This window comes from Cydia fagiglandana, chromosome 21, assembly GCF_963556715.1.
Source record: "Cydia fagiglandana chromosome 21, ilCydFagi1.1, whole genome shotgun sequence".
Classification (NCBI taxonomy): domain Eukaryota; kingdom Metazoa; phylum Arthropoda; class Insecta; order Lepidoptera; family Tortricidae; genus Cydia; species Cydia fagiglandana.
The window spans coordinates 15,220,999-15,497,500 of NC_085952.1; the positions used below are offsets into that span (position 1 = coordinate 15,220,999).

At 41.2% G+C, this 276,502-nt stretch overlaps 10 protein-coding genes and 1 long non-coding RNA gene across 12 annotated transcripts; 7 read left to right on the forward strand and 4 right to left on the reverse strand.

The window, feature by feature from the left end:
* Positions 1 to 3,598: 3,598 nt before the first annotated feature.
* LOC134675108 (ubiquitin thioesterase trabid-like) lies at positions 3,599 to 33,716 on the reverse strand. The gene is made up of 16 exons (XM_063533270.1): positions 33,237 to 33,716; positions 26,246 to 26,347; positions 25,964 to 26,051; positions 25,712 to 25,806; positions 25,422 to 25,521; positions 25,056 to 25,145; positions 23,300 to 23,447; positions 18,483 to 18,568; positions 16,408 to 16,521; positions 15,966 to 16,094; positions 15,511 to 15,716; positions 14,703 to 14,883; positions 13,504 to 13,633; positions 12,973 to 13,066; positions 12,070 to 12,218; positions 3,599 to 11,241 (listed from the first exon to the last, which is right to left on the reverse strand). The coding sequence occupies exons 1-16, from the start codon at positions 33,345 to 33,347 to the stop codon at positions 11,142 to 11,144; spliced, it is 1,923 nt and encodes a 640-aa protein (XP_063389340.1). The 5' UTR covers positions 33,348 to 33,716; the 3' UTR covers positions 3,599 to 11,141.
* Positions 33,717 to 38,582: 4,866 nt separating this feature from the next.
* LOC134675239 (nucleoplasmin-like protein) lies at positions 38,583 to 239,731 on the forward strand. Of its 2 annotated transcripts, XM_063533456.1 has the most exons (7): positions 38,583 to 38,732; positions 39,284 to 39,423; positions 41,657 to 41,782; positions 42,389 to 42,514; positions 42,902 to 42,952; positions 43,656 to 43,759; positions 239,719 to 239,731. In XM_063533456.1, exons 1-6 carry the CDS (start codon positions 38,711 to 38,713, stop codon positions 43,755 to 43,757), a joined length of 567 nt encoding a protein of 188 aa, XP_063389526.1. In that variant the 5' UTR covers positions 38,583 to 38,710; the 3' UTR covers positions 43,758 to 43,759; positions 239,719 to 239,731. The 2 variants fall into 2 exon arrangements, with proteins under 2 accessions (XP_063389526.1, XP_063389527.1); XM_063533457.1 differs by lacking the exon at positions 42,902 to 42,952.
* Positions 57,943 to 59,699, reverse strand: LOC134675143 (uncharacterized). Its single transcript, XM_063533305.1, has 2 exons — positions 59,471 to 59,699; positions 57,943 to 59,389 (listed from the first exon to the last, which is right to left on the reverse strand). The coding sequence occupies exons 1-2, from the start codon at positions 59,580 to 59,582 to the stop codon at positions 57,966 to 57,968; spliced, it is 1,536 nt and encodes a 511-aa protein (XP_063389375.1). The 5' UTR covers positions 59,583 to 59,699; the 3' UTR covers positions 57,943 to 57,965.
* Positions 77,570 to 91,112, forward strand: LOC134675336 (serine/arginine repetitive matrix protein 2-like). Its single transcript, XM_063533543.1, has 12 exons — positions 77,570 to 77,790; positions 77,997 to 78,166; positions 79,289 to 79,448; positions 79,766 to 79,888; positions 80,108 to 80,179; positions 80,619 to 80,710; positions 80,900 to 81,056; positions 81,243 to 81,484; positions 82,008 to 87,758; positions 87,948 to 88,014; positions 88,274 to 88,330; positions 91,108 to 91,112. The coding sequence occupies exons 2-12, from the start codon at positions 77,999 to 78,001 to the stop codon at positions 91,110 to 91,112; spliced, it is 6,894 nt and encodes a 2,297-aa protein (XP_063389613.1). The 5' UTR covers positions 77,570 to 77,790; positions 77,997 to 77,998.
* LOC134675023 (uncharacterized) lies at positions 92,949 to 95,007 on the forward strand. The gene is made up of 2 exons (XR_010099673.1): positions 92,949 to 93,025; positions 93,498 to 95,007. It is a non-coding gene; the product is annotated as an uncharacterized LOC134675023 (long non-coding RNA).
* On the reverse strand, positions 103,584 to 114,538 carry LOC134675337 (protein C12orf4 homolog). The gene is made up of 9 exons (XM_063533544.1): positions 114,277 to 114,538; positions 113,584 to 113,792; positions 112,995 to 113,131; positions 111,962 to 112,168; positions 111,409 to 111,591; positions 110,350 to 110,539; positions 109,339 to 109,540; positions 107,430 to 107,548; positions 103,584 to 103,802 (listed from the first exon to the last, which is right to left on the reverse strand). Exons 1-9 carry the CDS (start codon positions 114,458 to 114,460, stop codon positions 103,584 to 103,586), a joined length of 1,650 nt encoding a protein of 549 aa, XP_063389614.1. The 5' UTR covers positions 114,461 to 114,538.
* LOC134675225 (myosin regulatory light chain 2) lies at positions 115,453 to 118,936 on the reverse strand. Its single transcript, XM_063533440.1, is given in 4 exon segments — positions 115,453 to 116,172; positions 116,824 to 117,015; positions 118,788 to 118,807; positions 118,810 to 118,936. Coding segments are annotated over 4 exon segments (747 nt in total). The 5' UTR covers positions 118,922 to 118,936; the 3' UTR covers positions 115,453 to 115,749.
* LOC134675251 (uncharacterized) lies at positions 126,245 to 167,899 on the forward strand. Its single transcript, XM_063533469.1, has 26 exons — positions 126,245 to 126,398; positions 128,603 to 128,868; positions 129,672 to 129,856; positions 131,746 to 131,939; positions 132,313 to 132,544; positions 132,747 to 133,006; positions 135,250 to 135,436; positions 137,202 to 137,379; positions 138,406 to 138,617; positions 138,912 to 139,085; positions 139,420 to 139,591; positions 139,928 to 140,033; positions 140,625 to 140,790; positions 140,974 to 141,172; positions 141,281 to 141,415; positions 141,702 to 141,786; positions 142,145 to 142,334; positions 142,499 to 142,660; positions 143,023 to 143,145; positions 156,937 to 157,204; positions 163,781 to 163,886; positions 164,472 to 164,618; positions 166,583 to 166,761; positions 167,153 to 167,359; positions 167,527 to 167,603; positions 167,701 to 167,899. Exons 1-26 carry the CDS (start codon positions 126,335 to 126,337, stop codon positions 167,831 to 167,833), a joined length of 4,407 nt encoding a protein of 1,468 aa, XP_063389539.1. The 5' UTR covers positions 126,245 to 126,334; the 3' UTR covers positions 167,834 to 167,899.
* LOC134675096 (uncharacterized) lies at positions 182,347 to 214,762 on the forward strand. The gene is made up of 8 exons (XM_063533254.1): positions 182,347 to 182,608; positions 197,012 to 197,214; positions 205,562 to 205,961; positions 212,745 to 212,954; positions 213,321 to 213,465; positions 213,845 to 214,084; positions 214,295 to 214,433; positions 214,572 to 214,762. The coding sequence occupies exons 1-8, from the start codon at positions 182,364 to 182,366 to the stop codon at positions 214,724 to 214,726; spliced, it is 1,737 nt and encodes a 578-aa protein (XP_063389324.1). The 5' UTR covers positions 182,347 to 182,363; the 3' UTR covers positions 214,727 to 214,762.
* LOC134674986 (uncharacterized) lies at positions 215,679 to 216,068 on the forward strand. The gene has a single exon (XM_063533131.1). The coding sequence runs from the start codon at positions 215,679 to 215,681 to the stop codon at positions 216,066 to 216,068; it is 390 nt and encodes a 129-aa protein (XP_063389201.1).
* Positions 238,772 to 240,901, forward strand: LOC134674989 (uncharacterized). The gene has a single exon (XM_063533133.1). The coding sequence runs from the start codon at positions 238,772 to 238,774 to the stop codon at positions 240,899 to 240,901; it is 2,130 nt and encodes a 709-aa protein (XP_063389203.1).
* Positions 240,902 to 276,502: the final 35,601 nt, after the last annotated feature.

Here is a 276,502-nt window from a genome sequence, read left to right on the forward strand (position 1 = left end):
AATATAGTTAGTTGCTTTATTCGGTTCATATTTAATTCTAAATAAATATCTAGATATTGAGTAACAAACTAAAATGACAACAAGGTCATCAAGAGAAACAATTCAAACAATACAAAATCTGTCCTCCTAAAATACGCTCTGAAGGTTTTTAAACGCTAATAGTATGTTTCACATTAATAATAAGTATGTATTATTAGCACTGAACAATGTAGAGGACATAATGTATGACACTTTATGTAAATGCAGAAATAATGTATTTCAATACAATCAGGTTTCACAGTGGATGAGTTTTCCACTTGAGCATAACAGATAAAAATACATAACTGCCTGACACATACTCGTAGATACTCACTACAGTCACTACAGTTACAATATCATGACTGCACCTATGTGTTATATTGAGACAGGAGTGCACAAGTTTTAATTTTTAAACTGTGTTTTATACATCATTAGGATCCTGGCCAAATGATTAGAAACCTTGTGCGTTTTACTCGAGTACGACTTTTATGCTCTTGTATCAAGCAAAACTAAACTTTGAACCCACAATTTTTGACCACACATACAAAAGGATAGGATCACATTATATTTAACACCCCTGAAGTTTCACCAGCCCTAGGCTAAGGCAACCACTTAACATTAGGCGAGATGCCTGTTTGCCACGGATGTGGCGTAAAAGTAATTGCAACATTGCTTTTGATAATTCCTTTTTGCATAATCCAATGCACATAGAGCTGTTATCTTATCAGCAGTAAATACTTGAAGCAAGTCAGTAACAAGAGGCCCAGTAAAACCTTACAGGCCATTTAAATTCTGCTGCTGTGTAGGAGTCAATTAAAAAAAATATAAGGGAATGGGCAGGACACCTGGGAACACACAAGGAGCAAAAGAAAAAGTAATTTACTGTATTACAGAATCTAGTTTAATTATAAGACAATTTGGAAAAAAATGTTGTATGAAAATTGGACTTAGAACCACAACTATCAAAACACAAACCGTAATAAATTCATGGAATTTAAATCCTGTGTAACTCTAACTACACTCTAAAGCAAACAATATGGGTATACTTCCCACATCAAAATCACATAGTTATATCCAACTAGACAAGTATTCAAATATCTGATTAAAATTGAAGCCCACAATGTCCCAATAAAATGAGCTGGAATTATCCATTCCATGCAAATGCGACAAGTCAATCAACAACCAATTAGGTCAACACAAGTCATCAAGTGCCGAATGCACTGATAATGATTCTGATACTAAAACGCCTGCCCATTGAAGTCGGTACCTTATCTCTGTGCAGTTAAAGTTTATAAAATGCCAATCAACCTCCTGTCTGTGTATCATGAGAATCCAGACCAATTTTTACAAGCTTTATTTAACTTGGCTTGAACCAACTATTTTTGACCACCGCACAATTAAAGGTAAATGGTGGATCTGTGGATGGTATATTCTCTTTGTTCTGTATTGCGAGATGTGTTTACTTTTAATTTTTATTCCATTGTGATAAGACTAATATTGACAGATATTATAAACATATAACTTTAATTACAGTGCCAACATGATTTGAGTTTTATGTATTTGGAAAAAGAGATCATATTTGAGAAGCGGTGCGTTTAAAGGTGTTAGGTTTCAGGTCTATCTGTTTGTGGTTTTAACATTTGTTTAATTGGTTTTGTGACAAGTAGTGGTCAATGAACTATAATGTTAGATTTATCTTACGATACTCTAATTTAGTATTGGAATCCAAGAAAATTGTATATATCCAGAATTAAATTATGTATATTCAGCAGCAAAAGTAGAGACTAAACCAAGTATTTAAAGTGAAATTGAGTGTGACTCTAGTACTTATAGCTATTTTGAACTTAATAATTCTATATATGTGTACATACATACTCTAGCCACCCAGACGTCAAAGCTTGCCAATGAAAATTCAACTTTGACTTGTCAAAAATAAGAATGGAATACAAATTAGAATGGAACAGGAGACCTTTTTATAGGTCTCTGGGCGGCTAGAGGTTAACTCTACCCTTACTGGACATAATCATTGTTCGTAAGGGACTTTATATTAAGCCTACTTACTTACTCTATAATTAGAGGTCTAATTATGGTACCTATTCCTATAAAAAATAATTAAAGTGAAGTTACAGAAATCAGTGCACAAATGTAGAGTTTCTTATGGCATACTAAAGGAATGCATAAAGTAATCTGAAGGCATGTTTTTCGTGTTGCTATCGGCCGCGTAGTTATCGCCGTCCAAGGACGCGCCGTCGGCATGCTGCTGCTAATTTACTCCACACACACCACAAGGAAGTCGGATTAACATGTTTACCTTACGATTATGCAACACGAGGTCACCAAGACTTCAGCGAGGTAACACAAAGTTAGAGCTGATCCTTTGTTTTAGGGAGTTCCCCAAAAAATAAGTTACCTGTCGATAAATTCAAGGTCAAGGTTATATCACCAGTAAACAGTGAGATCTTAAACTTATAATTAAGTGATTGACAAAAAACAGCAACAGAAGTTCCAATAAGTTTCGTAGTTAGGGGACGCATGAGAAAAATCGATACTTCCGCCAATAAACATTCACGTCGCCCAGGCCCCGAGCGCGGCTTCACAAAATAATTCCTCGTATTACGGACGCGTATTGCGTAATGCAAGCTTAATTTAAGTGTATTTACAAAGAAATAAAAAACATAGAGCCGGCGCACTTACCCATTTTGTCTCCAAAGCTCGCACCCGCTCAGCTCAACAACTCGATGATTTTTTCCAAAATAAAACCTTGATCACCTTCGCATAGTTATCAAAAACACATCAGCACACACAAACATACAACTGAACTTATTTTAAACACATAAATCTTTAAAATAAATAATATCGCGAGTCTTGCAGGCGCTCCCACTGCTGTCCGCAGCTGTCAGTTTCGCGCGTGCGTTCGGAAACTCGTTACAAACGCGTTCCGATCTACGAATGCGTTCGCTCGTTCGGATCGCAGATCACTAATGAACAAATTACAAAATCACGTCAAGGATATTGAATAGTCACGCTCGAGGAATTATTATCAGCCGTCGTAGTAAATGTAGCGTGTCGTATGCAGCTCAAGTACGACTGGTGTGGCTATATTACTACTTGTAACAAAATTATCATTCACAAGTTTTAGGTTTCACATTCATTGATTTATACAAAACTAAGATATTGATAAAACTTGACTTGCGACTGTTTTAATCTAGTGGTCTGTGTCCATATATAAGATTTTAATAGCGCCTAATCCATTAAGCATAGGCGATATACTGTGACATAGGTGCATGACCCTTGACACTACCACATGATGCTTGTTGGATCCTTTTATGCTATAAAAAATATATTTTTGTTGTTCACTTATTTGATCCGAGGAGAGGGCCTAACGCGAACCACTTCGCTTGTTTGTCCATTTGCCTCTGTCTCTGTCTATCTAGTCTATAGATTAAGCAATAGTGAAAGAGAAGCAGATAACGAGATTATGATATTTAGGATTAGATATCAATGTCCGGGGTTGTAGCTTTTTCTCAAAGACAAAAAGTCTTAGGAGCGTTTGCTCAGGACAGGAAATAAAACACCAAAATATCGAACAGCATCATAAAATAAGTGCTTTATTGATTAAAATTAGTAATATACATAATTTGATTTAAACGTGTATTGTTAGTTTGTAATTCTAGCTTGCCGAGGTCCTGAAGGACTATGTACATAACAACCACCGCTGCGAGATTTCTGCTCCCCGCGACCCCCTCGCCTCGCGAGCCATAATTGACTTTATTGTCAATACATTAAAGATGAGTTTTGAACAAGTGCATCATAATATCAGTGTGATTTCATAGTGAAAGATTATATCTTCGACTGTACTGAAACATTGTCTACAATTGAGCGGATAAGGCGGTCTTTATTACGTTGGATGCACGAGCCAGGTGCGAGCGAGACCGATATAGACTTACATACTGCGGTCTCTCCCACACCGGAGCGCCGTGCGGATCCGCATATGTGTGATAAATTGATCTATCTCGTGCATAACTCGTAGTGTTTGCTTGTCAAAGGCGAAGGGGCCACGGGCACTTCTACCAAATAGAAAACTTTGCAGTTCGAACTAGAAGGACCATTTTCCTTTCTAAGTATCAGCAGGGCCTGGGCTTCAAATGTGCAATTCGTCTATATCCATCTCTATCATAATAGGGCAAAAGAGATGGAGATAAACGAAATAACCTTGACAATGACGTCGGAAACCAAAGCCTCAAGCAAGACGGCGCCACTGAGATCTATGTTCCATTGATAATACTGCACAGAAATGTTTTAAGAACAGAAAAATAAGCATAAATACCACGATAAAGCTTAGATATGTCCTTTCGTTTCCATGATGGGGGCCAAGATATACCATAGAGTAGTACAAGTGTCAATGGGTCCATCAACACTCACTTACACTTGTCAAAAGAACATTACAGTTAGACCGAGCTAAGTTGGTCTAACTGTAACTCATAAGCACCCTCTTTACTGAGCCGTTGAAATTGTAACTAACCCAATTTTTAAGGAATTCGCTGTTTATTTCTATAAAGTAACCCTGCTGACACTAGGCCCACACAAAGCGTAAATATAAATTCAACGCTTCAGCCAATAATATCTGAGCGGATAACACAACTTATCCAATCCGATATTACGGACACTTCCCATACTGATCAGCCTCCTTAAACTAGTGCGAGATTTAATTCAAATCTATTTTCACTAACAAATGTCTCGTTTTAACATATTTATAGCAACAGAAAGAGAGCATCGTATATCCTGTTTCTCTCGCACTAGTCCACTACAATTCGTTACTAACTTTTTCGATCCTTTGCCTAACGAATGTTCAAGTAGCTACACGGGTGAAGATACTCAAATGTGGCTTTCCATTAGAGAGGGGTCCTTATGCACATGGTCGGAGCTTAAGGATCCTTTTCTGATGGAAAGGACCTTATACACATAAAATACCCCTTCTCTGACAGAAAGCCACAGATTACTTAAAAGTTAAAACTAAAGGGGCCCACTGATTAACAGTCCGCCGGATGGTATATCGGCCTGTCAGTTAGAACAAAATTTTGAGTGTTCCGAACAACTGACAGGCCGATACCGTCCGGCGGACTGTTAATCAGTGGGCCCCTTGAAAAGCATAGTTCCGCGCCAAGAGTTTTGAGTATTATTTTTGATTTATATAAGACTCAAATCAAAGCTCTTGGTCTACACATCATTTATTTTTGCTACATATATTCTCTATCAAGATTGCTTGTGTACATTATTGTAAGCGCTCCGTCCGCCTAGCTGCTTTCCATTCGTCAGAGATAAGACCGTACCTTGCACGACCCAACTAAAATTCCTAAAGAGCTCCTAAACAATTGCATACTAACTAATGCCTGGCTCGACTTATGCCACAAAGTTATGAGCAGCCAAGGTGCTCAAAAAATCTGAACATACACTTTAACGCCTAAAGATGTAGGCAACTTTGTGGCATAAGACTCGAACGAGAGCATCTAAATTTGTCTTCATTACTTGAGATTTCTCCCGAGCACCGACATCAATTGAATTGTAAATATTCAGGCGTTTCAACCCCCGTCATTGTCATCAAAACTTGCTGATACAATTCAGATGCATCATACCTATGATGTCTACATTATGTATACGTCAGACGTTGGTACGAGTATAATCAACTAATAACTAGCCCTGGACAAAGATATACAATATTGAAAGTTAGTTTACTAGAATCGGGCGCCTGATGGCAGCCGTTTATTGAAGGAGGCCGGCGTGGCAGGCCGGAAAGCGTTGTGAGACATTGTGAGCATTGAAAGACCGATAACCAGCTGCCAGACGCGTCAAGTAATAAAGTAGTATAGAAAACTGACTAGTGTACCATTTTCTAGAGCAAGCACTCCGCCTATAAGTCGCTCCTGTCTTCAAAATTCGTTTACATGTTATTGAAGACAATGAGACAATTGAAACACCTAAATAACTCTAGTGGTAAAGAATTAGATGAACTATTAGTCGCTCCACGACGCGACGGCAGGTTACAAGTTATAATTATAATTTTACAAAACGGCAAAAGCATCCTATGCTACGGAGACCCGCGATTTCTTTATTTACATATATGTACCTACGAAACGATACGATAAAGTTTTATACTCTCTGTACAACATCCTTTTAACTTTCTATAATAAAATACATTCTGTTTTTGCTTTACAGCTACCGTTACTTAAAGAGGCTTGAAAATATCGACAAGAAATGTTCTCAACACATTTACTGACTTCGTATGAGTAAGTACGGTCAGCCAAGAAAGTGGTTTACCACTTTTCGACTATTAATCAGTTGATAAGAGTCGAAGTGGTAGACCACTTTCTTGGCTGACTATACCTTATAAACAGTTACATAAAGCCTGCAAATGTTCAGTTACTTAACCATTTATAAGGAATAAGGGTGTCAACCAACCTTGAAACAAAATCATGTGGGAAGTATATTCCCTCTCCCTTAAAGGCTTAAGTGACGTTCGAATACATATTTTCAGCCTTTACACTTTTTAAGTAATCAGGTAGTAACAATGTGAACAGGTACCTTGATCAATCGAAAGAATATTTGAACGTCTAACTCACACGACAATTTATTTACACATTGACGTACACAAAAAGTGTGTGTCAAAAAGTCAAGGTACATGACTATAACAGGACTTAAATCTTTCCTTGGCAAAGCATATTAAAGATTTTTTTACCATATTTTTGCATTTTACGGATATACTTTTGCTCTCTTAAGTCTTAAGCGCAAGCAATGCTTGAACTTTTTTTTTAATTTGCCAACATAAGGATGTAAAAGTCATTAGTCATTACTACGATAATAAAGGGTCTATATATATTTCTTTAGTACAATGACGGCGGTTCAAACGTTCGAATATTCCTCCCAATACATCTGTTTCCTTTATAATTTATATTATTTTATATCGTCGTCAGCACAGTTAACTGACCGTTCCTGAACCTTACTGCCACGAGATAAGATCCACAGATAGTCAGTTATAGTCGAGTCGAGCACTCGATGCACGAGTGCACGCGAATACGTTGTGTGCTCTCTGTCACACCTACCGGCGGCGGGCGGCGTCCTGTCTCTTTTTTAATTGCTTCGCGTGCAGCGAGTGTTTGCCACAACCATAGTGTTGGTTAGTTCATGGTCTAGTCGAGATGTTCTATCGTAACAGGCAGAAGCTTTCTATATGAGAAGGCTAACATTTTATGTACAAGCGGACGTCTCTATGTGCCGAACGCTATTTTTAAAATATACGGTGCAAATTTGCACGTTATTTTTAAGGCGATAGAGTTCAAAATGGATCGGGTGCGAGATCCAAGATAAAGCCTAAAAGTAGTTTTAGCGAAACGATTGGATTTTGATATCAATATCATCACAATTTTTATCAACACACACAGCGCTTTTAAAAAAACTCGCGTCGTTTTAAAAACATTATTGGTTTCAGGTAAAATGTTTTATGAAGTAAACTTTATGGTAGAAATGCCTTATTGGCAACTGACACCTTTTCGTGAATAATGACACAGTTGGTGATTGAATATTAGCTGCATGTCAGTGATACTAGCACTTTATTAACATTAGTTTAAAGTTTAATTTCTCTTTATAGCGACCTGCTTGCGTCTTATGCTCCCATTTTCAGCGACCGTAGAGCAAAACTTACACCCACGAAGGAATAAATTATTCAATATTGTAATTGAAACTTCATTAAACAAATTTGTACAACAAAACATGAATCAACTAAAATTATAGGGTGAGACATCATTATTAATTATACAAATATTTATTTCGTAACTCGTAAGCCTTATTATCAAGCGAACTTATTAAGTAACTACAGTCGGCAGCAGAAGTTGCTAAGCGGGAGAGTTGTTCAAATTGATCTTGACGCGACTTTATTGTTAGGAGAATAATATATCGGCAACGGCGACCCTAGCTAATAGTTACGAGCGTGAGCTCGAATGTGGCTTGCAAAGCCGAACTTACTTTTAAAAATTCTATCGCAGGTGGGGCAGTACAGTTGACCAGATATATTGTAGGTGTAATTATAAGAGGGTTTCGGCCGGGACTTTCGTATCTGACGTTTCACGTCAAGATCAGTGAGACGAGCGTCTTCAAAGTTTTTTACACTCGTTTTGACACGGGAACGCCATTCTGGCCGCAGGGAAGCATACTCCTCCCATTTGTCAGGTGGTATACCGCAGGCAGTTAGGTGGCGCTTAAGCACGTCCTTGTAACGTAGGTGTTGCCCACCTTGGTTCCGTTTACCAGCTGATAGCTGGGAATAGAAGACGGCTTTCGGTAGTCTGCAATCACTCATACGCCAAACATGCCCACACCACCTTAGCTGACCCTTCATCAAGAGCGCCTCCATGCCAGGCATCTTACAACGACGAAGTACTTCAGTGTTGGGGACGCGATCTTGCCATCTTATACGCAGAATGGAACGCAGACAACGTAAGTGGAACGTGTCTAGCAAGCGAATAGGAGAATAAGAGTGTGTCATGGTAATTTTGAACACCTCGCCCGCTTAGCAACTTCTGCTGCTGACTGTATAACCAAAACAAGGCTCTAATAAATCAAAGTTAATAATATTATTGCAGTTTAATCAGTGCCACTATTATATAAATTCGGATAAACATGTCCACTCATGTGCACGCGTTGGGTAATATTCGAGTATTTGAACCAGCGTCTTTGCCGTCGTTAAGGGGATAGTGAAGGACAGTTTCTCCATACAAACGTAGTCCCCATTTTCCTCTCTGGATATAGACATTTTGGAAAATATGTTTACATAATCGAATGTACATCGTTATATATTAACCACAGTTTCACCACCAATTTCCATTTAATTTTTTCGATTTTTTATTTATTTTATTAGAAGCTTCTTGTTTGCAATTTGTTATTCGCTCCTAAATAAATAAATCGTAACTCCTTTCAATTTAGTCCTAAATAAATCCCTGGTTCATATAAATCAAATCGTGTAAAAATATTTTCCAAATAAAATATTTTATTTTCATTTGAGAACCTGCCAACTTTCTTTCAAAATGTTCCTAACTTCTAAGTATATTTTGTCGATCAGCCTTTAGAGTACATACATGGTACAGTCAGCGTCAAAAGTATATATGTATCATACATGCACAGTCAGCCACAAAAGTAACTAAGCAAATAATGTGTTCACAATGGCCTGCACACGCTCGGTTACTTAACAATTGCATTCAGATCATTTTAAATACCTAGCTCGCTTAGCTACTTCCGCTGACTGTACAGCCATCTACTTTTGTAACTGATTGTACTATCGCAGCATATTTACCAAAACATTCAAGCCAGTCATATAAATGACGATATGAATGATATGACGCGCAAACCTGCCAACTCTTAATTTTATAAACAAACGAGTTAAACAATTTTAAAGCTACCTACGATTAGGAGACGCTAGTATAATGATAAATTTGACCGAAAAGTCTTCATTCTCTTGGCCACGATGTCGTGCGTAATACGTAATTCTTTCAAGAATAAACAATAATGGAGCGATTTCAAATTTTGTTCCGCAAAAACTTTTTTTTTACAAAAATGGCACTCTTAAATTCCGATTTAAAAAATCTCCCAGGTTTTTGTAAGAATTTTTTTATGACAATCCCGAAAGAAAAGGAGAAATACTGAAATATCAGAACTTGATACAGTTCTTTGTTAGAAAACCTCCGAAAAAAATATGTTTGCGCAATAAATTTAGAAATCGTTCATTATACTTATCTCACCTATTTTCGAAATAGATCTCAATCAACGGTCCCGTTATATTAAAATTGTACTAACATTCATTACTGCAAATTGAATCTAGTTGCCTTAGTACATAAGGTGTTATTTTTAGTGGCTTCTACGTGGGCGTATTACAATGGTAAATGACTGTTAGTGTGGTAAATGAAAGTGAGCTTTATCGCGTGGGCTTAAAACCTCGATTTGAACAAACGTCTGCCCGCCTTATGCTACTATCACTTATGTGAGTATGTGTACAGTTGAGAACAAAAATGTGGAGAACGCTTGTGGAATTATCTGTACCAATGAACACACAATACCTGAGCTTTTGTAGACCCTTTACAAATTTTATTAACAAATATAATTTAAAAGGTGCTTTTTAAATCCAAATCAGACATAAATGACATAATTGTTCAAATAATATTACATTATAATAGTCCGGAGTGTCTATAATCCACACATACAAAGGTTTTTAACATAATGTATATACATATGTATACAGGGTCATTTTTGGACCGTTAGCCATATTGTGCGAGGTGATTAAGTAGGTCATACTGAACAACTTTTTGTATGGGACCAACTCCGAAATAACAAAATTTTTTTTGCCCGTTTTATACATTTTGGTCGAGTGGATGTCGACGTTTTCTATGGGAAGGCCCAATTTTTTTTCGGGATTTCGGGATTAGTCCCATAGAAAAAATTGTTCAGTATGCCCTACCTAATCACCTCGCACAATATGGCTGACGGTCCAAAAATGACCCTGTATATATTTTGATAACTACTTAAACATGCCTGCATACGTGGGTTCTGTAATTTGTAACATCAATATAGACACTTTTTATCAAGTTTCTCTACATTTTGATGACCTCTACGAAACAACCTAGATTGAGATGCTAAAAAAATGAAGTATAGTACGTCGGAGTTTTTGTCAAACGAAAACTAAAGTAACGCAGCGACCAATTCGATAACTAATGACGATATTGTCATAAGTTATTGAGTTAAGCTTATACATATATGTTGCCGGTCCTAAGGACAGTCGCCATCTCTCTCTCACCTTGACAATGACAGTAGAGGAGTGTTCAGATATTTGTATCATATAAAGCGAGCCACATACACAGGTAAATTACATCTACAAAGATTGAGTCTTAAGGTAATGTTGCTAAAACTCAATCTCGTTAGATATGCCCCTGTGGTTGTTTTCGACTGCTTCTTCACGATACATTCGTTAGCGCCTCGGTCGCTCCGATGGCGACTGGACATGACAGTGTATGTATTACAATGTGGTGGGCACCTTGAAATAGTCGAGTGTAGTGTGTGTTCTTGTGTGTACGTGTACGCGTGTGTTACTCGTCGTCGGTGTCGGGGTCGGAGGAGAGCGCGAGCGGCGCCTGCGCGTGCGCGTGCGCGTGCAGCCGCGGCGGGAACGGCCCGCGGGCTTGTTGCCTGAAAACAAAACAGAACCATTCTATAACCAAACTCATGTGTTATACAATACATACAGGCCGCGAACTATAATGGCAGGTTTAACTTTTTAATTTAGGTCACTAAATAGCGGACTAGTGACCTCAGACTTACAACGTGCAAGAAAGTGAAAATCAGGGATGTTGCGAATATTCGCATCCGCATCCGCGGAACATCCGCATTATTTTCAACATCCGCTTCCGCATAAAATCGATGCGGTTGTCGATCAAGTCTGTAACAGGAACGTATTAGCGGCGGCGATGGCGGCAACGGCGGCGTAAGGGCTAGGTAATTTCGTCATTATGTATAACGAAATCGTCTAGATCCCGAAAAGTTGGCCAAGTTACTATTTATTAAATAAATCGCACCTATATTCTTGCTCAAATACTAAACGTTTCGTTTTTTTTTAAATAACAAATGCTAAAAATGTAATGTGTATAATTGACGTTTTTTAAGTCCCAAATCTTGACATCCGCATCCGCGGATGTGAGGCTTTAAATATCCACATCCACATCCGCATCCGCGGATGTCAAAAAATCTGCATTCGCAACATCCCTGGTGGAAATACAACGTTGTTAACCAATCATATTTGCGTCCTTGCACGATGCATCGAAGACTACTCGAATTCTGGTAGTACATTTCAGTTTGGTAGCCGGTATTCGCAGCCGACGGCATGGTGAGGCATATAGGGGGCAGCGCCTGCTTGGAGGCGTTAAGCATTAAAGTTAGAGATTCTGGTCACATGGTACGCCTTTCGGGTGGTGGGGAGTTAAAGCGCTTGAAGACAAACACCTAACGGAGTATACGTACGCGAGGCGCCGGTAGTGGTTGAGCCACTCCTCTAGTAGTTGAGCCACGAGCAATGGTCTCGGGTGCAGGTGCTGTCTGGCACACAGCTGTCCCCCGCCGGTGACGCAGGCCGACAGCCAGCGGCGGACTATGCCTTCAGAGTCGCTCATCTGAAAGTATGTATTCACTTTTACAATAAGTTTCGTTATCTCTTACCACACTGCCTGACCAAAAGATCTAGGAAAAGAGCGTCCAAGTCTAGAAGGCACACCATTTTCAGAAGAATTAGTAGCTACGTTCGTGATTTTTGTAGTACATGTAGCGCACGACCTTATTCGCCAATTCTACACGTAACTCACACTCATACAATTTAGTCACATTACTTGACGTACCAATAACTTATTGTTCAAAACAAAATTATTTTTATTGCATTCATGGTTGGTACCTACACAGTGCTACATGTAGTAGTATTAATCAGTGTAGTAGTAATCTTTCACAGGGTCTGAAATAGTCATAAATTTCTTTCTACATGTTACAAAAGAAAGTTATCAAAATGAGGCAAGCCTAAATGAAACTACAGTACGATATTATGTATTGATGTTAGTTATCGAGTAATCAACCTCAGTGCATGTAGTAAGCACAAAGAACTCTGTCTCAAGTGTATTGTTATTTGAGGGAGTCCACTATCTCAGAAGATCTTTTGATCGACCAACTCCCGTCCTAAGCGTCCTAAGCTTTCCATACTCCCCACTTTTCCTTTCCCCCTGGAGGCAGGTGTTCCGCAGCTGGTATTCGGAACGGTGTTCCATCCAGCCATCTCCTGAGGGCTACATTCCGAGGGCTAGAAGTGGCCGAGCATTTGCAACAAAAATTTAGTTTTAAGAAGTTTTGATCCCTTTACACGAAGAAGAAGACGTAACCAACCTCATCAACGGTGAGGAAGTGCACGGGCAGCAGTTTCCCCTCGCAGTCCGTGAGCGGCAGGTAACAACTTTCATCGGTCTCCTCTTGCTCATCCCTGCGAACACGTTACACACTTTACTCGAAATACCTAAATCGATCCTATATCGAGCTTATGAATTCAAAATATTCATGAATACAAAAATATGAACCCACGACGTTTATTAATATAAGAAAATACACAGAAGAAAACATATCAAACATATTTTTGCGCTTTAAAAAGAAGTTTATCAGAACAAACAAATCAGCTTGAGATTTCTATATCTTACATTATCATCTTATCGCATATCAAAATTTTACCGTTTTTAGCAGTGAACGCTTTTCACTGGACCCACCTTGTCCATTTTTCTGTTTGGCCCTATAGTTGACTGGTATAGAACGCCATGACATGAGATATTAAGTCCGCCATTTGTAATGATAATATGTTAAAATTTTTTACCTTTTGTACCTTTATTGATGTGCAATAAAGTTTAAAATGAATAAAATATGGGGTACCTGCAAATGTAGTGTCGTCGACAATAGGGCTCGATGGGCACGAGCGCTGAGAAGTGTCCTCTCGTGTAGCCCACCGCCAGCGGGGACTTGGAACACAGCGCAGGCTCCCACAGCAAGGGAAGATATATACCTGTTCAAATTGAAACGATGCTATTAAGCTAAGAAACAAATTACCTAAGGCTCATTATATGGTTGAAATATTCGCTCTTGTTCATGGTAACTCAGATGGCAAAATTGGCAAAGCACTGGGCTGGCGATCCAATGGTCGTTGGTTCAAGTCTCACTAAAGACAGCAAATTGCCTACTTTTAATTTACACTCAACTAACTTAACTAACCTCATTCAATAACCTTATTCATTTAATGTAACTTCATTCAATATACACTCAATATCAGTAATATTACACAGGGTTTTCAAATAGACACAATTATGTTGAATGATGTCAAACGTGAAAACTGCTAAATGCATTATACAATACATAATTATGTGTCGCACTACCGACGGACACATAAAACAACTTGTGATAGTTAATCTCATACCCTATGTACGCTCTTACACGAAGCATCGAAGACTACACGAACTTTAGTGGTATCTCAGTTTTCACGGCCGACCGCTTGAAGAGGCATAATAATATAGTCTAGTAACACTAACAAAATTCTATCTAATAAAAATGCAAACCATGCTCGGAAGCTCGGAACCCGCTCCAACCACTAAACGACCCGGCGAAAGCTGGTCTGAAGGTTGACTAGGGGTCTAATTGAATGTTTGTTCACTATGATTTATTAGGGCTTATGCTTATGCACAAATCACGCGAGGTTCGATAGGGGGAGGGGGGTCACGAAAAAATGACGATAGATCGCGTTAGGGGAGGAATCACGTTATTTTTATACAGTAAACGAAACTAAGAAAACCTATTACATGAGTAGATACTTTTTCTCGGTTTCGTTAAACATAAATCTTCACTCTACACTTCAAAATAACAAGTCTATTTAACGAAAATAGAAAAATAAACAAGATTTTCTATTTATATTATTTATCTTAAAATTTGGTCGAATGAAAAAAAAAGAATAAAATACACGTGAGGTCGTGTAGGGGAGGGGGGTAGCCAGAAACCTCACCAAATCACGAAGGGGGAGGGGGGTCAAAAACTAGCCGAAAACACATGACGTGATTAGTGCACAACCCCTTAGATATGGTCACCCTGGAAGCGCGCGTATCCTATGGCCTCGCCGCGGAAGGAGTTGACGACGTTGACGCCGTACACGATGATGGGCCGGCGCGCCACGTGCGCCAGCGCGAACACGTGCAGCTGGTGCAGCGCCGCGCCCGGCCGCGCCGCCGCCGCCACCAGCCGCGCCCACTCCGCCCGCAGCTGCGACTCCTGGACGACATTAGAGGTTGGCTTTTGTAATTAACGCAACCGTGTAATCATTAACCTGTTCAACGCCACACGCGGCAATTGACGTCGACGCAAAATCGTGACAACGACGGCAAAGACGGCGTTAACGTCGATCGTTTTTTGATGAAACTCTACTGAAAAACACCCCACTTTAAGGTTGGCATTATTTATTCAGAAAACTAAATTTTACTCCCGTGGCGTCAGTGGTGCGACAAATGGATGCGCCGTTTGGCGTTCAAAAGGTTAAGGGAGATGTGTCACGAATCCTCGTGGGAGTTAGGCGCCACTCCGTTGGTAATGAGAATTTCTGAGATTAAAGTATCATACCTATAGTATCATAAAAGTCAGTTAAATACAAAATGGTAGATTATACCGATTATACGTCAACTGGTGGTGAACTTGGATAAAAGACAGAAATAACAGTAATTCATAAGGAGTGTACAGGTTTTTAAAGGATCGGCAACGCCCCACCACATGTAACACCCCTTTAGTTGCGGGGTCCATAGGCTACGGAAACTGCTTACTATCTGACTGGCCGTAAGCTTGTTCGCCGCCGACGTGTAATTAAAAAAAACTATACTTATCGCCGGTAGAAGTATAGAAAGGTACCTCCGGAGCATAATGCAACCTGGCCGCTCCGAGTCTCTCCCAGGCGGCCCAGCGGTCGTAGAAGCGCTCGCCGGCCGCCAGCAGCGACTCGGCCAGCGCCGCGCGCAGCGCGCCGCGCCGGTCGAACACGCCGTACGCGCACTGCGACACCGCGTCCAGCAGGCAGTCGCCGGCCGACCGGTTCCATAACGCGTGCAGCCGCGACCCTGATACCAGTAAGTAAACGACGAACACCATTAACTATATAAATTATTATTTAATTTCCGAGTCAAAATATTAAACATCCGCGTCCTGTTATATACAAAAACCGAAAATGTAGTTTCTATAATATACTGAAGGAATCGGGTCCCATCGATACAAATACTGCAGACTATAGACTCTAGAGGAAACTTCGGATAAAAGAATCATTACTAAATCTGATTGGAAACTTTGTTTAGATGTTTTGAGTGACTCACCGAGCCGCACGCATAACTCGAGACTCCAGTTAATGAGGGGCGGCTCAGCCTCGAGGGTCTGCTGCGCGTCGCGGTCCAGCAGCTCCGAGAACAGTTGCTCTTGGATGGCCACTGGTAGTTCTTCGATCTCTGTGCCATAGAAAATAAGAAAAATAGGTTATGATGATAAGAACGAAAACTTTGTATACCACCCATTGTACCCTTATTTATGCAAATAAATATTTTGATTTGATTTGATTTTAAGAAATTATGCCGTCATAGATCTTTGCAGATTAACTGTGCAAATACTAACAAACGCAGGCACAGTAGACGTGACATGTTACGAACTATTGCTTTAATTTTGACACTGACACACTTAGTACTCACGCATCATCAAAATTAGAAGGTGTTACGTACTAGGCTTGAAATTTCGAGCACTATTAGAGTTTAACATAAGACCGACCTGCTGGTAAGGCGAAAGTACAGAACTCGTTGAGGTAGCGGCATGGGAAGGCGCCCTTCTTGTACCGGATGGAGGCGGCCACGTGCCGCCGGATCGCCGCCGCCACATCCGGAGCTGTTCACAAAAAACAATTGGTTTCGGCTCTATGACGGTGAGATATCATATTCAATATTATATAGATAGACAAAGTAATACATAAAAAATACTTACTACAACCTATTAGTACAGCGGTCGGCAACCTGCGGCCCGCGGACCGCATGCGGCTCGTGAACCTGTCACTTGCGGCCCGAGTGCCGCCTTGGCTATTTTGTATGTAATAGTGACAAACGGCAATGTCTCATAAAGTCATAAATATTAACAAAGTACGGCCCGCGTCACCTCTATTAACTACTATGTGACCCTTGGCTGCTAAAAGGTTGCCGACCGCTGTTAATTAGTGTATCGTAATATGATACGTCGGTAAGGGAACAGTTAAGTTAGCGATAAAGTGTTGGTGACAGAGGGCACAGCACAAGGCTCCGTGCTCGGCCCACTCCACTATTTAGCTTACGTAAATAATATGGACAACTGTATCAAAGACTGCAGTGTGTACCAATTTGCGGATGACACGTGCCTCATTGCTGCTGATAAAAACGTAAATGTAGCAGAGAAGAAATTGCAATATGACTTTAACAACATATGTAAATGGTCTCACGACGCAGGGCTGGTCCTAAATGCAAATAAAACTAAATTGCTTCATATACATTCTAGCCAATCAAGATCGGTGAGAGCAGTAAAGATTATAGGGCACGACCATCAGTGTCTCCACTCTCTACCGTACGTTGACCATAATTGCAAGTGTACGCCTTTGGAACAAGTTTGTAAACAAAAATATTTAGGTGTCATAATTGACAACCGCTTCAACTGGGGTGACCACATTGACTCGGTATGCACTAAATTACGAGCTGTAATGGCAAAAATATATATTCTACGAAATAGAATTCCATATAATATTAGACTGGATGTTTATAATGCACTCGTGGAAAGCATTATTTCCTATGGGTTAAGTAGTTATGGCCGTACATTTAAGTCATACCTTGACAAAATATATAAGCTGCAGGTTAGGCTGCTAAAGTTAATAGTACCCTATAAAATTAAAGAGAATCGTGTGTGTGATAGTGACCTGTTCACTTCATGTAAGGTCCTACCCGTTCACACAAAATTTAAATACCATATGTTAAAAGAGCAATACTTTAGAAATGATATCCAGCATTTAATCTCTCATCCAATAAATACGAGGCAAGTAACAAATCAAATGCTTCGAAAGCCCCAATTTAATAATTTTTATGGCAGAAGAACATCAGATTATATCATACCAGATTTAATAAATAAGTTACCTAAAGAATGGAAAGATAAGATAACACCAAATAATATTGGAAATATTCTTAAAAAAGAAATGCTTAAACAATTAAATAATTTTAACTAAAATGCATTATTATGTTATTCCATTTAGCATAAATGGAGCAGCCTGTACCTAGTACCTATGCGCCGACCGGTTCTTATCTTGCTCGGCCGGCCGGTGTGATAACAGATGCGCTCAGCTTGTAATTTTTTTGCAATCGTTATATGCATAATGCTGTTTACGAATTAGATGTGTCTATTGTATATTTAATTATTTAAGTACTGCGGAATGGAGTATCGAGACAAACCATGCTGGTTTAACGATACTCTTGGATCAAAATATTATGTAATTGTGATTTATCTCTAATTTAAAAAAAAAGTAATAAATGTGTAAAATTGATATCTGAAATAGATGGTTATGTTCGCCGCCGTACATTCTCTTACGCGGTAATCGCATCGTCAAATTGGTTAAACCAGGTAGCAACCTGTGTGACGCCGTATGAGGCAATTTACCTATCTCGACTGCCCAATATTTTATAGACTTTAGTTCTAATTTGTTTTTATACATATTGCATATTTATTTTTATTTTATTTGTGAGTACAAATAAGAATTAAACACTGAAAGAGCTTCCTTCAGTAGCTGTTTTGCCTTACGACAGCTTCAACCAAATGATACAATGAGGAACTGAACTGACCGATGTATGAAGGCGAGCGCTTGAGCCCCGGGCCGCCGCCCGAGATGCGCGAGAGCAGCGTCGCCAGGATGTCCTCGCGCTGGAACCTGCGGACACAGACACTTATTATATCCAGACATTTCCTTTTCATTACTCGTTGAGCCGAGGACAGAAGATCCAGTGCTTTGAGAAATTGTATTAGGGGATATTACAGGTCTTTTTAACGGTTTCTTGATAATAAGTATATTTCAAACCAGATATACAGTATATGTCGGAGCGTGACTCCAGAAGGATTTATTGCAGCGTTACAGTTCATAATTTTAGACGCCTGTATAAAATCGATTAGCAATGTTGAGCTACGTATTACTTGGTTGTAACGAAATTCCTAACGTAGAGAGTAACGCCGCCTATTGGCGTATTCTTGAACAAAGATGACAGGTAAAAGGTATTGGTACAGGTAATAAAAAAACTGAAAAACAAAAAAAAAACTGATAGTGATTGGACACACCGAAGGCAGGAGATCACGCGGTCGTTCACCAATAAGATGGACCGATCAAGTTAAAGACTCGTCATCCTCTGCTTTCTACACGGTCGTCAGAGACGCGTTGGACAGAAACCGGTGGAGACAGATCATCCGCTCCAGGTGCAACCCTGATACTTACCACGATCCTCAGACATGAGGGACCGACCAAAGAGAGAGAGAGAAAAGGTATTGGAACGTCAAGTGGTTTAACTTGGATGAAGTTCGGTACGAGGTGACATTTTTTGTCTTTATGTTGGAAGACTGGTCAAGCAGGTTAACCAACTTAACTTTGAGGCGGGAGCAGTGAGACTCCGCCGCTGGTAGTTCTTCTTCTTGATCGGACCGCGCTAGAGATCGGACGTTATCGTTAGCCATACCTCGTGCCTAACTCGCCTCGTTCCTAAGGGATTATTCTGAAAGCTAATATGCTAATAGCTAATATGGCGGCAAATTGCTCACCGCGCGACTACTCACGTAAGTAAAATTCGGGGTCCGTTTTTTTTCTTAAGTCAAAATATTAATAGGTTTTACTAAGTATAATATTGTTTGGATATTAACAAAGTAAAAATAATACATAATATTATTTAATTTATTGAAATTTATGATTATTTTTGAAATTACTAAGCACATGTTTATATTGTGACCAACGTTTTTGAAAGAAATTCTTCGAGCTATGTTCATACCACATATAATCAAAAGATCTAATGTAAATACTTTACAGAAACAATCGGGGAACCAAATCTCTTGTTTTGTGTCATCTGAACACCAAAATACACCCTCAGGTGGAGAAGATACATTATGTGTACTATGCCCGTCCAAGGCAAATAGAAGCTCCAAAAAGAGTACAATATAAGTGCAAAGTTACTGTCCAACGTACATTGTATACCCATGTACCAGGACTGTGTTGCTAAAATGTATATAGAAGATAATGAAAACGTTTAAATTTTTTTTTTATTATGTATGTGCTTACTCATGGCCACAGACTAGCCGAGGCGTAGACGTGGCCTACGATGGAGCGAGCTCGCCCAGAAGGTGCCAAGGTGGGAAGGTGAAAATTTGTTAAAAATATTAATATTTCTTTCGTTTATGTCAGCTAAGGCAAAGGCCGTGTCAAAATCCGAAACTTTTTACCTAATATATATATTTTTTAAATGTACTTATTAGTATATAATTATAACACACGTTACTTTTTCTAACAGTATTTGATTCATTTTATCTCATTAATATTATTACAAAATGATTAAGTTATAACATTAAACTAAAAATCATGTTAATTAAAGGCCGCAAAATGCTCCCTACGCGAGCACTCGCGTTACACGGAGAGGCGCGACTACTACAATTTTTTACTAAACATACATCAAAACGGGCCTCTAGTCTACTCTAAGATCTAGCTCTGCTCGGTCATTTCGTGTCAGTTGTGGTGGTGGGGAGAATTATTTATCATTTGGCTATATACTTCACCATGCCATCGTGCATGAAGATCGAGGTCCTACGAAAATTCGTGTAGTCTTCGATGCAAAAGCGCAACTATCCATGAAACTATGCATATCAGAGCGATCCACGGCGTTAAGACGAAACAGGAGCTGAGTTTTAAATATTTTATATATATACAGGGTGAAATTTAATTCACTGGCCAAATTGAAACACCCGAAAGAACTCGAAAAAATATTAAACACGTGTTTTTTTCTTTTAATACCGCTCAGTACATTTTTTTCGAAATAACTCATCATCAAGTTGTCCTAAAAACCTCGTACGTTATGGTGAACCGACAACTACCCACTACACCCGCTTCTCTCTTATCAGTTAAGGTCATTGACACCCCGCCCCTCCCGCTGTTTGCAATAGCGTCACCAATTATGAACCCTATTTCAGCGAGATAAGACGCTTACCTACATAAGTTGCTAATTTTTCCTTCATACTTTAACGGGCTTAGAACCGTCAAAATGCAAAGGCAACCCATTTTTAATCTAAAATATTATTTCTGACTAATGATTATTAACAAAACGTCCGTGGCTTAAAAACAATGAGTAAAAACTAGGTCAGGAATCTTTGCATTCAGACGTATTTAAAAAATTGAATCAACTTATGTACTTACATTTGATTAAAAGTCGACGCAATTAACGAAAGTCCCACGAGATGGTGGTAAACTTGGATTCAATCCTTGTCTGCGAAGGCGTGGAACTGATTCCATTTCGTATAATCTTTGTGCATCTCGTAAACACTCACCACTTAATAAATAACACTGTACCATTTCCTAATAAGGACTGTATCGTTTATTATAAATACAACTTTACTTAGCCGTTTTTTCTGGTATTATATTTTTATTAAAAAATTACACATATAGTTTAATTAGTGCTTTAATAATAAGTAACATTTCGTCCTGGGAGATCACGTAAAGCATATGGTTTGGACAATATTTACCCAATTCTCCCGAGTAACTACAACGATTTTGGACAAATACTACAAGAAAATTTACGGTTTGCGAACAAGACGAGATATTACACAAAAAAAATCGTACTATGTAAACAGCAATTACATATGATTCGTAAAGCTAAACATCTGGGCATAGTCTAATCATTTCTTTTAGTTGGAAAAAAAGTTTTGGATCTGTGCTTGGTGGCCTTTTAGAGAATATGGCATATTACTTACGACAACCCCGACTTTGGTATACAATATAACCATCATGGAGCGTTTCTATCGACCTGTTCTAGCCATGGTTCAACGCCATGAATGTCCGTTAGGCTTTGGATTTCGGTAGATTCTTTTAGCTGTTTCCCTCATTTCGCTGGCGTCAGAAATTGACGGGAATCCAAAATGTTGCATAAAAAGTCGTTTTCATGTAAAGATAAAAATTCACCACATTTATTCTGTGGATGTTCAATTGAGCAATCATGAAAAGGACACTTAGATGGCATATTTTGACAGCATATTAACCTTTTGTTTCTTTAAATCGTACCAAGGAATCGGTGAAATAGTCTCAAATTAAGCTCGATAGGCTTGTCCAAATTACAATTGCTAGACGGTATTAAAATCATCATAAAGTCCCTAAAATAAAATAAATGTAAAACCTTCTTATATCAGATATGGCTTAAAAATACCCCCAGAGTATACCTTAAGAACATAGTAATACAAAATAATACACGTGTCAACAGTTAGACCAGGTTTTATTTGTATTTATAATAAACGATACAGTCCTTATTCCCGGTTCGAAAACATTTTTTTAAACCTTAGTACGCGCGCGATTATTATTTTAAGGTTGGCGAGTGACGAGTGACTAATCATTTATGCTAACCGTTATGTTTACCGCTAGCGCGGAATGGTTTAGACTACCCTCGAAATTGACAAACCTGCCTACCATCGCCAACACTAACTAGGTGGACCCTATTGCAACGATTATAAGGTTTAGTGAAGGTCAGATAAGGGTTTTGCTGATGTTGTTGTTAAAACCTACTATTAGGTTTGTTTACATTTGTGGTAATAGGGTAACCACGACTCGTGGAAAATATTTAAAAATTGAAAAATGAAAATTAAAAAAAAATGTATTCTTTTTTTTCGCTAAATAGATTCCTTAAGTGTAACCTAGTGCCTGGAATGAATATGGCCAGTGATTTAAATTTCACCCTGTATATACCCGTCTCGCTAGCGGAAGCGGCTCCTAAAACTAGTGCGATAAGGACAACGCGGAAAATCCTGCGTAAAAATCTCAAAAATCGAAGTTTCGTACTCGACTGTTTCCTCCTCTAAAACTTAACCAATCGTAACCAAATTTGGAAATCTAAATGATTATGAAATTATCTTTGTCGGACCGTTTTGCTTTTTGGCTAATTGATATCAGTTTTGAATACTACGCCTCTCATTGCGGCATAGTCAATGAGGCCATTTTGGCCATATTTGAAGGGGTCTTGCGCCTTAATAAACAAAAATATCAAAAAAAAGCAAAACAGTCCGACACATATTGACAATATTAATCTGTGTTGAAAAAATCATTGCTCTAGCATCAAAACCCACGGAGGAAAGAGTCGAGTACGTTGGTATGGAGAAATGACCACTCCTGTTGGCTCTTAAGAGCTAAACTGGCTTTCTGTAAATTCTCAAGAGTCCCTATTCGGGGCGAACTGCTCGTTCAATTGAACTCGTCGGGTACCTGATGGCGAGGTGCACCAGCGTGTGTCCGGCGTCGAAGGCGGAGGCGCGGTCGAGCAGCGCGGCCTCGTGCGCGGCGAGCGCGCGCGCCGGGTCGCCGCCGGCCGCCAGGTACGCCTCCACGCGGCCCACGTCGCCCTCCACCACACCTCACATACAACTCGTCGGGTACCTGATGGCGAGGTGCACCAGCGTGTGTCCGGCGTCGAAGGCGGAGGCGCGGTCGAGCAGCGCGGCCTCGTGCGCGGCGAGCGCGCGCGCCGGGTCGCCGCCGGCCGCCAGGTACGCCTCCACGCGGCCCACGTCGCCCTCCACCACACCTCACACACAAAAAAAAATCTACTTCACTCAATTCTTCTAGCACAAGGGCGCAGTCGCAGGGCGAACATCTTATTTTTATTACCGTTTCGACCGCGGACCAGGAGCAAATGTCGTCAATTATAAAAAACAACAGGTTGCACTCCGGGAGTGCCGGCAGAAGTGAAAACTCAACGACATTGTAACTCAAAATATTAATAACAGCGCCATCTAGTGCAAGATGTCTGCAGCACTGTGTATAATTGAGGTTCACGCCATCTAGCGTTATTTCATCGCATTACTTGAAACCCCCAAAGCACATCACTGTGAGTATTACAGTTATATTAATACCAGTTTGAGGGAAACTCACTAGATGGCATTTAAATCAAAAAAGAAAAACACAATGACATTGTCCGTCACACGTGACGTCACGCAAGCGCCCTGCGCCGCCTAAACGAAACAGCAGGCTCAGGCATACATTTTCGCCGCGCGGTAGAAAAAGAGGGTTACGTCTTACGCTGTCTCGAGTTTAACATTTATTCCCCACCTCAAAAAGTGCACAGCGCAGCGCCGCTAAAGAAGTTTTCACTTCAAAAACCGCCCGTCGCGTCGGTTGTATTGCGGTGGAAAGACCGTCAGCTGGTCGCATGAACACGTAATACACTCGGCTGATGATTTTTTGAATTTACAGTACCATCTTAACTATCATCTGACAAAGTATCAAACGGGAAGCTTTGGCTACATTTAGTTTTAATAGCAGAAGGTGCTGGAGGTGGGATACGGCGTTGCGTAAACAAGAGATTTCCTTTGGCAGGATTGGTCCTTAGGACCCAAGGATGGATTCAAGAAGTGGAGCCACCGAGATTTTTGATGTAAATTTTTAGGGGGGGGGGGGGGCTATAACGCCTGAACCGATTTAGATGAAATCTATGTCTACACCTTTGATTTAGGTGGAAATGATACTAAACTTGACATAGAACCTATACATAAAAAAATATTAACCTCAGACGTCACCGACCCTTAAAACTCCCCACCCCCCACCTGCATCAAAAATCTGGGTGGCTCCACTTCTTAAATACATTTTAGGAACACAAAGATTGATTCTACCAAAGGAAATCTCTTATTCAGTGAACGTCGTATTTGACCTTTTTTTGGCTTGAGCACACTCCACTATAATATTTTACGTGTTCCGATGGCCGCCATTGCTAAACCCTCCAACTGCGCGGTAGCTGACGTCTACAAGGATACATTACACATGGCCTTTAACCGCTTTACTAGTTTTCGTCTGGGAGGCTATTGGTCATGGAAATATGTTCCTGGTATTTTTTGCAATCGTAGTTGTGAACATGAAACAGACGAACGAAGAATGGAAGGAAACCGTTTTTCGCTTTCCATCAGAGAAGGGTCCTTAGTCTTCATGTGCAATAAGGGTCAATCTACAATCAGAATTTCTTTTGGAATTTCAGATAAAAAGGTACTTATTGCGCTTGAAGCTATTATAAGGACTATTCTGAGTTGGAAAGCCACATTTTTATTCCGCTTTAAAGGACAAAAGTAGTTAATCAAACAAATGTAGTAATTTAATATATGACCATTTGTTTAATGCCATAAATGACGAGTGATAAACTCACCCATGCAAGCTTGTAGCCACAGCCAGTCCGGGTTGTTACGACGCTTATCATTTGACGATGCGTTTTGGCTATTACAGATGTCATTAATTCCTGAAATGGTAATATTTTATTAAAACCCCGTAAATGATTACCACAAGACAGAACATATTTTTTTTACAAGCGTCGATAAAGCAGACACTAAACACGTTTAGTCTGTACGTTAAGGTTTACGAATGGTCCGTAGCACTAGCAGTGTGGACGGGCCGGTACCGGTATAGTCAGCCAAGAAAGTGGTTTACCACTTTTCGACTCTATCAACCAGATGGTAGAGTCGAAAAGTGGTGTACCAGTTTGTTGGCCGAGTGTACTACCGGTACATGTACGGACCTACGGGCGCCGGCTTGGGCTCGGGCGGCGCGGGCGCGGCGGCCGGCGCGCCGCACATGGCGCACTTCAGCGAGCGCGGCCAGTTCTCGTATGTACACGTCTGAAATATTACAACAAATATAACAAATGCAGGTGAATATTGTCGTATAGGACTTATGACAAAGACAAAATAAAAGATCAGCTAAGAGATGAGACTTCAGAGGTTACCGGCCTGTTTCATGTCTATACATGACTATGACGTGCTTTTGTGTTCGGCCTCTCTTGATATCGATAGCTATTCGTATATTTACCGGGCAAGGCCACTTGGCCTGGCAGGAGGCGCCGGCCTGCCCGACTGGAGATGCGATCCTGAGGGGTTTCAGGCGCTCCGCTACTGCATCAGCCTCTGAATTCAAATAAAAACAAATTTATCCTAATTTGAACAAAATAATGCAAAGCAGACGTTCAACAACAGATAGGGATTTAAGAAAACATGTCAAAAGCGTACAAATAAAATGTGATTTTATACCTTTTGGACCTGATACCGTTGTGATAAAGCTTACCTGAGTCGTGAGGCAGCGCCCGCGCGCCGTCCTGCAGCCTGAGAATATCTTCACCCAGGAGCGGCTTGCTTGTGCGGCACATCGTACACTGAAATTAAAACAAATATGTAGTTCCTGAACATAGTTTTACTAGGCCGAATAGTACAAATAAATATTAAACTTATACAGAAACCATATAACTAATGTTGCTACACCCTTTTGCCCTTTTCAGGGTCCATGTATCATGTATGTAACATACGGGTATGCAAATAAATGGTCTCTACCTCTAAGTTCCAATCTTACCTTCCTAGAAAGCGGGAAGTTCTCATAGGTGCACGTCTCGCACTGCCACTTTCCGCCCGAGCCGCCCGTGCTAGTAGGCGCGGGCGCTGCGCTCTCTGTCACCTGTCAACAACTAATCCTTGTTAAACATCGCAGCAATGTACAGAAGACAACTGAGCTGTCTTATAAACTCAAATACTGACTGTATTACATTGTAAGAATGATAGTAGTAGACACAAAGGCCCCGTAGGTTCGCATTCTTCTCTCACTCTCACTGAGAGTAAGCGGCAAGATGGAACTGCATGCTTGGGACTGCAGATATCATGTATATTAATTTGTTGTAAGTTTAAACATAAAAAAAGTAATCAATCGAGTTGCCTCAAAACTAAAATCGTGCACACACTCAAAATAAAAGTAAATGAATTGCAGATTAAAACACTATATATAGTAATAAAATATTCCACGTAGCATTTGTTGTTCTTAGTAGGTGATCCTGCGAGAGATAAACAATTGTATGACCTCTACAACGCCCACACCTATCTGACTTGTCATTACTCAGTGCAACAAGTAAACAAGTAAAAAATTTTACCTAACTACAGGTTTTTTTAATCATCCCACTAGTCGGTAATGGACATTGCCTACAAAGCTGAAGGTCCTAATAGGTTTCAATCTCAGTCAGAGCATTTATTTGTATGTTTATCATTATCACAAAAAATTGTTTCCAAGTTTTGGATCTATTCTAGGTATTTATTTGTCTGTCATACATGTACAAATAAATTATGTATATTATTTATCATCTAGTATCCACAACACAAGTCATTTTACTTAGTAAACTTGATACTATAACATAAATATTAAGGATACAAACATTCCCACCCACATACATACCCAAAATGGTTTGTCATAGTTTAATAAAAGTTTAGCTCGGTTGTTTTTCTCACTTGTAGTTCCAGAAATATTGTGACTCTAGTGAAGTTACATTCATCTTGATATGTTTTCTTATGCTGATGCATTAAATAAATAATAAATATTGGGGACATCTTACACAGATCAACCTAGCCCCAAACTAAGCAAAGCTTGTACTATGGGTGCTAGGCGACGATATATATACTTATATAGATAAATACATACTTATATATGTCACCGTTAAATTGTAAAAAGCGTTAGTTTATAATCTAACTAGCGAGATTGTAAACTGTCGAAAGATTGTGTACCGTAACTTAGTGATTACAATTTTACGGATTGTTTTTCGGTAGATTATAATCTATCGACAAGAAACCGTAAAATTGTGAACCGACACACGAGGAAACGCACCTCGCATGCTGATTGGTCCGTCTTACAGTACGCCGTTCTGTGTCCATAGAGTTAAGAATCAAACACGGGTGTCTGTCATATTAATAAAATACGCTTCAAATATTGTGATATCAAGTACCTATTACAGTGTTACACCATAAATCGTCTGATATAGACGAAAAGGCCTATGATGATGATGATGATGAAGTACCTATGTATTTGTTATTAGTTAAGAAGAGTATCAATCATTCTGATATTATTTAAGAAAACATAATAGTAACATAATAATAAAATCAGAAACGTCACTTTCTCGTGAAACAAAAAAAATATACAATAATAATAAGAGAGTCGGTCAGGGTCTCCGGCGTGTCTTCGTTGGTCGGAGTGGACCTCAAGGGGACCCGCAGGAGTCTCAGCTCTGGCTTGCCTTCATTGGCCGTCCAGAGAGGAGTCGCTAGAGCTATATGCTCCAGGGGTGGAAGTGAAAGATGCATAAGACGCGAGTTGGCACAGTGGCTGGTAACAGCCACTGGGTAGAAAGCTGCGCACACCTCTCGACACCCCTGAGCCGCTCACACTGATGTTGCGCCTGGCCGTCTTTACGATGGCGCATCAGGTGCCCATCTAACGAATGGCGAGTCACTGCCTGCCTCGATAACTTGTGCAAGCAATGTTATGGCAGGTGTCCGGACTTCTTTGCAATAGCCCAGTCTTTTTTTTCACCCAAACTTAAACCATAGACCAGTACTCTGTCCATATGTCTCTACAATAGCTTACAATGCCTGCTGAAACCGGTTCACGGGTATCTATTGATGTTGTGAATGGGTTCCAGAAGGCGTTCTATATAACATCAAATCTCTCCAAACGGCCTCTACGTGTTGGATCTATATCCCCACGTACGCCTTATAAATGACCGGGCTCGAAAGACCCGGGTGTTTTAAAACGGAGATACAAATAATAATTTACCCGATATACGTCCCACTGCTGGGCACGGGCCTCCTCTTATGCGCGAGAGGGCTTGGGCTATCATCCCCACTCTAGCCCAATGCGGATTGAGGACTTCACATACACCTACCATTTCCTCACGATGTTTTCCTTCACCGAAAAGCTAGTGGTAAATAGTTATCAAATGATAATTCGTACATAAGTTACGAAAAACTCATTGGTATGGGCCATGCAGGATTTAAACCCGCGACCTTCGGATTGAAAGTCGGATGTCATATCCACTCGGCCACCACCGCTACAACAATACGATATAGAATCATGAACGTTACATTCTTGCTCTTAAGTTAAGGATGACCCACGCTAGACCAGGCCGGGGCCGGGCCGGAGCTTCCAGCGCTTCGTTTTCCATGGAAAGCACCACGTGATCACCGATCAGCCGTCATAGATAATTACATGTTGGACGCCTCGGAAATACAACTAAATATAAAAATCAGAAACGCAGCAATATTTCCCCTCTTTTTAGGGTTCCGTATCCAAGGGGTAAAACGGAACCCTATTACTAAGACTTCGCTGTCCGTCCGTCCGTCCGTCCGTCCGTCCGTCCGTCCGTCCGACTGTCACCAGGCTGTATCTCACGAACCGTGATAGCTAGACAGTTGAAATTTTCACAGATGATGTATTTCTGTTGCCGCTATAACAACAAATACTAAAAAAAGAATAAAATAAAGATTTAAATGGGGCTCCCATACAACAAACGTGATTTTTGACCAAAGTTAAGCAACGTCGGGAGTGGTCAGTACTTGGATGGGTGACCGTTTTTTTTTTGCTTTTTTTTTTGTTTTTTTTTGCATTATGATACGGAACCCTTCGTGCGCGAATCCGACTCGCACTTGCCCGGTTTTTTATCATTTGAAGTGCATTTCTTTGGTTAATCACAGATGAATTTTACTTCACCATTCAGCAACAATGTCATGTAGGTAACTAATTTTAAAGTTTTTAGTAATTTCTAACATGAAATCAATTTACAGTAATCAAAACACTGTTTGTTTGCATTCGACAACAGATCTATGTATTTATCGACATTAAAATATGGCGGCGCGCATCTCACAACGTTCAACCAATCAGCGCTTGAGGCGCGTTCCTTCGTACGCCAGTTCACAATATGACGGTTTCACTTCGATAGATTATAATCTAACGAAAAATAAAGCGTTAAATTGTAAGAAGTATGTTAAGGTACACAATATTTCGACAGTTTACAATCTCGCTAGTTAGATTATAAACTAACGGTTTTTACAATTTAACGGTGACATATACATAGAAAACACCCATGACTCAGGAACAAATATTAGTGTTCATCACACAAATAAATGCCCTTACTGGGATTCGAACCCAGGACCATCGGCTTAGCAGGCAGGCATCACTACCCACTAGGCCAGACCGGTCGTCAAATCATTAAGGTTCCAGTAAGCTCAGTAAACCATGTCAATGATGGTTCTAAGCAGATAGAAAAGTCCCTGTTAAAGCTATCACTAAATTGAATCAACACTAATTTGTACTGTTTAAAGGATCACCATAACTAGAGTTGGGATGTTTGGTGACATATTAAAACCTCCAGGTGCTTTAATAGTTTTCTAGATTTAAATAATGATTGAATTTCTATTGAATCTTGTACTAAAAGCACATTATTTTATATTTAATAAAGAACCAGTGAAAAATATGAGTTTAATTCAATAGAATTCGACAAACATATATACATCTAGACACGCGGCAGCGTGTCAAGCCAAGTTCAAGCAAAGGAACTGGCTAGCCAGCGCCAAGTGTAATATTACACGAACCACTTGGTGCCACTTTTGACCCTTCTATAACTCAAAACATCTTTAACGTAAACACATAAAACTACGTGTGTCTAATTATATCCATAAGGACATCTAGAAGCCCAAATTTCATGAAGCTAGCTCAAACGGTTATAAAGATATGAAGGTCAAAAAGTCGTAAATTTTAAGACTGACTGACATACCTATAGTACCTAAACCTAACTTACTTCCAGATGACCTAGAAGGATGAAATTTGGAATCCAGCTCAATTATTGTGTGAAAGCGTAGGAAAAAATCTAAAAATAAAAAAAAGTTATAAAATAGGGGGGGTCCCCATACAAAAAAACTATTTTTTATTGTGACTGACATATAAGTACCTAAACCTAACCTACTTCCAGATGACCTAGAAGGATGAAATTTGGAATCCAGCTCAGTTATTGTGTGAAAGCGTAGGAAAAAATCTAAAAATAAAAAATGGTTATAAAATAGGGGGGGTCCCCATACAAAAAAAACATTTTTTATTGTAACTGACATATAAGTACCTAAACCTAACCTACTTCCAGATGACCTAGAAGGATGAAATTTGGAATCCAGCTCGGTTATTGTGTGTAAGCGTAGGAAAAAATCTAAAAACCAAAAAAAGTTAATAAATAGGGGGGGTCCCCATACAAACTTATTTTTTATTGTGACTGACATATAGTACCTAAACCTAACCTACTTCCAGATGACCTAGAAGGATGAAATTTGGAATCCAGCTCGGTTATTGTGTGTAAGCGTAGGAAAAAATCTAAAAATAAAAAAAGGGGGGGTCCCCATACAAAAAACCTGTAATACGCGCTAAACAACCGGCCAACGGTGTGTCGTTGGCGGCGCGCGGCACCACATAATTAATACAAAGAACAGAAGTAAAAAACATGCAGCGGAAACACAAGAAAAAACATTAAATCTCAATACCTGCCTAGTTTTCTTTACAAAAAGTATTGATATCCCATCAAAAACATAAATGTAAAAAAGGAGAGCCAAGTTCAATACAAAAATTATGCTTGGCTGTGGGGTTCGCCATAAAAAGAATGGAGATCTAAATGAGTGCCAAGTTCTATGCAAAATCCAAATATGTATTTATAGGAACAAAATAACATTATAAACAAGTATTAAACTCTATCTTTGCTTTATTGGATACCTATAACAATTGCTGTTATTTAAAAAAAAATGTGAGATCTTAAAGTAGGTTAGATTTGGCTTGGCCAGTTTTTATCAGAATTACAAAATATATATGTTGAATAACTTTATAAAATGACTGGTGTAATGAAAACTGGCCAAGTCAAATCTAACCTGCTTTAAGATCTCGCATTTTTTTTTAAATAACAGCAATTGTTATAGGTATCCAATAAAGCAAAGATAGAGTTTAATACTTGTTTATAATGTTATTTTGTTCCTATAAATACATATTTGGATTTTGCATAGAACTTGGCACTCATTTAGATCTCCATTCTTTTTATGGCGAACCCCACAGCCAAGCATAATTTTTGTATTGAACTTGGCTCTCCTTTTTTACATTTATGTTTTTGATGGGATACATAATTCCACCACAATAACATTTTATTCAGTAAAATAGAAGATGCGAATAGTCACAGTATATAGGTACTTAATAAAGCAATAACAGTATTTAGATTAAAAAGAGAAAAAAACAGTTCTTAGAGCAGGAGATATCATCTAAGACAATCTAAGTGCTGATGTATAATGACAGAAATTACAACTGAAATTGATGTCATATTGAAAAACAACATTCCAAATATAATACATCTTTATCTCTCTGGTTTTTCTCATGACTGAGGATAATGATTACCAATATAATTATTAGAGGGTGTAGTACCGGTGGCAAATTTCACACAAAAGGTATGGAGTCATTTTTATAATTATTATTTTAGGCTTGAATAATAAAATTATTCATTTACCTAATGTACTTAGTATGGTACCTACTCGTAAATTGGAAGTAAGTACTTAACACTATGCACTAAAATTCCGATAGAAGAAAGTTTTCTGGTAATAGATATAGTTAGGACTATTTTAAGCCTCCAAGGAAGTGAAACCGTGCGAAATAAACTCGAATTGGTTCTAGATAGAAACCCAGATGCTGACGAATTAAGGAATATGATTACAATGGAAAATTATAAACAAGTCCTTAAACATGCAACCATGACATTGGTAGATGTAGAGTGATCGTTTTCCACTCATAAATGGATCTTCAATAAATTAAGAAACCGATTCACTCCGAAAAACCAGGAACATGTGGCCATAGTCCAGTCATTTTATAACATGGATACGCACTTAAGTGTAGATTGTGAGGAGGACCTAGAACACATAATTCCAGTCCTCAATTGTAATTGAATGGTCTTGAAAATAATATATCGTTTCGCAGGTATAACTTCTTAGTCTAGTATTTAGTACCTAATGATAATGTTTTGATAAGAAAACATATTATTATGTATTATAGATATTAACAACATATTACATTATATTTGTATGCTCGTAAGATAATTTCTATAAGTTCCTAAAAATTATTATGCAAAATTAATCATTTATTCGTTATTTATTTAATCATAAGAATACTTAGGCGACTCCATACATTTAGTGTGAAACTTGCCACCGGTACTCCGCCCTCTAATAATAATATACGTCGGTTCCTCTCTCTGCAGCCCTGACCACCGGTAGCTTGGGCCTTGCCCCGCTGCTGGCGGCACCCTAGGTTAGGTTTTTTATAATGTGTTTATATGTATTTTTATTGTTTTGTAAGTGTTTTTATATTTTACTTTTATATTCATATTATAAAAATACCTAACCTAAGACGAAAAATAAATAAAGTATAATATAATTCCATTTTGAAATAAATAATTTGATCTGCACCTGTCATCAAAGCAAAATTTGGTTATTTAGTAGGGAAATAAGATTGTTGCCCTGACCTGCGGAGATTGTGGCGGAGTGTTGGTGGAGGCATCCAACGCGCACTGCGCGCCCTCGGGCTCGGCGCCAGCGCCGGGCTCCGCGGCCGCCTCGCGCCCCGCAGCGCTCATGGCGCCGCGCAGTACTTCTCCTACGCCCCCAGTTAAGAGGCCAGCATGATCCGCTCGACGTGGACGCTTCACGACGCCGCCGTCATCTATTCACCATGTAGCGACACCCCCACTCTGCGAACAGATATGGCCACTCACGATGCGCACTTGAAGCCCTACCTTCTTACACGCGCGATTTTCACCTCGCCAATTTCTTATTGGACATTTTGACAGTTCACTAAATAGCATTTATGTGAGCTTTAATATTAATAGAACGCGATATGCGACTTGGCAACGGTCATTTGCATGTTTTTGGCGTCGTTACACAATATAAGTATTCAAGCATCGATGGCATAAGGTCAAGAACGAGGCAATAATCCGAGCGTAGAGACTCACTCTATCTACACTGCTGTGCAACGATCGTTGGACACTTTCACTCTGTGTTGTTGAGATGAGATTGAACTTTGCGATGTGCTTCGGGATCAGATAAAAAAACTATGGGTTACGGGAGAAACCAAAAGAAACAATGGAGCTAATAAACGGAGGCAATATTTTTATACGGTTTTTTATTTATGTCAATTTATCGTTTAGCGAGATAGCCCATTGTTAAAAAAAATGTGTCAAAGATGCAGAGTGATTGGTTGAATACTGCAAGTAAATATCCTTTACAGCCAATCGTGGCCTTCCGTCATTGCCAGTATTGCCACAGACTCCATAAAATATTTGTTTTTGTTTGAAATTTCTTGATCTTGTCGTAAATTTTGATTTTTTAGTTCGGCAAATATTTCATAAGTCAAGGAAACGACAACTCATATGAAATGGCGAAGATGTGGTATATGTTATATTTGATCTAAAAAGAGGAAGAAGAACGAGAGAAAGCTTTACAGGAAAAAAAGCAAAAAAGCGAGTTTTTTTTTATGGTGATTATTATACAAAGTGGTACATGTATTATGCAATTTGTATCCTTTACTAATTATCTTAAAATACAGTCAGCACTTTGCGACCATTGTCAATCAAAATGTTTATTTCAGACATGGATGTAAGTAAAACTTAATTAATAAGGTCATTGATTTCAGGCAAAAATACCCTAAGGTTCTTACCACTCCAGTCGGCCATGAGATATAGTATAGTCAAACATATCCAACTTGTCAGTAAGGTTTGTTTACACTTTGCGAAGTAGCAAGTGCGAGTTCGAAGTTCAAGTGTCGGTGTCAAAGTGCCCTAAGTAGTTGCTCCCTTCCACTTGCACACTTTCGTCACTCGCAGTTTTGTCGCGAATAACCTTTCGCGCCTACATTTATTAAAATTTGTCGCCTTTTTTGCTGTCTATGTGGCTGTGCCAGAGTTTTCATTATATAGATGGTCAAGCAAATCTTGTCAGTAGAAAAAGGCGCGAAATTCAAATTTTCTATGAAACGATATCCCTTCGCGCCTACATTTTTCAAATTTGCCGCCTTTTTCTACTGACAAGATCTGCTTGACCAACTATAATCTCCACACTTCAAGAAATAAAATAAGGTACCATTTCTGAACGTATTATTTTACACTATGGTCCAGTGTTCATAATGTTGCCACCAAAAACACTTCTCGTTCTCCAATATATTAGGGTAATTAAACTCGCTATAAAAGTACCACACAGTCGGTTGTCGATAAGGCTCAAAGAATACAGGGTGTTTGGTACATCGCTTGCCAAATTAAAACGGCAGATAGGTTGAGTCATTTGCTATTTTCTCGGGCCTAGAAATTTTTAATTTGGTACAATATTTCTTTTTTCATTTCTATGACAGTTTTTTGTAAATTTCAAATTTTTACTTGCGTAGTAGTAAAAAATACCATGGCCAATTTTGTTTTTCTAGGCATGAGAAGATAGCAAATGACTCAAGCTATCTGCCGTTTTAATTTGGCAAACGATGTACCAAACATCCTGTATAGTACTCAGTAGGAGAAGAACGGTAACTCCATACAAAAAAATGTCCCCTTTTGTTTATAAGTTTATACTAGTGGCGCCCTCGTTGTGTACCAATGGAACTAAAGTTGACAACCGGTTTAGCTTGGCGGGTGTTGGTAGGTAATATTCCTGTTGATAAAACGAAATATACGAAAGATTCAAATATTACCCCTTGTTTGTGGTATTTTAAATAAAAGGCATATATTATATACAGGGTGATTCATGAGACGTGAGCAGGACTAATCCTGGACACTCAGTAACTTATAATTGACCGATCACCGTCGTATTTAGGTGAAACAACCACAATTTTTCCTATTTTTTAACTTTTTGGTGAGGGCAAATTTAATTCTCTACAATCATGGTTACCCTACAAGACCCAATTCATAACCATAAAACCTCTTTAACCGCAATGACAGCATTTGATTACGAAGAAATAAACTGTCAAACTTGAGTGAGATACGAGTTTTCAAAAGTAACCAGACCGTGATGACAGTGATGACAATCAATTTGACACAGAATATCAGTAGTTTAGTATTCTAATTTTAGGGTGACCATGCATGTCGTAAATAAATTTATTAATTTTTTTTTCAACACGAGTAGAAAATTAACGTTAATCTCACTAATACTGATACGAAACAGTTGCTTATAATTTACAAAAGGCGCAATCTTAGTCCTGCTCACGTCTCCTGAATCATCCTGTATATTTATAACATTATTTATTAAAAAATGTTTTACATATAGAAATATACACTGAAAATTAAATCCTGACAACTTAATAAAAAATAGACATTAATAAAGCGCATTCACAAAATTTTCAGTAGAATACAAACACACACTTTACACACACAGATACACTAAACTTAACACACGGCATTTTACACAGATTTCCAACTTGTATTCATACATTTCTTCACGGGTAATTACTACGCTTCCCAGATGCGTTATGACGAAATATGTATCTTCAACAGCCGTTGCTCCGCATTTAGCACATTTTCTACGTGCATTGCTGTAATTCATGTAGGTACAGAATTACAGAGTCTTAAGTGGCAGTACCGCTACGACCGCTACGTTGTATTTATTATTTAAATATTTAATAAATAAAATTTTCGTTATGAACTTTAACCACAGCAGTTGAACAGAGTCATTAACAAATATATTTTTTTTATTATGGTGGGTAGACTTACTTCTACCCTCCATATATTTTATGAACATTGATAAAGACAGTTGGAAGCAAATATTCATTATAAAACTTAATAGCGTGTAATGAAGTTTTAAGCGTTTTAAGTCCCGTTTTATGATTAATAATGTATAAAATTCGTGAAAATTTAAATCAGAGTTGGGAGCAATGTTGCTGTAGAAAAATGTTTTTATTTTTATTACTCGCAACTTTTTCTAGGAGGCCAAAGCACACACAGATGTTTTTATAGGAAGTGAACAGGCCTTGATAAGGCTGATTTCAAGTTGAAATATCGTTAAAAAGTTAGTATCGTTACCACTGGGAGACAAATTTTTAGTTAAAGTTATAATTTCAACCCACGTTAATACTTAACGTCAATAATTAACGTCAAAAGTAGGTATTGCTAACTTTTTTCCTCCAACTAACTATGAGTAACTATTCATTAACTTACAGTGTCGTTTACATATATTATTATTGTACCGAAATATTAGATACCACAGGAGCAGGACAGGGCACCCTAGCATTTCAGAAGAAAAAGTTAATGACCACTACTTTTGAAGTTATAAAAACGGCTAATTAAAAAAAATGTATATTGACGTATGATATGATTATCTAGAGGTAAGAAATCACGAAATAAATCCCTAAATAAGATGCTCCGCTCCAATAAATTTAATATTTAAGCGAATTTATACAAGCATGCCAACTCGCTTTTCAACAATATGTTACGTGTTAGTTTCCGTGTCATCTCTTTCCTTTAATATCGTAATTATCGCAAACGAATTATGCCGGCTACACACGTAACTATAAATCGTAGCGATTAATGCCGGCTACATACGTAACGATAAATCGTTGCGATAAAACTGTGCAGTCCGACTGTGCAGATAAATCGAACCGTGTGTATGACAAATCGTTGATCGGTGGCAGTTGCAAATTATATCAGAAAAATCGTTGTCGAAGCGAACTGCACAGTTTTATCGTTGCGTGTGGATGGCGATCGGTCATTTCGGCAGTACTTCACGTAGCTTGCTTGTGTGCGCACGTTCGTTCCTCAAGTAAATAATGAAAAATATAAAAATGAATCCATATTTCTCTTGGTCACGTCATCACGCGTGAACGGCTGGACCAATTTTGCTAATTCTTTTTGTCTTAAAGTTGGTCAAGCAAAAAATAAATAAATTTAAATTTAAACTGTTTATTTCAGTAAAATATGCACATCATTCATATAATATCAAGCTTAACTACTAATCTTAACTTTAAGAGATTTTTTGAGTTAAGGAGTCTTATTTTAAATATTTATATATAATTAATATTTTTTATAGGTACATAATAGCATAATAGGTCATATAATTCGGTGATTTCGGTATACTGCCCTCTTATTTTAATTAGGTATTTTTTAATAATATTTCTTGCTTGTCTATTCGTCCGTCCTTCTATAAGTTTTAGTAATTCCTTTGAAAATCTATTCAAGATGCTCGGTAAGATGCAGTTCCACACTCTCTGCCTGTATACATTGTCATATATTGTTTGGTTATTGTCAGGAGAAGTTTCTTATGACAGAAAAAAAATAAGAAAGTTGCGCGGAACATTAGAAAATTTAAGAAAACTAAACTTCCATATTAACTTTGATGACATGGATAACATGTTTCTTGCGTGAGCTTCTGCGGAGAACTGACGACCGACGCCGATATCGGAGGCGTGTGGAGGCACTAGGAACGTTCGATTTATCGCACAGTCGGACTGCACAGTTTTATCGCAACGATTTATCGTTACGTGAGTAGCCGGCATAAGCTGTGCAGTCCGATTTGCGCAGTTTTATCTACCGTGTGTATGACAAATCGTTGTCGATTATCGTAACGTGTGTTGCCGGGGTTAAGTCACCGCCATATTTGCGCACCGCGAAGTGTGTTGCGGGCTATAATACCACTATAAAGCTAGAGTCAGATAAAAATAACCATGCAATGATTTTTATAGCACAGACGAGTAAACTGCAAGTGTTATTAAAACGACTTAATTTTATATAATTTTTTCTTTAAAAAAATTAGATGTTTGACGTTTAAAATTAATTACACTAATGCACAGACTATAAAAATTGCAGCAGAGTTATCTTGGTCTGACTCTTGGTAGTGGGGAGTTTTCTACATACTAGGGTATTTATGAGGTTAGGCTGACAACACCAGTGTTCAAGTCTTCAGATTTTTGTGTGCGCCGGCTTCGCACGTGAACGTGTCGCGAAAATCTCATAAAATTAGTGAAATCACCATGTCGGACGAATATTTTTATGGTAAGCGGTGACCTTTGATATATTACGCTATAGATCGTGTAATTATTTATGAAGTAACGTCTGTACTTGTATGAGAAATACCTACTTATTGTTAGCGTCCGTTTTGACACCCGGCTAACTCGCCATTTTAATATTATTTCAGTGGTTTTCCTAAGTTGCTTAATAAATCGTGCTTTTTATACTCTTACTTGTGTTTACGCGAAGTTATGTTCAATGGTGACTTAAATTTGCAAATTCGCAACGAACTTGCCGCCATTTTCGATCAAGGTTTGCGAAATGTGAAATGGCTAATTTGACCGGGGGCCACAGGATGGACGGCGGTGAATTCTTCGGCAACGTGGTTATATCTTCGCCCCAAGCTCATATCTACGCGCGGTATCGATTTTCCGCCCCGCGATATGTTCGCAAATATGTTTGACACTCGGTAGGCGCGTAATTTAAAAGTGGCGTCCAAGCGTCGAGCAGTCGCATCTCGTTTCTGGGAAGTGCAGGGATGAAGGGCGTGTGCGAGGTTTGAGGTTATGGAGTGACGTGAGTGGCCGGTGTTGCAGGTGTGACCTTGTCCTCGACGCACCAGTCGGAGACGTGGGACCCCGAGGCGAAGGTGGAGTACCCGCGCAGCAACAAGCTGCTCATCCGCCTGGCGCTGCTCGGGCCCGACGCCAAGCCCGACGAGTTCAATGTGGTGCAGGTGAGACAATGACAATAACAAACTGTATTTACAACTAGTCACGTAGTGATACCTATCACTATCTTTGATTTTTGTACAAGGTCACAACCATCTAAATACCGCGTTATTATCAAATGGTGTTATGATGACTCATTTGGCTGTTTTTGCAAATACTCCAGTAGGTATATTATGTACCTCTGTTCCTGAGTAAAAATATAAATGTGTGGACACTTGAAGTACCTATCTCTAGATGTTTTTGGGCACTTGGCTGCTATTAGTGCTATTTCTTGTGCTAACTTTACGTTCTAAAATGTACTTGGTTCACATTTCATCATTTCTGCTATAAATTACTCTCATTCGCTAATTTCTCTCATGTTTAGTATTTAGTTGTGTTTTTGCATACCTATCTTAAGTATGTCATAAAACCCTAACAAGTGTCGGTAAAGTCCGAAGCATGTTAATCATATATCAGATAGATCAAAATTTACTCTAATAGCTTATGCTGCAATATGTTTGCTGTAGACAGCAGAAACCAGTGTTGGGCAAAAAGTAATTGAATTACTAATTAACAATTGCAATTACAAAATGTAATTCCAACAAATAATTTCCATTACATGTGGAAAGTAATTAAAATTTTAATTACTAATTACAATTGCAAAATGTAATTAGTAATTAAATTATTAATTACATTTTGTAATTGAAATTTGTAATTTAATTACTTTTTTGAATTACAATTACTTTTATAGAATGCAAGTTTTTGATCATCTTTATTTCCAAAATCAGATGAACATTTTGAATGGTTTTAAATTTGACTAAGCAACATTGTCAATGTTAACTTTGGTTGATTTGGTTGGACTGTAGCAAAGGGAGGGCTGGGAGTTAGAATTTTTTTCTGATTAAGTGGTGTCATTATGATACTATTTTTAAATGATTGTAATGTGTAGATCACGTCAAAATAAGCATCTTTTACTGGAAAAACTTTTCTCTAAAATAAAATTTGGCTGAGTTAGACGCCTCCAAAGATTGATGTTTTTAAAGGGAGCTGGGACTTAGAAAATTTTCATCGCGAGTGGTGTCATTATGACATATATTTTAAATGACTGTAACGTATAGAACACGTTAAAATAGGCTACTTTTACCTGAAAAACTTTTTTCTAAAATTGAAAATAGCGGACTGTATCACAGGGGGGCCGTTTCTGGGACTTACAATTATTTTTGAGAAAATGAAATAAACAGGGGTTTTAAAACAGTTCTTAATAAAGTTTTAGAAAAAAGTTATTCAAGTAAAAGTAGCTTATTTTGACGTGTTCTATAACAATCATTTAAAATATATGTCATAATGACACCACTCGCGATGAAAATTTTCTAAGTCCCAGCTCCCTTTAAAAACATCAATCTTTGGAGGCGTCTAACTCAGCCATTTTTTATTTTAGAGAAAAGTTTTTCCAGTAAAAGATGCTTATTTTGACGTGATCTACACATTACAATCATTTAAAAATAGTGTCATAATGACACCACTTTGTCAAAAAAAATTCTAAGTCCCAGCCCCCCCTTTGCTACAGTCCAACCCGAAAGGCACCTTAGGTCGGCGCTTACGTCATTATTAGCGGCGCCCCAATACTAATGCGGTGCTACGCGACGTAAGCGCCAACCGCCATATTCAACGTGGTTTGTCACATAGTACCCTGTAAAGGTATGATTCCAGGGATAAAAAATATGTTATAACGTTATCCAGCGTATAATGGAATTTATGGAATTCATAAAAGTTTTTCTTTATAATTACTCCAAGTAAATTTGTTCATATTTGCATATTATTAAAAAGGTAAATGAAAAGTAATTGAGTAATTGAATTACTAATTAATGTAATTACAATTGCAAATTACACAGAAAATTTAATTACATGTAATTAAATTTTATGTAATTCAATTACATTGTAATTCAATTACATGTAATTAAATTAGTAATTAAATTACACGAGTAATTAATTACGCCCAACACTGGCAGAAACACAATGTTTTGTAACATAGAAGATAAGAAACGACAATGTTTTGTAACATCTAATTTTGTTAATGAATGGTGTGTTTACATGAAACCTTTTGTAAACATAAAATTAATATTTGTATTCCAATGAAGCTACATAAAACAAAAGTTAGGGCCGCACTTTAGGACACTAGGATGACAGTGTTGTTGTTTTATAGTGTTTAACATGTTTGTTTGAAGATAATACTTAACAAAAGCTTGCAACTATTTTCAGGTAGAAACAATGTCACTACAAGACTCTATCAAGATCCCAGTGGCCATCCTGAAAGTGGGAGAGACGCGGCAGGCGCGGCTAGACCTAGAGTTCCCTGATGCTCCCGTCACATTCACACTCATCCAGGTACTATTATTATTTATATATAAGTCTAAATAATAATTGAGTCCAGTGTGCTCTCAGAAAATGTTTCAGCACATTATAAGTTTACAAGATGTAGTCAAAAATTGTTTTGTCTTTCTTACTGTTAGTAACAAATCACCATATTAATCGCCTTATTGTCTATTGCAGACAAAAGCATGTTGTAAATGTTAAAGCTTATTTTACTGGCCTTTTCTTCACAGCCCGTACAATAATATGGCCTGCTTTCTCAGAATGTCTTTAGGCACCCTCAGGCAGCTTAGCTTTCTCTGAAATGTGAAGCATATTTGGGACATATCATTTTATAATGTACTTTTTGATGTGGAAAGCTACATTTCGTATTATAAAATATATATGAGTTTTACAAACAAGTCTCATTCTCATCAAGTCATATCTCTCTTGACAGCCCAAACATTTTGGTTTGATGATGATAAAACTAACCACGTGTTATTTGACGGGTGCGCGGCGCCGTTTTGGCGCTGCGCTGCCTGCTCGTGATTGCATTCGAGGCATTTGTCTGAAAATTTGCCCAAAACAAGATAATAAGACGTCAAATGTTTCATATTAGTTAACTCGTGTTTGTGTGTTCAGGGTTCTGGCCCAGTACATCTCATCGGCCAGCACCTGCTCGGAGCGCTCGTGGAGGAGTTTGAAGATATGGAGGAGATGGAAGAAGAGATGTTGGATGAGGAGGAGGGAGATGACTCTCAGTTCAAGGTCAGTTGGTTGTCTGTTGATCCTTGCTTTAAACTAAAACTGGATGACCAGTCCTTATTAATCCCTGATCTTTGTTATTAATGACAGCATTATTGCTTCACCTGCAACCTGTATAAATTAGAAACGGAAAACAAGGAAATCTTTGACATATTCAAAAGACAGTACCTCAGCAACTACAAGAAGTATTTAGATGTTTTGATCGTATGTTTGACTAATTCATGATTTGTAAATAGACATGTAGGATAAATTTATCAAAACCTGACATTTCAGTATTCCTGTCACTGTCATTTTTGACAAATGATCAAATTGACAGACGTGAGGGAAATTCTAATGTCTTGTAACTTAAACTTGTGTGATCACTGATTCAGTAGCTTGCTAAATTTACAGGAAGATGAGAATAAAAGGAAATCATCTGCAGGCAAGCGCAAGACGAATGAGGTACTGAAAACCTTCAACTAATAACTTAAATAGGAGGAGTGCTCACAGAGGGAAAAGGATTCCGCCCAATTCTGCTAACCCATTTAAGGCCCATGACATTTATATATGTCACATCTATAGGCAATGTTATATGCCTTACTTACACAGTAGTGCTGGGCCTCGAATGGGCTTAATAATAACAGTCTTGTGCCAATGTCTATCTTTAAAATTTATTTGCATTTATTTCCTGCTGAATCATTGACTGTTATGAAATAGTAAAACTGGGCGGTCACAGCATAGAAAATGTGCTGTCACAAAATTTTATTGCAACTTATGTTGTTCCATTACATTGGCTGTTGGTTTTCTGTATACTCATTCATTCCCTTTACCTTCTGATAGCTCAAACACGTTTTTAGAAACCTGCTATGATATAAATGCCGCATTTATTTGTTTTAGTTTGATGATGATAAAACCAACCATGTCGTATGACGGGTGCGCGGTGCCGTTTTGGCGCCGCGCCGCCCGCAAGTGATTGCTCTCGAGGCATTTGTCTGAAAACTTAAAACTGCGCATGCGGCACAATTCTTCTTCGATATCGGCTTTTTCTATTTAACTGCCAACTAAAAAAATTAATTTAAAATTACCTTAGTATTTGTGTTGTCGTAGAAGTACAGTAGAAATTAACGTGTTGAAGGCCCTTTTGTGACTTAAACATATGTTTCAGGATGACGACGACGAGGAGGGTGAACCCAAGGGCAAGAAAGCGAAAATGTCAAACAACGCCAAAGGCAAAGCTCCGTCTCCGAAGAAGAACGCCAAGAAGTGAGCGGCCGCACCCCTCCCCCCCTCCCCCCCGCGCCGCCGCCGACGCCCCGGAGTCGACCAACACTCCACAAGACTGACGCCTTCGCCGGGCGAAACTGAGAAATCTTCTTTTGCAATTCCTTTATCTCTGTCTGTACCTTGATCGTAACGAGCGCGATAGAGATAGCGGAGTTCCGAAAAACGGACGGGGGCACGGGCGGCGGCCGCCTAGTTTACGTTTACGATAGTGTGGTACGATAATTCTGCCTAGGTTAGCGTGTATCAGCGTGCATCAGCGTGCCTGCGAGAGTGAGTGAGCGAGCGCGAGCCGGCGCCGGACCGCATCCGGAACCGGTTCACCGCAGCCGGACCCGGACGCGGGTCGGGACGCGGACCGAATCCGGTGTGATTCTTCACTAATTTTTATTTTTTCAAGATTTCCATTCCTTATTGTTGTAGCGTTATGGATGTCGAATTTAATATTAAGTCCGGATGTATTTTTAAGTTTAATTAAATAGTTAAGACGTAAATAAACATTGAATCGATAGCCGCCGGTCGACATTTAATTATTTTTTGCTAACGATTTCTCATTTCAGAATGAAAACTGATAATCTATGTTTGTACATATAAAAGCATAACGGTAACAATAAAACGAAAACATTTCTAAACTTTCTCTGCTTTTTATTTCAAGTATTTAGTGTATTTACCCATGGAAACATTGGAAACTGCTTAAGTAAAGCCTTAGAGCATTCAGTAACTGGAGACGCCTTGGCTGCCTTCCGGAACATAATGTTGAATTCTCATAATGTTGAATTCTCGAAATGTTGGATTCTCATAATGTTGAATCTCAAAATGTTGAATTCTCAAAATGTTGAATCTCCAAATGTTGAATCTCAAAATGTTGAATTCTCGAAATGTTGAATTCTCAAAATGTTGGATTTCAAAATGTTGAATTCTCAAAATGTTGAATTCTCAAAATGTTGGATTCCCAAAATGTTGATTCTCAAAATGTTGGGTTCCGGGAATTTTTAAACAGTTTTAACCTTTTGACCGCCATCGTCTTATATGAGACAAAGTGACAAGGTAAATGACACCTTCATATATTATGAGTATGACAGAGTTCAAACTTGAAAGTTAATTTTTTGACGTACGGCGGTAGTGGCGGTTTAGTTCGTCATCTATGTTTATTATCAATCGCTGCTCTATTAGTGCACTGCCTTATGGGAATATAGTTCAGAGCCGGAAACCGCTACCAACTTTTAGTATGTTGTTGGGCATGGTATTAGGTCTCCAAAACTGCCGGGAGACGGCGGCGCGCCGGCCATCTACTTTAGCGGAATGACGTCATCAAAATGACTCCCGCTTCGTTGCGAATATTGCATACTGCACCCAAACTATGCATGGCACATACACGTGTGGGGTATTGAATGGTGTGGTACTATACAGCACGTCCACGGATGATTTTATTATTTCTTTTGCGGTACATATTCATGAAAAGAAATGTACTTTTATGTACTTATGTTTTTAAAAAATGTACTCGCACGGTTTTGGCATAGCGACATACAGGTCGTGGTCGTGCTGACCGTGCTGTATAGATACTGCCTGGCACGACCACGACCACACTATAATTATTATGGTTAATTTAATGGTCAAATGAATACAAAACAAATGTACTCAAATTGTACTATCTACAAGCACATCAAAATGTGACAGTGGTACTGTAAAAATCGCTGTAATGGTTAAAACAGGTGAACCTAAGGGCTGATTTAGACGGCGCGCGAACTCGCATGCGACGTTCATACCATTGCGGATTATGATTGGTCGGTTGAATTGGACATAATCCACAGTCCGCAATGTAACTAAAATCGCATGAGGGTTCGCGCGCGCGTTATGTCTAAATGTGGGATCATCTATGTAAATGGACCTTATTGTCGATGGCGTTTACGCCGCACTGCGACGCGCAGCATTGTATTTGTATCGGAGCATCGTTTATAATGGCGGAAGCGCCATCGACAATAAGGTCCCTTTTCATTGATAACGTCACAATTACAAAAGATTTGGGCGTTTGAAATCGTACTTTTATTGTTCATTACGATTGTTGTGCATAACAACTAACCACAATGTAATGAAAGTCGCATGCGAGTTCGCGCGCCGTCTAAATCAGCCCTTAGGTTCACCTTTTTTAACCATTACAGCGATTTTTGCAGTACCACTGTCACATTTTGATGTGCTTGTAGATAGTACAATTTGAGTACATTTGTTTTGTATTCATTTGACCATTAAATTAACCATAATATAGTGTGGTCGTGCCAGGCAGTATCTACACAGCACGACCACGACCTGTATGTCGCTATGCCAAAACCGTGCGAGTACATTTTTTTAAAAACATAAGTACATAAAAGTACATTTCTTTTCATGAATATGTACCGCAAAAGAAATAATAAAATCATCCGTGGACGTGCTGTATAGTACCACACATTGAATGAAAGCCAATTAAATAAACTATATTTTATTTATGCAAAGTATACCAAAATATGCACCAGTTTAAGAGAAATTTACAAAAAAAATAAAAAGCACGTAAAAAAATATTCGATTATTTGAGTATTCCGAGGGCTTAGCCTTATATAGAAGCAAAATTTAACTACGAGCGTAGCGAGTAATTCGAAAAGTGGAATCTTGAGTGGTGCAAGGCTTTCAAGGCTGAGCTGAGAAGGCTGGCCGAATTTTCTCTCTAATCCTCCGAAATACAGGTTACCCAGGGTCATTCGAAGCCTCCATTAAGGCATCTTGCTAACTCATCGAGGCGACGCCCGCTAGGCCTGCTAACATCTACGGCCTGAGGGTTTCTACGTTAGATGCCAAGCCACGCCAGGTGGTTCACGTTTGTATGGGAAAAATTCAAACTCTAGCTAGAAGAAGCGGCACCCTCTCATTTTGTTACACTTGTTCTGTTGACTAAATATGCCAAGTTTTGTAATCTTATCTCAACTACAAGGGGGTGCTCAAACACTTTGAAATTTTTCAAAGTTGTATGAAATCCAAAAAAATCAAGTTATTATTTTTTTGTGTTTTATGTAAGTAGTAGTTTTCACAGTATGTGAAAGCGTGATTTAAAAGTTTTTAAGTAGAAAATCATTTTTATTTCTATTTTTGTATGATTTTTTTAGGTAAAATTCTAAAAATCTTACTTTTGAAAAATTATAAAAAATAGAAATAACTTATAAATCACATGTACAAATAATGTGAAAACAGATACTTACATAAAACACAAAAAAATAATAACTTGTTTTTTTTTGGTTTTCATACAACATAAAACATTTTCAAAGTGATTGAGCACCCCCTTGTAGCTGAGATAAAATTACGAAACTTGGTGTATTTTATCAGCATAATAAGTGTAACAAAATAAGGGGCTGCCCCGACGGAAAAAAAAAATGTTTTTTGAACCACCCTAGCCAGGCCATAATAGTAAAGGTCTAATTATTGAATTTTAATTTTTTGTCCGACTACGGCAGAATTTGCTATCTATGCGTGCATGTGTAGGTACCGGTTGCATGAAACTACTGAACTGATTTTGATAAATGAGGTGTCAATTTATTTGTCTTTGTAGCCCAGGTCACAAAAGCTACATTTTAACCGACTTTGAAAGGAGGAGATTAGGTAGTTAAAGAAACAGTATTTTGCTTACTTATCAAGTAAATTATTATTTTTTTAATCAAGGTTCCATTCGAAAATGTCGTTTTCATGTATTTTATGTAATGTTCATTTAATACTCGAATTATAGAACTATTCTTTGCATAATATGAGCGCATTAAGGTAGAATTGTTGGTGCGCTTTAGTTTTTTTTCCACTACTCCACAGTTTTTATCGGAAATGTAAAATTTTAATTGTGATGTAGGTATAATTAAATAACTGGTTTTTTAAATATTATATTTACAATTACATTTTTTTTTAATTTTTTGAGGAAAGTATACATTTTTAGGAAAAAAGTGTCAATGAAAGAGATAATCCTTAATAAATTCTTAATAAAAAAGGTCATAAATTCATTTTTTTATATGATGCACCATATTCATGTATTAGCTTGTCAAAATTCGAAAACCCTAAACTCATTTATTATACACGGTGTAACATGAGGAAACCGAATAATTTTAACAGCGTATTCCTAATCATATTTAGTAGTCTGTTCGAGATCCTGAAAACGGTGAAAAATAAAGGTACTACTCCTAAAAATACGTGTGATACCTCATTAAGTTCGTCATGATGTCTAGAAAAATATATTCGAAGCGTGTATTAGCACACAAAAATTATCAAAAGTTATAAACAAAAAAAGGGAGGAAAAGTAGTTATTTGTTATTTCCCCATTATCTCAATAAGTATCAATATTTAAGAAACTGAAATTAATGTTATAGAAGAGGAGGATATTTCCAATCAAACATTCCATACTTGCAGAACTGTATCTCCATTATTTATACTTTTCATTCAACGCTGAACACAGCCCTCCGCGCCTCATTTTCTAGAAACGCGAGCGGCGTGAAAATACGATTACCTAACATTAAATATAATTTTAAAGGTATTAAATATTCATTGAAATATTAAAAAAAAATATGGTGTATTTAAAACATGTCAACACATGTCATACTTGAAGAAATTTATCTTAAAGTTATTTTTAAATATTAATAATTTTTGAGATATTGGGGAAAAAAAATAACTACTTTTTCCTCCCTTTTTTGTAAATAACTTTTGATATTTTTTGTGTGCTAATACACGCTTCGAATACATTTTTCTAGACATCATGACGAACTTAATGAGGTATCACACGTATTGTTAGGAGTAGTATCTTTATTTTTCACCGTTTTCAGGATCTCAGACTATAGAGACAAAAATGTCCTATAAACTTTTTTGAAATTCGGCTAGTTTCAGAGTCAATACCAATAAAAAAAAAGTATTTATTGTTACATAGTGCAAAACGCCTTTTTGATGGCGATGTTGCTGCTATGGGACGTAGTATAAATATGCTTATTGATAGATGTCAAAAAGTGACAAGTAACACTTTGCAAAAACAAAGTATTACGAAAAAAAAGTAAAAATCCATTTTGACTGACAAGTTTACCAATAAAATTTACTTTTTATGTACAAATGTATTCAAAAAACCGGGCAAGTGCGAGTCGGACTCGCGCACGAAGGGTTCCGTTCCATAATGCAAAAAAAAAACAAAAAAAAGCAAAAAGAAAACGGTCACGGTACTGACCCCTCCCGACGTTGCTTAACTTTGGTCAAAAATCACGTTTGTTGTATGGGGGTATTTAAATGGGGCTTAAATCTTTATTTTATTGTTTTTAGTATTTGTTGTTATAGCGGCAACAGAAATACATCATCTGTGAAAATTTCAACTGTCTAGCTATCACGGTTCGTGAGATACAGCCTGGTGACAGACGGACGGACGGACGGACGGACAGCGAAGTCTTAGTAATAGGGTCCCGTTTTACCCTTTGGGTACGGAACCCTAAAAATGAAGAAAAAAACAAAAAAATAATTTTTTTCGCCGAAATTGACCTAAACTCATATACTTAGTGAATAGAATCAGGCGTTACTTTGCGGAAATCCATATTAATTCAAACTAAATTATTACTTTGCTAATCCGCGAAAAGATAACGTGCTAGTCAATCAGTGCTAACCCGTTATACTTACTTGCGTATTTTTACATGCAATTAATATTCCCACCCTCCCACCGCAAAAATAAATACGCAAATAAATATAACAAACCACCACCAAAAGAATAATACTCGACACGTGTTTCGCCTCTCTACGAGGCATCCTCAGGAGTTGTTGACGGTCTGACGCCCGGCGACGGAATGACCTGTCTTAGAATGGTCGGCCATATTTATACCTTGACCACTCCCCCTACTGTGCAAGTGTGAGTGAGATGGAAAAATTCGTAATAACGGCGTAGGCGCAACATTGTTCGTTAAGAATCATGCCCCTATTGTTGTACCTCTAATTATTTCCAGTTGTTCCAGAACACCCAAACACAATCCCTTTTCGCAAACATGTAAAATATCAAACAAAAGAATGATTCTCAGACAAAGTGTGGCCTGTATCTAGTAAGTGCTTTGCAAAATTGGACTTCTCTGGATGGTTATGTCTATATGCCGCAACATGCTCTTTATACGTAGTAGTGAAATTACGGCCCTTTTGCCCCACATACACTTTATTGCAATCGTCACAGGTAAGCTTATAAACTCCAGACTTTTTTCCATTCTCAATCTTATCTTTGCCATTGCAAAGCTTTGGGTGCAAAGTGTTATTTGTCTTAGGCCACAGGAATGTCGTTAGACTTTAAAATTTTGTAAATTGCATCAGATAACTTGCCAACATAAGTTATGCTCGCTTTATATTTCTTAATCGGTTCAGAGGATCGTGCCGCATACGACATAGTGTTGACTATACTATTCTGCTTTTTTCTGATGATACCATCCACAACAGACTTATCGTACCCATTTGAAACTGCTAACTGATAAATATTATTTAATTCAATCTGATAGTGTTCATCAGAAAGAGGCACAGTCAACATTCTATGCACATAACAATGAAAAGCAGCCAACTTATGCTGCCACGGATGCGTGGAAGAAGCCGGGATCACTGTACCGGTATGTGTGGGCTTACGGTAAATTTTGAACTGATGCCTGTTGTTTACTTTAGTGATTGTTAAATCTAAAAATGCCCCCCCCCCTGGCACTGACTAAAATAACCGACTTGGTTTCACATAAATCTCAAAACTTTTTTGTTGCATTGCGAGACTTGCATCTTTTTACATGTAATGTTTTTGATGGGATTTATACTACGTCCCATAGCAGCAACATCGCCATCAAAAAGGCGTTTTGCACTATGTAACAATAAATACTTGTTTTTTTAAAAATTGGTATTGACTCTGAAACTAGCCGAATTTCAAAAAAAGGTTATAGGACATTTTTGTCTCTAAATATGATCAGGAATAGGTACGCTGTTAAAATTATTCGGTTTCCTCATGTTACACCGTGTATAATAAACGAGTTTCGAACCCTAAGTAAAAACTATCTTATTTCGAATTTTGACAAGCTAATATGTACATAAATGTGTAATATGAAAAGTGCTCAAGTGGGGACCACGGACTAGCAAACGCAGCGTAGGACGTCCACCCACAAGATGGACGGACGACCTTGTTAAGGCCGCCGGAAGACGCTGGATGCGGATCGCTTCCAACCGGTACGAGTGGAGGTCCAAGGGGGAGGCCTATGTTCAGCAGTGGACGTCTTATGGCTGAGATGATGATGATGATGATGAATATGATGCATCATATAAAAAAATGAGTATGACCTTTTTTATTAAGAATTTATTAAGGATTATCTCTTTCATTGATACTTTTTTCCTAAAATGTATACTTTCCTCAAAATATTTAAAAAACTGTGAACCGGGACCTATTTCATGCAAAAAGGGGGGGGTTGCGTCAGGGGCAGGGTAAGGGACACTAGTGTGCGTAAAGCACCATACCCTAAGGTATCATACTACATTCATAAAAGGCTGGCTATAATTAGTTTATCAAAAAACACAATTTGACCGAATCATTAGTGGTATAGCAACCTGCGACTAAACTAACAAATAAATAAAAAACTGTGTAAAAGTTAATGTATTTATGTTTATATTTAGAGAATTATGAACCTAGGTAGGTAGTTTAAAAAAACAAAGTATTTTCTCTTATACAAAAATAACTACAAAACAAAATATTATTATTTTCTTCTCCATATAGATACTTACTATACGGATTAACTTAAAATATAATAATTATTTTTGGTAATTTACGTACCTAGCTTAAGCCTAGTAAATATTATTTTACGGAGAAACTTCAAAGGCGAAATTAATTGTTTTTCTAATTGAGTCAATAGTTTTTCATACTTTTGGTCAAAAATAATATCTCTTAGTCTTCGATTTTTTTGGAACGGAAGAAACATACCTCTTCCAATTTTCCTGTCAAAATAATATGCTTCTTTTTGTATCGTATGCCATATGAGAAATATATTAGGTGTCTTTGGGAGTCTAGAATTCAATTTGCGATGATACCCTTCACACGAATTCGTAGTTCTATGGGCGTCATGTGCACAGCTTAACAAATTGTAGTCCTTATTATACCAGGTGTCTTCAAAATATTTCACAAACAAATTCATTTTCGGTGTATTTGGAGCTATATCTTTAATCACATGCCAGGTGTTTTGCATGTGTATGGAAGGCAGTAGAACAAAATAAGAGCATAATCGGACAATGTTCCTTTCAGATTTATTGACAAACTTATTAGTGGTTTTCTTTTTCTTTTCGGTTATCTCTAATTCTTTCGCCTTGTCCCAAATCGCTTTATTATAATGATGATAACACCCTGTAATTTTTACATCTTCATATATCTGTTTTACAGCATTAATAGGGGCAATTTCGTAATCACATTTGAACAGTCTTATGTTGACTTTGAGTTCATTTTTCATCAGTGAAAAAAGTCGAGTATAAGTTCTTTGCGTTTTGTTCGGTAAAAAAGCATATATGACTGGATAAACATGTATGCTTTTTTTATCAGAATATACATCAAGATGCAAAATATATAATTGAAAAAAGGGTCGCGGACAAACGCGGAAAGTTCCATCGCCATAGTACGAAATACTTTTGGCACAACGTAAAGTTTTCAACGTTTTGCGGGAACAAATTAGAATTATCTTTTCCTCATTTCCATCTTCAATCACAGTAAACTTTTCTCGCAACCCTTGTGGTATTCTAACGTCGTCAAGTTTTTTAAAACATAATTTATCTGAATCTAATAGTACATTTCGATGCTAGTGCGGAAGGTATGTCATTACTTCACGAGTTCCGAGATATCTTGCCACGAGCCGCAGGCGAGTGGCAAGACTCGGGACGAGTGAAGAATGACATTTCCGCACGTGTATCGAACGACGTTTTTTAATACAGTTGCGAAAAAATAAGAAAAACATTGTTAATCGTACACTAAACAAAAGTGGTAACAGTGACAGCTCGGTTAGACGTCGTCTTTAAGTATATTATATCTATGGGCGTTTGGCAGCTATTCCGTTCCATTCAGTTAACTTATTAAGAACGGAATTTTCAATATTGAATATTAAAAAATAAACGTGTTATAATGATGAAAAGGTAAGTAGTTAAATATGAAATATGTAATATTTTTCGTATTCTTACATTATACGGTAGGTTTTTATGCTGATTACGACGTTTAAAGGAAACTAATATTAACACTCATCAATAAGTAGTCGTGAATTGGAACAAGTATAAATTTAAAAAAATTGGAAAAGTAAAAAGCACTAGTTCGAGATAACCAACTTTCCGCACGCTAAACAGCTACGTAAAGTAGCACTTTTTGAGCAACTGTATTAAAAAAATTGTTTTTATTTAACTACTTACCTTTTCATCATTATAACACGTTTATTTTTTAATATTCAATATTGAAAATTCCGTTCTTAATAAGTTAACTGAATGGAACGGAATAGCTGCCAAACGCCCATAGATATAATATACTTAAAGACGACGTCTAACCGAGCTGTCACTGTTACCACTTTTGTTTAGTGTACGATTAACAATGTTTTTCTTATTTTTTCGCAACTGTATTAAAAAACGTCGTTCGATACACGTGCGGAAATGTCATTCTTCACTCGTCCCGAGTCTTGCCACTCGCCTGCGGCTCGTGGCAAGATATCTCGGAACTCGTGAAGTAATGACATACCTTCCGCACTAGCATCGAAATGTACTATTCCTTGCTCTGTATAAGGCGGGACGAACCGATGAATATGAGGGTAAATCATATACAGGAAAATTAGGATAACATTTTTTAAATTCTGTTACCTTGTTTTCGAAAATATCTTGAATAGATTTCAAGTCATCACAGACCTCTTTCTTGATGTTATTCAGAAGCTCCCTTATTAATAATGAATTGTCATTTTTTATGCAACATTTATGAACTGTTTCACGTATTATTTTAGTTTTGTCCTTATTCAGTGTGACCGTTGCGGTACATACATTCCGATTAGTACATTTCCATCGTGTGGAGCCATCAAAATTAGTTTTTCCATCTTTACTCATAGTATACTTTCCTTTAAATACTAGTATGTCTTTTTTCTTTTGGTTTTTCATAAAATTTATTACTTTATACGGATTCATGGTAAGTGTGTTAATATTTTAGTAAATAATATGTATTTATCACTTTTTATCAAGATGTGTGTGAACAATTCATGAAAAATTTGAGTCGATTGACATCCGTCACTGTTATTGTGATTTTCCTTTTAATTACAAGTGGCCAGTATCAGCTAGATGGGTAAGTAGTTATGCGAAGAGGGTGTAAGTAGGTACTCGTACAGTCAGTAGCAGAAGTCGCTATACACTCCAGCAGGGTGCTCAAAGAGACGTAAACGTTTAAAATTCGGTTGTATGTTTTTTTTTTATGTTTGTTACCTACTCCATATCTCCGTTATTACTGGACCGATTTTGTAAATTCTTTTTTTGATTGTATGTATTTGATGAAGTGGAACAGAACTCTTCAACGACGCATAGTACGTTTAGCGATTTCGAATTTCGATTTTGACTTGGACTGGGACCCGGACTCAGACCCGGACTCGGACCTGCACCCGGACCAGGACTCGGACCCGGAGCTGGCCTTGGACCCAGACTTGGACCTGGACCAGGACCTAGACCCCTATGCTAGAACCTAAGATAATTTTTTTTTTCAATAAATTAGTTGACACAATAAAAGTTTTTTTTTTATGTAATGTCACGCATGACAGAAAAAGTAGGTAGGTAAGTATCAAAACTAGCAAGGAGGATTGCAACGTGCCAAAGCAAAAGGTTTTACACTTTTAAGGGGTGCTCGACCAAAAGTCATAGAGGGACCCTGGCAGTTTTAGAAGCCGCCATTTTTTTAAATGGCTGATTCAAGATGGTGGCCGATTTTCAAGTTTGTCCTAGCGCGCTCAAATTTCGGTCACGGAATCTCGGACCCTCTAGACCAGCGGTCGGCAACCTGCGGCTCGTGAAACTATCACTTGCGGCCCGAGTGCCGTCTTGGCTATTTTGTATGTAATACTGACAAACGACAATGCGCAATCGCGTCACCTCCGTTAACTACTATTATGTGGCCCTTGGCTGCTAAAAGGTTGCCGACCGCTGCTCTAGACCCTAGATTCCTATGAAAAAAAATTGCAAAAAATCCAAGATGGCGGAAAAAATTACCACTTTTTGAAGCTTTTATTTACTTTCACTTGACCGTTGTATGTCTGTCTATAATCAAATCTTGCAAGTTAAATTTGATCCAATTCCCGGTGTCCGATTGAACTGTGATTTTGCATACATATGTAAGTCGGGTAACAATGCAATATTATGGTGTCATCGAGCTGATCTGATGATGGAGACCGGAGGTGGCCATAGGAACTCTGTGATAAAACAACGAAACCTAATTGTGTTTGGGGTTTTTAGAATTGTCTTGATGAGTATTAGTTGCCTGTGGAAAGAAAAGAACAGTCAGCTATAAAAGCTTGTAACAAAAATTAAATTTTTACCAAAAACTTTTTAATTAATTACCACCACCTAATAAATTGAATAAATGGTATTTGCAGTGTATTCAAAATTTAGTCCTACTCGGAAATATTTGAACACCTTGACCGCGATGATTTATCTGATGGCAACTGTACATACAATATGATAATCAAATTGTATTTATTAGACCAAGCCTTAATGGCAACGATTACGCTTCTTGGAACTGTAGAATTCGAGCTCTATACTCCATCCACGTTAACGAGCTAGTATAGCGTTCTCTCTTTTGCACTTTTGTATGCAGATGAAAGGGACAAAAAAGGGCAGTGGGCGTAAACAATGGCACCTCGCTGTTCGACACGGCTTACATGACGTCGCTTCGATTATTTATTTTTATGCATTTCTTATGGTTATTATATTTATTTAATACTCTATTTAGTTAAGTTTTAATAACCAACTGCATGTTTATGATCAATACTGAAATGACATATTGGTGGACTAAGGGCCAGTTGCACCAACCACATTTGACAGACTGATCAACGTGAACCGGCGCGCCCCGGCGCTTTACTATGAAACATTCCATACATAAAAATTTAGCGAACTCTTTAACGATACGAACAGTTTGGTGCAACCGACCCTAAATACTTTAAAGAACTATTTATTGATTATAAACATGCAGTTCAAAATAGTTAAGGATAAGGGATAGTCAAAATATTGATTTAGGTCACTAAATAGGTGTTTGGGTATACATAACAATTCAAAAAAAGAAGGTGTTTGTTAATATAAAAATATTTAGAGCAATTAGACGCGTCCGCACCGTACAATAGACATAGTTGACTATCATGTAAAGCCACCCGATGCACATGCATCGCCCTTATCGCTGACCAATCACGTGCAGTCTGAGTTTTCTGGTACTAGCTCGTTAACGTGGATAGAGTATAATTTAAAATCTACACATTTTGCGATCTGTTCATTATGAGATTTGCACATTTTGCGATCTGCTCATTTTACGTAGCCTGCACATTTTGCGACTTGGACATTCTGCTATGTATCCCTTACCTGGACCTATATCGAGTACCAAAATTTTTAGATTTGTCAAGATTTCAAGATTTACTGTTCAACATTTTGAGAATCAACATTTTGAGAATCAACATTTTGAGAATCAACATTTTGGGAATCCAACATTTTGAGAATTCAACATTTTGAGAATTCAACATTTTGAAACCCAACATTTTGAGAATTCAACATTTCGAGAATTCAACATTTTGAGAATTCAACATTTTGAGATTCAACATTTGGAGAAACCAACATTTTGAGATTCAACATTTAGAGAATTCGACATTTTGAGATTCAACATTATGAGAATCCAACATTTCGAGAATTCAACATTATGAGAATTCAAAATTATGTTCCGGAAGGCTTGGCTGTCATTTTCTGCACAAAAGTATGCCGATTTTTGCGGGGGAGGGGCACGTCAAATGTATGGCTACTTTGTACATGATTTGTACGTAACGTTAGCAATGTCAGATAAACGTCAGTCCACAAAACTTTTCGGTAATAGAGGGGTAAGCTCTTAACCTTTTGGACGCCGTGTCAAACACAAAAGCAGTCACCCAGACGCCACGTCACCGAAGTGTCAAAACTGAAATTGAACTTTATGCATATGCACATAGGTCTATGTTGCTCTGTGGTTTGTGACCGATTAATACGTCTTTGGCGTTGGACCTGCGGTGCGGATATATCGGTAATTGGAGTCCAAAAGGTTAAAGGCGACTCCGGTTATTAAATGCTCTTAAGGGTAAAGCCCTCTGGCGTAACGTCATAGACCAACCGTATGTGCGCACGTGCACAAATAGTTGCATGGGATGGGGTCGGGGCATATGCGACGTGCACCTGGTCGTTGTGAACCTTTGTACCGGGCAACAATGCCTCCAGCCTTTTATTCTGAACGCCTTGTAGGTGTAAACGTCCGATGTTATACGTGAAGGCTCCTCTTCACGTTGGGCCAACGCCAACGAGGGACGCATTTATGCGTTAGAGGGAGCAAGTGATATTGCTATCTCATTCTACCGCATGGCTGCGTCGCTCGTTGGCGTTGGCCCAACGTGAAGAGGAGCCTTGACCTATTTTCATTGAGCATTTTTCCGTTATAACCCCTTGTGCGTGGAGGAATATCTGTCCTAACGTGCTTGGGCCACTTGGACCATCCAGGGATTCCAGGGTTAGCCAATAAAGGCCTGTGCACACTAGGTGCGTGTGCGTAGACGTGCATGTGCGCGTTGTAATATGCAGTTCCTTATGAGAGACCACACACCGCTTGCGTCACGTGTGCGTGCGCAGCTTCAACGTCATACGTTAACCCCGAGCACCGAGACTTACCCTGGATGGCGCAAGTGGCCCTTTGGGAAGGTAAATTGCTTTTTTAGGATTTAAGTACCTGATGGAAGCGGGATAGTGCCAGTAGTGAATACAAAGTTATTTTTGCCGGGGCGTTATTAACCCTTTGACCGCCGAAGACGTCAACTGACGCGCGCGGCTGCAGCCCAATACCAACCTTCGTGTATTCTGACAAGGTTCACGATGAGCCGCAAACGATAGGTGCGGCGTTCTAAGGGTTAAAAAGTTGAAAAATAAGTAGACTGAAATTATTTAAAAGCAAAAATATATTTCATTTTTGACTGATAAGAGCTTGAAGAATTCTGTTTCTCTCCCTCTGTATACAATTTGACTCCTCTACTAGTGCGAGTAGCCTTTCAAACTTTCTATCATTCTCCTTCCTTTCTTGAACATCTTTGGCTGCCCTTGACATCTCCGTGGCATCCTCTTCTCTACTCTCAAACCGAGGGATGCTAGGACTTCCATATATCTGCTCAAAGTACGAAAAGTAAGGCCATTTGATTTGCTGCCCTGGCTCCTTCCGCTCAGCTAGACGGACATAGGTTTGCTTCAGATTACGGAACTTTCTGTCACACTCTTCAGGAGACATACCTAATTTAGGACTAAGTAGCTTCCAAAGGTTCTTTTTTTTAGTAAGTGGATCTCTAAATTTAACTTTATGGTCTACATAGAACTGGAGAAGCTGGGAGATATAGTCCTCTTGATCTGTGTCTGTGGATCTGTGCGGTTCTGAGTGGAAGCTACTGAATAGTGCCTCAAAATCTTTAAAATAGCGCCACTTAGTTGTGTGCCTGCTGGTTTCCATTTTGCTTTTCAATTTTACATATGTGTGCTTTAAGTTTCTAAATTTCCTGTCACAATCTATTGGACTCTCCCCAACCATTGTGGATATCTCTTTCCACAGTTCCTTTTTTTGAAATTTGGGATTTTGAAACTTGTGACTATATTGAGCATAGGCATCCAATAGCTGCTTTGTTTTAAATCTATCCCAGGGCTTGAGAATAGGATTGTAATTGTAAAAAATTCTTTCAAAGAAGTGCTGGTAAGGCCATTTCTTGACAAATTTTCCAATTTTTTCTCTGCTCCGTTCTAGCCAGGTCAAGTAGGTCCTTTTTAAGTTTTTAAATTTATGGTAACAGCTATACTCTGTGGAACCTATTTGGATAGCTATTTCTTTCCAGATATCTTTCTGAAGAATGTCTGGGTTCCGAAACCTGTGTAGATTCTCTATGTATAGACTCAGCAGCCTCCTTATTTTTAAGTCCTCCCAGGGTTCTAATAATGTGGGGCTCTTGTATTCCTTGTAAATCTCGTCACAGAGGTTGAAATGGACCCATTTAATGTGCCTGCCCATCTTTTTCTCCTTCAATAGCCTTATGTAAGTTCTCCTTAGGTTCCTATACTTCTTGTAGCACTCTTCTGCAGTGGTGCCAATGGTAGCAGCAATGTTGTCCCAGAGCGCCCTCTCCTTGGCGCCGCTGGTGCTACTGAGCTTGTTCTCTAGACACAGTGTGAGCAGGAGCATTATCTTGTTCCTATCCCAGAAGTTGTCTTCCACCTTTTGTTTGTCAACTTCAGGTTCACAGGCCTCGGGCAACTCTTGTGGAGCTGGTGCTGTAGGTACTTCATTAATTTGTATATATTGTCTGTTGTTTTCACTCGTGCTCACTATGTACCTTGCCTCTTGTGCAGTTACTAAAATCAGACATCAAAAATCAAGACACTTGAAATTCCATAAAAAAGGGCAATGTTTGAATTAGTAATACATATACTTACTCTGTGTAGGGTTTTGGATAGTAAAGTTGTTGCTACTAAATATAACGTTGCTCTGGTCCTCTCTGAATAATAACCAGTAGCTTTGATTTTGGTTTTGTGCATTTACATCCATTTTCCATAGAAAATAGTAAACCAAATAAGAATAATAACCTCAGCAAACACTAAACAATTGTCAACTTAATCTAAAAATGTATTTTTAAATAATGTGAATACGAGCAAGAGATTGTTTATAATATTTTGATTTGACATCAAAATATATATCATATAAATCAGTCAATCTGATGACTTTTGAAGAATATTAGAATACGTTTAACTAGACATATTTTTGTTCGTGTTGACCATGAAGCTATATTTAAAGTGGAGGACGCTGTCACGTTTTTTGCCATACCAAATTGAACCCTATCACTGAGTTGGAAAGGTGTTCGTAGACTAGAAAATACGGTCTACTTGAGATAGCAAAACCCATATTTTAGTGGTAAGTTGTAGTTAGCTTGTAAGTTGCGGACTTAATTTGCAGTACCTTTACAGGGTACATTACATATAGTCCGGGAGCCGGCTGCATGAAACAAACCTCATCAAAAAATAGAATATACCTACCCTGTAGAGGTACCTGACATTTAGTAGATTCCAACGCACTTGGTCGGCCTAGGCTTAACCTGGCAGATTTTGTACAAATGGCAAAAACGTTGGACAAAAATTCATCAAAAAAAACCTCATCGAAAAATAGAATGAAACTTGTATGGTAGGATACCTGACCTTGAGGACAGTAAAAAAAAAGTGGTCGGCCTCACCTTAGCCTGGCAGTTTTTGCAGTCCGACCAGATTTATTGGGTCACGTGAGAGCTACAATTTACCTCATCGAAAAATAGAATGAAACAAACGGATTATAATAGCTAAAATAAGCCTGTCGACGTATGTCTTGGTCGGCCTCACTTTAACCTGGCAGTTTTTGCAGTCCGACCAGATTTATAAAAAAATCATCAAAAATTTTTTATCGAAAAATCGTATGAAACTTGTATGGTACGATAGCTGCCTTTGAGAACAGTAAAAAAAAAAGTGGTCGGCGAAATCCTGTGTTGGCAGGTTCCTGTGTCCGACCAATTTTGTGGTACCACGTAAGAGCTACAATTTACCTCATCGAAAAATAGAATGAAACAAACGGATTATAATAGCTAAAATAAGCCTGTTGACGTATGTCTTGGTCGGCCTCACCTTAACCTGGCAGTTTTTGCAGTCCGACCAAATTTATAAAAAAAACATCAAAAAATTTTTATCGAAAAATCGTATGAAACTTGTATGGTAGGACCTTGAGGACAGTAAAAAAAAAGTGGTCGGTTAAATCCTTTGTTGGCAGGTTCCTGTGTCCGACCAATTTTGTGGTACCACGTGAGAGCTACAATTTACCTCAACGAAAAATAGAATGAAACAAACGGATAATAATAGCTAAAATAAGCCTGTTGACGTAGGTCTTGGTTAGCCTCACCTTAACCTGACAGTTTTTGCAGTCCGACCAAATTTATAAAAAAATCATCAAAATTTTTTTATCGAAAAATCGTATGAAAATTGTATGGTAAGATAGCTGCCTTTGAGGACAGTAAAAAAAAAGTGGTCGGCCAAATCCTTTGTTGGCAGGTTCCTGTGTCCGACCAATTTTGTGGTACCACGTGAGAGCTACAATTTACCTCATCGAAAAATAGAATGAAACAAACGGATTATAATAGCTTAAATAAGCCTGTTGACGTATGTCTTGGTCGGCCTCACCTTAACCTGGCAGTTTTTGCAGTCCGGCCAAATTTATAAAAAAATTATCAAAAAAATTTTTATCGAAAAATCGTGTGAAACTTGTATGGTACGATAGCTGCCTTTGAGGACAGTAATAAAAAAGTGGTTGGCCAAATCCTGTGTTGGCAGGTTCCTGTGTCCGACCAATTTTGTGGTACCACGTGAGAGCTACAATTTACCTCATCGAAAAATAGAATGAAACAAACGGATTATAATACCTAAAATAAACCTGTTGACGTATGGCTTGGTCGGCCTCACCGTAGCCTGGCAGTTTTTGCAGTCCGACCAAATTTGTGATACCACGTGACAGCTAGAATAGGACCACACATCTGCCGTGCTAACAACATATGCAGTAATCGCAGTTGAAATGTCATGCAATTGTTTATCTTATTCTCTTTGAATAAGTTCTTTATTTAAACGATGATTTTCATGCAAGTACTGCAAATGCAATAAGCAGGGCAGACATGCTGTATTCCATACGCATCATGACTTTGTGTACCTATCTGATGGGCGGGCGTATATGAAACGCCTTCTTGTACGTGCAGGTGGTCCAGGTATACACCAAAGCTTAGTTTTCAATCGAACACTTGTAATATAAGAGGAAAAACTGCACGTGATCCTTCCAAAATTTAAATAAATGGTAAAATGTTCCTCCACGATGTTCTCAACGGGCATCTAGACTGCGTTGGATTGCTGTCACAGTTAGGGCTCCGCGCTCCCACGCGCCGAACTCGTCACACCACACTATTCCATATTCCCTGTCATCGTACCAATTATGGCAAAAATTCTATTCTATTAAATTCTGAGTAGAATCGCACGTACCTATAATAAATCGTTCCAAAACATTGACCCTTTCTTCTCCTCCAGACGTGTTTTCAAATCACAAATTGCAAAGCAACTTTCCTGGTAGTCACGCACTATCACACCCACTTACACACATACACCCACCCACACACACACACACACACACACACACACACACACACACACACACACACACACACACACACACGAACACATAAATTCCAATAAATGCATACAAACTAATAGATTCGCTCGTTTATGTAGGTACTGTATGTATTTTCATTTTACTATTTTTTATTTATTGTTTACGCAAAATTAGAGCTATACCTACTATTTTAGGATTTTTTTTCCAGTTTACAGTTATTATTAATTTTTTCTCTTTTTCCTTGTACCTTAAAGACTTACAAATTAAGTTATATTTACGATTCTTGTACAGCACAAGTTACAAGTCTACCCACAGATGATTTTTTATTATGTATAAATTACAGGAAGTTCTGTTATTGGCTATGCTATAAGTTCTCATGTTTTTTGTGTTGAACTTCTCAATAAATATAAATAAATAAAAATACACAAGATAACCTCACATATATTAAGTGATTATCTTATTGTTATTTCTTCGACTCGCAAAGGCGTTATGTGTCCTTCAAACCATTTGATCTTATACATTTCATCTCTTAATGTCCAGCCACAATGTGTTGCATCAAATTTGATGCAAGTGGATTCTGCCGCACACTGCCACATTGAATTTATGAAAGCCGCCCGTAACAAGCCATACGTCAACTGAACAGGGTTATTTTAGCTATTATAATCCGTTTGTTTCATTCTATTTTTCGATGAGGTAAATTGTAGCTCTCACGTGGTACCACAAAATTGGTCGGACACAGGAACCTGCAAACACAGGATTTGGCCGACCATTTTTTTATTACTGTCCTCAAAGGCAGCTATCGTACCATACAAGTTTCATACGATTTTTCGATAAAAAATTTTTGATGATTTTTTCATAAATTTGGTCGGACTGCAAAAACTGCCAGGTTAAGGTGAGGCCGACCAAGACATACGTCAACAGGCTTATTTTAGCTATTATAATCCGTTTGTTTCATTCTATTTTTCGATGAGGTAAATTGTAGCTCTCACGTGGTACCACAAAATTGGTCGGACACAGGAACCTGCAAACACAGGATTTGGCCGACCATTTTTTTATTACTGTCCTCAAAGGCAGCTATCGTACCATACAAGTTTCATACGATTTTTCGATAAAAAAAATTTGATGATTTTTTCATAAATTTGGTCGGACTGCAAAAACTGCCAGGTTAAGGTGAGGCCGACCAAGACATACGTCAACAGGCTTATTTTAGCTATTATAATCCGTTTGTTTCATTCTATTTTTCGATGAGGTAAATTGTAGCTCTCACGTGGTACCACAAAATTGGTCGGACACAGGAACCTGCAAACACAGGATTTGGCCGACCATTTTTTTTTACTGTCCTCAAAGACAGCTATCGTACCATACAAGTTTCATACGATTTATCGATAAAAATTTTTTGATGATTTTTTTATAAATCTGGTCGGACTGCAAAAACTGCCAGGTTAAGGTGAGGCCGACCAAGACATACGTCAACAAGCTTATTTAAGCTATTATAATCCGTTTGTTTCATTCTATTTTTCGATGAGGTAAATTGTAGCTCTCACGTGGTACCACAAAATTGGTCGGACACAGGAACCTGCAAACACAGGATTTGGCCGACCATTTTTTTTTACTGTCCTCAAAGGCAGCTATCGTACCATACAAGTTTCATACGATTTATCGATAGCAAATTTTTGATGATTTTTTTATAAATCTGGTCGGACTGCAAAAACTGCCAGGTTAAGGTGAGGCCGACCAAGACATACGTCAACAGGCTTATTTTAGCTATTATAATCCGTTTGTTTCATTCTATTTTTCGATGAGGTAAATTGTAGCTCTCACGTGACCCAATAAATCTGGTCGGACTGCAAAAACTGCCAGGCTAAGGTGAGGCCGACCACTTTTTTTTTACTGTCCTCAAGGTCAGGTATCCTACCATACAAGTTTCATTCTATTTTTCGATGAGGTTTTTTTTGATGAATTTTTGACCAACGTTTTTGCCATTTGTACAAAATCTGCCAGGTTAAGCCTAGGCCGACCAAGTGCGTTGGAATCTACTAAATGTCAGGTACCTCTACAGGGTAGGTATATTCTATTTTTTGATGAGGTTTGTTTCATGCAGCCGGCTCCCGGACTAATAGCTTGTTGATCATTCTAATGTAAGACCACAGATTATATAATGGTTCTAACGAACAAATACTTATCTCTCAAACAAAACGCAAATACCTACCGCAAGGGCCCAACGTTTTCTGTTCTCTTTCACGGCGCAGCAACTAGTATCATTTCTCTCTCCTCGCTCTTTCAAAAATGCCGTATGTCAACCATACTGTTGACAAGATGGACTTCAAATCAAGTGTTGCCTTTTGTGATGCGCCCAGGCTGTGTATGTGTGCGTAAAGCGTATATGTGTGCTCTTTTATTTAGGGATGTGAAAAGTCGATTTTAATCATGTTATATATCGATAAACGCTACACAGCGGAACGAAATAGCGATTAATTGAAGCTTCAATATCTTCGTTAAACATAAACATAATTGAAATGCTAATGGATAATGAATATATTATAATATAATAATATAATTCAATTATTGCGGGACACCTATTTTAGGAGGTATTTATGTATTTTAATTAAATATCTGAACTTTCCCTTGGTTCGCTGCTGGGGCGTGACTATAAAATTGTGATCTGATAACCACAATAAAGAATAAAAGCGTTTTTGTTCATTTTACGTACCGTTAAACCTTTGAAGTAAAATTAAAATTGCAAGAAATGTCGATAGTTTATCGATATGACTTTATCGACATGGCTACAGCAGAGTGGGCCTCATTGTTAATCGTACACTAAACAAAAGTGGCAACAGTGACAGCTCGCTGAGACACCCTCTCTATATATTATAAGTCTATGACTACCGTTTTGATACCTACACAAAAATACAATGGAGTGACCTTCAACGCGCCGCTCCCTGCACCGCGAGCACCGGAACAACGCTAGAGTTGCTGACGCTTAGAAATGATAAATAAATACCTACTTAAACAGCGGAGTGAAATAAAAGGAAAGCTAAATCTTAAATTTTATTATACCTAATATTCCAATTATGCTTTAGTGTTTACGAAATAGTCATTTTAAAAGGTCATATGTCCAGAGGCGTAACTAGGGGGGGGGTTGGAGGGGGCACGTGCCCCGGGCGCCGTCCAAGGGGGGGGCGCCAAAATGGGAAAATGACTACCTCTCCGCCTTGCCAAAAGGCAGCAGGGAAACTTTTGTCAGTCGTATTTACAATACCACCACTGTGAAGTGTGAAATGCGGATGGTATTCTGGCCCACAGCGCAAAAGAGAAAGCCGATCTTTTAGGTACTCTTTTTGCCTCGAACTCGACCTTGAAAGACGACGGGAGCGCCCTACTGCCCACCATCCCGCAGTGCGAATACTCTATGCCAGAAACTTCTATCAAGCAGAGGGATATTCGGTGGGAGTTGCTATGCTTTCGTTTTATAAGGCAAGCGGGCCGAGTGCTTCAGAGTTGTGTCCTGTGCTAGCGCGTCTTTTCCGTTAGGGGTCTCCTGTCAAAGCTACCATCTTATGGACTGTCCAAGAGACTACCTATGCAAATAGATCGCTAGCCCTTTGTCCGGCAGGCGCATATGAGCCGTAGTAGACAGAACCTGGCCGCGTAGCCAAGATGCCAATCGCTTACGCTCTGTAGCGATCGAAACGCAACTGTCACTGTCACTCTAATAAGGAAGAGTGATAGAGAGACATAATGCTTTTCGTTGTCGAAGCGATAGCGATTGTAACCTTGGCTAGGCCGGCTGCTCCAATAGCTGCTGCTGCTGCATATCTGTGACATGTTGTCTATCGACGACATTCATCGATATGCGGACGACAGTACTACACAGGGATGGCTAAAAAATAATTACATTCCCGTTGCCAGGGAGGTTTTGGGATTATACTGAGCAACTTTTACTACGGGACCAACCCCGAAATCGCAAAAAAAGTTTACCCTCCCATAGAAAATGGACCAGCCAAAATGTAGGAAACAGCCAAATTTTATTCGCGACTTAGGGGTTGGACTCATAGTAAAAGTTGCTCAGTATAATCCCAATACCTCCATGGCAACGGAAATGCAGTTATTTATTAGCCACCCTGTATACAGGCTGGTCCAAACCTTGACGCCCAAAAAAATCCTCGTCGTGGGTTATCAGAATATACCCCATGTACGAGTATGTTAGCCGATTTTTCGTAGTTTTCGAGACATTTAACTTTTGTTAAGAAATTCTGTGGTGAAGCTTTGCTTTGCTTTTATGCCTTCTAATAATTGTTCGTGGTATTTGCACTGATAACATGAAATAGCGATGGGGAAGTGACCCCATAAAATAATAGTAGAAATAACAAAAGAGGATTTTTTAATGAATTACTAATTTGGAAGCTTTCCACCTCAGTTCCTTTGACCGGCTTAGGGTCTAGCAGTTTATAAAATAACCAAAAGTCCTTGAAATCGCTTGTATTTTTTATTTATATAGGTAAGGGCAACATCTAAGCTTGACATGCTTGAACGTAAAACTTTGTCTTTTTTTCCCAACTCAGCCAAGTGAGGATGCTGATTTTTTTTAGCAACTGCGCCGTTTGTCAAGTATTATGTTAAAAAAAAACATTTAAAAAAGTTCAATAGTTTTTTTTATTAAATTAATTGCTTCACCCGGAATTTCTTAACAAAAGTTAAAAGTAATAAAAATCATAACTTGAAACTACGAAAAGTCGGCTAACATACATACCTATTCTAATATCCCACGGCGTGAGCAATGTAAAAAAAAATTTTGAACGTCAAGATTTGGATCACCCTGTATAACACATGCCGTGCCAACATCACTCGGTCTGTGATACTAGAATGTCGTGAAAAACCTGTGTCAGGTATCGAGAGCATTCTATCCAGAGTTTCGGTGTGGGATCGGGACAATTTAGTCCAATTCAATCCCACCAAGACTCAATTTTGCGCCTTTACCGCTAAGAAAACCTCATTTTTTTTCAAGGCACAACCCTTCCCATGTCAGGGAGTATTGGGAGCCTCGATCGGTGTTGACATCTCCATCAGTGACGTCCAATAATTTCGTAGCCACCTTGCTGGGTAGGCTGCGCTCGTATCCAAACTCGGTGTGCTCAATAAAGGGAGGCGATACTTTACTCTGGGGTAGACTGATCACATATATTGAGTACTGCTGTCACCTTTGGACAGGAGCACCTGGATGCCACCTTGGACCCTTCAAATCGCGCGATGTATCTATGACTAGTCTACGATCCCAAACTCACAAGCGATATTGAACCTTTATGTCTAAGGAGATCTCTAAAAAAGATGTTTATAAGTTTTAAAATGGTCGGCAACGCGCATGTAACACCCCTGGAGTGTAGACGTGACCATCACCGATGTACTAAAAAAACATAGGTACACTGTATTTGTCTAAATTAAAAGCAAACTTTAATTAGCAAAAAGTAACCCTTTTGTTTCGTTAGTTGAATTCGTTTGGGGGAGGGGGGGGGCGCAAATTTGGTGTCTGCCCCGGGCGCCATATTCTCTAGCTACGCCACTGCCTATAAATAAAAAACTGGCTCCAACTCTGTGCCTTGGGGCAGGGTGCCAAGAAGGCTGGCGGCATTGCCGCGCTGGACGGCAATGCCAATGCGTTGCGCAAGGTAGGAGCCAGCCCTCTTGTCACCCGTTGCCTCCATAAGGCGCTTCGCCAGCTCGGCGAATATGCCGTGGGCGCCAGAGCCCCACGGCCCTAGGGTTTCTACCCCAAACGGCTCAAACATGCAGCCAGAATCAATGGCTGCATATTTGCGCCGCTTGAGGTGTTCAGCCGCGTTGGCGGCCGCACCAGCTCTGTTAGATGTTCCTGGAAGATGGGACTGCGCAAGGGTATCCACGCATGTGGCATCCCAAACCAAAGGCCGTCCCATCTTCCAGGGCACGAGGGTCATGTCGTCCGGTCTTTTCCCATCATCGCGAGCCAAACCAGACGGTTCCAGAACCGCCGGCACCCCCGCCGTGACAAGAGCTCGGCGGAGGATGTCGTTTAGGCTCGCGTGTCGTGAAAGACGGCCGACACTTCTCGCACAAGACAGACCGTGGACACCAAAACGCGTCACGTTTGCACCACACTGGCACAGATGAGTAGCCACACAAGCCACCCCCAAGCGCAAACACAAAGAAATCCTGAAGGTGTTCGTAGAGAGAAGTGTGCCCAGGTTCTTTGATGGCAGGGCCTGCAACCATGAGCCTGATTCCCATTTCGTCGCAGCAAGGAGACGAGCGCGCTCTGGGGTGCTGGTATACGTTTCGTACAGATTATTCCGTACCAGCAGACAGAGCGGCTCGTCCCATTGGTGTTGCGAATGGCGAGTGATGGGCAAGTCCGCGTTAGGGCAGGCCGTTTTCCAGCTGTCCATAGCCTCCGGCAGGAAAGGGACGTCCAAATTTATAAGGGGGTCAGTTTATAGGATTTTTCGGAACAGTTTTTCAATGTTATGCGCTGATGAAAGAAAAGCCGGAAGAGCGACAGCAGAAGTTTGTCGTATCCCAACACCACCGTGCCTGATGGGCAGGGAGGCTTGGGACCACTGAGAGTTGTCAAAGGTAATATTAAAAATGGACGATACTGTAAGTTTTATTTCTTGGTCTAATATTTCCAAAAGGTTGGGATATTTCCAAAAATGACTACAACGCAGGACATAAGTAAATTTGGGGACAAACAAACAAAATTTAATTATTGTGTAGGCCATATGAGGGTTAATTGTGAGCAAAGATATCAGAACCTTACTCCGAATAAAGCACTTAAAGAATATAAGAAGGTATTTAATTTCAGTAGTATATTGATATAAATACTACCACAATGGTATATTTTTAACATTGGCAACATGTGCGAGTGAGACACCGCGACCCACCTTTGCTATCTCAAGTGGACCGTTTTCTCTAGTCTGGTACGAACGTCTTTCTGGCTCGGTGATAAAGTTCAATTTACTATGGCAAAAAAAGTGACAGTGCAGTCCATCTTATAAGTTCATGATGTCAATTTAATAAGCCGGATAGGTACATTGACCAAAAAGCGTGTCCACATGAGAAGTCAAACTAAAGCCCTGCATCTCGTTCTAATTAGGGTGACCATAAGGCTATGTATGTGGGATATTAGGATAACATGGAATATATTGATTATTGGATTTAAATGTAGCCACCCTCATAGTCACCCTTAAGCCCCCTCCAGACTATGCGTGTGAATCGCGGGCGAAGCCGCGAACGCGAGTGTGGAGTCGATTTCGCTGTCTGCGAAAATCGACGCCACACTCGCGTTCGCGGCTTCGCGCCGCGAGTCGCGCACGAGTGTGGAGGAGGCTTTATGAGTTTTACAATGTTGTCTCGTATTTTAATCGTAAAAATGTAATAATTGTGGCTTACTGCTGTTATTCCACAATTAGCAAAGCTTTTACTCCCACAACCTTTAACACAACATTTCTACACCTTTGTTTATTTATTTATCGTATGGCGGTTACACACTGGATAAAAAATATACAAATACACTCAGCGTCAAAAAAATCGCACATCTTAACTTTTTTCTTTCAAGCGGTTTTAAACCTTATATTATATAAGGCAAGATAAGACTATGGGGCCTTATTTGAAAGGTTATGAAATCCTCTATTAATAAAGGCATAAAATGGACGATCTACCCCATAAAAAAGAAAATTTTCAGGAAAAACGAATCGAAGTGTAATATTCAGGTTAAAATTGCAACGAATAAAATCACTACAAAATCAACAGATACAGAAAAAACAAACTTAAAACCTAGTGCTGCTTCCTCTTGCCCTCCGAGTAGCTTCCATGTGATCAGTCATGACTGTCATGAGAACCACGATGCGTTTTTGAGGAAAGTTGTTCCACTCCTCTGTAATGGCATTTTGAAGCCTGTCGAGAGTGGCAGGAGGAGGATCAGGCGACCAAACCCGCCGGTTTAGCTGATCCTAGTGATGTTCGATTGGGTTCAGGTCAGGGCTCCTTGCTGGTCACTCCATTACGGTGATCCCAACCTTCCACAGTTAGTCTCACACAAACAACGCAGTGTGACAGCGGGCGCCGTCATGCATAAACTGGAAGTTGGGTCCAACAAAACCATCATATGGCATCACATGCTCCTCCAAGAACACCGTTATGTAACGCCGAGCAGTCAGGGATCCCTGGCTGTGACCACCTTCAATGCGGGAAATGAACAGGAGATCAGCTTACTCGTCGATCGAAATGCCGCCCCAGAACATGCGAGATTCGTCCCCTTAGCAGACGGTTTCTTCAGTGCAGGCTTACGTAAATTGCTCTCCCTGCCTCCTTTACACCCCCCTGCACCTGTCGTTGGTGTAAAAGCACACCCTCGTCCCGTCGGAAAAGAGGAGATTCCTCTATTGTTCAAACGTCCAATCTTCGTGCAGTCGGCAAAATTGCCTCCTGGCTAGTCGATGCTATTGCTTTAATTGGGGGCCTGTAGCAGCTCTACGGGGCAACATCCTCTTCTCTTCCGGCTTTGTTCTGATCTTAGAGATGCTTACTGCTGTTTTTTGAGCTGCTTGAAGCTGCTGCTGCAGCTCAACAGCCTCGGAGAAACGGTTCTGCAAAGAGTTCGATACAATGTACCGGTTGTCTTTAGCGGAAGAGCAGTGTTGTCTTCCAGGTCCAGGCCTCCTGATGTAACCACCAGTCACCTGAAACCCCAGCAAGACTCGACGGACTCGGACACCGCTTATGTTAAATCTTTCAGCAACTTCTTACTGCCATAGTCTTGTTTGCAGCAGTGCCATCTCATGAGCTGCTCCTTCTGGCCTGGTAGCCATGTCCAAGGGCTTTTTCTTGCTGTAACGGTTCATTAGTAACCTCAGTGACCTCTGGAGAGCGAATAAACCATAACTAACCTTTACCCTCCATTTTATACCCGTCCCGGATTGCACAGCAACGGACCGATTAAAATTGGATCTCGGCCTTTTTTTAAACAAAACGCCTATGTTCGGCGATGGTTGTTTTTACGGATAATGACGATTTATCTTTTTAAAGTTCATTAATTGCGCTTTCAAATGATACCAATATTGACAGGGTACAATGCATTAGATAAGAGCTATATTTGCTTGAAACGAATTTTTGGTGAGGTGCGATTTTTTTGACGCCGAGTGTATTACAGGAATATCTACTTCTGCACCATTAAAAAAAATTGCATTCACGTGCTTTGAAAACATGATGTCATCAAGTTGGAGATACCAATTAATATTCAAAGTAACTACAATGTCTACCATGCTTATATTAATGTTCTTTTTTGTGTTGTGCACTTGCTTGGTTTAATTAGTTAATAATATTGAAACAATTATTTAAAAGATATCAGAACTGTAATCGGAATATACCAGTAATCTATTGCTTTCATAGGTAGTACAATTTAGGTCTTACCAGGCCTATGGAACTCTCCGCGCGAGCTCGGATTTTTCACGGTAGAAAAGCAAGCCACACGCGCTCACGTACGCACGTCACCGCGCGCCGCACTGTCACTTTTTACGATAGTTACAAGCTACGTAGTACGTAGTTACGTACCTACCTAATATTGAACTTCTTGAATTAAACATGTATTTTAATATTGAACTTCTTTAATTAAATTTGAAATAGGTAGCAAATTTTTAATTTATTTTGGTAAATGTTTATTTTAACGACAGTAAGTTAACTTTACACCGGAAAGTGCCTACCTACTCATTTTTGCTCTGGTTAACTTATAACTAATTACCTGTATTCATGGGGTTTCAATTATTTTTCTTTATTGTGTAACATTAATCTCTATCTGGTTTTAAATTACACGAAGTTTTAAAACTAATTCTTGCTGGGATTATTGCGCGGTTTATAAAACGGCGTAAACACTGCGGTTACTGAAGGGACATATGCAGTGGCGTAGCTAGAGAATATGGCGCCCGGGGCAGACACCAAATTTGCGCCCCCCCCCTCCCCCAAACGAATTCAACTAACGAAACAAAAGGGTTACTTTTTGCTAATTAAAGTTTACTTTTAATTTAGACAAATACAGTGTACCTATGTTTTTTTAGTACATCGGTGATGGTCACGTCTACACTCCAGGGGTGTTACATACGCGTTGCCGACCATTTTAAAACTTATAAACATCTTTTTTAGAGATCTCCTTAGACATAAAGGTTCAATATCGCTTGTGAGTTTGGGATCGTAGACTAGTCATAGATACATCGCGCGATTTGAAGGGTCCAAGGTGGCATCCAGGTGCTCCTGTCCAAAGGTGACAGCAGTACTCAATATATGTGATCAGTCTACCCCAGAGTAAAGTATCGCCTCCCTTTATTGAGCACACCGAGTTTGGATACGAGCGCAGCCTACCCAGCAAGGTGGCTACGAAATTATTGGACGTCACTGATGGAGATGTCAACACCGATCGAGGCTCCCAATACTCCCTGACATGGGAAGGGTTGTGCCTTGAAAAAAAATGAGGTTTTCTTAGCGGTAAAGGCGCAAAATTGAGTCTTGGTGGGATTGAATTGGACTAAATTGTCCCGATCCCACACCGAAACTCTGGATAGAATGCTCTCGATACCTGACACAGGTTTTTCACGACATTCTAGTATCACAGACCGAGTGATGTTGGCACGGCATGTGTTATACAGGGTGATCCAAATCTTGACGTTCAAAATTTTTTTTTACATTGCTCACGCCGTGGGATATTAGAATAGGTATGTATGTTAGCCGACTTTTCGTAGTTTCAAGTTATGATTTTTATTACTTTTAACTTTTGTTAAGAAATTCCGGGTGAAGCAATTAATTTAATAAAAAAAACTATTGAACTTTTTTAAATGTTTTTTTTTAACATAATACTTGACAAACGGCGCAGTTGCTAAAAAAAATCAGCATCCTCACTTGGCTGAGTTGGGAAAAAAAGACAAAGTTTTACGTTCAAGCATGTCAAGCTTAGATGTTGCCCTTACCTATATAAATAAAAAATACAAGCGATTTCAAGGACTTTTGGTTATTTTATAAACTGCTAGACCCTAAGCCGGTCAAAGGAACTGAGGTGGAAAGCTTCCAAATTAGTAATTCATTAAAAAATCCTCTTTTGTTATTTCTACTATTATTTTATGGGGTCACTTCCCCATCGCTATTTCATGTTATCAGTGCAAATACCACGAACAATTATTAGAAGGCATAAAAGCAAAGCAAAGCTTCACCACAGAATTTCTTAACAAAAGTTAAATGTCTCGAAAACTACGAAAAATCGGCTAACATACTCGTACATGGGGTATATTCTGATAACCCACGACGAGGATTTTTTTGGGCGTCAAGGTTTGGACCAGCCTGTATACAGGGTGGCTAATAAATAACTGCATTTCCGTTGCCATGGAGGTATTGGGATTATACTGAGCAACTTTTACTATGAGTCCAACCCCTAAGTCGCGAATAAAATTTGGCTGTTTCCTACATTTTGGCTGGTCCATTTTCTATGGGAGGGTAAACTTTTTTTGCGATTTCGGGGTTGGTCCCGTAGTAAAAGTTGCTCAGTATAATCCCAAAACCTCCCTGGCAACGGGAATGTAATTATTTTTTAGCCATCCCTGTGTAGTACTGTCGTCCGCATATCGATGAATGTCGTCGATAGACAACATGTCACAGATATGCAGCAGCAGCAGCTATTGGAGCAGCCGGCCTAGCCAAGGTTACAATCGCTATCGCTTCGACAACGAAAAGCATTATGTCTCTCTATCACTCTTCCTTATTAGAGTGACAGTGACAGTTGCGTTTCGATCGCTACAGAGCGTAAGCGATTGGCATCTTGGCTACGCGGCCAGGTTCTGTCTACTACGGCTCATATGCGCCTGCCGGACAAAGGGCTAGCGATCTATTTGCATAGGTAGTCACTTGGACAGTCCATAAGATGGTAGCTTTGACAGGAGACCCCTAACGGAAAAGACGCGCTAGCACAGGACACAACTCTGAAGCACTCGGCCCGGTGTACTTTCGTTTCGGCCAAATACATTTCGCCAAATTTCACTTCCCAACAAACTTATCGCAATAGTTTCATTTCCCAAAGGAACCTTTAGCAAAGTTACACTTCGCATATAATTTATTTGGTCAAATTATCATTTGGCATGATTTTACTTTGTCAAATGTTATTAGGACAAAAACTTATTTAGCAAACGTTTTTTATTGTCTAATATTATATTCCAAAAAGATGTTTGGTCAAAATTGTCACTTCACAAATTTGTCAAATAGGCATCTCTATTTAAAGTACTTTTTGTTATGTTATAATAGGTACGTTAAATTCTACGTAATTTGGGTGGGTTGGGTTAGGTTTGAACTGCGATCCTCATAAAACGGAACCGCTATCAGAAAAGTGGGTTAGGTTAGGTTAGAATTGCGGTCCTTACAGAAACGAAATTCTATGTACTAAAAAAAGGTCATCGAAGTGGATTAATTAATTTAATAAAATAACGAGATGTAAAAAAATTGCATGACATTTTAAACTAAAATGTGGTTTGAATATTGGTGGTTATTTACTATTTTTGGGTTACAATGATTACTTTGGTGTTATTTGCTTTAATAGAATAGCAAGATGTAACAAATTTGGTTGTCATTTTACATTAAAATGGAGTTTTAATTTTAGTGATCATTTACTACATATTTTTGGCAGTAAGAATGTTTTTTTTTTGACGTTACATTTTACTATGTATATGTAATGACCAGTTAAATACTAGACAAATAAAATTCTGCAGCCTCCACTTTATTGGTATGTAAATTGTATGCCATGCAATATTTTGGGACATGTAAGTTATGCTTAATGATACATTTGACTAAATAATATTTGGTAAAATGAAACTTGTCCAAGTAATTATTTGCTAAACAATAACTTGCCAAAAAAGACTATTGCTAACTGAAAATTTGCGATAAGTTGTTTTGCCAAACATTTTTTTGGGAAATGATAATTTGGGAAACATAGTTTGGGATGTGATACTTTGGGAAACGATTTTGGCCCATTCGTTAGTAAACCACTCGGCCCGCTTGCCTTATAAAACGAAAGCATAGCAACTCCCACCGAATATCCCTCTGCTTGATAGAAGTTTCTGGCATAGAGTATTCGCACTGCGGGATGGTGGGCAGTAGGGCGCTCCCGTCGTCTTTCAAGGTCGAGTTCGAGGCAAAAAGAGTACCTAAAAGATCGGCTTTCTCTTTTGCGCTGTGGGCCAGAATACCATCCGCATTTCACACTTCACAGTGGTGGTATTGTAAATACGACTGACAAAAGTTTCCCTGCTGCCTTTTGGCAAGGCGGAGAGGTAGTCATTTTCCCATTTTGGCGCCCCCCCCTTGGACGGCGCCCGGGGCACGTGCCCCCTCCAACCCCCCCCTAGTTACGCCTCTGTTTATAGGTTATTTTAGTTTAGTAGTTATTTTAGTTGTAGATTTATTGTATTGTAGTTTTTAATTTTAGTTTATAATTGTTTTTTTTTTGTTTATATTACATTTTTAAAACGAAATAAATCTCATAGAAACTTGTAAATAATTATGATGTCAACATTATTAATTGATTTAACCAAGCATGTGCACAACAAAAAAGAAACATTAATTTTGGTATGGTAGACAGTGTAGAAACTTTGAATTTTAATTGGTATCCCTAACTTGATGACATGTTAGCAAAACACGTGAATGCAAAATTTCTTAAAAATGGTGAATAAATGTTGCGTTAAAGGTTGTGGGAGTGAAAGAATTTCTAATTGTGGAATATTGTTTCTTGGGGAAGCCACAATTATTATATTTTGCGATAAAAATACAAGACAACATTGTCAAGCTCATTAGGGTGTCTATGATGTCGGCACGATGAGAGTCAGTGTTACACAATTCTTATTACGTACTTAAGTAAGTTTATATAAATAGGTATGTATTTATTTCGGCATGTTTAAATTTGTAAAATGAGAGCCAATATGGAATAAATAATTGCCAATATTGAAATCCAAAGTCCTTAAAATATTACAGACACATTTATGCATTGTTATAATAATAAAAAACACATTGATAATAAAAGAAAAATAGAACTTTATCGTAATTTACTGACTTTTGGGACGATACCAGAAACGTTACTGGGAATACGTTAAGGGTAACCTCTTTGGAAAATTTACTAGGAACGGCACATCACTAGTTTCTTCCATTTCACGACCCTTCTCTTTTCGCACAGATGGCCTAGCACCGTGAACACCGAAGTTTACAAACTACAGGCATCTTTCTCTTTTACTCCTATAAAGTAGTAATTACAGTGACAGAGAAAGATGCTCGCAATTCGTAAACATTTGTGTCTATGCTCCAGTGACAAGCGTCCTAGTCAAAAACTATAGCAAACGGGCGTAGCGGACCCACGCGACCCTGAGGCAGTGGCGGATTTGCCCTAAGCCCATACTCGGCCCGTAGTAGGCCCGGGCCTAGGGCGGCTAGATATTTTGGGCGGCAGTCTATATGATGGGTGCTGAGAAAGGGGCGGCTTGTGCTTACTATGTAGGCCATGGGGCCTAAGGCGGCAAATACTGTAATTCCCCCACTGTCCTGAGAGCCTACCCCGAACGGCCCGAACCACTTTCGACATGTTGCCTCTTTGTCGCACTTGTAAGTTCGTGCGTAAGTGTGACAGAGAGGCAACACGTCGAACATGGTTCGCAGTAGACCCTCTGGTTCTGTCAGCATATCTGTCTCTCTATCTCTCTCACTTATACCTGTGTTCTTGACAGACGTTACGGCGGACCACCTTCCTGACGATCGACCAAGTTCGTGGTCCAGTACCTACGCCTTCTAGTAACAGCTTTTCTTATTCTTCAGTCGGTCCCTCCATACTGAGGATCGTGACATCATATCCTTCTGTTGAAGACCAGGTTCCTCCATGTGGTTCTGTTCCCCGCCAAGCGCATGGCCTTCTGCAGTTTTAATTGCATAGGTGCCGTAATTTGAGCACACCATTTAGATCAGCTTTTGGAATAACTAAATTAAGTACCTAAGGTTGTGTGAAGCCGTGAAGCGTTTTCAGATGAGAAAAAAAACCATATCCATCCCTTTTTAGGCGAAAAGACAGTATGATTTCAATTAAAAATATATCAATGCACGAATAAGAAAAGATCCTGGCCAAACTATATACTCAATATTATCCTAATATCCCACATAAATAAGACGTATGGTCAACCTAATTAGAAAGAGATGCAACGGCCCACCTTGACTTCTCATGTGGACACACTTTTTGGCCAAAGTCCGCCATCCAGTTTACTCTCTACGTCCGTGATTGACATCTACTTGAACTGTTCCAATGTATGTATTTTTTACACTCTGTGGTAGTTTACGTTCCCCGCGCTTTCGGACACGAAGTTTGGTTGGGACGCCATTACTGGCATCATTTTTTGTCCGTTGAAAAAGAATGACCAAAATCGGATATTATTCTTCATTTGTAATAGTGTGGAAACTGATTTTTTTATCGTGTAGTGTACTAAGACAATCCGCTTAGATTCTATTTGAAGATTATGCTATGTTTATCGCGTAAACCGGCTAAGAAAACTTGACACGAGTAAGTAATAATATACATGATGCTACCGGCTTGCGGTAATAAAAAAGTGTGTTTACGATAACATTATAGTGTTTCCTTTAACTTTTGATAGGTGCGCTACGTCTCTCTTGACGCAATCCATTAAAACGATGTGCGAAATTTGAAGACAGAGATAGCGATAACCTCGTTTGTGAAAACAAAAGTGAAGTTTTGTTTGTGTGGCGCAGACATGGCGGGACGTCTGGTGGTGCTGGACCGCGCGGGGCGCGCCAAGAGCAAGAGCTTCGTGCTGGGCTCGGGCATGTGCACGCTGGGCCGCAGCGCCGCCTGCGACATACGAGTGCTGCTGCCGGAGGTCAGCCCGCATCATGCCACCGTCACAGTGCACGCTAATCAGGTTCGTACCGCCACTTGATAATCTAATGCAGCGGTCGGCAACCTTTTAGCAGCCAAGGCCCACATAGTAGTTAACGAAGATGACGCGGGTCGCACTTTGGTAATATGTATTTGTGACTTTAGCAGACATTGTCGATCGTCAGTACTACATACAAAGTAGCCAGGGAGGCTCGCGGGCCTCTGGTTGCCGACTGTTGATCTAATGGAACGTTCATTGTATGAGGAATACTAGTGATAGTGATTATTAATTGTTTTTATTAGCAGTGGTAATGGCATATAGTTGCCAGAAGCCTGCACAAATATCCCTTCCTATAGACATTTTTACGTCAGGGATGGAAACATTGACAACTTAGCCAAGATATCTCTTTTTTTTGGTCCTGATACCGGAATATTATAATATATATTAATTATTAGGGCTTAAAAAACAGTATTTGAATGGTTATTTAATTGTAATAATATTTACAAATTTTTTAATACAGTTGCTCAAAAAGTGCTACTTTACGTAGCTGTTTAGCGTGCGGAAAGTTGGTTATCTCGAACTAGTGCTTTTTACTTTTCCAATTTTTTTAAATTTATACTTGTTCCAATTCACGACTACTTATTGATGAGTGTTAATATTAGTTTCCTTTAAACGTCGTAATCAGCATAAAAACCTACCGTATAATGTAAGAATACGAAAAATATTACATATTTCATATTTAACTACTTACCTTTTCATCATTATAACACGTTTATTTTTTAATATTCAATATTGAAAATTCCGTTCTTAATAAGTTAACTGAATGGAACGGAATAGCTGCCAAACGCCCATAGATATAATATACTTAAAGACGACGTCTAACCGAGCTGTCACTGTTACCACTTTTGTTTAGTGTACGATTAACAATGTTTTTCTTATTTTTTCGCAACTGTATTAAAAAACGTCGTTCGATACACGTGCGGAAATGTCATTCTTCACTCGTCCCGAGTCTTAGATAGAAGATATCTCGGAACTCGTGAAGTAATGACATACCTTCCGCACTAGCATCGAAATGTACTATTTCGTCACTATACAATATTGCACTTTTCCTGTTATTTTACTTATTTACCCTCTGTATTTAAATTTATATTGGTTGTATGACAGACTGTGGTGCGGAATGTTGGATCGGGAACTACAGAAGTGAATGGCGCACCAGTGAGTGTGTGCGCTCTACAACACGGAGATGAACTGGACATATGTGGCCGCAAACTGCGCTGGGAGTACGACACGCCTCAAGCACCGAAACGGAACAAGACACAGCCAGGTAAGTTGTTCCTGCGTCAACTACTGACATAGATTTTAGTTAGTTGCACGTTCTTTGCAGTTAGTTGTGGAATGGTTCTTTTTATTGTCTTCATCTGTCTGTAAGGGCAACAAGCATCACTGCACATGCTGCTGCTGGGTCTTGTACTTCATTTTACCCTGACTGTTCTAGAATAGCATTGTTTTCCTCACATATAACAATAATGGATGACTTTCAGAAATATGCAAAATTTTAACAGTTACTGTGCAAGCTGATTATTTCAACAGACGTCATATTTCACTGTAAGGCGCAGAATATCATGTGAATGTATATTGCAGCCTTGGCGCTGCCGACGGCACCTTCCCGCGGGAACCGCCGCGGCACGATGGCGGCGCCTCCGCGAGCGCCCGACCGCGACGTACAGTTGGCTCTTGAACTGCGACATCGCGCCTCCATGCCTGGTATGTATTCTAAACCCTATTTATTACAAATCCCAGACATTTGCATAAACTCTACTCTTTCTCAAGCATTTTTTAAAATCAGCCAGTCAATTACACAACAGTATGAATAGCTATGGTTAATATACAATAAATTGGGAAGATGACAATATTCAGGGCAGAAAATGAGGACTACCTTAATCCATTATTGTCTTAATAATATTTACATTGGTGACTCTGCAGCAAGTTCGGGTGCGGGTGGAAAGCAAGTGGCAATTGTTCAACCTCAGAGAAGAAATACTGATAACCAGAGTGGTAAGTTTGGTTTATATGTAGATTAGGGAGCTTTGACAGCTTATGCTTGTATAACGTTAATTATTTTTGAAATTGAATGATGATTTTAAATGGGAACGAAAGCTATTATAAAAAAGCTTATAGAAGCACTGTTTAACCTTTAAATGTATAATGTAGGATACAGCCTACACAACTAAAACATATATTTTCTTAAATGTACTAAATATTCTTTGTAATTAAAGTTTTCTATAGCTTATAAGTTATTAAATTTTAAAACAGGACTTAATCGCGTATTTCCGCCGTCCTCGAAACGTCGAAGGTAAATCTGAAAATTTTAATACGCGATTAAGTCCCGTTTTACAATTTAATAGTGTGTAAAAAACCTGATAGTTTAAACCGGAACTTATAAGTTTACCGTGTGTCGAAAATATAGTGACAGGAGCAATTTGGGCATGTTTAGAGTCGAGCAGCCCCCGGCTGGTGGTGGCCCCGCACCGGCCGGAGCCCGCGCCGCGCAAGGCCGCCAGCGCTCGCCTACACACGCCTACTAAGGTTTCTATTCTTTTTCTATATACTTATCAACCCGGCGACCGGGAAGGTCTCGGTTTTAGCTCGCGCAACAATGCTTTTTATACGTCTGTCCCGTCCCCGCATTTCTCAACCGATTCTTGTCCGATTACCAGGTTTAACCGGTTGTTCTAAGAATGTATTTGCGTCGAGTAATGAATATAATATGTTCAGGCGAGCCTGTGGATCGAGTCCCGCCGCGGGCGCGCGCGCGCCGGCTCGCTGCGCACGGCGACGCCGCTGCGGCTCGCCGTGCTGCGGAAAGCGCTCACTCCAGCTCCGAGACCGACTAAAGTTCGCGTTACGAAGATACAGGCGCCGCTGCGTATTGGTTAGTTTAGATCTCACTACTTTATTTATATCGGCGGTCGATCGTAAGATCAGGCATATCCTTACATGAACCTTAAGTTTTTAGGAAACGCGCCAGTAGGTAGATCTATATACACGCTAAAATATAATACACCAAAATATTTTACAAAGTTCAGATATTTACCAGAACTGTATTTTTATTCACCAGATCACACAAAACAAGCGGCGATAATGCTAATGACGGGCCACACGCCGAAGTCCAAACTCCCCGGCCCCGAGACCCCGACCTTCGTGGCCAAGAAGCGGAGCCCCGCCACCAGGACGCCTAAAGGCCGGAGCGCCCTGAATGCTAGCGGCAAGTCTACGAGGTCCACTCCGCAGCCGTTAGTGACAGAGACGCCGGGGAAGTCCACCAGGAAGAGTAATAAGAGGAACTCGGGGAAACAGTCGGTAAGTAAAGCTGTATGTCTACTTGCTACTCTTTGTATTTTACAATTCTTTGGGCTATTATTTTGGGGACTGCTACAAATATCGAAATTTGAAAATCGTCCTTTGAAATCCCGTCCCGTCATACCTTGGGGAATGCAAAAATGAAAAAGGGAGAGATGATTTTCTAAATTTGATGTATGCAGTAGCCCATATTATTCTAAATATAGCATAGATTTTGCTTGGTTATGTCAACCCAAAGCCACAGTGTGTAATACTTTATTTATAAAGCAACTGCTTAGGTCCTCTATCATGTTTCATTTATCATTTCTTCTCTAAAAAAAGCTGCAAGTCAGACACAGTATAAAACTAAAAGCTATTATTTTTCATTTTAAAAATCAACACTTCTCAATCTGAAGTAAAGGATAAAACTGATAAATGAAATAGATAGAATCACTGTTCTTCTCTGTTGGACACTTTTGTATTTAATTTCCGCTACCCACATTTAATTTGCTTTCCTATTAGTTATTATTTTCGTTTGCACTAGGTATCGGTCCTAGAAATCACGGACTCGGAAACATCATCCCGCCGCTCACCCGCCCTGCCTCACCCACCAAAATCCGCTCTCAAGTCTGGTCGCTCCCGCAAGACAGAATCTATCAAATTCGACCTGAGCAATCTCGAGAATCACTCTGAAGACGACGATATACTCATGGTATCGAGTACTACAAGAGATGCTACTGAGGATGTAACTTTACGGTACTCCAGTTCGCCTCCGTCGCCATCTCCGCGCCGCTCCATACATTCCCGGAGCGAGCGGATGCTAGAAAGCCTGGGTTCCCCGCTCAGGTCGCCGGCGAGAACGAGAACGTCCGCTCCCGCCTCGCCCGCGTCTCCCCGCTCTTTAAAATCAGCCCGAGGCTCTATAATCGTCCAAAAAGCTCTGGAAAGCTCGGACACGTTTGTCACAGAGTACAGCAACAAAACGGGATCGCCGCGCCGTCGCGATCTAGAAGCCTACTCCGTCGTCGATCTAGTATCTCTAGACTCGGACACGTCGCGCTCCGTGTACGGTTCAGCTGGATCCCCTTCGCGTTCAGGATTCGGGGCGAGTACCCCGCTGGTTACACGTACGGCGCCCATGGATGGAACGATGACGACTCCAGAGAATGCGCCGCGAGCGCCTTCACAGAGCACCAGGAGATCCCGCGGCGCTCGCAGCCGCTCAAGACTTGACGATAGCACGAGGACGATAGATTCCATAGAGGATGACTCCCCTAAATCTTCAAGGAAACTAGTTAAATCGGCCTCGAAGCGCTCCCGTAGCCTTAACGACAGCTACCCTGAATCTCCTCAGACCTACATCTCACTTGATTCATCTCACAAATCTCTAGGCAATCTGTCGACTACGGCGAAACGTGGATCTCGCAGTCAACTCAACACTAGCGATCATCTTCTCGAGTCTCCAAACAACATTTCCATTGAATCTATGAAAAAGTCACTGAGTAGAGTGCTCTCCGCTTCAAAACGGAGCCCTCGCACTCGGGACAACACGTTAGAGGAATCTCCAAAAGGAATTTCGCCGAGAAAATCACTAGCGCAATCACCTACGAAGCGTAGTTCTCGAGGCAATGTCACTGTCACACTAGGATCACCAAAAGACAATATTTCTATTGGATCTTTGAAAGAATCGCTGGGTAAGAAACTTTCTGCTTCACACTCCCGCAGTCGTTTGGACGATAGTTCTGTACTTGAATCTCCGGAAGTTACGGCTCACTCGACAAGGAAATCTCTTGGTAATACACTTTCTGACTCTAAACGCGGCTCGCGTAGCCAAATTGACAATATCACATTTGAGTCTTCAGTTGTTTCTGCTAAATCCTCAAGAAAAACTTCAGGAAAGTCACCTGTGGCATCTCCAGAAAATGTCTCAGTTAACTCTACAAGAAAATCTGCAGGGAATTCACCTTCTCCTACGAAACGCAGCTCTCGAAGTCAACATGAATCTATTACTCCTTTGAAATCTCCAAAGGCTAATGTTTCAAATGCATCAAGAAAGTCTGCAGGAAAAACTCCCTCTCTGTCGGATTCAACCAGGAAATCATTAGGAAAGACACTGTCTGTTTCAAAACGTGGATCTCGGAGTCAACTCGTCGAAACTATCCTCAGCTCTCCAGAAACTGAAACTTTGGCCGATTCGACGCGAAAATCTCTAGCCAAAACACCAAAACGTGGGTCTCGCAGTTACGTCGAAAGTATTCTCAGTTCTCCTGACGGTACGAATAATTCTACTAGAAAGTCAGGAAAGTCCCATTCTGCTTCAAAACGAGGATCTCGTAGCAAAATCATCGATAGTGTGTTATCTCCACAACTTGATGTCTTAGCTGACTCTACAAGAAAATCTTTAGGCAAAACATTGTCGGCTTCTAAACGTGGTTCACGAAGCCAAGTTATTGTCAGCGTATCTCCGAATCTTGATGGTCTATCTGATTCAAAACGCGCTTCACGCCAAGCTGATAGTCTATTTAATTCTCCTAACGTTTTGGCAGATTCTACAAGAAAATCTTTGGGTAAAACTCCTAAACGTGGCTTTCGAAGCCAACTGGATAGTAGTGTCACATTAGAATCTCCAAAAGACTCAAGAAAATCTCCAAAAGTGAATAACTCTACAAGAAAGTCTGCAGGAAAGACGCTCTCTATTTCAACTCGTAACTCTCGCAGTAAAATTATCGATAGCGTCCTATCTCCTCAACTTGACGTTTTATCAGATTCTACTAGAAAATCACTAGGAAAGAGTCTTTCTACTACAAAACGGGGCTCTAGAAGCCAACTTGTTGAGATTGTCAGTCCCAGAGATTTTTCCACAAGGAAATCTGCAGGGAAATCACCCTCCCCTTCAAAACGCAGCCAACTAAATGATAGTGTTCCCACTGAATCTCCTAAAAACACATCAACAAAGTCTAGAGTTGAACCACTATCGACATCAAGTCGTAGGACAAGAAGTCTTCCTAGCGAGTCTCCTAAAGATGCCAAGAGATCGCGTGTCAGTGCTGTTTCTACCTCGAAGCGTAGCATTCGTGAAGTTGACCAGAGTCCCGTCGTGTCCCCTAGAGGAAACGCTTCGCCTCAATCGAGGAAATCAGCGAAATCCCCATCTAATACACCGCTGGCGTCTCGCAAAGTCGCTTCGCCGAGTAAATCTCTAAAATCACCCGCAAAGTCGCCTGCGATATCGCCTAAAGTTTCTAAAGCGAGAACTTCGAGAAAAACACTTACTGTATCTATCACCAACGCTCCCAATGAGACTGTGACAGATGGAGAAGTGACTCCAGAAGAACGGGGAAGCCCCCAGGATGCCGGCACACCCATACTTAGCATTCGAAGCCTTTTGGACGCTACTGTATCTGATTCTCCTGGCGAACCTCCCCGCAAACGAGGAAGAATTTCTGCGGTTGAAAAGAGGAAAACATTTGCTGCTCGGAACGCACCTAGAAATGCTCGTGGCTCTATTCGATCCAAATCTTTGATCTTAGTTCGGGGTACAGGTGATGTTACGCCTACAGGAGTTGCCGAACCGACCCCAGAGGCGGTTAAAGGCAAACATTCATCGGCAAAGAAGAGCCGATCCCGCCGCTCCATTATTGATAACCTGGACGACTCCGGTTTAGTAAAACATTTGTTTAATAGTCCGGTGAAACGGAAACTATCGCAGAGCATGAGCGAATTCTCACGCCGCCTCGAAGAACACGAGGAAACCAGCCCTGATGTTAGCGGCGTCAAGCGACTATTCACCAAGAAATCACCCAGGAATGAACTCAAAGACTTTAACGGCGTGAGACGTCTAATGCGTACGCCTCGCGCGCGACGTTCTATAAAGAACGACTTAACCGACGTGGCCGGGGTGAAGGTTATGTTCGCGGCCGCACCTCGTGATAGCTTCGGAGACGTCCGCGGGATCAAGCGGGCCTTCCAAGCTTCACCCAAAGACGATTTACGTCAAGTTTCCGGCGTAAAGAGCTTGTTCAACAAGAAAAAACCGCGCGACGATCTGTCGGACGTACGTGGAGTGCGGGAGCTGTTCCAACGCGGCCCCAGGAACGAGCTCAACACGTCAGGAGTAAAGGATGCTTTACAAGTGAAGAGTCCTAAGAATGATCTTCGAGACGTGCGCGGGGTGAAGAAGCTTTTCAGACAATCGAAGTCACAGACGTCTCCAAACGTGAGCGGGGTGGCTAGGTTGCTAGATGAGCCGGCGCCGGCGGAGGTCATGTTCGATCAATTAGTAGGCAAGCCGCCCGTGCGAGCGACGTATTCCAAGACATTCATAGCCCGTTCGGCTCAAAAACCGGCCAAACGCCGCCGGACTACGTCCCTAAGCGTAGACGTAATCGTGAACGACGTCGAAGGATGGCTAGAGAAGGAGTTACAAAAACGTGTGGGCAAACCTGTCAACCGTGAACTACAAAAACTAGCAACAGCCACGGTCGCGGGCGGGACGCCCATACTTTCCTCTCGCTCTCGCAACAGCGTCGCCCCGAGGCGCTCTGCGGCGGAGAACTACGCGGAGCACACACTGCCCATTAAGAAACGCTCGCTAGAGAAAGCTCCAGAACCGCGTTCGGCTAAGAAGAAGTCGCTACCGTTAAAGAAGCGCGCGTTGGTTCATTCTACGCCGGTAAAGGGACGAGCTTCGCGCGCTGCGGATGCCACGCTGGCGCGCATGTCGCCCATCGCAGTGGAGCCCGCCTTAACCAGTATTCAAGAACCTGCTGCGTCTGTAACTGTAGAACAATCTAAGGAAGTTCCAGGGCCTAAATCTGTAGCTAAGCCAGCGACACCAAAGAAGTCACCGACGCCTAAAAAGGCAACAAGAGGGAAAAAGGTCTTGACACCGACCAAAGTTTCACCCAAGAAAGCAACAAGAGCGAAAAAGGTCTTGACACCGACCAAGGTTACACCCAAGAAAGCAACAAGAGCGAAAAAGGTCTTGACACCGACCAAGGTTACACCCAAGAAAGCAACAAGAGCGAAAAAGGTCTTGACACCGACCAAGGTTACACCCAAGAAAGCAACAAGAGCGAAAAAGGTCTTGACACCGACCAAGGTCACACCCAAGAAAGCAACAAGAGCGAAAAAGGTCTTGACACCTAAAAAGGTAACGCCCAAAAAAGCAACAAGAGGTAAAAAGGTTGCTACACCTACAGCTTCACCTGAAAAGGCGCCAACACCTAAAAAAGCGACCAGAGCTAAGAAGGTTCTCACACCTGCAAAAATTTCTCCTAAAAAGTCACCGACGCCTAAAAAATCGACAAGAGCTAAAAAAGTTTCCACTCCGAAGGCCGCATCTCCTAAAAAACCACCCACACCTAAGGCAACAAGATCGAAAAAGGTCGTAAACGCCGCTACTCCTAAGAAAACTGCTGCAAAGAACCCTACTGTAGTTGTTAAAAAACCACGAGTTGTCGTCGCTGCTAGCCCGAAACCGACTAGAGGCGCTAAAAAGTCCGCAACAATAAGTCCGCTTCCCAAATCTCCTGTGACTAAACAGTCGAGATCAAAGAAAGTAGCGCCGAGCCCCGCTCCAGTCGTGGAGAAACGTAGTCGCAAGCAAGCGGCCGCGGCGTCACCGGCTAAAAAGAAGGCTGTACGAGTTAGCCTAGTCCTGCCGAAACCATCACCAGTCTTGAAACCTCAGCCCGCCGCTAGACCTAAGAGATCTAAGATCGAACCTAAACAATCACCGAAGAAAGCGCCAACGAGAGCCAAGAACCCTGCAGCCGGCGATGCCCCCGCCGCTCGAGGACGCAAGGCCGCTGTATCACCTCAAAAAGGTAAAGGTAAAGCGTCGCCGAAAAAAGCTACTCCGCAGAAAGCAAAAGCCACACCAGAGCCAAAGAAGAGGGCGGGAAAGACTACTAAATCCCCAGTGCCTAAAGGAAAGACTGGAGTTCCCGCTACGCCAGAGCCAAGGAGAAAGGGACGCAAAGCCCCGGTTACTCCGGAAGCTAAGAAAAAGTCTATCAAATCAACCCCAGAGCCTATGAAAGCTCGTAGAGCAGCTGCGAGCCCGAAAGCGACCCCTGAGCCTAGGAAGAAGGGCGCTAAAGCTGTAGCGAGTCCGGAACCCAAGAAAGGACGTAAAACCGCAGCGAAACAGCAAGTAGAAGAGCCTGTGCCTAAACGAGGACGCAAAACTGTTGTTGAAGTTGTAAAGAGCCCGCCCGCGCCCGCGCCGCGCAGAGCCGCCAGGAAGGCTGACCCAGCCCCGAAGGAAACTGCCAAACCTAAAGGAAAGAAGGTACGACAAAACATTTTTTTTTAAATTTACTTTGGCATAACCGATTGTGTGTGTGCCTTTTACCAAATATTTTTTTTGCATCCCAACCAGATCAGAGGACAAAAGGTTTTTTTGTTGGCTTTTAATTTCGATAAAATATATTTATAAAATTATAAAGTTATTCAAATATATCAAATGTCGTGTTTTCAGGTAACAATAGTGGAGCCCGTGGAGAGTCCCCCACGAGGCCGCAAGAGGAAAAACGATTCGTCAGTGGGTGCGTATACACAATAGATTAACTCTTTTGGCGTACATTCTATCTTGTAGACACCTGGATTCTGTAATTAAAAACATCTTTGTGGAACGTATGCCTCTGCAATAAATAAGGTTCATGAATTCTCAGGACTGTAGGCGATGGTATAGTACATGACAGTAACACATTTAATTGACTATTAACAGTCTTTATCTCGAGGTGATAAGGTTCAGGATTCCACTTCAATAGTCCCTTTTGTGATTCTGAATAATTCTGTTTTCAGACAAGAAAAAAGAGCCCTCGCCTAAAAAGCCTCGCGCCTCCCGTGCCGCCACTGCTCGTGAGTTATATTCATTCAAACTATTGATTTTAATTGATAATTTATATATTTATTGTATCCATGGTTTTATGACCACACAGCTAGTCAGCTACAGAAGTAGTTATGTGGGTGAGGTGGCTAAAATAATCCTACGCGCTCTTACCTCTTTCATACCTCTAAACGTCATCGTGAACCTTGTGGGAATGTACGAAGGATGGTATTGGGCTGGAGCCGCGTGCGTCCGCTGACGTTTTCGGCGGTCACAGGGTTAGAGTCTGTGCGGAAAGAGAAGAGTCGTGGCAGAAACGGGAACTAACATTTTAAATTTTATATGGCAATCAAACCTTTGACACCTGTCTTGTAAAAAGTAAACAAACTTCTGTCATTGTATATTTTTATTAACAAAAACCGCAAGTTTTATGTATAAAATATTTTCAAAACACGATGAAACCGTACATAAAACCACAAGAAAAATTATATTTAACATTGTTCGGTTTTTTCAGCGGGAAGAAAACGGCTAAAAGCCGACTATCGACTTACAAAAAGTCGCGGAACGTGTTTCCGCTATTCACGGGTATTGATGTTGTATTTAATATTAAATAATTACCTATTTAATAAGCCCCCTAAGTAACTTGTCTCCGGTACATAATCGGTAAGTATATTCATTCAAAATATATTAATTTTCATAAATATGCAGGTCATTCATGATCTTTAAAATAACTGACAAATAGTCTTGATACTTGCCATTTTATGCATATTTATATGGAATTTCTTTTTCTGGATTGTGTAAAAGTACCTACGGTATCTCGAATAAAAGACCGCTAAGTAGGTGATATGCAAGAATTCGTAATCTACGTACCGGATTCAAGCACATCCAGTTGAGATGAAGATAGTTCTATGAGTGTCCCTGGTTGTTTTGAAGCTAGCTCAAACATAAGTGACATTGAATATTTTAATTCAGACTTCGATTACAAAGAATGAAACTTTTTCTAATAAAATATTTCTTTATTTGTAGGTTCTGTTAGTTACGAAGTTATATTTCATATTTAGCAGTGACTTTTCGGCGAAGTAAAATATCGTGAGATGAGAGAACCGGACATATCCCAATAAGGCCTACCTTCTTATGCACTATTTTTATTCATATTCATATTTATTATTAATAAAGTACACATACATTACAAGTCAAGTTTACAATGGGTGAAATATATCCCAGATAAAATTACAGTTCTATTGCCCAATTTCTACCCGATCTACCCGGTTTTAATAACTGTTGGACTGCACAGATTAGGCAGTACATAAATGAGACTCTATCTTGTTTAGTACTAAAATTACAGTTGTATTGGGCAGATTCTTAACTAGTTTTAGCAGTTTTGTCAATCGCAGTCACTTTTTAGTACTTATCTGAGACATAAAAACAAGTGTGTTTTAAAAAGAAAACTAGTGCCTGCGCTAAATCAGAGGATTGAGTTGACGAGCCGACACCACCATCAGGCTCCGTTTATAGTTCGTTTTTTTTAGCATTAGAAAGAACTTGAAAGAAGGTAAGCGATTTTGGTATGTCTTTTAATTGAAAAACGCTTTTTAAAAATCAATAACTATTACTTATGAAAGCAGAAGAATATAAGTGATCGTTTTAGATTCATAATTGTTACATATTTGCCGTAACTTATTTTTTAAATGTGTTTTTCAATTAAAAGACACATCAAGATTGTTTACCTAATTTCTAATGCTAAAAAAAACGAAGTATAGTAAGCCGTGGTAAAAAACCGGAACAAAAGGGATTCAAGTATCATGACCTTTAGTGTCGTACTATAATCACGTGACCAGTGTTGTCAGCATAGCAAAAACCATAAAATAGCACTGGCGCGCCCTCAAATCCCACGACTCTTCTCTTTCCGCACAGACTCTAACAACGTTATTGTTTGATCATTCTTACCCCACTTAGCTACTATCTCTGCTGCCTGTACATTGAAACTAAAAGTGACGGTTTTGAATGATTCACGGTTAGTTTCACTAGACCTATATCGACCGGGATATGAACCGTGATTACCTTTTGTAATGTTTTCGAGCTCCCGATATCTCGATGCAGTGTGAACGCTTCCGGTGGCAACGTTGAAAGCGAACGCAGCCGACGCGCGCGAATGAAGGTACCGAGCGGGATATACAACGTTGACACCGCTGACCCGCTGACCGCGTTGACCCGCTATCATCAGTCACCCGTGATTAAGACGCATGTGGGTGGATTTCATTACTAAAAATTTCACCATACAAATATTTTTTTTTTTAATGTTTAATTTAACACGATTCTAGCTGTGTAAAGTAATAGAGGGTTGTATATTGAGGATATTTATGGTATTTATACAATCATTTGTGGCTTATATTTGAAGTTATCGCTTTCGGAAAATAAAAACGCAAGATGGTGATGACAACCATGGTATGGTAATGACTCATTTATGGACGGTGATGACACTGCATGTACGGTAATGACGATTTGGGAACTAAATTATATATGTCTTAAAATCGTATTAAAAAAATATAAACTTTTTTTAATTGTAAGGATTTAGAACTTTAATAAACATTACAAATAACATGTTTTTGAACATAAGACTAGCTTCATAAATTATTTTCAGAAAATTATAAAAAATACATTTTATTCATATAATAAATAAATATATAACAAGTATTGTATTGTATAATTTTAAATAATTTATATTCAGAAATATGCAATTTATGTATTTTATTTTTTTGGGTTTTTTCAATGTTAAATCATAGTCTCAATATTGTACTCTTATTATCAGTTTAAACCCGCATCTTATTTTATCTACTGCATAACTTGGTATTTATATCATATTAGAAAATTGCTGGCTTACCAATGAGCGTAATTGTTATGATATATTACGTTTTTATTTGATAATTTGATTCATTACCTAAGTTTGTAATGTGTGTATTTTTGTTGTTTTATATAAACTAACTTTAAAAATAGTTGTAATGATTTAAATCCATATATAGTTTGTTTAATAGCTAAACATTTTTGTATAATCAGTGTTTTATAAGTTGCAAGATCCCTACTTTTAATGCATGTCATAAGTTACAAAATTTTAGGTATTGGGCCGAATGGGTCGGGTGACTAACAAATGGTATAATTATTAATTGCTGTAATTATATACATCAATTAATGTAATATCATCAAAAAACATAAGGCCATCTGGATAGTGAGCCAGTACCGTAGCCTATGGTCGCTTAAAACTTAATAGATGTTGCTTGTTTAAATACTATGTTTTAACACGACTAACATGCAATTACAGACTCTAGGTTGATTTACATGTATTATATAATAAAAAACAAAAAAAAAATGTTCTAAGTTCTAAGTGACCTAAATTTTGCCTACTTAGTCAACATATTATATAAAACCTAACCATCCCTCTAGTGTGAAAGAAATTGTTATATCTTTTTCTACATTTATTCTACATTTATAAGGTAGACATTATATAGTGTTAGAAGACATAGAAAACATTTTTCAAACATACAGCTTAATATCTTAGTGAATTATACCAAAATAACTAGAAAAGTTTCTGAGAACCGTCATCACCATACACATGAAATCATCACCGGTCGTCATTTTTTCCCGGTGATGATGGGTACGGTGTTGACGATTTGAGAGTTTCTTATTTTTATTTCTAGAATGGGAATAATAGTAGTTAATGTCTTTGCCACACAATAAATTTCATCAGTTTTCCATTCATTTCGATAATTATTTCTAATATATCATTCGTAACTTCTTTAAACCAAAGCATAACGGCGATGATGCTCTGTTGTGACAAACTACGTTTTACAAATTTGTTCGTCATATTTCTTACGATTCAATGATGTGAATTTATAGTGAAATCATTTTTTGCATTTTATACTAAAGTGAAAAATAGGGCAAGGACCTTTAGCGGTATTTTGTTGTTTATACACGGAGATAAGCTCACATTGACATAACCATGACGGTGTTGACGAATATTCGTGACAAAATTTTAAATATTTTTAAATGTACTTTCTCGGTGAAGGAATTATTGCATATTTATTCATGTGTTAAACAACAACATGGAAAAGATATAACTAAAAGAAAAATCGCAATCGTACGATAGGTATGCTATAATTTTCACTGCAAACAAAAAGGTTTAGATTTTTCCGGTAGACGGTGATGACTTTAGACACATGAAACATTTTATGTAAAAAAAACTATTAAGTTATTGAAGATGGTAATTGAAGGAACATTAAGATAATAGTTCTTAAAAACATATAAAAAAGTTGCAACTTGCACAACCCACTAGTTTTTTTTATAAAGACCGAACCATAACTTTTCGCCGGATTTTGAAATCCACCCATGTAACTGTGTCCAAATATCGGGAGCTCGAAAACAATACACAAGGAAATCAAGGTTCATATCCCGGTCGATGTAAGTCTACTAAAAGTGACGTTTAAAATACTGAAATATAATAACCTTGTTGGTTGCTTTAAGACGATTCTTAGTTCCGTCACTGCAGGTCATTGAGAAAGATAAACGTCATGTGTGTCATGTAGCAGCCGTGCTGCGTTTGTTATAATTGTATGGTTTACTCTTCGCTCGTATAGTAAATAGCGCGTTGTTGTTTCAGCCGCAGCCACCGTCGCGACTCGCCGCCGCCGGTAGCGCGCACACACCGACACCGCGAAAGTACAAATTATACTTAGGTTCGTATACTCTACACTTAGAACGATTACTTACTCGACAAAAATAATATCTTCGAATCAACTTGATATTGTAACCATATGGTTGAATATGAAAAACCATAAGGAAAATGTTCGTCTTCCGGCGTGAGAAGTTTAAGACGATTTCAGAAATTCGTAAAACAAACTATTTTTCCACCGAACTGACCGAACGATTCGATTAGTGCCTAACGTATATACAGTCAACAACAGAAGTAGGAAAGTCTCTTATCTTAACAACAAATCTCGCTTCATTTGCGTGCGCTTAGTAACATCTGCTGTTGATTGTGTAGTAGACTATAGTACCATTTTGATATCGGAAATCGTAACAGGCATAAATAAACATCAGTAATTCCATTACGTAAAATATAATCTTTATTTTATATCTCATATATTGCCTATAAACATATAAATATTACAATAACTTACTACTAACAATATTATCTTTTACTTTCAGGACCCCAGAGATGGCAGATATTTTAAGATCTTTTGGAATGGTTCCGATTAGGCCAATTATGTTTTATCTTATTTATTTTATAAGAAATACGAGGACATACTTAAATGAACTTCATTTAGTTAACTATGTCTTCGATGGATTCTTTTTAGTTTATAGTCGCGTAAAACTAGCCTCCTCTGGATTCACTTAGCAACATCAAAAATATCTAGTCTACTATCACTCACAAATATATTGACTCGCATTCTATTACAATTATTAGATTATAATAAGCTGTGTTAAAATATTTTTGAGTTTAAATATGGGCCCTATCACACTAGCGACTTGCGAGAGAGTTGAAAGCGAGGCGCGCGCGCAACTATCTCGCCGCGAGCGTGCAACGCATTTTCAAAGAATTCCAGCATCTTAGTGCGAAGCGCGAGCGGTGCACGCTCGCCTCGCTTTCAAGTCGCTCGCAAATCGCCAGTGTGTTAGGGCCCTATTAGTTGGATTGATATTTTTGTTTTGCAACGGTAAGCAAGGAATGGAATGGAACGCACAATGTCGTAAGGTGTAACGAAATTGGCTACTTTTATACGATTCGCATGAAAAAATATGGTATTTTTGGAATGTATCGGGCCAATTTTACCACACCTGCTCAAAAGCCGGATGCTATAACGGTGCATTTATGTGTTTGTTAATTTTAATAATGAGTACAATTTAATTGTAAGTGGCGCACGCTCTCGGTTTTACGCTTCCCACGTAGTGATAGTGCCGCAGAACTTCTGCTATCTCTTGCAATGAAATAGGCCATTTTGATAAGGAATTTTCAAGCGTTTGAAATTTTTGCGGTCTGAGTACTTTGTTATTGAACACAGATAAGAACTTAACAATTTTTTTTAAAGTCGGTCCTTGCATGCTTATTAAAAATTATGCATCTATTTTTTAAATCACTGAGCGGGATCAGAGGAATCTAGTAAGATGCTTTAAGTTTGAAGCATCTTACTTGATTTGATTAGTTTACAAATGGAAACTGACCGATTTCTTTGCCAAGAGGTATTTTAGATATAAATATTATATATTTTAACGACGCGACGCCCGCTTCGACTTGACCCTGTAATTAGAATACTACTCTATTTAAGTTCGAGCTGAACTGTATGATACCTAAAACCTAGTTTTAGTAGACAAATATAAGATACATTAAGCTCAAGTAAGCGACACTGCAGTACTGATTGCCTATGTATGTCTACATGTACTGCCCTGCTAAGCCGAGTGGCGCTATCTCAAAAGAAAATCCATTGCTAATTTATACTTTAGTTTCTATAACTGAGAATTCCATTTTCAAAATCATCTCTTATTGAGATAGCGCTTTTCGGCTTAGCAGGGCAGTGTATACGGTATGTAGGTTCACTGAAGGGAACAAACTGACGTCTAACCAAATCACTTTTATTTTATTAGGTATATATTATATTACTATTTTAATTATTAGATAGACATATACTGATATTGTGAATGAATAAATGTAGAGAGTTTGTATGCGTATTTTATTTACATTTTTTTCATTAGGTACCTATTCAATTTCCTACCCCTTAGGTCGATCTGCGAAAGCTAGCACGAATGGAACGAACGAAACTTTTATATACCTTTATCGGTAATATCAGTATACAGTCAGAGTCACCATTTTATTGGTTAATATGATACATATTTTCATTTACTCTGTCAATCCATTCGTGCCAGCTTTCGTGAAACGATACGGGTCTGGCCGGTCAATCGCGGCCGTCTGTCGTGTTTTTAAGAGTTTTACATGGACCGAATGAACGAGTGGAGTAAATATCCTGAAAACTGCAGGCATGGATCTAAGTTTCGGGCAAATAGATGCGGCCCGATTCGAAGAAGTCGCAGCGGGACGATACCGACCTAAGCGGGTCAAGTGTCAATTCTTCAACCACAAAACCACACCGACAGATCGGTATCGTCTCATCGCGACTTATATCGAGCATCGTCGGAATCGGGTCGAGGGCCTCGAGACGCGCGCCCCCGCGTTTACATAAAGTTCAGTCACTTTAGCGCGTAACATATGTGTATTCCGGGGGTGTACGCGTGACGGCCTGTGGCCCATTTTATAAAGCTACAAGTTACAATTTACAAGCGGAAGTCTCTTTCTAACTCTATGTGTTAGAACGAGACTTCCGCTTGTAAATTGTAACTTGTAGCTTTATAAAATAGGCCACTGGCCACGACATTGGTCTAAGGCGATCGGCGGGGCGGCGGGTGGGGCGGAAAACGCGAGCGACCGCCAGGCATGCCACGTACTTTCAGTAGAGGCGGCAGCGACTAGGAGCGGCTGGGACGTAGACGTATTTAAAATCATGTTTTTTTTTTCAAAAGTGCTTAGAATATATTTCATTGTTTGTCAATGGGTGCATGGGCTAAATACAGGACGACAAATTTATTTACATCTAGTTTAGTATTTTATATATTGTATTTATAAAGCACCCAAAAAAACGAGTACTTACACAAGAATAAGTGTGGAGACGTCACAACATACTTAAATACGCGAAAGTACATTTAAAATTTCAATAATAAACCCTTCTAGACCAGCGGTGGAACAAAAATGGGTTTTGATAACATTAAAGTTTTTTCTTTTTTGATATGTTATTGGAAGCATGTTAAATAACATTCATGTAAAAAGTTAGAAAATTTTAGGTGGAGCGTTCGGCCATATTTAAATATTTCAATTTTTGCTAAATAACTATGTAAATATAAAATTAAAGTTACAAAAAACTTTAACATATTCAATAACACTTTAATTTATTCACAATATTCGGTTTTTAGAAATCTGGAACAGCTGCTTTCTGGTGAACGTAAAAACACGAATTATTATGCAAATACAGAATTAGAGTAGCTGATATTGCAAAATTACGATATTATCTATCAACTTAGTATACATGTAAAAAGTTAGAAATGTAGACAATGTGCTTGTCTAGATATTGATTTCTGGTTAAGCAGTATAGCCAATATTGAATTAAAGTTTGTAGAGTTAATATTACACGGTCATAATAAAGATCTTACTTCTCACACAAAAGATTAGAAATATAAAATCACGGCGACACTAAATACTGATACGTAAGTATGCATTCCGAGCTTATATTAAGTTACATTTCAAACGCACGGCGTTTTCGCGCGCCGCGCTGTGCGCCGTGGCAGGGGGCAGCGATCGACGGTCGCGGGCTAGCGGTTAGCGCGGTGCCCTTAATAATACGCAAAGCGTTTATAAAATTATTATCAATGGTAAATAGTTATTTTACACAGTACACTAATGGAAACTTACCTTCCCTTATTTATTTCTATATGTACTAGGGATTGCCCGCGGTTTCGTATACGTAGAATTCGTTATCGTGTTAAGTATAGAAATAAATGAAATAATAGATACATTTGAAAATTATTTTAGGTGCATTGTCATACAGATAACTACCCTTGTTAAAATATTCTTCAAATTCAATACACAGGTGTCATTTCAATATAATTTTGCGTAATTTGGCGCTTTTAGGTTATAAATGACTAGCGACATATATTTTTTAAGAGCGATCATCTCCGATAATATTTACTTTATTATAAAATCAATTTCAAACTAACGTTATTCAATATTTATCATTTTAACGTCAATATTACCAACCAACTGATCCTATTTACCTACGGAAACAACTCAAAATTTGCATCAAATTAAATGCCACTTTTCTTATCCGTTTCGAACAATCAAGAGGGCCTTTACGAGCTGATGTGGTGAAAATTTTATTTAACCTTCGTCCCTTGAAACCTTCACTACCCTCAAGGTTCAACTTTACGAACCACTCGCTACGCTCGTGGTTCAATTTTAGAATGTTTGAATTTGTGAATGTATTTCCTGCCTCGCACAGCCAAACTGTGGAATGAACTGTCCGATACGACCTTCAAACCTTCAAAGACCCCCATCTTAAAGGTCGGCAACGCGCTTGCAACCCTTCTGGTGTTGCGGGTGTCCATGGCCGGCGGTAATCGCTAACCACCAGGTGATCCACCTGCTCGTTTGCCTCCTATTTAATAAAAAAATGCACGAGCGGTTAATAAACAACTTTTCCCCTTGTAAAACAAATAAATAAAGTAGGTGAGGTGCAGGCATATGAGGCCCGGCGGGTAACAAGGCCCAGCATTCAAAAGTAGCAGTTGCTCCCTATTATTCCCAATTATTCTGAATTTCTACTTGTTGCTTAGAAGGCCCACTGTCAGTGCAGGTAAAAAGGTCCAGTCCCGGGCCTTATTGAACGTATGAGATGAAATATTAGATTAAAATATTTTAAGTAAATTTTGAATATTTTTAATCTCTTATTAATAAGGTCGATTTGAAGAAACTTCTATGAAATTATGACTTATAAATAACACTTGCACTGCGTGGGCTGTCAAAATTGCTGCAGACTTTTCTTGGTCTAACTCTAATAATGTTTCACTTGCTTTATTGACCTAAAGACGTTTTAAAGAATCAAAAAGTCTAATAACATTGAGGCACTTATACTTTTTAAAGGTACTGCCTTGTACTATTTACAAGTGACTTTTTTTTGTTAATACATAGGTAGGTATTTACGATAGAAGTGCGAAAAATAGATATTTTGCAACGAGTGACGAATTTTAAAACACGGCCAACGGGAGTGTTTTAATGTGCTTATTATAGCACCGGTGTCGTAATGTAGCACCAGATGTACTGTAAAAATTATGTTAAAAGATAATACTTACTGTTACGAATAAATATTTATACTGTAAAAAATTATCCCACCAAACACATTTTCATGTAAATTGTTGCCAAGACGAAGCCACTACTCGCACTATCAAAAAGTTGTCAGATCTCTAATCTGTGCCTCCAGTGTAAAAGGGTTAAACTCGAGTTTGGCCAAATTACAAATTTTGCCAGTAAAAGGTTTATTTCATGAAACTACATCTTTTGTGCTGACACCCACTGCCCTATGACTTCTAATTGCTGAGATATCGATTGTGCAAAGCGATTAAACTTTTCCAAAAATCACAACCATTATGTTCAAAACGATTTATTTTTATATAATCTCGTTTAAAAAATTTGTAACTTAAGAATCGTGTTACGAACGATGGTTAAAGTAAAGTTTAATCTTAGTGAATAAAATACATTTCAAGAAACATTAGGTGTAAAAAAATCAAAATTCACTTAGATCTATCTCAACTACCGAGTCTAGTTCGTGAATGACGGTAAAACTTAAGTTTTTTTATTATTCACAAACATTTTTTAAGACGTCATTATGTGTAAAGGGGTATAAATAATTTACTTTGACCGTTTTTCACCATCTAGTTTCGCTAAATTGAGTTAATGATGATGGTTAATGTTCACTTAGATTCCTTTCCATATATTTTTTTTAGTTGGTCAATGTTGTGCAAAACGGTGGAAGTCAAATAACAAAAAGAAAGTCCTGTAGAAGTAAAGACATCTAAAAGGCTGATTATAAAATAATTGTGCAACAATAAAAAAAAAAACAAAGCCCCATCTTTGTTAGTAAAGTAAGACAAACAAGTACAACTGCCCTGTTGTCAGTACAACACTACTATAGTACAACATTACTTTGTTGAAATTGTGAATGGTTCAGTAACCATTAACAATTTCAACAGAGTAATTATAGTACATTGTGTATTAAGGGCGGGAAATAAGAAATTACGAACGAGTGTCAATTTTAAGCCCGACGCGAAGCGAGGGCTTAAAATGTTCACGAGTTCGGAATTTCTTTACCGCCCGTGGCACACACAATGTTTTTCATCACACTTGTAAGGAAAAAGGAGAATTAATAAAAACAAACTTCTGTATAAAACACTTTTCCGCCCTAGGGCGAAAATTTCAATTTCCCGCCCGCAAGCCCTACGTGTAAATAAGTGTTTTTCATCACACTTGCTCGGAAAATATTTTTTCCGCCCTAGGGCGAAAATTTCAATTTCCCGCCCGCAAGCCCTACGTGTAAATACATCTTTTCCGAGCAAGTGTGATGAAAAATATATTAAGTCACTCTTTAATTACATTGATATTATTCTTTTTGGTTTGTCTTTTTTACCATCAATCTACAAAAAATGCAATATTTAGTTCCCAAAATGGTTTCTTTACACAATACAAAAGTTCAAAAAGATTTTAGCAACACTAGAGAAAGTGCAGTTTAACCTTTTCACACATTCATAATTTTTGTGAAAAGGGATTTAAGTTGTTTTTAAAAGCCAATATTTCCGTTACTTTCACATAAGTCAGATTAATTTAAATGACAAATTATAATTCACGACTTAAACTATCTAAACTAAAAACAAAAACCAATTTTTTTTAGAAACAATGCAGAGAAAACACGGTGTGAAACGTTTTTCGGCCATACTGAAAAATTTCATTTTTTGAGTTTAACCCTTTTACACTGGAGGCACAGTCTTGTCGAGCCAAGCTTCAAACTCTACAAGCCCTAACTTCACTAACTCTACACCTTAGTCAAAATATGTGGCTTGGCTGTTTCGCTACCGCCACATGGGCATAAGGTGAAAAATTTATCTAATTCATTATTTTTAGGGTTCCGTACCTCAAAAGGAAAAATACTGAACCCTTATAGGATCACTCGTGTGTCTGGCTGTCCGTCTGTCACAGCCTATTTGCTCCGAAACTACTGCACCAATAAGTTGAAATTTGGTATACACATGTAAGTCTATAACCCAAGGGCATACATGTAAAGTAAATAACAGAAATTCAAATAAAGGGGTAACTTTTGAGATGAATGATAAATAGAAGAAAAAAAATTATATCTTGTTATATATCAAATGAAGGGGCGCATTGTGAGAATCTTAGATATATTTTTTCATAATTTTAAAATAAATAGTTTAGAAGTTATTTAAGAAAATACAAAAAATGACCATCCCCCCCCTTATCTCCGAAACTACTGGGTCTAAAATTATGAAAAAAATACACATATTAGCTTTTTTCCTATAGATGACAGGAAAACCTATTAGAAATGTGCAGTCAAGCGCGAGTCGGACTTAAGTACCTAGTTTTCCGATCCCTACGGGTTTTTCAAAGACATTTTACTCACTTTTCTCTAAAAAAAAATATATTGTTAAAAATTGTGTAATGTACGGAACCCTTGGACCCCTTGGAGTCCGACTCGCATTTGGGCGGTTTTTGTGTTATACTTACATACAATAGTTCTTGTAGAAACGAAACGGCCAAGCCACATACTTTTGGTGTAGAGCTAGTAAAGTTAGAGGGCTTGTAGAGTTAGAAGCTTGGCAAGAGATCTGATAACTTTTTGACAGTGCGAGCCTTATGGTTTCGTTTGGGCAACATTTTACATCAAAATGTTTTTGGTGGGATTTCACGTCTTTTTGTAAGTTGCATATGACAATCTTCCATCCCCTAATTTAAAGGGTTGGGGTGATTTACTATTAAAAATCCTGAAATAAGTATCTGGGGGCATCTGTTACACAATGTACTTCTTACTGATTCCCCATATAAACCCTTCACTCCGTAAGGGTAAACTTTGGGGTTGAAATCTGCCTTCACCCCGTAAGGGTAAACTTTGAGGTTGAAATCTATTCTATATCCTTCCCCATAACAATACCTATCTACATACCAAATTTCAACTAAATCGGTTCAGCGATTATTGATTCCCCATATAAAATTAAACCCCCTCTTCATCCTCTTAGGGATAAAAAATTTCAAGTTTTTGAATTTATTTGTTGTTTGTGTACTAAAACTATCTTACATACCAAATTTCAGCTTCTTAGAGGACTTCAGGAAGTACCCGGTATTGATGATCATCAAGTGAGTGAGTCAGTGACGAAATCAAAGTTTTTAGATATGAATAAAATCTAAAGTATAAGAGCTATGCAATTGATATGCTTAATAAGTCCGAGAACTTTGTTTATCTGGTATAATCCAACCCCAAGTTATGAGGGTTCCAAAAAACGACAAAGCGCTTCGAGAAAAGGTAGATAGTGCCCGTGCGCTTTGCTCGTCTTGGCGGGGGCACTTCCGTGCCCCCAGATGTTAAAAGATGATAATACTGTAACTAATAAAGATTTATGTTTAGTTACCTACTATTTTCGCGTAAACTAGACAATTTTTAAATCTTTAGTTATTAAGGCCCAAAATAATTATTTTCACTTATTATAAATAAATCCTCCTGATATGAAGTATCAAATATTATTATTTGTATATGTATAACTCTTAAGTTAAAAACAATAAAATCTGTTATTACCTACAGTCAAAATGATTATTTTTTGCGGGATTAAGTAATACACTGCTAGTGTTCAATAAGGCCGATAATAGGACTTTTATAAAAGGTTTATTTTCCAAGAGTATCGTAATATTTTTATAACTATTTTGGTATAATGAAGAAACTTAAATAAATGAGAAACCTATTTGAGTGAGTTTTTCATACTTCATATCCTGTTCATTAAAAAAAAAACATTTTAATTTAAGGTGGGCTGTATATAGGCATATACGGCCCACACGGAATATACAATAAGGTAAGTGAGGCCACTTACCTTATTGTATATTCAGGATGTATACCGTGTAATATTGAGCAGTTGGTTTATAATATACATATTATGATATTGACGTTGAATAGGACAGGACATGACAATAGGAACCAGAAGTAGGTATAGTTGGTCAAACCAATTTGTCAGTAAATAAAAACAAAAAACTATATTCATCCTTTTGGGTGCTAGTACTAGTGTAAGTCAAAGATAGTATGATGATTCTCTCTGTCTATGTTTGAAATGAGACAGTCCTTTGACAAACTATGTATAGTAAAAAATAGTTGTGAATATCTTGTACATTTTTATTACAATATTAGTGAAGATAATGAAATATAGCTGGTCAAGCAAATCTTGTCACTAAAAAAAGGCGCGAAATTCAAATTTTCTATGGGACGATATCCCTTCGCGAATACATTTTTCAAATTTGCCGCCTCTTTCTACTGACAAGATCTGATTGACCAGCTGTAGGTATTTTTACGTAATAAGATATTTTAATTTCACGTAATGTCCGCATCTAATTTGTATATGTGCACGGTAAACAAACAAATGAATGATAAGAAAAGACAGACAGTGTTACTGAGCGGGAGGTGGGGCGAGGGGCGAGGTATAGGTAGGCTATGATAGGCTCTCGAGCGCCGCGCCGGCGACTGACGGACCAGCGCGGCGTATGTATGAATTTCGCGCCTTTTTAACTAGATTTTACTATTACAATGCAAGCTACACACAGAAATTTCTTACTTTCCATAATATGGCTGCGTATATTATTTTATAGTAATAGACTTATTTTTACAGACTCTAATTCAATATTAGATCTTATAGGACAAAAAACGCATATTAATTCTAAAGCATATATCTTATTCTTCTAGCTTTTTAGCTTGCCTATTAACTTAAAAATTTAGATATGTTGTTGTGGATTTATTAAACTTTAATTCAATATCGACAAAATAATAAGCTAATTGTAGTTTGACAAAGAAGCACGTTAAAAAAATTTCTAATAATTTTACATTATATAGCGTCATACATATTATAAACAATGGAACTTAAACATTGCACTTTAATTCAATATTAAAAAATCATTACTAAAAATATATAAATACCTAATTTATACCTAACGCTCGTTCTAACTTTTCATCATATATTGCAAATATGCTTAAAAATATGTCCCATATCAGATAAGTATCACTTTTTCAACTTTAGAATTATCAAAACTTTTAGTGCAAAAATCCGGTCCCACTATTGAGCTATTCCGTCTCCATGTCGCTCGAAAAAAAAACAAAATGTTTTGTTCCGCATCGCCCCGCTCGATCCGTCGCGCCGCCTAGGCCGGTCGCGACGCTCCAAAGTCGTGGCATCGCCCGCGCTGCCCGATACAAATGTTCGAGTGGCGCCCCTCCCCGCTCGCCGCCGCCGCCGGTCGCCCGGTGCACGCCGCGCGCGCTGCCGCTCGGCGACAAGGCTCGTGGCATGCATTATGCGTCGCCGGGTTATTGTTTTTGCGACTTACCGCCGGTCGCCGCCGCCGATCGCCTTAGACCGATGTCGTGGCCAGGCCGTGAGCTAGTCGCGCGGCTTGATCTTGAGCGGCGTGGAGATGCGGAACACGGCGGGCAGCAGCGCCCTTAGCGCCGCGAACACGGGCGGCGCGAGGGTGCTCGGCACACACAGCGTGAGCGTGGCGAGCTGCGCGCCGCCTCCCCCCGCCGCCTCCAGCATGAACCCCTTCACGCACTTCAGCACCAGCTCCGCGCGCCGTACGATCCACGCCGCCGTCATCTCCTAACGGGACATACATACAAGTATTTTCTCAAAAATGGACGGCAAATTCGACTTTGCCGTCTAAAAAATAGGTCGCGAAGCGCGTAGTTTATGGTCAGTCAAAAATTAAAAAGTTAAAAACATTGCAGTCTCGATTTTGGGACTGCAATGTTGCAAACAAATTCCATTATTTGTCGAGTTCCAAACTTTTTAAAAGTTGAAATGACCATATCAAATGAAGGCACAGGCCCATTAAACGGCCAAACGGATGATTAGTACCGCGACTATTTAGATGTCTCAAATAGGTTGGCGTATTTTTGGCAGAAAAATACACTTCTATTTTTTTATTAAAAAAAAATAAAAAGGCGGCATGGGCTTATTTCTGTCAAAATATATATGTAAGAACGTTGCTTTTGTAAAATATTTCTATGATATTTATATTTCTTGCACCATTTTTGAGAAAAGCACTATACAGGGCGTCCCACAGCTATGCCACATGGAGGGAAAGTACCCTGAATATTGTAGATGGAACATTTTACTGAAAGAAGACATTATTTTAATTTTAAAAACAATTTAAACTGCATTCATGATTTTTAAATAATTACATGGTTGAACCGGGAATCGAACCCGCTACACGAGAAAAAAAAAACACCCTGTAGCTTTTTCATCCCGATCGAAAGGCTTCATCATAAGGATTATTTTTTGCTAAATAACATAGTGTCAGAAACTAAAGGAAGACCATGAATTTTAACATTTGATGTGAAATTTAGCGAAATAATCAAAAGAGAGCGGCTTTGTATTCAACAGAATGACACTCATTTTGAGCATTTGATAAATTAAATTGGTTAATTTGAATGAAAAATGTTAAAATTCACGGGTTTCTTTTTATTACCGACACTATGTTATTTAGCAAAAAATAATCCTTATGATGAAGCCTTTCGATCGGTATGAAAAAGCTACAGGATGTTTTTTTTTCCGTGTAGCGGGTTCGATTCCCGGTTTCAACCATGTAATTATTTAAAAATCTATGAATGCAGTTTAAATTGTTTTTTAAATTAAAATAATGTCTTCTTTCAGCAAAATGTTCTATCTACAATATTCAGGGTACTTACCCTCCATGTGGCATAGCTGTGGGACGCCCTGTATATGACTCGGCTGGAAGGCTACTTGCTGGCTTCGGATTCAATTAAACGGACTCCCAAGGTCGTCCGTTTAAAACGAATCCTCAGCCTGCAAGTAGCTACTTCCGAGTAGACATGCGCGAAACAGTGCTTCGAAAAGTGATGCTATATCACATCACTTTTCCGAACACGTAATGGTACACTGAGATATCACATCACTCATCACTCGAAACATGACCCGACCGTTAAACAGCGCTCGGGCGCGCGCGAGATGACCACATTACAGCTATCTTCTTACATTACACAGCGCATCTACAGCACTCTAGTGATTCTAGGCGTTTCGGATCCGTATCGGCGATCGATCTATTTATTACGCGTTGCGTTTTGTCACCTTTATGTGAAAGATTTTTTGTTAGTTCTTATAAATTATAAAATAATGTAATTATGTAATATGTATGTAAGTTTCGGAGGTAGATAATTGCCTATGGAGCTTCCCAATATGGCGAGTATTCTATAACAATGCGTACATTTTGCTCGCTTTGGTTCTGTCTCCGTAAAGTGGTTCGTTTATAGCCATTTTTTTAAATAGGTCAATCAAGTTAAAGTCACCAATAGTCCGTAAAAAAGCGATTACTCACCAGCACTAATACATTATCAGGATATTGCCATAACGTAACTATTATTTACACCTTTCACAATTTAATTTAAATATGTTTGCAATTTAGTTCACTCAGTCTTTATAAACAACTCGAATTTCTACAGTCAGTCTCGATATGCACTAATTCACAATTAAATTAAAGGATAAACAAGCATTAACTCGTACTTAGTTTGCCGCGAACCGCGAAAGTCAAGCAAACTATCAAACATTTCACAATAATAATAATAAACGGTTTTCTTTTCGTCAATTTCAAATCGCAAATAAATTACTCCATTTGACCGTGTCCTTCTTATATTATAAGAAAAACATTTTAAGCTCTACGCGGACGCATTAGAGTTTTAAATCTATTGCAGAAAATCATATTCGTAAAAATATTAGTGAGTGACAACTTAAACCGCGGCGATCGGCCGAGCGGACCTATCCGAATGGTTCCGAAGATAGCCGAAAGCATCGCAGAGCGAGAGCGAGCGAGCACTGAGTGCGAGTGCGAGCGAGATAACAAAGCAATGATGGCATGGCATGGCGAACAAACATGACACTATCACAAGTGACATTACACATTACGCGCTCCGTGCGTAGACTTGAACTGACCGTTCATATCGGCGAGTCAATGTATTTGGAATTGAATCCATTTCGCGCGCTTCGGCCGGTCGTTGGCGCTCGCGCGCTCGGTGCGGCTCGCGTGATGCGTGATGTTTGAAGTACTGGTTGATTTCGCGGAGAGATACGTAATGCCATATTACGTGTTCGAGAGATATCTCATTTGTGATATTACGAGCATTACTTACACATGTCTACTTCCGAGCCTCGACAATAATGTACTATTATTAATTTTTGTATCTCCTTTTGGATATCACGGGCCTATAATCCCGGTTTTTTTGATAGGCTTGCGTGGGGACACAGATCCAACACGTAGAGGCCCCTTGGAGAGCTTTAATGTCATGTAGAACGCCTGCTGGAACCCGTTCACAGGCGCAACAATAGACACCCATGAACCGGTCGCAGCAGGCATTGGGACTATTGTAGCAAAAGTGAATAGTATACCGGTCTATGGATTGAAGTTTGGGTGGACAATGAGACTGGGCTATTGTAAAGAGTTCGGACACCTGCCATAACAATGCTAACACACGTTATCGAGGCAGGTGGTGACTTGCCGCCGACTAGATGGGCCCCTGAAACTGCCGTCGCGAAGACGACCAGGAGCAACATCGGTGTGAGCGGCTCAGGGGTGTCGAGAGGTGTGCGCCGCTTTCTACCCAGTGGCTGTTAACAGCCACTGTGCCAACTCGCGTCTTATGCATCTTTCACTTCCACCCCTGGAGCATATAGCTCTAACGACTCCTCTCTGGACGGCCAATGAAGGCAAGCCAGAGCTGAGAGTCCTGCGGGTCCCCTTGGGGTCCACTCCGACCGATGAAGACACGCCGGAGACGGAGACCCTGACCGACTCTCGGGAGCACTCGGGTCCGTGGGGTCGTTACTCCCCAACAGCTCGCCACAAGCTGCCCTGCGGGCCTATTATTAATATTATTATATTCTAATCCAGAAGTCTCCAAACTTTTTTTACCCGAGGGCCATATTGCCTCAGAAGCTTTCGCTCGGGCCGACGTCGGTTTTTGCGTCGAGGAAGGGCGTCCGATTGCTGCCGTTAGGAACAATTCCACTCTTAATGAATGCTGAAGCCCTGGAGCCTGGCGCCTGCGGGCCGGACAGTGGGCACACGCTTTGGGTGTCGGCGGGCCGGATTGAATCGCGTTGCGGGCCGGACTTGGCCCGCGGGCCAGGGTTTGGAGACCCCTGTTCTAATCTATAGTAGAGTTCAAAAGCTGGCGACGGCAGCTCGAGTTGCAATAATTTTCTCGTGTGTACCTCCGTGAGCTCGTGCCGCAACAGCAGGGGCAGCGCCAGGCTGGTCACGTCGTTGTTGCTGGCGCCCTGCAGCACCGAGCGGAGCCCCAGGATCGCCGGGTGGCGGGACGTCATCTCCCCTGCGAACATTCAACTCCCCGGTCGCTATCTCGCTCTATATCGCCGACGACACCAGACCGACGGCGACGAGCGATTAACGAGTCATTTATAAAATTATGTTTGAGATCTGTAATTTTTTTTATAATCAGATAAATTGCACGATTTAATGAATACTACGTGATCTACCGCACGCTTATACGCGGTAGGGGGAGGCCTATGTTCAGCAGTGAACGTCTTATGGCCGAGATGATGATGATGATGACGTGATATAATAAAAATAAGTTCAAAAACTAAAACCCGACTACTGCAAATCGCGCTCTAAAAAGTATGAAACAAGATAGAATTCTTATCTAAAATTATCAAGCAGGAAATATTATAAATGTTACCATTTTTTTGATATAAAAATACAACGTAATATAATTTACTGATTTTTATTTATTTACAGAGATTCAGAGGATCGCCGTGGTCGTATGCCACGATTATAAACTTAAAAGTAATGTGGCATACGACCACGGCTATCCTCTGAATCTCTGTAAATATATAAAAAAATCTGTTAATTATATTACGTTGTATTTTTATATAAAAAAAAATGGTAACATTTATAATATTTCCTGCTTGATAATTTTAGATAAGAATTCTATCTTGTTTCATACTTTTTAGAGCGCGATTTGCAGTAGTCGGGTTTTAGTTTTTGAACTTATTTTTTATTTAATTAATTTTGGGGTCATGATTTCGTTACTAACTTTATGAAGTCACTTTATATTACTTTTGCGAGGGCGTCCTCAGTACAGAAATGCACGCAGAGCGCCGCCTATATCGGGCTACGCGCTTTAGTGCCTATGAGGGCGCCGAAGGCGCCCGGTTTTGGAACGCGTACGTCGGGCTACGCCCGACTCTTTTAGTATGAGGGCGCCGAAGGCGCCCGGCTTTGGAACGCGTACGTCGGGTTACGCCCGACACTTTTAGTATGAGGGCGCCGAAGGCGCCCGGCTTTGGAACGCGTACGTCGGGTTACGCCCGACACTTTTAGTATGAGGGCGCCGAAGGCGCCCGGCTTTGGAACGCGTACGTCGGGCTCTGCCCGACTCTTTTAGTATGAGGGCGCCGAAGGCGCCCGGCTTTGGAACGCGTACGTCGGGCTCCGCCCGACTCTTTTAGTATGAGGGCGCCGAAGGCGCCCGGCTTTGGAACGCGTACGTATCTTGTAAAAAAATTGACCGTTTCATACTCGTACATTTTGGCTGATCAGGACTTCTATACCTATTCACGTTATAAAATGTTGCAGGACATTAAAAAAACACCATGTATAGCAGCCAAACAAATTTCTTTTGCAAAAACCTTCTTGTATCGCCGTAGTCGCGTAACACGCGGATAGAATCCAGAGCGCTTGTAGATTCATAGTTCGAATCACCTAACTGATAAATTAATGTTTTATCTGGCGCATGCAAGCAAAGCCGGGTGCAAAAGCTAACAATATTTATATATTTGAAATGTGCTAATTGAGCTCTTTCCAATGATGTATAACACATCATCATTACTTAATTTTAGTTTTTTGGTTCGTGACTTTATGACCTCTAGAGGGCGCATTGTTCATTTTTTTGTGACGCCATATAGCCTATAACCAGCGGACGATTAAGACGATTCGAATGACACATCGTTTGTTAAAATATAATAAGTACTTTAGAAGTTATGAGGGAACAGATGAACATACATACATACATACATACATACATACCCACATACATACCGGTCAAAATCATAACCCTCCTTTTGCGTTGCCGTAGTCGGGTAAAAAACGGGTGAGGCGTACCGCTCTCCCTCGCGTCGTCGTTGATGACGAGATGGAACACGACGTGCGCGTTGGGCAGGTTGCTGTGGCGCGTGACGAACACGTCGCCGGTGGCGGGCCCGCGGCGCGGCCTCGGGGCTCCGCCGGCGGCCGCGGGGGCTCCGGTGGCGGCCGCGGCGGCGGCCACGCTGCGCTCGTGCCGCGTCGCGTTGCGCTTCTCGATCTGGAGATAAATTTGATATTAGAATACGTGATAACAAGATAAATGAAATGAGTACAGTGGTCCATTATTTTAATTTTTTTAAATCTTTTTTAAATCCAAAAGTAATAGAATTCTGCTCGTTTTTCGGAACTAATGAACGAAATATAATAGGGTGTATTCACGTAATAAGTATTTGTCCTCGACTCGTGTTCCCACCGATACATGAGATGGGGATGGGTGGGGTCAAATAATGATTCATATGAATGGACCCGGTCCCGTCTGTGCCCGGCGGCGGTGACAAATGGGAGTAAAGCTTTTCGATGAAGGTACAGATAGTGAAGAACCAGAATTCTTTCTTATAAGGCCCGTTCCCTTCAATTTATCGTGAAAAAGAGTTAACTATACCCGATCCCGAAAACCTAGAAATCGACTCCCCAAAACTACCTCTGTAAAAACCTCCCCCCCGTTTGCTTTGAATCGAAAATTAATAGAATAATAGTACATCGTGCAATATGGGGCGGAAGTTAAATATTGCAAACGAGAGTAAGTTAAATCGCGACGGCTCGCCGGAGCGATTTATAGACTCGAGTTTGCAATATTATTACGGCCCGAGTTACACACAATGTTTTTCATCACACTTGCGATACAAAAATTAAGTATAAAGACAAAAAACTGTCAATTATGGCACTAGAGACTTCATAACTCCCTAAGGAGAACGCTTTTTCTATAACTCCCGCTAAACCTGCGTGCGATTCCACATTTACTGAGCGAGTGTGATGAAATATAACATTTCAACGAGGCCGCCGAAGCCGGGTCCGTTACAAACTCACGGGCTCCGCTGATCGTTCGGCAACGGTCCTCAGCTGTTCATCGAGCGGCGGGAAGTGGTGGTCGGGGGCGGCCCTCGCCGCGTCCAGGAGCGCCGGCGGCGGCGCTCGCGCCCGGCACGGCAGCACGGCGCCCGCCAGCTCGCCCGAGTACAGCGCCAGCGCGGTCTGCAGGCGCGGCCCGTCCCAAGAACTGCAACACGGCCGAGGGCGCGACACTAAAAAACTACTCGCTGAAAAATCACCGATCGCATCTAAGCATTCTGCACCTGACGATGAGCCGCAGGAGACCTACTCGATTACGATCTCACCTCCGTCGTACATTCATGAAAATGATTTTTTGAGCGATAATGAGAATATTTTATTATTAAATCCTGCCACTTTAAATAGAAGATATGGCATCCGGTGAGTAAAGACATATAACTCATTGGTTTTTCTTCTAAACTTATGGGACATGCGCTTGCATCGACGGCCGGACGCAACTGAGGCGCGCGCAGGCGGCGCGCACGTATTTACGCAGCGGTTGGAGCGAGATGGAAGACAGTGGCCTATTTTATAAAGCTACAAGTTACAATTTACAAGCGGAAGTCTCGTTCTAACACATATGGTTAGAAAGAGACTTCCGCTTGTAAATTGTAACTTGTAGCTTTATAAAATGGGCCACTGGGCGTGCTACTCTCGCAAGCGACATTCTCTACGGTAGTCCTGAATTGCTGTATTTTCTACTACCCACTTCATGCAACCGGCGATTGTGAGCGGGATAGAAGATATGCCATCGCACTCTAGACAGGTGCGATTTACGTCAAAGGGTAGATTAGATTCTGTAGTTCTAAGATACCTATCTTTCTATTTTTTCGTAGGTTTAGGAATAGTATATAAGACGACGATACATTTCAATAAATGTTCATTATTTAACTGACTATACCGCTGTTTACACTTGACTCCTCCTGCCTGGACCCCCATAAACTTGACCGTTAGGCGAACCTAGGATGAGACATCTCTGGGTTGGAATATATAAAGATCCCGGGCGGGTTTGACAAAAAGGGAATAATGATTGTGTACCTGTCTCCGGAGGTGTCGAACAAGTCCTCGACGTCCATAGCCACGATGCGTATGTTGTGCGTCTGCTTGAGCTGCGAGCCGAGGTGGATGGTGAAGCTCTCCTCCATGTCCGCGGCCGCCTTGCCCGCCCCTCCCCCGTGGGAGGGGAGGGAGGAGTCCGGCAGCGGGGACAGGGGGGACGACCTGCACGACATATCATTTTAACCCTTTAACCATTTGATATTCTTATAGTAGAGATGCGTTTTTGTTTTAAGAACGATGGCAAGTATGTTGCCGCTACGGACTAAAGGGTTAAAACGATTTGATTTGAATGACGACATTAGAGTAAAAACAAAAGTATTTTGTGTGCAAAAGATCGCTTTTTAGCGACCGGCTGCTGTTGCCTTGTTTTAAACTTGTACTTCATTTAATTTGGTAACAAAATTATTTTATTACATGTGACCCAGAGCCAAAGCTGAAGACGATGGTATTCTGTTCACCCGGCCACCTATACCGTTTGCTCGGGGTCGGGGGAGGAGTCGGTGTGGTCGTGGTTCAAGAACTGTGTACTCACGGCGGCGGCGCCTGCTGCTCTAGCGCCCGCGCGAGCTGGTCGCGGTGCTGCGCGCGCTGCGCGTGCGCGAGCGCGTCCAGCTGCGAGCCCCAGCGCGCGGCCGCCAGCGCCTGCTCCTCGAACTGCCGCACCGCGAGCGCGTTGATCTGCTCCTCGGTCGTGCTCACGTTCAGGTTGCGGAGCGCTTCTTCCATCTCTTCTGTTTGTCTGCCAGCAAATTACACGTTTACTTAAGTAGGTACAAATATCAACTCCAAAGAGCCACAAGTAGTTCGCCAATCCAGAATGTGTTCCAATATATTTAGCCGTCACTACCTATAGTACGTTTTTTTATCATTGAGGAATCTTTTTATTAAAAAAAACTTGAAAAAAAGTTACAGCAAAAATATGTAACAATTATAAATCATATAGGATTACTTACTTTCTTTTGCTTACGTAAGTAATATAAACTAATTTTTAAAAAGAGTTTTACAATAAAAAAACCACGTCAAAATTGTTTACTTTTTTTTCTAAGGGGTCATCCATTAATTACATCACACGTTTAGGGGGAGGGAGGGGGTCAAGAAAATGTGACATATTGTGACATGGGGGAGGGGGGAGGCACAAACTTTGTGACGTCACTTTAACTTCATCAGTAACCGAAAAATTATTTAAATTATTTTATTCGCTGTACATTTAAATAACAAGTTTTAAAAACGATAATCGTTTTTATTCGTTTAATTTTCTGTCCTAAACAGTTTTGGGTTATAAAATTACTAATATTTATATCGTCAAAAATAATTTGATAAAATATAAATAATACTTAGGTACTTACTTAATTCGATTGGGCGATTTCGAGAAAAAATGTGACGTCACACTAGGGGGGAGGGGTTTGCCAAATGTGACCAAGTGTGACAAGGAGGGGGGAGGGGTCAAAAAACCTAGAAATTCGTGTGACGTAATTAACCTAACGCCAAAAAAAAGACGAGCTATATTCGATGCTGACTGTAAAACGAAACGTCTCCTAAAATATAATGAAAATAGGTGTGCTAACCTCTGTGTCAGTTGCTTGACGTCGGCGTCGCGCGCGGCGGCGGCGGCGCGCACCTCGGCCGCGTAGCCCGCCTCGGCGCGCAGCACCGTCTCCAGGGCGGGCGAGTGCACCAGCTTGTGGTACATGGCCGCAAATACCTGACACAACACCTTAGTATAATCTTGAATCTCTTAAACAGTTTTGTTATAACCAAGAGTGATGTTTGTATTGTATACTAGAAAACTGACTAGAGTGACAAAAAAGACTCAAAATTGGTCTGATTCTGATCCTTAATAAAATTATGTAGATGCAAACCTGGCACCTTTCGATAACACATTAATGTAATTTTGTAATAATCAGTGACGCTGATAAGTAATAGTCCTATCAATTTTGCTTTAAACTTTAAAGGCACGCAGACCATAATCGTCACAGAATACAGATGAAGTCAATTAATATAATTTTTTTATCAGTTCACAATAACAGACTAGGTAATCACTTCATACAAATAAATAGTATGGTGGTTTTTGGTAGATTTATAGGCTTAAATAAATAAAATAAAAATAAATTTTGGTAGATTCCAAAGCCATCCAGGATTAATGGCATTAGGTACCTCTTCATCAGAGGTGTCCTTCTGCTCTGCGTACTCCCGCACATGTTCCTTGAACCTCTTCTCCCACCGCTTGACGGCCCCCTCTGCGCCCCCCTCCAAACTTCCCCCTCCCTCGCCCCCCCGCAGGGCAGCTAGCAGCCGTGCGTCACGCTCGTCATGGAACTTCTTGCTTTCCTCCGCTATGAACTGGGCTAGCTTCTCATTTAGCTCTGAGAATACATGATAAATGAATATAAGATAAATAAAACTGCATGTGTTCCATTTTTGTAGTGCTGTATGTTGCATATTTTCTCCAAAACTACTGGACCAATTAAGTTAAAATTTGGTGGACACATGTAAGTTTGTGACCCAAAGACGGACATTAAATTATATCAGTTTTATAATGAATGTTTGGCTACTCTCAGGTGGACATAATAATTAGTAATATTCCCCACTCCAATTCCAGCTTGAATAATGTTCTTAGGTCAAAATACTTTTGTAATGATCAGCGTAAGTTGCTCAAATACTGTCATCAGTTTAATTTTATAATTGGAGGGGCGTAAACATTAAGTCGGGGGTCGACCATAATCCATTTCAATAGGAAATATAGGAATTGTAGGTTGCTACACCTATAATTCAGTCAGTTTATAGTTCAATACTTACACATTTAAAATAACCTGCTTAGAACTGTGATAAAGCAAGAAATACACCAACCGTCCTCCAGATAAACCGGTACGTGGAACATGGCCATGGCGCGCTGCACGAGCTCGCGGCCGCCGCCGCGCGCGCCTGGGATCCGCACCGGCACCTCCAGGTGGAAGAACACATCCTCGTTCGTGCAGGTCGGGTACGAAAACTTGAACGTTTTCGTCGTGTGCTCTGCCACTTCTCCGGTCATTTTTGTATGAGCACTGTCAATAGGGCGTGAGCAGTAAACAGTTACTAATTAGTTTTCGTACAATTAGTACGCGACTTTGAGCTTTTTCTTATATTCATAAGAATGGTTTTTGATTAAAATTTGATGGTAGAAATTAATACAAAACAACATCAACAAACTGTCTTTGACAGTGACGTACAACTGACAGTGACAGTCACAGGCGCGTTCAGAACTATTACTATATTGACGGAAAGCATGCGTTCAGAAAATAAATATTGCTTGTTTATTTAATAATCATCATCATCGTCTAAAGTATTTTGACTTCTGTAACGTAGTAATAGTAAAAAGTGTTCTTTACAATTGTGGTATTGCTGATGTTCACCAGCATACAGAAACTTCCTAAATAGAAATGTAACAATAGTTTCCTTAGTTTCAGTCAGAGTTTATGTAATTAAGTTCTGAAATAGTCAGCTAACCTACTTGTCAGATTCAAGCTACTATGACTATTATTAGATTTTGTTAGGTAATAATTTCGTTTTCAGTCCAGTCCTTTTGACTGATATGAATGACCCAGTTCTAAATAAAATAACTGTAACTTGAGAAGGTTTCTTGCGTTGACTAAACATAATTATATTATGCTTTAGGAACATATCCAATGTGTTTTATTTGTTGATGTATTCTCCTCTATATTTTCAGATTGATCATTTTGATTCGAATACTTCATTTGATAGTGTCTTCTAGAGCTGTTTGTACAGTCAAGTCTAAAAATAACGATACGAACAAAGGCCGTGTATGCATATTTTTGACACTTTGTCCGTATCGATATTTTTGGATGTGACTGTAGTACTAACTTTCAAAAAAATCAGTATGGCTAGATGCGTATGGAAAGTCATCCTCCTGGAATATTGTTAGCGGCATCGTATGGCCTGGCTGATGGCTCGTGGCTCGCGCCACTCGAGCTGTGGTGTACTCGTACGTGTGGGTGTAAGAGGAGTGTGAATGACAACATCGTGTTTATAAAAAGGCCGAGTCTCGGCGCATCTCACTTAGTCAGACTTGCTTTAAATCTTTATTCCAACAAAATAGTTGAATACATAGTATTCTTACAAAACGATCAGGTTCCGCCGACGGGGACAGTACTACACGAGTTGGTAATAGTAATACTATATTTTCATTATTTATAAATAAAAAAATGGAAACAATAAATTATTACATAAAGAAATAAAATGATGTATTCGGTTCACTTCGAGATGTGGTCGAGTGTGTTGGTGGAACCGGCCGGGCGGGCGCGACGTGTGTGCGGGGCGGCATTACGCGGCCTCACCGCCCTCCCCCTCCTCCTCGCCGCTGGCCGTCAGCATGGTGATGAGCGCGGTGGTGTTGATGAAGCCCTTGTCGTCGATGTCCATCTGGTCGTAGGCCTCGTCGACCTCGTCCGCGGAGAACTTGTCGCCCCAGGTCATGAGCGCGTGCCTCAGCCGCTCCGAGTCGATGACGCCGTTCTCGTCGAAGGTCTTGAAGGCGTTGATGACGACGTCGTCTTCATCGGAGCCGCCGGACATGCGGGCGCCGAAGAGGGTCAGCAGCTGGGTGAAGTTGATGGGGCCGGGGGCCTCGTTCACCATCTCGTCGAGCTCCTTTTCGGAGGCGAGCCTGCCGAGGGAGTCGAAGGTGGCGCGCAGGTCGTTCTTGCCGATGATGCCGTCCTTGTCGTGGTCCATCAGCTGGAAGGCCTATAACAAACAACAATCATGTTATCTTTCAAATCCTTGGGATGTGAAATCGAGGATGTAAAGAAGGATTGTTGTGATGCATCAGAGGGATGACGTCACGATTATCTGTCCGGTATTCGGAACAATGGCGGTTGGAATCATGTTTATAAACATTACGCGCACGCGCCGCATGTCCGACGTTACTTACATTTGGTTCATGGAAATACTGTGACCTACTAATAGTTGTTAAATTCGGAAGATGGATACGTACGTTAACTTCAAATTAAATATCGAGACCGTCAGTCACGTCTTAAATTCATCAACTTTTGTCACCTTTTCGTGGCCATTTTCTACTTTGACACAATTTTATTAGAATTGAGATCTTATGTCAAGAAACTAAAGTTTGAAATTCTTTATCTCATGTTCCCTTTTTGTTATAGCCAGGTAATAATTATCAAGTTAGTAAACCGCAGCCAGATGCTGTAGGACATTCACAAACTTTACAACTACTTAAGAACAAATGGCTCACATTTTTGAGGTAAGTATCTCATCCTAGAGTCAATTTGTGTGGCGTGGTTATGGCTTCTTATAGGACAGGGTCCGAAGGGTTTTAGAGAGGATTATATACAGTTTACTGTGGTATTGGCTGGGTTATAAGGCTTCTGGACTGACCTCCTTGAACTCGGCGACCTGCTTCTGGGTGAACATGGAGAAGACATTGGAGCCGGTGCGCTTGGCCTTGCGGCTGCCGCGCGAGCTCTGGCGGTCGCTGCCGCTGGACGGCGCGGGCGCGGCCGCGGGCGCTGATTCTTCAGGCGCGTCTTCCTTCGCCTTCTTCTTCTTTACCTTCTTGTCCTTATCCGCCTGGAAAAAGATGAATATTGTTAGAAAGGGAGAATAATGTTCTAATTGAGTCAATCATGGTCTTTTAATCAAACTTCAGACTTTTGAAGCACTTTAATCGATAGAGGTTATTTCCCTATACTCTACACTTCTTTTATTTACTTAGATATTACAAATTACATTCCGATCCATGAGATACGCTTAACTACGCATTAACTGTGTCTATTAATTAATAAAAAATTTTTTTTGTATAAATCGCAATACATCGGATTAAACAGCGACATAATAATTGCTTTAAATTATGCTTGTTGAAGATAGATACATACATCATTGTCGTATTCAAGTTTCAGTCGAAATGATACATCTCATAAATTGTCTCATGTCTGTTCTCATTTGGATGCAACTGTATATAGGTACGCAATCTATCTACTTTTCGAATTTGATACATATGTATTTGTAAAGACTAATGTAACACCAACGAGATCGAAAACGCTGCATTATTTATTAAGGTCAGGTCTGCCCCCAAATATGTGACGACGACGAAAGTTGTCGATTGATGGTAATTACTAAATTAGTCTTTAATTAGCCGAAAATCTCCACCTCGTTATCCCGCCTTAGTATACTGAGAGACCCCTAGTTTCATACTACCTACGTATATTCCAGGATCTGTGTACCGCTGGTTTCCCTACATCTCAGCAGCCCAGCCCAGCTGGTGCGCTCCGCGTTTGGGCTGCGCGAGCGCCGCCTCTAAATTTAGCGCAGCTCGGCTTACAGCGCCAGTGTTACACAGTTATGTAAAACTCCCGAAATAGATCGGCATCGTGCCAACTTTCTTTTGTATTGGAATGTAATCACATGTCCATTATGCTTTTACTTATTGGCAAGAGAGTGTATTGTTTATTTTTAATTGGAATATTTTCACCAAGGTGATTGGTAAGTCGTTTCTATGCTTATGAGTTTTTAAATAACTTCTAACGCTTCTAATTTTTCTTTAACTTTTTAAGATTTCGGATTTTATTTGGTCGGTTGTTAATCATTAGGTAACTTTTATTAATTAAACTTCATGATCATGAATATCACGATTCATGAACTTTGAATTGAACTTGGACCGGAAATTAAAGCATTAAGTTCGCCTTTTGTACACTAAGTTATTTCTTTTGTGCAATAAAGTATAAATAAATAAAGTATTTTTTGGAAATAATAAATATACAAGATTCATTAAATATTCATCGTCTATGCTCAGATTGGACGAGGTTCTTATGATAATGGTATTCAGGGCATACCAGCTGCATTTGGTTTGGTCACTTAGTCAAATCTAGCTACTTGACAATTAATGTTTGACAATGGATGCAAAAATCTAACATCTTGGTCTTGGCAGAGGCTGGAAGGCCTCTCTTCTTGACATTGTTAATGATGCAGACCAGACTTGTTGATGCAAGATCATTTATCGGATCCGTTTCACGTTTTCTACAAAAATATAAGGCTTAGCAGTTCAAGCACGTCTAGTTATTGAAGAAATTAAGGCTTGAGCACTCCCCGATGAGCACTGAATTGTTGAAGTTCGGTTTGATTCGGTTCTCGCTCCTAAGTGTTATAGTTTGATTCGATTGACACGCGAAGATGTTTAAGTTTCCCGGCAATAAGTAACTTCTGTTAACGAAATATTTGTTTGCGGCCACGTGTTCCCTGCTGCAACAGCTGATGCTTCCGGCACTGGCGTGTGGCGTCATGGCGTCACATCATGTTCACTACGACTGTACACTACACATTGCACTTCACTTCACGCTACTCACCATTGTGCTGTGTTGTGGAAGGTAACGAAGGAGAGACTGTACCGCTCGGCAGTCCCGCCCTGACTCCGAGTTGTCGGCGCTTCCCGGAGGAGCAGAGGTTGCTCCCCCCTCCTGCGCCCCCCGCACTCGGGCATGCTACCATTTATAGTTCGACGGTTCTGGAGCGGCGCGGGCTCAGAGCAGTCCGGGCCGCTCGCGGGCTCGGCCGCCGCTATCTTTTGTTTATTTTCGTAAAGACCAGAAGTAGCCCACCTGAGGCTGTCAAACCCCCCGCCCTCGCCCCTCACAACCGCCCGATATCGATGATGCTCGTCATCGGGAGTTATTCCTGACTCTGTGGAATGCCGCGACTCATTGAGCTGAAAACACAATTCCGCTTCTTAGGACAATTTGCTACCTCTGCTACCTACCAGCACTGCACTGCACAGAGTACCTAAATACGTCCAGAGTCACTCAAGATTATAACTTCGAGATGCTAGCTTATTACCTACTATTAACTACCTTAGGATATTGGTCACTTTAATGAGTTATGTAGTTTATGGTGAACGACCACGGCCACCGAACGTTTTACAATAAGCTTGGGACCTAAGCCTGATATCCACGATACTAAGGGTCTCCTAAGTTGGTGTAGGCAGGTACTTAATAGTTGCCCACTGCCAGGCTAGACCTTATTGTTATCAACACGAAACTAAAGTTCTTTTCAGGTCAATAGAGATAAATGTAGGGTGGTAGGAACGGATAGACTATGCGTCTTGCTATTTAATTTCTAGACCAGATTTTGAAGTTAGAGATGTGATTGAACGAGCAAGGAGTCTCGACCTTCGTGAACCAGAGTAGCAGCGTGTTGATGCAGCTGGAAGCGTTCCAGGGTCAATACAATTTACGATTCGATTATGATTGATTATGTACGTCACATCTATTGTTTCTAAGATTTGGAGGTTACTAAAGTATTTAATTTTAAGATATAGGGGGCTGTTGTTTCTATTGTTTCATATTTGTATGACCTACACTCTTCTTCTTCTTTCCCCTGCCCTTATCCCACGTCATGTGGGGTCGGCACAACATGTTTTTCTCTTCCATTGTCCTCTGTCTTTCGTGTCCTCAGCACTCACTCCTTTCTTTCTCATATCCTCTTTCACACAATCCATCCATCGTTTTTTGGGTCTACCATACGCTCTTCGTCCATCAACATTCATGCTTAACATTCTTTTGCCTATATGGCATTCATCCCTCCTCATGACCTATATGAATAATACCTTATTTAAAGATTTGTGCTACTTATATAGTTATTTGAAACTGCAGGTCAAACGTTACGTTACCATATCTTTGATCTCAGATTAGGTAAGCCTGGCCGGCCCGGCCCTATTTCACCAACAATGTATCTGGAAATACGTATGAATTTTTACATATAAGTAGGTACCTACTATATATATATATGTAACAGTAAATATGGGGTTCTACAAAACAGGCTTGCCTTTACAGGGTTTTAAATGGTCGGCAACGTATGTTACACCACTTGAGTTGCAAGCGCCCATAAGCTACGGTAACCGCTTAGCGTCAGGCGGCAGTATGCTTGTTTGCCCGTGACTTGATAGATTTGACACGTAAACTTGGAAGATTCCGTGACAGCTAGGGGCGGGCGGTGTGGATTACAATGTGTGACTCAGTATTGAATATATTCCAACCGTTTACTGAACGCAGGCGAATCTTCACATCTGTCCGACCACTGTTACAATGATCCCCCGGCGACGGATAGTTTTACAACTCGTTAAGAAGATACATTAGTGGTCATTTTTCCATATACAAACGTTCTCGACATTTACTTCTCATGAATTTTGGCCCTAGATGATATTTTTATTATATGAGTTCAATATTACCAGTATCTGTGTCTTTACGTTTTGCTTTTTTTATATTTTTGTTTTTATAAGAACTAGGTTACTTCAAATAGCGCTGAAAACTGCAAAATAAATGCGCCTTATATAGACGCCTATAGCGTACAAAATCGGCAACAATAAACGCAAAAATAAAAACGGTCAGACACAGATAAGTAAGTTGTTTTTCATTCCGTTCCCAAAATTGCATTACGATCGGTTCAGTTTTGGAGGATGAAAATGTCGAGAACGAAACCTCAATTTCTGAGATCTTTACGCATTATTTTTCACGTAAGCTGCAGTTGTATTGTCCTTATCGCACTAATTTTAGTAGCCGTCCCCATCAGCGCGACGGAGATATTTGCCTAAAATGTTCAAATCTGAAAAGGGGCTCAACTAATAATATATCCTCATAATTCATTATATTGGTTTTACTAAGAGTAGAACGCTAAGCAGACGAAGGGAGTAAGCAAAGTTATAATGTGCGTCAGGCGCTCGGCTGGGAATAGATAGGGCGGCGCCCACACATTACAACATTTTTGTTTCACTATACACATCCATCATCTTAGCTTTTTCCTCGTTATGTCCACGGCACGGGCACGATTGGCAACTTCAAAATAAGCAAAGCATGCACTTTGAGTACTATAGTTCGTTTTTTTTTAGCATTAGAAATTAGGTAAACAATCTTGATGTGTCTTTTAATTGAAAAACACATTTTAAAAATAAGTTACGGCAAATATGTAACAATTATGAATCTAATACGATCATTTATATTCTTCTGCTTTCATACTTAAGTAATAGTTTTTGAATTATAAAAAGCGTTTTTCAATTAAAAGATATGTCAAGATCGCTTACCTTCTTGCAAGTTCTTTCTAATGCTAAAATAAAAAAACGAACTTAAGCGATACCTATATATATATAGGTACCAGTGGCGGCGCGTCCATAAAAGCCGATTCCCACCGGCTTACCTGTTTTTGGATATTTGAGCAGAGTTGTAAAGGAAATATGTAAGCCAAATTAGCCCCGGGTTGCCTATGAATATGTTTGATGCGCCGCCACTGATAGGTACATAATAAATACTCACATAAATTGCGGTTGGTTAACCCCCGGCGTAATAACATTAGGGATTGCAGAACCGGTACTGTTAAAGAACCGGGATTTTCGGTACTAGGCAAAAATGGAACCGGGATTTCCCGGTATTTTCGGTACTTTCGGGACTGCTTTCAAAAGTCTTATTTTACCTTAACTTTTAGTAAAAAAAGCGTAAAAGGACCATGAATCTTTCTCTTTAGGAATGAAAATACAATAAGTACATATCGTCTGTATCTAGACATTTTTTGCAAAAGTAATGAGTAGTAGAATACTACACGAAAGTTTACAAATTTGAGGCATGGAGGCAAACTTATCCCGGTAAAAGTAACTCTTTCGGCTAACCTTTGAGTAAATGAGCCGATTTTGAGATTTCGATCTAGACAAACTAAGAACAGTGAGGCGTTGTTCACGCCTAACACGAACAATATAGTTCAGAGTCGGACACGGACCGAACAACATATTACGCGGCACTGTAGTGCGTCGGGCATGTTTGCGGAGGCGCGGACCGACGATTTTGCTGCCATAATGCGCAAGCGGTGCGCCTCCCTGCTAGCCCGAGTTCGCTGCAGCACCAACGGGATCCTGAGCGCGTTCGCGGACCGCTGGGATTCCGCGCTGATGCGGAGATGGACACAGCTCCATGTATCGCGCTCCACGTAGGTAGATTATAAATTATAGATTATAAATTATAAATTTTATTTATGTTGTTTTGCACTAACACTAAATTTAAGTATGTACAAAACTTGTTACTAACATAATATGGGACTAGTCCTGAAATAAATATTATTCATTCATTCATTCATTCATTCATTAGTCATATTACATATTTATATATACATTGGTTTTTATACATTGGTAGCGGTTACCGGCTCCGAATTATCCTATCAATCGTTTTCCATAAGACATAAGTACTAGACATGTGCGCCGCGCCGCCGCGCCGCCGCCGCCGACGATTTTTCCACGCCGCCGCCGCCGATATATTTGACCGGCGTATAATCGGCGTGGGAAATTTTGATACCTATCGTGTCTTATTCCATGTTGCGTAGTGAGTAGATAGTGTCAGAGGTATAATTTAAAGATCCTTATGCTTTTTCGCTTATTATTTGCCAGTGAAGCATATTAGCATGACTTGTACTTGCAACGGCGAGTCAGGTAGACATTCTTCCTCCTCTGGTGCAGTGATTGGCGATTGTAAATTCATTATAGAAATAATTTGGAATATGAATCAGGAAATATCCCACCAGTGGAAGTGAAAGTATATTTATTTTGTTTGTTTTGTGAGTGCCGTCTAAATTACACCAAAAGGGTAAGTTTTAGTTATAAGGAAATCCTAGGTTTATTTAATTAGTCGTTATTGTTAATTATTCTTTCTAGTAGCGAGAAATAATGTGAATTGTATTTTGTTATAGCGTATGGTCATGCCCTTTTGGTGTACGGCTACGAAAAGTAAAATCACACGACTGAGCTAGCATTTACTTAGGCAGCGGTTCGGCTGAGTACCTCGTCGATCACCAGACGGAAACTCACCTGGCGTCCAACACTTAGAATAATATTAGTTGATTAAGTAGGATTAGTTTTCGTAATAAATAAACATAATTGTAGATTTGTGACCTTTATTCTTAGTATTACCCTTGTCGACCCGTAACAAAATGGCGGTGTTGCGGTGTTAGCTGTGATAACGATTTAGCGTTAATTTAAACAAGATCTTGTTTCTGGATCTCATGTTATTATTTGATATTTCATCGCACAGCTTTTTTGTAGAACGCATTTTGTTTTACATCAATAGTATCTTTATTGTCAATTTAATCAGTGAACTAAAGTCAAGAAAATAGCAGGTTCATATCCTAGGACATAAACATGCTATTTTCTTCTTAGAATCTCCAGCAAGCTGTAATTGCGTATTTTATGATTTCTCGTATGATTCTGGTGACACGCATGAGGGTCATCAACAAGACATCAATGTCATCATATGATAGATATGATTTGATTTATTTATCACATAATGTACAATTTCATTTAAAAATACACACGATCAATTCTTAGTCATTTTATGGTGATTATCAGCTTCTTTTACTTAGTAATATATATTTCAATCAAAATTATAAAAGTCAGGTTAAAGCTTCGTAATAAGCTATACCTAAACAACGATACCTACTTATAGGAACTTAAATCACCAAATATCTTCACTAAGCTAGGAGTAAAGAAAACAAAGTAGACCTTAATATTCTATAAAACGGGACACTCCAAAGACATTCTGATGTTGAGCGAATCAACCGGCCAGATAAGTTTACTTTCGAAAACGACGATATCTTTAGTCTTACATAGTTTTCTGTTAAACTTCAGTTCAGACAAATGTAAAGTATTCATCATTATATCGTAACAAATCCTAAGTGAGGCGACAGCGGCTGGGAAAAGTCAATATAGATTTAAGGCAACTTAAAGATTTTTTTGTGTTTTATTTGTATTTCGCTTAAAAGTAAGTAAAAATACTAAAATAAAATGATGCGTTTTAAAGTATCCTTTTTAATTTAATATTTAAACATACCGTTGGTAACCATTAGGTAGGTATTGGTAATAAATGGTTGCCAAGTGACATGCCGGGATATAATTTTCGGCAATAATTTAGAAAACACACATAATATGCTTTGGATAGCCTAGTAAATACTCAGAAGGCTTTAATGTAGAGCCACGTAAGAGCCACGTTCTCATGCAGTATCAAAAATTATGCCACGCCGATTTCACGCCGATCACGCCGCCGCCGCCGGTCAAAAAATCATCGGACGCCGCCGCCGATGATTTTGCCATCGGCGCACACCTCTAATAAGTACATAATATTCAACATTTACTTTAAAAGTAATTTATTCGGTTCGGACGCAGTTAGCGCCGTCCTAAAATAGACACTACAGTGGAATATTTTAGAACTGGGGCAAATGCCTCACCATCGGGTGGTTTGCTCACTCTGAATAGTCACGACGAGCCGGAAGTGACGGTGTAGTGACGTTGAGGTGACGTTTGTGGGAGTACCTACCTACTAAATGTAATAATAGGTGATTGAGATATATTGAGTGAGAGTAACGTGAGCCAAACTTTTGTAGGTATACCAGGTATTTCATGGAAAGCTGCTCTATTTGACTCGCCAAATTGATTAGTGAGACGCTAGGACGCTACCACAATTACTGCATAGATAATAGGTACAGTCGACGTCAATAGTTATTTGTTTTACAAGGGGGCAAAGTTGTTGTTTAACCGCTCGTGCTAATAATATTGATACCCAGCAAGCGAAAGATTCGTGGTTCGATAAATGGAATCTTGAGCGTTGCGAGGGTTTCAAAGCACGAGGGTTAAACAAAATTTGCCCCCGAGTGAAACACAAATTTTTTCACCACACCAACCGAAGCAAATTTTAAATGTAAAATATCAAACAAAATCAAATCCAAATGAATGTTATTAAATATTTGTCATCCAAAATCATCATTTAAAAGTCAATTCTACCAGCAAACATAAGAAACTAACTCAAAATTTGCATTTGATTACTTTGTCTCACATGTGAATAAAATGCAACTTTGCTATCAGTTTTCGAAGTGAAAAGTAACCCTTTCCGAGCTGGTGTGGTGAAAAGATATGTTTACACTTTTGCACCTTCCTCCTTTGTAATAAGGCGACAAATGTAAACATGTCTTTGACGTCGACTGTACCTACCTTTATCTTATTTTTGTTTTTGCAATATCCTAATTGAATTATTAGCTATCATGGCTCTGCAATGTTTCTTTCACAATTTTTTTAGCCCTTAATCTACCACAATAAACGGAATGTTAAGTTTGGGAGTTTAAACTTCTAAAATGGTAAAAACCGTGTGTGTCCACATCTCTGTAGACATACACGAAAGTTAAGGGCTATACAGATACATTTTCTTATTTAACCCTTATGCATATGAAAAGGTGCCTACTTCTTTTATTTAGATAAGTATGATTTTCTCAATAAAACAAGAAAAATAAAATAAAATCATTACCTACATGCCCACAAGCTGTTAACTATTGCCCACAGGAGAGCGTGTATTTTTTAACGTTTCGTTGTGCAAGCTGCAGTAGGGTAAGGTTGACGACTCTCCCCCCTTTCTAATAGCTTTGCTAACCCGGTCGCATCCTTACCAAACCCATGGAGCGCTCTTGGCAAAGGTTTTTACGACAGCGACGGCCACCATCTGACTATTCAATTCGATTGGGATAACTAACGAATCCTGGCTTTAAATGGGTCTGGCTCTGACACGTTGTTGTTTAATTACAAACCCACGTCCTCCTGTTTGGAAGCCGGACCACTAGGCCACCGCTCACGCCGCGCCGCTTCTGCTAGGTCGATGACGTTTTCTGCATTTCCGCACGCGTAACATGTCTCAACAATTAACACAATGACGTCACAGCTATACCCGTCTCATCTCCCACTATCCCCGTCTCAGCTAAGTTGAACTTGACTGTCCAGTCGCGCCTTTCACTTGTCGGGGCCAGTCATACCGAGAACAATGCGCGTACGCAAGTTACTGTAGGGAAACTTTAATTTAGTGATAACATGTAAACAGTGAGATTGAAGATGAACGGAGTTAGTCATGCGGTACCAAAGGTGTTGTTAGGTTACTTAGTGTTATTATTCTCAGGTGAGTAGTCTAAGTCTAAACTGTCTAGAGTTTTCACTTTTGCCGAGTTTGTTGAGCAATATTGTTCGATTTCTTTCGAGTTGTTACTTTAATTGCACTCATAGGGTACCTACCTAATTATTGTGTGTTTTGCCACAAATAGCTTTATGTAGAGAAATCTGGTATTATAGTTTGTTGTACTTAGGTAAGTAAATATACCTACCTACTTTAAAAGTGTATAGCAAAAACTTTTTAGAGTCTGTGCGGAAAGAGAAGAGTTGTGGAATGTATGGGGCCCCATACATTCCACAACTCTTCTCTTTCCGCACAGACTCTATATCCGGTTGTGACTTACCTTTCTTTATATGTCATTTTTTAAATCTATATATATAAATGCAAGTGTCCTGACTGACTGACTGATTCATCAACGCAGAGCCGAAACTACAAAAAATAGTAAGTTGAAATTTGCCCACTAGATTACATTTATAAAGTGTACAAGAGATAAGAAGCGATTTTGAGAAATTCAACCCCTAAGGGGGTTAAAAAGGGGATGAAAGTTTGTATGGGGTTCAAGTTTTATTTTAAGCTAGGAATTTGAAACTTCATAAAAAGATATATTAATAAAATACAAGAAAACTAATTACAGCGTTTTTGAAAATTCATCCTCTAAGGTGGTGAAAAAGGGGTTGAAAGTTTGTATGGATATCAAATTTTTTTTCGAACGCGGGACTTGAATCTTTGTATTTGGGGATATTATTAAAAGACAGGAAAAGTAATTTCAGCGTTTTGTAAAATTCATCCCCTAACAGGGTTAAAAAGGGGTTGAAAGTTCGAATCCATTACAAATGCTTCGAAACTTCTTAGAAAGGCATAATAGCTGATTAGAAAAAAAAGTAATTGCAACGTTTTTGGAAATTCAACCCCTAAGGGGGTTAAAAAGGGGATGAAAGTTCGTCTTGGGGTGCAAATTTTATTTTAAGCTAGGAACTTGAAACTTTGCAAAAAGGTATTAAATTAAAATACAAGAAAACTAATTTCAGCGTTTTTTAAAATTCATCCCCTAAGGTGGTGAAAAAGGGGTTGAAAGTTTGTATGGATATCAAACATTTTTTCGAGTGCGGGACTTGAATCTTTGTATTTAGAGATATTATTAAAAGACAGGAAAAGTGATTTCAGCGTTTTGTAATATTCATCCCCTAACAGGGATAAAAAGGGGTTGAAAGTTTGAATCCATCACAAATGCTTTGAAACTTCTTAGAAAGGCGTATTAGCTGATTACAAAAAAAGTAATAGCAACGTTTTTGGAAATTCAACCTCTAAAGGGGTTAAAAAGGGGATGAAAGTTCGTCTTGGGGCGCAAATTTTATTTTAAGCTAGGAACTTGAAACTTTGCAAAAAGGTATTAAATTAAAATACAAGAAAACTCATATCTGCGTTTTTGAAGATTCATCCCCTAACGTGGTGCAAAAGGAGTTGAAAGTTTGTATGAATATCAAACATTTTTTTTCAAGCTTTCAAGCTAGGAACTTCGAACTTGGTAAAAGGGCATTAACATTATGTTAAAAGTTTGCATCGATGAAAATTATAGGTTCTCAAGATGTAAAATGTTCAAGATAAAAGTCCACGCGGACGAAGTCGCGGGCAGCAGCTAGTACAAAAATAATTCTTTATTTAGATAAACATAATTTCAAAATTTTTTATGGGCATACATTTACATTAGGCTAATAATAATGTCTTAAAGGTATTGGTTGGGGTACTTGGGGTATAGCAAAAGGGGCCGATTTTAGGAGTAAAAAAATTTACGACCAAAAATTTTTTTTAACATTTTTGTTAGTTTTTCTTTAAAACTTTAAAATCTTTTCATCTTCTTTTATTAATTGAACTTTTTTTATAAACTTGACCGTTTAGCCCCTTAGTTATATGTTAATGATTGGCCAATTTATTTACCTATGCATATTGATACGTAGGCAAATAAATTCTAACTCAGTTGTTTCAATCAAAGACTAAATAACAGACAGATCGAGAACCTACCGCTATATCGAAAATTGAAATGTCGTTATATCTGCGTCTCTTTGTCTCAAAATGTTCAATGCGATAAAAAGAAAGATAAAGTACCTAAAGAAACTTCGGTGTTCCCGGTAGGCCCGCAGTATGTACAATATGAATATACCGACGGCTTGAAACTTGGTAGAACTATTATATAATCTGTGACTTGGTGTTTACAGATGCGTGTTCAGGGCTGGTTCTGCGCGCGCTCATATCTCAACATGGCCTCCACGGCGAGGTGGAGTTCTCCCGCAAGGCCGAGGGCATCGTGGCCGTCAGGACAGCCCTCACACCCACCTTGGAGCACCCCGAGCATGCCCTCCGCTGGGCTGTTCACACCTTCCCGGTCGACCATCGCGATGTGACGGACGCGAGGTGCTCGAGATTGGGCGCCGTGCTACATGATCTAACTGATGAGCTGGGCTACCTGCTAGTTCCTGGCAAGGTAACTTGTCTAATATCCACTTTCTCTAATCCAGGAATATGGCCCTGCGCTGGGTGGTTCATAAATTCCCGGTTGACATTGAGATGTGACGATGGACGCATAGTGTTTTAGGCTGGGAGTCGTGCTGCATGAACTTACTGATAAGTGATAACTCGTAATAGAAAATTAATAACAAAATAAGGCGTACCTGGATGTGACGACTCCATCGCCCGGTTTTTTTTATCCCATAGCCCAGTAGTTTGTTCATCTCTTTCACCTAACCTAATATATTAGCCTAGTCATTTTAGATTATACGAGTATTATATTTGTATTCAGTCAAGGTGTTTTGTAGAATAATAAACTTTTCATCACACCAGCTCGGAAAGCCTTACTTTGCACTTCAAAAACTGATAGCAAAGTTATTTTATTCACATGTGAGGCAAAGTAATCAATTGCAAATTTTGAGTTGTTTTCTTATGTTTGCTGGTAGAATTTACTTTTAAATGGTGGTTTTGGATGATAAATATTTAATAATATTAATTTGGATTTGATTTGGTTTGATTTTGTTTGATATTTTACATTTAATATTTGCTTCGGGTTGGTGTGGTGAAAAATGTTGTGTTTCACTCGGGGGCAAATTTTGTTTAACTCTCGTGCTTTGAAACCCTCGCAACGCTCAAGATTCCATTTTTCGAACCACTCGCTACGCTCGTGGTTCAATTTTGGAATCTTTCGCTTGCTCGGGTATCAATATTAGCACGAGCGGTTAAACAACAACTTTGCCCCCTTGTAAAACAAATATATAACTATTATTTTCATTATAGGACAATGCCGAGTTCGAAACCAAAGTCCCCCTAACCGGCCCAACCGGCCTGTGGGGGCGGAGTCTCCGGCTGGAGTCCGCCGAGGGCCGGGTCATGTGCGCCTCCATACTCGACGTGGACGAGGAGGCCGAGTCCTATGCGGAGGCGCACTTCAGCTCGCCCGTGGCTGGCACTGTCACTTTCAGGTATGTAGAACCTATTAGTAGCCCCTTATTGTTTCTGCGGTTCAAAGATGTGTTGAAGCATATGAAGAGAGCTCATATCGTCTAAGGTCGTCCCATTCGTTTTTTGCCACGTTCTTAAATTAGTCGTATTCTGCTTTCGTCACCCATTCTACATTCGTCACGTTCGTCGGTGGGCTTTATCATCTTTGGTCATATTTGATGTTTGCCTTTCTCTTATTCTGACCCATTCCGGTATTCGTCATTATCTTGTTTGGGCATGTTCGATGTTAGTCTATCTCGTTTTCAGTCTCATTCATTATTCGTTATTTTTTCATCGACACGTTCGTTGTTGGTCCCATTCGGTTATTCACAAGTTCTTAATTTATCTTACTCTGTATTCTGTCATATTCTTCATTCGTCACTTTCGCTGGTAGTCTTTGTCATCTTTGGCCATATTTGTTGATTGTCTTTTTCCCAGTGTGGTTATCAATTTCATCATCCCTTCCCTCCCGTGAGTGTCATAGAAGTCACCCTGAAGAAGGTTGATAGCAGTTACCAACGCTTTAATCAGTCTGAAACTATCTAAGTAGCCATACTACTGTGCCCTGGTTTAAGACCAGGCACGGCACGACGGAGTAAGCCCCGTGTCCCCGTTTTGGACTATTCCCCTCTACATGTGTATTGTTTAGGATACATTTAATTAATATTTTAAGTATAAGGATTATTGTTTATGGAATCAAAACAAAAAACGAGACAAATAGTGAATGGAACGAATATCCAACGGGACGAATATTTAACGGGACAAATGGAGAATGTGTCCAAATTTCAAAAGAGCCTAAATAAGAAAAATACGAAATTAGAATAAGTCCAAAGACGATAGGACGAATAACGAATGAGACTTAAAAAAGAAATTGACTAACATCGAACATGCCCAAAGAAGATGATGACGAATACCGGAATAAGCCGAAATAAGAAAAAGGCAAACAACCAAATATAACCAAATATGAAAAAGACCACCGATGAACTTGACGAATATAGAATGGGTGACGAAAGCAGAATAGGACTAATTTAAGAACGTGGCAAAAAACGAATAGGACGACCCTAGACGATACCTTATAGAGCCAACAACATGGGACGGAAGACACTATATGCTGCTGACCGTCCACAGTGGAGGCATATATATTGTGCACACGCAGCTGCGTGAATTTGAAGCCAGAAGAAGCGACGCACAGAGCTCGACGCTCAGCGTGACGAGTTATAGGCTGGACCACCTGTGGCCATCACATATAATTACGTACATAGGAGGGGTGCTGACTGTGACAGCGAGTGTGGCTGCACATTTGCTGCAAAGATTGGCTAGGTACATCAGTCACCTGAGAGCGCACCAGCGACGCTCTCAGCGGTAGAAAAACAGGGTATCTTGGGTCGTCCCATTCGTTTTTCGTCAAGTTCTTAAATTAGTCCTATTCTGCTTTCATCACTCATTTTACATTCGTCACAATCGTCGGTGGCTTTCAATGTAGAATGAGTGACGAAAGCAGAATAACACTAATTTAAGAACTTGACGAAAAACGAATGGGACGACCCAAGATGATACCAAAAACAGTCGCCGAAAACGGCGGATGATGGTTGTTTTAAGTAACTTGTAGCTTCTGTTTTCGTGGCACTGTTCCCTTTAGACAGATGAACGCGTAGGTCTCGTGTAGCCAAAGGGTCCTTTTAATTCAAGGACAGAACTACAGTCCAGTCCAGTCCACAACAATAATTTACATCCTTCACACACTTGAAAGAAGCGTAATTGACCCTGATAAGTTAATTTTCTCTTTTTTTATATATGATATGTCTTTGATACTGTTGACAATGACAACTATGCTGAACTTTAAGTATTATGTTGAAGCTTTCGTTTCCAGATGGCTGATACCACGAGACGCTTCCGAACCAGACGCGGACGTGACAACAGACCTGTACCACATGCGGGCAGTCCGCGGCTCCGAGGACTACACGCAGCACAAGTGGAAGCTGTTCGTCACCGACATCTTCGACACGTCGAGGAGCCACGACGACAGCTGCGACGTGCTCCAGGCCGTGTTCGACCCGGCTACGGGTGCGTTTTTAATTCTTATGAAAATTCTTAAGGAATTGACGGGAACCCTGAATTTTTACAAGCACGCATAACAGGAATTGGGTATTTCTAAACAAATTACTTTCGTATTTCGGGTATACATAAAAAGTATGCGGATATTTGGATCAGCTTTTTGGAAGTCAGTGCGGTAGATTTTTGCCACGGTAATTTCTTGTTTATTTTGTTAGCTGTGATTTTGGTAAAGCTCGTCTTCGTTTCAGGCCCTATGCTGTACGCCGTGCAGCCTTACATTTTGTATAAGGCTAAATTGAACCTGACCATATATTATAGGTACTTAGCGTACGCCGTCAATTAAAAATTAATCAATATCTAACGAATCCCACACTGATTGCAGGTGGCGATGGGATCAGCGTGGGCGACCTAGACGTGCGCATGGGCTTGGCGCACGTCGCGCGCGACGGACGGGTATCTGCGCGTGCGACATACAAGCACGATGTCCTGCGCGCGCTGCGTGCCGACATGGACGCGACACGACGGAGCCTCTACGTGGTCGTGTACGACCATCAGCATGAAGATAGCTTCCTGGCCTGTGCCAAGCTGAGGTTGATGCCGCCGCAGACCGCTAAGTACGTTTCTACTGATGCCGACGACGATCGATGACCGAGAAAGGGACTGTGCGCCATGAGGTCTAAGTAGAAAACTGAAACTTGATATGAACACTACGGCAATAAATTAGGGGGCTTCTACGATTGCTCTTACAGTTCACACACGATCTCTATAGATAGGGTGTAGAATTTTACTAATTTGTATGCGTGTGCTTGTATACAGGGTACTGATAAACATGGCGGGCGTGAAGGGCACAATATCCCTCCGGCAGCCTGCGCCCTGGTCTCCCACGTGGGCCACCTTCGAACTCAGTCCTGCTGCAGGGGACTATGAGGCCAGCTTGAGATTGGCCGGGTCTATAGTGCGGTATACAGTGCGGGAGTTGCCGGCTTCTCCCACCGTGTCGCCGGGGCGTCGCTGTAACACTACGGGAGGAGTGTTCAATCCATCTAATGTCGACCTTACGACTGTTCCTCCAGCAGGTAAGCTGACCAGTCAAGTCGGTGTAGACCATGCATTCCTAACACGAATTCCATATTGTAATGTAGGTGGACTATGATTTGAGTTGATTATTATTGTCTTAATTATCAACCTTTTATTATGACTAAGATAATGAGAATAATGAATTAATGAGTTACCATGTCCATCTTATACTTGATGGACTTGTTACGTAGGTAATGTTAAATGCAAGCAAAAGCCAAAGCCCCGAAGGAGTCTACAGTGTGAGCCTCCATCATCCATGCTGATCGGCGTAAAAATACAGGATGTAACAAAAATAGTGGGGATCCATTTCCGGGGATATTCGGTATCGTGTTCGGATTAGGAAAAATAAGACGAATTTTTTTTGACGATGCCCTTAAATGGATCCGCACTATTTTTGTTACAACTTGTATATCACTTCAATTGCCAAGACCTCCTGATAGAGTCAGTGGAGTAAGTTGTACGCGTAATGACAGTTCTAATTTCTAAGTTAGATTAATGATTTATCAAAGGGGATTTCTAAATTGTTTCTGCAGTAAATGCTCCATATATATAGAAACTCTTCAAGGAGATGGAGCGTTGAGGGTTAGAAGTAAGAAAGTTAACATTGCGTTTGGAAATTGTGAAATCGGTACATTAAGGCATCCGTGACGCGTTTCTCGTCATGACCTCTTGTTTGTACCGTCGAGTGAACATGAATATTAAATAAACCTTAGTGCATGGAGATAAGGTTTACAAAAGTCAATGACGTATGTTGCGTGCGACGTGGATGTAATGAGCTCATCATTACTGCGATGACAACGTGGTCATTAGGCGTGGCGATGCAGGCGGTGTGTACTTACCTACTGTGGGCAACACGCCAAAATGGCTTAGTAATGAGTATATCAGTAACCAATTAGGTATATCATAATTTGGGGGAAGCTTATTATTATTACACTTACACTTTATTACACTTTTCTTTAGCTGCACTGCGTATGTACCTACCTATATTTCATTGTAACTATATGGTGCTTCAAATATTGTAATAGTTGTAACCTTCCGGGTGTCTGATTGAGCTGAAATTTCGCATACTTCCATATTTCCGATGATCTGATGACGCAGTCGGAAGGTTTATAGCCAAAGGAACTCTTCGATGGAAAAACATAAACACATTGAGTTTAGGCTCATTTGAAAGGTCTCGAGAAGTACTTGATAGACATGCAAAGGAGAGAAAGTAAAGTCGGCAATAATGTTTTTGACGGTTACTTGTTATGTGAAGAAATGTAGGTAATTCAAATTAAACGGGAAGGAAATCATGGAAGACTTGTCAAAAATAAATTTATACACCTATATCCCTAAAGCCGACCACTAACCGCCGGACGATATCGGCCTGTCAGTTAAAACAAAATTTTGACAGTTCCGAACGACTGACCGGCCGATATCGTCCGGCGGACTGTTAGTCAGTGGTCGGCTTAAGGGCCTGTTGCACCATTCAGGCTTAGCCACTAACTCGAAGTTAACCGTTAACACTGGGTTAAATTGTACTGGTAACGGCGGATTTAACCGGTTAAACTCGAGTTATATAGCGGCTAACCCTGAATGGCGCAAGTGGCCGTAAGCCAGAAAGCTTAAAGTTATTCTGTGCTTAAGACAAGCGATAAAATACTGCGTCTGCTAACGAGCAGAGCATTTTTTTTTCTTTTTTGCTTTCACAGCCACTTTAAAACCTTTTTGATGTAGGTGTGTAAGGATGGTAAAATGGTATGTTGGCCCAAAGTTTATTTAGTTCGGGTATATGGTTTACTTTACACATATATTTAAACTAAATATACTACATATTATCTCTATACCGCCAAAGAGAAATACAATGGTTTGTTGTGAGCTAAAACGTCAACTTGGTCGCGTGCGCAGTTGTCAGCGTAGTCACATTTCAGGGAGGAATGCCGCGCGCAGCCTCCGCGGGCCATTGTCTATTGTTTGCTGCACATCTGTTCATGATAGAGAATTCAGGCCACACTTGTTTTGGCTACGTAGTGAATGTTTACCTATTAGGTATTCTAGTTTTGCGACTGGCAAACGTAGGTACTTTAGGAAAAATGCATTTGACTTAAACTTGAAATATGAAATGTCCCAACTTCCCACGTAGTTCACTTCCATAGGTATTCATTTTTGTGCAAGTGAAATTTAAGTTCACAGTTTAAGTTAGCTCTACTGCTTCCATATATGTATACGAGTAAGAAAGAAGGTTGTTTATTGTGCTTTACAGGCATGGGAACACAGGACCAGTACGCGGTGGGCGACCTCCTAGGGAAGCTGTTAGGGCGCTCGCCACGGCTGCCACACGCCTACTTGCTGCCGGGGCTGGCACCCGAGCTCGCCGGGATGTACTGGGACGTGTTCCTGCCGCTACGGGGCGCCGCGTCCGTGCGGCACCGCGCCCTTCTTGTTGAGAGGTCTAGTCTGACGTTAACGATAGTAGTAATGTGATGTGTTTATTTATTTTTGCGTGATGACATGTAAGGGTTATTCATGAAACGAGTATTTAGGTTCTCAAAGACCTGATAAAAAACTGCGAGCATAGCCCCTTATGGTCATAATCAACACCACCGCACCATATCTAGGAAGTGAGGGTGAGCTTTTTTCCTTTGGCGAGATCATTGCCGGATTTACCACTAGGCTGAGTAGGCTGAAGCCTAGGGCGGCAGATTTTAGGGGGCGGCAAATTTGGGTCAAAATTGTTTTATTTGCTGTTCAGATAGGGTCGACCAGAATTTTGCCGATCCCCTATTTAAGGCCTGATTCGAATTCAATCTGCCAAATTGAAAACCCTATTAATGGTACTGAAGCTAGCTGAATCAAGATTTGTTTTTCCATAATTTATTGAAAATTTGTTTAAAAATTGTTATTTATAAGTAAATTCATCATTTTCCATTTCTTCCCGCTCCTGTCGTTAGTTTTGTTGTATGCCCTCCATCATACATCCGACAGTGTTTTTTGACAGTTTCTTAGTTTGAGTCCTATCAAGAACAATGTTTATTTTGAAATATTATATTGCATATAGTTTTTGTTGTTTTAACGAACTAATTCCTTGGACACTCCACTCCATACCGTTCAATAGGTCAATACTGTGGGACTTTGTTGAATCAAGTTTTTTGGTCCGATTTCGAGGGTACTGGCTTAAGCATGCTGATTGCCTCATAAACATCGTGGATCATCTCCAAATATTATCAAAGTAATATTGGAAATCCGCATTATTAAACTAAAGCTGCGAACCGTTTCTTTTAGTGATGTTGGTGTCGATTTCTCTGTCGAAAAGTAACCAATGCCCGGTAACTGACACCACATCGACGAAATTCCTGATACGCCAGATATTTGAAGATATGTCTAGATCCTCATTGTTTCATGGATATTGCAATGAAATTACCTTTCAGTATTGGTATAATATTAGGTAACAGGTTATGTTGGAAATTAGTTATGTGCAAGTTTCTTCCATACTTATCAAGTTTTTGACAGCAATTTGGCGCCTAATTAAAAAGACGGCGGCGTTTATTTGATTTTTTTGATCATCTTAGAATTGATAAAAAAAAATTTTTTGGTATAATAATTTTGTGATTCTGATAATTATAATGTCGTAGTGTATATATAAAGTAAGCTAGAAAATATCCAAGAAAAATCACTCTGAATTTGTCAAATTTGTTTCGAATCAGGCCTTATATGTAAAATTTAAAATTTAAATAACAAGCATTATTTGTCGATTTTTCCGCCCTCTGTCATGTCAAGACCCGTTATATTGAGACAGACAGATAGCCGGACGGACAACAAAGTGATCCTATATGGGTTCCTTTTTTTTCCTTTTGAAGTACGTAACTCTAAAAATGTACCTTTTATTTTCTCGAAAAAATTTCGCGCTCGCTACGCTCGCGCTTTCATTTAGATACCTACGTTTTATGGGCTCATCTGACTACATTGTAAATTTGGGATGGTCGGCGATTCTTGTGTCTTCGTGGTATTGAATCTCACTAAATTGTTCCGACCCCATGCCGAAACAACAGGATAGAGTGCTCTCGATATCAGATACAACCTAGAAAACCTATAAGCCAGGCGGATAGGGGCGGCAAAATCGGCATAGCCTACGGGCGGCAAATGTCTAAATCCGGCACTGGGCGAGATGCAGTTTAATATTATGTTTTGATAAACCGGTTTTACGTCGTGTTTCAGACGGGCTCCTTATCCTTCCGTGTGTGGCTCAGTAGTCCCTTACGAGTCGGACAGTGGGTACCAAACGCCCATGACGACGGCTGAGGCTGTGTTCCGATACCCGCTGGTTGGTCGAGTCCTCTTCCGACAGCCACAAGAGCGGCCCTGGGAGGACACCACCATCATCATCGAGAGCCTGGTCAGTAAACAGTATTAGCTGCTGCACAGCAACTGGTCAGTGAATTATGTTGACGATGGTAGCGGCTATAGATGCCCGATGGTGTTCTATCCGCTACTAGCGGATAGAACATCTAAGTTCCTATAGCTCTGGAAGCTTCCTCGGTCCTTTACCTGGTGCCGCCCCGCTTAGTATAGTTTCAAAATACTTTTAAGTCTTGAAAATGACAACTAAATTTGTTTGATGGTTCTGGTATTAGGTCAGTAAATGAATGCTCAAAAAACGTTGTAGAGGGAAATGCTAGGAACACAATTTTTGACTCCGTAACTTTGTTTAGACTAGTTAGGAGGTGAACATATCAAAAGTCCCCGGCTGTAGCCCCGGTGCTGCGGGGTAGAGGGGGGTAAGAAGGTCGAATTTTTCGGTTTTTCATTGATATCTTGGAAACTTTGCATCTTAGCGACATGACTACTTAGACAAACCGAAAGCTCATAAAATTAGTTACAAGTTTTATCTAGTCAAGTTTTTCGATATCTTGAATAGTTTTTGAGATACCCGCTCTTGAAAGTTTATTTAGGGATTTTAATTTTATCTTGATATCTACATCAGTGATACTGTTATGCCATGTTTGGTATCATTTTCGTATAAATCGGGGGTGCTGAATTCATTTATGGTATCACATTGACACTATTCCGAAGTAAAACCAAAAACTTGACTGAATAAAACTTGTAACTAATTTTATCAGCTTTTGGTTTGTCTCAGTAGTCATGTCGCTAAGACGCAAAGTTTCCAAGATATTAGTGAAAAACCGAAAAATGAGACCTTCTTTCCCCCCTCTCCCCCCAGCACCGGGGCTACGGCCGGGGACTTTTGATATGTTCACCTCCTAACTAGTCCAAACAAAGTTACGGAGTCAAAAATTGTGTTCCTAGCATTTCCCTCTATAACTTCTTATTTCTTGGCCTATATTTACTAAAGTTTCAATGAACCATCTGATGCGAATATGTCCTGTTGACTTTACCAATAATTCATCTTCTCTTTAATCAGATCCACGCGGACGGCGCTAACGTGAACGACACATTCGGTCACCGCTGGGCGCTCCACGAGCGCGCGCCAGGCGCTGACTGGTACAACTGGTCGAGGCGTTGTGAGAGCGCCGGGAACGAGTGGGAGCCCCGGGGACTCCAGGTCGACCCGCGCCAGCCGGACCTCTATTGTGGGCATGCGCCGCTTTGCCGGCTCGGAGATCTCACCACCAGGTAATGCTACAGAATTCTAATTGGGAAGTTCGGCAGCCTTTGCATGTACAGCGAGCTGCAAAGGTGCATACCCACTTTATGAATGAAGCAGCAGGTACGTGTGTCAAGGAAAAGCGTAGTGTTGTGATGTGGAATGCCCCGACTGCCTTAAATCTCAGTGCATTGCTGTTGACAAGCGTTATTTAATTTTGACTGTGGCTGAATGGCGGAAGAAAAGAAATAAAGAAAGTTAGGCTCTACAACGACGACTAAGTGGATGAATTATGACTATTTTGTTTATGCATTTGATTGCAGGCACGGCATGCTGTCAGTGGCGGGTCGTAAACGCGCGGCGCCAAAGCTGACACGACGACTGTTCTCCGATCCGGTGCTGTCTCTGTCCGGTCGATACTCTGCGCTGAAGCGCTCGCTCATCATACTGGACGACCACGGACCTGTGGCGCGCGGCGAGCGGATGGCCTGCTCTGTGTAACTATCTATCTTCCTCTAATGATAATCCTCTTACTCTAAGGATAATAAGGATGAACGTAATAATTTTGCTAAGGGTCTCAATTCAACGCTTACATCCACCACCATTATCATCACCAGTTTGAATTACAGCTACTGACAAAAAAATTATGGTTTGGGCACGCTTATGCAAAAGATCGTGGTGTAGATTTTGTCATAACTCGTTGGTGATGTGGTTGATGTTTATTTGTTTTTCAGTCGCTGTTTTTAAAGAAAGTGTTACTGAAGTATTATCTGCTACAAAGGCGTAAAGTACAGCAATCCAAATAATCAGGTTTATTATTATTGTGTGCAGTATCGTGGGTTCAGCTCGGCGGAAGGCGGTAGTCCACGATTGGTTCGGCGAGGGCGCGGGAGCGGGGTTGCAGGGAAAGTTGGAAATCACCCAGCAGTCTGCTTATGACATCGCCAACCTGCAGCTTAAGCTGGAAAACTTAGAAGATGTTCGAGACTACCAGATACATGAGGTACACAATCCAGACTGGTTCAGGATACGGGGTTGCAGGGAAAATGGAGGACGTGCGGGACTATCACAGATACACGAGGTAGACCACCAAACATTACCCGATTCCCACAAAAGGGGTCGAGTTCTTGTGATAGTGGGACTCATACGAAGAGGGTTTGACCGAGCCTCAAATGGAAAGTCTTTTTAAAGTCACCACATTTGCCAAGTTATTCGTTCACTAACTATAAGCATTTATTGAACGAACCTGTACCTACTATCTGTAGATTTACTCAATTCCTATTTAATTACTGACCTTATCTTTGCCTAGCGTTAAAATGTTGTTATGTTGTGGTTGCAGGCCCCGGTAGAGAAGGAGCTAGAGTTCCCCTGCGAGACCAGCACGCTACTCGAGGTCTACAACCCCTACAACGTCAGCAAGTCCTCGAGCCCACTGCCCACGAAAGGTTATTTAAACTGCCGTAGTAAGGACCTACGGTTAACATTGACAATCGAAATTTCGTTATCTTCTTCTTCATCAAAGTAATAAACTGCTATAGGTACTGAACGTTGTCATTTACTCGCCGTAACACTCATAATTCATCGATCATCATCATGAATTCATTCTTCTTCTTTTTGTCTCTCTCGGTAACCTTTTTACAGGTATGTAGGTAGGTAGATAAGTATTTGAGTGGCCCGTTTTACAATGCGCCGCTATTCTTCTAGCATATTTTTTAGCATTCCTTTATAATGGTCGAGATATACCTAAACACGACTGTTCTTTTCTAAGTACGAGTATATCACTACATCTTATAAAACAATGTCACCCGCCGCTTTTTAACGGATTTTCATTCGATTTTCACCTATCAATAGAGTAATTCTTGAGGAAGGTTTAGGTGTAATTATAAGAAAGAAAGGGTTCATAGGTTTACCGCAGAATCTACAGCTAGGTACATACTTTTAGAACCCCCCGTTACAAGTAGCAGCTATCTCCTACATAGTACATTTTGTTATTTTTCGTATCGAAATGAAACCTATTATGGTTATCTCCGTAACAGGCACGGTGGATGAGTACGCCGTCGGCGCGTTAGGAGACAAGTTCGGTCTGCTGGAGCACCAGCGACGCACGCACAGCGCCAACAACGACACGGTGTTGTCGCTGTTCGGCGAGCAGAGCGTGCTGGGCCGCTCGCTGCTGCTCGCGCGCGCTAGGGGCACCAGAAGGTAAGTAACCATTTTAAACAACTGACATATTTTCCCCACAGTATAAATTCCTCCAATTGTCTTTAAAGCTTGTTTATGCTTATCAAATTCAAATTAGTTTTTCTTCCTATTCCGCTCAAAATGGCTAGACTTCGTGGAATTATTATAGAGAAAAATTGCTAAGTAATAAGAAAACTTTTACAGGTGGGCATGCGGTACCCTCCAGCGTGGTTACAGTCCTTCCGAAGCGCGAGAACTGCGGGCGATCGCATCTTTCCACCATCCCGGCGGCTTCGCGTGGGGCTACGTGCGGATGACACAGCTCGTGAGCAGCGATGGAGGCACCAGCGATACCGTGCTCGAGCTCAAGCTGCGTTACCCTGGCGACAAGGACCGGAATATGGTAAGCACACTTTTCAAACCGCTATTTGATGATCGCTGCTACAGTCCTTACGAAGCCCGGGTGTGGGCCAAGGCATCGTTTTACAATTTGTGTATTGTTGTATTGCAGACACACGGTCACCGCTGGGAGGTGTGGGTGAACCCGGTGGGCGTGGACGCTGCGGTGGCGGTGGCTGGAACGCGTTGCGTGGCTGGAGGGTATCGGTGGAACCCCTACTTCACTCAACTGGCTGACCCTCTTAACGTAAGTATCAGTTTCTCTTATTGCTGAGTTGCTGACATGATCGGTAACTTTTCTCAAAACCTCCATTTCGTGTAGTTTGCTGATAATTCTTCTCCCTTTAACTACCATCCATCCATTTGTATCCATCTAATTATCTTATCTTAATAGTACATAAGTAATTAGTAAATATATGTATACATGTAAGTATACAGTCACAACACGGGATTGCCTGGACACGCGGCATTTGGAGAAACTATTATATTTTTATTATGTTTAGTAAAATTGATTTTGACTCGTGTTTTTGCAGCACGAGTTGTACGACGAAGAATGCGGCGCGGACAACCCGCTGCGCTGCGATGCGGGAGACCTTACTTCACGTCTTGGCACTATCAGTAAGTTTAATAGGCTATTATAGCTCACAACTACATCAAACTCTTGTATCAGAGGTTATTCCACATTCTACATTTCTAAGACAAGTTGTGATCTATATTACATATAAGGACTATAAAGGGCTATACAAGCGTTCGTAATAAAACAAAGACTATTACTTACTCATGGACTCTTTGTAAAGCTACTTTGTTTATTGATGTGAAAGCAAGAATAAGGCTGTTCGTTTTACTCCTTTAACCTCGCAATATTTTCAGTCGTCGGAGCAGGACGGCGGTTGACGGACGCAAACCGTCCACTAGAAGGATCTGAGCGGGCGCTCGCTCCTGATGTTGACTCCGTCTAACAATCTTGTATCTTCAGGTGTTGGAGCAGGACGGCAGGTGGTGACAGACGCAAACCTCCCGCTAGAAGGAACAGCTCGGGCGCTGGGTCGGTCGCTGGTGGTGTTCGCGGCGGGGGGAGGGAGGGACCGGCTCGCCTGCGCCAACATCGAGGAGGACCACGACATCGTCAAATACGTCAACATCCTGAAGCCACCGCGATTCGCCATGTCAGTTCCAAGTAGAGTTGTGCCCTTCTCGAGAAAGTTGTCCGTTTACTGTGGGGAATATTCTCCGTTTCTTATACAAAACTTATAGAACTTTTTCCAGAACTACAGAACAATTTTTATAATACTTACATCACCAAAATGCCATACTTACACCAACCTTTCAGAGGCCAGTTTTTGGCGGAGGTGCGTCGCGTAATGGGAGTGCCACCGTGGCTGCTCTGGGCGGAGGCGCGACGATCCAAGCCACTCCATAGTGGAGCTTGTCTCCAACTGCTGCTGCACTTCTCAGGGCCTAACGCAGCGCGCCTGGAGCAGGACTTCACCAGGTAATACTTACTACCTTAAGAGAGTATTAAGAGTTACGTGCGATACGAAGCTCAACGCAAAGCAGATGCTGGTGATGACGCTGCAGAAATCTACATTGCACTACAAAAGAGACAGAGTATAATTATTACTTCTATAATAGAACATCGTGATGCTTTATCCGAGTCACATTACACTCCTGAATTTAGTGACGTTTTGGGGGAAAGTCCCGTGTCTCTACATTAACCAAAAAATATTTCATGGCACATAATGAGCTTCTGATCTTCCAGGCATAAGTATTTTCACAAGAGGGATCTACTCGTAACTGAAGCTCAGGGTATTAATTGTAAAAAGTCTTAGCACTTATTCTGTTTGCGTTTTGCAGGTTACTAGCGACGGGTCGGCTGGACTCGCCCAGCATCTTCATCCCGGGGCACGTGGACTCCAAGAGGAAGCGTACCACGTCCTACAGACAGTGCGGCGTCGCCGATCCTACTGACAGACGTACGTTTGTATATATATATATATATACCTTCTAGTTTCGGCTCACAAAAAGCTGGAAGTAGTGTAACCATGCAATGTTTGGGCTATTTGAAACTGTGCACACAATACGAGCCCCGATGCATATGTTTTCGTCAGGTGACCCCATTTTTTGAGGTTCTCGCGTTTGCTCAAAACTAATGTTTTTGTTTAATAATTACTAATATTTAATGCTTATACTAATGTAATTAAATTTTATATGGTAATACTCTGCAATAACTAAATCCAAATAGTCATATGCCTTATGGGAATATGGTTCAGAGCCGGAAACCGCTACCAACTTTTAGTATGTTGTTGGGCATGGCATTGGGTCTCCAAAACTGCCGGGAGACGGCGGCGCCGGCCATCTACTTCAGCGGAATGACGTCATCAAAATGACTCCCGCTTCGTTGCGAATATTGCATACTGCACCTAAACTATGCATAGCACATACACGTGTGGGGTATTAAATGAAAGCCAATTAAATAAACTATATTTTATTTATACAAAGTGTATCAAAATATACAACAGTTTCTGAGAAATTTACAAAATAATAAAAATTACGTAAAAAAATATTCGATTATTTGGGTTTTACAACCAAACCAAAAGTCGGACGATAAAGCAATGTACTACAACATTAAAGATGACGTCTCAAGCCATACACTGATATCAATAAAATCAAAATTGGACCAAATATGTGGAAATTATGCATCAAAATGTAGATATTTGCCCATACAAATGCATAAAAGTTAAAAAAATCCAAATTGGTCATTTTCAGGATAATCCGCATAAGCTTCTAGTATGTTATTAGCAATATGACCTGGATTCTAAAACTGCCGGGAGACCATCTTTATTGTCCCCCAGTCACGAATTATGACGTCATACAAATAATCACTGCCGAATTTCGTAAAATGTAAATTATAGCTATACTATGAGTCACACATACATGTGTGTTACATGTAATGAAAGGTTATTAAATTTAGTATGATTCACCTAAGCATTATTTGTAAAAAAATGTACGGTTTAAGAGCTAGAAACAAAGAAATACCACTTTTTATGGAAAAAGTAGATGTATATCAATTTTATAGCTAAACTAAAATCGTCAATAAAACGTTGCATATAACATTTAAAAAACCAGTTATTCAACTATACATCACAGTTTAAATTTTACATTTTCAATAAAAACTGTGGAAGTTGTGGAAAAAAAACTAAAGCGCGCCAACAATTCTACCTTAATGCGCTCATATTATGCAAAGAATAGTTCTATTGATCGAGTATTAAATGAATGAACATTACATAAAATACATGAAAACGACATTTTCGAATGGAACCATAATTAAAAAAATAATAATTTACTTGATAAGTAAGCAAAATACTGTTTCTTTAAGTGCATAATCTCCTCCTTTCAAAGTCGGTTTAAATGTGGTTTTTGTGACCTGGGCTACAAAGACAAATAAATTGGCACCTAATTTATAAAAATCAGTTCAGTAGTTTCATGCAAACGGTACCTACACATGCACGCATAGATAGCAAATTCTGCCGTAGTCGGACAAAAAATTAAAATTCAATAATTAGACCTTTACTATTATGGCCTGGCGTGGCTTGGCATCAAACGTTGAAACCCTCAGGCCGTAGATGTTAGCAGGCCTAGCGGGCGTCGCCTCGATGAGTTAGCAAGATGCCTTATGGAGGCTTCGAAGGACCAGAGGGGTGACCTGTATTTCAGAGGATCAGAGGGAAAATTCTGCCAGCCTTCTCAGCTCAGCCTTGAAACCCTTGCACCACTCAAGATTCCACTTTTATAAGAATACCCAACTGGCGCGAAGTGGCGCAGAATAGGGCAGAGTGACGCTCTTTTGTGTCAGAGGCCAAGATCCTCTTTGCTTTGGGTCACTGAGCCAGTGATGTATGTATGTATAAGGCTAATCGAGGCTTAAATATATAATTATGTATCGCATTAAGTGAACTGATATGGCATTTACCTCGATACGGCATTTTGTATTAGGCATGTACCTACTTACTGGCATGTAACTTTACATTTCTCTAATAATGTAGCGTAAGAGTCTATTTCATATTAATATTTACCGCGACTACAGCAGGAACTGCTGTCTACGTATGTAATTATGTATTTTTTACATGAAACAACTGATCTGATTATGATAAATGAGGTGTCAATTTATTTGTCTTTGTAGCCCAGGTCACAAAAACCACATTTAAACCGACTTTGAAAGGAGGAGATTATGCACTTAAAGAAACAGTATTTTGCTTACTTATCAAGTAAATTATTATTTTTTTAATTATGGTTCCATTCAAAAATGTCGTTTTCATGTATTTTATGTAATGTTCATTCATTTAATACTCGATAATTAGAACTATTCTTTGCATAATATGAGCGCATTAAGGTAGAATTGTTGGCGCGCTTTAGTTTTTTTTCCACAACTTCCACAGTTTTTATCGAAAATGTAAAATTTAAACTGTTATGTATAGTTGAATAACTGGTTTTTTAAATGTTATATGCAACGTTTTATTGACGATTTTAGTTTAGCTATAAAATTGATATACATCTACTTTTTCCATAAAAAGTGGTATTTCTTTGTTTCTAGCTCTTAAACCGTACATTTTTTTACAAATAATGCTTAGGTGAATCATACTAAATTTAATAACCTTTCATTACATGTAACACACATGTATGTGTGACTCATAGTATAGCTATAATTTACATTTTACGAAATTCGGCAGTGATTATTTGTATGACGTCATAATTCGTGACTGGGGGACAATAAAGATGGTCTCCCGGCAGTTTTAGAATCCAGGTCATATTGCTAATAACATACTAGAAGCTTATGCGGATTATCCTGAAAATGACCAATTTGGATTTTTTTATCTACAAATATCTACATTTTGATGCATAATTTCCACATATTTGGTCCAATTTTGATTTTATTGATATCAGTGTATGGCTTGAGACGTCATCTTTAATGTTGTAGTACATTGCTTTATCGTCCGACTTTTGGTTTGGTTGTAAAACCCAAATAATCGAATATTTTTTTACGTAATTTTTATTATTTTGTAAATTTCTCAGAAACTGTTGCATATTTTGATACACTTTGTATAAATAAAATATAGTTTATTTAATTGGCTTTCATTTAATACACCACACGTGTATGTGCTATGCATAGTTTAGGTGCAGTATGCAATATTCGCAACGAAGCGGGAGTCATTTTGATGACGTCATTCCGCTGAAGTAGATGGCCGGCGCCGCCGTCTCCCGGCAGTTTTGGAGACCCAATGCCATGCCCAACAACATACTGAAAGTTGGTGGCGGTTTCCGGCTCTGAACTATCTCTGCGATCGTTTCCCATAAGGCATGGCACTACAATGACTGTTACGGCTAATAGGAAATGTACGCTTTAGTCGGTAGGTTTTTATTGATTTGAAGAGCATTTTGAACTGTTTTAGAAAATACTTATTGCTTTCGTTAAACTAATGCTACATGTTGATGAATAGTGGTAAGATTCAAGTGGTTGGTGGTTGTTCCAGAGCGGCCGCTGTTCGCGCCGCGCCCGTCGAGCGCTCACGTCGCCGCGCCCGCGCTCGCCGTCTGCTCCCTGCTGTTGTTGTTCAACTTATTTATTTAATTATACTTTTATACACGAATATTAAGTAGTTGTTTTATTTCGGACCCGGTCTGCCCGCGGCTTTGCGTAAATATATCGTTATCGTTAACCGCACCACTTTCTCTTAGCGCGAACACAAATTATATAAAGGCTTGGCCACACACAGAGCGCGACGCAGCGCCGCGTCCGCGCCGCGTGATGCCGACGCGAAGCCTGGTCAAACAGGGCGCGCGCCGATCGCGCCGGCCTCACGCTCTCAACACGCCCTCAAGGCGCGCGTGAACGCGGCGCGGCCGCGCGGGAACGCGGCGCACCGCTCGCTGCCTAACGTCCGATCCTACTGATGTGACCTTGCGCGACGCGGCGGGCCGCCGCGTTCGCTCGGCGCAGCGCTGCGCACGCGCCGCGCGGACGTAAGGGGCCGCGCGGCGCGGGGCGCGACAGAAGCGGGGCGTGATACCGGCGGGACGCAGTCTGTTTGACGTCGGTAACCTGTTAGCATGTGCCGCGGTCGCGCGGCGTGGACGCGGCGCGGACGCGGCGCTGCGTCGCGCTCTGTATGTGGCCAAGCCTTAAACATTCCAACCACTACTGTCCCCTATTATGCCCTCTTAGGTAAGGTATTGGATTCACACACTTTATATACAGTGCCGTCTTAAACTATGCTGGAGAAATATTTTACTAATGCCAATATACAGAGAGGAAAATGGGGACTACGTTTGTATGGAGAAGCGGCCGTGCTCTTTCCTCTTAAGAAGTTTTTAGAGTTATCTATGTACATAGTGAGAAGCGCAACAGCTGCGCCGTAGCCTCCCGCCCGCCCTTCATTCCGCCCTGCAGCTAGGATTCCGGGAATCAGCGCCGCAGCGCAGCGCAGGGCGCCGGCACAGTTTCAACACACGAGCTTTAGATAGTTATACAACATAGATGCGCCGCAGAATCCCGCCCGCCCTGCACCGTGCCTTGCAGGTGGCATTCCGGGAATCAGTGCCGCAGGGCGCCGTACTGAAATATTCTGCTCTCAGGTCTGGGTGTACGTGCGTGGGTCGACGGTGCCACGAACACGGGTGGCATGCAGCCCGTACACCCCGTGCGCAGCTTGCGCGCAGCTTCCCGCCCGCCCTTGCCTCACGCCGCCCGCCCTGCAGTTGGAATTCCGGGAATCACTGCCGCATGGCAGGGCGCCGTCACAGTTTGAACATGCCATCAGTTATTCGACATTGTTATCATAGTACCTACTGATACGGATACACTGTATTACTCTGATTTAACTCAAAAGTTAAGGCTTGGCCACATACAGAGCGCGACGCAGCGCCGCGTCCGCGCCGCGTCCACGCCGCGCGACCGCGGCACATGCTAACAGGTTACCGACGTCAAACAGACTGCGTCCCGCCGGTATCACGCCCCGCTTCTGTCGCGCCCCGCGCCGCGCGGCCCCTTGCGTCCGCGCGGCGCGTGCGCAGCGCTGCGCCGAGCGAACGCGGCGGCCCGCCGCGTCGCGCAAGGTCACATCAGTAGGATCGGACGTTAGGCAGCGAGCGGTGCGCCGCATTCCCGCGCGGCCGCGCCGCGTTCACGCGCGCCTTGAGGGCGTGTTGAGAGCGTGAGGCCGGCGCGATCGGCGCGCGCCCTGTTTGACCAGGCTTCGCGTCGGCATCACGCGGCGCGGACGCGGCGCTGCGTCGCGCTCTGTGTGTGGCCAAGCCTTTAAGCTTTGTTAATTCAATCGTGGTCTAATTTTAAAACAGGTGCCATCAATGTTTACTCGTACAATAGGTAGAGATTCTACCCTGTGTGACCTGCAGAAGACGAGGCAGTTATTTTCTAAATTTTGCTATTAATTCAGGAAAAATAAATATAACAGTGCGTTACTCAAGCAACTTCCTGCGTTGCAAACTAGCTTTCTACCCGCTGTACTATGGTCGCCGGTCTCCCCTAGGTATCTCGAGGGCTCAGTTCGGAGTGAACTACGGGTATCATGAAGCTTACTGCCATGTGTATAAACTATGACACTGCTCCTGTATCCTATAATATCTCTCGATGCCCAGCAACAGCGCAGGCGACCGCGGGGCAGGGGTCGCAGGAGCGGGGGGAGAGCAGCCGGAGGAGCTCCGCGAGAGGGGTGCAGGCAGGGTGATCATAGCGACAGCGGGGCCAGTAAGTAAGTAGGTTCCGCGGAGATTACGGGGGTGGCTTGCAGAGCGCATGTACACATCACGCATGTGCATCGATTTATTGGTTGCACCTAGACTATAGTCTTTTGTTCCGGGTAGTACTTAGGTACAAGGTACAGGATTACCTTCCTCGTCCTTCGAATTTCTCTATAAGTACCTACCTACTGCCTGACAATATAGCCCTTGTTGCAATTGATAAGGTTTCCGAAATGGTCATGCAGTATGTAGGTATTCGACGATTGAACAGTCGTGAATACTGACCACTCAGAGAAGCGTCCGGCCAAATATCTGAACAAGTCAAGACGAAGTGCATGTTCCTCAGATATTGTGTTTGACGTCCGATAGGTACATACATATATATATATCTATCTGATGGCGACTGTACCTCCTATGTAAATGAATTGCATTAATATTACCATAATCAATTAGAATAAATCTGCTGATGTAATAATTGATGCCAACTCGTTTCGGCGTCAATAAGATTAGCGGCGAAAGTTGTGCCGGTCCGGCCCGGCTCGGCTCGGCCCGGCTCAGCGCGGCGCGGGAAACTCATCATACACTTCTTGTAGGTAGAGTAGATGTAGAGTTGACGAGTGGGAGACTATATATGTGAGCAGCCCATTTCTATGAGTTATGTAACTTTATATTCAAGCTGTGTATAATTTTGATGTTCCATACATAGGTAGCCTACTTAGTTGGCAAAATACTCTGTCCGCGGATCGGGTGGTCTTATGTCAGATTAGCGTATCGGAAAGGACTATTATGTGCATGTGATGTGCAAATAACTATTGTGTGTGAGTTATGGACATGGATAAATAAGTATGAACGTTTCCTATGTTAACGTATCTATTTTTTATACACATACCGTCGTCTCATTTCCACATTAGGTACATATCTTAATTATTCTGCCGCTCATTGTGCAGGTTAATTTGTCTCATACATAATATATATTTATATTCCATTCCACTTCATTAGGTCCATAATTAGCCAGGCCACCAGGCCATGCAGTTATGTGATTGTGTGACTCTACCTGATATAAGAATAACAAACAATAAACCAATTCAAAATGAGATTGTTTATTCATTCCCACGAAAATTTAACTCAATAAAGTCATTGTCACAAAAATAAACAATGCAGACAGCCTACCGCGAATACCGAAGTTCGCAAATTGCGGGCATCTTTCTCTTTTACTCCAATTAGAGTGATAGTGGAGTGACAGATAAAGAAAGATTCCTGCAATTTAAGAACTTCGGTGATCGCTATAGGCTCTCAGACACGCATGCCGCCTGTTGCTTAAGTACTATTAGTCCTGCAGCGCTGGCTATATTTTGAGCCCTAACTTAAAGTAATATTAAAGTCAAATTTTTTGTCGCTTACGAATGCTGTTTTAAGATGTTAATCTTACATTTTGTTTTGTGTCACAGATATTATTTGCTTTTTAAGTTATTTAATAATTTGTGGTAATTATTTCTATTTTGAATTACTTTGGAGAAAAGAATATTCGAGAGAAAATATGTAACTGTGTCGCATTTAGGATAGTTTTTTTAATGTAAAAACATAGTTTGTGTCAATTACGTCCATTGCAATCGGATACTATGTCATACTATTCAGAATTACTCAAAAAATAATTAAAGTTAAACGAAATTGCTGACGTCGCATTTAATCATGTCAATATGTACATTACATGTTTTTGTGTCTTATTGAGGCACAGCTTCATAAGATTTTTGATATTTTTGTTCTAACAAGCTATTACCATAACAAAAGAATATTAAGGTTACTAGAGTTCACACCTTATTAATATAAAAGGCGGGATAAATAAGAAATATGAATTTGTGTCAGTTTCAACCATTGCATAAACAAATAATACAAAAATAATGTTCGCGTTCATACGACGCTAGCGGCTGGCTCTTAACGGGCAACGCGGGCCGTGCACGGGGAGCGGGGGGCGGGCGCGGCGCGACCTTGGCGTGGCGGCGGGTAAGGGCCTCTCTCTAAAAACCACACGTTGCGTACGTAACGCATGTTTACTTCGCCTGCGCGCCAAATTAACGCAACTTATGCAAATTTATACTACTACAAAAAGAACTTATAAATATTGTACAATGTCACCATTTAGCAAAAGAACTGTAAGTAAGTACATCTTATTGCGAGAATTAAGGTCTGTTTATATCTATACACATTACGTTTACGCATCATATACTTGTGACAATGACAGGGAAAAGGTACCATATGAGTAAAATTTGCTTATTAATACCGTGACTTGAGGTAACTTTCATTCTTTGATAAAAATATTACTTCTTGAACTTAATTTATATTAATGTTATCAATATTTTGATTTCTATATCTAATATCTAATCAAGTCTAACTTCAATATATCTTAATTATATGGACTAATAAATTTTAATATAAACATTTTTTTTTCATTATAAATAGCACAAACCAGTCTTTCCATACTTAACGTAAATTATGCACATAATTTTTTTAATGTATTTTTTTGTTCTTAGCATTTTTTTACAATAGATATTATTAATTACACGTATTGAGGTTATTTAAAGCCTGTTTATTCTTATGTTTTGAATACATTTACCTTAAATAATAATTACCAACACTTTTGATAGTTCAAGCTTCTTGGATAATACCTTTGGGTTCAATTGGCGTAAAGGACATTTTGGCGAAAATAAGTTATATCCACTACCGTAGCCTCAAAGGGCTTAACTGACAAAACGCCAGGATATCTTTCCAGGAGAGCCAAAAATCAGTCTTGTTTTGAGAAAAAAATCAGACACTTTTGTTTGTTTGAATTAACTGATACCTGTATGTGGCTTATTCCTAATTTTTTGAGGTCTTTTAAACTGATTTCTTGAATACAATGCTTATTTACGAAAATAGCATGTCCGTTACGCCAAAAAACACGACTATTTTTAAAAAGGCGTCCCTTACGCCTCTTCTTTGGAATATTGGCAACTTGCATTTAGGGAACACTATACTTCTAGTACTATACTTTACATTTTTTTTCCGAAAAATTATAGAGATGTATTCACTGTCAAGTTTTCCCCATTTTTGTTATTTTGGATACTTAAACGTGGAATAGGTCGTTTTCTTAGCCACAAAAACAATTTTTTTTTATTTGTTTATATTACTTCAAGTATATTAATTTAATTTAATTTGGTAGGTGAGAAGAGATCTCTGCTAAAAACAATTGAAAACCGAAGGGGAAACATGTTGGGGCACATGATACGTCACGATACTTACATAAACTCTATAATTGAAGGCAGAATAGAAGAACAGAGAGGCAGAGGAAGACCAAGACGTGCATATATTGACCAGGCCAAAGAGAAAATTAATGTAGTGACGTGACGCATCAGGAGCTCAAAACAGTGGCAGAGAAAAGAACGGAATGGCGAATACTCCACCGACAAGAGCTAGGCTATAATAATACTTCAATTTAATTTGTTCAAATACTATGAAGTATTTGAACAAATTAAATTGAAGTATTATTATTATACATTTACCCTAAATAATAATTACCAACACTTTTGATAGTTCAAGCTTCTTGGATAATAATTACCTTTGGGTTCAATTGGCGTAAAGGACATTTTGGTGAAAATGAGTTATATCGACTACCGTAGGCTCAAAGGGCTTAACTGACAAAACGCGATTTTTCAGGAGAGCCAAAAAACAGTTTTGTTTGAGGAAAAAAATCAGACCTTTTTTGTTTGTTTGAATAAACTAATGCCTGTATGTGGCTTATTCCTAACTTTTTGAGGTCTTTTAAACTGATTTCTTGAACTTACAATACAATGCTTATTAACGAAAATAGCATGTCCGTTACGCCAAAAAACACGACTGTTTTTAAGAAGAGCGTCCCTTACGTCTCTTCTTTATTGTTTACCTTATTAGAAAAAGGGCGTAAATGTACTAAACTTTAAACTGTTTTAGTACCATTTGGCGTAAATCCAATAATTTCGTTGTAATATTGCCAATATTGCTACTACTTGCATTTAGGGAACACTATACTTCTAAGTACTTACTATAATTTACATTTTTGACCCGAAAAAATATAGAGATGTAGTATTCACTGTTAAGTTTTTCCACATTTTTGCTATTTTGAATACTTAAACGTGGAAAAGGTCGTTTTCTTAGCCACTAAAACAATGTTCTATTTATTTGTTTAGGTATATTACTTCAGCAGAATCACTGCTGTCCTACCATTGATGTATATATTGATATACAACAATTTCTAACAAATTAATTTAACTATAGAAAGTATCATGCGTTAATTCTGTTTGTAATGTTAATTAGATTATAAATTTTACTTTTACATACTAAAATACTATTAGGTACAATAGTAGTTTAGAAATTTCATATGCCTATTCAGTAAAACTTAATGAATATGATCGCATATTTATGACATTACATTAGAGTAGAAAAAGGCCAGGCTTACGTACTTCTATGGATTTAAATGCAAACGTTAATTGAACTAAACAGTAACTTTCATAAGGGTAATCCTGTAAATTAGGGTTTAAACAAAAAAGTATTAATGATACGTTTTAATCAATAGGTATTACCAATGACCCAGTCACAAACAAAACTAAAAGTTATCAGTCTTACCTTAATTAAACGCCATAATTATCATTTGAATACAGTCATGTTTTATTATTTTTATAAATCTGATGAAAAAGTACCCACTAGTTCAGTTTAAATTGTCAAAATTTAGTAACCCTATAAATAAAGCAATGAGCACATGAGCAGGTAATGCAAGTACCTACTTAATAAAAAAAATCACAAGGAAAGTATAACTAGCTCATCCCACTTAAACACAAAAAAACAACAATTATAAACCCGAAATTATACATAGTATGGGGGCGTATCTCGTACATTGAATTATCTAACACTCGTGTAAACATCCATTAGTTGTGGGCGTAACGTACATTTAGCACTGAAAAAGCGCAAAGAGGCGTAACGGACAAAAAATTACCACATATTTATTTAATAAAATTTCCGATGCAAAAGACATCCACGCAAATCGTACACAAAGTTGGGAGTTACGCCAAAATGTCTCACATTTTTTTTTTGAATTGGCAGATACGGCCAAATGCGTTGGAAAATTGTGTTCAAGCATTGATTTTTCATAGTGCTTAACGGACAATTTTTTCAAGTTATCGAGACGTTAAATAATTGCAGTGCATTTTCGCAATTTTGTCCCTTACGCCCTTTGATCCTACGGTAGTCGTTATATACAGTTTTGTTCAGAATTCCAAGCGCTTTCGTTCGATATCTCTTAAAAAGTTGCCTTTACGACCCAATTTTTGCACTATAAGCTTGCAAAAACAGCTTGTCTCAATGGTAAATTACCAGTTATAAATTAGAAATATGGATATTATCGTAAAGGTTACCGCTATAAATATTGTTGTAAATGACTTACATGTGTTTTGTCGTCCTTTAAGCCCTTCATTTGTCTTGATGATTTTTCATATCGTATCTCGTATGGTCAATATGGTCGTAAAGGACATATTATACTACATATTGATATTATTTTACTTGCCCTTTATTTTCGTCCCTTTTGCGGAGGAAACTGCGGGCAACTTGCTGGGGTGCTGACGCGAAACAATTTGTGCGTGACATAGACAAAAGGGAGAGGATCCCCACTCTGAATCTTTTCTGGTGCAGAGGCTGTCCATAGCCATCCAGCGGGGTAATGCCGTGAGTATTATGGACACTTTTGCACCGGAAGCGATAAAGAACGGGTTTGACTAATAGTTACTGTGTAATTATTTTTAAGAGGTGAAATTCCTATGTATGAAAATTTTAATAAACGAAGTTCTTAGGATTTTAGATACTATACTATTATAACTCTAATCGGGATATACCTGGCATAATCAACTACCGTTTGATACATTATTAAGCTTCGTAACAGTAAATTATGCTGAGAAAAGTTAACATGTGTACCGTGACTGGTAACTAATACACCCACCCTAATAGTCTGATAACGTCTCTTACGTCCCCCTAATAAACAAGATTCACTAAATTATCAAAAATTTCATGGGCGTAAAGGACATTCATAGTGTTTTTGACCAATTTTAAAGGAAATGAACTTCTTTCGTATTTAATTTATAGATATGATTGCTAATTCAGGTTAAAGAGACTAACATTTTGAGTACTTTTCCAATACACATCAAAAACATAGCTCGATAAACCACAAAAATATATTATAAACATTTAAAAAAAAATGCAGTTTTTCGCGTCTCCTGAAAAGTAGCATTTTGTGCTTTACGCCAATTGAACCAAAAGGTATCGTAATAATATATATTACTAAAATTAATAAAATCAGTCTTTATATTATGTATCAACTAGGTACATATTATAGTTGCACATGCAAGTGCAAATATTTTCATTGCATTCAATTCATGCTATGTTGTGGGGGGCGTGGCTAACGATAATCGCAAGCCAACATTTTTTCTCATAATTATACCAACCCGGTGGAGCCCGTAATATCACTAAAATAATTAAAACAATTATATTCTGCTCCTCAAACGAACATACTTTTTTTTTTAATAACTTTTATAATTTATGAAGTCTTGTATTCAATGTACATCATCATCATTATAATTGACGTTGCTTGCCAGGCTTTATACATCACAAAATTAGCAATACATTGCGTCTTAAAATAATCTTAAAAAGTGTTCTAAATATCGAATAAAAGTTATTTTTAAAAGTCGCTGATGTGACATTCTCATTCAAAAGGTAGGGACCACTTTGTCGTTTACCATAAAGACGAAACTTTATTGTATCTTTATACAAATAACCTGTCAGAGAGTCCTTATGGCAAGGATAAAGTGGTACCTTTTGATTGCGAACTTCACGAATGTTGGTCAGTATGAGGAGCCTATGAAAAGATGCCTCCGAATGAAATAAATACACTGTAATGGCTCAGACACGATGGGCCAATGCCGGCCACTCCAAGGGACGCATTTATGCGTTAGAGGGAGCAAGTGATATTGCTATCTCATTCTACCGCATGGCTGCGTTCCTTGGAGTGGCCGGCGTTGGCCCATCGGATAGAGAAGCCATAATGTTCATCTAACAAGCACCCTACCCGCGTAGGTAGCCTTCCCCGCGTACGCCGTTCATGCAAAGTTTTATTTTGCCAAATAGTAAAAAACCGTGGTTGAAAATGACCCAAATTATGAATGTTGTCTCGATGTGGCATTATAATAATGTAGACGTAAACTTAATAACATGAATTTTTTTTTGTGGCAGGTACTTGATTTTTATAAGAAAAAAAAATAATAAAAATACAAGCGGTGGATGAATTTGACACACATTTGTTTGAATAACATATTATAATATCCTGTGAAGTACAACACTTCACTTACCGACTATAATTTTATTTTAGGCATTTTAGGTTCACTATTAGGTATTTATTAAATGTCATTATACCCGTGGATGAAAATGACACAAAATGCGTGTGTATGTCGGAAGCCACTTCGCTTTTACAGGGAAACAAAGAATTTCATCTCGAATATTGTTTTTACCGAATGCTGTTTAAAAAAAGAAATACCTAAATTTCTACCTAAGCAAATACCTAGGATGACACAAATTATTATTATTAGGTTTAGTATGTGGTCTGGAAACTATATGTAAAAAATAAGCAACATTAATAATCTTATAACTTCAAAAGTTATTGCTACCGGACTATATTGTGTTTATTGACACGGGACTACTGTTGATTAAAAATGTACACTAACCTACTAATATTTTAGTGACGTAATTAGGTTTAAAAACACTTCTGATTAAAAGCATTCTTAATTCCTTATCTATGGTCACGACCCCAAAGTAACCCAAGATGGCAGCGGCGCGACGCATGCGCGGGGGCGGCGTGGCGATCGATCGCGCGACTCACCCAAAGAGTACCCGGTTGGTACCCAGTCAAGTTAACTTGAATGCGATGTGGAGCTTAGTGCTCGTGATATCCCTAGCCGGGCATAGCCTGGCTAATCTCGAAGGCCCTTTCCTCTTCTTCGGGCCACAGTCTTTAGAGGCGTACCGCCGGCCAGCGCTCCAAGCGCTGACCCAAGACGAGTTGACTCGGCTGTACGCGCAGCAGCCGTGCGTGGTGGTGTTCAACAGCCAGGACGGCGGCGGCGCTAGGGCCGAGCTGCCGCGGCTCCGGACCGCGCTGAGGCACCGCCCCGTGCTGGCGCTGCCGCAGGCCTTCCTGGACGTGCATCCCGACTATGTCAGCAACGAAACCCAGGTACGGTAGCCGTACCTATATGACATATATACCTACAATAAGGCTTCCAATCGCGCAACATGCAAGCGCATCCCTTTTATCTTCCATTGCACTATACCTAATAATAACGGTGACCTTGAACTTCTTATGTAACACTGATCTATATCCTAGCTGTCAGTTTGACAGTTATAGCGCTGTCATAGGTAGGTATTAGTTGTTTGTATACCTACAGCACACCATAATCGTAACAGTTGATGTTTTCATTAGCTACTCGTATTAATTTAGGTACTCTAAGTTTACACAATCATGGTAAAATAGGAAATTAGAGCAACTTTCTTAATAAAAAGATAATTAAATAATTTGGTAATCTTTCTATGTATGTGATGACTATAGTTCGTTTTTTTTAGCATTAGAAAGAACTCCACAGAAGCAAGCGTGCAGTTTTTATCACGCTCTTTAATTGTTAATAATTATTAAATTATCTAATGTAGCATGGTCAATACATATAATTTACTTCAAATTATTACCGCTAAAAGTGCTGGATTTGGAACCACAAGCTTACTTCTGCCAAGTTCTTTCTAATGCTAAAAAACACGGACTATACATATGTGTATTTATAAAGAAATTAATTAGCATTGCTTTAAGAGGGCGTAGAGGAGGGTAAATTTTCAGATTCTGTCAAATTACCCCATTTCACGCACAAACGCAGCTCACGCACACTACCTCAATTTACTGGGACAGGTCAGTGACCCCTAATGTTTTTTAAAGGTGCTGTTTCGAGTTTAGTGTTAACTACTCACCTCCTTTGAGGAATTAAAACTGTCAAACTTTCCTTTGTGAGAAGACAGAGAAAAAACACTTTTTATATATAGCTTTCCTTGTTTGTTCATGTCATGTCATAGGTATGTGACGTATTAGGTAATTATTTATTTTCGTTGTTGACTTTTGTATTAAGATAGGTACAAACGGCGACGCTCTTAACTGTCCATCGGTAGACCTTATGCCTTTTGTAATAAGGTTTACGAACTGTCAGTTAACAGTGTGGTGGTGTGCGATGGTAGGTATATGCGGTTTGTAGACATAGAGTCTGTGCGGAAAGAGAAGAGTCGTGGAATGTATGGGGCTCAATACATTCCACAACTCTTCTCTTTCCGCACAGACTCTAGACCAAATTAAAACTAGGAGTTTTATTATTAAAGATATAAGAAATCGTCTTTTTTACCTACTCGAAGTGAACTACTTATATCTAAAATTATCCCTTCATTAGTTATATATAGGTCTTGTAACATATTTTTTACAACTAAACACGCTTATTATATTTTACTTATAACTTAATTTTTAAAGCTCTATTGATAATAAGGCTTTAAAAACATCTAATAGAATGCAGGTACTACGCTTATACTTTTATAAGTCAGTAAGTGATGCTTACTTAAAACTCATCGGGAAATCAAAAAACTCATAATTACCTATATTAAAATATTTAAATTTACTATTCCATCTCATACGTTCAATAAGGCCCGGGACCGGGCCTTGTCACCTGCACTGACAGAGGGCCTTTTTAGCCCCACATAATATTAAAGAACTGTGTCCCGGATAGTATGGGTTCTGGGCCATGACCATGACGCGTCCCGAAGTAACTTATACAGGGCGTAATCGTTAAGTGTAGCCAGGCTATAATTTCGTAAATATAACAGATATCAGAAAACTTCAAATTGTTATCGAAAGTGCGTTACCCAATGAGTAAAATTACATTAAGGGGTCATCCATTAATTACGTCACACGTTTTGGGGGGGAGGGGGTCAAGAAAATGTGACATGTTGTGACATGGGGAGGGGGAGTCACAAACACTGTGACGTCACTTTAACTTCATCACTATTCATCAGTAACCGAAAATTAATTTATATTTTTTTATTCGCAGTACATTTAAATAATGAGGTTTTGGAAGTATGTAGGTAATTTTCGTTCCTAATTGGTTTTGTGTTATAAAATTATATATATTTATTATACCAAAAATATTTTTTTTTTTAAATAATGCCGAGTTAGTACTGCCCATTTCGTTGAAAACAAAATTACCTAAAATGTGACGTCACACCAGGTGGGGAGGGAGTTTCAAAATGTGACCAAGTGTGACAAGGAGGGGGGGAGGGGTCAAAAAACCTAGAAATTAATGTGACGTAATTAATGGATGATTCCTAATAACTTTTTTAAATAAAAGCAGAAATATCCCAAACATTAACGTCAAACCTTCCCATACATTTAGTACGACGACTCACCCCTCACTGTAATAAAATAATAAAACTACCGTTTATGAAATAATAAATCTATTATTTCATAAACGGTAGTTTTATTATTTTATTACAGTTTATCATCGCAAATAATGAATCTCAAGCAGTTTTATCTCTTACGACACCAACGTTCTTTGAAGGGTGAGTCGTCGTACTAAATGTATGGGAGGGTTTGTGAGTTAATGTCTTAGAGTAGAGTTAATGTCTGGGATATTTCTGTTTTTATTTAAAAAAAGTTATTAATGTAATTTTACTAATTGGGTAACGCACTTTCGATATCAATTTGAAGTTTTCTGATATCTGTTATATTTACGGAATTATAGCCTGGCTACACTTAACGATTACACCCTGTATATCATTAGATAGTTCATAGCCTATATCTATCGAATATATCGTTCTTATGAGCGTATTTGGTGGGCATACCTTATAAGTTTCAGTACAGGAAAAAGTACATATGAGCTGTACTTTTAATTGTTAGTACAATCGGTATCAAATAGATAGTGACGGCCAAAGTGACCAAATATAGCTATAGGATCTAAATGTGAACGAATAGGGTTAGGTGAGGCATATAAGGCCCACCTTTATTTTAACTGAAATAGTTTTATAAATAATCAGGATATTATTACCAATTCAATTCAATATAGATTTCTCATTTGTTCATGTTTCTTCATATACCAAAATAGTTATAATAATATTCCGGCGCTTTTGAAAAATACACGTTTTATAAAAAAACCATACCATGTTGGTTCGGAACCGGGCCTTGTTACTTGCACTGTCAGTGTCAGTGTCTGAGTCATAGTACAAGTTCAAGAATAACAGAGAATATTACCGGGCCTTATTACCTTTTATCATGAATTAATTTCATCTTTAATTTAAATGGTCTAGTAAAATAAGGCCTACATGAGTCATGGAAAAACAAATTGTATTTTATTTAGAAAGTACCTATATGTTGTTCATAATCTTCAGTAAGCTGACCTCTAAGAGTCTATCTATTATAATAATTAATGTAGATTGACAGTTTACTTAGCAAATTGTACTTTTACCTTTAGGTTTTATGTCGGAAATATCTCACCCAATTTGTAATTAAATTAAAATCGGCCTACATTTGTAATTAATGATGTTTACTGATTGTTAATCTTAAATATACCTACTTAATATTATGAAGGGCACTTATATTATTTTAGCGGACCGAACGGATGTATATTATTGTGGACCACTTTTTTATTTAAATAATTAAATTGTAATTCATTTCAAAAAAGGTTATTACAATTAGGGATATAAGTAGATACCTCACCTACCTTATTACAAAGCATTACAAAAATGTCCAAAGGCCAAAGCCACGCTGATAAGACATAAGACCTTACCTATAAACGACCTCATAAATATAAACGTTCACTGAAAAAAACCAAAGGCATTTCTCATAATTTAATTTCGTTACTGAGTTATCGTTTTGCACCGAATATCAATGAAATAAAAGCACGTTGTTGTTTGATAGATACATTTATATAAACATCGTCACATGAAACCAATATAGGTACTCGTAAAACAGACCACTGCTGGTATTGGCTTTAAATATCGTTCTTTCAACTGATAATATAGCCACAAAAACTCGCTGAGACTGCAGGTCGAGTCTTGATTTCAATTTCTTGATGATATATCATTGAATTAACTTTCAGAGCTCGTGATAGCTCTTAGAATAGCAACAGAACTAGTTGAAACTAAGAATTTTATTGCTGAAATTATGTGAACAACATTGCTCCGTCTTCATAAATAAAATTTTAATAATTTATATTGCTTAGGCTAAAATGTGAAAAATTTTGTTGATAAATTGTTTATCTAGTATATTGACATTATGTCATATATGTTTTTAAAATGACGTAACATGAATACCAGCACAATGAAAATTTATTCCAATAAGAAATAACAAATCTTCAAACTTTTTTCATTTTAAGTGAATTAGGAAGAAGCTAATTACACTGATTTGGTTGTATTCATATATTTTATTAAATAATTTGTTATATTTTTTAAGTATTATGACTTGTGAATAAAAAGATATCGAAATTTTAATGACTCTAGATCTCCGTGTGACGTTATTTATTTACCCTATTTATTTTGAACACAGTTTTTCACTGGTATCATCATTCGTATACGGATATGAATTTCGAACTGTCAAACTGGGAGATCCTGGTACGCGTCCGCTTTGAACCAAGCCCAGCGGGCATCTGATTGAAAGGAGAATTTGACAGATATGGCGGATGTATGGAAATTTTACGAAAGTTTACGTTTACGATTGAATTTCTCTGTAGCCTTTAAGAGGAAAAATAGGAAAAGCCTGATTCGTTGTAGTCCAGTTATCTGGCTTTCGAAATCACTCGATTTTATAGCATGAGCATCGATTTTTTTATACAAATTTTACTAAACGCTGACACTCGTTCATCTCGTTTTAGGTACAACTTTGCATAAGTGTATTTATTATATTGTAAAATATTTCAGATTTTCAAGGGTGATTCGTTGTAAACACACTCTTTGGGATAATAATGACATTTATTATATTTTTTTTTATCAAGAGATGTGAACGCTAGCGACTAAACGGTGACTGCCTTTTTCGCTGATTTTGCTCGATGCAGTCTTAACTGTGGCATTTAGTAAGATATTCCAAAAATGTGGTTGTTCAAAGTGGAGCCATTTATTTGGATGGGCTCAGTAATTGCGAGACTACACATTACCTACTTGTTTACATACATGTTGTAAGTAGGTTTATAGCTTGTATGGCCGTGTTAAAGGCGCAGTAAAAGCAAAAAGCATTTCATTTGGTGTTAAACTTTAAGCTAAACTATTATTTGCAGGTCAATTTGAAACAATTGGACAGACACACAAACAGACGGACATGGCGAAAATACAGGGTGTAATCGTTAAGTGTGGCCAGGCCATAATTCCGTAAATATAACAGATATCAGAAAACTTCCAACTGATATCGAAAGTGAGTTACCCAATGAGTAAAATTACATTAATAACTTTTTTTAAATAAAAGCAGAAATATTAAAAATACTAAGTTAAAACACTCCCATACATTTAGTATGACGACTTACAGCCTCAAAGAATGTCGGGTGTCGTAAGAGATAAAACTGTTTGAGATTCGTTATTTGTACGAATACATTGTAATAAAATAATAAAACTACCGTTTATGAAATAATTAATCTAACATTTATTTTTAAACGTAAAATAATTTTAATTACAACGGCTTACCTACTAAATGTATGGAAGGGTTTGAAGTTAATATTTGGGATATTTCTACTTTTATTTAACAAAAAGTTATTAATGTAATTTTACTCATTGGGTAACGCACTTTCGATATCAGTTGGAAGTTTTCTGATATCTGTTATATTTACGGAATTATGGCCTGGCCACACTTAACGATTACACCCTGTATACGGAACCCTATAAACGCTCTTCTTTATACAAACAACAAACAATCACACAAACAGGCATAACATACACAAAAGGAAGATGGCATGCAATATACCTATCCCACACATCTAAACATTCTGTACTTTAACAAAGCAATCAGACTGAGCTGAGCACCTAAGAACGAAATTCGAAACTTTGTTATTTTCCTTTGTATTGCTCAATCTTGGATATTCGAGCAATAGCAAATCAAATAGATAGACGAAAAATCGTACGAAGTTCTTCGCGGTAGACCCCTTTGTTCAAAATTTATCAAAAGTTCAGACAAAAAGACGAAATAATTTTGTTGAAGGAAATAAAACCAATCGACAAATGTTAAATATGACAACCGCCTATGCTCGATATTTCAGTCAGATCAGATATCGCGCCGAGGTCTAACATTCAATTACATCAAGCTTCCAGCCCAGCCGAAATCCCAGAAATTATATTTAGGTCCTTGCGGACTGCACACCCCCGCTGCACCGCCGACCTGTTGGACGCCGATCGATGCAGCATCCGCCCTTTCCCTTTCCACTGCAACGCCGCCGACTTGTTGAATACATCGGCCGGTGAAAACCCCCGCATCCCCACCCCTCACTGCACAGCCGACCTGTTGAACGCGCCGATCGATGCAGCCGATATCACTCCCACGCGATTCCCGTAGCTCCTGACTCTAGCCCTAGGGTAGGGGGAAGGAGCGTCTAGGGTATAAATTGCACCCGCTAGCTCGCATCCCTGTCAGTCGAGTATAATCCGTTCAACACCTCTGGATCTTCGTCTGGCCATGCCATGGTCAGTCCTTTGTCCTAATACAGTAGCTTTTTGTGTGTTGTTTGTGCGTTGTGTGTGACTTGTGTTTCGTGTGCAGGTCCTCACGCTCCAGGGGCCGTGGTCGGAGCGCGATGCGCAGATGACGGAGACCTTCGCCCGTCTTCAGGACATCTACGGAGATGGGCAAGTTCTTGGAATCCTTGGTGAGTATCTCCAAGGTTAATTTTTTCTTTGACCCTCCACAGAGTCGAGAGTATTAATTACAAAATTTTAGTTTATTTCTCTAGACTGGATTTACGTTACGGCATTTAAAGACAAATGCCAGATTTGCTCTTGCCATTTGGGAACCGTTTTGAGATTATTTGCTTTCTGTCTCAATCCTCAGACACGAGGAAATTACTAAGTATATAAATTTATGAAGAAAAACCCTGTTCCAATATCTGTTTTTTTCTGTTTTTTTTTTTGACTTAATGTGAGTAACGAAGTGATTTGTAATATAATATTTTAAACTTTCGCGTTTTGAATACATATTAACTCACATTATAGACGGGTCTAACGCGAATTATATTCAATTACCTTTATCTACCGACGTTTCGACACAGGTTTCACTGGTCGTGGTCGCGGCTGACTGATTGTCCCAGCAAAATGTCAAAACAGAGATTTGTGCATCTACCCGACGAAAAGTGTATGGAAAAGAAACGTCGAAACGTCGGTAAATAAAGGTAATTGAATATAATTCGCGTTAGACCCGTCTATAATGTGAGTTAATATGAAGTGATTTGTTTCAGGCAACTCTGTGTCCCAGAGTGGTCCGTCCGACTACGGCGAGGAGTGGCGAGCCAAGCGCGCGGCCGAAGAGCCCAGCTCGTCGCCGACGCCCGAGGACGAGCGTCCGCCGCGAGCCACGCTGTCCGCAGCGCTGTTCAATGCGTCAGGTTTGTGACACTGATAAATATCCCTTGCATTTCTTACATAATCACAATAACAAAAACAATTTTTTTATTCACAATAAAATTAATATGAATAAAATATTTTAGCTAACCCTCATCTTTTCCATGTCTGGACTTATCGTTTCCTTCCGTACATCACATACTGATCTTCGCTAGTTAAACGAAGCCAATCATGGGGCCAGCTCCCAGCAAACATTTTTGGTCGATATTCCGAAAAAGGCACCTATTTTAGGTCGCACAATTTAGGAGACCAAAATGAGGCACGTCGAATCGACGTCGTGGGCACGTGCCGGCGACATAAATGGGGAAAAAACGCACGTGCCGGCGACGTATTTATTGACGGTAAATTAGTGATTACAACCATTAGGTCAACACTAGGTCATGTTTCCGACGTGGATTCGACGTCGCCACGACGTGCCGCGTAGTGAAAATGTACTAATTTGGTATTCTTTACCACCTTTAGACGTGATGGCGACATATTTTTATCCATATAATTACTCTGCGAGGCAATATTTAGATGAGACGCGATGAAGAGAAAAAGAGACACAAACATTTTACGCTTATATATTCTTTTCACTCAGAAACAAAATGTCTAACAAGAAAACAACTTTAAGTTGTGCAATGATAATGGCGGCCACTAAGTCATGTAAAATAATTTAGGCCGATTACGCTGATGAAGAACGATGAAATCTAGTGCACAGAAAATTTTTTCGTGCAGTATGTTAGGTTTACATACAAAACTATCGATGGGCTTTTGAAATATTTAAGTTTTCAACATTTTATAAAATCAAAATGCATATATTTGCTTGTAATTGAGTGTTGTAATTGAATATTTGTGTGTGTGAGTGTATTGACTTGATCAAAAATATTGTTTTATTTTGAATATTAGCACAATGAAGTACCGTGCGATGGCACCATTCAAGATATAACAACTTAAGTTATGCAATTTCATATTTAGCATCTCGTTATAATGAAAGAAAATGGCGGCACAACCTTATGGTATTGATAGTACTTTACAAGTGATTTTAACTATATGGTCGCAATTTGGTATCTATTTTAAGTAACATTTACCTAAAATTAGTAGCTAAATCGACATAAAATCGACGACCTAAAGGTCTCCGTATAAGAAATAATTACGTCGCAAATACACCTAAAATGTATTATTAGTACATTTGACCTATTGGTCAGACTTTGCAGTTAATTTTACCTAATATTTCGACTTATTTTCAACCATTAAGTCCCTGACTTCATGGTCCCCGTATAAGATATAATTACGTCGCATATACACCTAAAATGCCTTATTAGTACATTTGACCTATTGGTCAGTGTTCGAAGTTAATATTACCTAATATTTCGACAGATTTTCAACCATAAAGTCCCTGACTTCATGGTCTCCGTATAAGAAATAATTACGTCGCATATACACCTAAAAGGCCTTATTAGTATATTTGACCTATTGGTCAGGGTACGAAGTTAATTTTACCTAGTAATACGACTTATTTTCAACCATTAAGTCCGTGACTTCATAGTCCCCGTATAAGTAATAATTACGTCGCAAATACACCTAAAATACCTTATTAGTAGATTTGACCTATTGGTCAGGGTTTAAGGTTAATTTTACCTAATATATTGCCTTATTTTCAACCCCTAAGTCCCTGACTTCATGGTGTATTTATAAAGTGAAATTTACGTTTTATTATCCCTATATTTTGACTTGGAAGTAAAAGTGTACAATACGTAAAATAATTGGTGACTTAGGACGTCATTTTCACTTAAATTGGAAAAATCTTCTTCGAGCCTAGGAAAAAATACTTAAAATGTTTGCTGGGCTCAAGCTATTGTTTATCGATTTGTAAGATTTGTTGTTGATTCCACCACTTCCTCAGACCTTTCTCATCGACGACTTCTGGTCTCTCGCCATCAGATGATAGTGTCTTTGTCGTTGTCAGGACAAGCAGGCAAAGGCGCGGGCGCGCTGGTGCGCTCGTCGGGCTGGCCGGAGCTGTCCCTGGCGGACGGCACGCGCGTGCGGCTCGACGCGCCGGTGGGCGAGCAGACGCTGAAGACCTCCCGTCTCTACACCTCGCTAGTCGTCAACTTCGCCGACGACGCCAACCCACGCGATAAGGTATAACCACATACCAGTCGATTTGTCAACTCACTGGCGAAGTTTCCTTAGTTTTTATACGACAGATCAAGAAAGGAGTACAATATACGTCTGTATGAAAACTTTTGGCATAAAACTGCGAAGTATTTTTGGAAATTTGCTGAGCGAATAAATAATTACAAGCAGGAGCGCTCTTCGATTTTTTAAATATCCTATAGTACAAGGGAAAGTAATTTGCCATCATTTAATTCTATGACTTAATACATAATACCAATCAAAATTAGCTTGTGGTATCGCCGTCGAAGAAGTCAAAGAGCAACCTCCGATTTGCTCGCCCTTGGATCGCGTCGACTGGCCTCCCCCTCCAGTCCACGCGATCCATGACGAGCCAGGACGTGGGGCGTCTGTGCAGATCACGCTGGACCTGACGTTCAAGCAAGCGGCGGGCTGGTGGGCGGCGGTGGGCGCCGAGGTGACGCGCCAGGGCAAGCAGTTCCACCTGCTGGCGCCCGCGGCGCCCGACGCGCCCGCCGCCGTGCTCGGCAAGGCGTACCGCTGCGGTCTGCCGCTGGTCTACCGCGGCGACGACGGCGCTACGCTCACTTTCCCGGACATACAGGTAGCTCATTTTTCAACTTATGTATTCTCTATATCCAACATGTCCTACAACTATATGATAGGTTAGGAGGCTAAGTTTGACAATTGAAAAGAATCTTCTTTGATCAAGTTTATTGAAAAATCTTGGTCAAATTGATACTGATAGTTTGGTCTTTGGTGTGGTTTTAGATGCAGCCCTATATGGACAGCACGGAGGAGTTTGCAGACGCCTTCGACTGCATAGGTTTCACCACCGCCCCCATCTGGTACCACCAGCATTGGATTTTCTTTTACCAAGTTATCAACCTCGATCTATTCCGTAGTTGGATAAGTTTGACCTTGACCCATGACTTGTTGTCGCAGGTCGGGGCTGATGGTAACGGCGATAATGCTGCTGGCGCTGGGCGGGTCGCTGTGTTTGATCCTCGACATCCGCACCATGGACCGCTTCGAGTCCAGCCGCGGCAAGCAGCTCACCATCACCGTCTCCGAGTAAACTGCCTCCAGCGGGGCACGCCGAGAACACATCTCTTGCGCAAAGTGACTGAATTCCTTTCATATTTCATGTTGTTTATAACGAGCGCTGCAGTCACGTGCAAAGGTGTGGGTTCTGTGCCAAGTTTCGAACGATACAGTGCAGTGTGGACGTTACATACGGCGCGATGCGCCGCGCGCCGCTGTGCTGCGCTCGAATCGGTTCCCGGCGTTCTACTGCTACTCGCCTGGATTGACAACAACAACACAAAGATAATTTATCACATCAAATATCAGTCTATGTTAAATATAGTAATTTTTAATACCTACGCTAAACTTATTTTAGGTTCATAGTATTAAGGAAGGTATTAATGTAATGTATGTATTAAATTCTTGAAATCTCGTTGGTGTCACGGTGCCGGCGCGCAGGCCCGCGGCGAGTCGTGTATCACTTGTGTCGTGTACTCCGCGTGCACAGCTGGGGTAGCCACCGTGTGACGGTGGTGTACCCGACGTGTACCGGTGGTGCCCGTGCTGCAAGGCCCGCCGCGCGCGGCGCTGCGCCACCTGAGCGCGCATGCCATCGCTCGCCGGCCCCTCATCCAACCAAACATAAATAGCATACAAACTAACACAACCTTCGCAACTCAACCTTGATACAATCAGATTCGTTCGTCGTCTGTTTCAGCATAATTCAGTGCAAAAGGAACAGGTGCTATTGTTTTTTTTTTAATTTACACAATAAAAAATACATAGCAATATATTACACATACCTATTTTTTCGCCAAACTGCATGACAGTTTGTTGGCGAACGGTAGCACTCAACAATCTTCCTTAATCTACGTGTAAGGTATAAGTAGGTACTATCGGCAATACACTGACCTGACCAGTCGTTAGGCTATTAGTTAAAAAAACTAGTTAATAAATTAATTATAAGAGATTCGTTGTTTTAATTTCCCCTGGTTACCCATTTGGGATAGAAAACTGTCCAGGAAATTATAGGGCACAGGATGTATAATCATAACTACACTCCCATCTACCTATTTCCTTTTTCCTTATAATAAGTAATAAAGTACAGTCCCCGTCAGACATATCGAAGCGGCCAGGAGCTCAAAAATATCTAAACACGCACTCTAACGCCTTGACAATAAAGGCGTGTTCAGTTATTTGTAAGCACCTTGGTCGCTCCAATACAGGGTGTAATCGTTAAGTGTAGCCAGGCGATAATTCCGTAAATGTAACAGATATCAGGAAACTTCAAATTGATATCGAAAGTGCGTTACCCAATGAATAAAATTACATTAATAACTTTTATAAATAAAAGCAGAAATATCCCAAACATTAACTTCAAACCCTCCCATACATTTAGTACGACGACTCACCCCTCAAAGAACGTCGGTGTCGTAATAAGAGATAAAAACTGCTCGAGATTCATTATTTGCGATAATAAACTGTAGTAAAATAATAAAACTACCGTTTATGAAATAATAATTCTAACATTTATTTTTTAATTACACCGCATATTTTAAGAAAAGTTCATTTAGAAACATTTAAGAGGGCCCGTCAATGTATCGCACAAGAAGGGCGTCACTCCGAGCAACTACTGTAATAAAAAAACCGGGCAAGTGCGAGTCGGGCTCGCGCACGAAGGGTTCCGTACCATAATAAAAAAACGGAAAAAAAAATGCAAAAAAAAACGGTCACCCATCCAAGTACTGACCACGCCCGACGTTGCTTAACTTTGGTCAAAAATCACGTTTGTTGTATGGGAGCCCCATTTAAATCTTTATTTTATTCTGTTTTTAGTATTTGTTGTTATAGCGGCAACAGAAATACATCATCTGTGAAAATTTCAACTGTCTAGCTATCACGATTCGTGAGATACAGCCTGGTGACAGACAGACGGACGGACGGACGGACGGACGGGCGGACAGCGAAGTCTTAGTAATAGGGTCCCGTTTTACCTTTTGGGTACGGAACCCTAAAAATGTACATCCTTAAAAAATAAATGTTAGATTCATTACTTCATAAACGGTAGTTTTATTATTTTATTACAGTTTATTATCACGAATAATGATTCTCAAGCAGTTTTATCTCTTACGACAACGACGTTCTTTGAGGGATGAGTCGTCGTACTAAATGTACGGGAGGGTTTGAAGATAATATTTGGGATATTTCTGCTTATATTAAAAAAAGTTATTAATGTAATTTAACTTATTGGGTAACGCACTTTCGATATCAATTTGAAGTTTTCTGATATATGTTATATTTACGGAATTATCGCCTGGCTACACTTAACGATTACACCCTGTATATCTGATGGAGACTGTCATCATCATCATTAACTTAAGACTTATTCTCTAGTTGGTGGAGTATCTTCCAGCTTTCCCTATTTTGCGCCAGCTCTTTAACTTTTTGGTAGGACACGACCCCTGTTTTTTCTGTTGGGGGCTGTGCTAGCTGTTAAAAGAGTAATTTGCTAATTAGGAGGAGTCTGGGTGGGCATCGAGTCGTGTCACAAAAAGTGTCTGTGGGTGTGTGTGTGTGTGTGTGTGTGTGTGTGTGTGTGTGTTTTAGCGCATGAGACGAGTCCTATGCCTAGCAGCGGGACTCATATATGCTGAATACTAATAATAATGATTATTGAAATATAAAGAAATACTAAGTATTTGTACCAGCGGGTTCATGTCCCCGGATTAACTAAATGAAAGTATGAAAGTAATAAGTAGGTGCCACAACCTGAACATAAATAGTATAATGTCATATGAATAAAAGCAATTATTTTAGACCTACATTGGACAGAGAAGGTGCTGTTTCCGTTGTACTTGACAAACTTATATCTCGAGTTATACATTACATATAATAAAATATAGTAAAACATTTAACGCTTTTCTCTTTTATCGCTTCGTCTACATGGGTACTTGTCAGATAGACATCCATATGGCTATATTATAATTACAATCGCTTTCGAATAAATATGATATCATTTATCAATAGTAAAGTTTAAAAATCGATGTTTGATTGTAATACCGCTGGCAGTCTCGCGGTGGTTCCGGTGATAAGCGGAAGCGGGTGCGGGCTGTATACCTACTCCAACTCTAATAAATAACACATACATATTTGTTAATGACTGTTGTAGAATTATAATAATAAACATAAACATAATTTATTTAAAAACACAAAATCATATGACAGAAGTAGAAGCAAACTCAGTAACATTTAATTATTTTAACCTAACATGATAACAGTCAGATTTCAGTTATATTTACTTCTTAACTTACCTTCGTAAATATATATTTATATACTTATATCTATACGTTAAGGTAAGATAAGAAGTAAATATAAATGAAATCTGAGTGTTAGCATGTAAGGTTTATATGTTAATGCTAATATTACATTTTAAATAAAATTTATGACTCAAATACCTCATTTTATAGCAGACCATTCATAGAAGGTACTAATTATCTTCCGAAACGGACAAATTCGCAAACTTTATTTTAAAGAAATAAGGTAAGTAATAGTTATACCAATGGTAGACAAAGTGTGCACCTGCTTTATATTCTATCTATTCTTAATGCCTTTAGTGTATTAATTGCCTCATCGGGCAATCGCATCGCTCCCGCCCCTGGCCCGCTACCGCTCATGCCCTGCGCCTGCACTTTCACTATAACTTTTATTGGCTGGCTCCCGCGCCGCGCCGCGCTGCTCCGGCGCACCTGTTCGTGTGTGTGCGCGGAGTCAAACGCGGACGCGATAACCCGTCTCAACAAATGATCACGGATGAAGCTAATTGTCTTTTTTTGTTTAAATCTACACCTATTAATGTTTTTGAAAACAAGTGCTAACTACTCCGACTCCCTTACAGTCGGTTTTGGTCAAATTCACATGGGACTATCCTATGCTTTATTTACCTACCCCAAATTGGTCCACAATTGACAAGACTATTAGTATTAGTACGTAACAACGTTCAATTATATTCCAGGCCACTTTATATCTTGCCATATATTACCTAATAGTAATTTAGTAAGGCCCCACATCGCTTATTATACAGTGTATAACTGAAGTTTGAACTAACATAGTACATATTAGATTGTCCATAAAAATACCTTCTCACTACATCTAATACATCTATATACGACCTATATACAGGTTCACAGAGTCTGAACTAAGGCGGCCTGAGACAAAGAGTCTATCATTTTAACTAGATCCACTATAATACCTGTCAATCAATAAAAAAAGTTAATAGGTATCTCTGTCAATGGCATCAAATACTATCCTGATACATGATGGTAACATGGCCGCACCGCACCGTGGCGTGGGAACGGAGAGCCCCGCGTTTCGCGACTCGAAACGATTAAGTAGGTACTTATTAATAACTTTAATTGATGCGAAGAGACCGAGGTAAGGCGTGCTATCAAAGCGGCCTACATTTCAACATTTCTTTTTGGATATATTGTTTATTATAATATACATAAGGTATATATTTTAAGATAATTAAGATTGACTCATCCGATGAACTTATAATAAATCGTGATATATACAGTGTGGAAAAATAAGTCGAGCCCTGGAGGGAAAATACCTTAATTCCTTAAGCTGGCTCATTTTACTTAAAGGAGACATTCCTTTATTAGGTATGATCGTAAGTATTAAATAAGTGCAAAATAAAAACTGCATTCAATTACTAATTAAAGAAAATTTCAATCACGATCGGAAATTCATTCCGGTGCCATATTTAATACGACTTCCAAAGACACTGCCAACACTGCATTGATCATCTCCTGCGTGATTTGAGTATGTGCAATCTACGCTTATTACAATCACACCATTGCAACACGCATGCCCTCCCCCTCAGCGCAGGCGCAGCGAAAGTGCAGCGGGCGAAAGTGAACCTTTTATGAACTCCGTCTGCGCGGCGGCTGAGACAATGGGGTTATCAATCAATATCGGCGGCCCGAGGCCACAGCCAAGGCTTCCCGGAAGGGTCTAGGCTCTGCGCGCCTGTGTCTCTCTGTCAGATGGTATTGGAACCACGTCACAGGTTTTAATAAATATTCTTATAAATTCAAATATTTATTGAGGCTATTTTCATGGGATGAAATAAGAAGCGGCCAAAATGACAATCGTTATATAAAGCGTTAATAGAAAACGCCCGTCGAAACTTAATGTATGGAGATAGTCGTAGACGTGTGTCATCCCGATTTTGTCGATGTAAAGTTTTTAGTTGCTTTTTCATACATGATGCATGGCTTAGTACTCATTTTAAGTTTGCGGTTTGTGTTTACAATAGCTTCAGAAGATTTCCTTTTTATACGAATTTTAATATAGGTATCTAGGTAGGTACAGTCAGCAGCAGAAGTTGCTAAACGGGCGAGGTGTTCTAAATAACCTTGACACGCTCTTATTCTCTTAACAATAAATTCGCGTCATGATCATTTTGAACACCACGCCCGCTTAGCAACTTCTGCTGCTGACTGTACCTGTACCTACTATAATAGTATAGTAATATAGTACCCAGGCACAGGCTCCCTTTCATCCACGAGGAGCACGGGAGCAGTTGGTAGAACGTTTATGATATGTATCTGGAAGATATCATGTGTCACAAAAACGATGTCGCTTTACTATCTTGTCACGTGTTCGTTGAGCGTTTGTGTCGCTTGTGATTACTTTTTTTGTTACATAAAATGAACGTAAACGTGTGGGCGGAACAACGTAACTTGTTAGAGTTGTAAGCTAACACTAAACGGGTGTGTCTGTCCGTGTGTCGTCTCAGACCGGAAGCATTACCACATTCAACTAAACCAATAAATTAAGTTTCTCCGAGAGGATGCGGTCTGGCGTTACGGCCACCGACATCCGGCGTGGCGACCGCGACCGCTGTTATGTGCCCGGAGCCCTGGACTATGTAGGAAATATATAATAAGTAGTGAGGGTAGCTGCGTCAGGATACCTTCTAGAGTAGGAGAACAACACCTGAGATACCTAGTTTACAGAAGAGTGAAGGGTGCACCGAGAAACAAGAGTAATCGATGAAGGAGACTTAATCATCACTATATATATTACCAGAGGACGTCCGTTGTGGGATTGATGGGTCGATAATGTTTTTGGGGAGAGTAAAGCGTCACGGCTGGACCCAACTCCATCTTTAACATTTTTTTATCAATTAACCTAACAAGAAGCTCAGGTGGGAACAGCGGTGAGAAGTGTAGATCTAAATAGTACACGGAGAAGGTGGCAAACACGACATCATCTAGCATGAGTGTGCCGCAATAATAACTCTCATGTGACATAACACTATAAGTTTCTGCCTAGATATAATATTTAGATCAATTAGGAAGAGACGGGTAATACGAGTAAAGGTTCATCCACACCACACCGCTCTGCTTATAAAACGATGACGGTATGGAATCGCAGTGACGTAACGTGCCGTACACGTAGGATTTTACTAGGAGGACATGTGATAAAATCGTCACTAATTTACGACGTGTCACTGCGATTCCGCTCTTTATAGTGCGAGATACTGTCGTGACGCACCCACGCTAGAGAGGTAGAGGCGAAGCAATTGAAAACAATTAGTTATTATCAAAATTCTTCCGCTACCGGCAGTGATTGGCAGCTTAGAAAGCGAAGAGATGTTCCGATAGGGACGTCTTTACACGCCATTAGAAATGACGAGGCGTGAGCGCTGATATAGCTGATCGGCACGGAGCTCTCACATTCTATGAAGGTTTATAGTTAGCCGACGCGTGTTGTAATTTTTCATAGATTCCGTTTATCGCATAAAACATAGTCCCGAACGTACGCATTCGTTGAGACGCATCTCAGGTTCAAATGAACACATCAGTGACACAGATGAGTAATAAGCAATTTGTGAACACATCTAAAACAGCTATCACGTAGTCGACACCGGGGGACATGTCGCGATTAGAGAATGGTTATTGATTATGGCGTGGCGGAATGGCACTTGTTGTTTTAAACATATAAGCCGTAATGGATATAATGGACATGATCATCTTCATTTCGGAAGACAAAGTACCTGTCTTCAAAGACCATTTGGCGGTGCTTTAAAACAGCAAATTGGCTGATCAATAAACCATTTTTTGATGTTATTAGTTATAACTTATTATGTCCCATCCGCTAGAAAACATAACACCGAAACATTCTCCAGTGTAGCTGCAGCTCTTTGTTAAAGTGTTAATAGACTTAAGAGCAAGTTAGCAAAGTAGTGATTACGCCCGGTGATCCTGACGTATTATGATTAACTAGTTTAACTAGCTATAGCTATTTTATTTTATTTGAGTGAAATTAATCTTTTAAAAAGTAGAACCGACTTCAAAAAGGACTAAATAAAATATATAGTTAACTGATACGTTTCAAGTCGGTTGGCTTAGCACCAACTTCAATCGTTTCAGTTGCTAGTGCATATAAACCGGGATATTATTAAAAATAATACGGTCGAATTAATAACCTCCTTTTTTGAAGTCGGTTTAAAATAGAGGAAATTTTTCGCAGCATGCGTTTCGTGGCTGAAGTGTTATTAGGGTGTAATTCGTACGGAGCATTTATAGCACAGATAGTTATAAAAGCCCACACCGTCTGCGGTGTATGTATGAATGTGTATGTACCTGGTCCTGCACCTGTTGCCCTTGGGCGCGTGCGCGTGCGCATGCGCGGCGGCGGAGAAAGTTTCCCACGCGGCGCATCGCGGGCTGCGCTGCCAGCGACGATGCATCCACCATGCACTCTGACAGTAACTTAGCTGACCAAGACCTTACCTCCTTGTAATAAGGTTCACGCTTGGTGAGTTAATCGTGTTGACGATGACAATGACTGCACTCCACGTTAGATTTTAACATTTGTGCAATGAAGTGTATAAATAGGTATTAATTATAAGTAGGTACTTTAAATAGATAAATAAAAAGACGCTACGTTGTGTAAATTCCAAATTGCCCTTTTTATTTAAGAACCAGTTTTGCGTTATATTGTAGTCTTTAATCATTTCAATTGCAGTAAGTACAAGTCCGGAGTCAGATGATGATATTTTACGCGGCCAAGGCGGAAAGTACATGACACTCCGCATTACACTTCCTCGGCCCCGACACGCGGAATGTGATTAGCGACAAGTTAAGTAGAGATAAAGATAAGTCAATACCACTCTGTGGTCAATACGTATTGTCAATAACCATTTTGTACGCATTGCATAACGTGTCCGCGTCGCGTCGGCCAGAGCCGGGCCGGACGCGGGGGCGGCGCGAGCGGGCGCGTCCCAGCACGAAATGAAAGTTTTGACTTATAGATACCGCAGGAAACGTATACTTTACGCATAGACATATTAATGCTATACATATTTGATATATTCAATAAACAATAAATTAGATGATAATATTATACAAATCAGCCTAGACAATTAGTAGATCATTAAGATCTATGAAACATTCAAAATTAACTCAAAATATTCTAATAGAGTCAGCCTAAAGCTCACTCTGCAGTGCAGCGTAGTTGAAGATTATTAGCAAAGTGTGAAATGAAATTAATATATTTATTTACTTTGACCTATAGAGTAGGTAATAGGTATGTGTGGAAAAAAAGAGTCATATTATGTGTAGATATTAGGTCCTTTATAAATAAGTATTCCACGACTTTTCTCTTTCCGATTTCCGAAGAGACTAATAATAACGCGAAAGTAACTTCTGTCTGTCTGTCATCTCTTTACGCTTAAATCGCCGAAACCTTTTTGGTATGGAGATAGTTTGAAGCCCGGGGAAGAAGTTGCTATCAATTATCAACATCGTCTTCCTTCTAGGCAGACGAAGTCACGGACTGAAGTTAGGTTGCGGCCGCGGCAGACGCTACGCTACTATTGTCCTTGGAATGTATCGATATTATTTAAAACCATTTGAGTTCGACCGTGACTCATTCGAATTGAAATGTATGCGTTATTTACCTTAATCACGCAATAATAATAAACACGACCATGATAACGCCTTCAGGTCGTAACGCGGAACATCCACTCTCCACTCTCCACACTCCACAGCGACCTATGTAAGTTCCCACATTCCTCTAGACTGCAAAGCGTGCCGCCTCACCTGACCAATTTTTATGTGATTTTACTAATAACAAAACTTCCGTGAGACACTGACATAGTAAAATACATTAAAACGGGTCACTCACGTTTATACACGTTCACGTTTATCACATGTCGAGCAATCTTCCACTTTATACACCTACGTGAAGTGACCCGTTTTAATATAATTATTTAATATTCTTATCAGTGAATCGTATATATGTATAGGTACCGTCACAGTTTAGTTAATACTTAGTTGACAATGTGAACGTCAGTGCTATTCTCGCCCACCGATTGAGAAAGACACTGTCATTATCTAGGCTATTTTGTACCTAACGGTCACCATCATTATCCGTAGCGGATCAGCGTCTATGGCGTCTTCTTGATCGCCTATTTAATAACATCTTGCCGTTAAAGTAATTAGCACTGGTTTGCCGGAGGCGATGCGTCGGTAAGCAATGACTGAGCTGCCAAATCATAATTATTGTAACGTTTGTTGGCGGAAGGAAGCTCGCTCCAATTTAGTCTAATTATCACTAGTTTATAATTAGCCGCTATCTGATCGCCGCCGCGGCCTCGGCTCGGTTACGTCACGGAGCCAAGAAAGCTCGCGGGAAACCTCAATTATCTATATTATGTCAAAACGTGGCATAATCGGATTAATCATACTCACAAGAGGAGATGCATTTATGAAGAAATGTAATAGGCGTTGGGCCCTACTATTGATGGCTGTACATATGAATTACATATATTATATAAGCTGATGCGTGGAATTTATGGAATCGGCACAGATGTTTCCGTTAAAAAACTTGAAGTGACAGGTGTCAATAAGTTATTACGTAATTCAATTTATGGGGTCCCTAGCAGTTTGGCAGTTGGACAAATTATGGGGGTGAATGTCATACTTTCTGACCAAGGATCGAGATATATTTCTCGTGTTTGAGCATTTTCTACCGCTGGTGCTGTACTTATCTTCTACCTACTACTGCTGACTTTTTCTGTGTGACGCGATCCCCATTTCTGGACAAAAACTAGCATTCTCCTGTGACTCCTGGGAGGCAGTAGGTTAGCGGGTAAAAGGACCCAGGCCGCGTAGCCAAGATGCCGATCGCTTACGCTCCGTAGCGATCGAAACGCAACTGTCACTGTCGCACCAATATGGAAGAGTGATAGAGAGACATAATGCTTTTCGTTGTCGAAGCGATAGCGATTGTAACCTTGGCTAGGCCGGCTGTACAGCTAAACTAGCATTATATTAACATCTATTATATATTTTTCTCACATAAAACCTCATTTACATCAGCCCATTCATCTGCAATCTCTTGACAAATGTTTTAAGCTTCTGTGTTTTGTTAAACTTTTCAATGAACAGCCATTGAACATGGCCACAAAACAAAACGAAAGACGCGCTCCGATGCTCCCACCATCTCTGTATCGCCTTCATGTCTATTATGACATGTGGTGGATCACAATTTGTCCCTTTCACTCAGTAAGATCCGGAGAAAGATGCCAACATATTAAGAAACTGGCACTGGCGTAAATTATTCACAATGTTTCGATTTCGCTACAATCGAACTGCTCTGACATTTAATTTCGTAAAGTTAATATGCGAATTCTGGTCAAGTTATGCCAGTGTAGAGTATGCAGACGAATACCATCAACACTGTTAACTGAGAATTCATAACCCTTATTGCAAAGTCATAAAAGGTCCACGACTGCTCAGTTCAGAATGTCGCTGTTACAAGAGGTTGGGTTTGGTGAGTCTGAGTGGTGGCCGAGCGGGAGGCTGGTCGGCACTGTCGGCAGCGCGCGCACTAGTAGTAGCACCCCCGAGCTGCGCGCGCGTCTCGTCTCGGTCGCTCTTTCACTCGATTGTTCCATCTCGCGTCTCGCGTGTGCACACCCATTTGGATTTACTTTTTTTAATTGGTGAGTGGTTTTCATTATTACGATATCTTAATTAAGAAATTAAAGCGATTATCAACACTTCGACAATAAAGAGGCAATTTAGTAAGATTGGTTGTTTGGGAAAAATGGAACGAGCCTAATACATATAATATTTCTGAATGTAGTTAATTATAATTATATGTATTATTAAAGTAATTTTTGTCTATCTTCTATAGCCTTTCCTCAAATAATTTTATAGCTTATTATTATTTAAATATGGTTAAATGCCCAAACACTTTAAAGGTTTCAGCTGTTTCAGGATAGACTTGTTCTTACGTTATTAACATTATAATATACGTAATAACGTATGTAAGTAAGATAAATAATAATTATTGACATAGATTGTTAACCTATTTAGGTACCTATGACCTATATAATAAATTACTTATACTTAACACTAAATGTTTTGCTTATTCAAATACCTAATTAGAGAAACCACGCCTTACCAAAATTTCTCCTCTCTCAATAATTCTTAGTCATAGATGTACGAGTAGGTATAATAAGTAAGTAGATGTATGTTTGTTCTTGCTTATTTCTACGTGCAAGAAATTTGTATGTGCATGGAGATGCATATTTAAACCGTGAAGATGTACCCGCTCTATTACATACGAAAGGAAGTCATCTTTGGCACGGCGCGGTTAATGCAAGACAAACTCCAAGAAAAGCTCCCTAAACTTGAACCACCGTTTGCGGAACACAAAGCTCTTACCGGCGGATATCGCTGATTAAATGATTATAGATGTCTCTGCCGAAAAATAGAAACACTTTTAATTTGGTACCTGATTTTCGTCCTTAATTTCAAAAATGCAGTCAGAATTAGCATCTAGTCCAACAGGTATCTTTTTTACGATTCATCACTTTCCATTTCACCCACATCAAGTTTACGGCCATATCGTCCGTTTTGCCCAAAATAAGCAAAAGCATGGGCGTGCGGCGGAATGTGAGCTTTCCAGAGAGAGCGACAAGTTGCGCGAGTAGGTACGAGTATTCGATACCAGTTCTGGATGTGTGTCGCCAAATTTCACCGCGACCAGATTATGGTATCAAACGGGTATTTTGCTACAAATCACGTTGACGCGTTGATCGTTAATGCGCGAGCCAAACGAAACCCTCGGGCGACTAATATTGCCTATATAATAGGCAGCGCACGAAGTGTAAGGGCTATTATTGCGTGTAATTTATTTGCAAACAAGTCACCGATGGACGACTTAAGTGAGTTAAGATACACCTAGTTTAGGTAGAATAATTTTCATGTTTTGAGCGATACAGCGTCGGTTGCACCAACTCGTCGATACAATATTATCTACTACCGCTAAAAGATATGCATTTTTGATGGTAAGTTCATAGTTCACCGCTGAGTGACGTTGATCAATCCGTTATATTATATGTGATTGTTTCAAGTGGTGTAACTGATGGCTCATAGTCGATGTATCTCGCGTTAAAATTAATGTTTTGCCTAATTTAAGTCAAACTGAAAGATTAACTTATCAAAATAAAAATCATTTATTCTTACTGACTAAACGTACAATAATTATAAATTATTGTAACTTCAAAACTAAAAATAATTATGGCGATACACCAGTTTTTCCCACGGAACAGCCGAAATACCACACCCTTGTATGAAAATTCTGCACTTACGTTACGACAGTTTCCAGCAGTATGTGATGTTAGAAATGTTTTTTATAAAATTGAGTCCTTGGAGAAATCCAATTACGAATTTACCTACTATAAATCACCTGTCAGAAAAAACTGTACAAATAGGGTTTATTTCATCTGAATAAATGATTTATTTAAATTATTTATTTACATCGCCTGTGCATCCCTGAGTAACGTATGCAAAAATCTAGATATTCGCTCCAGCAATAACTATCAGAATGCTTAACTGACCGTCAATACGTAAATCTTCTTGACAATAGATTTATAAATGGCCAATACAATGTATACATGTATGTACTCGTATTGCCATTGGACAAGCGCGGGGAAATTGGCAAATCTCTCCTCACGCACACCTCTAGATGATACGAGTAACCATATCGTCGGCACAGTACCTAGTAGCCGGGCCATTCGTAAACCTTTTTGCAAGGTGATAAGGTCTAGTAGGTACTGAGACGGGACACATATACCTACCTATGTATAAACACAGGCTTGAGGGGCTCGAGCCAGCAGCTGCTTGGTCAGACGAGTTTCTCGACTGCTCGGTATCAACGCTGCCGTCAAAACAAAAAGTGCGTGAGGTGCTTTTCCAAAGTCGAGTGACGCGAACATTTAATTGACTCTTCAAATTGAAGATAAAATAAACTTTTTTCCCTCGTTTTTTTCGTCTTTACCGTAATTTGCTTGTGAGTGGATGATGAAGCTGCACTATTAGAGTCGATGTCGAAGTCGTGTCGATGCATGATAAGATAAATAAATAATGAAAGGTCCTGTGTTTCGCGCGGTGCACCAAGGAATTGGTACAACACACAGGAGCGTATTTTGAAATATGGCGCCCCTGTCCAATAAGTTTCGCCGCCCCAAAAGTCAAGGAAGGAAAACAAAATGCAATCCGCCAGGGGCGGCGTACGGCGGAGATGGCGCCCCGAGCCATGGCCCGGATGGCCCTAGCTGGAGTAAATACTTACGCCCCTTCAACACATGCGATTTTTCTTTCAAGAACACGCAAACGTTATTTATGGTTTATTCATTATAGACTTCGGCATTCCATCTTCTTGCTGTTGCACCCTACGCCACGCCTCAATAGTCATCATCTAGATTACGTTGTCAGCTAACCTTCAGAACTTTATTGAATGCAACATTACGGATTATTTATAATTAAGTACCTACACTATCTCTGAATGGGTACATGTTTTGAAGTTGTTATATCTGTGATCAGATCACGTGCGATATTACTTATCATTGCGACAAATGTTGCGGTCCGCAGCGCGCGCCGAAGTGATCGAAAAACGTAAAAACGTCATTAGCATTTACAGGTTTGATGACAGCGGCGATGGCGTTATTAGATGGAGTTACAGTTAGATAATCGCGCGCGCGCGCGCTGTGCGGTGCAGCAACCGGCGCGGCGGGGTACCGCGCGGCCACCGGGCGGGGTAGCCGTTACAGACATTACGACAAGATTAGCGCGTTCCTTGGGTACTACTTATTACTCTTATTAACTATTAAACCGCGGTCGTGAGAACCAAGCGATTAACTTATTTACTAGGCACCCCTAATACACTCACGACGAGAAAATTTTAGGCTGAAAGCCTTCGAGAAGAAAGAAGGGATGGGATGACTGATGACGTGTTTTCACATGTTTGAATCAAGCAGTCTTCCGTAAATACGGGCAAAAATGATACGGTTAATAAGAATACAAAAACAATAGTACCTATTAGTTAGATGTATAATATGTATAATAAAGTCACAATACGCGATACAATATGTTTCCATAGTTTTATTTCATGACTGATGTATTTTCAAAAGTGTTAACATATGCCGTATTTCAGATCGCGACGCGACGCCACGGTGTCGCGCGATGGGCTGACCGCTGGCTGCGAGTGAGCGGAGCATGGAGAAGGAGAGTCGCGAGCGCATCGGCCGCGGGCGCGGGCGCGAGGCGCGCGGCACGTCGCCGCGCGCGGCGCTGCGGCGCGTGCTGCTGCTGGCGGAGGGGCGGCAGTTCCGCGAGGCGGCCGCCGTGGTGGCGCGCGCGGGCGCCGCCGTGCTGGCGCCGCTCGCCGCCGACCTGCCGCTCGACATGCTCGCCGACAGCCTGCCGCACTCCGCCGTGCTCATCGACCTGCTGCTCAACAGGTTACCATCGGGCACATACAAAACATCTTTCAGACTTTTAGCATAGTCGCGCTACCCCCTCTGCCACGCAGACGGTAATTTTACTCCATGTTCGAGTCGAAAGTGTCTTTGTGTGAAGTCCGTGTCTTTGAACGGACCAATCACGGCACGGGACTTCGCTCACCTCGTCCCGCGCACCCCCGTATTTTTGGCACCATCGGTTGCATGAAATAATTGCTCTAAACTCGGTCTAGAGGATTCCCCTACAGGCCATCAGTTTCTTTTCACCACATGTAAGTGAATGTCAATAGCGGATGCCAATGTATTGTCAAGGAATGTCAAAGTATGTCATAATGCAAGGAGAGGTGCCGAAGCACCAACAAAAAGATAGCAAATATAAGACGAGAGTTTACTGCAATGCTATTTATTACAATTAATACAAATGATCTTATTAATAATTACAGCTAGGTTGAGTGGGAAGTTGCGATGCGTGTGCAAGATGACGCTCTACTTTTTGGACAAAGTACAGATGCATCGTTTGCTCGGAGATGATGTTTTGGGTCAGATCAACGTGCACATGCATAGCTGCAGAAAATGTGCATCTTATTGTACACCACACCAGCTCGGAAAGGCTTACTTTGCACTCCAAAAATGATAGCAAAGTTGTACTTTAGGGTACATACAAAAGTATAAAATATGAGTAAAATTATATGCGATCATCGTGTCAAGAGGTTAGGTCACTTCACGTCACTCCATAACTTTTCAAAATGGTTTCATTCTCGAATTTCTTGTGCTAAAGATGAAATAAAGTTTTAAAGCATACACAATGCAGCCGGCGTATTATGGATGGCTTTATCCATCTTTATCCACGTGATAAAATAACTGTCACTTTTTAACACCATGAGATAGAAAATGACGGACACCGTTTTATCACGTCGTCACGTAGACAAGAACGACCATCATATCCGTACAGGAAATGTATAAAATCGCGTCGTAAACATCGCGTATTAAACACACTTGTTTCGAAACTGTGTATGTTTACAATGTTTACCTACCTGCTTATGCAACGTTTTCATCACCGACAATCCGCGGATAAGTGCTTGAAGTGATCATAACAACATTTATAATAACACAATCATTGAACGGGGCCGAGCCGTTAAATAGTGGGTGTCGAAAATCATCTTCAAATTGCGCGTGATGTATGTACCTACCTACACATGCAGACATACGTTATCTCAATGCAACAACGATCAATGGTAATTGAAGTGCGTTGACGTTGATGATATAACATATTTTAACGTATACACACAAGCGCTGCATCAGTTACGTCGTATTATCATAGAAAGAGGAAGGCGCGAACAGGTAGGGGAGACCGAGGTGAGTTGTGACAGAGGAGACTTGTGACATCGTCGATTTTTTGGAATCTATTAACTAGAAACTAGGTCGCAATAGCGCGCGTTTGTTAGTTCAAGTTACGAGCTAACAAACGCACACTGTTGCGACCTAGTTTCTAGTTAATAGATTCCAAAAAATCGACGATGTCACAACTCTCCTCTGTCACAACTCACCTCGGTCTCCCCTATCACTTATTAACTTGGCTATACGGTGCTATAATCTACTAGATGGGTTAAAAAATTAGCTTTTCGGAATCGGGAAAAGCTCCATACATTTTTCATCAAAAAATATGCAACGTTCTGTTTTTTTAGATTCCAAGATTTGCAAGTTGGCAACATGGAGTCGAGGCGATCGGCAGGGCAGGCGGCTCAAGGCAACCGGTCCAGCCACTTCGGGGACTTTCTCCCAAACTCGTTTTGTTTTACTAATCTCCGAGTGATAGTGCCATCGATCTCATATCGGCGTATGCGATCATTCATTACTTGATTTACATTCACTCGTTCGTTGCTGTAGTTAGGTAACGAGTAAATCCGCGTGACATGATGTATTGGATAACGTTACCTATGTTATGTGATATTAACGGTGACAGCTAGTGTCGATGGCTGCTGACAGCTCACTCGCGAGCCCAGTCAACCATGAATACCTAAGCATAAAACATTTTGGTGAAAGATTAGGTAACAAGACAAAATTATCTGTGTAAATGTTAATTGTTCTTACAATTCAAGCAAAAGTACACTGAAAATGACGCCTTGTTTATGGTTGCTTTTTAGGGTTCCGTACCCAAGGGGGTCCTATTCTATTATTAAGAGCCAACAGGAGTGGTCATTTCTCCATACAAACGTAATCGACTGTTTCCTCCGTGGGTATTGATGCTAGAGCAATGATTTCTTCAACACAGATTAATATTATCAATATCTGCGTCGGACCGTTTTGCTTTTTTTGATATTTTTGTTTTTTAAGGCGCTAGAGCCCTTCAAAAATGGCCAAAATGGCCTCATTGACTATGCCGCAATGAGAGGCGTTAGTATTCAAAACTGATACTTTTTTGACGAATTGAATTGATATTCAATTAGTCAAAAAAGCAAAACGGTCCGACACAGATAATTTCATAATCATTTAGATTTCCAAATTTGGTTACGATTGGTTAAGTTTTGGAGGAGGAAACAGTCGAGTACGAAACCTCGATTTTTGAGATTTTTACGCAGGAATTTTCGCCTTGTCCTTATCGCACTAGTTTTAGGAGCCGCTTCCGTTAGCGAGACGGGTATATTTACCTAAAATATTTAAAACTCAGCTCCTGTTTCGTCTTAAGACTCCGCTGACCGTCTGTCCGTCCGTGCGTTTGTCTGTCACCAGGCTGTAACTCATAAACCGTGATAGTTACCTACTGTCTAACTGTCTAGCAGTTGAAATTTTCACAAATGATGTAGGTACCTATTTTTGTTGCCGCTATCGCTATAACAACAAATACTAAAAACAAATTAAAATAAATATTTAAGTAGGGCTCCCATACAACAAACGTGATTTTTTTGCCGTTTGTTGCGTAATGGTACTGAACAAATCAAACAAAACTGTTCATCCAAAATAGGTGGTTTATTGAGGTTGGAAAAAAAATAACATGACAGATTACTTATACAATTCAAGAAAAATCTTAACACCGCGATGTACAAGATAGCGCGGAGGGAACAGCGACATCTAGCGAGATATTCGTACACGAACTTTACTATACAAGTTGTACATACCGCCCACCAAGGAACGTCTTAGGTTCCTTAATTATAGGAAGATACCGCCCACCGTGACTGAGTTTTAGAAAAACGGTAAGACGACATGTAAAACCTTCCTAAGGGGCTAACAATATTAAAATAACAAATTTGAAGAATAAAACTATAATCTAACTTATAGATTCTTTCTTCTTATTGTTTACATAGGAAGAATACTCTTAAATTAGAGTAAAAGTGATAAGCATAAGTAACACTGACTTAAATACTAAAAGGCTTTGGTCCATCATGGACCAAAAAATTCATATAATGTAATTTGAACTTAAAACTAACACTATATTGTCCGCCTAGGACGAAACTTAATAATAGAAAATGACAATCTTAATTTAACATGCAACTTAATTACTAACTGGCAGAACACATAATTTGGAAGTTGGACGTTTTATTAATGACCCCTTTGAACGTAAAGTAACAACACGAGTTATGTTGTCCGCACCAGGGTGTTTGTTAACAATCCTACCAATCAGCCAACGACTTGGAGGCAAGTCGTCTTCCTTGATTAAGACAACATCTCCAATGTTGGGTTCTGGCGTTTGTTGAGACCATTTATAACGGTGCAAAAACCTTGTGAGGTATTCATGCGACCATTTTCGCCAGAAATCCTGGACCATACGTTGCGTAAACTGCCACCTGCGCAAACTGCTAACATTAGTGTTTGAGTAATTATAATCTGGAACTGTAACCAGTGGTTCTCCAACTAAGAAATGTCCAGGTGTCAAGACATTTATATTATCTGGATCATTGTTTAAACGGGTTAGAGGTCTAGAATTTAAACAAGCTTCAATCTGAGCCAGCACTGTAGCCATTTCTTCGTACGTCAGCGTGGATTCACCTATGACCCGTTTTAGGTGGTACTTTGCTGATTTGATACCTGCTTCCCACAAGCCACCGAAATTGGGAGCATGTGGCGGAATGAAGTGCCATGTGGTGCCTTCTGTTGCCAAAGCTTCTGCAATTTCTGAGAACATATTCTTATTCTCCGATTGAAGCAATAATTTAAGTTCTCTGGAGGCCCCTTGAAAATTTGTTCCATTGTCACTCCATATTTCTCGGCAGGGTCCACGTCTAGCTACCAATCGTTTAAAGGCCTGTATGAATCCTTCAGTCGTAAGACTGCTGACTACTTCAATATGGACAGCTCGAGTAGACATACAAATAAAGAGACATATGTATTCTTTAAAGGATCTATGTCCACGGCCTCCAGACGTTCGGAGGTGAATAGGGCCAGCATAATCGACACCACAAAATTTAAACGGACGTGCTGGTGTAACCCTTGCTGCTGGTAACTGTCCCATTAATTGAGATTGAGATCGACATGCTGCAGAATGTCTGATACAAGTCACACACTTCTGAAAGCAGTTATTTACTAAATCTTTTGATCCTAAAATCCAATACCTTGAATTAATGTAATTTTGCATAATTTGTGGTGCACCATGTAAAGTCTTTATGTGAGCGTCAGTTACTATAAGACGTGATAATGTAGCGATTTTGGGCAGCAATATTGGATGCTTTCTATCGTTGCTTAAGTGGGTAGTATTTGCCAATCGCCCTCCAACTCTCATAATTTCTTGGTCATCTAAAAATGGGTTCAGAGACTTTAAATTGGAACCTCGTGGCATTTGTGTTTCTTTGTTTTTTAACTTCTTAATTTCTTCATCAAAATATTCCTTTTGACTTTTGACATTGCCGTATGCAAATGTCGAGAGCTTCCTTTAGTTCTTTACTGGTTAAATATTTTGTGTGATATCTGTCAGTGACAGGCCTTCTTGAGTTTAAGAAACGTCGGCAATAAGCAATAACTCGGATCAGTCGTGATAGTGACGAAAACCTATCCCAAATTGTACAATCGTTTGTAATATGCAAGACCTTTGCTACTTCGAGATCTGTGATTCTGTTTTTTGGTTTGTCATATTTTATTGTTTCCTTTTGGAGGTATTCTGGTCCCTTAAACCACATTGAAGTAGTGGTAAGCTCTGATGGACGCAAACCTCGGGAGGCATAATCTGCAGGATTAAGCTTGGATGGAACGTGTGACCATTGGTTGGCGTCTAATGTAGTTAATATTTCAGACACCCTGTTTGCGACGAATGTTTTCCACTTATTTGGGTGGCTGTTAAGCCAAGCTAGGACGACTGTAGAATCCGTCCACGCATGAATGTCACACTTGTTGACATTCAGATGCTCTGAAGTTTCCATTAATAGTCTAGTTAGAAGAACCGCCCCACACAGTTCCAGTCTGGGTATGGACACTTGTTTAATTGGCGCAACTTTGGTTTTTGCCGACACTAGAGTAACTGTAACATTTTCCGTTTCGTCTACTACTCTGACATACACCACAGCAGCAAATGCGATTTTTGATGCATCGCTAAACCCATGGAGTTCTATTTTCTTGCTATTTTTCTTTAAACCGATCCATCTTGGAACATGAACCTGTGTGAGCATTGTCAATTCTTCACGATAAGTACACCATTCTTTTATTATGTTCTTAGGAACTTCCTCATCCCATGTTATTCCTGTCAGCCACAACTTCTGGATCATAACTTTTGCTAAAATTACACTAGGAGCTACCCAGCCCAAAGGGTCAAATAGTCTCGAAATGTCTGAAATTATATTTCTTTTTGTTATGGGGATTTTCATAGGTGGAAATGACACGGCGTAGTGAAATTCGTCACTTTCTCGATTCCATGTGAGTCCCAAAATTTTGATTATTTCATCCTGTTTAATTTCAATTCCACTCCCTACGTCCTCTTTCTCCTTTTTAATCATTTCCAATAAGTTATTGCTGCTAGTAGTCCATTTCTGTAACGTAAATCCGGCCTTTCCCAACAATTCGTTCATTTCCCTGTAAATTTTAATCCCTTCCTCTTCCGTTTCGCAACCTGTCATGAGATCATCCATATAGAAGTCTTTGCGTACTCTTTCAGTGGCTAAAGGGTAATTTTCTCCTTCATCTAGAGCTATTTGTTGTAAAGCCTTGACTGCCAAATATGGTGCACTAGCGGTACCGAAAGTTACTCTGAGTAGTCTATAATCTTGCAACTCTGAATCCGGACTATCTCTCCATAATAGCTTTTGAAAGTTGGCATCTTCTTCTTTAACCTTGACTTGTCTGTACATTTTTACGATGTCTGATACTAGCGAAATGGGATATAATCTCCAGCGAAGTACTAAATGTCGTAAATCTGGTTGTAATTTCGGTCCAATCATAAGATTATCATTTAATGACACTCCATTCTTGCCCTTGCAGGAAGCGTCAAAGACAACTCTAACCTTGGTTGTTTCCCTCTCTTTTTTCACCACAGCGTGGTGGGGTAAGTATACCGCGTCTACTTTATTTTTCTCCTTTTCAGGCACTTTCTCCATATGTCCTAATTGTAAGTATTCATCTATTACATCTTTATATTGTGATAGAAGTTCCGGGTTTTTATTTAATCTCTTTTCTAGTGCATAAAATCTATTTTCTGCCACATCTCTAGACTGGCCATATTTGCAGTTAGGGTCTTCGTCAGCAAACGGGAGCTTTACTACATATCTTCCCGTATCATCTCTAGTAGTAGAAGCTGCAAATATTTCCTCGCACCTTTTCTCTTCTTCTGTCCACAGGTCGTAGCCTTTGACCATAGACACATCAGACTCCAATTCCCAGAATTTCTTAAGCAGATCATCTTCAACAAGGTAAGTATGGAACACAGAGACATTGGATACATTCTTGCTGGATCCGGTCTCTCCTGCTATAATCCAACCCAACGAAGTTGACTGAGCTACAAGAGTCTTTTCTTTATTTTTCCTTATTTCCCCCAAAACAATCTGGCTATAAACGACTGCACCTAACAAGACGTCAATTTTGTTAGGCGTGTGATAATTAGGATCAGCCAGTTGTAAACCTGTGACGTCTATTGAGCCCAAATCAACTACCTTTTTGGCTGGCATAATAGTAGTAATTGTACTCAGTACATATGCCTTTACTGAAATCCTTTCCTCAGGATGTATTAATGATTGCAAATTTAGTATCACTCTCGACTTTGGAGTTGCATTCTTTTGTCCTCCCAAACCAAAAATATTACTGCGGATTGGTATACGTTTCAGTCCCAGATATTGAGCCGTTGCCTCCGTGATAAATGAAGCTTGAGAACATGGATCTATCAGTGCTCGCACAGGATAATATTCATTGTTCTTCGACTGGGCTCCAACAACTGCAGTGGCTAACAGTACTTGACCATTATGACCTGAGGAAAAACAAGTCGTAATATTTGTTGGCTCAGAGTCAGATTCTTCCGTCTCGTCATTCTCCTCCACTGTACCAACATTGGTTGTACCTTCAACTACTTCGTCGGCAGAAACACTGGGTCCAGAACCACTTTTGGGATGAAGTAATGAGTGGTGGCGACGTTTACACACTCTACATGGTGTGGGATTCTGGCATACCTTCGCTGAATGAAATCCGCCCAGACAGTTAAAACATAAACCCTTGGTTTGGACGAACTCGCGTCGTGAGTCTACGTCTTGTTTTATAAATTGTTTACAGAATATTATTTTGTGAGATTCTGAACAAAACGGGCATTGACTGCCTTGAACTACATGCAAGGCGCGTGCTTTATGAGTTGTAGTGGTGGGGTTATTATTAATTGTTTTCTTGGTTTCTATAAACTCTAAAGCTCTGAATCGATTTGTTATAAAATCCTTGAATTGTTCAAAGGTAGGTAAGGTCTCCTCTGTGGTTTGCAATGATGCAGTTAATTCCCACTGCTTTCTTGTTTCAGGATCCAACTTGAGAGTGAGCAAATGAATAATTATGGCGTCCCAAGCATTGACGTCAATACCTATATTTTTTAGAGCATGTAAACAGTCTGAACTGGTATCAATTAATTCCTTTAAGAAATTTGCTGACTCACAGGTTGCATTCTTCTGAGATAAAAAGCGTTTCAAAATTGTTTGACACATAAATCTTTTATTGTTATATCGTTGTTTTAAGCATTCCCAACATTTGTTATAATTGGAATTAGATATCGGAATTTGACGAAGCAACTGTTCCGCCTCTCCAGACAAATACCCTTTTAAATAGTGCATTTTCTGTACATTATCTATGGACTCATTATTGTGAATAAGAGACTCAAATAAGTCACGGAAGGTAATCCATTCAGTATATTTGCCCGAAAAGGTCGGAATAACAATTTTTGGTAATTTCACTGAGTTATTTTTTATCGCAGCGTATGATGTACCGGGGATTTGTATGGATTGTTCTTGACTATTGTTAGTGACCAAATCTTCAGCAGCTGATTTTAATTCAGTCTTAAACTCTACATACAATTCCTGAGTTATATCATACATATCTTTCTCAACATATGTTGATGACTTTATTTCTTTGTGATGGTTTTCCATTAATCTTTTGTGACCCAACAAAAATTCTGTCCATAATTCATCCAAAGTGTCTATCCTAACTTCTATATACTTTATCGTTATACGCTCTTTCGGAGATTTTTTATAATTAGTTCGAGCTTTATTTATGCGCTTATTTATATCTTCTTGGCCTGCAATCAAGGCTTCCATGTTGTTTTCGGTTACTAATACTAGTCAAAAATCTAAAATGAATAAGTAATTAGCGTAATATGACACTTCCAAACTTCTAAGTTCCTATAATAAGTTAACAAATAAACCTTTAAAATTTTACAAGTGTCTACAGGATGGATTTTTTCTAAGTCTACAGAATAAACTTTTAAAATTTTACAAGTCTATAGAATAAGTTTTAAATTTTTTACAAGTGTTTTTAAGATGTAATTTCTACCAGAAATCGGGCATAGGTTCCCCGTCAGAACCAATTTCCTTAAACTAAATTATTCTAAGTTAATAAGCTAATGCACTTAAAGTTCAAATTGACTTGATTCTTGATTCGATGATGATGAATTTTAAAGTTTTTCAATTCTTAGACACAAAGTTCAAATTTGCACAACACTTTTTTTAATACTTTTATTGGACCACTATGAAAACACTGAACCTTACGACACTGCATTTAAGGTTGTTATTTCTTTAACAATTATAAAAGTACTCACAGTTTGTCCATTGATTTTGTCACCTGGCTATTCCATTCACTTGGCACCATATCCTTCCGTGACGTCACGGATGTAGATTGCTCGCTCGCTGTTGTAGGCTTCCTTCCAAGGCGCCCTCTGTCGGCAGCCTTTGGATGCAGTAGTACGCTCCTCACGTACTTGCTGAAATCGCCCCGAACAGCAATCCACTGCCCATAGGTGCGTTAAACAATTCGTCCAACTCTGACGAAATGTTTATTTTTATTTACGCAAAAAACGATTCCACTACTATTCCTGCCGGAATCCGGCGACACGAAGGACCATGAACAAATCAAACAAAACTGTCTGTTCATCCAAAATAGGTGGTTTATTGAGGTTGGAATAAATATAACATGACAGATTACTTATACAATTCAAGAAAAATCTTAACACCGCGATGTACAAGATAGCGCGGAGGGAACAGCGACATCTAGCGAGATATTCGTACACGAACTTTACTATACAAGTTGTACAGGTACGGAACCTTTGGTGTGCGAGTCCGACTCGCACTTGGCCGATTTTTTAAAATAATTATGACCTAGTCGTGTCAAACAAATTATAAGCGGATCTTTTTCCAAGGTATTCAGTTGTACATACTCCAAATAAAAATGTAATGTTAAAGTAAGTTCATAGGAGATTGCACAACCATAACATACCTCATAAAGAGCTATGTACAAGCGATTCATATATTTTGTTACGAATTATAAGAATTCCGCTAATCATTTCCATTACGCGCGGGAATAGAACGCTAGCTGCGATGCGAGATCCACGAGATAAGCCATCCCGTAACTCGATGATTAAATATGAGAGAAAACTAATAACAGTGGATAAAGAAAGCGGAGAGCGAACAATGAATAATTAAACCTGCTCTACGCCACGCCATCGCCGCGCCCAGCGCTTCTGCAGATCTGCACTGATTTATTGCTCACTCCACCCTTTAGTATTAATATATTTGCACGTACACAATTATACACTCTCGCCATCATCGTCGGCTGACGGAACAAATATTCTACAGACATGAAAGCGGTTTTGTGTTAAGTGAATATATAAGAGACTAATGTTTAACAGGCGACACGTTGACAAATAAAAAACGCAAACACAGACGACTTATAAAATGTGCTTACAACAGGATTTGTCGAAACGGAGGCACTGCCGGCTTTGGTAATTTTAAGCTGAATATGGTAATTGAAACTAGACATATGACACTTAGACATGGCGATTTGAGGTTTAAGTTGCTAATTATGGTGCATCTGCATTCCTTTGCTACGTCACGATACCACTTCTAGAAAATAAGCTTTCGCTCGTCGCTTATTTGCTATTTATTTCATAATAAAGATGTTCTGAAAACCTGTTAAGAAAAGTGGAAGTTCTCTAACGGAATGTAGTAGATGTACTTTAATGTTTGAAAATAATATTTAAGTCGGCTCCCAACAACACGCGTTTCGTTTAAAAACGAATGTTATCATATAAACATAAATAAAGTCCCCCGTCGCGCTTTTCTTTAATGTTCGCCATAAACTCAAAAACTACTGAACGGACTTTCATGCTTTTTTCACCAATAGAGTGACTCTTGAAAGTATAAGTGTATAATTTGATTAATTTGTTAAGGTTGTGTTGTGTGGCTAAGGCAAGGGCTTCGCACGGGGCGAAGCCGGGCGGGCTATAGTTTCAGTAACATGTTTGTGATGTAGATTTGCTTGTCACGTGTGTTTGTGTGAGTGTTTGTCACGTGTCACGTTGTCCGCATTTTAACGGCAGACAAGTCAGTTTATGCATCCAAAAGTTAAGAATTAATAAGTAAAGTAAATGTCTACAATTCAAGTACCTACAGATAAAAAATATAACGGTTTCATGCGGACTTCACCACCAAAAATTCTTCTTCTTCCTCGCGTTATCCCGTCATTTCGCCACGGCTCAGGAGAGCCTGGGGTCCGCTTGACAACTAATCCCATGATTTGACGTAGGCACTAGTTTTTACGAAAGCGACTGCCATCTGACCTTCCAACCCAGAGGGTAAACTCCCAGCAAACATTTTAAGTATTTTTTCCTAGGCTCGAAGAAGATTTTTCCAATTTAAGTGAAAATGACGTCCTAAGTCACCAATTATTTTACGTATTGTACACTTTTACTTCCAAGTCAAAATATAGGGATAATAAAACGTAAATTTCACTTCATAAATACACCATGAAGTCAGGGACTTAGGGGTTGAAAATAAGGCAAAATATTAGGTAAAATTAACCTTAAACCCTGACCAATAGGTCAAATCTACTAATAAGGTATTTTAGGTGTATTTGCGACGTAATTATTACTTATACGGGGACTATGAAGTCACGGACTTAATGGTTGAAAATAAGTCGTATTACTAGGTAAAATTAACTTCGTACCCTGACCAATAGGTCAAATATACTAATAAGGCCTTTTAGGTGTATATGCGACGTAATTATTTCTTATACGGAGACCATGAAGTCAGGGACTTTATGGTTGAAAATCTGTCGAAATATTAGGTAATATTAACTTCGAACCCTGACCAATAGGTCAAATGTACTAATAAGGCATTTTAGGTGTATATGCGACGTAATTATTTCTTATACGGGGACCATGAAGTCAGGGATTTAATGGTTGAAAATAAGTCGAAATATTAGGTAAAATTAACTGCAAAGTCTGACCAATAGGTCAAATGTACTAATAAGACATTTTAGGTGTATTTGCGACGTAATTATTTCTTATACGGAGACCTTTAGGTCGTCGATTTTATGTCGATTTAGCTACTAATTTTAGGTAAATGTTACTTAAAATAGATACCAAATTGCGACCATGTAGTTAAAATCACTTGTAAAGTACTATCAATACCATAAGGTTGTGCCGCCATTTTCTTTCATTATAACGAGATGCTAAATATGAAATTGCATAACTTAAGTTGTTATATCTTGAATGGTGCCATCGCACGGTACTTCATTGTGCTAATATTCAAAATAAAACAATATTTTTGATCAAGTCAATACACTCACACACACAAATATTCAATTACAACACTCAATTACAAGCAAATATATGCATTTTGATTTTATAAAATGTTGAAAACTTAAATATTTCAAAAGCCCATCGATAGTTTTGTATGTAAACCTAACATACTGCACGAAAAAATTTTCTGTGCACTAGATTTCATCGTTCTCCATCAGCGTAATCGGCCTAAATTATTTTACATGACTTAGTGGCCGCCATTATCATTGCACAACTTAAAGTTGTTTTCTTGTTAGACATTTTGTTTCTGAGTGAAAAGAATATATAAGCGTAAAATGTTTGTGTCTCTTTTTCTCTTCATCGCGTCTCATCTAAATATTGCCTCGCAGAGTAATTATATGGATAAAAATATGTCGCCATCACGTCTAAAGGTGGTAAAGAATACCAAATTAGTACATTTTCACTACGCGGCACGTCGTGGCGACGTCGAATCCACGTCGGAAACATGACCTAGTGTTGACCTAATGGTTGTAATCACTAATTTACCGTCAATAAATACGTCGCCGGCACGTGCGTTTTTTCCCCATTTATGTCGCCGGCACGTGCCCACGACGTCGATTCGACGTGCCTCATTTTGGTCTCCTAAATTGTGCGACCTAAAATAGGTGCCTTTTTCGGAATATCGACCAAAAATGTTTGCTGGGCTAGGCCTTATTCACCACCAAAAATTGTAGGTACTCAATTGTCAACCTTCGGAAACAGAAGCAGTACCACCTGTGTCAATCGGTTCGCACCAGAAGTGACTTTTATTGTGTTAATGCGACCCAGACGCAGCTGGGAACCATGCTGCGCGCTGCGCCCGCGCCGCCGCCGATGCCGTTATTGCGCGCGCGCAGCTCGCCGTTCATCAGTTTTTGCGGAACACTAATCAGAGCGCGCGCAATTGCCTCGAGACTCCCGCGGCGGCGACGCTACAACTATTTGCCTACTATTGACTAAACAGTTTATACGGCTGCTGACTCGTGGTCGGTATATCTTGGTCCAAATACTAGAATACTTATGGATAATCGACGGCTTGAGTTATACTGGTTCGACTGTGAAGTAGAAATAACAGAGCGGCTGGTGGTTCGATGATAACTTGACAACTATGTTAATTGACAAAACAGACAAAATAAATATTAGTTCCTGCCTAATATATCTTGGCCCGAACAGTTTTACCACTTATTTGTAACTGAGAGTCAGAGTAATATTGGCCTGTGTGTGTGGTCGAAATGGCGGGAAATGAAAAAGCGACAACTGCTTCAATGCTAACAGTCTGCCATCTTAATGAGAGTAGCGTCTTCGAGTTGGTTACGCTTCGAAGCCTGCTGGCGCCGCGCCTAGGGTTACCAGATGACATGTCAGGAATTTGTCAGGAATGGAGATGGAACACGAAAATGTCAGGAATTTTTTGAATAGAAATAGACTTTTTTTTATAAAGTAGGTACCTTTTTTATTTATCTACTTAAATTAATCCAAAAAAATTAATAATGAGATCCACTCAACTTATCAATAACTTCGTAATTATTAATTAACAAATCGTTAAATTAGCTCGGCTAAACTGAGTCCCCCCCCCCCCCCTCGTCGTCAAAAATATGAATGTCAGGAAAAATATTCAAAAATCAGGAATTTTGTCAGGAAATTATAAATTTGTATCTGGTAAATTAGGTACTTGACAAGTTTCTTAACCGGTGGTCCCTGAAACTACTCAGGTAGTTTAGTGCAAAAAGAAATTTCGTCGAGAGTCGTCCCTTTTCACTGAAAGGTTTAAATTATGAATAGATTTAGACGATGTTAATGTTAGACTATCTCGGTAATTGACCAGAAGTAAACTCTGCTTACCTTACATAACGCATCATTGCGTTTACGAAGCGCCGTCCGCTTCCAGGGATGACCGTCTTAACCGTCTATAAAGGGAAGACCAGGCTCTTTAATTGCTTTTAACTCTTGCATTTGTACACATACGCTACTTAAAGGAAATCGGTAGAGCAGAAGGAGCGACGCTCTTCTTTTCTGACCGTGTCTTAGCCTGAGTCTGACCAGGGATAAATTCGCCTTTGTTGTATTTAATTTACTGTTTCTTGTGTTTCTGTTTTGTACAAATAAGCATATACGTACATTCTTCCCAGCAATATTTATTATATACCATAATTCTTTACTTCAACATTTTTCATGTGTTTGTGCAGGCTGGTGGACTTGGATGTGTCACCGCGGCCGTCGCTACCAGTGGAGGCGCTGGCGTGGCGTCTGGCGGCGCTGCTGGGCGGCCCCGCCGGTGCCGGCGAGGCTGCGCGGCTGGCGGGCGCGGCGAGAGCGTTGGCGCGCTACCAGCCCGCTCTGCCCGCGGCGGTGGACGCGCGGCGCCGGCAGCTCGACCAGGCCGTGCACGGTAACTACCTAGCTATCACACACAGCTCACAGCTCGCGGCTGGCGGGCTCGGCGGCACCGGTTCATTAATACCCGTCGGGCAAATCGGAGCTACTTTGACCTGCTCTTTCTTGGATACCTGTTCGATTATACGGTCTGGTACTCAGTTCCCTAAATTAGGCACTCGACAAGTCCACACCACCATACAACACGGTCACAAGGCACAAACATCATGCGTTTACCTACGTGTCGTCATCATATTGCGAATCTAACGAATACGTGCACAACATTTTGTCGCCTCCCCGAATGGTATTAGACCAAATTAGACAGATTTAAAGTCGAATATTTAGCTAATAGGTAGGTAATGTTTATTTACAAGCATAAAACAAATGCACCACCCACCGGTTAAGAGTATATAGGGCACCATGTGATGATTGGCGCGTAACTAAAGAAGATTGCCGTGTCCAATAAACCTTAATTGAATCTTGGCTGATCAAATTAACGCTTCACTAGGTAGCAGTAGGTAGGTTAAAATTGTTATAATTCCGATGGTTGCCTTACTCCAGTTGCGATGCGAGCACCACACCTGCTGTCGTCGGAGTGAGAACGGGGCCGCGTCCGAAACAATAACGACTCATTAACAGTTGACTCGACAACCGTAGTCGGACCCGTTGCTACCACCACCACGTTATCGCGATGTGGGCTGATATCATTATAATACAGATCATACAGATGTAGAGCTTAGTTAGGTAGTTTAAACGATTAATAATATGTTTCGTTTTATACAAATGCAACGTCAACTTCGTGTGATGATGAATTCAAATACAACAAAAGTGAACTGATAACCCAACAGTTTCATTGGAGCATCTGCATTCATTTAATAAGGTACATAATGACTTTATGGCTGTGTACATACTTGTCATAATTACGACGTAGGCATGTAATGAGTTAATTAATTGACAATAGAATTAATAAAATCACTAGATACTTGATTGAGAAGGAAAGCATCCTCAGATTCCTCAGTCAAAATTAGTCCTACTTAAAGTAAAATTTGTGAAATAATTTTAAGGTTCACGTTTAAGTCCGTGTTGTTCAATTGAAAGCCAATGTTAGGCTCTTGCACAGCAGTACAAATTACAATGGCCAAATAATATATTATGTATTATTATAAAACTAATCTCAAGTAGCGACAGCGAAGACGGATGACAGATTGTCAGCTTTCTCCCGCCCGCCTCGGGCCATTAGCGCAATTAAAGCGAATTAATAACATGTTGGCAAACACCAGACCCCGACCCATCACAGGCTCCGGAAGCACAATGACCAGTTATCGCATCGCGTGCGGATCGCACTCATCCACTCCGCGGTGTAGCAAATACCTATTAGCTATTATACATACAAGAAACAATTTTAAAAGTCTTATGATATGATATGAGGCAAGCAATACCGACCAAAATGCCGCTCGCCCTTGGTCAAGCGCATGTTTACATCTGTGAAGAATGATAAATGATCTTTATAATGATGGGGTCCGGTACAGACACGATGGACGAACTTGTCTACTACCGTGACGTCCGTGACAACGTGATGACCACAGTACGGTGACTGCCTCTTTGAAACGCGCTGTGTTCAATAGTGAAGTTTACTTTATCAGTAGATAACGCCATCCATTAATACGCCTGCTGGTTAATTGTATGTTGCCTTATAGTGCCTCAAGTGTATCTGTCCAAGGCAAATAACTAAGCAATTATGACTGATGACTACTATGAATCTACATGAGACAATAAAACTGGCTTGGTTAGTATCGGTAGCATTAACTTTATTAAGATTGGATACCTATGTTTAATGGACATGGACGTTTTCTACTTACATAATAATATACCTTTAATTTTGACTTTGTGTTAACACTGTTATGTAGGTACTATACTTGGCAAATGACAGAAAAGCTCCTCAAGCCGATTATTTTCAATTTACCATTGCCGATTAGCTTACTTCTTTAATAATTGATTCGTTTCTAGAGACCTCAAGAACGTAATAGTATTTATTTATTATTTATTTATTTATATATATATATATAGGTAATAGATCGTCTGCACCGGCTATGTGAATCACACGGCCTCAGTTTGAATGGCCCCGGTGTACGATAAATATCGAAAGCTATGGAAACGATTAAGATTAGCTACAGGTAATAATAATAACATGCAAGTGTAATGCCTTATATCCGCGCTACAGCCTTGACTTCAGGCTTACGAAACGACAGCCTTCACACGAGGGGCAAATCAAATCAAAATACTAAACATAAGCTCATAAGTACAAACAGTAACACTCCTAGCTACGAGTACATGTAAGTACAAACGAATTTCTGTCTAGCAGTTTTTATTAGGGTTCCGTACCCAAAGGGTAAAACGGGACCCTATTACTAAGACTTCGCTGTCCGTCCGTCCGTCCGTCCGTCCGTAATTTTCACAGATGATGTATTTCTGTTGCCGCTATAACAACAAATACTAAAAACAGAATAAAATAAAGATTTAAGTGTGGGGCTCCCATACAGCAAACGTGATTTTTGACCAAAGTTAAGCAACGTCGGGCATGGTCAGTACTTGGATGAGTGACCGTTTTCTTGTTGCATTTTTTTCCGTTTTTTTTTGCTTTATGGTACAGAACCCTTCGTGCGCGAGTCCGACTCGCACTTGCCCGGTTTTTTAAATAGGTATTAACACCTCATCTTGTATTGCGTAAACGCCAACACCCTGAAACATTTAAACTTGACTCTTGAAACCTTAACTCGGCACTTTATAAATTAAGGTTTAGAGACAACTAAGTAATTACTAATTACCTAAAGACTGCGTCATCGAATTTAAAATGTTCCTATACATATGTATACATATTAGTGACGGTGGTGGGGGTGGTGTCATCAGTCGTCATGTCACAGATGAACAAAGATTGAATGACCGCAGGAAACACGCGGTAATGAGAAAGCATCTCCGTATTTTGTTACTTTGTTTATTTAAGTGATTGCCAGTGTTCGTGGAATAGCAATAGCCTGAAATGATCTTCGGAAGACCTTACCTTCTTATTATAAGGTGTACGATTGGTTAGTTAACTATATATGTTGGCGATGCCACTCGTGTTTTGGCTAGCTCATTGAAGGTTGTATTTGACCGACTTTTTCTTTCAAGCATTACGGTATCATAACATAACGTCACTTAAGTACTTATGCGTTATGTCGTTAATGAACCGTAATAAAGAGTGTTCCGAACGGCTCACTTGAAATACCGTTGGTTAAACACCGGCGCGGCGGGACAACGTCATGCGTCACGTTCGTGTTCTTATAGTTTTTACACAATTACTGTAAGTACTTACCTATTTAATTTCCGTCATTCATTCATTATATTTTAATTAAGCAATTAGATTGCGATTGCGTTAATTTTTTTGTAAATAGGATCACACAGTTAAACTACCTACGCGAACCACTCAATTCATGTTTAAATGAACATAAATCACGGGTAGCGACTGTCATCTGTGGTGACTTCAACATAGATCTACTCAAATCTACTGTACACTCGATAGATTTCAAAAACCTCATAAGCAGTTACAACCTTAAGCTAGGAATATTACAGCCTACTATATTATCCAGTCGCACTTGCATAGACAATATAATCCACAATGTTAGAGGCAGTAAAGCTGAGGTTTTAGAATTAGCTCTATCGGATCATACCGCACAATTGTTAAAATGTCCAGTAAAGAAAACATGCTCCATTCCATATTGGTTTGTAGAACAAATTGATTTATCAGAACAAAACATTGTCAAATTCATAGACTGTCTACGTAATATTAGTTTTAGTGATGTATTTTCAGCAGCCAATCCAAATGAAGCATTTGATAGTTTCTTTGAGATATTTGACCTACTCTATAAATTATGTTTTCCTAAGAAACGAAATAGAATTAACACTACGACTAAACCTAAATGGATAACAAATGGTATTAAAAATTGCTGTAAGCGGAAAAGAGAATTGTTGTGGAAATATAGACTGACACGAAACCCTCACCTAAAAGAAAAATTAACAAGTTATTCCAGACACCTTAAAAGAATTATAAGCAGTGTTCAAAGATCCAAAAATGACAACTATATTGAACGATCAAAGAATGAAACAAAAGCCACCTGGAAAATTATTAACCCATCTAAGGCTAGGTACCCTACTGAAAACATTAAGCAAATTGTATCCAATGGAAAGACTACTAAGTACTTACATCCTAAAGATATTGCAGAGGAATTTAATAACTATTTCGTGGACCAAGTTCGTCCTGTTACTCCTCATAATAGCACTAGCAACAAAAATAACTATAAGAAAACAATGACATACTATGCTAACTCCCTATTTATGAAACCGACTAATCCTGATGACATAAAGCTAATAATAAGTTCTTTAAAAAATACTAATAGCACTGGATACGATGGTATACATACGAAAATAATAAAACAAACATCTGACATTATCTCTCCTATACTCAGCCATATAGTAAATCTATGTATTGAGCATGGTGAGTTTCCTAGCAAACTAAAGGTATCCATTGTGAGACCTCTTTATAAAAAGGAGGATAAATATGACATGAAGAACTACAGGCCTATTGCGTTAATCTCTGTCTTTGCCAAAATCATAGAGAAAGTTATATACATAATTACTTTGAAAAAAAAAAAACTTATTTGCAAACGAACAAAAAGGGTTTCGAAGGGAAAAATCGATAAATTTGGCAATTTTTGATTTAGTACAAAAGGTAATCAATAACATGGACAAAAAATCCCTACATGCGCTTTATACAGGGCGTCCCACAGCTATGCCACATGGAGGGTAAGTACCCTGAATATTGTAGATAGAACATTTTGCTGAAAGAAGACATTATTTTAATTTAAAAAACAATTTAAACTGCATTCATAGATTTTTAAATAATTACATGGTTGAACCGGGAATCGAACCCACTACACGGAAAAAAAAACATCCTGTAGCTTTTTCATACCGATCGAAAGGCTTCATCATAAGGATTATTTTTTGCTAAATAACATAGTGTCGGTAATAAAAAGAAACCCGTGAATTTTAACATTTTTAATTCAAATTAACCAATTTAATTTATCAAATGCTCAAAATGAGTATCATTCTGTTGAATACAAAGCCGCTCTTTTTTGATTATTTCGCTAAATTTCACATCAAATGTTAAAATTCATGGTCTTCCTTTAGTTTCTGACACTATGTTATTTAGCAAAAAATAATCCTTATGATGAAGCCTTTCGATCGGGATGAAAAAGCTACAGGGTGTTTTTTTTTCTCGTGTAGCGGGTTCGATTTCCGGTTCAACCATGTAATTATTTAAAAATCATGAATGCAGTTTAAATTGTTTTTAAAATTAAAATAATGTCTTCTTTCAGTAAAATGTTCCATCTACAATATTCAGGGTACTTTCCCTCCATGTGGCATAGCTGTGGGACGCCCTGTATATGGACATGTCAAAAGCGTTTGACTTTGTTGACCATAATATTCTCTTAGACAAACTACATGCTTATGGAATTCGCGGTAATGTTTTCAGTCTAATACGTTCCTACTTGAGGGACAGGAAACAAATTACACAAATTAAAAGAATATCTCCCAGTACGAAAAAAGAGGAAACCTACTCATCTAACTTTAGGAACATTTGTTATGGGGTACCCCAGGGAAGTGTGTTGGGCCCACTATTGTTTTTAATTTACATTAATGATATGCCTAAAGCCACGGTACACCCGATGGTTCTCTTTGCAGATGATAGCACCATTATTTTTTCTGGACATAGTGTAAAATCGTATGAAACTGACATTAATAATACCTTAGAAACTATTATAGAATGGCTTGATAACAATAATCTTAGAATAAACCTGGACAAGACCAATATTATGACATTTAAGCAAAGAACCAAATCCACAAGTTTAAACATAGTTTATAGGGGACATAAAGTGAATGAAACGGACGTAACAAAATTTCTAGGATTAAGTATAGATAATAAGTTGACTTGGAAAACACAAACTGACAATATATGTAATAAATTAAGTAAATATTCATACGCCTTATACAATCTGAAAAAAATCGCAAACGAATCGACACTTTTAACCGCCTATCATGCTTATGTCACATCTAATTTAAGATACGGTATCCTTTTTTGGGGAAACTCCAGCAATAAAGAATTTGTATTTAAGGCATCAGAAGAAATGCATACGAACGATTTGCGGGGTCCAAGAAAGTGAGCCATGTAAACCATTATTTAAAAGGCTTAAAATACTTACATTGCCATGTTTGTATATATACGAAATGGCCAATTTTGTAAATACAAACCACAACCTATTTAGTAAATTTAAAAGTGTTCGCCTGCAAAACAAACTAAAGTCTTTGCAAAAAGTACCAAGTAAAACGGCATTTTTTTACAAAAAAGCATACTTGGAATGGCTCACAAAATATATAATAAGTTACCCGAGAATATAACAGCATGTAAGGACAAGGATAATGGTTTTAAAAGAAACCTAAAAGCTTTCCTTACCGAGAAAGCATACTACTCTATAACAGAATTTTTGACTGACTTGTAAATTATTGATCCTGACCACTATTATCACATAATATTAAGATTTTATTTTTTTCTAATTACCTATTAAGATTTGCATGTAATAACCCTGTTTTGACTATTATTGTTTATCTGTGATATTATGATTAGAGTGTGTATTTTTATTGAATTTGTATGCCAATAGGCACGACATAGTGATACTGAAACATTTATTTAACATCTTGTAACCTACCTATGTTGAACAAATAAATCTTTGAATCTTTGAATCTTTGAATACCTATAACTAAACCAGCCCAAAACCTAAAACAGCGTTCAGTACGAACTGTACCCCCATATGTCATGTACTTGTCATACAGTGGACATACAGGTCATACAGGACGTCCAACGAAAATTAACGAAATCTAGTTCCATACATTGATAACCAGTAGAACCTAGTATGTAGAACAGTTTTACCTAACCTAACTTAGGTCCTCTTACCTCTACTGTCACTGGCCTTAATTATAATTTTGATCCGTACTCTAAACGACACCGACTTTAAGCATATTGAAAAGCTACAACACTTACCTAACGGTAAACTGGCAGTCCAAACAATACGAAGTATATGAACACTGATTATTCACCATACACACGTCACTTGCAAGCAGTACGAAAATACACTTATCAAGAAAGCACCACAATGCAAATCACAGCATTATTTACCACAATAAAACGCACTGGTAACAGTGTAACATTGATTTTAGTTTTTGGAGACCACTAAATGACAACCTTAATGAAATGACAACAGAATTGATATATGTAGATATTTTTTAGCGTCGCAAGCTTCGAGCAACACGGAAGGGAGGCGGCATTCGCACTATTTCCCCTCTGCCGAGGTACAAGATTAGCGCGTCAATAAAATCTAGCGCGGGTAATAAAACTAGTTGCACTTGGATTTTTCACTAGACTGAGTCCAGACGCGCGCGTGAACACTGCTGCACAAAAATGCCTGTTTGCTCGGTTTTTTGTTATAAAAAGAGGTCGGGGACATCAAATTTACAGAAAGAAAGTGTTACATTTCACATGTAATATTTTTTTTTACATATCATACGTTTAATTACATTTAAATACAATTATTATATTTTAGTCTCAAGTAATTGTTGGATTTATCGATTTTACTCGCTCAGTACAAATTGCGGATCGGTCGAGCGACAAATCCGACTTCTCATCTCTCAGAATACAATGACATACTTCAAAGAAAATGTGTTAGTGTACGTGTTGTGACACTAGTCACTCGTCCGTACACAAAAAGAGATCGAGGTTTGCAAGATTTGTCTTTGACGTGTGTCATTTTCTATGTATTTGTGTCGTCATTACAGAGGGCCTACCGCAAACCACGTTCGACGTGTTGCCTCCCTGTCACACTTACGTATGAATTTACAAGTGCCATAGAGAGGCAACACGTCGAACGTGGTTCGCGGTAGGGCCTTTGATTGGATTTTGTATGTAAGTGTGTGAGAAGTGCGACTGTGTGCACCTTCCCCCCGCGAAAAATGGCAGAATGATTTGTACGGTGAGATATCGCTTGGGCCCCTCCCTTCCGACGTGTCGGAAGCCGGTGTTGCTCGAAGGTCGCAAGCAACCACAGTTTTTTTGGCCAGACGACGAAGGTTGATTGGCGAAAATCATAAAGAATATTAAAAATGTCAAAGTGTGAAATGGTAGGCCAATAGTTGTGATTTGTTAAATTTAATAATTGTTTACTCCTTTGTGTTATATGGTGTTATATGTGATAGAGAATATATTTATGATTGCGCAGGTCTGGGCACTCACGGTCTGACAGCGGCCGCAGGTGACGGCGGCGACAGCGAGCTGGTGTCGCTGCACGCCGCCCTGCGCGACGCGCTCACCGCCCACGTCGACGCGTATAAGCAAGCGCTTCACAAGGTGCAGGAGCTGAGCGCCGTAACGGCGGTGACGGCGCCCGCCGCGTCCTCGCACCAGCGGCTGCTGGCGCTGCCGGCGGCGGACGTGGAGCGGCGGCTGATCGACAACGCGTTGCTGCTGGCGGCGGTGCGGCGCGCGCCGCCCACGCTGCCGGCGCTGGCGGCGGCGCTCGACGCGCGCGTCGCCGCCGACAAGCAGGTGCTGGCGTGCGCCGGGCTGGTGCGCCGCGCCGACCCCCACAACCATAAACCACCGCCCGCCAATGACACCAGGTCAGACATCATTCCTTGCTATGCCCACAATGTTAACTTCGATTTGAGAGATTTATGCAATCTTCTTGCGTAAAACGCCCTTTTCTGATGGTTGCCGTTAGGTATACGTAGGTATAGATAGCAGTAAGAACGGATAGACTTTTATTTTATCGGATTAGCGTGGGTATTTTGCCAAGTCATCACATCAGTAATATTCCACTCCACAGCTGTGTTTGTTACAGGGTCAGAACGCATTCAGAGAATAATTCAATTCAAATCCATTCTTGCTCGTCCTTACGCGTTTGACTAATGAGTCTAGGAATCGGTCGTGCCTATATATCAATACGATTTGTTGTCATAATTGCTTACCTAATACCTACTCGCACTTTTGTTCATAATGAAAAATCATTGATTGTTTTCAATTTCAACAATCCATTAAATATCGACCATTCTTTCATTGTAATTTATTGTATGTTACCGTTCGTGATTCGTGACTTTGTATCCATGTGGACTGTGGGGGTTATTTGATGTTATCCGAGACGTCGGAACGAACTGGAAGCGTCGAAAGCCTTGGACATTAAAATGTTTTCTTACTTTACGATTGGGCCATTTCCTGTTATATTAAGTGTAATTTAGCGATTATAAAGTAGATTAAGTGCTGACCAGGAAACATACAATTTTTAACAAGTGTTGCGATCTCGCAGTTTTAACTTAATAACGTTAATAGGGCTGTTAATAAAATATTACATGAACATGGAGTAGTTTACGCGTCGTAACCTACATGCGTAGATATTATCGCAACGCGTCAAGTGATTTGGTCTCCGCTCCGGTGCGGTAATAAAGGTAAACAGCGGTTAACTGACGGAGAAGCGAGGTCACGCGGTCAGCTCGCGGGTGCGATTACTCGGAGTACTCTCACCTGATCGATGCGGTAAATAACAATGCACTTACACGGAGAGGAAAACTCAGCAGAACTATAGGGACACTTGTCTAGACAAGTGGAAATCATTATAGAAATTGCCAATAGACACTTAAAAATGAAAAGAATAATCAAATGACTTTCCATTCAGACACGTTTTTACTTTTCGTTAGGTGTCGGGGCCACTTGGTTAACTCCGAGTTAGTTGGCTAACCCCGAAACGCGCAAGTGGCCCTAATCCGACAGGTCACTACCCTGGTTCGCAAGTAACTTGATTCCTTATGCTGCATAATATGAGTAATGGGCCACTGCACTCGATCGGCAGCATGCGATCAATATGTAATTATGTACTTTGAGACTATGTCATGTACGTACGTGGTAGTCGTAGGAAAACTAGTGAGGCGAGCGGCCGCGCGCCGGCGCGGAACGAACACGCTCCACGCCGCAAGGGCACCGTCCTCGGATTATAAAATAGATTAGCATTACCACACGTTAGATAACTCCGCTTTCCCTCATAACGTGCCCACAGTTTGCGTATAAATCCATATTTAAATACTCATTATGTGTCAGAATCAACAGATAGCACAATGGCTTTATTGAACCAGCGCGTCTCGCGTACGCTTGGGAATGTAACTTTCGTTTCCTCTTCAGACTGTTGAACTGCGTTGATCTGCTGATATTATCTAAACAGCGTGAGGGTGGCGATGGCGACCTAGCGAGGCGATGTGGCTCTGGGAGCAGTTATTAGCTTGTGAGATAGCTTACTTAATTATCACTTAACAAGCCAACAGCGTGTGTTCTCGCGGAAGCGGCTCGAGGAAGCATTTCCCTCGTAAATCGCATATGAGCATCGTTTCCCATTGTCTAGCGATTTCTCCGCGACATTATCGATTATTGGTTATTGTGAAAACTGAGAACATATATACTCTCGTAAAACTTTATGCGTACGATTTCATACGCCTCCGTATATTGTTTCGACCTTTGACTGTTATTATTGTTAAGAAACATTTAGAAATTTAATCGGCCTTTGTGCTGTCTGCTGTGTGTAATTACAACATTCCAATCTTTGGTCACACCGAAGCGCCACGTACCTTTAGTGTGAAAATCGCTTTGGTTACTCCAGTTTTACGAAATTTAATATTTTCGCCAAATAATGATATTGTGTAACTTTTTGCGAACCAGTCAGACCTAGCAATGCACGCACGAGAACTTTCCAAAGTTGCGAAACTTTCGACATGAGAAATTCTCGGTAACTTCTGAGAATGTTCTCGAGAACGAGAATTTATTTATTTATCGTTGTTTATACCATGAATATTCACGATAGTTTAGGTGTAGTCCTTACCCCCAGAAAATTCCGACTTTTGGTCATCCGCTTCCGGTCAGAAAAATGTATGACGGCCCGGCCAAACGGTCAGACTTAGCTGGGGGGTGCTCGACCAAATGTCATAGAGGGACCCTGGCAGTTTGTGACGCCGCCATTTTTTTTCAATATGGCCGACAATTTTTTTAACCTTTTTTAATTTTGTCTTAGCGCGCTGAAATTTTGGTCACGAAATCTCGGGGTCCCCTAGACACCTATGAAAAATTTTTTTTTGGAAAAATGCTACAATTGTGGGAAAACAGGCCACTTTTATTTTGTATGGCAACTTTTAAACGGTGCGTGATAGGTGGGGGGTGCTCGACCAAATGTCATAGAGGGCCCCTAGACAAAACAATCTGCATTAAAAAAAATCAAAATGGCCGACTTTTTTTTTAATTTTTTTCAAGTTGGTCCGAGCGCGCTGAGATTTGGCATGGCGGGAGATAGAGGCCTCTAGAATCTCTAGATTCTAATTAAACAAAAAAAAAATTTTGGAAAATATTGTCGAAAGTCGAAATGTTCTCTGATATACAGTGAGAATTTAAGCAACTTATTGGTAAATTTATCACATCAACAAAATAGCTAACTGTAATAGACAATAATATATGCATAAGAACATTTAGTTTTAAGTTATGCCTATTTAAACTTTATTTCAAGTATATTCTCTTGTTTAAACAATAATTTCCATGTTGCAGGAATGTTCTGAGAACATTCTCGAGAACGTTTCCGCTTTTTGGGAATGTTCTGCAATTTGTACATTGCTAGTCAGACCCAGTTCGACTCCCAGCATTGTGCAGCGGCGACGCCGGCGCCGGTATTATTCCCACTATTTACCTAACGTTTCATTCATGATAAACAGTAAAAGTATGACCCCTAAGAACTATAATAAAATATTAAGTTGGATAACTATGCTGACTGGAACGTTTGCTTTCGATTGGTAGAAGAAAATAACGGAGCCACAATAAAAGCTATTACTCTTGCGAGTAAAAGTTAAAGCGACACAGCACAACATACTTCATAAGTGTTGACAATATTAGACGCTTTTACAAACTATTAGATTGGCCTTTGTAAATGAACAACGGTTTCTTAGTCCAATATTAATTTATTGATTAAGTAAGAGGACACGAACTTACAGGAATACATGTTGGAGAGACAACCATAGATAAGAGAGAGAGCGAACACCGTTAGTGTTGCTATATGTAATATCTTCCCTTTTTTGAAAAGAGAAGACTACGATCTTAGGATCTAAATAAGGTAAGTAACATTTTAATTTATCTCTTAAAATCGTAGTCTTCTCTTTTCAAAAAAGGGAAGATATTACATATAGCAACACTAACGGTGTTCGCTCTACCAATTTACTCTACTACCAATTTCCAACCGTGGATGAGATCAAGTCAGACCTGGCGGGTGCAAAATTCTTCACCACGCTGGATGCCAACAAAGGGTTTTGGATGCTGCCACTGTCGGAAGCAGCTTCCAGGCTCTGCACATTTATTACGCCATTCGGTAGGTACTCTTTCACACGATTACCCTTCGGAATCAATGCTGCTCCAGAGATCTTCCATCGGGAAATGGTAAAAAGGTTTGACGACATCAAGAATGTAAAAATAATGATGGATGATTTCCTTATCTATGGCAAGACCATCGAGGAACATAATGAGACTCTAAAAAAGGTCTTAGAAAGAGCTCGTGAAATAAACATTAAGTTTAACAAAGGAAAATGTGTCATATGCGTTCCTGAAGTTAAGTATTTAGGACATATTTTCAGTAAGGAAGGTGTTAAGGTAGATCCAGCCAAAATTAAAGCCATCTGCGACCTGCCCAGCCCTGCATGCGTTAATGACCTGCAAAGGTTCATGGGTATGGTCAACTACCTTAGTCCTTTTATTCCCAATTTGTCTAAAGAAAATAGTCTTTTAAGAACTTTGTTATCAAAGGAAACAGAATGGTCCTGGTGGAGTCAGCATGAGGCTGAGTTTAATAATATTAAGAAGCTCATTAGTAGCGCCCCAGTGCTTACATACTATGATCAAACCAAGGAACTAACCATGTCAGTTGACGCATCAAAGGATGCTCTCGGTGCGGTTTTACTTCATTCCGGACAACCAATAGCATATGCATCTGCCTCACTAACTAAATGTCAACAAAATTATTCTCAAATAGAAAAAGAGGCTATGGCTATTCTATTCGGTTGTACTAAATCCCACTTCTGACACCATATTAGATTGGCCTTTGTAAATGAACAACGGTTTCTTAGTCCAATATTAATTTATTGATTAAGTAAGAGGACACGAACTTACAGGAATACATGTTGGAGAGACAACCATAGATAAGAGAGAGAGCGAACACCGTTAGTGTTGCTATATGTAATACAAACCACCTTACACGTTTTTCCAATATTCTTACAATGCTGACGATATCTACATATCAATCGTGCGATTGTACTGTTAGAGAAGTTAGTACTTTCTAGTCTATAATTTATCGCAGTTCTTAGCAGTTTTTAGTATCGTTGGCAATTTTCAAGATTCTTATCCAATAATCTAAGAAGTTATTTTTATTCCTGTTTTAATGTATTAAAGTACGATTGGACCTACTTTATTTTTATTTTATTTTATTTTATTTTATTTTAGTACATGGAAAACCAACAGCGCTATATATATCCAGAAATTACAATAGAATCACAGAGCCAATTATAGGTTCTCACTTATAGAAATATAATAAACTATAGAAAGTTTTTGCCCAACTTAGTTACACATACAAGTTCACAAAGCACAAGAACAGATGATCTGTATGTATATGATCTATGTTTACAAAAATAAATAAAGAGATGAAAACCTTTTACGGATAGTACACATTTAATAATGTACCGAGCCCTGACCTGCGCCAGAATTATTGTCACCCATGAAGTATCTAATTAATTTATTTTTTATTACTGGTATGCTATCACTATATATGTCAATATCACAATTTGTAAGAACTTTATTTAAACTCATGCCTGCCCTGCATATGAAGCTGTTTTTCCTATACCTAGTAGCAGCAGCTTGGTTATTACTAATGGGACGAAAATGCCTAAGCCTCCTTGACGGAACATTAAAATAGATCTTATTAAGCAAATTTGGACAATCTACATTACCTTTTATAATATTTACTAAGTAAACTATATCTGCAATTTCACGGCGCTTAACAAGTGGGATCAAATGATGTTTCTTACACAGCTTGAGGTAGTTGGTAGAACTATAATTAACTTGCATTTTGTAACAGAGAAATTTGACGAATTTTAACTGCAATCTCTCAACCCTATCAACATAAATTTGATATTGAGGATTCCATATCTGAGATGCGTATTCTAGTTTGCTTCTCACGTAAGCGCAATACAAGATTTTGAGAGTTTTGGGACGGGTAAAACAGATTGAACTACGCATTATAAAACCAAGTGACCTGGAAGCTTTACCTACTATACTATCAATGTGCTCACTAAAAATAAGTTTGGAGTCATGAATAATACCTAAATCTCTCATGATTGCTACTCGCTGAAGAATGTTATTTTTAAGTGAATATGGGGTATATATATTATTTGATTTACGAGAGAAGGTTACTGTAGAACATTTAGAGGGGTTTAAATCTAATTTGTTTGTGATACAATAGGTATCGAGTCTTCTTAGATCAGATTGTAGTGCATATGCATCAGCCGGTGAGGTAATTTTAGCAAAAATTTTCATGTCGTCCGCAAAGCTGAGTAACTTAGAGAACTGGAAGCAGGTACTTATGTCATTCACAAAAATGTTAAATAGAAGTGGGCCCAATATAGACCCTTGGGGGACTCCACTTGGTATAGATACCCAGCTCGACATGTAATTATTAATCACCACTGACTGACACCGATTTTTTATGTACGACTTAAACCATCTTAGAAGATCCCCTCTGATACCAATCAAATAAAGCTTAGATATTAAGATATCGTGATCAATACGATCGAAAGCTTTACTGTAATCTGTATAGATAACATCCACCTGATGACCATTGTCCATCGACTCAGAGATAAAGTCATTGAGTAAAGCCAGGTTAGACACTGTGGACCTACGTTGAATGAAGCCATGTTGAGTATCATCGATAGAATTTTTTAATGCTGACGAAATCTGCATGTGGACTATTCTTTCTAAAACCTTGGCCAAAATACACAATTTAGAAATCGGTCTGTAATTAGACACATCCGTTTTTGAACCTTTTTTTAAAACTGGAGTTATAAAAGCTGATTTCCAAATCGCAGGAACGGTACATTCCACGAATGACCGACGGAACAGTAGTGAAATGGGTTTGGTTAACGCTTTGGCACAGTTTATGTAAAAAAAGGCTGGCACCTGATCGGGGCCAGCTGATTTATTAGGATCGAGGCTTAGCAAGAGTTTGGTAACCAAGTCACTGTCAACAGAGATGCTGGCTATATCAATAGCCGTGTCGGTATAGTTAAGAGTGTTGTTAACTACAATGATTGGCGATTGAATGAATAACATGTTTGAGTTTGCAGGCCGGTGGCTGGCGTGCTGATGAGCTACTCCCGCGGGTGCGCCACGCTGCTGGCCCTGATGACGGACGGCAAGGGTCCGGCGCCGGCCGGCGCGGAGCCGGAGCCGGGCCCGGAGCCGGAGCCGGCGCCGGTCCCGCCGCGCTCGCCGCCCGACTCGGCCAGCGACGGCTACCACTCCGACAGCGACCACTCGCACCCCGCCCCCGACAGGTACGTGGCGACCCCTCCGGCGCGGCCTCGGACCCGGACCTCAAATATAACGTGACACATCGACTTTCCTATATGGTGACAAATGATAATATGATGATCCTTCCGGCCGGTTTCGACCAAGGCGACCACTTCGACTCCTAGTTAGCTCGGCGCTCGTGCGCCCGAATATGGTTGACGTAGGCGATCTTTGATAAATAAGTGTGTTACAATATATTTGGTTACTTTTGCCTGTACCTACTAGGTATTTATTTGATGCTGACTATATCAGAAGTCCGAGTGTTTCACATGGTTTCACTCGATAGCCGATCGACCGATGTGAACTCGGCTGTATGCGGATGTAGGTATTGTATGTGATGCGTGTCGCAGGAGCAGCGCGGTGGCGGGCGCGGTGGCGGCGTACGGCGAGGCGTGGGCGGGCGCGGCGGCGCGCTGGCTGCCCGCGCTCGCCGACCTGCCCGCGCTGCGCCGCGCGCCGGCGCTGCCGCACAAGATCGTCTTCTCCGTGGTCGTGGTGAGTGTACCTGCTTGTTCTAGGTACGAGGGTCTACTCTAAAGGGCGATACCGAGATTCCAATCGTCTATTTATAACTTGTAGCGGGGTCGTACGAGGAATCTGACTTACTTATTAGATAAATTACAGTCGGACAAAATAAATCGTTACGTCTCTTTGCCGCGAACATTTTGTAAGGCTACGAGTATACGTATACTGATTCTATATAAAATATGACAAAACTTAGTAGGATAAGTTTGAACGGAAATGTTTTTTTTTGTGATTTGTACGTGTACGTATACAAATTGAAAACTAAGGTGCTAATATTCGTAAACCCGATATAAAATACCTTATAACTGTTACGACGTCTATTTAATACTTTATGATTAATGCGTTTCAGTTATCGTTCCGCGCGGCGATAAGTCTGCGCGACAAACGACTGGCCGAGGTGAAGGCGCTCCTGGGCGCGGACGACCCCCCGCACGCCGCGCAGGCGACGGCGGGGGAGGACAGCGGCTCCGAGGGCGCGGGGGCGGAGGACGAGGCGCTGGCGCGGCTGACGGCGGCCGCCACGAGCGTGCTGCGGGCGAGGGCGCACGCAGCGTCGCTGCACGACGCCGAGCGGACTGTCGTCACACAGGTGCCTATATCCATATCCTACACATCACAAAACAACTGAATCGTTCACGTTTTAATAACCGCTTTCCGTTATACGTCCGTATTCTTTTATGTCCTTGTTTATTTTATTCGACCGCTTGCATTCGGCACCCGGATTAGTCGAAATGTAGAGACCGTGCCAGAGGAGAGAGACCTTTATCTCGACACGGAGACTGATCAGCCTTGGTTGTAGGTGGCGAGCACGCTGCGCGAGTACACGGGGCTGGCGGAGAGCGCGGCGCTGCGCGCGCTAACGGCGGCTTGCTGTCGCGCCGCCTGGAGGCTGGTGCTGGCCGCGCCGCAGCTGCGGCTCGACACCGACTTCACCGCCAGTCAGTACCTCTCTTATAGCACGAGGCGGTCAGGCACTGTACCTCGCCTAAATTCTGAATGAAAATACTTGTTTCAAAGCGGACCAGCTGTAAATCAAGTATAATTTCTGATTTAAGATTTGCTAATGTGTGTTGCAGCACGCTTCGACCCCGAGAAGCACGTGGTGTGGGTGGCGGGCGCGGGGCGCGCGGCGGCGGCGGGCGGCGCGCGCGGGCAGCCCATCCGCAGCTTCGTGTGGCCCGCGCTGCTCGACCACCAGCGCGTGCTGTTCCGCGCCGTCGTGCTGGTGTGACGGCTGACGGCCCAGGGCCGAGTTCCGTTTGTATTCAACGCACGGAGCATGGTGCGTTGATTACTTACACCGTAGACAGGCTACTTCGAGCTCCTTGCCGTTGTCCGAGCGGCACCTCTCGAAGTCCAGAACTGTCAAAATGGAGGCTGCCTCGTTTGTTATTGGTTAAGGCACGTGTATTGTACAGTCGACGTCAAAGAGATCTTTACGACTAATGTTACAAAAAATTATTTACATTACTTTATTGTCATAGCATTTAGGTCGTGTAAACATTTTTTTGTTACTTTGGCTGTCAATTTCTCTTTGACGTCGACTGTACCTATATTGTATTGTACTGTGTGTTGAGAACAATGTGATGATCAATCGACAAACTTTTTTGAAACTGTGGAATGTCGAAACACCAAATACAACGTTTAAAATAGTATATTCTTATAAGACGACTTCTTAAAATACAATAAACTCGTTTCTAGTTTGATTAAATATTTATTTAGTTTTAAGTGTTGTACATTGTAATATTAAGAACAATAAAAATATTCGTTATAACGAACGCTTTTATAATTTTTCAACCTTAAAACGTTGAGTGAAACTAGTTAGATGCTTTTTAATATAAATCTTCTCTAAAGTAGAGTTTGCATTGTAACAAATTTTATTCCATGAGATTAAAAGAAAGAACAACATCTTATTACATACCGTAGTGGCCAACACTCTACCCAAATAGATTACTTTCTTCTAAGGAGGAGTAAATTACAGTCGGCTAAGGACTGCAAAGTAGTACCCAGTGAGAGCCTAACTAGAAACTTCCCAGCATAGGTTACTGATTCTAGACTTAAATCTTAAAGTACAACACTTGCAAAAGAACTCGAAGCCCCCACCTAGAACGAAATGGCATGGATTGAGGAACAGAGATTTAGCTGAAGAATTTAGGAAACGAATAGTCGATAAGATGGTAGGAATGGGTGATATGGCAGAGATGAGAGTGAATGATTGCTGGAATGAAATGGCAGTATGTTTAAGAAGTGTAGCGAGGGATGTTTTTGGGGAAACAACAGGGAAAGGGAAGATTGATAGGGATACATGGTGGTGGAATGAAGATGTGCGAATGGTTCTGAAAGAAAAGAAGAATGCTTTTAAAGAATGGAAGAGTGTGGAAGAGGGTAACGATAGAGAGAAAGGAATCAAGAGATCAGCTTATCTTACAAGTAAAAAGATAGCAAAGAAAGCAGTTGCAATCGCAAAGGCCAAGGTACAAGATAAATTGTACGATTTCCTGGAGAGCCCACAAGGCCAAAAAGATCTGTACAGAATAGCAAGAGAGAGAGAGAGAAGAATGCAAGAGATATAAATCATATTAAATGTATGAGAGACGAAGCAGGAAAGATTTTGACGGATGACAAGAGCATAAAAGAACGCTGGAAGAACTACTTCAATAAACTTATGAACGAAGAAAATGACTGGAGTGGAGTGCTAGAAAATGTTAGAAGTAACATTGGTATGGTGAGGGAGATCACTGTAGAAGAAGTAAAAATGGCTGTGCAAGGTATGAAGAATGGGAAAGCGGTTGGGCCAGATGGTATACCTGTGGAAGTATGGAAGTTTCTGAAAGCGGATGGATGGAAGTGGCTGACTTTATTCTTCAATAAGTTGTTGCAAGAAGAGGCGATCCCTGATGAATGGTGCAACAGTTCACTGGTGCCCGTTTTTAAAAATAAGGGTCATGTACAGGATTGCAACAACTATAGGGGAATAAAGCTCATGTCACATAGTATGAAGATATGGGAAAAAGTGGTAGCGAGACGAATGAGAGAAGAAAGTGAGGTAACACAGAACCAGTTTGGGTTTATGCCGGGCCGGGGAACTACGGACGCCATATTTGCACTTCGCCAACTGTGCGAAAAATACAGACTTGCGCAAAAGAACTTGCACATGGTGTTCGTGGACTTGGAAAAGGCATACGATAGAGTACCCCGTAAGGTTCTGTGGTGGTGTATGAGAGAGAAGGGAATGCCAGAGAAGTATGTACGGCTTGTTCAGGCGATGTATGACAGAGCCAGTACTCACGTCAGGTCGGAAGCAGGAGTAACCGACAAGTTCAATGTGGCGGTAGGTTTACACCAGGGGTCGGCCTTAAGCCCGTATTTGTTCCTCCTGGTTATGGATGCTCTGACATCGAACATACAGGAGGAGGCACCTTGGTGTATGCTGTTTGCCGACGACATTGTTCTTGTCGGAGAAAATGCACTTGAAGTCCAGAGCAGGCTGGGAAAATGGCAAGAAAAGCTGGAAAGCGTGGGACTCAAAATAAGCAGAACCAAAACGGAGCACATGTTCTGCGATTTCGGTGGTCCATCCAGTTTTTCCCATATTGCCTTAAACGGTGTATCCCTACCAGTCTGCTCTGACTTCCGGTACCTTGGGTCATTGATCCAAGGTGACGGAAACATCGACCGAGACGTGAAAAATAGAATAAATGCGGGATGGATGAAATGGCGACAGGTCTCTGGAACAACTTGCGATCCACGAATGCCCCTTAAGCTTAAGGGGAAAATATATAGAACGATCGTGAGACCTGTTGTAATGTATGGATCAGAATGCTGGGCGACGAAAGTAGCGGATGAAAGAAGAGTGCATGCAGCGGAAATGAGAATGCTGAGATGGATGTGTGGAGTGATGAGAAAGGATCGGATTAAGAATGAGTATATAAGAGGAAGTTTGAAAGTAGCTCCAGTGACGGAGAAAATGAGGAGTGCTAGGTTGTCGTGGTATGGGCATGTAATGAGGAGGGATGAATGCCATATAGGCAAAAGAATGTTAGGGATGAATGTTGATGGACGGAGAGCGTATGGTAGACCCAAGAAACGATGGATGGATTGTGTGAAAGAGGATATGAGAAAGAAAGGAGTGAGTGCTGAGGACACGAAAGACAGAGGAGAATGGAAGAGAAAAACATGTTGTGCCGACCCCACATAACGTGGGATAAGGGCAGGGGAAAGAAGAAGAAGATTTGGCTTAAAAATGGCCTAGCATCCAATTCATGAAATCCTAAAATCTTCCAACCCCATATTAGCAATAAATATTAAGGGCATCCAAAGGTAAGTTTTTGGAGACTGTTTCCAAGATTGTGATGATGCGATGCAATAAGATAACGTCCACTCTGATAATAATTCCACTAAGTAATAGACCATGGCACCATGGCAGTCGCTTCTATGATGCGGTTAAAGAGTTTAAAGACGGTCGTCGTGCTGTACCTATGGCGTATGGGCCGACGTTTCCGCGGAACAGTGCACGCTGAACGATGGCATTTCTTACAATGATCTTATTCTCTACGATTTATCGCACGAATTTGATGAAACCAAAACTGTCTATTGGCTGGAAATGATTAATGAAACCCTTCACATTTACCGAGAAAATAGAAGGAAATAGAGAATATGGATTGCAAGAAATCATAATAGAAACAGATGTACAGTTATTGTGCATAATTATTTTCCATCGTATTTTCACGGGAAACGTACGTACAAAAAGTACTGACGTTGACTGAAGTAACATGACTAAATAATACGACAGCAAATGTGTTCGAAGTGGATGAGCACGGCGGCAAGCGGGAGATTTCTCGGAGACATACCCGTCCACAAGCTGCTCGTGCCGTTAGTAGTTTCTTATTAATCAATCATACGGCTTGCGTATAAAATACAGTGTAACGGTAAAAAAATACTGTTCGATAGTAACATGAACGGACACTACTACAGCCCTCTAGCGACGAATAGATAAACTAAAACGCCTACCCGCCGAAGTCCAGCTTAAGCCCCCCATTCACACTCCTACGTTGTAGTCCGCCTCGCAATTCCTCCATTGTTTGTTGGAGTGATTGGGTGATTTTTGGTACCACAATCAGCGATTGTCTTTATAAAGTTAAAAAAAAATGGCGCGCACTGTTGTCATACGTCATACACGGTAGTCCGCAACGTAGGACGATAACCCACACTCAACCCTACGCGGCGGACTACAGCGGTGGGCGGGGCTTGCAGGATTTGTAGGACACAAGAGGCACCCTACTTGGGTGTTGTAGGACGGCACGTAGTCCGCGACTCCCATACACAATCCTACCCAATGAGGCGGACTACAAGGTAGAAGTGTGAATGGGGGACTTTCCAGAGAGCCAGCCCATTCATTGAAAATAATACAAGCACAACAGACGAAACACGGAACAATTTCGGGGGAAGTCTATATGTTTTCACGGGCGGAAATTATGAAGAAAGTCGAGAAACTTAATGAAAACACCATGCACTAGCGCCCTCCAGCCACGAGAGGCAAAACATTAAAAGGCATCCGCTGGGCAACAGATGTCACTAGTAAACTAGTAACAGGCATAGACGTGCGTGCCTTATCCTAATTTGTAAGAACAAAGTTTCATAGCAATCATCATATACATTTTACTTTTTTTTTTCTATTATTTAGATACAGAGTATAGCTGAAATCTCTTAAATTTTATAGGTACCTATTTAGTTTTTAATGTGTTATTCCGCCATTCAAATAGATAAAGACCAATTACAAGCTGCCACTAGAGGGCACTTATCATTGAAACCGCCACAAATAGAACGCGCTATTAAGATTTTTCTACATATAACCTAGCCATTCGACGAAAAGAGTGGTTAGGTTAGGTTTTGAGTTAGGTTGGGGTGCTACGGACAGGAAACCTCCCAGAGCGCCAGGTCCCTTCTCATTCCTCTTGATCTAATTGATCCGGGGGTAAGGGAAGGGTTCTTGGACGGTGCACCCCGGGGGCAACGGTAAATAATCTCTTGATTTTCAAGTGATTCCTTACCGGTGCTGCCAATGTCCTGTCGTGGGGGGGTTGAGGGGGTTCCGCACAGGGTGTCCTCTCAATTAGGGAGAGTTCACCCGAGTGTGTGCTGGAGGGGGCCTTCGGGCCGGGCGGCTACGGTCGCGGATGGGGCCTTCGGGCCGGGCGCCTTTGGGCGCGTGAGGGCACAGGAATGCCGCTGACCTGTATAAAACTGCGGTCCCCGTAACCGTCTAGGCAGAGGGCCTATGATGATGGCCGGGGGGGTTGCCACTGCTGGCCGGCGCCGGCATGGTGGCCACGAGGATGACCACCTCTATAAAAAATCGCTAAGACAACCTGAGGAGGTGGAACCCGGGGTTTTTCCATCTCCTCCCGGCGTGGAGGTTGTCATGAGGGATCAGTGTGTGGTGTCGCCCTGCATACTACCTTCGAGAGGGGGAGCTTCGGCTCCAGGGCCTTCGGGTCCAAGGAGGGGACAGCCTCGGCTGTCGGCAGCAGGCGGTGTTCGCGGTAGAATGCTCTGCGATTCCGTGTTCACCGTCACTATTGCTGCGAGACGGGCATACCGTGGAGGGTTTAGTCGGTATTTGGCCCCTTGGCCACGAGTCCGACATATCCGTCCTAGTTCCCCGGCTAGGCGGAATGCCTAAATGCATTACTCCACGTAAAAAAAAAAAAAAAGGTTTTGAGTTAGGTTAGGTTTTGAGTTAGGTTAGGTTTTGAGTTAGGTTAGGTTTTGAGTTAGGTTAGGTTTTGAGTTAGGTTAGGATTTGAGTTAGGTTAGGATTTGAGTTAGGTTAGGATTTGAGTTAGGTTAGGTTTTGAGTTAGGTTAGGTTTTGAGTTAGGTTAGGTTTTGAGTTAGGTTAGGTTTTGAGTTAGGTTAGGTTTTGAGTTAGGTTAGGTTTTGAGTTAGGTTAGGTTTTGAGTTAGGTTAGGTTTTGAGTTAGGTTAGGTTAGGTTAGGTTAGGTTAGGTTAGGTTTTTTTTTTTTTTTTTTTATGATTGTTGCAGATAGTTTGATTACTATCTGCTTCTTTGATCCCCGGACATTTATCCGAGACTTTTTCTGCAGTTTGATTGCTTGCTATATTTATTTTAATTTTTATTATTTATGCTTTATTATTTACGTTCATTTTAAATTTACTGTTTTTTTAAAATTATCGGTTTTAAAGTTTCTAAGTAATTATTATCTTTATTATTTTTGGCAACTTATATGTTTACTTTCTTATTTTTATGCATTTATTTCTGTGTTTTATTTTATCTTATTATTTTGTCTGATTTATGATTAATTTTACTGGTCTGTTTTTGCCCACGGAGCAGTACTTCCATTTTGTGCACATACTTTTCTCATTATCGTTCGGCAGTATTTTTAGAAGAATATCAGGTCGACGTGGTTCTACTCTCCGGAGTGTTTTGTAGATTCTGTCCCAAAGATTGTCTCTTTCCGCTGTTGTACAAAACTTCTTCCAGCTTTCCGTTTGCGCTGCGTTTGCTGTATTAAGAAATTCCTCTCTAGCTTTCAAATATTCAGTCACAACACTTTCTCTTCTTTGCGGGGCAGCACAACGAATGCGCCTTTTGCAGGTCATCATATGATCCCGTTTCCTTCTAACTTCCTCTGTCCACCATGGTGGTTTCAGCCGAAATTTGGAGTGTCCTCGTCGCGGTATAGTGGTATCGCATGCCTCCGCGATAGCTTCCGAGTATGACTTCACTGCTATTTCTGCCTCTTCTGCAGTATTTATTGATAGTGTCTCCGCATTTCCCAGGCCATGTGTTTCAAGTTGGTGCTTCAGAGCGTCATCAAACTCACTCCAGTCAGCCTTGGCAGTATTGTAGATACGGGTCGTGATTGGCGGTGGAAAAGGGGGCATGACAGCAGTTATGGTCATGATGATTGCACTATGGTCAGAGGAAGTGAGTTCAGGCATGACTTTCCATTCTGTTACTCGGCGTGCAATTGGAGTAGTACAAACTGTTACGTCTACCCTACTTTCATAAGCACGATCTCCTCGGCAAACTTGGAATGTGGGCTCCATACCTTCATTTAGTATCTGCAGGTCTAGCTCATGGAACAAAGATACCAACTCTTCGCCTCTGTCATCGGTTCTCGAGCTACCCCACCATACATTCCAGGCATTGAAGTCGCCGCCCAATAGTAAGTTTGGTGTCTCTTGCAACAGTTTAGTTGCTACTCCTCTCAGCTGTACAAGTAGTGGTTCAATAGGATTATTTGGCTCAAAGTATGCTGAAATCATTGCATATTTTCCTTCCTCTGAACCAACTACTGCTGCTGCGATATTTGGTGTCTGCAGACTGGGGTTTATTTCGACATTGAGTCTGGAATCTGTTATTACTACTGCAGCCTTATTAGGTGATTCTCTAGTTGCTCCACTAGCTTGTACGATTCTGGCGTTTTGGAGAGAGGCGAGTTCACCTGTTGCGCCCACGTAAGGTTCTTGCAATAGTAGGATGGAAGTTTTATAAATGCCCGCCTTTATAAAAATCTCTGTGGTTGCCAGTCTTGCTCGCTGTAAGTTGGCTTGCATTACTTTTGCCGGGACGCCCTTAACAATATGCAACGCGAGATCTAGCTAATACATCCCATCGGCGACGAACTGGGCAGGCAGAATCCAAGGCCGTGTGTGCACATTCATTCGGCAGTTTTTTGTCACGTCTGCAATTGATGCAATACGGTGCCTCTCCTCTTGCCGCGCGGTCGCATTGTGTACGGAGATGCTCACCACCGCAATGGCCACACAGCGGTTTCGGGGCCTCGCACAGGCGTTTTGTGTGCCCATACTGCAGGCAGCACGAGCATTGTACCAGAGGCGAGCGATCGTATATTGGTCTGCGTTGCATGCCTATGTAAACGTGACCTGCTTGGGTCAGGGCCTGCCACAGCTTAGGAGACACTTCCATCACTACATGGCACTCTAGTTCATTTCGTGCTTTGCGACGGAAACGTACTTTTGCTGTTTCTTTTGCCATGTCTAGCGTGCTTGTCACGTGTTTGTTTTGCTTTTTGAGTGACTCAATGATATCCTCATCGGTTTGATAGGCCATTAGGCCAATAATTTCAACTAGGGGATTACGACTTGCAGGTTCCTCGACGGTTAATTCGCCGGCTCGGAGACGTTCAGCCAAGCGTTTTGCGTCTTCAGGGTGAGCGCATCCCAATACAATTTTGGCGTTTCGGGCCTTACGACACTGGTCAATATTTAGACCCTCCTCGCGAGCATTTACCACTCCTTCTATTTTCTTTATAACTTGATCAGCTGTATCAATGGGGGATAGATGATGGGGTATAGGGGAATAAAGCTCATGTCACATAGTATGAAGATATGGGAAAAAGTGGTAGCGAGACGAATGAGAGAAGAAAGTGAGGTAACACAGAACCAGTTTGGGTTTATGCCGGGCCGGGGAACTACGGACGCCATATTTGCACTTCGCCAACTGTGCGAAAAATACAGACTTGCGCAAAAGAACTTGCACATGGTGTTCGTGGACTTGGAAAAGGCATACGATAGAGTACCCCGTAAGGTTCTGTGGTGGTGTATGAGAGAGAAGGGAATGCCAGAGAAGTATGTACGGCTTGTTCAGGCGATGTATGACAGAGCCAGTACTCACGTCAGGTCGGAAGCAGGAGTAACCGACAAGTTCAATGTGGCGGTAGGTTTACACCAGGGGTCGGCCTTAAGCCCGTATTTGTTCCTCCTGGTTATGGATGCTCTGACATCGAACATACAGGAGGAGGCACCTTGGTGTATGCTGTTTGCCGACGACATTGTTCTTGTCGGAGAAAATGCACTTGAAGTCCAGAGCAGGCTGGGAAAATGGCAAGAAAAGCTGGAAAGCGTGGGACTCAAAATAAGCAGAACCAAAACGGAGCACATGTTCTGCGATTTCGGTGGTCCATCCAGTTTTTCCCATATTGCCTTAAACGGTGTATCCCTACCAGTCTGCTCTGACTTCCGGTACCTTGGGTCATTGATCCAAGGTGACGGAAACATCGACCGAGACGTGAAAAATAGAATAAATGCGGGATGGATGAAATGGCGACAGGTCTCTGGAACAACTTGCGATCCACGAATGCCCCTTAAGCTTAAGGGGAAAATATATAGAACGATCGTGAGACCTGTTGTAATGTATGGATCAGAATGCTGGGCGACGAAAGTAGCGGATGAAAGAAGAGTGCATGCAGCGGAAATGAGAATGCTGAGATGGATGTGTGGAGTGATGAGAAAGGATCGGATTAAGAATGAGTATATAAGAGGAAGTTTGAAAGTAGCTCCAGTGACGGAGAAAATGAGGAGTGCTAGGTTGTCGTGGTATGGGCATGTAATGAGGAGGGATGAATGCCATATAGGCAAAAGAATGTTAGGGATGAATGTTGATGGACGGAGAGCGTATGGTAGACCCAAGAAACGATGGATGGATTGTGTGAAAGAGGATATGAGAAAGAAAGGAGTGAGTGCTGAGGACACGAAAGACAGAGGAGAATGGAAGAGAAAAACATGTTGTGCCGACCCCACATAACGTGGGATAAGGGCAGGGGAAAGAAGAAGAAGATTTGGCTTAAAAATGGCCTAGCATCCAATTCATGAAATCCTAAAATCTTCCAACCCCATATTAGCAATAAATATTAAGGGCATCCAAAGGTAAGTTTTTGGAGACTGTTTCCAAGATTGTGATGATGCGATGCAATAAGATAACGTCCACTCTGATAATAATTCCACTAAGTAATAGACCATGGCACCATGGCAGTCGCTTCTATGATGCGGTTAAAGAGTTTAAAGACGGTCGTCGTGCTGTACCTATGGCGTATGGGCCGACGTTTCCGCGGAACAGTGCACGCTGAACGATGGCATTTCTTACAATGATCTTATTCTCTACGATTTATCGCACGAATTTGATGAAACCAAAACTGTCTATTGGCTGGAAATGATTAATGAAACCCTTCACATTTACCGAGAAAATAGAAGGAAATAGAGAATATGGATTGCAAGAAATCATAATAGAAACAGATGTACAGTTATTGTGCATAATTATTTTCCATCGTATTTTCACGGGAAACGTACGTACAAAAAGTACTGACGTTGACTGAAGTAACATGACTAAATAATACGACAGCAAATGTGTTCGAAGTGGATGAGCACGGCGGCAAGCGGGAGATTTCTCGGAGACATACCCGTCCACAAGCTGCTCGTGCCGTTAGTAGTTTCTTATTAATCAATCATACGGCTTGCGTATAAAATACAGTGTAACGGTAAAAAAATACTGTTCGATAGTAACATGAACGGACACTACTACAGCCCTCTAGCGACGAATAGATAAACTAAAACGCCTACCCGCCGAAGTCCAGCTTAAGCCCCCCATTCACACTCCTACGTTGTAGTCCGCCTCGCAATTCCTCCATTGTTTGTTGGAGTGATTGGGTGATTTTTGGTACCACAATCAGCGATTGTCTTTATAAAGTTAAAAAAAAATGGCGCGCACTGTTGTCATACGTCATACACGGTAGTCCGCAACGTAGGACGATAACCCACACTCAACCCTACGCGGCGGACTACAGCGGTGGGCGGGGCTTGCAGGATTTGTAGGACACAAGAGGCACCCTACTTGGGTGTTGTAGGACGGCACGTAGTCCGCGACTCCCATACACAATCCTACCCAATGAGGCGGACTACAAGGTAGAAGTGTGAATGGGGGACTTTCCAGAGAGCCAGCCCATTCATTGAAAATAATACAAGCACAACAGACGAAACACGGAACAATTTCGGGGGAAGTCTATATGTTTTCACGGGCGGAAATTATGAAGAAAGTCGAGAAACTTAATGAAAACACCATGCACTAGCGCCCTCCAGCCACGAGAGGCAAAACATTAAAAGGCATCCGCTGGGCAACAGATGTCACTAGTAAACTAGTAACAGGCATAGACGTGCGTGCCTTATCCTAATTTGTAAGAACAAAGTTTCATAGCAATCATCATATACATTTTACTTTTTTTTTTCTATTATTTAGATACAGAGTATAGCTGAAATCTCTTAAATTTTATAGGTACCTATTTAGTTTTTAATGTGTTATTCCGCCATTCAAATAGATAAAGACCAATTACAAGCTGCCACTAGAGGGCACTTATCATTGAAACCGCCACAAATAGAACGCGCTATTAAGATTTTTCTACATATAACCTAGCCATTCGACGAAAAGAGTGGTTAGGTAAGGTTCGGAGTTAGGTTAGGTTTTGAGTTAGGTTGGGGTGCTACGGACAGGAAACTTCCCAGAGCGCCAGGTCCCTTCTCATTCCTCTTGATCTAATTGATCCGGGGGTAAGGGAAGGGTTCTTGGACGGTGCACCCCGGGGGCAACGGTAAATAATCTCTTGATTTTCAAGTGATTCCTTACCGGTGCTGCCAATGTCCTGTCGTGGGGGGGTTGAGGGGGTTCCGCACAGGGTGTCCTCTCAATTAGGGAGAGTTCACCCGAGTGTGTGCTGGAGGGGGCCTTCGGGCCGGGCGGCTACGGTCGCGGATGGGGCCTTCGGGCCGGGCGCCTTTGGGCGCGTGAGGGCACAGGAATGCCGCTGACCTGTATAAAACTGCGGTCCCCGTAACCGTCTAGGCAGAGGGCCTATGATGATGGCCGGGGGGGTTGCCACTGCTGGCCGGCGCCGGCATGGTGGCCACGAGGATGACCACCTCTATAAAAAATCGCTAAGACAACCTGAGGAGGTGGAACCCGGGGTTTTTCCATCTCCTCCCGGCGTGGAGGTTGTCATGAGGGATCAGTGTGTGGTGTCGCCCTGCATACTACCTTCGAGAGGGGGAGCTTCGGCTCCAGGGCCTTCGGGTCCAAGGAGGGGACAGCCTCGGCTGTCGGCAGCAGGCGGTGTTCGCGGTAGAATGCTCTGCGATTCCGTGTTCACCGTCACTATTGCTGCGAGACGGGCATACCGTGGAGGGTTTAGTCGGTATTTGGCCCCTTGGCCACGAGTCCGACATATCCGTCCTAGTTCCCCGGCTAGGCGGAATGCCTAAATGCATTACTCCACGTAAAAAAAAAAAAAAAAAAAGGTTTTGAGTTAGGTTAGGTTTTGAGTTAGGTTAGGTTTTGAGTTAGGTTAGGATTTGAGTTAGGTTAGGTTTTGAGTTAGGTTAGGTTTTGAGTTAGGTTAGGTTTTGAGTTAGGTTAGGTTTTGAGTTAGGTTAGGTTTTGAGTTAGGTTAGGTTTTGAGTTAGGTTAGGTTTTGAGTTAGGTTAGGTTTTGAGTTAGGTTAGGTTTTGAGTTAGGTTAGGTTAGGTTAGGTTAGGTTAGGTTAGGTTTTTTTTTTTTTTTTATGATTGTTGCAGATAGTTTGATTACTATCTGCTTCTTTGATCCCCGGACATTTATCCGAGACTTTTTCTGCAGTTTGATTGCTTGCTATATTTATTTTAATTTTTATTATTTATGCTTTATTATTTACGTTCATTTTAAATTTACTGTTTTTTTAAAATTATCGGTTTTAAAGTTTCTAAGTAATTATTATCTTTATTATTTTTGGCAACTTATATGTTTACTTTCTTATTTTTATGCATTTATTTCTGTGTTTTATTTTATCTTATTATTTTGTCTGATTTATGATTAATTTTACTGGTCTGTTTTTGCCCACGGAGCAGTACTTCCATTTTGTGCACATACTTTTCTCATTATCGTTCGGCAGTATTTTTAGAAGAATATCAGGTCGACGTGGTTCTACTCTCCGGAGTGTTTTGTAGATTCTGTCCCAAAGATTGTCTCTTTCCGCTGTTGTACAAAACTTCTTCCAGCTTTCCGTTTGCGCTGCGTTTGCTGTATTAAGAAATTCCTCTCTAGCTTTCAAATATTCAGTCACAACACTTTCTCTTCTTTGCGGGGCAGCACAACGAATGCGCCTTTTGCAGGTCATCATATGATCCCGTTTCCTTCTAACTTCCTCTGTCCACCATGGTGGTTTCAGCCGAAATTTGGAGTGTCCTCGTCGCGGTATAGTGGTATCGCATGCCTCCGCGATAGCTTCCGAGTATGACTTCACTGCTATTTCTGCCTCTTCTGCAGTATTTATTGATAGTGTCTCCGCATTTCCCAGGCCATGTGTTTCAAGTTGGTGCTTCAGAGCGTCATCAAACTCACTCCAGTCAGCCTTGGCAGTATTGTAGATACGGGTCGTGATTGGCGGTGGAAAAGGGGGCATGACAGCAGTTATGGTCATGATGATTGCACTATGGTCAGAGGAAGTGAGTTCAGGCATGACTTTCCATTCTGTTACTCGGCGTGCAATTGGAGTAGTACAAACTGTTACGTCTACCCTACTTTCATAAGCACGATCTCCTCGGCAAACTTGGAATGTGGGCTCCATACCTTCATTTAGTATCTGCAGGTCTAGCTCATGGAACAAAGATACCAACTCTTCGCCTCTGTCATCGGTTCTCGAGCTACCCCACCATACATTCCAGGCATTGAAGTCGCCGCCCAATAGTAAGTTTGGTGTCTCTTGCAACAGTTTAGTTGCTACTCCTCTCAGCTGTACAAGTAGTGGTTCAATAGGATTATTTGGCTCAAAGTATGCTGAAATCATTGCATATTTTCCTTCCTCTGAACCAACTACTGCTGCTGCGATATTTGGTGTCTGCAGACTGGGGTTTATTTCGACATTGAGTCTGGAATCTGTTATTACTACTGCAGCCTTATTAGGTGATTCTCTAGTTGCTCCACTAGCTTGTACGATTCTGGCGTTTTGGAGAGGGGCGAGTTCACCTGTTGCGCCCACGTAAGGTTCTTGCAATAGTAGGATGGAAGTTTTATAAATGCCCGCCTTTATAAAAATCTCTGTGGTTGCCAGTCTTGCTCGCTGTAAGTTGGCTTGCATTACTTTTGCCGGGACGCCCTTAACAATATGCAACGCGAGATCTAGCTAATACATCCCATCGGCGACGAACTGGGCAGGCAGAATCCAAGGCCGTGTGTGCACATTCATTCGGCAGTTTTTTGTCACGTCTGCAATTGATGCAATACGGTGCCTCTCCTCTTGCCGCGCGGTCGCATTGTGTACGGAGATGCTCACCACCGCAATGGCCACACAGCGGTTTCGGGGCCTCGCACAGGCGTTTTGTGTGCCCATACTGCAGGCAGCACGAGCATTGTACCAGAGGCGAGCGATCGTATATTGGTCTGCGTTGCATGCCTATGTAAACGTGACCTGCTTGGGTCAGGGCCTGCCACAGCTTAGGAGACACTTCCATCACTACATGGCACTCTAGTTCATTTCGTGCTTTGCGACGGAAACGTACTTTTGCTGTTTCTTTTGCCATGTCTAGCGTGCTTGTCACGTGTTTGTTTTGCTTTTTGAGTGACTCAATGATATCCTCATCGGTTTGATAGGCCATTAGGCCAATAATTTCAACTAGGGGATTACGACTTGCAGGTTCCTCGACGGTTAATTCGCCGGCTCGGAGACGTTCAGCCAAGCGTTTTGCGTCTTCAGGGTGAGCGCATCCCAATACAATTTTGGCGTTTCGGGCCTTACGACACTGGTCAATATTTAGACCCTCCTCGCGAGCATTTACCACTCCTTCTATTTTCTTTATAACTTGATCAGCTGTATCAATGGGATTTATGCTCGATACGAGTAGGGTTTTTGTTGGTCGGGGTGGTTGTGGTTTGGTGAAAGTGCCAACGTTAGCCCGTGCAGCTGCCGCATAAGAAGTAAACTCCCTTCGAAGCTCCCCTATTTGAGCGTTAAGCCTGTTTACCTCTTCCGCAGGGGGAGGCGTTGGGTTGACATGTTTCAATGTTTTTAGCTCAGTGACCTCATTTTTGAGCTCTTTCACCAACGCCTCTGTACCAACAACACGGGTGTGGCTTTCCTCAACCACTTTTTGTTGCATATCGTTTATCTTGCCTTTCAACGCCTCTATTTCCTTTTGCAATCCTGTTATAGGTGTTCGCACCTCATTTGCAAGTATTCGTTCCATTTCTCTGTTGTGAGTCTCAGTTACTTTATGGAGTGCTATGGGAGTTGGGGACTTTGGAGCAGATGTGGATGCTTCAGAAAGCCTTCGGCTATATTCTATTGTCTCACGAGCCAGCTCGTGAACGATTTCTGGAGTCTTTGGAAGAACTTCTGGTAATGTCTTTGTCATTTCTGACAGCCGGTCCATTAGGGCAATTATTGCCCGCTTATTTGGGGCGGTGACGCTCTTCCCTTCATTCAGAAGTTTGCGGGTTAGAGACGCAATTTTTTCTGTTGCATCCACGTATGATTCCATATTTTGAATGCTTGCATTTTTTAATTCCGTAACTTTGGGATGTTCTTTATCTCTCTCGGCCTGCGACAGTTTTGGTTTTTTCGTCACTTTTTTAGGGGATTCAGGACTGACAGTGAAAGCAACTGGGGCTTTAGCTCGCCTGTCCGTCCCGCTTGTGAGGTCCTTAGCAGGCTCCAGGGTGAAAGTTGTGTTTTGCGCGTTATTTTCTGTACCAGAAAGCATATGCAGGTTCTGGGATTCGGTATTTTCTAGATTTGGGAAATCAGACAGGTTGCCCACATTTATATCTTGCTGATTTTTTTGTTTTTTCGGTGAGCTGGGGGGAGTGCGAAAAATACCAGCCATTTTGGTATCAATATAATTAAACAAAATACAAGAGACAATTTATTCACTGGAAAATCACTGATTCGTGACTGTACGAAAAGTATTGATTAAGAAAATTAATAATTAACGATCCAGAATAGATATCGACACAAATTTAAAACTATAAAATAACTATATTTAAGTACTATTTATATTCCAATTTTGAGATTTTTTAGATGAAAATTAGCGAAGAAATGAAGAAATTAAAAATAGAAAAACTTTTAAAGAAATGTTATATTTTGAAGGGCAAGGAAGGGTTTCTGAGAAAATATTATAGAAAAGAAAATGTTAAAAACAATAAAATCTATCGAAGGAATTAAAAAGGAGAGAAATCTAACAGCTAGAAATGAAGAAAATTCAGTTTAAAGACGATTGCCGCTATAATTCTTGCAGGCACCGCCAAAATTCGAAGAAATTTTAAAATTAGACTAAGAAGCAGTAAGAAAACTATTTAATATTATTATACAAATTATTACGAATGATAAAGGCAAATTTTATTCTAAAGTAAAATTACAAAAAAGTTAGAAAACGGATGAGTTACAAATTTTTGAAAACTTGGAAAATTTCAGGAACACTAAAAAATAAATATCTCCGTAACCAGAAATGGTACAGACAAATGGATGGTACTAAAAAATAGGGCTTTATAAGCTTTAAAGCTATACTGAGATTCAAAATTTTTGGATAAGATTTACTGAACAAACTATTGAAAAGTGTGAAAAACTTAGGTCAAAAGACGAGGGAAATGAACTTTGAAGTTATTGAAAAAAACTATAAGGGATACGAGGTTAACTAATATATAAAAATAGAGGACAAAAATGTACTTTACTTGATAGAATAAAAATTAGAGAAATCTATTGGGTGGATTAAGAGATATTAGTGAAAATGTAAATTGCTCGTAGCTTATTGGCAGGTGCAAATAAAAAGTGAAGAAAGTTGAATATTTTAATGTGAAGTTGTTAAAGAATAAATGTTTTGAGAATATATTTATTTAGGAATAGTGAAAAGAGATTTTTAAGAAAAGAAAAATTGTTGAAAAGTGGAAAGATGTCTAAGTTATGAATTTTTACTATGAAAATAAGTAAGGTATCAAAAAATCGGGCTCAATGAGGACTAAAATTGTGCCAAAAATCAATATATTCGGGTAGTATTTGGTCACTTTAAAAGAGCTTGGGTTAGGTTAGGTTAGGTTAGGTTAGGTTAGGTTAGGTTAGGTTAGGTTAGGTTGAGGTAAAATTTGAGAGGTAGAAGTGAGGGAGTTTTGCGAATTTTTGTGGTTAGATAAAGTTAATTGAGTACTATTTTATACCGTTGTTCTTTCCCAGCTTTTCCCTAGATTTCTATACTATTTTCAATTTCTTTCACTTTGCATATAAATTCACTATTTCCCTTCAGGCACTTTTTCACTTTGAAAAATTCACATCTTCGTTTTATTACTTTGTTCGTTTCGTCTGTTAATCTTGTAATTGGGTGCGCTTTTTGCTTTACAAGGAGCTGTTTGCCCCATATCGATCCGACTTGTGGTTCGGGAGATAGTGGGGTTCAAAGTTCACACTTTGAGTAAAAAGTTTACCCCATTTGCGGTTGACGACGTTAGGAGATTTCACTTTTAAAAAATCATATCTTCTGTTCTTGTGTAAATAAATTCTTTCTGATAGGTTATTTAGATTAAGCTAATTGTGAGGAATTCAAATCCGTTTGAATTTTATTTTTAGGGTGTATAGTTTAGTAGTTATTAATTTTTTTAAGGATTGCTATTCCAAAATTTCAGGCGTCGACAAACGCAAACATAAGTTTGTTTTTGTGTTGGAAATTTAATAACTTGTAAAATATTAAATATTTTTAGTTGGAAAAAATACTAGTAGATAGCACATACTTAGAACTATTTTTAGACCTTGGTTTGAGATCTGTAGCTCAACCAGGAGTGACGCTAGAGTCCGTCGCATAAAATAATTTTAAGTTTGTTTTTGCTGTTTTGGATCTGGTGCGACTCGCACTTGACCAAAATAGTTAGGTTAGGTTAGGTTTTTGGGTTTTTCACCTTTTTTTGGGCGAATTCCACCCATAAGGGGTGGTTTTCGCGTGGCAAATATATGGATAACCCCGCGAAGGGGTTGAATCCGGAGGGGGCTCCAATCACGGGGCCCCATAAAGGGGCTTTAGGGGCGGGTTCTCCGACCTCGCCCAACAGGGAGGAACCTATGGAGGGCCAGGACATGGCCGAGACTGCCTCCAACAAGAGGCCCCATGAGGGGAACCAGGACCTGGAATATGAGGCTCACATTGGGAGCGGGCCTAAAATTAGCACCGCGCTGAGGGGTAGGGCCAAGGCCATGGTGAAGAAAGCCTCCAAAGGCCACTTTACTGGCCTGGCAGCAGCCAAGGCCAGACTGAGGGCCCATAAGGAGGACTTCCTCTTGGAGGTGCTGGACAGCCAGGAGGGAAAGGGAGTGGTCCTCCCTTTTCCCCCCCTCCAGACAAGGTCCCAGGGGGACAACAAGAGGGACAATAAGAAGAAGGGGGATAAGGAGCCGCGGATTCTGACCCCGTCCCCGTCTCCAAGTCAGGAATTGAGAGAACGCAGCCCGCCCCCATACACAGGGACGGACTACATCGATATAGTGCGGGAGGCGACCCAGATTGTACTACAGGCTGCCGGGAAATCCGGCAACCTAAATGGACAAGTCTGGGGCAAAATGAATCAAGCCTGCCGGGACATCTTGGCGGCCACTGACTGCCTGGCAGACAGAGAAGAGGGTGAGGAGTTGCGAGCCTTAAAGGCTGACAATAAGAGAATGCGGGAGCAACTTGCCCAATGTCAGGCGGAGATGAAGGCCCTTCGTAGAGCTTTCTCTGAGAGGGAGACCCAGCCCCTAGCACAGGCCCCGACGGCTCAATTTGACCAGTCCCCGACAGGTTTCGCTGAGGCCCTCAAGGAGGCCCTCAAGGAACTGAAGGAGGACCTGAAGCGGGATCTCACAATTACTATGGGAAACATGATCTCGGCCCGTACGGGCTATTCCCCTGAGCCGGTCCCCCGTCCCCCTCTCGCGGCGGACAGGAATAAGACGACTGCGAGCCAGCCCATACCCCAGCCGGAACTTCTCTCCGAAGTGCCCTCAAGGGCAGTGACACGTGCGCCACCCACTAGGCAGCCTAAGGCCCCTGCGGCTCAGCCTTCGGCGCCAGCGGCACCAGCGACCAAGAAGAGGGCTAACTCTGCTCCTAGGCAGAAAACGGTGAAGGAGCCCAGTGCCTCCCCACCCTCACAGCCGGCAACAACAACACAGCAGCCTGCTGAGTCTTGGACGCAGGTTGTCAAAAAGGGCAAATCTGGCAAATCCGCCAAGCCTTCTTCCCCCCCTGCCGCTCCAGCTCGGAAACCGGCACCTGCGGGCCCACGAAAGCTGGTTGTGCCCTCTACGGCTGCGATAGTGGTGGCTTTGAAGCCGGAGTCTGAGGCGACATATGCCTCAATCATGTCGAAGGCCACCACATCGGTGAACCTTGCTGATGTGGGTCTAGAGCACGTCAAGGTCCGTAAAACAGCTGCTGGAGCCAGGATAATCGAGGTGTCCGGGTCGGACAATGGCAGGGCGGCTGACGAACTCTGCCGAAAAATCACGGATGTGATTGGAGAGGAAGCCCGAGTATATAGGCCCACCAAAATGGCGGACCTACGCATTTCGGGCCTAGATGAGGCAGCCACTCAAGAGGCGATCGTGGGAGCAATCGCTAAATTGGGCGAATGCTCGCCGAATGATGTTAAGGTGGGATCAATTAGGGCCCAATATAATGGGACAGGGTCGGCATTGGCACAATGCCCTATTACGGCAGCCAAAAGGGTCACCGCAGCAGGTCGACTTCTAATAGGTTGGTCCTCTGCCCTGGTAGTGGCGCTGGACCCAACACCAATGAGGTGCTTCAGGTGCATGGGCACGGGGCACACCAGAGCACTGTGCCCATCGCCAGTAGATAGGAGCAGCCTCTGCTTCCGCTGTAGCAGACCGGACCACAGGATGGCGGACTGCAAGGCGGAGGCTGCCTTTTGTTCGGTGTGCCATGCGGCCAAACGTCCAGCGGGGCACATAATGGGGGGCTTTTCCTGTGCGCCCCCACCAGCAAAAGGCAAAGAGGCTCTTCTGAAGGCCCAAAGAACCTCCCCAAAGCGTAACGCCGACCAACCGGCCTGTGAGGGACAAAATATGGATATCTAATGCCAGTACACCCACATCTGGACATCTTACAGTGCAATGTCAACCACTCCGCTCGTGCTCAAGATCTGCTCATGCAATTCACGGCGGAGTGGGGCATCTCCCTAGCGGTAGTGGCAGAGCCATATTATGTTCCTCCCCAGGCAAACTGGGTAGGGGCCACAGACGGCAGGGTGGCCATGATGGTACCGGCGGTGGGTGACTTTCCACTCCTTACGCCAATAGCCCGAGGTCGGGGATACGCAGCGGCAAAATGGGGTGAAACTGTAGTCGTAGCGAGCTACTTCTCCCCCAATAAACCGCTTCGCGATCTTGAGCGATTCCTGGAAGAGATCGGAAATATTGTAAGGAGAGCGAGCCCCAGCCAGGTGCTCGTATTAGGCGATTTTAACGCCAAAAGTGAGGCTTGGGGCTCGCCCCTCACAACCCCAAAGGGAGCTGCCTTAAGGGATTGGGCGGTGGCGACGGGCTTGGCTGTCCTGAACCAGGGCAACGCCAATACATGCGTGCGGCGGCAGGGGGGGTCTATTGTTGACATATCGTTTGCGACCCCTGCCATTGCCGCGCGTATAACGGATTGGCGGGTCCTTGAGGAGGTGGAGACCCTGTCCGACCACCTCTATATACAAATGAGGGTCCACAATGCGCCGGTAGTCCCACCGATGCCCGGCCGAAGAAGAAATGGTTTCCCTAAGTGGACCATAACAAAGCTGGACCGCGAGATGGCGGATGAAGCCGCAATGGTTGAGGCGTGGAATAACCCTCCTCCAATAGCGCTAGGAGTAGATGAGCGTGCCTCACGCCTCCGCGAAAATCTGCAATCTATATGTGACGCAGCAATGCCACGCGCCGGACGACCTACAGCAAGGAGGAGGGTGTACTGGTGGTCGGAGGAAATCGCGGCCCTCCGTATCACCAGTAATGCGTGCCGCCGCGCATTCAATCGATGTCGACGGAGGAGGCATACTGAGGAGGAGGAAGAGGCAGCGTACCAGGCCCTCAAAACGGCAAAAGAGGCTCTCAACCTGGCAATCGCCAAAAGAAAGGATGAGGCGAGAGAGGAATTCCTGGCCACTCTAGACCGGGATCCATGGGGGCGACCGTACAAACTTGTACGCAACAAAATGAAGCATGCCCCTCCCATGGACTCCCTAGAGCCGGAACTCCTCACGCGAATAGTGGAGGGCCTCTTCCCGCCGGCGCCCGATTTTGCGCCGCCGGTAATGTCGGTCCCCTTGGCAGAACCGGTAGGTCCGATGGAGATCCCCGAGGTCTCCGACGAAGAGATGACGAGGGTAGACATCCGCCTAAGAGGATGTAAAAAGGCTCCTGGGCCTGACGGGGTACATGGGAAGGTCCTCCCAATCGTGCTAAAGCATCTCGGAAATCGGATTAAGGAACTTTTCAGTGATTGCCTTAAGGAGGGCCGTTTTCCGAGATGCTGGAAAGAGGGTAGGCTATGCCTCCTCAGGAAGGAGGGCCGCCCGCCGGACAGTCCCTCCGGATATCGGCCTATAGTACTCCTGGACGAGGTCGGAAAGATGTTGGAACGCATCCTCGCCGGCCGCATTCTCCAACACCTCAGGAACACCGGCCCGAACATCAGTGAGAGGCAGTTCGGGTTTCGGGCGGGGCTGTCCACGATGGACGCACTTTCCTCTCTGAGGGAATTTAGTGAAGATGCGGCGGGAAGAGGAGAGGGTGTCGTGGCGGTGTCACTTGACATCGCCAATGCTTTCGGCACCCTCCCGTATACTGTGATTAAGGAGGCACTTCGGTACCACGAAGTGCCTCTATACCTGAGGACAATCGTGGAGCACTACCTATCTGAAAGGGTAGTGCTCTACGAAATGAGAGGGGGCCGTCGCGAGCGCGAAATGGCCTGCGGTGTTCCACAGGGGTCAGTCTTAGGACCTCTCCTGTGGAACATCGGCTATGACTGGGTCATAAGGGGGGCACAGCTTCCCCGCATGTCCACCATATGTTACGCGGACGACACAATGGTGGCTGTGCGGGGAAGAGAATTGGGGGAGACCCTGCGGAGGGCGGCGGTCGCCACAGAAATGACGATCGGCCGCATACGCCTGCTTGGGTTAAGCGTAGCCCTCCCGAAAACAGAGGCAATAGTTTTCGGAGGGAAGAGATGGTGTCTGCCCGCCAACTTGACGATCCAAGTGGATAGAGAACCTGTCCAGGTCAAGGCCAATATCAAATATCTTGGCCTGGTCCTGGACAGAAAGTGGGACTTCAGGGAGCATTTCATCCGACTTGCTCCCCGAATTGTGGGCGCGGCTTCCGCCCTAGGTAGGCTGCTGCCCAACGTGGGAGGACCGAGAGCCCCATGCCGCCGCCTCTTTGCGGGGGTTGTTAGAAGTATGGCCCTATACGGGGCCCCGATTTGGGCGGACCGGCTATCGAATGATAACAAATCCCTGCTCCGGCGGCCGCAGAGGGTGGTGGCCCTCAGAATAATTAGGGGCTACTCAACAGTATCCCACGCGGCGGCGTGTCTCCTTGCTTGCACTCCTCCGTGGGAGCTCGATGCACAAGTCCTAGCGGAGAGATACGTGTTGAGGGCGGAGGCCAGGGCTCGAGGAGAGAACTTGGACCCAGAAGCCGCAGAGCGGGCAGACCGAGAGGCTAAGGACAGGCTCCGGGAGCTATGGGAGGCCGGCCTGGAGGACTCCCGCTATGGAACACGCACCATAGGGGCAGTCCTCCCTCACATGGAGGAGTGGTTGAAGAGGAAACACGGGGCCCTATCATATAGGGCAACGCAGGTAATGACCGGACACGGCTGCTTCGGTCATTACCTGCACAACATAAAGAGGGAATTAGGGCCCCAGTGTCACGAGTGCGGTGACCCTGATGACTCGGCCCAACACACCTTAGAGGTCTGCAGTCGTTGGGATGAGGAGCGCCGTACTCTAACGGCAGCAATAAGGACGACAGATCTCTCGCTGCACAGCGTCGTTGCGGCCATGCTGGGCAGCGAGAGAAAATGGAAGGCAGTAGTCTCCTTCTGCGAGGAGGTCATCTCGCAGAAGGAGGTAGCGGAGCGGGAGCGCGAAGACGCGGCCGACGCACACCCGCTCCGGCAGAGACGAAGAGGGAGAAGGCGCGCGCAGTACGCTGCGGTGAACCGCGTCCTCCCTCGGTAGGGCCAGTGGGTTAAGGCCCACATTGCACGGCCCTACACGGCTGAAGGGGGAATCAGAAGCGTCCCTGATTCTCCCTTCCTTTGCTGCGGGTTCCCCGGCCTAATGCCGGGAAGAGACGGGGGGCATCATGGAGGAATGACTGCGCGAGCCCATGATGCCCCCATACAACGTCTGAGAGGGCTAGACGCCGGAGTGGGGTTTAGTGGGTATTCTCTTTCCCTCCCTCTCGCTAGGAGAGGGAGCCGAAAGAGTGAGTCCCACATACCCTCCCCATTATGGCCTTTCTCAAGGCCTGGGAGGGATGCGTAAAAGCATTCCCCACTCCGTCAAAAAAAAAAAAAGGTTAGGTTAGGTTGAGGTAAATTTGAGAGGTAGAAGTGAGGGAGTTTTGCGAATTTTTGTGGTTAGATAAAGTTAATTGAGTACTATTTTATACCGTTGTTCTTTTCCAGCTTTTCCCTAGATTTCTATACTATTTTCAATTTCTTTCACTTTACAAATAAATTCACTATTTCCCTTCAGGCACTTTTTCACTTCTAAAAATTCATATCTTCGTTTTCTTACTTTGTTTGATTCGTGTGTTAATTTAGTAATTGGGTCCGCTTTTTGCTTTACAAGGAACTTTTTGCCCCATATCGATCCGACTTATTGTTCGGGAGATAGTGGGGTTCAAAGTTTAGACTTTCTGTAAAAAGTTTACCCCATTTGCGGTTGACGACGTTAGGAGATTTCACTTTCAAAAAATCATATCTTCAGTTCTTTTGTAAATAAATTCTTTTTGGTAGATTAGTTAGATTAAGCTTATTGTAAGGAATTCAAATCCGTTTGAATTTAATTTTTAGGGTGTATAGTTTAGGAGTTAGTAATTTTTTAAAGGATTGCTAATCCAAAATTTCAGGCGTCGTGAAACGCAAACATAAGTTGGTTTTTGTTTTGGAAAATTAATTACTTGTAAATTATTACATATTTTTAATTCAAAAAATTATAAGTAGATAGAACATACTTAGAGCTATTTTTAGACCTTGGTTCGAGATCTGTAGCTCAACCAGGAGTGACGCTACATCCCGTCGCATAAAATAATTTTAAGTTTGTTTTTGCTGTTTTGGTTCTGCTGCGACTCGCACTTGACCAAAATAGTTAGGTTAGGTTAGGTTTTTGAGTTTTTTACCTTTTTTAGGCGAATTCCACCCATAAGGGGTGGTTTTCGCGTGGTAAATAAATGGATAACCCCGCGAAGGGGTTGAATCTGGAGGGGGCTCCAATCACGGGGCCCCATAAAGGGGCTTTAGGGGCAGGTTCTCCAACCTCGCCCAACTGGGAGGAACCTATGGAGGGACAGGACATGCCCGAGGCCGCCTCCAATAAGAGGCCCCATGAGGGAGACCGGGACCTGGACTATGAGGCTCACGTTGGGAGCGGGCCCAAAATTAGCACCGCGCTGAGGGGTAGGGCCAAGGCCATGGTGAAGAAAGCCTCCAAAGGCCACTTTACTGGCCTGGCAGCAGCCAAGGCCAGACTGAGGGCCCATAAGGAGGACCTCCTCTTGGAGGTGCTGGATAGCCAGGAGGGAAAGGGAAAGGGGGTGATCCTCCCTTTCCCCCCCCTCCAGACAAGGTCCCAGGGGGACAACAAGAGGGACAAGAAGAAGAAGGGGGATAAGGAGCCGCGGAAGCTGACCCCGTCCCCGTGCCCAAGCCAAGAAATGAGAGAATGTAGCCCGCCCCCATACACAGGGATGGACTACATCGAAATAGTGCGGGAGGCGACCCAGACTGTCCTACAGGCTGCCGGGAAATCCGGCAACCTAAACGGACAAGTCTGGGGCAAAATGAACCAGGCCTGCCGGGACATTTTGGCGGCCACTGACTGCCTGGCAGACCGAGAAGAAAGTGAGGAGTTGCGAGCCCTAAAGGCTGACAATAAGAGAATGCGGGAGCAACTTGCCCAAAGCCAGGCGGAGATGAAGGCCCTTCGTAGGGCTTTCTCTGAGAGGGAGACCCAGCCCCTAGCACAGGCCCCGACGGCTCAATTCGACCAGTCCCCGACGGGCTTCGCTGAGGCCCTCAAGGAGGCCCTCAAGGAACTGAAGGAGGACCTGAAGCGGGATCTTACAATTACAATGGGAAATATGATCTCGGCCCGCACGGGCTACTCCCCTGAGCCGGTCCCCCGCCCCCCTCTCGCGGCGGATAGGAACAAGACGACTGCGAGCCAGCCCATACCCCAGCCGGAACTTCTCTCTGAGGTGCCCTCAAGGGCAGTGACACGTGCGCCGCCCACTAGGCAGCCTAAGGCCCCTGCGGCTCAGCCTTCGGCACCAGCGGCATCAGCGACCAAGAAGAGGGCTAACTCTGCTCCTAGGCAGAAAACGGTAAAGGAGCCCAGTGCCTCCCCACCGTCACAGCCGGCAACAACAACACAGCAGCCTGCTGAGTCTTGGACGCAGGTTGTCAAAAAGGGCAAATCTGGCAAATCCGCCAAGCCTTCTTCCCCCCCTGCCGCTCCGGCCCGGAAACCGGCACCTGCGGGCCCACGAAAGCTGGTTGTGCCCTCTACGGCTGCGATAGTGGTGGCTTTGAAGCCGGAGTCTGAGGCGACATACGCCTCAATCATGTCGAAGGCCACCACATCGGTGAATCTTGCTGATGTGGGTCTAGAACACGTCAAGGTCCGTAAAACAGCTGCTGGAGCCAGGATAATTGAGGTGTCCGGGTCGGACAATGGCAGGGCGGCTGACGAACTCTGCCGAAAAATCACGGATGTGATCGGAGAGGAAGCCCGAGTATATAGGCCCACTAAAATGGCGGACCTACGCATTTCGGGCCTAGATGAGGCAGCCACTCAGGAGGCGATCGCTGGAGCAATCGCCAAATTGGGCCAATGCTCGCTAAATGAAGTTAAGGTGGGATCTATTAGGGCCCAATATAATGGGACAGGGTCGGCGTTGGCACAATGCCCTATAACGGCAGCAAAAAGGGTCACCGCAGCGGGTCGACTTCTAATAGGTTGGTCCTCGGCCCTGGTAGTGGCGCTGGACCCAACACCAATGAGGTGCTTCAGGTGCATGGGCACGGGGCACACCAGAGCACTGTGCCCATCACCAGTAGATAGGAGCAGCCTCTGCTTCCGCTGTAGTAGACCGGACCACAGGATGGCGGACTGCAAGGCGGAGGCTGCCTTTTGTTCGGTGTGCCATGCGGCCAAACGTCCAGCGGGGCACATAATGGGGGGTTTTTCCTGTGCGCCCCCACCAGCAAAAGGCAAAGAGGCTCTTCTGAAGGCCCAAAGAACCTCCCCAATGCGTAACGCCGACCAACCGGCCTGTGAGGGACAAAATATGGACATGTAATGCCAGTACACCCACATCTGGACATTTTACAGTGTAATGTCAACCACTCCGCTCGTGCTCAAGATCTGCTCATGCAATTCACGGCGGAGTGGGGCATCTCCATAGCGGTGGTGGCAGAGCCATATTATGTTCCTCCCCAGGCAAACTGGGTAGGGGCCACAGACGGCAGGGTGGCCATGATGGTACCGGCGGTGGGTGACTTTCCGCTCCTTACGCCAATAGCCCGAGGCCGAGGATACGCAGCGGCAAAATGGGGTGAAACCGTAGTCGTAGCAAGCTACTTCTCCCCCAATAAACCGCTTCGCGATCTAGAGCGATTCCTGGAAGAGATCGGGAATATTGTGAGGAGAGCGAGCCCCAGCCAGGTGCTCGTATTGGGCGATTTTAACGCCAAAAGTGAGGCTTGGGGCTCGCCCCTCACAAACCCAAAGGGAGCTGCCCTAAGGGATTGGGCGGTGGCGACGGGCTTGGTTGTCCTGAACCAGGGCAACGCCAATACATGCGTGCGACGGCAGGGGGGGTCTATTGTTGACATATCGTTTGCGACCCCTGCCATTGCCGCGCGTATAACGGATTGGCGGGTCCTTGAGGAGGTGGAAACTCTGTCCGACCACCTCTATATACAAATGAGGGTCCACAATGCGCAGGTAGTCCCACCGATGCCCGGCCGAAGAAGAAATGGTTTCCCTAAGTGGACCATAACAAAGCTGGACCGCGAGATGGCGGACGAAGCCGCAATGGTTGAGGCATGGAATAACCCTCCTCCAATAGCGCTAGGAGTGGATGAGCGTGCCTCACGCCTCCGCGAAAGTCTGCAATCAATATGTGATGCAGCAATGCCACGCGCCGGACGACCTACAGCAAGGAGGAGGGTGTACTGGTGGTCGGAAGAAATCGCGGCCCTCCGTATCACCAGTAATGCGTGCCGCCGCGCATTCAATCGATGTCGACGGAGGAGGCATACTGAGGAGGAGGAAGAGGCAGCGTACCAGGCCCTCAAAACGGCAAAAGAGGCTCTCAACCTGGCAATCGCCAAAAGAAAGGATGAGGCGAGAGAGGAATTCCTGGCCACTCTAGACCGGGATCCATGGGGGCGACCGTACAAGCTTGTACGCAACAAAATGAAGCATGCCCCTCCCATGGACTCCCTAGAGCCGGAACTCCTCACGCGAATAGTGGAGGGCCTCTTCCCGCTGGCGCCCGACTTTGCGCCGCCGGTAATGTCGGTCCCCTTGGCAGAACCGGTAGGTCCGACGGAGATCCCCGAGGTCTCCGACGAAGAGATGACGAGGGTAGACATCCGCCTAAGAGGATGTAAAAAGGCTCCTGGGCCTGACGGGGTACATGGGAAGGTCCTCCCAATCGTGCTAAAGCATCTCGGAAATCGGATTAAGGAACTTTTCAGTGATTGCCTTAAGGAGGGCCGTTTTCCGAGATGCTGGAAAGAGGGTAGGCTATGCCTCCTCAGGAAGGAGGGCCGCCCGCCGGACAGTCCCTCCGGATATCGGCCTATAGTACTCCTGGACGAGGTCGGAAAGATGTTGGAACGCATCCTCGCTGGCCGCATTCTCCAACACCTCAGAAACACCGGCCCGAACATCAGTGACAGGCAGTTCGGGTTTCGGGCGGGGCTGTCCACGATGGACGCACTTTCCTCTCTGAGGGAATTTAGTGAAGATGCGGCGGGAAGAGGAGAGGGTGTCGTGGCGGTGTCACTTGACATCGCCAATGCTTTCGGCACCCTCCCGTATACTGTGATTAAGGAGGCACTTCGGTACCACGAAGTGCCTCTATACCTGAGGACAATCGTGGAGCACTACCTATCTGAAAGGGTAGTGCTCTACGAAATGAGAGGGGGCCGTCGCGAGCGCGAAATGGCCTGCGGCGTTCCACAGGGGTCAGTCTTAGGACCTCTCCTGTGGAACATCGGCTATGACTGGGTCATAAGGGGGGCACAGCTTCCCCGCATGTCCACCATATGTTACGCGGACGACACAATGGTGGCTGTGCGGGGAAGAGAATTAGGGGAGACCCTGCGGAGGGCGGCGGTCGCCACAGAAATGACGATCGGCCGCATACGCCTGCTTGGGTTAAGCGTAGCCCTCCCGAAGACAGAGGCAATAGTCTTCGGAGGAAAAGGATGGTGTCTGCCCGCTAACTTGACGATCCAAGTGGATAGAGAACCTGTCCAGGTCAAGGCCAACATCAAATATCTTGGCCTGGTCCTGGACAGAAAGTGGGACTTCGGGGAGCATTTCATCCGACTTGCTCCCCGAATTGTGGGCGCGGCTTCCGCCCTAGGTAGGCTGCTGCCCAACGTGGGAGGACCGAGAGCCCCATGCCGCCGCCTCTTTGCGGGGGTAGTAAGAAGTATGGCCCTATACGGCGCCCCGATCTGGGCGGACCGACTGTCGAGTGCAAATAAATCCCTGCTCCGGCGGCCGCAGAGGGTGGTGGCTCTCAGAATAATTAGGGGCTACTCAACAGTATCCCATGCGGCGGCGTGTCTCCTTGCATCCACTCCTCCGTGGGAGCTCGATGCCCAGGTCCTAGCGGAGAGATACGTGTTGAGGGCGGAGGCCAGGGCTCGAGGAGAGAACTTGGACCCAGAAGCGGTAGAGCGGGCAGACCGAGAGGCTAAGGACAGGCTCCGAGAGCTATGGGAAGCCGGCCTGGAGGACTCCCGCTATGGAACACGCACCATAGGGGCAGTCCTTCCTTACATAGAGGAGTGGTTGAAGAGGAAACACGGGGCCCTATCATATAGGGCAACGCAGGTAATGACCGGACACGGCTGCTTCGGTCATTACCTGCACAACATAAAGAGGGAATTAGGGCCCCAGTGTCACGAATGCGGTGACCCTGATGACTCGGCCCAACACACCTTGGAGGTCTGCAGTCGTTGGGATGAGGAGCGCCGTACTCTCACGGCAGCAATAACGACGACGGATCTCTCGCTGCACAGCGTCGTTGCGGCCATGCTGGGCAGCGAGAGAAAATGGAAGGCGGTAGTCTCCTTCTGCGAGGAGGTCATCTCGCAGAAGGAGGCAGCGGAGCGGGAGCGCGAAGACGCGGCCGACGCACACCCGCTTCGGCAGAGACGAAGAGGTAGAAGACGCGCGCAGTTCGCTGCGGTGAACCGCGTCCTCCCTCGGTAGGGCCAGTGGGTTAAGGCCCACATTGCACGGCCCTACACGGCTGAAGGGGGAATCAGAAGCGTCCCTGATTCTCCCTTCCTTTGCTGCGGGTTCCCCGGCCTAATGCCGGGAAGAGACGGGGGGCATCATGGAAGAATGACTGCGCGAGCCCATGATGCCCCCATACAACGTCTGAGAGGGTGAGACGCCGGAGTGGGGTTTAGTGGGTATTCTCTTTCCCTCCCTCTCGCTAGGAGAGGGAGCCGAAAGAGTGAGTCCCACATACCCTCCCCATTATGGCCTTTCTCAAGGCCTGGGAGGGATGCGTAAAAGCATTCCCCACTCCGTCAAACAAAAAAAAAAAAAAAAGGTTAGGTTAGGTTAGGTTAGGTTAGGTTAGGTTAGGTTAGGTTAGGTTAGGTTAGGTTAGGTTAGGTTAGGTTCCCCTCGAAGTGCTGCCACCTTGCCGTGGTGGGGGGGCTTGCGTGTCTCAATGATCCTCGGGGCTACGCCGGACAGGGCTACCCATACCGGACAGGCCTGGAGTGAGAGACCAGACAAAGAGCGGCACATGACGGTTCTCCCCGCGTCCCTCTGACGGAGCAGAGGGCGCAGGGGAAGTACATAGGGTGGGCGGGCCTGGCCTGAGATGTGTGTGGATCTCACGAGGCCAGGTACCCGCGACGGAGGCACGCACGGTGGTGGTGCGCGTGCACCGTGTTTGAAGGAGCCCTAATATTGGGCAGCGGCCGCCTTCGAGCGGCGTGGGATGGCGGGCCTTCAAGGCTCGCGGCGCGACGGGTCTGGCAGCTGCAGTCATGCGACTGCTGGGTGAGTTTCGGCTCCCCGTCGGGCAACCCGTAACCCGCACTGAGCCGGCCGGGGGTGCTGCTCATTGAGAGTAGCACCGCGTGGAAGAAAACCACTATAATAAATTACCCCAATCCCAAGGTGAGCAATCGCGCCGATGGGATGCGTGGCTGGAGGGAGTCCAGTCCCGAGCGTGCGGGGGAGCTCACCCCTTAAAAAAGCTAATCATGGAGATCAGCAACTTTAAAATTCTCCGGGCGGGTACCCAATCCCGTTCACTCGCTTCGGCGGGTGAGAGCCCCGTCGTATACGGAGGGGGCAAAAGTTGCTTCGTGGGCCGGCGGGATGCCGGCTCTCGTGAACACGACACTGGCTATGAACAAACGGAACTCGATTACGCAAGCGATATGGATATTTTGCGGATGAGGGGAGGAAACTCGGAGGACGAGGAGGAAAGGGTCTTTCTTCCGCGAAGCTCCTTGGCGCGTTCGCCCGTGCAGGGGCCTGTCCCTGCACGGGAGAACGTGTCACAGCACAGTCAATGTGTGGACTATCCAAGCCCACGCATTGACCTCAGCTTGCCCGAGCTGCAGATTCCTCCGTTTGGAGGGGTTGACGTCCTAACAGCGGCAAGGGACAGGCAGGGCCGCTTTATACGGCGTGCGCCAGGTGCAACTCCGAGCACCGCCACAGAAGTAGGGGCAAGACAGGAGGAGCCACGCGCACTACTGGCGCTCGAGGGAGGCCGTGAGGCCAGGTTCGAGAGGGTCGCCAAAGTCCTCCTGACCCGAATAGACCCAGGGATTCCAGGGATTCTAGCGGGAAGTGGGGGTGACTCGGACGGCACCATGTACACGGTGCGGTCCAGCCCGTCGCCGGTGACTTCCCCCCCCCCTAGTCGCCATGGGAGCCCGACCACGGAACGTCAAGGAACCGACGTGGATGGGAAGGCTCCAACGGGCAACCCCAAAAACCGGGGAAAGGGAAAGGGAAAGGTGCGCCCACGGATGCCGACCCCACTCAAACCCGCGGGCCTAGTGCCAATTTCGGACGTGGAGACAACGGAGGGTGAAGAGTACGGTAGGATGTGGCAGGACCGCCCAGAAAAAAGACCTCGACCATCCGACTCGGACTCTATGCCAGGCTCCAGCGGAGATGAGGGGCGCCGTTCAACCGGCAGCGGGGGCTCATCCCAAGCCTCTAAACGCCGGGGCCGCCCCCCCACGACTGGGAATTACATGGGCATGGCTAAGGCAAGAGAAGCTTATAACCGTGCCCTCCGGGAAGAGGCTCGCCTCGAGGCGGAGAAAGAGCTGGAACAAATGGAAATCCGAATGCGGCAAGGGTTCCGCAAAGACACCATTCCTCGGCCTGGGGCGAACCCCGAAGAAGAGCCCGGCATACGGGACCTGAGACGACAGGTCGCGGATAGTGTGGCTGTCATCGAAAGGGTGGCAGCCACATCAAAGAATCTGAAGGGCCCGTACATCCGCCGCCTAAAAGACGCCTCGTCGGCAATCACGGATGCGTTTGCTGAACTCAGCCAACGCACAGCCACCGAGGAAACGACGCGGCTTCAGGCCGACAACGACCGGCTGAGGGGGGAGATGGCCAGTCTCCGAAAAGAAATGGCCGAAATTAAGGCCCAAATGGAGGCGATGCGTCAGCAGGGCAGTGCTGCATCCTCCCTACCCGGACAGGATAGGAGTTCGAAGACGGTGGCCGAACAGAGCAAAACCTCGGCGCCTCTGACGAAGGAGATCTGTCGCGTGGTCATGGCCCAGGTGACGTCGTACCTGGACGCCCACATGACCACAATCAAAGACAGACTCCTCCCTCCGTCCGGCGGAGAGACTACTCAGAAAGAAAAAAGGCTCACACCTTCCAAAGCAGGAAACTCTCCCCCCGGTCGCACCCCAGCTCCTACCAACCCATCGGGTGCGAAGCGGGCCGCGAAGAAGAAGAAAAAGAAGGAGGGGCCCAAAAAGCCTCCTACGAGTGTTCCTGGTCCCGCTTCCCAAGTCCAGCAGCCTCGGCTGCAGACACCAGTGCCAGCCTCTGAAGAGGGTTGGACGACTGTGGTCAAGCGGGGTAAGAACAAAAAGAAGACTTCCGCTGGAGCGGCGACGACTGCGAAGCCACAACAGCCGGCGGCACCGCGGAAAGCGCAAGAAGGGAAGGGTCGCAAGAAGGCCAAGGTGACACTGCGCGCCCCGCGTTCGGCGGCCGTAGTCCTCACCCTGCAGATGGGAGCAGAAGAGAGAGGCGTCACCTACGGAACGGTGATTACGGAGGCCAAGTCCAAAATCTCCCTGGACGGGCTCGGTATCACCGGTCTGAGGTTCCGTAGGGCAGTGACAGGGGCGGCAATCTTGGAGATCCCGGGCCCAGTCACCACTAGTGGCGACAAAGCAGACTCCCTTGCTGCCAAGTTGAGGGAGACGCTTAATGAGGCCGACGTCCGCATCGCTAGGCCGGTCAAATGCGCGGAGATGCGCATTTCCGGCCTGGATGACTCGGTCGCAGAAGAAGAGCTCGCCGCTGCCGTGGCGAAAGCTGGAGGGTGTGCCCTAGAGGCAGTGAATGTTGGGCGGATCTCCCGAACACCAACAGGCCTGGGTACAGCGTGGGTTCGCTGCCCCGTAGCAGCCGCCAAGAAAGTGGCTGAGGGGCGACTCCTCGTCGGCTGGGCTTCGGCAAACGTGCAGCTGCTGGAGTCCCGACCCCTGAGGTGCTACCGCTGCCTGGTGCCTGGCCATGTTAGGAAGGGGTGCACCTCAGAAATCGATCGCAGCGACCAATGTTACCGCTGCGGTCAATCCGGTCACCGGGCCAAGGACTGCACCGCCGCGCCCCACTGCACTCTGTGCGCTGCAGCGGGGAAACCTGCCGACCACATTGCCGGCAGCAGTACCTGCACGACGGGGGCTAAAGCCCCGAAACGTGCTTCCCGGAAGATGGCCGGCAAACCAGGCACCCCTGGAGCGTCAACGCCTCCGGCTGCTAAAGAGGGCCCGATTAACAATGCGCCGAATAATGGAGGCGTCAGTTAATCGGATCCTCCAGGCGAACATAAACCACTGCGCCGGGGCTCAAGATCTCCTCCTGCAGTCCATGGCGCAGTGGTCGATAGATGTCGCCGTGGTCGCCGAGCCGTACTATGTCCCTCCCAGCCACAACTGGGCTGCGGACCTGGACGGCTTAGTGGCCATTATAACAAAGGCAGGGGCAGCGGGCATACCGCCCCCTTCCACCTTGTCGAGAGGTCAAGGCTATGTGGCTGTCCTCTGGGGCGAAATCACCCTGATTGGGGTATATTTCTCCCCCAACCGAAGAGTCTCCGAGTTTGAAGCCTTCCTCGGCCAGCTAGCGGCTCTCGTCGGCCAGACCCAACCGCGCCAGGTAGTTGTCGCGGGTGATTTAAATGCCAAATCCAGGTCTTGGGGCTGTCCCGTAACAGATATTCGTGGAGATCTGTTAGAGGAGTGGGCGACGATGACCGGCATGTCAGTTCTGAACCGAGGGTCGGCCAGTACCTGCGTGCGCTGGCAGGGGGAGTCCATAGTGGACGTTACGTTCGCGACCCCGGCACTTGCGACCCGTGTCCGTGACTGGAGAGTGCTAGAGACGGTGGAGACACTATCAGACCATTTGTACATCCGGTTTGATGTCTCCACGTCCTCCGGAGACACGACAGACACAGATCGTCGTCCGAATGGCCGTGCTGCGACTCTTTCTCCTCGCTGGGCACTGACCAGCCTAGATCGCGAAGCGGTAGAAATAGCGTCCCTCGTACAGGCCTGGTCAACATCTTCTGGGCCTGTGGAGGTCGAGGAAGAGGCAGCCTGGTTTCGTGAAGCTATGTCACAAATTTGTGACGCAGGCATGTCACGAGCTAAGCCACGGCCTCCGAAGCGTCAAGTGTACTGGTGGTCTCGAGAAATCGAAGAACTTCGATCCCGCTCCAACAGGGCGAGACGCCAGTACACACGGTCCCGCCGACGAAGGCAGACCCGAGACGTTGAAGAAGAGACGCGGCTGTACAACGCCTATAGAGAGGCAGTCAAGGCGTTGCAGCTCTCCATCTGCGAGGCGAAAGCGAGCGCCAGAGCGGAGCTTCTCGAAACGCTAAACCGGGATCCATGGGGGAGGCCGTACAAGGCGGTCAGGGGCAAACTGCGCCCCTGGGCCCCCCCCTTGACGGAGAGTCTCGAGCCTCGACTGCTGGAGGTGGTTGTTTCCAACTTGTTCCCGAACAGACCGGAACACCAGCCCCCAGCAATGGCACCTCCTCATCAGCTCGTAGGGTATGAGGTTGCGGAAGTCGGGGTGCCTGCGGTAACGGAGGCAGAGCTAGATGCAGCCGTGCTGAGGCTTAAAGCTAAAAACACGGCACCTGGTCCAGATGGGATCCCAGGACGCGTCCTGGCTCTGGCGCTGCGGGCCCTGGGGGAGAGATTCCGCGGGCTACTGGACGCCTGTCTGCAGTCCGGCCGATTTCCGACCATCTGGAAAACCGGCCGGCTCGTCCTCCTTAAAAAAGATGGGCGTCCCGCGGACTCTCCATCAGCCTACCGACCGATCGTGTTGCTCGACGAGGCTGACAAGCTCTTCGAGCGTATCATCTGCTGTCGCCTCGTCGAGCACCTCCGGGGAGTGGGACCTGACCTGTCCGAACATCAGTTTGGATTCCGAGAGGGCAGGTCGACCGTAGATGCGGTCGCGCGCATCAAAGCCCTCTCGGATGAGGCGGTTGACCACGGTGGGGTTCTGCTAGCGGTGTCCTTGGATATCGCCAATGCCTTTAACACCCTGCCGTGGTCGTGCATTAGGGAGGCGCTGAAACACCACAAAGTGCCCCCCTATTTGTGCCAAATTGTCGGGGCCTACCTTTCGGAGCGGTGCGTGGAGTATCCGGTCCGGGCCGGCGGGCTAACAAGGTGGGAGACATCGTGCGGTGTTCCACAGGGCTCGGTCTTAGGGCCACTCCTGTGGAACATTGGGTACGACTGGGTCCTGCGGGGGGAGCTTCTCCCGGGGTCAAGTGTGACTTGTTATGCAGATGACACGCTAGTCACGTCCCGGGGGACCTCGTACCGGGAAGCAGCACGCCTCGCCACCGTGACGGTAGCACAGGTGGTGAGGCGCATAACGATGCTGGGTCTGGAGGTGGCGCTGCACAAGTCCGAGGCGCTCTGCTTCCACGCTGCCCGGAAGGCGCCACCTGAAGGATCCAGCATCGTCGTTGGTGGCACTCGAATCAAGGTAGAGTCCAACATGAAATATCTTGGACTCGTCCTTGATTCCCGGTGGAGCTTCCGCGAGCACTTTGTCCGCCTGACCCCCCGACTAATGGCAGCATCGGCCGCACTGAAGAGGCTGATGCCCAATATCGGGGGGCCGGAGGTTGCGAGCCGCCGTCTGTATATGGGGGTGGTGCGATCGATGGCCCTGTACGGGGCGCCGATCTGGGCGGTGAATCTGGCGGCCCGAAATGTCGCCCTGCTGAGGAAGGCTCAGAGGGCGATGGCCATCAGCGTTGTACGCGGGTACCGCACAATCTCGTACGATGCGGCTTGCTTATTAGCGGGAACGCCTCCCTGGGATCTGGAGGCGGAGGCCCAAGCGTCTTTGTACGAGTGGCGCAGAGACCTCCGGCTGCAGGAGTACCATCCAGCGCCCAGGGAAGTAGAGGCGCAGAAGCTCCTCGTCCGGCAGTCCATCGTCCTCCAATGGGAGGAACAACTGGCTGGACGCGAGGAAGGACACAGGACTGTCGAGGCGGTCCGGCCGGTTCTACAAAACTGGATGGAGATAGAGCGGGGCTCGTTAACCTTCCGTTTGGTGCAGGTGCTCACGGGTCATGGCTGTTTCGGGAGCTACCTGCACCGGTTCGCAAGACGGGAGGTGACGGCCGAGTGCCACCAGTGCAGCTGCGCCGAGGACACGGCGCAGCATACCCTGGAGGAATGCCCAGCCTGGGCGGGGCAGCGCCGTGATCTCGTGGCAGTGGTGGGGGACGACCTCTCCTTGCCAGCCATAGTTAAGACTATGACCGCCGACGAGAGGTCGTGGAAAGCGGTTCTCTCCTTCTGCGAGGATGTAATGTCGCAGAAGGAGGCAGCGGAGAGGGAACGGGAGGCTGACCCAGCCTCGCACCCGATCCGCCGCAAGCGCGCAGGGGCCCGGAGGAGAGCGTATGCCCATCTCCTTCCCCCCACCTAGCGAGGTCTGGGCAGCGGCGCGGGGGCGTCGCTGCCCATTACATAGGCCTCGCAGAGAAGGCGCGCGTGGTATGCCCACGCGCCTTCTGAGGAGGCAGGGGTAGAAGTTCCTCTCTAGCCCCCCCAGAGAAGGACCCGCCGCATGTGGTAGTGGCGAGCGGCGCCGGCGTGGTCACGGTTGCGTACTTAAGAGAACCCGTGGCCACGCCCAATTGGCGGCGCGCAGGCATACCGTTGGTTTTTTAGTGGGTAGCGGCGCCTTTGCCGAGTCCCACATAACCCGCATTTCTCCCCCGGGTGTGTGGGCATGCATAAAGCATTTTTCCAACGAAAAAAAAAAAAAAAAAAAAAAAAAAAAAAAAAAAAAAAAAAAAAAAAAAAAGGTTAGGTTAGGTTAGGTTAGGTTAGGTTAGGTTAGGTTAGGTTAGGTTAGGTTAGGTTAGGTTAGGTTAGGTTAGGTTAGGTTAGGTTAGGTTAGGTTAGGTTAGGTTAGGTTAGGTTAGGTTAGGTTAGGTTTTTTTTTTTTTTTTTTTTTATGATTGTTGCAGATAGTTTGATTACTATCTGCTTCTTTGATCCCCGGACATTTATCCGAGACTTTTTCTGCAGTTTGATTGCTTGCTATATTTATTTTAATTTTTATTATTTATGCTTTATTATTTACGTTCATTTTAAATTTACTGTTTTTTTTTTTTAAAAATTATCGGTTTTAAAGTTTCTAAGTAATTATTATCTTTATTATTTTTGGCAACTTATATGTTTACTTTCTTATTTTTATGCATTTATTTCTGTGTTTTATTTTATCTTATTATTTTGTCTGATTTATGTTTAATTTTACTGGTCTGTTTTTGCCCACGGAGCAGTACTTCCATTTTGTGTTGTTGTGTTAGGTTAGGTTAGGTTAGGTTAGGTTAGGTTAGGTTAGGTTAGGTTAGGTTAGGTTAGGTTAGGTTAGGTTAGGTTAGGTTAGGTTAGGTTAGGTTTTTTTTTTTTTTTTTTTTAAGATACTATGTTATTATGGGAGAATGGCCCTCGCTATCAATACGGGCGACCATTCCCCCTGCGGCTATGATTCTGATATTTCTATTAATCTTATGTGTGGGCGCCGGGGCTCAACTAATTTGAGACCCGGCATCGCATTACTTTTAATCTTGAATTTAATATCCCCGCAAAGGATACGGGCGACATTATTTCAAGTTTATCTTAAATGATATATTTTTATAATTAGAACTATGGTTTTTATGTTTTATCTATAATTTATTAATCTTTATAAATTGTTTAAACTGTTATATTTGTACTATGAATTTATAGTTAAATTTAAGTTTTGTTGAATTTCTTTAAACTGTTTATAATTTTATTTATGAATTTATTGAACGATTCTATAGATGTTTCCTTAGTTATTATACTATTGATGTCATAAGGATCTATATTAATATTTTGGCATATTATTTCGTGCTCAATACGAGCTCGGTCATAATACGGGCACTGAGTTAATAGATGGTCAATAGTTTGACAGGTAGTGTTGTCACAGGGGCATCGGTTGTCATCTGCTATCTTGAAGCGGTGTAGGTATGTTTTATGATAGCCATGCCCCGTGAGTATTTGAGTCAACTGAAAACTGACTGACATAGAGCCACGCAGCTTTCTGATTGTTTCGATGCTAGGTAAGTACTTTTTCATGTGTCTGCCAGTCGTGCTGTCCTCATACCATTTGCTGTGCATCTCGAAAATGTATTTCTTATGGTTGATTTTGTGATACGACAGCGGGAAAAGATCGTAATCTGGTGACTTATGTAATGCTGCCGCAGCTTTGGCCGCCATGTCGGCCCTTTCGTTCCCGATCAGGCCAACATGCGCCTTAATCCAGCAGAATTGTATCGCTGTTTTCCCAGACTCCCTGATATTATATAATAACTTATGAATTCTGTTCACAATGCTGTTTGTACTGCTACGATTAGAGATTTCCATCAGTGCAGCTTTGGAGTCCGAGAAAACAGCGACCTTTGGTAATTCTTGTTGAATGCACTCTCTACAAGCACTTTCTACTGCTAAGCACTCGGCCTGGAATACAGTGCAGCTGCTGTGTAACTTGAGTTTCTTCATTAAACTTCTACCGTCAGGGTAGTCAATCACAACAGCCGCACCGACCAACCCGTCGTGCCTACTTCCGTCAGTGAAGACCCTGTGCATTTCATTATCTTCATAGTATAGGTCAAGTTGTTCCTGATTAAAAACTTCTTTGAAGGTAATATCTATTCTATCCGCGGGATGTAGCAATTCGGTAACGGAGACCCTTTTATCGTACTTTATATCGTTTGGCAAGTACTCAGTTATCTGTGTACGCTTCACCTTTTCCGTCGAGGCAACCTCTTGGACTTTTAGGTGAAGGGGTGTCAACCCGGCCAGTGCAATAGATGCTACAGTCGGTAATGTCCTGAAACCATGAACCATCTTTATTGCGAAACCACGCTGGAGGCTAAGTAATGAACCAATGACCTTTTTGTACTTTACAGCGGGGTGCCATATCTCTGCCGCATAGGTAACTATCGGTTCAATTACCTGCCTGTAGATGGTGTTCACATTTCCAGCGTGGATCCCCCAAGTTGGCTTAATATAGATACAGAGCTTCTTGTATATGGACTGCGCCTTTTTGATGATATATTCACTGTGATCAACAAAAGTTAGGTGTTCATCTATTATCACGCCTAGTAGTTTAAATTTAGTGTCAAATTTTATATCTATACCATTCATTTGGACCTTTGCAGCCTTGGCCTTGGGGGTTGGTGTAAGCATTTTAGTTTTCTGGGGTCCAAAAGCTAATTTGTTATCAATGCCCCATTTATATACTCCTTCGAGCACTGAATTGGCATTACGCTCTAACTGCATGAGGTCTTCCCCAGTACATATAAGCAACACATCGTCAGCGTAGGCCTGCATGTAATTTCCCGGTGGCAGTCTCTGAACCAGTAGCGAATCAATTATCGTATTCCAAAAGATGGGTCCAAGGACTGACCCTTGGACGCAACCTCTGGTCTGTGCTTTACTTATCGATGCGTCTGCATAATTGAGGGTTACAGTGCGATTAGTCAGATAGCTCTGTATGATGTGATATATGTTTGCAGGACATTTTGTTTGTTTTAGCCGTTTTAACAGGGCTGGCCACCAGGCATGATCAAACGCTCCTTGAATATCCAGTGATATGACCAGTACCAGCTTCTTTTCTGCCTTAGCCTCCCTGATAATATTTATTGCTTTATGCAGTGCATCAGTGGTTGAGCGTTGCTCCTTAAACCCGTACTGATGATCACTGCATGCAAAAGTCTTTTGCATGTGGTATGTTAGACGTTTCGCTATTAATTTTTCTAGTATTTTACCGAAAACGTTTATCAGTCCAATAGGCCGATAGGAAGATATACAGTTGTAATTGTCTTTATTAGGTTTAGGTATTGTTTTTATGTAGGCGCATTTCCAGGAAGTGGGAAAGTAATTAGTCGTAAGGCATCTATTATATATTTTAGTCATTAATTCGGGATATATGTCTGTGAAATGTTTGCAGATATCTGCGGTTAAGTGGTCTAAGCCTGGAGCTTTTTTAGGTGACATATATTTAATTGCTTCTCTAATTTCAGCGATAGTAAATGGCTTTTCATTATTATCTACGTATTGGTTGTTGTTAACTTGAGTGTATTTTCGGACCAGAGTGTGGCAGGGTGTGTCTTCACTTGGGTCGTCATCGGGGAAGAATTTGGTGGTAAGTTTCTCCGCTGTGTCAATCGCAGAAGTTGTGTAACGGTGTCCTTCAATTCTTAACGTGGCAGGCGGTAGCGGCGGGGGTTTGCATTTAAGGAGCCTGTTAGTGACTGACCAGACGTCGTCTTTCCCTTGCTTATTGCAGAACTCTCTGAAGGCTTTGGTGGATGTATCTCGCATTTTTTGGGCGTATTCATCACGGGCCTCATTGAGCTCCGCAATAATCCCAGTCAAGTCCTTATTTCCCCTCTTCAAATCCTGTAATCGGTGGTGCAAATGTATTACCTTTTTCTTTAATATAGTCAGTTCTGGCGTCCACCAAGGTATTCTTGTTAAAGGCGTATTTCTCCTAAAAACATTGTTACATGTATTAGTAATGACATTGGTTATGCTGCTTATATATGTATCTAATTGATTAGGGTTTAAGTTATCAATGTCAGTAGTGTCATAGCCAGATGTAGTTATATTTTCTTTTAAGATGGTTTCGAATTCATTCCAATCGGCCTGACTAGTGTTATATTTAAAAGTGGTTGTAGATGTTTTCTTTTTGACCTTATTACTGTTAAGATTTATTTTAAATTGGATGGCATGGTGATCTGAGGAGGGTGTGATAGCATGGTTAACTTTCCATTCTTCAATTTTATCTGCGAAAGTTGCAGAAACCAGAGTTAGATCGATCACTGATGTTCTTATTCTGCTATGTGTTGTTGCTTCAAAAGTAGGTTCTGCGCCGAAGTTGCATGTAACAAAGTCGTTATTTAGAGCAATGCCATAAATAAGCCTGCCTCTGTCATTGTTCTTTGCTGAGCCCCATGATGTGTGCCACCCATTTAAGTCACCACAGACAATATGCATTTGGTTTTTATAAAGTTGAATGATGTTTTCCAAATTCTTCAATGTATGTAAGGGATCTTCTTTAGGCTCTACATATACAGATGTTAGATATATTTTTTGGTTGTTCCTCAGGCATAACTGTATGGTGACTAAGTTAGTGGTTATATGCTGCGTCATTGCAAGGCATGTACCCAGTTTACGTTTTACTGCAATACATGCCTTGGTTGGATTGGTGCTTGTCATGTCGGATTGTTGAAATAGGTCATAATCAGTTACTGGTTTCATTTTAGTGCCTCTACCAACGTATGGTTCAGTGATAAAAATTATGTCGTATTTGTCCTCTAATGCGCATCGTACTATTTCCTCAGAAGCATGCTGATTACGGGCTAAGTTTGCTTGCACAACAGAAAGGGTGTTATTATCACATGGAAGTCTAGGTGTATTATAACCACGGAGCATATTAGGTCGTCCAGTGTCATTCTGTGAATTATTTAATCTTTGATGTTGCATCTGGCTGCCCTTAGCAATACTGGACCGATAGCCGAGCTATCCGGTCCCACTTCTGCCATTCTGGGCAGTCAGTGCTATACGCTGGATGATCGTGTACTACGCCCTGTTTTTTACAGTTGGCGCAGCAGGGTGATGCGTTCGGCCTTTGTGGACAACTGCGTGTGTCATGGTCTAGAGTGCAGTAGCCGCAGACGTTTTTGTTTAGGCAGTTTGGTGCCCTGTGGCCGTACTCCTGGCATCGGAAACATTGTACAATGGGTGACTGATCATACACCGGTATAATCTGGTACCCAATTCGGATCTTACGGTCTTTGAGAGTGGCCCACATTGAGGGGCTAACTTCGATGACCAAATTATTGGTCGCGGTGGTTCTACCCCTATTTCGTCGAACAACTCTGACCTGCCGTTCTACCTGTGGGATATTACCTATCAGACTCTCATTTTGTTTCACTACGGCCTCTGCCACTTTCTCATTTGTTACATCAGGTGTAACACCTATGAGTCGTAGCAGGGGTTTACGCAGCTGTGGAGTAGTCACTGTGAGTCTCTCGGTGTGCGTTTTCACAGCTTCGGCGTACTTTGCGCGGTCCCTTTCTGAGTTGCATATTACGGCAACTTTCTGTTGTTTAGTGACACGAACATTGTTAACTTCTATGCCCATCTCCACAACATCAACCTTATTTTTTATCTCCTTTACTATTTCCTCTCCGTTATGTCTGGGATCAATTGACTCTATCATTACGGTGTATCTCGCCCGGGTGGTAGAGTCAATTGGCCCAGGTGCAGTTTCCGTACGTAGCCCCTGCGCGCGCCTCCTCCTATCTTTCTTTGAGAGGACCGGAGTGAAATCTCCCTCTCCATCCTCTACCATAATCTCGTCATTGAAATTGGATGTGACGGGGCATTGCTTCTGACTTGAAGTACGACTTCTGTCTGTGTGTTCGTGTTTGCGGAGATTATGTAAAATTGTTTTTATCTCTCCAAGTTCTTGTTGAACGGTGTCTTTGATGAGTTGGGCCATTTCTGTTCTTTTCGGCAGCTCACAGAGTCTTTGTGAAATGCCGGTCAGGGACTCTGTAACTCCAGCCATGCATGTCCTGTTCAGCCCTTCACTGATTTCTGCACTTATGGGCGGTATTGTTGTGTGACTATCTGACATCCTAAACTGAGTCCGTGCGGGTGGAGGACTTCTGGCCTCCTCGAGCACCTGCCTGATTTCTCTAATTTTTGAGGGTTGCACATCGTATTTCAGGATGTGTCGACCTTTATCTAGGGCCTTTATTATTTCAAAGGATGCTCTGGTGATAGCGTCCTTGTTGGCTCTATTGACGCTTTTTTCCTCGTTAACCGCCTTTTCAGTAAATTTGGCTAAGTGACCAACTACGGAGAAAAACGAGTCAATGTCGGTGATATCGGATGCATATGCACCGATTTCAACCACGTCTTCGGGCTTAAGTTTTTTAGAGGTCTTTACTTTAGCTTTGGTGGTCTGTGCCGGGTTTTGCGATTGCGTCTGAAGCTGCGACTGTGGCTGCGGCTGCGATTGTAGTTGCGATTGCAGCCGCTGCTGCTGCTGCGGTTTGGTCTGTATGTCTCGCAGATAAGCAAACACATCGTTCTGGCTGTGGTCAGACCGATCTTTCGGTGTCGTGGTTTCTTTATTTAAAATTACCGGTGTTTCTTGGCTGAGTTGAAGTGGCTCCATATCGCCGGAGCTGTCGATGTTAAAAGCGACCGCGGGCCTATGAGTGCTGGTGAGCTTTTTGTTTGTTTCTGTCGCTGTCGCTACTGCATGTCCAAGCGTGAAGGTCGCGTCCATAACGTGAGTATTCAGCTTTGGCAGGTCCATATCAATGAGACTTACTTCGCTTGTATTCGCTACAGCGGGTTCTTGCTCATCGATGTGTTCAGGTTGAGTCTCCGATTGCTCTTGAGGAGCCTGCTGCTGGTTCTGAGAGGCCAGCGGCTGCCCCTGCTGAGCATCCTGCTGTTGTTCCTGCTCATCATTCTGGTGCTCTGGTTTAGCAGAGCGCAAGCGGTTTTTAACTGGTGAACGGGGAACCATATTTAATTATTATTATTTTCTAAAGTACGCAAGTAATCGCTATAAAACTTATAATATAAAATACACAGATTAACTACTACATACGATGCTAATTTCTGATTTTTAGAGCAATTAATGGCGATGAAATAAAGAAATTACGATTAAATTTTAATATTAGGTGAAAGGTTGATTTTATAGGACAACAAAGAGTTTACGAGGAAAGTTTATAGAAACGAAATTGAAAAACTAAAAGATCTATCACATAAAATAATAAAAAGAGAAATCTACCAGGTAGAAAAAGAGAAAAAATTATTTAAATTGGATTGCCGCTATAATTCCTACAGGCACCGTAAAAAAACAAAGAAATTAAGAAATTAAACTATAAAGTTGTATAAAAGCTACTATTTATTATTAAACTGTATTAAAGGAATACCAAAGCGCAATTTTATAAAGAAAGAAAATTATTAAAAAGTTGAAAGACGGCTGAGAATTGAATTTTTGAAAGTTTGAAAAATTTTAAAAACACTAAAAAATTAATATCTCGGTAACTAGAAGGGCTAAGGCAATAAGAGTGGTACCAAAAAATAGGGCTTAGTTAGCTTTAAAACTATATTGAGTTTGAAAATTTTAAGATTAGTTTCGTTGAACAAATTATTGAAAAATGTGTAAAAGTTAGGTCAGAAGACGACGGAAGTGAACTTAGAAGTTATTAGAAAAACTGTAAGAGATTCGAAGTTGTATATAAGACAAGAATAGATGGAAAAAAATTACTTTACTAGATAAAATAAAAACTAGAAAAATCTATCGGATGGATTCAGAGATATTAATGTAAAAGTAGATTGCCTGTAGGATTTTGGCAGGTGCAATTAAAAAGTATAGAAAGTTGGATATTTCTAAGTGAAGTTGTACAAGAAGAGACTATTTTTAGAATGCAGTTATTTAGATATTACAAAAAGTGATTTTTGAGAACAGGAAAAATTAAGAAAAGTTGAAAAATGGCAGAGATATGAATTTTTGAAAAAGTGAGTTTTTGAAAAGAAGTTAAAATTAGAATATTTATGGAACTAGAAGGACTATGAAAATGAGTAATGTATCAAAAAATCGGGCTCATCGAGTACTAAAATTGTGCTAAAAATGAATTTATTCGAGTACTATTTGGTCACTTTTAAAAGAGCTTGGTTAGGTTAGTTTTTTTTTTTTTTTTTTTTTTTTTTTTTTTTTTTTTTTTTTTTTTTTTTTTTTTTATTTTTTTTTTTTTCCTATGCTTCTACCTCCAACATGATCGGAGCCTGTATTTTCTGGTTTCTCTTTCATGCCAGTTCTCGCTTATTTGCTTCTCGCACTTTCATTCTACATACAATTCTTTCTTGCATTCATCATCTTTCGTACTTTTTTGTGGGTGGGATTCCCACCTATATCTCTATCTCTATCTATACTATATATATTCTATTTATTTATTTATTTTCATTTCTCATGAGATTCGGGATGGGTGGGTGAATCAATTTCAACACATATCTTTTATTGTTTTACAGTTTTGTCACATTTCTTACATCTATTTCCCTTAAACTATATTTATTACATGTTCTTAGTACTATTTTTTATTGCATTATATAAAGTTTTATGCTTAACGTTAGGTTAGGTTAGGTTAGGTTAGGTTAGGTTAGGTTAGGTTAGGTTAGGTTAGGTTAGGTTAGGTTAGGTTAGGTTAGGTTTTTTTTTTTTTTTTATATAATATGACTACAAGTAGTACCAACGGTCCTCGCGAGGGATACGGGCGACCGTTGGACATAAAACTATGGAGGATTCCCGCTGGTGATACGGGTAATCTCTATTTATTTTACTATGTTAAAAATTACTATTTCATATTTCGTCCTGTAGTGTATTTACTATATTAATATGTAAGTTCTGTTGTGTCTAATTATTTGTATGTCGTATGTAAGCTAAGTGTTGTTAAATTTTTTCAGGGTATTTATAATATGGTTTATGTGTGTTATAAATGACTCGATTGTTGACTCTTTTTGAGTTATTTCTTTAATGTTGTACGGCTCTATGTTATGTATATTACAGAGTATTTCATGATCAGTTCGGGTATTTTGATAACGAGGGCAGTGCTCTAATAGATGTCGCAAGGTCTGAGGTGTGATGTCATCACATGGACATTCATCAGAGTCGATGATGTGGTGCCTCTTTAGATACGTTTTATTATACCCATGACCTGTTATGATTTGCGTCATTTGAAACGTGAGTTCAAAATATTTTCTAAACGTATTTATATCTTCCAATGTAGGCAGCCACTGTTTAAAGAGTGCACCTGTTGTGCACGTTTGATAAGAAGTGTCTTGTATTTTAATTGTATCCGTACGTAAGTTCCTTTTGTGGTACGACAATGGAAATCTAGCATAGTCTGGTGCTTTGTGCTGCGAGGCCGCAAGTTTAGCCGCCATGTCAGCCTCCTCGTTGCCAAGGAGGCCAGCATGTGCCTTTATCCAACAGAATTGAACATCTTGCCCTTGCTGCCTCATTTGTACAATGGTTCGGTGTGTTCTATTTATGATAGAATTAGTGCTATTTCGGTAGGTAAGTTCATAAAGTGCGGCTTTAGAATCGGAGAAAACTGTTGCATGTTCCAGTCTGAGTTCCCGGCACAAACTGCATGCCTCATCAATCGCCAGACACTCAGCCTGGAACACAGTGCAACAGTTATGCAATTTCAGCTTTTTAGTTAAGCTACGGCCATCCGGATAATGTATTACAACCGCAGCCCCCACTACTCCATCGTGTTTACTGCCATCAGTGTAGATTCGGTGCATTTCAGTGGAGTAGTAAGGTTCTAGGTCATTCAAGTTGTTTATATCCTTCAGTTCAATTTGTGGGCGTACGATGGGATGTAATAGATCCGTAACTGGAACTCTCTTGTCGTAAAGTATATCATGTGGTAGGTATTCAGTGACTAAGGATCTCTTAACACGCTCAATTGAAGCAACTTCACGTACTTTATCCGGTAGAGGTGTCAGTCCCGCCAGCGCGATTGAGGGAATTGTGGGCAACGTACGAAATCCATGAAGGATTTTAATTGCGAAACCGCGCTGGAGGCTAAGCAAAGACGTGCATACTTTCTTGTAATTGGTTGCCTGCCCCCAGATTTCGGCTGCATATGTTATAATTGGCTCTATTACTTGCCTATAAATTGTGTTAATATTTGCGGCATGAACCCCCCATGTGGGCTTAACAAATATGCATAATCTCTTATATATAGCTTGCGCCTTTTTAATTATGTACTCCGTATGACGGATAAATTTCAGGTGCTGATCAACAATGACACCTAGCAGTTTGAAGTGTGTATCAAAGGGTATAAGTACATTGTCCATATATATTTTAGCAGCTTTAGCCTTCGGGGTGTAGGCAATCATTTTGGTTTTTTGGGGGCCAAACTTTAATTTATTATTTATGCCCCATTCGAAGACTGTTTTTAATAAGTTATTAGCATTTCGTTCTATTTCTTCAGTGTTCATGCCTGAGCAGATCAGCAAAATGTCGTCAGCGTAGGCTTGGACATAATTGCCATCCGTCAGGTCTTGCTCTAATAGGGTGTCAACAATAGCATTCCAGAAGATGGGTCCCAGTACCGAGCCTTGGACACATCCTCTGGTCTGCTCTTTTGTCACTGTAACGTCAGAGTAATTTAATATAATCTTGCGATCGGTAAGGTAACTGCAGATTATTTTTAATAAGTTATGCGGGCAATTTATGTCGGAAAGTCTTTTAATTAATGCAGGCCACCAGGCGTTGTCAAAAGCTCCTGCAATATCGAGCGATATGGCAACTACAAGTCGATTATTGTTTTTGCATTGCTTTAGTTTATTGATGGCATCATTGAGGGCATCCGTGGTGGAACGCTGTTCTCTGAAACCATATTGTTTATTACTGCAAGCATGGTTAATTTGCATATAGTAGGTGAGACGTGTGGATATGAGTTTCTCGAGTATCTTTCCAAAAACATTAATTAAACCAATGGGTCGGTAAGCTGATGTTTCTTTGTAATTTGTTTTATTTGGTTTTGGGATTGTTCTTATGTATGCAGTCTTCCAGGAGGCAGGAAAATACTCGAGCGTTAGGCATCTATTGTATACTTTGGTTATGGTTTCAGCGTAGCATTCGATAGATTGCTTGCAGATGTCCGCAGTGAGGTGGTCAATTCCTGGTGCCCTTTTAGGGCTCATGTTTTTTATTATGTCCAACACTTCTTGCGTGGTAAATTGTGGCTCATTATTTCTTATTGCAGGTTCGTTATTTACTATATTATTGGCAACGGTTTCTCTTATATGCATATGGTGCAGAGTATCGTCAGCAGCGGTGTCTTCTGGGAAGAACTTTGCGGCGAGCCTTTCTGCAGTATCCAGGATAGACGTAGTGTATGTTCCGTTATCTGTTTTTAGTGTAGCAGGCGGTTGCGGTTGCGGTGAGCTCTTTAAAAGGCGGTTAGTAACAGACCATACGTCATCCCTTCCCTGGCGACTGCAGAATTCTCTAAAGTGATCTGACGACGTTGTTCTTATTTTGTTGGAGTACTCTGCTCTTGCATCGTGGAGTTCTTTTAAGATGTTAGTTATGTCCTTTTTACTCCGTTTGAGGTCTTGTAGGCGATGATGCAGCGATATAACCTTTTTCTTTAAATCAGTCAATTCTTGTGTCCACCATGGAATCTTTTGATGGGGTTTTTTAAGGGTAAGCGTTGCGTCACAAGTTTTTAAAATGACATTAGTCATTTCATTTATATAGTTGTCAAGTCCATTGTTGTCCAGTTCGTCTATGTCAGTCCCAAGTATATTGCTAGCATCAAAATTCTCTTTAAGTTTAGTTTTGAAGTTGTCCCAATTTGTTTTGTCAGTCTGATATTTATATGTTGATGTAGATTTCTTCTTATTGTGACGTATGTTATCCGATTTGATTTTAAATTCAATTCCATGGTGGTCAGATGATGGAATGATTTCTTTATTGACCTTCCAGTCCAAAATATTGTTTGCTGTGCGTGGAGTAGCCAGGGTGAGATCGACTATGGAATGCCTGATTTGGCCGTGTTTATTTATTTCTGTCTCAAACGTGGGTTCGTTGCCTATATTGCAGCTAATTAAATCAAATTTGATAGCGAGGTCATGTATTTCCCTCCCTCTATCGTTATTTCTTACAGATCCCCATGTAGTGTGCCACCCGTTAAGATCTCCACACACGATGTGCTCTCTATTAGCATACTGTTGGAGGAATTGCTCCAAGTGCGTCATCGTGTGTGAAGGATCCTCACCCGGCTCTATATAGACAGAGGAGATCATTAATTTCCTGTTATTGTCGATCGTAATTTCAACGGCAATAAAGTTCGTAGTATCAAATTGAGTAAGCCCGATGTAATTTACGAGCTTTTTCTTTACAGCGATGCATGCTTTGTTTCTGCAAGTGATATCGTTATGTTGATATAGGTCATACCCGTCAATGCTCTTAACTGACGTTTTATTCTTACTAATGAACGGTTCTGATATGCAAATGATGTCATATTCATTGTCTCTAGCACATTGTACCAATTCTTGAAAAGCATTATTTCCACGGCCTAAATTACATTGAACGACATTGATGTATTGTTTTCTGTTAGTGTTTACTGTTGGGACGCCCTTAGGAATAACGGACAGAGATCCTGGCTATGCGATCCCACTTGATCCAGTCCGGACATTTTTGGCTGAACGCAGGGTGATTATATTCTTTGTCCTGGCCCTGGCAGTTGGTGCAGCAAGGAACTGTTGAGCTTCGTGGGCAGTTACGGGTATCATGCGCATCTGCGCAGAAACCGCATTTACTGCTAGATGTACAAGTAGCCGCGCGATGGCCGTAACCCATGCACTTGAAGCATTGCATTATCGGCGATTGGTCAACCGCGAGGACCGACTGATAACCGACCTTGATTTTTTGTAAAAGCATTTGCTTGTACAATTGTGGACTAACTTCAACCACTACATTTTTGATCGAGTCATTGCGCCCTTTGATGCTGCGTATGTATTTGACTTGCTTACTTTCTGCGCTAACACAGTCCATAATTCCGTGATTCTGCTTTATAATCGCGTCAACTATTCGCTCGTTTGCGTTGTCATTTATTACGCCCAGGAGTTTTATGCAGGGGTTGCGTAGTTTCGGGACTCCGACTGTAACTCCTGTAGTATTGTGCTTAATAGCAGCGCTAAGTGTGGTCCTGTCACTTTCCGTCTCGCAGTTAATTACAACTTTATTATTCTTGGTGTGACGTACGCTCTTTATGCCAACACCCAGCTCTACCAAGTCTACCTTATCCTGCACTTCGATCATGGCGTCCTTACTCTCCTTTCGAGGATCCAACGTTTCCAGGATAACAGCATAGTTGGTGTCCTGGGTGGTTTGGATGATATTTCTATTTTTTGGGATTGCAGCGGTCTTTCTTGTAGCACCAGAAGATGTTGTACTCGACGTCCCGGCTCTAGCTTCTGTGCTCGTTTCTACGCGAGCTCTCTTCTTCTTAGCTTTCTTGCTGAGAACTTCGGTAAAGCCATCGATGTTTTCCTCCTCATTCTCTTCATCGATCGGGCGTGTTAGGCAAAATACTACTAGCTCATTGATTTTCTTTTGCTCATCAACGAGCTTTTCAATTTCTGCCTGAACCCCTTTGATTTCTGTTTTAAGGTCAGTATTCGAAGAATTGCCAGTAAATGCCGCTGTGTCCTCGCTAACGTATACGTCCGTCTGTGTGGCGAAGCTTCTCGTTGCCGATTTTGGGGGCCAGTCAGTCTTTCCAGTGCAGGTAGATACTGCCAGGCGTTTTGCGCTCAATAGTTCACATTCCTGGCTGTATCTATCTACAATTTCTTGTATTTCCTTGACACAGTCAATTATTTCAATTTTATTGCCTTTTGTAACGCTTCTATTTTGTTTAAAAATACTATATATTTTTTCCGCTTTTTGTTTGATCATGGTCCTGAGCCTGCCACTAGAGTTCCGTGTGCTTGGGCTGACAACGGACTCGCTACTCATAAAAAGTTTTTCCATTTCAAAGGACTCGGTGGTGATTGGGGCATCCGGTACCGCCATCGGGGTATCCGGTTCCACCCTCAAAGCCGCCGGTCCTGGTGTAGGTATCGGCGTTGAGGCATGAGCCGTATGCGTTTGCTCATGAATCTCCGCACGCGTTACCACGAAAGTTTTGTTTTGCCCATTATTCGTTTCCGATTCTGAGTCAAAATCGATGAGGAGGGTGGGGCACTGTGCATTATTTGCCATTTCCTTATTTTCTACTGTTTGTGTTTGCTCCGCAGGAGCAGATCGCGCTTTTTTAGGCGAGTTGGGAGGTGTGTGAAACATTTTTCTCGGTTGCAAAAAATACAGATTAAAAATAAATTATAATTTATGATCTAGAATAGATATCAACACAAATTAAATACTGAAAAAATTAAATACTAGAGTGCTACTAACATACAAAATTTGAGATTTTTCGGATGAAAATTAGCGAAGTTACAGATAAATTAAATTTTAAAAGAAATGTTTTATTTTGAAGCTCAAAGAAAGGTTTTTGAGATGAATTTTTTAACAAAATGTTGAAAACTATAAAATCTATCAGACAATTTTGAAACAAGCGAAATCTACCAGCTAAAAATGGAGAAAATTTGGTTTAAAACAATTGCTGTTATATTTCTTACAGGCACCGCAAAAAATCGAGGGAATTTTAAAATTAGTCTATGAAGTTCTAAGAAAACTATTTAATATTATGATAAAGAATTATAGGAATGATTAAGGGAAATTTTGTTGTAAAGTAAGATTATAAAAAAGTGAGAAAACGAACGAGTTACGAATTTTTAAAAACTAAGAAAATTTTAAGACTACTAAAAATTAAATATCTCCAGAACCAAGAACCGTACAGACTAATAAATAGTACCAAAAAATAGGGCTTCTTGAGCTTTAAATTTATGCCAAGTTTCAAAATTTTAAGATAAGATTCGCTAAACAAACTATTGAAAGAAGTGAAAAAGTTAGGTTAAAATACGACGGAAGGAAACTTTTAAGTTATGCAAAAAACTGTAAGAGATGCAAAATAGTATATAAGACAAGAATAGATGGAAAAAATTTACTTTACTAGATAAAATAAAAACCAGAAAAATCTATCGGTTGGATTTAGAGATATTAATATAAATGTAGATTGCCTGTAGGTTTTTGGCAGGTGCAATTAAAAAGTATAGAAAGTTGGATATTTCTAAGTGTAGTTGTATAAGAAGAGTCTATTTTAAGAATGCAGTTATTTAGGAATTACAAAAAGTGATTTTTATGAACAAGAAAAATTATGAAAAGTTGAAAAATGGCTGAGATATGAATTTTTGAAAAAGTGAGTTTTTGAAAAGAAGTTAAAATTAGAATATTTATGGAACTAGAAGGACTATGAAAATGAGTAATGTATCAAAAAATCGGGCTCATCGAGTACTAAAATTGTGCTAAAAATGAATTAATTCGAGTACTATTTGGTCACTTTTAAAAGAGCTTGGTTAGGTTAGGTTAGGTTAGGTTAGGTTAGGTTAGGTTAGGTTAGGTTAGGTTAGGTTAGGTTAGGTTAGGTTAGGTTAGGTTAGGTTAGGTTAGGTTAGGTTAGGTTAGGTTAGGTTAGGTTAGGTTAGGTTAGGTTAGGTTAGGTTAGGTTAGGTTAGGTTAGGTTAGGTTAGGTTAGGTTAGGTTAGGTTAGGTTAGGTTAGGTTAGGTTAGGTTAGGTTAGGTTAGGTTAGGTTAGGTTAGGTTAGGTTAGGTTAGGTTAGGTTAGGTTAGGTTAGGTTAGGTTAGGTTAGGTTAGGTTAGGTTAGGTTAGGTTAGGTTAGGTTAGGTTAGGTTAGGTTAGGTTAGGTTAGGTTAGGTTAGGTTAGGTTAGGTTAGGTTAGGTTAGGTTAGGTTAGGTTAGGTTAGGTTAGGTTAGGTTAGGTTAGGTTAGGTTAGGTTAGGTTAGGTTAGGTTAGGTTAGGTTAGGTTAGGTTAGGTTAGGTTAGGTTAGGTTAGGTTAGGTTAGGTTTTTTTTTTTTTTTTAAGATACTATGTTATTATGGGAGAATGGCCCTCGCTATCAATACGGGCGTCCATTCCCCCTGCGGCTATAATTCTGATATTTCTATTAATCTTGTGTGTGGGCGCCGGGGCTCAACTAATTTGAGACCCGGCATCGCATTACTTTTAATCTTGAATATAATATCCCCGCAAAGGATACGGGCGACATTATTTCAAGTTTATTTTAAATGATATATTTTTATAATTAGAACTATGGTTTTTATGTTTTATCTATAATTTATTAATCTTTATAAATTGTTTAAACTGTTATATTTGTACTATGAATTTATAGTTAAATTTAAGTATTATTGAATTTCTTTAAACTGTTTATAATTTTATTTATGAATTTATTGAACGATTCTATAGATGTTTCCTTAGTTATTATACTATTGATGTCATAAGGATCTATATTAATATTTTGGCATATTATTTCGTGCTCAATACGAGCTCGGTCATAATACGGGCACTGTGTTAATAGATGGTCAATAGTTTGACAGGTAGTATTGTCACAGGGGCATCGGTTGTCATCTGCTATCTTGAAGCGGTGTAGGTATGTTTTATGATAGCCATGCCCCGTGAGTATTTGAGTCAACTGAAAACTGACTGACATAGAGCCACGCAGCTTTCTGATTGTTTCGATGCTAGGTAAGTACTTTTTCATGTGTCTGCCAGTCGTGCTGTCCTCATACCATTTGCTGTGCATCTCGAAAATGTATTTCTTATGGTTGATTTTGTGATACGACAGCGGGAAAAGATCGTAATCTGGTGACTTATGTAATGCTGCCGCAGCTTTGGCCGCCATGTCGGCCCTTTCGTTCCCGATCAGGCCAACATGCGCCTTAATCCAGCAGAATTGTATCGCTGTTTTCCCAGACTCCCTGATATTATATAATAACTTATGAATTCTGTTCACAATGCTGTTTGTACTGCTACGATTAGAGATTTCCATCAGTGCAGCTTTGGAGTCCGAGAAAACAGCGACCTTTGGTAATTCTTGTTGAATGCACTCTCTACAAGCACTTTCTACTGCTAAGCACTCGGCCTGGAATACAGTGCAGCTGCTGTGTAACTTGAGTTTCTTCATTAAACTCCTACCGTCAGGGTAGTCAATCACAACAGCCGCACCGACCAACCCGTCATGCCTACTTCCGTCAGTGAAGACCCTGTGCATTTCATTATCTTCATAGTATAGGTCAAGTTGTTCCTGATTAAAAACTTCTTTGAAGGTAATATCTATTCTATCCGCGGGATGTAGCAATTCGGTAACGGAGACCCTTTTATCGTACTTTATATCGTTTGGCAAGTACTCAGTTATCTGTGTACGCTTCACCTTTTCCGTCGAGGCAACCTCTTGGACTTTTAGGTGAAGGGGTGTCAACCCGGCCAGTGCAATAGATGCTACAGTCGGTAATGTCCTGAAACCATGAACCATCTTTATTGCGAAACCACGCTGGAGGCTAAGTAATGAACCAATGACCTTTTTGTACTTTACAGCGGGGTGCCATATCTCTGCCGCATAGGTAACTATCGGTTCAATTACCTGCCTGTAGATGGTGTTCACATTTCCAGCGTGGATCCCCCAAGTTGGCTTAATATAGATACAGAGCTTCTTGTATATGGACTGCGCCTTTTTGATGATATATTCACTGTGGTCAACAAAAGTTAGGTGTTCATCTATTATCACGCCTAGTAGTTTAAATTTAGTGTCAAATTTTATGTTTATACCATTCATTTGGACCTTTGCAGCCTTGGCCTTGGGGGTTGGTGTAAGCATTTTAGTTTTCAGGGGTCCAAAAGCTAATTTGTTATCAATGCCCCATTTATATACTGCTTCAAGCACTGAATTGGCGTTACGCTCTAACTGCATGAGGTCTTCCCCAGTACATATAAGCAACACATCGTCAGCGTAGGCCTGCATGTAATTTCCCGGTGGCAGACTCTGAACCAGTAGCGAATCAATTATCGTATTCCAAAAGATGGGTCCAAGGACTGACCCTTGGACGCAACCTCTGGTCTGTGCTTTACTTATCGATGCGTCTGCATAATTGAGGGTTACAGTGCGATTAGTCAGATAGCTCTGTATGATGTGATATATGTTTGCAGGACATTTTGTTTGTTTTAGCCGTTTTAACAGGGCTGGCCACCAGGCATGATCAAACGCTCCTTGAATGTCCAGTGATATGACCAGTACCAGCTTCTTTTCTGCCTTAGCCTCCCTGATAATATTTATTGCTTTATGCAGTGCATCAGTGGTTGAGCGTTGCTCCTTAAAACCGTACTGATGATCACTGCATGCAGAAGTCTTTTGCATGTGGTATGTTAGACGTTTCGCTATTAATTTTTCTAGTATTTTACCGAAAACGTTTATCAGTCCAATAGGCCGATAGGAAGATATACAGTTGTAATTGTCTTTATTAGGTTTAGGTATTGTTTTTATGTAGGCGCATTTCCAGGAAGTGGGAAAGTAATTAGTCGTAAGGCATCTATTATATATTTTAGTCATTAATTCGGGATATATGTCTGTGAAATGTTTGCAGATATCTGCGGTTAAGTGGTCTAAGCCTGGAGCTTTTTTAGGTGACATATATTTAATTGCTTCTCTAATTTCAGCGATAGTAAATGGCTTTTCATTATTATCTACGTATTGGTTGTTGTTAACTTGAGTGTATTTTCGGACCAGAGTGTGGCAGGGTGTGTCTTCACTTGGGTCGTCATCGGGGAAGAATTTGGTGGTAAGTTTCTCCGCTGTGTCAATCGCAGAAGTTGTGTAGCGGTCTCCTTCAATTCTTAACGTGGCAGGCGGTAGCGGCGGGGGTTTGCATTTAAGGAGCCTGTTAGTGACTGACCAGACGTCGTCTTTCCCTTGCTTGTTGCAGAACTCTCTGAAGGCTTTGGTGGATGTATCTCGCATTTTTTGGGCGTATTCATCACGGGCCTCATTGAGCTCTGCAATAATCCCAGTCAAATCCTTATTTCCTCTCTTCAAATCCTGTAATCGGTGGTGCAAATGTATTACCTTTTTCTTTAATATAGTCAGTTCTGGGGTCCACCAAGGTATTCTTGTTAAAGGCGTATTTCTCCTAAAAACATTGTTACATGTATTAGTAATGACATTGGTTATGCTGCTTATATATGTATCTAATTGATTAGGGTTTAAGTTATCAATGTCAATAGTGTCATAGCCAGATGTAGTTATATTTTCTTTTAAGATGGTTTCGAATTCATTCCAATCGGCCTGACTAGTGTTATATTTAAAAGTGGTTGTAGATGTTTTCTTTTTGACCTTATTACTGTTAAGATTTATTTTAAATTGGATGGCATGGTGATCTGAGGAGGGTGTGATAGCATGGTTAACTTTCCATTCTTCAATTTTATCTGCGAAAGTTGCAGAAACCAGAGTTAGATCGATCACTGATGTTCTTATTCTGCTATGTGTTGTTGCTTCAAAAGTAGGTTCTGCGCCGAAGTTGCATGTAACAAAGTCGTTATTTAGAGCAATGCCATAAATAAGCCTGCCTCTGTCATTGTTCTTTGCTGAGCCCCATGATGTGTGCCACCCATTTAAGTCACCACAGACAATATGCATTTGGTTTTTATAAAGTTGAATGATGTTTTCCAAATTCTTCAATGTATGTAAGGGATCTTCTTTAGGCTCTACATATACAGATGTTAGATATATTTTTTGGTTGTTCCTCAGGCATAACTGTATGGTGACTAAGTTAGTGGTTATATGCTGCGTCATTGCAAGGCATGTACCCAGTTTACGTTTTACTGCAATACATGCCTTGGTTGGATTGGTGCTTGTCATGTCGGATTGTTGAAATAGGTCATAATCAGTTACTGGTTTCATTTTAGTGCCTCTACCAACGTATGGTTCAGTGATAAAAATTATGTCGTATTTGTCCTCTAATGCGCATCGTACTATTTCCTCAGAAGCATGCTGATTACGGGCTAAGTTTGCTTGCACAACAGAAAGGGTGTTATTATCACATGGAAGTCTAGGTGTATTATAACCACGGAGCATATTAGGTCGTCCAGTGTCATTCTGTGAATTATTTAATCTTTGATGTTGCATCTGGCTGCCCTTAGCAATACTGGACCGATAGCCGAGCTATCCGGTCCCACTTCTGCCATTCTGGGCAGTCAGTGCTATACGCTGGATGATCGTGTACTACGCCCTGTTTTTTACAGTTGGCGCAGCAGGGTGATGCGTTCGGCCTTTGTGGACAACTGCGTGTGTCATGGTCTAGAGTGCAGTAGCCACAGACGTTTTTGTTTAGGCAGTTTGGTGCCCTGTGGCCGTACTCCTGGCATCGGAAACATTGTACAATGGGTGACTGATCATACACCGGTATAATCTGGTACCCAATTCGGATCTTACGGTCTTTGAGAGTGGCCCACATTGAGGGGCTAACTTCGATGACCAAGTTATTGGTCGCGGTGGTTCTACCCCTATTTCGTCGAACAACTCTGACCTGCCGTTCTACCTGTGGGATATTACCTATCAGACTCTCATTTTGTTTCACTACGGCCTCTGCCACTTTCTCATTTGTTACATCAGGTGTAACACCTATGAGTCGTAGCAGGGGTTTACGCAGCTGTGGAGTAGTCACTGTGAGTCTCTCGGTGTGCGTTTTCACAGCTTCGGCGTACTTTGCGCGGTCCCTTTCTGAGTTGCATATTACGGCAACTTTCTGTTGTTTAGTGACACGAACATTGTTAACTTCTATGCCCATCTCCACAACATCAACCTTATTTTTTATCTCCTTTACTATTTCCTCTCCGTTATGTCTGGGATCAATTGACTCTATCATTACGGTGTATCTCGCCCGGGTGGTAGAGTCAATTGGCCCAGGTGCAGTTTCCGTACGTAGCCCCTGCGCGCGCCTCCTCCTATCTTTCTTTGAGAGGACCGGAGTGAAATCTCCCTCTCCATCCTCTACCATAATCTCGTCATTGAAATTGGATGTGACGGGGCATTGCTTCTGACTTGAAGTACGACTTCTGTCTGTGTGTTCGTGTTTGCGGAGATTATGTAAAATTGTTTTTATCTCTCCAAGTTCTTGTTGAACGGTGTCTTTGATGAGTTGGGCCATTTCTGTTCTTTTCGGCAGCTCACAGAGTCTTTGTGAAATGCCGGTCAGGGACTCTGTAACTCCAGCCATGCATGTCCTGTTCAGCCCTTCACTGATTTCTGCACTTATGGGCGGTATTGTTGTGTGACTATCTGACATCCTAAACTGAGTCCGTGCGGGTGGAGGACTTCTGGCCTCCTCGAGCACCTGCCTGATTTCTCTAATTTTTGAGGGTTGCACATCGTATTTCAGGATGTGTCGACCTTTATCTAGGGCCTTTATTATTTCAAAGGATGCTCTGGTGATAGCGTCCTTGTTGGCTCTATTGACGCTTTTTTCCTCGTTAACCGCCTTTTCAGTAAATTTGGCTAAGTGACCAACTACGGAGAAAAACGAGTCAATGTCGGTGATATCGGATGCATATGCACCGATTTCAACCACGTCTTCGGGCTTAAGTTTTTTAGAGGTCTTTACTTTAGCTTTGGTGGTCTGTGCCGGGTTTTGCGATTGCGTCTGAAGCTGCGACTGTGGCTGCGGCTGCGATTGTAGTTGCGATTGCAGCCGCTGCTGCTGCTGCGGTTTGGTCTGTATGTCTCGCAGATAAGCAAACACATCGTTCTGGCTGTGGTCAGACCGATCTTTCGGTGTCGTGGTTTCTTTATTTAAAATTACCGGTGTTTCTTGGCTGAGTTGAAGTGGCTCCATATCGCCGGAGCTGTCGATGTTAAAAGCGACCGCGGGCCTATGTGTGCTGGTGAGCTTTTTGTTTGTTTCTGTCGCTGTCGCTACTGCATGTCCAAGCGTGAAGGTCGCGTCCATAACGTGAGTATTCAGCTTTGGCAGGTCCATATCAATGAGACTTACTTCGCTTGTATTCGCTACAGCGGGTTCTTGCTCATCGATGTGTTCAGGTTGAGTCTCCGATTGCTCTTGAGGAGCCTGCTGCTGGTTCTGAGAGGCCAGCGGCTGCCCCTGCTGAGCATCCTGCTGTTGTTCCTGCTCATCATTCTGGTGCTCTGGTTTAGCAGAGCGCAAGCGGTTTTTAACTGGTGAACGGGGAACCATATTTAATTATTATTATTTTCTAAAGTACGCAAGTACTCGCTATAAAACTTATAATATAAAATACACAGATTAACTACTACATACGATGCTAATTTCTGATTTTAGAGCAATTAATGGCGATGAAATAAAGAAATTACGATTAAATTTTAATATTAGGTGAAAGGTTGATTTTATAGGACAACAAAGAGTTTACGAGGAAAGTTTATAGAAACGAAATTGAAAAACTAAAAGATCTATCACATAAAATAATAAAAAGAGAAATCTACCAGGTAGAAAAAGAGAAAAAATTATTTAAATTGGATTGCCGCTATAATTCCTACAGGCACCGTAAAAAAACAAAGAAATTAAGAAATTAAACTATAAAGTTGTATAAAAGCTACTATTTATTATTAAACTGTATTAAAGTAATACCAAAGCGCAATTTTATAAAGAAAGAAAATTATTAAAAAGTTGAAAGACGGCTGAGAATTGAATTTTTGAAAGTTTGAAAAATTTTAAAAACACTAAAAAATTAATATCTCGGTAACTAGAAGGGCTAAGGCAATAAGAGTGGTACCAAAAAATAGGGCTTAGTTAGCTTTAAAACTATATTGAGTTTGAAAATTTTAAGATTAGTTTCGTTGAACAAATTATTGAAAAATGTGTAAAAGTTAGGTCAGAAGACGACGGAAGTGAACTTAGAAGTTATTAGAAAAACTGTAAGAGATTCGAAGTTATATATAAGACAAGAATAGATGGAAAAAATTTACTTTACTAGATAAAATAAAAACTAGAAAAATCTATTGGATGGATTCAGAGATATTAATGTAAAAGTAGATTGCCTGTAGGTTTTTGGCAGGTGCAATTAAAAAGTATAGAAAGTTGGATATTTCTAAGTGAAGTTGTACAAGAAGAGACTATTTTTAGAATGCAGTTATTTAGATATTACAAAAAGTGATATTTGAGAACAGGAAAAATTAAGAAAAGTTGAAAAATGGCAGAGATATGAATTTTTGAAAAAGTGAGTTTTTGAAAAGAAATTAAAATTAGAATATTTATGGAACTAGAAGGACTATGAAAATGAGTAATGTATCAAAAAATCGGGCTCATCGAGTACTAAAATTGTGCTAAAAATGAATTTATTCGAGTACTATTTGGTCACTTTTAAAAGGGTTGGTTAGGTTAGGTTAGGTTAGGTTAGGTTAGGTTAGGTTAGGTTAGGTTAGGTTAGGTTAGGTTAGGTTAGGTTAGGTTAGGTTAGGTTAGGTTAGGTTAGGTTAGGTTAGGTTAGGTTAGGTTAGGTTAGGTTAGGTTAGGTTAGGTTAGGTTAGGTTAGGTTAGGTTAGGTTAGGTTAGGTTAGGTTAGGTTAGGTTAGGTTAGGTTAGGTTAGGTTAGGTTAGGTTAGGTTAGGTTAGGTTAGGTTAGGTTAGGTTAGGTTAGGTTTTTTTTTTTTTTTTTTTTTTTTTTTTTTTTTTTTTTTTTTTTTTTTTTTTTTTTTTGCGGTGAGGGAGGAAATACTCATGTATACCGCCGGCCCGTACCGACGGTTATGTCCGACTCAGCTGGGTATGGTACCCAGCCGCCTACGGACTAAAACCTCCCCCACTTCATGTTGAGTGTAATGTGTTTTTATTAGATGTGTGTTGAGTGTAACTGGAGTGTTTGTTTGATTTTAATTTAGGGATAACTGGCCCTCGCTAGAAATACGGGCGACCAGCTATCCTAAAAAGAAGTTTTGGGGGGACAAGTTCTGCCGCCCGACCGCCCGCCCCATGACAGAGTACAATGAGTGCGGGCGGCCGCCCGGCCACTGTCCCCCTGCAAGAGATTGGATATTACTGAGCGAGTAAATTCAATTGATAAGTTAGTGTTCATGTGATAAAGAAATAGATGCATAGATAGTTTTAAGGGGGGGGCGCTAAGTGCCGACCGACCACCCGCCTCACGACAGTCAGTGAGTGCGGGTGGCCGTTCGGCCACCGCCCCCTTGCAAGAGATTAGAGAGTTTAATTCTAAGCTTTTGACAAAATTAGTGTTTATATGTTACATATGTGATGAACAATTAACTGCAATATTGATCAGCGTAAGCCAGTCAATATTACAGTTCTCATGCAAAGCAAAATGGTGTAATAATAATAATAGTTTCAATAACAAAGATATTTTACAGATAGGATACACTAAAGTTACAAGTGTTGTCGTCAATAAGCCATTACCACAAAAGAGTTACTGTTTACAAACTTATATAATTCGTTAAAGATTAAAGTTACATTTGAGTGAAATTTGAATATGTTAAATATTAATTAGATTGATAATCAATGCGCGATTTTATTCTCTGTAACATAGATCGCATTCGGGGGCAAAAAGTTGATGTTGCGCTATGTGCTGTGTTTAGCTTGTATTGGTCCTCAGTTACTTGTTTATTAAATGCATCACAATTGTGGCACTTTGTTTTGGTCTGATCTTTTTGGTTCGGGCATGATTTATATTCATGGTCAGACGATGCGCAATGTGAACAGATGGTTGTGGTAGCCTTACAATGCTTTCGCGTATGGCCATACTGCATGCACTTAAAACAATGCAAGATAGGTACGTGCTCCTCTGCATGCACCCGTTGGTGATCTATGTTGATTTTACCTAGTTGAATAAAGGCCTTAAAAGTGGATGGCGTCGTCATGAGTACAGCATTATACAAACGAGGATTTTTGTTGCCTTTTTTATAGTGGAAGGTTAGGTTAGGTTAGGTTAGGTTAGGTTAGGTTAGGTTAGGTTAGGTTAGGTTAGGTTAGGTTAGGTTAGGTTAGGTTAGGTTAGGTTAGGTTAGGTTAGGTTAGGTTAGGTTAGGTTAGGTTAGGTTAGGTTAGGTTAGGTTAGGTTAGGTTAGGTTAGGTTAGGTTAGGTTAGGTTAGGTTAGGTTAGGTTAGGTTAGGTTAGGTTAGGTTAGGTTAGGTTAGGTTAGGTTAGGTTAGGTTAGGTTAGGTTAGGTTAGGTTAGGTTAGGTTAGGTTAGGTTAGGTTAGGTTAGGTTAGGTTAGGTTAGGTTAGGTTAGGTTAGGTTAGGTTAGGTTAGGTTAGGTTAGGTTAGGTTA

What these genes read in the sequence shown, in the direction of transcription:
- LOC134675239 (XM_063533456.1), top strand. Translation starts at nt 38,711, where the DNA reads ATGTCGGACGAATATTTTTATG. An exon ending in ACGAGTTCAATGTGGTGCAG is followed by an intron (nt 39,424 to 41,656) that starts GTGAGACAATGA and finishes AACTATTTTCAG; the next exon opens with GTAGAAACAATGTCACTACA. An exon ending in TCACATTCACACTCATCCAG is followed by an intron (nt 41,783 to 42,388) that starts GTACTATTATTA and finishes TTGTGTGTTCAG; the next exon opens with GGTTCTGGCCCAGTACATCT.
- LOC134675337 (XM_063533544.1), bottom strand. Translation starts at nt 114,460, where the DNA reads ATGACCGGAGAAGTGGCAGAGCACACGACGAAAACGTTCAAGTTTTCG. An exon ending in AGGACACCTCTGATGAAGAG is followed by an intron (nt 113,132 to 113,583) that starts GTACCTAATGCC and finishes GTGTTGTGTCAG; the next exon opens with GTATTTGCGGCCATGTACCA. An exon ending in GAGCAGCAGGCGCCGCCGCC is followed by an intron (nt 111,592 to 111,961) that starts GTGAGTACACAG and finishes TATGTCGTGCAG; the next exon opens with GTCGTCCCCCCTGTCCCCGC.
- LOC134675336 (XM_063533543.1), top strand. Translation starts at nt 77,999, where the DNA reads ATGGCGGGACGTCTGGTGGTGCTGGACCGCGCGGGGCGCGCCAAGAGC. An exon ending in ACGGAACAAGACACAGCCAG is followed by an intron (nt 79,449 to 79,765) that starts GTAAGTTGTTCC and finishes TGTATATTGCAG; the next exon opens with CCTTGGCGCTGCCGACGGCA. An exon ending in CCAAACCTAAAGGAAAGAAG is followed by an intron (nt 87,759 to 87,947) that starts GTACGACAAAAC and finishes TCGTGTTTTCAG; the next exon opens with GTAACAATAGTGGAGCCCGT.
- LOC134674986 (XM_063533131.1), top strand. Translation starts at nt 215,679, where the DNA reads ATGGGTGATATGGCAGAGATGAGAGTGAATGATTGCTGGAATGAAATG.
- LOC134674989 (XM_063533133.1), top strand. Translation starts at nt 238,772, where the DNA reads ATGGATAACCCCGCGAAGGGGTTGAATCTGGAGGGGGCTCCAATCACG.
- LOC134675096 (XM_063533254.1), top strand. Translation starts at nt 182,364, where the DNA reads ATGGAGAAGGAGAGTCGCGAGCGCATCGGCCGCGGGCGCGGGCGCGAG. An exon ending in TCGCACCCCGCCCCCGACAG is followed by an intron (nt 212,955 to 213,320) that starts GTACGTGGCGAC and finishes TGCGTGTCGCAG; the next exon opens with GAGCAGCGCGGTGGCGGGCG. An exon ending in AGCGGACTGTCGTCACACAG is followed by an intron (nt 214,085 to 214,294) that starts GTGCCTATATCC and finishes CCTTGGTTGTAG; the next exon opens with GTGGCGAGCACGCTGCGCGA.
- LOC134675143 (XM_063533305.1), bottom strand. Translation starts at nt 59,582, where the DNA reads ATGGATGTAAATGCACAAAACCAAAATCAAAGCTACTGGTTATTATTC. An exon ending in TATCCAAAACCCTACACAGA is followed by an intron (nt 59,390 to 59,470) that starts GTAAGTATATGT and finishes GTCTGATTTTAG; the next exon opens with TAACTGCACAAGAGGCAAGG.
- LOC134675108 (XM_063533270.1), bottom strand. Translation starts at nt 33,347, where the DNA reads ATGAGCGCTGCGGGGCGCGAGGCGGCCGCGGAGCCCGGCGCTGGCGCC. An exon ending in AGGCCAAGTGGCCTTGCCCG is followed by an intron (nt 25,522 to 25,711) that starts GTAAATATACGA and finishes GTAATATTTCAG; the next exon opens with ACGTGTACATACGAGAACTG. An exon ending in GCGCTCGCCTTCATACATCG is followed by an intron (nt 16,522 to 18,482) that starts GTCAGTTCAGTT and finishes TTTTGTGAACAG; the next exon opens with CTCCGGATGTGGCGGCGGCG.
- LOC134675251 (XM_063533469.1), top strand. Translation starts at nt 126,335, where the DNA reads ATGAACGGAGTTAGTCATGCGGTACCAAAGGTGTTGTTAGGTTACTTA. An exon ending in ACCTGCTAGTTCCTGGCAAG is followed by an intron (nt 128,869 to 129,671) that starts GTAACTTGTCTA and finishes TTTTCATTATAG; the next exon opens with GACAATGCCGAGTTCGAAAC. An exon ending in GATCCTACTGACAGACGTAC is followed by an intron (nt 143,146 to 156,936) that starts GTTTGTATATAT and finishes AGCCGGGCATAG; the next exon opens with CCTGGCTAATCTCGAAGGCC.